The following is a 274,053-nucleotide window of genomic DNA, read 5'->3' on the forward strand; positions in this document are numbered from 1 at the left end:
GCAAAATAATTTATTTTTATGAGTCCTTATAGGTCCTCAATTCAAAGCTTCATGTTAATAGATCAGGAAGTAATGCTTGGAACACTTAAGTAACTCATCATAGACTTAGCCAGTCAATGGCTGAGGAAGTCTTAGAACCTAAAAGATCCATCTCAATCCAGTGATCCTTCCACCATACAAAACCTCTACATTGGGAAGGGAAGCAATATTAGATTAGATCACCTTATGTTAAAAATGAAAAGACTGAAACGAAATTGATCAAAGTTGCAAGATAGTGGCCACTGTCTTGGAATACAGTCAGTTCTCATGATTACCAGCAAGTTGCTACTTCTGTACAAAGTTTGTTTCCTCACATCTTAAGACTTTAAACACCATCTTTTTTTTTAATTTTTTTTAACGTTTATTTACCTTTGAGACAGAAAGAGACAGAGCATGAATGCGGGAGGATCAGAGAGAAAGAGAGAGAGAGACACACACACAGAATCCAAAACAGGCTCCAGACTCCGAGCTGTCAGCACAGAGCCCGACTTGGGGCTCAAACCCACGAGCAGCGAGATCATGACCTGAGCCTAAGTGGGACGCTCAACCGACCGAGCCACCCAGGCACCCCTAAACACCATCTTAACTACAGCACACCAAAGGGTCCATACAATATAATAATATTAATTGAATATTAATCTCTCATAGGCAAGACCTACCTATCATAGTGGTCAAAATTTTTTGAGTGCCTATTATGTCAGGGAGAGTGCTAAATGCAATGCATGTATTTCATTTAATTATCTCAACAACCCTTTAAATTGTATATTTTTCCAACCTGCTATGTAAATAAAGGCTTAAGGGGGATGAGAAACTTCGACAAGGTCATTGCTCCTCTTTTCCGGTAGGTTAATAAATAGTAAAGACAGAATTCACACTCAGAACTGACTGGTTTCAATGTCTTAGTTCATAATTTCCATCTAGCACAAATAAATCCCCCCGATCCAGTCATAGAAACTATCCTTTGTTTTCTTTATGTGACAGCCTGCTTTTTGCTTTCGATTCTCAATTTGCTTTGATCTAAATCAGGCCTTTGTTTCTGCAATTGTTGGTTTTCCTCACCCATTACATTAATCCTAATAGAAGTTTCTGTCCATCCTAAGAATTTTTCTGATAATCTATTATGCCAATTTCTTAGGATTTTCTCTCATGTATTACACTGAGAGATATCACAAATGTCATAGCTTAAAGCAAATAATCAAAAAATTGTGGCCTATGGGCCAAATCCAGACCACTATTTGTTTTTTATAAAGTTTTATTGCAACAGAGAAGCATGACCATTTATTTATGCCTTATCTATTACTGCTTTCATATTACAACAGCCAAATTTAGTAGTCATAACAGAGACCATGTGACACACAAAGTCTAAAACATTTACTTTCTGGCCATTTGCATAAGAAAAGTTAGCTAGTGAGTCTAGTCTGCAGTCTAGTAACTAGCCCCAACATGTTTGTTTTTATGAGGATTAAGTACAGAAACTGAGAGTAAACATTTTGGAAACTTGTATTATGATTTGACAGATTAATAGCATGTCTTTGAATTTAATCGTAACCAAAAAAATGGGGCTGTTTTTGTACTTTATAAAAAGTTTTATTTTACTGATAATGGTTATTGCACATTATGGAAGTACCAGATTAAAATGAAGAAAAAGATGGGGCGCCTGGGTGGCTCAGTTGGTTGAACCAACTTTGGCTCAGGTCATGATCTCACAGTTTGTGATTTCAAGCCCTGCGTAGGGCTCTGCTGACAGCTCAGAGCCTGGAGCCTACTTCAGATTCTATGTCTCCCCCTGTCTCTACCCTTTCCCTCCTCACGCTCTGTGTCTCTTTGTCTCTCAATAATAAATAAATGTTAAAAAAAATAAAAATAAAATAAAATGAAGAAAATGGAAAAAAAAAAAAAAAAACCCTCTCATTTATCACACAGTGTAGGAGTCACCAGAGTTTGTTCCTTGGCTAAACCTGGACTTTCCCATGAAGTAAATGTTCCTTTATGGGTTTTTTTCTTGAAGAATTTATCTATTCATTCCCAGTTTAGTTCAATTTTTCAAAGACAGACCCTGATAGAGCAAGAGGAATTTGGTTGATCAGATTAATATAATAGCCATGAGGAAATATGTTTATTATTATCATCTTTAGCTTTTATACAGCTGCAGAAGAAAATATCATTCTAAATGTTTTTATATGGTATTATTTGTGAATGTCTTCTCTGTCTAGCTGTAGCTAATCAAAAAATTTAAATCTAGTTGTCATTTAATAGGTAGCCTAAGTTACACAGGATGACATTTAGCTTTAATGATTTCAATTTTCTTCCATCACTCCTTCTACAAAATTGTTCCAACTGGAATATTGTTGTATTGAACATTATGTGAGGAGTGATATTATAGCATTCAAAATAAGAAGTGTTTGTTCTACTTTATCTTCTATGGGTTTTCAAAAGAATATGATGTATTAATACATAGTCAAATAAATTAAACTTGCAAATGCTTTCGTTTTAGTACAATTCTAAGAATATTCTAGCTTCTAACATGGCAGCTCTTCCTACTGGAATTTACAGTCCAGCCTGAGGTGTTTAGTAGAAGGATGTTTAATACTTGCTTCTGAGTGAGATGAGCATAACTGCACAATTTGCAGGAAACAGCCAAAGCTAGTGTTTATATCTTTTTTTTTAAATACTTATTTTAGTGTTTATGAAGTGCTTCATATATGATCCCATTTTCTACCGGATCTTAAATCCCATTTCACAGAAAGGGGGCAGAGGCAATGGTCAACTGGTACAGGATCCTACAAGTAGCAAAAATCTGGAACTTGAATCTATGTTTTTTTTTAAAAACAGTCTCCTGTTTCTCTGTTGTTCAAATTTACTTTGCCATCTCGTTGCCTATGCCCTTGCCGTAGAGCTTCTTTGTCTGGCTATGTTTACAGCCTATTGATTTAAGGAAGCTATATCAAATCCCCCAATTATCAGCATTGTAAAAATCCAAACCCTTTCAAATGTTCACTGTTCTTGAATATTCATTACTTGGAAACTACTACCAAAATGTGCTGAGTTGTATTAGGCTCTAAAGTATAAAGAGAAGACAAAATTCAGACGCATGAGAGAAGCCAAACTTCTGAAAGTATTGCAAGTAATTGGCATCCCTTAGACAGTGCCACCTTCCAGGTTTATCTGCATATAACCCCATAATCCCAGTATAATTGCACTCCCATAAAATGAAGCATCCTAAAACTATAGAAAAAAAAATTCTACCATTGGTGGATAGGTTAACTCTGTAGAAAATGCAGTTGCCCTAGAGAAAACTTTTGATATGGAAAATAGCTCAGATTTATCCCAATGCCTCTCACAATTAGCTCTTTTACTAAATGGGCCTATTAATCTCAATATTTCCAGGATAATTGTTTGTGGCTCAGTGATAAATATCAAGGCACCATCTGCACATAAAATCTCTTTATATTCCTTTCCTGTTGTTAGTGTATCTTGATGGTAATGCTATTCAGAAGGCCATGTATTTACTGGTAAAGAAGTAGTACATATTCCTTATTGAGCTTTAGGTGAATTTATACACACCAAACATATTTTCTATTTTTACCTTTTGTGGGGAACTGTTCTGCTTTGAAAATGAAAAAAGTAAGGATTTGTGTAACCAGAACACTTAAAGTAGCAACTCTACTTCACCAGGTACTAGAGTTTTATCCATACTGCACATAGCACAGTTAAAGGAATGGTGTGGCAGAATACTAAATATGTTCTTAACCAGGAACTTGTTTGTAAATGGTAAATTTTATCATATGTTTAAGTAATTGTGAGATGTGTGACACTGACAGAAAAAAGAAAATTCATGTAGGTAATGACCTATTTGCAAATGCCATTTATGAACAAATGGGAAATTTAACCGTTGTGAAATTTCATCAAAATAACCCCAGTGTAGGGGTGCCTGGGTAGCTCAGTTGGTTAAGTGTCCAACTCTTGATTTTTGGCTCAGGTCATGATCTCACAGTTGTGGAATCAAGCCCCGTGTTGGGTTCTGCCCTGACAGTGTGGAACCTGCTTGGGATTCTCCCTCTCCCTCTCTCACTGCCCTCTCTCCTTCATCTCTGCTTGTGCTCTCTCTCCCTCTTAAAAATAAATAAACATTAAAAAAATAACACCAGCATATTTATAACCATAAGGTGTTTAATTCCTATTATAAAAGAGAATAATTTGTCACCAATTTTTCTTAACTCTGAGCTCAAATTTGCTGTCAGCATAATTCATATCTTTTGTGAGGGAATGACTTTCAACATAGGGTGGAGGGTGGCGTATATCATAATAAATTTTGTAGACATTTGGTGAAGTGTCTTAATTTCCATTTCACAGAAAATGTGCAGATGCATTGTTTGACTTGTTAAAGGTTATTTTTTGAAATCTGTATTGACTTTTCTCTCCTGCTTAGAAATTATTCCACAGATGTATAAAATCGGTGATAACACTGTTTTCACTATTCATCATCTCCGTTTCTTCATTTCTTTGTGTGGGTATTTACTAAGTAGGAACAACTGGACATTATCTTCATAAACTATTTCTTGTCATGTACTACTAGGCTTCAGAATCATTCAGGCATTAATTCATTCATATGTTTTTAAAAATACCTGAGTGTATTCTGTACCATGTATCTTGATGAGCAAATTTATCTCTCTTTTAAAATTCCCTTAAAAATGTGTGCTGTAGATACAATAACTTCTGTTTCACAGATGAGAAAGAAGGACCAAAGAGCTAAGTTGGTAGCCTAAAGACAGGTGTCCAGTAAATGAGAAAGAAGGAATTGGGAAATTAATCTTCTAAGTTAAGATAAAGGTTCTCTCAATTATTTCTAGTTGCTTTTCAAACAAATATTATTAACTTATTCAAAAACTTCTCTATGACATCTCCAGAGAAGGGCAGAGAAGGTTTAGAAGTGAATGCTTATGGTCTTAGAATATAGAGAAGAATAGAAAAGAGAAATAACATTTATTGAATACTTTTATTTCCAGGTACTTTATTATTTTTTTTCTTTCTTAACCTGATCTATAAAGAACACTATAGATTACTTACACTGAACAATTAAGTCACAAAGAGTAAATAATCCATTCAAGATCACACAGTTTATAATGAGAGACCTGCAAATCCATAATTTCTGTTGTTAAACTAAGGTTGTTACCCAGTATTTGGCATTTCTCAAAATTTAGTAGGCAGCGGTAACAACTACAGACCAGTTAAAACACAGATTTCTGGAGCCGTTTCAATAGCATAATGGTGTAGCAGTTTGCTCCAAACTCTTGAAGAGGGAAGAGAAGAGAAGAGAAGAGAAGAGAAGAGAAGAGAAGAAAAAAAAAAAAGAAACAGAAAAAGAAAAACGAAAAGAAAAGAAAAAGCAGGAAATGTCAGAACCAACTTTGATAGAACCTAGAAAACAGTTAAAGGTTGGTAGCAACCAAGTGAATGTTGAATCAAGAAAAAGGCAGCTTGCAAACATCAGGAAAGTTTTCTCATGTTTTAATTTGCCCTTGATTCACTCCTTCCCTGAAGTCATGGCAGCTCTGAATCAGGGGCAGCATGTTCTCAGTGCGGGACTCTAGTTTCAGGTACCAGAGTGAAGAGCACAAATTTCATTTGGCAGATTATTGGGCTTGCCTGTTCTACACTGTCTGGGGCTATCTATTTTGCCTAGAACTCAAGTCAGAAAAGTGATAAGTATGGCTAGAAAATGCTGCAAGGTGAAGTAAAAAAAAACTGCAGATGCCTGGGGCAACAGATTATGTTTGAGACCCACAATTGACCATCAAAGCAAAGGAGGAAAAGTTGGGTGAGATTACTTGAGAAATTAGGACATTCAAAAGCACCTGTAAATACAGGGTATTTAGAAAGCCACTTGCAGCAAATGACAGAACCCCAAAATATGTAACACAAAAAAATTGCTGAATTATAAGGAAAAATAGATCTACAATAAGAGACTTCATATACCACTTTCAGTAATCAAATGTTCATATAAAAGTTCAATAAGGAAATACAGGATTTGACCAACACTATAAACAAACTTGATATAACAATGTACAGAGTGCTCCCTTTAACAAGAAGAGATCTCCTTCTTCTCAAGTGCACATGAAATGTTTTCTGAGATAAATCATATGTCATGCCACACACAAGTCTCAATTTAAAAAGAATGAAATTGTAAAGTCTCTTCTCCAACAAAAATGGAATGGAGCTAGAAATCAAGAGCAGAAGGAAAACTGGAAAATTCACAAATATGTGGAAATTAAACTACACTTTTCTTAAACAATCAGTAGGTCAAAGAAGATATCACTTGGGAAATTAGAGAATGGAGACAACTTAAAATGAGAACATAACATATCAAAACTAATGGGATGTGGTAAAAACAGTGCTGGAAGAGAAATGTGTAGCTGTTAATACCTAGGTTAAAAAATATCTCAAATAAATAACTAACTTTTCATCTTTAGGAAATAGAAAAGATGAACAAACTGAACAAAACACTAGCAGAACAAAAGAAATAATAGAGATTAGAGGAGACATTTTTTAAAAATAAGAAATAGAAAAACAACACCAGAAAGCAATAAAACCAAATTTGCCTTTTAAAAAGATCAGTACAGAGAAAGAGAAAGGAAGAAAGGAAAGATTGATTGGAAAGTGTTAAATAATAAGGAATATGAAAGAGGCTACCTCAGGAAAAAGTTTGATAAAATGCATATAGTTTATATAATGTAGGACCTGTATCCTTCCATTTTACATCCACAGTGAACATCTTAGAAAAGATCACTGTGAACATCAGCGGAGAAGATAGACTATATTAAATTGCAGAACCTTGGAAATGTAAGACCAAACAAATGATTCATTATTTATCTTTGGTCCATAAAATTATTTGGAGCAAGTAAAACAATATCTCAGCATAGTTGGATAGGGCATAATATTACCTCTACTTAGCTCCCAGTGCCTTCACTGCAAACTTCTGAAGACGTGTGTTATGGCCTTTAGTAGAGGATGTGAATTGCTTATGAGACTAGTAAAACTGAAGGGAAAATTATTTACATAGTTATAGAACTTTTCCTCAATTACATGTGTAATATAAAATATATGTCTTCTTAACCTGTCCAGGCTCTCTAATATAACGTTTTGCTGATCTATGACATTATTTATCTCTTTTAAATGTTTTGTTGAAATCTTTACGATACTTACTGTATCTGAAATTATTTATTCATATATTAACTGTATGTCTAATGCATGTCCTCTCATTAAATGCAAACTGCATTGAGTATATGGGTTTCTTCTACATCACCAGCTCCTGGAACAGCATTGATATACTACATAGCAAGAGCTCAAGAAATACTTTTAAATGAGTGCTAGAGGAAAACGTTATTATCCTCATCACCCTAAAATACTGAAACTTTTCTTACCACAAACCTATTCACTCACTCATGCTTACTGACTTTTATTTTTGTTCTGTTTTTATTCTGACTGTTCCAGGCTTTTTAGACACTTTTCATCTGATTTTTGTCACGAATCTTTCACCTATTCTAGATATGACAGATATTCGCAATGACTACCCTTTAGGGGTAACTGGGTGGCTCAGTTGGTTAAGTGTCCAACTTTGGCTTAGGTCATGATCTTACAGTTTGTGAGTTCAAGCCCCGCATAGGGCTCCCTGCTGTTAGCATGGAGCCCACATTGGAACCTCTGTCCTCCTCTCTCTCTCTGCCCCTCCCTAGCTCTCTCTGTCTCAAAACTAAATAAACATTTTTAAAAAATCTAAACATCTTTAAAAAAAGATAAACATGTATGTGACCATACCATTGCTACACTCAATAAATAAAATATTCAAGGCACCTTTAACTCCATTCTAATTTTCTGAACATGCCGATTTTTTTTTTTAATGTTTACTTCTCTATTTTTGAGAGAGAGAGAGGGAGAGCAAGCAGGGGAGGGGCAGGGAGAGAGGGAGAGAGAGAATCCCAAGCATGTTCTGTGCTGTCGCACAGAGCCAGACATGGGGCTCGAACTCATGAACCTTGAGATTATGACCTGAACCAAAGTCAAGAGTCACATACTTAACTGACTGAGCCACCCAGGGGCCCCTGAACATGCCGATTTCTTAACAACTCTAACTCACATGCACCAAAGTTCTCACTTTTTCTGAACTCCAGCCAGAATGACAGCTCTAGTCCAGGAAGTGCTCCTTGCACACCAGGAACTATGTTAAGCCTTTCAAAATTCATTATCTCACATAGTCTTCATGGCACTCTTATTATTTAGATGCCACTGTTACATTCATTGTTATTTGCATGGGACAGGAAATTTGTCATAGGGTGCAGAGTGTCAGAGCTGAGATTCTAATTGCTATTGCCCTGACAGTATATCCTGCTCTCCCTGCCACTTTTCCTCATGTGGCCCGTTTCCTGCTCCAAGAGGTGTTTGTATTTTTGCTCCCCAGTTATTTACACCAGATCTCTCAGCTTCCAGGCCCAATTCAAATGCCACGTCTAACTTGATGTTCTGAGTTGTAATTAAAGTCTTGTTTTTCTATGTTTTCATATGCTTTTATACTTATATATCAACCCTTTTTTTGTGTGTGTGCTATTGTCTGCTATTTGCAGGCATATGGAAGCCTACTTTTAATGTCAGGCATATTTTTATCCTCATTCATGTTTGGCCTACAAATACGTTCATTAAAAATTCCTGAAATACTTTTCTTAAGAATCTGAACAAGAGATGTAAACAGCAACTACAAAACTCCCCAAAATTTCCATGATATTTTTCTTGGTTTCATTTGTTAAAAAAAAAAAAAATCAAAGATGCATATAATGAAACGTCAGAACTTAAGGAGAATCGCAAGAAGGAATTGTTCAAGTCCACTTCTAATAGACTTAGCTGAATCCAGGGAGACAAAAAGGCAATTTTCAAGTTAAACCAAACCCAATTTTGTAATCACTTTTCCTGAGCTAATAAGCTGTAGGTTCATGGGGGAACTATTTCCTGGGAGGCACCAGAAAACACTGGAGCTCCTGTCCTCCTGTCACTTCCCCTTCCAGTTTATCTCCTCCTGCTTAAATAAGCTAGAAAAGGAAGGAAGGGAGGAAGGGAGGGATGGATATTTGGAATATGAAGATCAACATCAGAGAAATGAGGGAAGAATTAACTTCTATTCTATTCTATTCTATTCTATTCTATTCTTAAATTTTTTTTAATGTTTATTTATTTTGGAAAGAGAGATAGAGCGCCCATGCAAGAGAGAGCCGGGGAGGGGCAGAGAGAGAGGGAGGCACAGAATCTGAAGCAGGCTCCAAGCCCTGAGCTGTCAGCACAGAGTCTGACATGGGGCTCCAACCCATGAACCATGAGATCATGACCTGAGCTGAAGTCAGACACTTAACCGACTGAGCCACCCAGATGCCCCAAGAATTAACATATATTTTAAAAGTACTTCTTTCTTAATGTTATTTCTTTTTTGAGTATATTAAATTCCAGTAAAGCACACAGCATGTTATATATAAAGTTATGGTTGTTATCAGAATGCATAAAAACCTGGTCTTTATATGTGTGAACAAGTCTAAACAAGTGTTTTCCATAATGTATTGTGTGGAACACTAATCCCAAGTGATAATCATTGAAAAAAAGATATCTCCAAGGAAAATTCATAAATGTGCATATTATAACATACATGTGTCTTTGATGAAACATTACATATTTTAATAATTTCAACAATACACTTGTTTAATTCAGGTTGACCATGAATTTCTCAAATTAATTTGACCAAGTTATCCATCCCCATATACCTTTTTACATTTGAAAAGCCCCTACTGTAAAAGGCTCTCTTAGCACCACAGGTTATTGCTGCTTGACTCATGGAGGAGAGCCTATCACAGAGTATTTTAAGTGAGTTTTATTAATGTTTGGAAAAGGCTTCTGTGAGTGTTAAAGTATCAGAGGATACTGCAAATAAAATTGTTCTAAAATCCACACCTTGATTTTGTAATTCCTAGTTAGGATTGTACTACTGGACAATAAACTAAACACAGAATCCCTTGTTTAGTGTTTGGTTAAAATTATTTGGCCTTCTATTACCGTTAATGCCACCCTGGAGAACAAAAGACTATCTAATGATTTTTAACTGTCATTTACCCACAAAATATTGTATTATCATGATCCATATAATTGAATTAAACATTTGTGTTAACTAGCTAATTCTCCTTTGTATAATTAATGAGTACAAGGGTTGAACCATTGCCCAAGTGTTAGCACTATTTTCTTATAGAGGGAGAAAGAGCCATAAAAATAGGGAGTGTTCTTTTTGGTATATCTTAGGGTCACTTCCCTATGAGTTTTGACACTGGAATAGAAGAGTATAATCAGCTAAGTGCCAATATTACCTTGGAAAAGAAATCCATCCCCATTTTGAAAAAAATGTATCTATTAGTATAATGTCATCCTTTTCTTAGTGATAGTACAGTAATAGTAACTTTTTAGTTTGCTAAAACATTAACAATATTAGGTTTTGAGCTAAAACTAAAGGCCTTTTCGGCATTTAATTTTCCGATATAGTATTTGATATATTTAATGCCTCTACATTCCTGAGGTAAATCTACTTAATCATGTTATTATGTTGCAATTATTCTGTGGAAATCAAATTAGTAGTATTTTCATGAAGTATTTGTACATCTGTATCTATAAATAAGACTACTTGAGGGGCGCCTGCGTGGCTCAGTCAGTTGAGCATCCTACTTCAGCTCAGGTCATGATCTCACAGTCCATGAGTTCCAGACCCGCAACAGGCTCTGTGCTGACAGCTCAGAGCGTGGAGCCTGCTTCGGATTCTCTGTCTCTCTCTCTCTCTGCCCCTCCCCTGCTCATCCTCTGTCTCTCATCTCAAAATAAATAAAAACATTAAATAAGACTATTTGTGAGTTTACAATCCTGTTCCACATTAAGTATATGCTTGTACAATATACATACAAATGATTTTTCTTTCTTTTGAGAAATGAAAGAGTTCCTCAACTTGGATAATTTGCTGATAAAAATATATCCACCCAGATTCACTTTGGAGATAATACTGTAATATTTTGTTAACCTCTCATTTGAATATTGGTAAATTTCATTATTTTTGATTTCACCAATTGATTTTAGTTCCTTATGTTTTTTTAAAGCTACTTCACAGAGATTTTTCAAGATAACCAGAGTTGTACAATACTCAAATATAATTTAACTCTATTTCCTATGTCCTTGTTAGTATTCTTTATTTTTATCTCTTCTTGTTTTGATTTGACTTTCCAAATCTCATTTTAAAAAGGTCTACATCTAGTATTTATTAAGACTAGCTTTTTTCCTTATTTCCAGTTCATTCATATTGACGTCTTCTTTTATTATAACTCTTCATTATGGTCTATTTTTGGTCTTTAATTCATTTCTAAAAGTGAATCCATAGCTTCTTTTTTTTCTTATATAATAATACATTAATTTAATGTTATGTGTTTGCTAACAAATGTATCTAGAATATATACTGTAGATTTTCAATTCCTGATTCTCATCTTATTAGTTAATAAAGAATTGGCAACTTGAATGTGTATTTCTTCTCTAACCTAAGAATTATGTGAGCTATTATTTCTCAAATTAAAAAGTAACTTTGTCTTGCTTGTTAAAACATGCATATGTTATCAATATCAATAAATCCTTTAGAATTCATTCTTAACATTGGCACATTAGTCACTACTTCTTTTTCTTTTTTATGTTTGTATATACAAATATACATTATATGTAAATCATTAGCATAATATATGCATGATGACTATAAAATATAAAGTTACATGAATTTTAACTTTAATTCAAACCTAAAAGCTTTCCATTTTAGTGGTGATTTTAGCCCATTTACAATTTTAGGAAATGAAAATGTTTTTTATGAAATTTGAATCACATTTCATGTTTTATTTTTTGTTCATTATAATTCATTATTATCCCTTTGTGCTCACTCACTTTTTAAAATTTCCTTAGACATATGGTATTTATATATTAGGCATTTTTAATAAACTCTTTTACTTATAAATTTTTGACAAATTATTAAATAATGCTTCCTCATTCTATAAAAACATAAAGTATATATGGATTTGTTCATGGTATAAAATTTAAAATGTACATTTATGTTTCTCAACATCTTACATCATCACAGTTCTGTTTTCTGTAGTCTAAAATTTAAGAATAATATTTAAAAAACACAGTTAAACTGTGTAAATCAGTATTATCTTGTACAATGCTGTCTTTAAAAATTTAATGTTTATAACATTTATATGCAATATTTATAATGTTAATAATCATATGTATATGTACATATATCTGTATGTTATGTATATGCATGTATATGTTTTCTAATACTATTATTTATGAATTTTGCCTATTCTAATTTTAAATTGTGTATATGACTATTGTATAGTCTAAATTAGTAAATTGTGGTCAAATAAAAATTAATGTTTTGTATGTTTATATTTAAATTGTAATTAAATTATAACCATAACAAACTTATAATTTGAATAGTTTTTTTAGTTATTAAAATAGTTACCTTTATTTATAAAATCTGCATTTTTTTCCCATCAAAATATCATAGAGTATTTTGCTTGTCCATGTCTAGTTAATTATTTTAGTTGCTACAAAGTATATTTCATGTGTGAAATGGATATAGTATATTTAATTTAGTTAAGCCCTGTAAGTAGGTATAAAGGGTTTTAGTATACAATTTTAAAAATAATCTGAAATGGATATTCTTACATAGCCTTCCTGCATGTGTGTAACTAGTCTTGAGGATAGGGTATAATGAATAGATTTCCCTTTCATAAGGCTATACTAAATGGACCTTTGATTGGCTTTGCCATTTTATATACCCATCAGCAAGTATGATAATACCAATATCTTCACATTTTAGGTAACTCAATAACATGATTGCTTTTAAAAATATTTTTATTCTAATGAAATATAAGTTTAGAAAAAGGTATGTTTGTAAATTAATTACTAATTAGGAGGAATTTTTAAACTCTTTTTACCACTTATCAAACTCCCAGTTCAAGCCAACTCCAAAGTGAGTAAACACTATCCTAGTTCTAAAAGCATAAATTAGTATTACCTATTTTTTTTTACTTAATATAAACGGAATTATATAATATTAGCCCTTCTTCTTGCTTCTTTTGTTCAATATTATGTTTTTAAAGTAATTCCTACTGTCTGTGAAATTGTGGTTTATTCACTCTCACTGCTATATAATATGCCCACTATGTTTCTATACCTCAATGTATTTGTCTATTCTATTGTTGATTCACATTTGAGTAGTTTCCCAGGTCAAGGCTGTTGTGAATAGCATTGAAATGACCATTCAAGTGCCATATTTTTGGCACTTTGACCATATTTTTTGGTGAATATAGGTATATATTTCTGTTGATAATATATCTAGTAATTAAATTGCTGTGTCATAGGTATGGGTATATTTAATTCTAGTAGACACTGTCAAACACTTTTTCCAAAGTGGTTTTACAAATTTACCATCTATACACTAGATGGAATAAATGTACACTAGAGAAAGCAGAAGAGTGGATCAGCAACCTGGAGGAAGGAGTAATGGAAAGCAATCAAAATGAACAAAAGAAAGAAAAAACATAATAAGTGAAAATAGACTAAGGAAACTCAGTAACACCATGAAGCATATAATATCCCCATTATAGGGATCCCAGAAAGAGAAGAGAGAGAAAAGGTGGCAGAGAATTTACTTGAGGAAATGATAGCTAAAAACTTTCCAAATCCCGGCAACGAAACAGAAATCCATATCCAGGAGTCACAGAGAGCCCCCAACAAAATCAACCCAAGGAGCTCCACACCAAGACTTATGGAAATTAAAATAGCAAAAAGTAGTGATGAAGAGAGAATATTTAAAGCAGCAAGAGGAAAGAAAATAGTTACATTCAAGAGAAACCCAATAAGGTATCAGCTAATTTTTCAGCAGAAACTTTGCAGGCCAGAAGAGAGTGACATGATATATTCAAAATGCTGAAAGAAACAAACAAACAAAAACACAAACAAAAAAGAAAGAAAAACCTGTAATCAAGAATTTTCTATCCAGCAAAGCTATTATTGAGAACAGAAGGAGATATACAATTTCCTAGACAAATGTTAAAAGAATTCATCACCATTAAACCAGACCTACAAAAATGTTAAGGGGACTACATGAGTGGAAAGGAAAGACCATAAATAGGAGTAAGACAAGTAGGAAGCACAAAAGCGGCAAAATTAAGTATATCTATATAAATCAGGCAAGGGATTTCCAAAATAAAGGGATGCAAAGTATGACACCATATACCTAAAGGTTGGGGGTAGAGGGAGATGACTAATACTTAAATGTTTTTATAATGGGTTCAAACTTATGTGACCATCAACTTAGTATCAACTGCTATATGCAGAAAGCGTTATGTATAAACCTACAAAACAAAACCACTAATAGATATGCAAAGGTGTTATGTATAAACCACAAATCAAAAACCTGTAATATATATGCAAAAATTAACGAGAAAGGAATCCAAGTATATCACTAAAGAAAGCCAGCTAAACATGAGAGAAAAGAACAAGAGAAGAAAAGAACAAAGAACTACAGAAACAACTATAAAATAAGTAACAAAATGGCAATAAGCACATACCTATCAATAATTACTTTCAATATAAATGGAATGAACGCTCTAATCAAAGACATAGGGTAATGGAGTGGATAAAAAAGCAAGACTCATCTATATGCTGCTTACAAATGACTCAGTTTAGACCTAAAGACACATGCAGATTGAAGGTGAAGGGATGGGAAGGCATTTATCATGCAAATGAAAGTGAAAAGAACCCTGGGTAGCAATACTTATATTGGACAAAACAGACTTTAAAACAAAGATGGTAATAATAGACCAAGAAAGACAATATAGAATCATAAAGGGAACAATCCAACAAGAAGATATAACAATTATAAATACTTATGTACCAAACGTGAGAACACCCAAATACATATAGCAGCTAATGAGAAACATAAAGGAAGTAATTGATAATAATATAATAATACTGGGGGCCTTTAACACCTCACTTTAAAAAATTGCCATTCAATCAATTTCTCGACATCTTTACCAGCATTTCTTATCAGTTACCGTTTTGATAATAGTCATTTTAACAGATGTGAGGCAATATCTAATTTTGGTTTTGATTTGCTGTTTCCTGAAGATTAGTGACGTTGGGTCGTTTGTATGGCTTCTTTGGAAAAATATCTATTCAGGTCCTCTGCCCAATTTTCTTTTTTTTTTTTTTTAATTTTTTTTTTTTTTATTTGACGTTTATTTATTTTTGAGACATAGAGAGACAGAGCATGCACGGGGGAGGGTCAGAGAGAGAGGGAGACACAGAATCTGAAACAGGCTCCAGGCTCCGAGCTGTCAGCACAGAGCCCAATGCGGGGCTCGAACTCACGGACTATGAGATCATGACCTGAGCCGAAGTCGGTGGCCCAACCGACTGAGCCACACAGGCGCCCCTACTCTGCCCAATTTTCAATTAGATTGTTTTTGATACTGAGTTGTAGGAGTTATTTTATGTTTTGAATATTTCCCCCTTATTTGATATATGACTTGCAAATATTTTCTCCCATCTATAGGTTACCTTTTCATTTTGTTTTTGGCCTTTGCTGTGTCCTTCTTTCTGATAACCCTGGAATTATTTTTTTCTTCTTTTTTTCTAGTTCCTTGAGGTACAAAGTTTGGTTTTTATTTGAGGGTTTTTTTCTTTTTTTTAATGTTTATTTTTGAGAGAGAGAGAGTGTGTGTGTGAGCAGGGGACGGACAGAGAGAGACACACACACACACAGAAACCAAAGTGAGCCTCAAGCTCTGAGCTGTCAGCACAGAGCCCAACGCAGGGCTTGAACTCACAAACCATGAGATCATGACCTGTGCTGAAGTATCACACTTAACTGACTGAGCCACTTAGGTGCCTCAAGATTTTTTTTTATTTAATGCAGACATTTATCACTATCAACTTACCTCTTCCAACTGCTTTTACTGAATTCTGTAAGTTTGGTACATTATGGTTCCATTCTCTTGTGTTTCAAGATATTTTTATTTCTCTTTCAAATTTTTCTTTGATCCATTGGTTGTTCAGGACCGTATTGGTTAACTTCCATATATTTTTGAATTTTTCAGTCTCCCCCCTATTATTGATATCTAGTTTTATACCATTATGGTCAGAAAAGATACTTGGTATGAGTTCAGTTTTCTAAAATTTGCTAAGGCTTGATTATGACCTCATATATGATGTATTCAGAAGAATGTTCTGTGTGTATCTGAAAAGAATATGTATTCTGTTGCTGTTCAAAGGCATGTTCTGGATATGTCTATTAAAACCATTTGGTCTAAAGTATATTTTAAGTCCAATGCTATTGATAATTTTCTTTTTGTTTGATCTACCTATTGTTGAGAGTGGAATATGAAGTCCCTGCTGTTATTATATTGTCTATTTCTTCCTTCAGATCTATTAATATTTGCTATATATTTAGGTGCTCCAGTGCTATAGATGCCTATATATTTATAATTGTATTTTACATAAGATCCATCCAAGCTTTTCATTATTTTTTCAGTCATGGTATTTTAAAGGACAATGATTTTTGTAATGTAATAATGCCTTTTAAAAAATATGGAGCTTAAGAAACTTCTGACCTATAATTCAGCCTCTCTGACATCATTTGAGTGTGTCCTCTCCTGTCAATCCTAAATGTCATTGCCTTAGTTCAAGCTCTAATACTATCCTTCCTAAATTATTGACAATGACCATAATATCAAATTTCCAGGCTTTTTGTTTATTTGTTTATATCTCTTTCTACAATTCAAATCCAGCTATACAGTTCCTTTGTTTAAATATTTATTTCCTTTGTCATTGGCTTTAGGATAAAATAGAAAATCCTTACAGCAGAGAGATTTCAGAATCTAATTTATCTACATCTCCACTTTTTTGTGTGTGCCTCTTCCCATTCTGTGAGTCAGCATGACAGACTGTTTTTAATGTGTCAAAGATACCATGCATTTTCATGTTACATACGACCTTAAGTTGAAAAGGTTCTGGCATTTCCCACACACACACATACTTTTTTCTTCATTTAGATAATTTTTTCCCAAGACTAGTTTAGCCGTATCATTTACAATCCAAACCTGGCAAGTTTGAGATTAACAATAAAGCCCAAGACAAAAAGCATAATCTAGGACTTTCCCAAGAATACCAGGTATACAATGGCATTATTTCTACAAAGACTTGAATCTTCTTTACATTTATCCCTAATATAGTATATTTTCCTTTGTCTTGTTTCATGTAATTTGTTGTTAATATCTTCTAACAAACTTCAGTCTAAATCAGAGTAAAATCTTAAATTTATTTTTGTAAGTTTATCCATTTATTTTGTGTGTGTGTGTGTGTGTGAGAGAGAGAGAGAGAGAGAGGGAGAGAATGAGTGGGGGAGGGGCAGAGAAAAGGAGAAACAGAATCCCATTGCAGAGCCTGATGCAGAGTTCAAACTCAGGAACCATGAGATCATGACCTGAGCTGAGATCAAGTCAGACAGTTAACTGACCAGAGGCACCCAGGCACCCCCAGAATAAAAGCTTTCATGTGCACTGTTTAATCCAGGTATTAACTCGTAATGAGTGTTTGTCACATTTTTAATACTAGATGTCTCTAGAAAATTCCTGGCATATCCTACCTTTATATAAACTTCAGGCTTATTTTCTTATTCTTTGGACTGATGCTACTTCTGTTCTACTTACCTGTCTATATCTTAGTTACTTAATCTTAAGCTCAGAATTTACAAATGAATTTACAACACATAAAGCCTACCAAAGTTCTCTAGAACTATTTTTAAGAAACATAATATCTTCAGTTTGAAGTAAAAATATCTGGATTTGAAAATATTTTCCAGAAGCCTATAGTAGAACCATTTCTAATATATCTCAAAGGAATCAGGAACTGCCCTTGCTAGTCTGAAGTATAAACTCCTTGACTATCAACACTATATTTGAATATAATTGAACATGCTTTCAGGTTTCAAATTCTTTAGTGATCAAAATGAAAAATAAGCAAAGGTTGAAAGCAAATCCTCTCTAATGAAGGAGTTTTTAAGTTCAATGTGTAGTTCTATTCTTTTAAGAACTGTGCTTAAGAAAAATTAGGAAAGGTGCTTACCACGAAACAGAGAAAATTATATTCCTTGTCATTCCTGAATATACCTTCACTGTACAATTAAGAAGTGATTGATAGTGTCTGTCTTGTTCTAAATCAGTAAATTGCATTTGGGGTGTAAAAAGTACCTCATTGAACTAAATGTCATGTTTTCTTTTTAACCTCTTCTTTAACAAGATTTAGTAGAAATGTTCTAAGTTAAACTCTGTGTTAGATTCTCAGATTTCTGATCACATTTGTTCTTATTTTATATAGTTGCATTACTTTGAATTTGATGTCATTTGCTAACAGTACAAAAAAAAAAAAAACTCATACAGACTTGAAAAACATTTAAAAATCCATCAATCCCTTATAAATTGTAGGGATAAAGCAGACAGAGCACAATTATGAATGAATTCCAAACTTGCTAAATTCCAAAAGCCTTATCTCCAAGTGAAGCAGTTAACATGTGAGGAATGGATTTGATCTCAGTTACAATTTACCTGGAAAATAACCTAGCAGTTTTAAACATTACATCATTAGTTACCTGAATTTATGTGCAGTCAGCAGTTATATCTGATGATGGAGATGGTGAATTTCATACATATGAACTTAGAAGAGATAACACAGGCTGGAAGAACCCTTGTTGGTAGAATAAGATTTACCTAATTTGAAAAGGAACAATATCTCAAGCCAAATAATGTGGATTTATTCATCTACAGGGAAGATAATTTATGCTTAAGGTCTAGTAAATCTTTTCTCTAACCTTCTGAAACTAAATAATACAAATCCTTATTTCAAGTTTGTTATATTTATAATGGCAATAGCCATTCAAATAGAGACAAAGTATTACTTTTTAAGCCATTAAATCTCAAAACCTGTAAGAAGGAAGACAATTAGAACAACAAATTTCTGGTTTTCTTCTCATATTTCCTTTTGTTATAATCATATCTTTTTCAACTTGGGCAATTCCAGGGTATATGGGGTGGAGAGGTGGAAGAGAACTATCAGGCAGGAAACTTACCTATTCTGTGTCTTCTATTTTCCACCTCAAAATCTTTGAACTTCAGCTTCCTCATCTGTAATATGGATTGCATGGCTCTGACATTTGTACTAGTTTAGGCATTCTGTGATGACAGGGCATTCTTGCGGTTTGCTTGGTCTATATCCCATTGATTCCAAAGTTCCTGCCTGCACCACCAACGCATTATTTTTTTGCCTGTTGTATTCTTCTCATAGGTCAATATATTTCTGGAATACAGGCTTAAAGATTCTTAGATAATCTTTTCTTTGTTTTTAAATGATGTGAATATACGAAGTCCAGGGATGCATAGGAGAAGTCACTCTGAAAGAAATAGGTTTAGTGTATACAGTTTCCTGAAGCATACTGATAACTTAGTCTATATATCACTTTGAGCACAAGCAAATGAATTGCTTCCATTGAGTGGTTCATTACATCAGTGGATCAAATGGCAATAATCAAAACACAAGATTTCATTTATTGATCATCCAGATAAGATTTTATGTATTATCATTAATAAATACTTATAGCACACTAGTTGTATTATCAACCTAATTTATCTATAACCGTGGTATGTGGGAGTATATATTATAGCAGTGATTAATAGATATAGAGTCTTTTTTCCTAAAATGATTAGAATAATATTGTTTACTCAGGAATTATCTCATCAATTTCCATAGAATCTTTGCAGGTTAGGAAAGAAAATTTTAATAAAATTGTGTAGAAAATTAACCATGTATACTCACGCATGGGAAAATAAACCTGGAGAAATAAATGATTTCCAAAAGATCTTAAAGAAACTAAATAGTAATAACGTATATATTGAGTGTGTTCTGTTTGTTAGACCCGCATTTAAGCCATTCACACACAGTATTTTACTTAATAATGAAGACAGCCCTTGCGTTAGATACTCTTACCTACGTTATAAAGGTGAAAAAATTGAGCCACAGAACATTTACATAACTTGTGAAACAGGTTGCACTGCAGGCAGGACTTCATCTTAGTGTTTAGTTTACCAAATGTTCATCCATCCTAATGATAAAAAGTAATATTATTTATCACTTTACATAACATTCTAATGCAATATTATTTTTTTAACTTTCTTAACATCATTGTAATATTTTCTTTATTCTTCCATCTGCATTTCTTCTCCTAAACTCCACACATCTTCCACCAGCATCAAAGACCTGTATGTTTATATCTTAATATATTTCTGACTTGTAAGAATAGCAATTTTCTTATAAGACATAACACCCTAGATTTCCAAGTAGCAGAAGGATTCTAAAATCTAAGTATTATAATTAGAAGGGGCACACAAAGCAATGACCAGGAATAGAAATTAAATATTAGCTAAACAACAGTCATATAAACCTGGATAAAGATATAATGATGCTCCTTCCTGATAATCTTTCTCCAAATTTACCCCCTACCTTAAATATTATTCATATTGCTATATGTTAATATATATGTTTATAATTATAAATTAAGATACAAGGAGGCCAAGGAGAGAGTAATGTGCAGTTCTCTTTGACTATTTATCAACTGGCCATCCATACTCTTTGTAAAACAACAAATATTTATGTAGGACCAATGTCCACAATACAAGTCACAGTATGGCTATCACTGCACTACCACTAAGCAGGAGTTTGATTAAAGAATAAATTATTTATGCTAGGTGTCACTTTAATTCTTAAGTAGAGCAATAGATGTGTGTACATATTTTATTAATAGAACTTGAGTGTGTATATATATATATATATATATATATATATATATGTTACATATATACTCCTACATATATCAGATACTACATTTAGAAAATATATTTATAAAAATGAATAACTCATTAAAGTCTGAGGCCAGACTATCATTTTATAAGTCACTGTGGAGGAGCAAAAATTGTCAAGTATCTGTAGATATTTCAGATTAAAAACCTAACCATTTCTTTCTAAGACACTCGGAAGAGTCGGAATGATTTGAATACAGGGATTTCTTCTTCTTCCATAACTTACACTCATGAATTGAGGACAATCCAATCCATGATGATCTCTCTCTTCACATCAGCTATCTGTGACTAGAATGGAGAGAAGTACTTGAAATTCCGTGGACTTGTCTCAGAACAACCTTCTTTAATGGAAAGACACTACATGATTTTCTTCTGCCTATGACACTAAGCTCTAATACCTCACCCTGTTGTCACAATACATGAAACTCAAATCTTCAAATGATACAAAGATATTTATAGACCTGATATAAAGAGTTCAGCAGACTATGGAGTGTTTTATGTAAAAACTCTCAGAAAGAACATTTTATGTTAAATAGTGACTCAAGTAGATCTTCACTCATGGAGAAATGAAAAATAAAGCAGTTTAAGGGTAGTGGAAACAGAAAGAGTGCATCTACAGAAATGTCAGGGATAGTACCAGAAAAATAAAAAGTAAAAAGCCAAGACTATATACAGACAGGTAGAAACAAAGAGAAAGTAGACCATGAGTGGTCCATCATTGGAAAAGAGCTGCTCTCTTGCCAAAAACCCTTTACATGAAGCTGCTGAGGCAAACTTTTTGAATTAATTTTCAATACATTTTTATCACTCAAGGTAAACTTGAATGTGATTCTGATTCTAGTAACCTAAAAGTAGTGAACTAATACCATAATTCATAGGACAGATGACTTTCATAGTTAGAATAAACTATGGAAGCATGTTCTTTTGCCAATTCCATATTGAAAACAAATTCTCTCTACAACTTCTTATAATGGTGTTCATTCAGTTTCTTCACTCACCCTACAAAAAAAAAATGCATTTGTTCTCAATATGGAAATTGCAGCCAAGTTCAAAAACTAAAAATTATCCCATGTACTAAATCAATATGTGCCTCATGCACATTTCATTCATTGGTGTAAAGTCTTTTAGAGTAATAAAATCAACACTCATCTGTCTTCCACCTGACAATTTTTCTAAAATGTTATCAATGCCTGTATGATTCTTTTGTTTTTAATTTCATGGTAAAATACCTTTGAGAATCCTTAACTTTGAATCATGACCATTATTGCATGAACATACTATTGTTTTCTTGATATTGTAATGTAATTGAACACAACACCTCAAATGTCTGAAAATAGAGTAGCACGTTGGGATTACCACTTTTAGACACTGTTTTACATTAACCTGATTATGATCAAATAAAGATGATCTTTTGGACAACTTTGAGATATGCCTAGCTAACTTTAGACTTTAAAATGACCCTGGATAAATTTCATATTATTAGATTTGGTTTACTTTTCTCCCTGCTAAGTTCATTTTGGATGATAATATTCATTTGCTCCTTAATTGGGTATCAGACATAGTTTGTTTTGTTATTTTATTTTTATATTTCTACATAAGTCCTCATGTGCCTTATAGCTGTAATTAGATTATAAATTTCTTTGAATGCAGAGTCATCTCTTATAATTATTTATCTACTCCATGGCTCCTAATACATTGTTGTATATTTGGCATGCTTTTAACGTATCTTTATCAATTAATCAATAACACTGAATATGCGACTTGCTTTCATAAATTTCAGATATAGTTTGGTGAATATATTCAGGTGAAGCTTTATTTTATTATCGATTTATCATTTTACCAAAGAAAAGCCCAACCATGGTGGATTTGTTTACGTGTATAATAACATGCAATAAGTTGTCAGGTTGGTCGAAATGCATATCCAATTGGAAGATGGGCAGTTTTCATGTAATCTCTAATTGATTTTGAGCCTTATCATAAATCAATTTCCTGATTAGGCAAAATAACAGGTTTCTGACCGAAACTATATCTACAGTGCCACAGGATGCCTCTGTCTGTTCAATTTTACCTCTAGCCTCATTGCTCCTGACATTTGATCAGCATTAAGATGTCAAAAAATCCCAGAATTCATTGTTTCCACTTCTAAGGACTCAAGGACACCATTTCATCTTGTGTTCAATTAGTATTGTCTGATCACTAAGAATGTATCATTTGACATTTAAATTATTTCATATCCATGGTAATGGGGAGAATATAGACTTTGACATAGCATTTTTTTCTGATTTAAATAAACAAAACTAAATTACTATTTAAATAGTTTTTAATATTTACAAACATTAGTATTACATTCTATTGAAAACATTATTGTTAAATTATTCAGTAATGGCTTCCATATAATTTGCACTGACACATAAACTATAATCAACTGAATTAAGGCCTTGGTCAGTCTAAACCTATAATTCTCTGTCGCTGAGACAGTCCTGGGAACTCCTCACAAAAATAGGGCATTGAAGTATAGGACAGAAAGATTGTTGGTATAATGGTATAATGTAACTTTTTGTAAAAGGACCGGGTTTACAGAGGTACAAAACGTATACCATTCTATTTAACATAGGACCTGGTCAAAATCCTATCATTTCTTCAGCTATAATATTTTATTTTTTTTTTTAATTTTTTTTTTTACGTTTATTTTTGAGACAGAGAGAGACAGAGCATGAACGGGAGAGGGGCAGACAGAGAGGGAGATACAGAATCGGAAGCAGGCTCCAGGCTCTGAGCCATCAGCCCAGAGCCTGACGCGGGGCTCAAACTCACGGTCTGTGAGATCATGACCTGAGCTGAAGTCAGACGCTTAACCGACCGAGCCACCCAGGCGCCCCTCAGCTATAATATTTTAAAAGGAAAAATATAAGTAAATTTTGTAATATAATGAAACCTTTTAAAAATACAGTGTTTATGGTATAGCTATTAACCATAGCTGACAGAGTCAGTTTTTCAGAAATTAAAGAATAGACCTATTATATGATCCAGAAGTTTTATTCTTAAGTATATATCCAAAGGACATGAAATTAGTATCTCAAAGAGATATCTGTATTCTCATGTTTGTTCCAGCTTATTCACAATTACCAACATATAGAAATAACCTAAATGTCCTCCAACAGATGAGTGAATAAAGAAAATATGGTAAAGGGGTGTCTGAGTGGCCCAGTTGATTGAGCATCCGACTATAGCTCAGATCATGATCTCACAACTCGTGAGTTCGAGCCCTGTGTCAGGCTCTGTGCTGACAGCTCGGAGTCTCGAGCCTGCTCTGACTCTGTGTCTGCCTCTCTCTTTGCCCCTCCCTGGCTTGCTCTCTCTCTCTTTCAAAAATAATAAACACTAATTTTTTTTAAATGTGGTATGTATGTAATGGAATGTTATTCAGTCACAAGAAAAAAAGAAATTTTATCACTTGCAACTACATAGATGGATTTGGAAGGTATTATGCTAAGTGAAAAACAAACACTGTGGTATTATGTTATCATTTGTACATGAAATTTGAAAGAAAAAAAGTCTGATTTTGTAGAAATAGAAGCAATAGAATGGTGGTTGTCAGGAGCTGGGGGAAGGAGGAAGTGGGGAGAAGTAAGACAAAGGTTACAAACTCAGTTATCATATAAATGAATTCTAAGGATCTAATGTATAGTATAGTTGACTATAATTAAGAATGTTGTTTTGTATGCTTGAAATATGCTGAGAGAAGATCTTTAGCATTTAAAAATATCAGAGTTAACTATATGAGGTGATGGATATGTTAATTATCTTAATTTTGGCAATCACTTCACTATGTATATGTATATCAAATATCATGTTATACACTTTAAATATATATAATTCATTATATTTGTCAATTATTCTTCAATGCAGTTGGAAAAATAAAATAAGTTTTAAATAAAAAATATTTTTTAAATAAATAACATAAAACACGATGTTAAGGAAACCTTTTTACCTTGATTTGTAACACATTGTGGGTGCCATACAGTTTTTATCAAGTAAGTGTATTACCAGCTGCATTGATCACATTATACCTTTAGAATTTTTTTTTATTATTGTGGTAAAATACATAACATGTGATCTACCCCCTTACTTAATTTTTAACTTTATAATATAGTATTGTTAAGTATGAGCGCAGTGTTATACAACATATCCCTAGAACTTTAACGTTTTCCATGACTGAAATTTCCCTCACTGAACATAAATTCCTCATTTCCCTCTTTCCCCAGATCCTATCAGCCACCATTCTACTTTCCACTTCAGTGAGTTTAACTATTAAAGATGTCTCATGTAAGTGGAATCATGCAGTTTTTTTCTTTCTGTGACCGTTTCATTTCATTTAACATAATGTCCTCAAGATTGATTCATGCTGTAGCATGGAGCAGGATTTTCTTTCTTTCTTTTTTTTTTTAGGCAGAATAATATTACATTGTATGTATAAACCACATTTTCTTTATGCATTCATCTGTCAATGTGCATTTGGGTTATTACAGTGATTGTGGAAGTGGAAACATCTCTTCAATTCTTTTGAATAAATACCCAAAAGTGGGGTGGATGGACACTAAGAATTCCTTCTGATGTGTTAAGATTGGATGATAAAGAGGAATTCAAGAAAAAATATCTTCTCTTCACAATTTAAATATATATATATGTAATTTAAATATATATATGTAATTTAAATATATACATATATGTAATTTAAATATATATATATTAACATGTATGTTAATCTGGCAGAATCATCAATAATATAAAAGTAAGCAAAAACAAAACAAATTTGCAAAATAAAATATTGTGATATATGGGAAAAGCACCATTTGGGCAGAAAAATGTTTAGGTACAAAATAATTTCCTAAAAACTATATCAAGAAGCATTGATCAAATGTCTACTGGGGCATGAAGTGTGCATGGCACCTATTGCATGCAAGAACAATTGTTTGTTTCCATAAATAAGATTATTGTCCTTTAAGTCTTTTCCGTGGAACAGGAAAAAAGAACAGAAAATCAGCAGAAGAGCACTGAAATTTATTGAAATTTCCTGGGATCAGACAAAGTCTTCAGAAAAGAAGGCTGCCAGAAATAAGAGGATCTGACAGCTCTTCTTTATTTTACTAGGAAAAAAAACCACATTGATTTAAACTTAAAGTTATAATTTTGTTCTTTTTTTTTAATAAAGATTATTTATTCATGGAGTGCCTGGGTGACTCAGTCGGTTGAGCATCCAACTCTTGATTTTGGGTCAGGTCATGATCTCATGGTTTGTGAGATGGAGCCCTGAGTCAAGCTCCACTTTAACAGTGCAGGGCCTGCTTGGGATTCTCTCACTCCCTCTCTCTCTGCCCCTCCCCCTGCTTGTGCATTCTCTCTTGCTTTCTCTCTCTGTCTATCTCTCTCCCTCTCAATAAATAAATAAATAAGCATTTAAAAGTCTGCCTCTCCCCGACTCATAAACATGCATACTCACTCTCTGTCTCTCAAAAGACATAAAGTTTTAAATGTTTATTATTTATTTTGAGAGAGAGGGGGAGAGATTGCACAAGAAAGGGGAGGGGCAGAGAGAGAGGGAGTGAGAGAATCCCAAGCAGGCCCTGCACTGTTAGCCTGGAGCTTGATGCAGGGCTCGATCTCACAAATCATGAGATCATGACCTGAACTGAAATCAAGAGTTGGAAGCTTAACCAACTGAACTACTGAGGAGCCCCTGTAATTGTTTTCTTGAGACTAAAGCTGAAACACATTATCTGTTGTTTGAAGCTACAAGTCAAAACCAGAAACATAAATTATATATTTTCATATCCAAGAATTGCCTTAAATAGAGTAGTTGAGAACAACTCTGTTTCAGAAACTATGGAAGATAGTTTACAAGTAAATCCTTCAATATCCATGCAAGAATATTAGATTCTCTTAACAAACACCGTAAAGTAATTTAATGTGTTCAAGATAAAGAGCTAGGAAGTGTCAGAACTAATAGTGACCTTTCATATGACTGGTCATACATCCTTTATACTTATCAGGTTTTTTTGTTGTTGTTCTTTTTACAAAATAAGCTACTCTTAGGAAGTTTTTCTAATCAGGAACTTGCAACAATATATCCAGAAATACTGTATCCACAGGTATTTCACTGTACTAACAGAAACTTCAGAAGTATGGCCACCATCTTACTTCCGCCTTTTGGATTTCACAGAGTGCTTCTGTCTGGGTATATTAGTCTGGAAACTGGATGTTTTGCTTCTAGACTCTACCGCAGAAGAAAGGTATACAAATGTTTACTGGCAACAAATCCACAAAATCCACCATATTTTCTCAAAAGGCCCGTACAATAGTGTATGGTATATAGAACAAAACCAAAAGTAACTTTTATCATTACAATGTAATAATATGTAAAATGCCTAAAAAATAAGAGATATAATTATATAAACATGGAAATATTTTTACAATATATGATGAACTGGGAAAAAAGTTGGAAAATACTATTGATGAAACAAAACTTAATTTGGAAAAAAAATGATATATGTATGTGTTGTAGAAGCATCAAACATTCAAATGCTAGAATGTTAACACTGATAACTCTTGTGAATGAGGAGTGATACACATATCTTTAATTATTAGATCATATATTACAAAAATACAAAAGCCAACACAATATGTTTAATAAATATATACCTTTTGTAAAGCCATCTTCAACAATTCAACAATTTGGCACAGTATCCCCTGTGATGCTACAGAACAAGAATCAATTTGATTCTTTTTTTTACTTCTTTGTGAGAAAAAAATTAATTATTTTTAAATTAAGAAGGATTTAAAATGAAAACAGACTGAAAAACTAAAAATGGAATTAATTAGATCACTTGACATCCCAGAAGATTGCTTTTAAAGTTCTTCCCCGAGATAATTTAGGCTTCCGTAAGATTTAGAATCACAAATTTGGTTGTAGTGACTTCTGACAGTTATTAAATTTAGACGCATATTTATATAGATCAATTTTATTCAAAAAAGGAGACTATTATAATTCGATCAGTCTCTGTAACTCATTGCTTTGCATATACAACTTAAGCAACTTGGTATCTTGATGGTAGTTATTGCAACAGTTTAGAGAGAAGCTGTGTTGCTCAAGGAAAGATGTAATATAACCATTTTTCAACCATGCTAATTTTTACTTTTTTTTCCCTTATACTTAATTTCCTCAGCTACCTAAAGAACAGAGGCTGTGAAGCTACCTAAAGAACAGAAGCTATGAAGCAGTCATGAGTTCTTACATACATTGACTTAAAAAATAATGTAAATTCAATAAATGGAATCCATATTTGGCTACACTCAATGTAACATTCTCATTGTATGATTCACTTAAAATGCTGCAACACTTCACATTACAGACATTTTCATTCATTTCAAAGATATAATGACTGATTTATTAGGCAGTGCCATCCAGATATTTTAGAAAAGACTTTGTAACTATGTTTTTGTAAGATTTTCACTTTTATTTGTGTTTCTCAAAAGTTGGCTTTTACTTGCCTTATTTTACAGTCTGGCTAAGCTTAAGTATGCCATGAAAATGTGATATATAGAACTTACATTAATAATACTCGTGATGGTAAATAAATATATTTCCTTCCCAGCTCTTATTGTTATTTTTTACCCACAGTTTAAGTCCTCCTTAACATTTTGTCATTGTTGGTTTTACATTTTCTGAATATCAAATAATGGGAAATTAAAAGTGAAGAAAAAGGAAGGGGAAGCAATCCAAGTCGCTGGAGCCCTAAAAATTTCACGGAAGTAGCAAACTCTTGAATTTTTGTAGGTTTTAATATCTATACCTTGGCCCACGATTGTCCTGTCAATGTGTCTTGAATAATTCCAAATTCTTACTCAATAGATCCAATAAGTGTAATATATTCAATGGTAGAGATTGGCATTATTTTCTATTGAGGAGAAAGGCAAAGTTTTTGTTAGCTAGACAGGGCATAGGACTGAAAAGAGGATATGCTTTCAAGATAAGACTGTGAAGTTACATTGCAGGCCTTTTTATTTGAAAGAAAGTTTCTCCTGATAGTCTTTACTATCAATTATATGTGAAAACAAAACACATCTACTAGATCAATGGCTATATATGAGTTACTAGGGGATTTCTTGCTTTTTATCTAGTAAAAAGTTATAATTCAAACAACAGTTGCAATTGGAGTCGCAATCCAATTAAGTTTATGATTATCCATTGTCATTCTCCTAGATTCATTTATCTTTTGCCATGACCAAAATATGAATTGAAAGGGATGTGATAGGAACCACTACCCCTACATCTTCCAAGTGATTAATGGTGGCAGTAATCTGCAATTCTTTAAGTATGCAGGATTGGTTTTGGCCTACCATTTTCATAGGTAGAGACAGTACTACTGGTTTCCATTTCTCTTCTACAATAATAGTCCTCACTATTAAATGTTCCAATTTATATACTTAAACAAGTTCTATGATTTCATCTCTGTTGTCATTCCATGTTAAATGCTTTCAGGGCACCTGGGTGGCTCAGTTGGTTAAGTATCGGACTTCGGATCACGTCATGATCTCATGGTTTGTGAGTTCAAGGCCCCTTGAACCCTGCATCCAGTGAGCTTGGGCCCTGCTTTGGGTGAGCATGAGCCCCGATTCAGGTGAGCCCCACTTTTTTTTTCTCTCTCTCTCTACCTTTCTATCCCTTTCTCACTTGTGCTCTCTCTTTCTAAAAGAAAGAAAGAAAGAAAGAAAGAAAGAAAGAAAGAAAGAAAGAAAGAAGCAAAACAAAGCAAAGCAAAGAAAAAAGAAACAGAAAAATGCTTTCTTCTTAGGCAGACATCAAATTAGCATCAATCACATTATCACATCATCATGTCTTACAGACAATAGTTAAGGAGCCATAAGGCTGTTCAGCAGCAGAGGTTCAAGATTTGGGCCACAGTGATATCCCAGCAAATTTCATGATTCTCTGAAGTATCAAGGAGATTTTTTTTCTAGTAAAGACTTTCAGAACTTAAAAAATTGTATTTCAGTTATTGTAAAAAGGGACATAATACTTTTCTTATTGTTAATAAGCTTAGCCAAAGCTTTAATAAATAGACACTTTGAAAACGTTTACTCTTTTTCCAAATAGGCCTATGGAAAAAGGGCTTTTGCTAAAGTTACACTTTGGACACTGTTTATGAAGGAAATTTAAAAAAATAAATAAATAAATAAAGGGCTGAGGACCTCTCCCTCATCCTTTAATTGTGTTTTATTATATGTTAAATTTCTCAATGTCAATTTCATAAATGGGGGGAATTATACCATTAATTAAGATGAAATATCTCCAAGAGTGAATATAGTAAGAAAATGCAATATTTAAATCAGTCTTGAGAGTCATCAGTAAAATATCAACTACCTCTTTTTGAATTGGCAGAAACTGAAAATAAAGATGTCAATAATTTAAAAATTGAATGGACATATTTGATTCAACCTCATCAGATTTTAGGTATAATGAATCATCACCTTTTTCTCCGCCCCACCAACTCTCTAGACCAAGGTTTGGCAAACTGCAGCCCACAGCCCAGCCACCTGCATTTTTAAGGAAAGTTTTATTGGTACATATTCACACCCATTTATTTATTTTTTTGTCTGCTTTAGCACTGAAAAGGCAGAGTTAAGTGGTTGCAACAGAGGCCATATGGTTTGTGAAGCCTAAAACACTTATTATCTGTCCCTTTAAGAAATTGTTGGATGACTCATGCTCTACATTCAAGATATGCTGTGTTTTTATATTTAGACTTTTGATCAACTGCTAGAGATCATGACTACAGACTTCACTAATCTTTCAAACAAAACACAATTAAACTCTATTACCTTCATCAGAAACTATCTGGCCTGAGATATTTCAGCAATGCATCACAGCAAAGGATCCACAACTGGTCTCATTAATGAGATCATATGTGAGTTAAATGTGCTATAAATCTTTGACTTTGTGAAAAATTTAACAGATATCTACACTAATTAGTTGTTAAGTTTTACTTATTAGTCACCTCATCACAAAACTGATATGATAAATATTCTAGATTTTTCTTGAAAGTTTGAGAAGCGAGGCATGTGGGTGGCTCAGTTGGTTAAGTGTCTGACTCTTGATTTCAATTCAGGCCATGATCTCATGGTTTGTGAAATGGAGGCCCCTATCAGGCTCTATACTGACAGCATGGAGCCTGCTTGGGATTCTCTCTCTGTCCCATTCCCTCTGTCCCTCCTTTGCTCATGTGTGCATGCACACACTTTCTCTCTTTCAAAAATGGATAAATAAACATTTAAAAAAAGATAGTTTGAAAAGCTTAAACATTTCCTATGTAGTCATATGCATGATTAATATTTATTGAGAAAACTCTTTTTATCCTATATTGTACAAAGCAAACCAATTCACTGCCTTCTAAATTAAAGGTGATTTAGAAATCAGATTTGCTTGGTCTCTATTAATGAATATTTCTTATGATATCCACTTTGTCAGTTTCCTTTCAAGGATCTCAGAATGCTGTATATATTCATGTAAGTCTTTGTCACATCTCACACTTTCTCTGTGCTGATCAAGTTCCTTTGTTTTTAACATATCATCAAGAATGCAGAGATTTAAAGTTAAGATAAAGGTCAAATAATATGCAGTAGATTTTAGGACAGGACAAATTCAGTTCTCCAAGATGATAATATCTGTTTTGACAATACAGCTCTTATTCTTCCAAATGTGCATAATTAGGATAAAATTTAGCATTTTAGGGAATAATTGAGATTGCAAAGAATATTTCTAAAATTTTACCAGGAGCTCATCATTTACTGTATATTAAAATGTTTTACAATCTTTATTTCCTAGAATTCAGACACTGTTCATATACTGATTTAAGGCAGACAGAATTCATACTATAATAAAATTTGCTCAAATACAAATGGCAAATTTAAGTCACCAGCCACTAAACTCAATTGAGAGAATAGACTAAGCAAAGTAAAATAATTAAAAGACTATTGAGTAACAACATTAGAATAATCTTGCCTGATTCTGATTTCCTTAAGATATGAGCATCACTTATAGGTGGACATTTTCCTTCCCAGGACACAAACAGGGAATAGTACATGTATTGCATCTTTTAAAAATCTATTAAGATTCTATTTTTGCTTAGTAAAAATATTTCACTGGATTAGGTCAAGATACAGCTTTTGTAATATGTCTTTACACAGTGCGGGGTAGAAGGTTGATATTTAGGAAGCTGGTTTTCAAAGATTGGCAGCAACAATGATTACATAATCTAAAAAGGTATTTTAAACTCTTTTCAATTTAGTGGAATTTTCAGTCAGACCAGGTCCTGTGAACATAAGTCCCATATGTTTTCTACCTACTGTGCAAAATAAGTGGTTACTCTATACAGAGTTACAAAACCACTACTTTCAATTCCAGGAGGTCCTTTCTAATATTATGGGCTTAATGAAAAATAGAGGTTTACTGTACCCTTTCATTCATATTTCACATTTCAGAGCTAAAAGTGCACTGAGAAAACAGCACATTAAGTTCTATTATTTTCAGGGTAGATTTAGTCTCATAAAATACTTTGTCTAAGTATCAGAGAATAGTGATATGTTTATCCTCTAGTAAAATATCCTTATAACTCTCAAGTCTCCTCATTCCTATCTTACTTTGCTTCTCAATTATTTCCTTACCTTACTATTTATTCAAAAACAACTATTTGCAAATATTTTTGAAAATATAGTAGTTGTCCTTATGAAGTTTACATTAGTCAGGAAGAGAAAATAAACAATACACTATAAAACTAATAAATACATAAATTATGTAGTATGTAGGGAGTTGATAAATTCTATGGGAAAAATAATAGCTGTAAGGGTTGGAATAATGTGGTGTGGAATTTTGATAAAAATAGCAATACTAAGCTTCATTAACAAAATGACTTTTGATAAAGATTTGAAAGAGTTCAGTGAATTGGGAATGCAGGCACATGCCTGGGGAGGGGCCAAAGAAGGGATTAAGCTTACTTGAGCATCAACAGGAGACTAGTATGGTCCAGTGAGTAAACTAAAGAAAAAGTCCACAAAAGTTATGGAGGTCCCAATAATGTGGAGTTTGGTAAGCCATTGTAAGAAGTTTGGCTATTATGCTGCAGGAATGGAAAACCACTGCATGGACTTGAACAGAGGAGTAAAATTATCTGACTAATATATTCAAAGGTTCACTCTGGCTATGATATTGAGAATAGACTACAGACTGCAGAAAGCAAATTATAAAGCAGAAAGGTTGTTTAGAAGGTTATTACAACAGCATAGGTGAGAGGTGGTGACCAAGATTATAGAAATATTTAAAAGGCTTTTATTTTTTTTTATTAACTTGTTTTATGTTTTATTTTTTTAAATTTACATCCAAATTAGTTAGCATATAGTGCAACAATGATTTCAGGAGTATTTTCCTTAGTGCCCCTTACCCATTTAGCCCATCCCCCCACCTGCAATCGCTCCAACGATCCTCAGTTTGTTTTCCATATTTATGAGTCTCTTCTATTTTGTCCCCCCACCCCCCGGTTTTTATATTATTTTTGTTTCCCTTCCCTTATGTTCATCTGTTTTGTCTCTTAAAGTCCTCATATGCTAATTTCATTTAGCATAATACCCTCCAGTTCTATCCACGTAGTTGCAAATGGCAAGGTTTCATTCTTTTTGATTGCCGAGTAATACTCCATTGCATATATATACCACATCTTCTTTATCCATTCATCCATCGACAGACATTTGGGCTCTTTCCATACTTTGGCTGTTGTTGATAGTGCTACTATAAACATGGGGGTGCATGTGTCCCTTCGAAACAGCACACCTGTATCCCATGGATAAATGCCTAGTAATGCAATTGCTGGGTCGTAGGGTAGTTCTATTTTTAGTTTCTTGAGGAACCTCCATACTATTTTCCAGAGTGGCTGCACCAGCTTGCATTCCCACCAACAATGCAAAACAGATCCTCTTTCTCCGTATCCTCTCCAGCATCTAATGCTGCGTGAGTTGTTAATGTTAGCCATTCTGACAGGTGTAAGGTGGTATCTCATTGTGGTTTTGATTTGTATTTCCCTGATGATGAATGATGTGGAGCATTTTTTCATGTGTCGGTTGGCCATCTAGATGTCTTCTTTGGAGAAGTGTCTATTCATGTCTTTTGCCCATTTCTTCACTGGATTATTTGTTTTTTCGGTGTTCAGTTTGACAAGTTCTTTATAGATTTTGGATACTAACCCTTTACCTGATATGTCATTTGCAGATATCTTCTCCCATTCTGTCAGTTGCCTTTTAGTTTTGATGATTGTTTCATTTGCTGTTCAGAAGCTTTTTATTTTGATGAGGTCCCAGTAGTTCATTTTTGCTTTTTTTCCCCTTGCCTCTTGAGACGTGTTGAGTAAGAAGTTGCTGTGGCCAAGATCAAAGTCGTTTTTGCCTACTTTCTGCTCGAGGATTTTGATGGCTTCCTGTCTTACATTGAGGTCTTTAATCCATTTTGAGTTTATTTTTGTGTATGGTGTAAGAAAGTGGTCCAGGTTCATTCTTCTGCATGTGGCTGTCCAGTTTTCCCAGCACTGCTTGCTGAAGAGACTGTCTTATTCCATTGGATATTCTTTCCTGCTTTGTCAAAGTTTAGTTGGCCATACATTTGTGGGTCCATTTCTGGGTTCTCTATTCTGTTCCACTGATCTGAGTGTCTGTTCTTGTGCCAGTACCATACTGTCTTGAGATTACAGCTTTATAGTATAGCTTGAAGTCTGCTTTGGTTTTCTTTTTCAAGATCGTTTTCGCTATTTGGGGCCTTTTCTGGTTTCAAACAAATTTTAGGATTATTTGTTCTAGCTCTGTGAAGAATGCTGGTGTTATTTTGATAGGGATTGCATTGAATATGTAGATCACTTTGGGTAGTATCAACATTTTAACAATATTTGTTCTTCCTATACAGGAGCATGGAATCTTTTTCCTTTTTTGTGTGTGTCTTCTTCAATTTCTTTCATAAACTTTCTATGCTTTTCAGCGTATAGATTTTTCACCTCTTTGGTTAGATTTATTCCTAGGTATTTAATGGTTTTTGGTGCAACTGTAAATGGGATCGATTCCTTGATTTCTCTTTCTGCCACTTCATTGTTAGTGTATAGGAATGCAACCAATTTCTGTGCGTTGATTTTTTATATCCTGCAACTGCTGAATTCATAAATCAATTCTAGAAGTTTTCTGGTGGAATCTTTTGCGTTTTCAGATACAGTATCATGTCCTCTGCGAAGACTGAAAGTTTGACTTCCTTCTGGCCGATTTGGATGCCTTTTATTTCTTTGTGTTGTCTGATTGCAGAGGCTAAAACTTCCAATACTATGTTGAATAACAGTGGCTAGAGTGGACATCCCTGTCTTGTTCCTGACCTTAGGGGGAAAGCTCTCACTTTTTCCCCATTGAGGATGATATTAGTGGTGGGTCGTTCATATATGGCTTTTATGATCTTGAGGTGTGATACTTCTGTCCCTACTTTCATGTGGGTTTTTATCAAGAAAGGGTGCTGTATTTTGTCAAGTGCTTTCTCTGCATCTCTTGAGAGGATCATATGGTTCATGTCCTTTCTTTTATTGATGTGATGAATCACATTAATTGTTTTGTGGATATTGAACCAGCCCTGCATCCCAAGTATAAATCCCACTTGGTCGTGGTGAATAATTTTTTAATGTATTGTTGGATCCGGTTGGCTAATATCTTGTTGAGGATTTTTGCATCCATGTTCGTCAGGAAAATTGGTCTGTAGTTCTCCTTTTTAGTGGGGTCTCTGTCTGGTTTTGGAATCAAGGTAATGGTGGCTTAATAGAAAGAGTTTGGAAGTTTTCCTTCCATTTCTGTTTTTTGGAACAGCTTCAAGAGAATAGGTATTAACTCTTCCTTCCTTAAATGTTTGGTAGAATTCCCCTGGAAAGCCATCTGGCCCTGGACTCTTGTTTTTTGGCAGATTTTTGATTACTAATTCTATTCCCTTACTAGTTATAGGTCTGATAAAATTTTCTATTTCTTCCTGTTTCAGATTTGGTTGTGTATATGTTTCTAGGAATTTGTCCATTTCTTCCAGGTTGCCCATTTATTAGCATATAATTTTTCATTGTATTCTCTTATTATTGTTTTTATTTCTGTGAGGTTGGTGTGATCTCACCTCTTCCATTCTGGATTTTATTTATTTGGATCCTTTCCTTTTTCTTTTTGATCAAAGTGGCTAGTTGTTTATCAGTTTTGTTAATTCTTTCAAAGAACCAGCTTCTGGTTTCATTGATATGTTCTACTGTTTTGTTTTGTTTTTTGTTTTTTGTTTTTTGTTTCGATAGCATTAATTTCTGCTTTAATCTTTATTATTTCCTGTCTTCTGCTGGTTTTTGGGTTTTATTTCCTGTTCTTTTTCCTGCTCCTCAAGGCGTAAGGTTAGGTTGTGTATCTGAGATCTTTCTTCCTTCTTGAGGAAGGCCTGGATTGCTATATACTTTCCTCTTATGACTGCCTTTGCTGAATCCCAGAGGTTCTGGGTTGTGGTTCTATCATTTTCTATCTATCTACTTTTTAATTTCCTCTTTAACTTCTTGGTTAGCCCATTCATTCTTTAGTAGGATGTTCTTCAGTCTCCAAGTATTTGTTACCTTTCCAAATTTTTTCTTATGGTTGATATCGAGTTTCATAGCATTGTGGTCTGAAAATACGCACGGTATGATCTTGATCTTTTTGTACTTACTTAGGGCTGATTTGTGTCCCAGTATATGGTCTATTCTGGAGAACATTCTGTGTGCACTGGAGAAGAATGTATATTCTTTAGGATGAAATGTTCTGAATATATCTGTTAAGTCCATCTGGTCCAGTGTGTCATTCAAAGCCATTGTTTCCTTGTTGATTTTTTGATTAGATGATCTGTCCATTGCTGTGAATGGGGTGTTGAAATCTCCTACTATTATGGTATTACTATCAATGAGTTTCTTTATGTTTGTGATTAATTAATATATATTTGGGTTGTCCCACATTTGGCACATAAATGTTTACAATTGTTGGGTCTTTTTGGTGGATAGACCCCTTGATTATGATATAATGCCCTTCTGAATCTCTTGATACAATCTTTATTTTAAAGTCTAGATTGTCTGATATAAGTGTGGCTTCTCTGGCTTTCTTTTGTTGACCATTAGCATGATAGATGGTTCTCCATCCCCTTATTTTCAAAAGGTCTAAAGTGGGTATCTTGTAAACAGCATATAGATGGATCTTGTTTTCTTATCCATTCTGTTACCCTATGTCTTTTGATTGGAGCATTGAGTCCATTGACGTTGAGTGAGTACTGAAAGATATGAATTTATTGCCATTATGATGTTTGTAGAGTTGGAGTTTCTGGTGTTGTTCTCTGACCCTTTCTAATCTTTGTTGCTTTTGGTATTTATATATATATGTTTATTATATATATATTTATTATATATATATACATACAAAATTATATTTTACATACAAAATAATACATATATTATTATATATATACATACAAAAATATTATATTATTATATATATTATATATATACTTATTATATATGTATGTATATGTATATATGTATATATATTATGCATATATATATGTGTGTGTGTGTATATAAGTATACATACACACACACATATATATATGTATACACACATATATATGTATATGTATGCATATATATATGTGTGTGTATATATATATTTTTTTTTTCATTTTTTTCTCCCCTCGGAGAGTCCCCGTTAAAATTTCTTGCAGGGCTGGTTTGGTGGTCACAAACTCCTTTAATTTTTGTTTGTCTGGGCAACTTTTTATCTCTCCTATTTTGAATGATAGGCTTGCTGGATAAATAATTCTTGGTTGCATATTTTTCTGATGCAGCACACTGAATATATCCTGCCACTCCTTTCTGGCCTGCCAAGTTTCTGTGGATACGTCTGCTGCAAACCTGATCTGTCTTCCCTTGTAGGTTAGGGACTTTTTTTCCCTTGCTGCTTTCAGGATTCTCTCCTTGCCTGAGTAGTTTGTGAATTTGACTATGATATGCCTTGCTGATGGTCGGTTTTTGTTGACTCTAATGGGGGTCCTCAGTGCTTCCTGGATTTTGATGTCTGTGTCTTTCCCTAGGTTAGGAAAGTTTTCCACTATGATTTGCTCACATAACCCTTCTACCCCTATTTCTCTCTTTTCCTCTTCTGGGACCTCTATGATTCTGATGTTGTTCCTTTTTTCAATGAGTCACTGATTTCTCTAATTCTTAAATCATACTCTTTAGCCTTAATCTCCCTCTTTTTTTATGCTTCATTGTTCTCTATAAGTGTGTCCTCTATATCGCTGATTCTCTGTCTGCCTTATTTACCCTTGCTGCTGCTGCACCCATCCATGATTGCAGCTCAGTTATAGCATTTTAATTTCATTCTGGCTATTTTTTACTTCTTTTACCTCTGCAGAAAGGGATTCTAATCTATTTTTGACTCCAGCTAGTATTCTTGTTATCATGATTCTAAATTCTGTTTCAGACATTTTGCTTGTATCTGTGTTGGTTAAATCCCTGGATGTCGTTTCTTTGTGCTCTTTCTTTTGGGGTGAATTCCTTCATTTTATCATTTTGAAGGGAGAAAAAGAATTAATTAGAAAAATTAAAATTAAAAAAAATTAAAATTAAAAAAATATTAAAATTAAAAAATTAAACACACACACACTAAATCTAATAAATGATGCTAGATCCTAGGTGTGTTCTTGTCTTGGTGTTGAACGTGGTTTGAAAGATTAGAGAAAAAAAAGGGGAAAAAGTAACGAAATTGTTTGAGAATTTGAAAAATAGAATACACTGAAGTAAACTAAAATGAGATGATAGGAGTAAAATAGAATTTGAAAAAACTTACACGAAAGTAAAGAATATAGTAGGAAAAAAATTAAAGAAAAAGAGTCTTAATACAAATTAAAATAAAAAATGAATTTTTGTCTTTCTGTATTCAAGAAAAAGAAAAGAAATGAAAAAGAGAAAAAATAGATAAAAAATAAATCGTTTGAAAATTTGAAAAAGTGAATACCCTGTAGTCGACTGAAATAAAAGGATGGTAGTAAAATAGAATTCGAAAAAATTTACATAAAAGCAAAATATATAGTAAAAAATTTAAAGAAAAATATTTTTAATAGAAATTGAAAGTAAAAATGAAATTTTTCACTTTCTGCATTCAAGAAAAAGAAAAGATACAAAAAAGCGAAAAAAGAAAAAGAGAAAACAAGGAAATAGTTTGAAAATTTGAAAAGGGGTATACACTGAAGTAGACTAAAGTAGAATTATGGAAGTAAGATAGAATTTGAAAAAATGTATACAAACGTAAAAAATATAGAAAGAAATTAAAAATATTTTTAATAAAAATTGAAAATAAAAATGAATTTTTTCTTTAAGAAAAAGAATATTGTAAAAGAGAAAAAAAAGAAAGAAAATTGAATAAACCGAGTTGCTAACAGATTGAAATAGGACTGAAATTACTTTGTTTTCCCCTAGAAGTCAGACTATGTAGCGCTTTATAGTCCATAAACTAAGTAGGCGGTAAGACTTGTGTGCTTGAAGAGCGAGGTTGGCCCATTTGGGCAGGGCTCAGTGTGATGGCTCCGTTCTCCACCAGATGGCGCTGCTAGGCTACTGGGGTGGATTGTTGCAGCGCTTGTAGTTGCATATGCGCATGCACGGGAGTGGTGAAAATGGCGGCACCCAGCTACCCAGTCTCTAGTATGGGGACTGTGTTCTCCCTGATCAGCAGTTGTACACCCATCCTCTGTCTTCCACTTCCTCTTTCGTCCACTGCCTGCTTCTTCACTGTCCATGACCAAGCCTCAGGCAGTGCCTCTCTCCCGAGTTTTGTCTCAGATGTGGCTGTTTTCCCCAGCCCCTTACTTCTGAAGGACTGTGGCTCTGACCCATTCTGCCCATCTGTGGGAGGGTCTCACTGAGCAGTGGCCGAATGCCAGCTGCACCCAGCAATGCCTGCTGCTGCCGGTACCCTGAGACTGTGGCCAGGTGCCAGCCCACCCAAGAAAAAGTTTGCGAAATAGTGTAGCAGCAGCTTTTCAGGGATTATGGAAAATCACAACACACATCTGGCACCCGGCTTCACACTTAATGACCTTGTTTCAGCACCAGCGAATGTGGCCGTTTTCTGGGGTCTGCTGGGACCAGGTGGCTTCAACAGTCTCTACCAAATGTCCTTCCAGCAGTGGAACCGTTTTTCCCCGTGTGGCCCGAAAATCCTGGAGCCCACTCTCTTCCTGGGGATTCGCCCTTCCCACCAGAGCACCACCAGGTATCGAGCTGCGGAGTTACAGCCTTTGCGCTTCCCTTATTTACAGTCTTAATGGAATTTAAACCCTCTCCTTTTTCCTTTCTCCCTTTTTAGATTAGTCCCTGCAGCAGTTTCCAATTTTCCACTTTCTCTCCAACTGCTTTTGGGGAGGGGTGCTTTTCCTGTATTCTCCCCTGCCCCAGTCTCCGTCCTCTCTCCACCTGCAAACGTGGCTCCCTGCCCGTCGCCAGCTTCTCTCTCCCCAAGTTCACCTCTCCACACCACATGCCTGCTAAATTCTGTGGTTCAGGTTGTGCAGATTGCTGTGTTAATCCTCCAATCAGTTTTATAGGTGTGTAGGATGGTTTAGTATTGGTCTGGCTGTATTTCATGGACACGAGACACACAAAAACCTTCCATGCTCTTCCACCATCTTGGCTCCTCCCCCCTAAAAGACTTTTAAAAAATATTAAGAGCAAATTGGGGCAAGCACATTCATTCATTTAGATGATACTTCAGTCTTTATGGGCATAGCTTAATAGTTACGATAGTTAAGATTTGAATTCAAGAACCAGACATACTTAATTGCCACTTAATGATTCTAATTTTGGAAAAGTTAATTGACTTCTCTAGATCTCAGTTTCCACATTTTTAAAATTGAGATACTACTAGATATATATTTCAATTGTGATCTCTCCTTCAAATTCTATTTCTATATTTCTAAATGTCTTATTGACTTCTCAACTGGTTATACTACAAAACTTGAAGTTACATGTGAAATTTTTTGTAAAAAAAAACATGTATTATGAAAATAGAGGAAAAGATAAACAAAATATCCCAAGAGGGGAAAAACTGCAATAATCAATAATTGTTTACTCCACAGAAAGGCAAGAAAGTATGATGATGAAAAAAAATTCCTACTTCATTTGGCAATACAAGAGCTGCAGGTACAGATGGGTAATAGTGTGACTGTATTTACTGGGGAAATGAGAAGATAATGACAGGAATGCTTGAAATGCACTTTTTCCACTGTACGGTTGATGGTGAACCAATACTTGGTGATGGAGGTAGTAAAGTGATAAAAAAAAAAATGGAAGAAGAAGCAAGATACTCATGTGATTGAAAATGAGAAAGAGATATGTCAAAAGAATGAATAAATAAAGGTATTGTGTGTCAGAATCATTGGTGAATGTAAAAAAAGAAAAGGTCCTGCATTTAATGACTTTCTAAGTAATATTTTCTATAAAAAAGAAGTGTTGGAGAGAAGCTAACTGCATGAAAATATGTGTGAGGGAGGATGGGTTTATATGTGTTCTGAGAGGGGTGTTGGTTTAAGTTATAGAATATAAATAGAAAATGGTGATTCTACTTTGAATTTTCATATTGCCGTTTCAAAGCATTATCCCACCAGCTATATTTTGCTTCACAGTAGTCCCAGAAGACCAGCAAAGCAACAAGAGAAATACAACCAAGAGAAAAAAGTACATATTTAGTAATACAAAATTGATTAGTAGAAGAGCGGAACTAAATCTGTCCAGACCCTTAGTCAAAAGCATTTCTCACAAAATCCTACAGTTAATGGCCTTAAAAGGGGACAGTATGTTACTCTAAGACATTTATATCATTGCTTTAATAAGAATATAGGGATAAATATTTTTGGTGGCAAAAATGTGCCCCATTCTAAGTAATTTTCAACGTTATATTGGGACTATAATGATTATAACTGACAAAATAGTAACACAATAAAAACAACCTTTAAGAGGGGTCTGTCTATTCAGGTTCCCCAAGGACTTATAACACATAATATCAGAGACTTTGGAAGTTCAATGGGTGCCCAACAAAGAATAAATGAAGAAAACTGCAAACTGATAGGACAAACCAATCCCTAGCAGTATGCTCAATGGGGGTTGTGATAGTCACAGTGTTCTCCAGAGAGAGGAAGATAGAGGCTTATATAACAAACTACCTCAGTTCCACTTATAGAAACTGCGTGTGCATGATGGTTTATGTTAGAAAAATTTTAGGAAGTCTTTAAACAGTATCGCCATTTAGAAGCTTATTTGCATAATAATGTAGGTAACACTTCCACGTGGGCAGAAGGACCTGTGCATTAAGTGAATAAACCTTTTTTTAGATATGGATTTATAACATATTTTGGGTATTATTAGCTGCCAGGAAGGGTGTGGGTGAATGTGTATAGGTTGCCCAATCATTGCTTACCAGAATACTGAAAGTGGAAAGAAACATGGCAAGTTTATTATTCGTGCTGACATGAACAACTTAATAGTACCTGGAGGTGGAGCGTCCAAGACTACCTAACATGTCTTGCCAAAATTGAGGTGGTAGAGCATTCCCTTGGCATCCTGCTAAAGTCATTCATATTTCTTGCCTAATTTCAAGTAGAAGACAAAGGGAGAGAAATCCTAAGACAAGCCAATTTCTGTGCAAGGAGAGTGGGGCTTCCACAAGTTGGGTGAAGTTTTCTTTTAATCAGAATTGGTGAATGAGACTATCCTGCTAAAAATTAATAATAAACAACCTTTTAGATGAAGAAATAAGATTAAAGTTTTAGAAATACCAATCACATAAGCTTTTTTTTTTAAAATGTATTTATTTTGAGAGTGACAGAGACAGCATGAGCAGGGAAGGGGCAGAGAGAAAGGTAGAGAGAATTCCAGGCAGGGTCCGTGCTCTTAGCATGAAGCCTGACATGGGCCTTGAACCCAAAAAACTGTGAGATCATGACCTAAGCCAAAAACCAAGAGTCAGACTCTCAACCGACTGAGCCACTCATGTGCCCCTCAGTCAGACAAACTTTGTAAGAAGTCCTCTCCTGCCTTTTTTTTTAACTCAGAGATACCACGTTCAGGCTTCAGTTTTATGGTTCATCTAAGCCTTCATCTAAGCCTTCGGCTTAGAGGTATCATGGAAAACAAACTCTGATTAGCTCAGGGAAGAGAGGTCTTCACTGTACCACTGTACTACTGGGTCGATATCCATACATTAATGATATATTAAGGAGAACAAATGCCAAGGAGGGACTAGTAGAGAGATAACAAATTCAGGACACAGCAGTGGAGTTGACACTGTGTTCTCATGTAGCACGTTGTATAGAAACCTCTGCCAAATAAAGGACTTGGAATGGTTATAATATAACCATGTTTCTTGCGTGGTAAAGGATGATGGAACGTATGTCTACTAACATTTATTAAGAGTGACCCCTATGTGTAGGTCTTTGTTAAAGGGGTAAGAATGAAGTCTAGCACCAAAAGAAGTAAACCAACAAAGAAGGACAGCCTACGTATCAAAATCTAAGTTTAGGCACTTCTTTTCACCAAACTGGATCTTCCTCAGTACTCCCCATCTCCATAAATATTTCTAGTCCCTATACAAAACCCAGGCATCATTCTTGACATATTGGCAATGACATTGGAACAAGTTTCAGTTACAGTTCCTAAAGATGGGTGGTTGCACTCAAATTCCCACCAAGGTGCTTAAAAGAAGTATTTAATGGAAATTCTCAAATAAGGTTGATAAAAGGGTTATGCAATCCTATATGACTATAAATTTTGCTTTCAATTATATACACTGTATTCATAGAAATAGTGAAAAAGATGAAATTGTTCATTATGAGTCTCTGCTTTGATTGGAACACATCTGAGATATCTAGAACGTCTTAAAGAAGACACAAAGCCAGCTCTTCTGGAGCTGAAGTCAACCTGCCCCTACTTCTTCCACTAAGTTTTTGGCATTGCTTGAAATACATATCTTTTAAATGTTGAGGGAAGTTTTATTACTTTGATGAGTAGCTGTGTGAGACAGTTTAGATTCTTTTTTTTAAGCTTATTTATTTATTTTGAGACAAACAGAGATGGTGCAAGTAGGGGAGGGGCAAAGAGAGAGAGAGAGAGAGTGAGAGAGAATCCCAAGCAGGTTCTGCTTTGCCAGCACAGAGCCCTACATAGGGCTCAAACTCATGAAACTGCAAGATCATGACCTGAGTGGAAACCAACAGTCCATAGCTGAACCAACTAAGCCACCCAGGCACCCCAAGACAATCTCAATTCTTAACAGAAAAGATAGCTAGAAGTGGCAGCTGATATTCTAATATTGAACTTAAAGCATCTGTAAGTCATATTTTCCCATCCATGTAATCTACTAATTGACTGCTGCATCAGTGAGTAAAATAAAATTTTGATGCTAATGTTACTCCATTAGCTGCATCGTAAGTTTTGTCCGGTCAGAGGTATTGTCAGTTATGTTCATGGCTGTATCTTGCAATAGTTGTGCCCAACACATACCTTGAAAAGAATGAAAGAACTCCTATCTCTGAATCATTACCCAATGTTGTTTATCTTATCTACTAAATAATTGTTGGTCTGTGATAAATATATGTATTTATCTTGTCCTAAAAGCAAACACTAGGTTTTCAGCTGAGAGATAGAGTTAGTATAGATTGGTTCCCCACACCCCATTCTCCCCTTTTATGGTTGTGTAGTGACAGCCAGATGTCACCTTGAACATGTAAAAGGGATTTTTTTGCAATAAAGAAAGGAACCCTGAAATTAGGACTGTGGGAACTTATAGAAGATCTAGACAGCTCCCACTCCTTTCCCTCTGAGAGAAGAGAGCTGGGGGGCTGGGAGGGTATTGGAGAAATCTGCCTTTCTAATATCTTACCATCATTTGGAATGGAAATGGCTCATCTGAGTTTCATTGCCCTTTGAAACATAAGCATATAGCTCTAGGGAGAAAAATCTCTGAAATCTCTTGGATGTTTCACACTCTCTCAACCTTGCTATTTAGTCACCTTGAACTTATAAGGATTCTCTTTTAAGTGAAGTTCCAGTTCCCTATGCTCAGAAAACCTTGACCATGAAAAAAACATGAAGAAGCATTCATGTTGCTTCCCTGCAGTCTACAGATTTCTACCCTTCTCCCCTGTCTTCACTACCACACTATCTTATTTTCTCACTTGGACTGCTGCAATAGTCTTATCCCCATCTTCTCTGAACCCCTATTGACTCAGTGACCCCATACAGCCTCTTAGGTACAGTCTTGTGTAACCAGGAAATTGGAAGTATTTTGTTTTGAAGTTGGGACCCTATCACTTACAGACATCTTATATTGACTTTTGCTCTTTTCTTTCCTTACTTACCCCTTTTCTTTCCCCTTGCTTCTTTTGGACTTAAACCTCAAGAAAGCATTGTCAGATAAACCTGTTTCAGACTCTAGGGAATTCAGATTATGATGTACTGTTCATTGAAATATTTCATTACTTATTACTTTAAGAACAGAAAACACTGGGATCTTTCACATGGCTTTTTTTTTAGTTCTTGTTTATTGTTTATTTATCTTTGAGAGAGAGAGAGAGAGAGAGGCAGAGAGCAAGCAGGGGAGGGGAAGAGAGAGAGGGAGGGAGACACAGAATATGAAGCAGGGTTCAGGCTCTGAGCTGTCAGCGGAGAGCCCAACGTGGGCTTGAACTCACAGTATGCAAGATCATGACCTGAGCCAAAATCAGAGGCTTAACCCACTGAGCCACCAGGCACCCCTGGTGAGCCTTTTAAAAGCAGAGATTTTTGTGTTTGTTTGTTTCATTGTTCCTTTCTTTTACCTATTTATCCTCAAAGGAGGGAAACAGTCATTTTGCAGACTGTATAGAGAGGTGGCACCCAGGAGCTGACAGGAGTCTCCAGGACAGTTAGCAAGACAACAGAGATCTTAGTTATATAATCATAAGGAACTGAATTTAGTGGGGCACCTGGCTGGTCAGTCAGTAGAGCCTGTGACCCTTGATCTTGGGGTATCCATGCTGGGTATAGAGATCACAAAAAAATAAACAAATAAACTTAATAAAAAATAAGAAACTGAATTTGGCTAACAACTTGTAAGTTGAGTTTGTAATATGATCTCAGACTCATGATGAAAACTGTGGCCCCAGCTAACACTTTGATTACAACCTTGTGTGATCTGAAGGAAGAACCCAGTTAAGCTGATTCTAGATTGCTGACTCATAGAAACTGTGAGATAATAATGTTGTGTTGTTTTAAGTTCCTAAATTTATCATAATTATTACACAGCAACTGAAAGCTAGTATAAGGAGCACAGTCTGTTTTATTTATTTAGTTTTTACTCTTTTTTTCTCCACAAGCAACCAAGAGTATATCAATTTCAGGAGTTTGTGGCTGCTACCCTCAGGGAACTTACAGTTCAATCAAAACCAATTTTTTTTAATTAACCAGCATTACACAAAGCCTTGAAGATTAGCTTGAGAAAGTCTTCCTTAACCATCCACATGATTAAACAGAAATGAAAATTGAAAAATGTATTTTATAGGAGAAAATAAGCCCCTGCTATTATAGATAGACACAGAAATACAAAATTCTCCCATCATTCTATCTTTCAACATACAGTATACATCCAGATTTTTCCCCCCATCTATTCATGATGTCTGACAGAGTGGTTAAAGAAGAAGGAAAGTTATATTGGGTTGCCAGTAGTCCATATGCGCACCTAATTTGAGTGAAACAGCACTCTCCTTTGTAATGAACTTTAAAGTAGATGGTTCACCTATGTAAAAGAGCAAAAAACAACTTTTTTTTTGTCAGATTCCATTCACCAGGGCTCAAGACTTGGCTAGTGAAAAGAATGTGGGCTGGATTTCAGGACACATGAACTAATCTCAGTGGGAGTCCTGGAGAGAAAGGACACCAAGAGCACTTCACAGAGGTGATATTTGAATTTAGTCCTGAAAGCTAAGTAGAAATTTGGATGAGGAAGATGGGTAAATCTGTATCAGTCTAGATAAAGAAAAAATATCCAAATTTTAGGAGATTTGAAAGAGTTAATCACACTGCTGAACTTGAGTAAATGAAGTAGTTGACTATGGCTAATTTTTTTTCTGGGATAGTAGTAAGATATGAGGCAACAGACATGTAGCAGAGGCATAGCTTGTGCAAATCTGTCGTTTGGGATATATACGTATGGGTGACCATATAGATGTTCTGGAGAGTAACTTGGTAAGGACTGATTTGCATATAAATGGAATATCTCCTTAGGGGGAAGGGAGAAGAGAAGTAGAGGTAAGAGGGAATTCCAAGTACAGTAAAACCTTGGATTGCAAATAATTTGTTCTGCAAGTGTTCCGGTAGGTGAGCAAACATTTCTAATAAATTTTAACTTGATAAATGAGCAATGTCTTGCAATATGAGTACTATGTAACACTGAAAGTCACATGATCACAACTGAGCCAATGGTTCTTCTCTCTTGCTTGCTGTGGGATTGTGTGTGATTGTCTCCCATGCTTAGATGCTTGGTCGCAGAATTCAATGATTTTTCAGAATGTTGGAAGGTGCCCACAACTGGCATCTGACTGTTACATCCAACTGTTACATCATGAGTAACAACAAGAGATTATGAAGGAAATCTTGCCTGCAGGGGAAGAGAAAAAGGTGGAGGAATCCCTCACTTCAGTGAGATTAGGGACACATGTAAAATGTGGGAAACATTGCAAAATTTTGTGAAAAAGCACCACCCAAATAAGGCTGTAGCAGTGAGAGCGATGAATCTGTTTAATGACAATGCAATATCACATTTCCACTAAACCTCAAAAGGAGACAAAAGCAAGTGTCATTGGATAGGTTCTTGTTAAAGTTGCATGAAAAGAAAAAGATTCCATTGAGCCAATAGATAGCAGTGATTCTGTTAGTGATAATGAAAGTCATCCTACACAATAACCCTCTTCTCTCTTGTCTCCCTCACACCAGCCTCGAAGGTTTTGAAAAATAAGTGTGGGTTAATTTGTTTACTTTTCCTTATATTTTGAATTTTCTTTATTATTTTTTATTTTATTATAGTATTGTAATCATTTTTATATGAATATTTTTGGGTTGTAGAATAAATCATCTGTGTTTCCATTATTTCTTTTGGGGAAATTTGCTTTGATATACAAGTGCTTTGATTTATAAGCAAGTTTCTGGAATGAATTATGCTTGCCAACCAAGATTTTATGTGTTAGTTCCAACAATCAAAGTAGAGAGACTTTTTTAAATAGAATATATTAATAGCCACACTAATTGTTCATGCCTGAGATTATGATACAGTACATGAAAAAGCTAAACTCTCCATGTATGGAATTAGTAGACTCAGCACCAGTGGCACTGGTAGCAATAGAATATCATAATCTATTTTAGGTAGGCATTAGGTAATTAGCCTTTAGGTAATTATCACAACATGGAGGAAGAGAAATGGAATGTGTTAGATAGTACATGGAAAATGATGAATGTATTTCCATGAGGACAAGATGTGATTTTGGCGCTCTGAATAGTAGTTGCCAAGTACAGATAGATCTGTATGAGAAAACTAAGGTCTAGTTATAGAAATTCTAAAATTTGGCCTAGAAAACCCTTCAGAATTCTAAAATATTTCATATTATCTATAATTAATATATTTAAAATAATAATGTATATTAACTTTGTTTTACCAATATATTTAATGGAGGAGAACTATATAAAGGGAATCACATTAAGGAAATCAAGAAAGATTTTGTGCCTAGGTCATGATGTGAATATAACCTACAGTACTATAGCACTTCAGCAAATTTATAATGAGCTCTTCCATGCCACTTGTTATTTTGGTGAGTACATTGATTGAACAGAATAAAAAGTACAGGCATTATTCTGGTGGTAGATATGTTGTCATTAGAGGCAAAAATTATGGGTTTCTTCAAGATTGGCATTGATTATTGATTTATGGTCTTGAGGCTACCTGTATTGGAATCACTTAATGTGCTTAATAAATTATAGATTTCTGCTTCACAAATCAGTTCTAGTGAATTAGAAGTTTGGAGGATTACTTCAGGAAATCTTATTTTTTAACAAACACCTCACGTGGTTTTTTTAGTAAGTGTAAACCATAGCTCTAAACTGCACATTTTATGAAAGTTGAAGAATATCATGTCTATCAGATTTACTAGTATTTCCCTAAAGGCTAACACATGCTATGTATTCAAACATTTTTACTGAGAATATTGATGAAATCAATAGAGTAAGGAAAGCAATCTATTTCTTCTTGTCTAGACTATTTCCAAACATGCAAAATTAAGACTTGTAAGAATCACAGATGTACAAATGCACAAATTCATTCCTTAATATCAACCTTCTCCTTTCCAAATCCTAGTGCTATATCTTCTTACTTATAAAAGAACAATTTTGAAATGGCAATAAGATAATGTTAGAAAACAATTTATTTTAGATTTTATCTTTAAAGACTGTCTACACCCAACGTGGGGCTCAAACTCACAACCCTGAGATTGAGACTTGCATGTTCTACTAACTGAGCCAGCCAGGTGCTCCAGAAAACACTGTTTTTAATGACAGTAGTTTTTGGATAAATTTATAAGAAAATTATTTTTTTATATATGGCCATTTCAAAGAACAATCTGGAGATATTAATAAAAAGTGAAAAATGCATATCCTTTGAATTACGCATTCCACTTATGAGAATTAAACCTAAATGAATAAGTATGCAGATATATAAACATAATGGTGTCCATCGCATTATTGCCTATAATGTCAGTAATAACCTAGATTCCTATCCAGTGTATATTCAGGAAATTAATGAATTATGCATGTATACTTTTGAAAGTTTGCAGCTATTGCAAGAGTAATAGATAAATGTAGTCTGATGTGAATAGATAACAATATCCATTTTTAGTGAAAAATATTACTGAATGGTATGTTTATAATATTCCACCATGTATAAATGGATATTTTAAATGTATATGACCTTTATACTCATAGAAGACACCTGGAAGCTTGCAAATAAAGCTGTTAGTAACACTGAGATGGGAAAAACCCTCAGTCTCCCTCCTAGGTTTTTTTTCTTCACTCTCACATTACTACCACATTACAATACTTCTGAAACCTGATGTGTGGCGTTTTTCTTCTCCACCAAGCAATTCTCTGACACTGACTGGGGGTCCTATGATTTAACCCAATTCTGACACCATTTGCCTGGAGTTAGTGTCAGATCCCACAGGTTAAGGGATTAGTACCTCAAAATTACCTCCTACTTCAGATGCCAATCACAAATAATACATCCCAGGTTGCTCTTGCCCATAACTTTTATCCAACTTGGCAACAAATTGGAGGTTTGCATAATTCCCTCCTTAAACTCCATTATTTGCTAGAGCAGAATTCAGGGAAACATTGACTTATGTTTATCAGTTTATTTAAGGCCATGTTATGGATATAGATGAACATCCAGATGAATAAACACATAGCGGGAGGTGTGTGTGGGGTTGGAGTGCATCACCCTCTTGGTATGTGGATGCATTTACGAACCTGGAAGCTCTCCGAATATTATACATATGGGAGTTTATGGAGGCTTCCTCACTTAGCCATAGTCAATTATTAACTCTATGTCTGAGGCTTCTCCCCTCTGTAGGGAAGTGGCAGACGGTGCTGAAAATTCCAACTCTAATGGCTTGGTCTTTCTGGTGACCAGGCCCCATCCAGAAGCCATCCAGGAGCCTGTTCAGAGTAGCCTCATTTGAACAAAAGAACCTCCTATCACCCAAGAGAATCCAAGGAATTTAGGAGGCTTGTGTCAGGAACCAGGGTAAAAGACCAAATATTAAAACATAAGATGTACCTAGCACTCTTATTACCTTGGAGATTAAGAGGATTTCAAGGGCTCTGTGCTGGAAACTGGGTGCAAAGACCAATATATATATTTTGTCATCTCACAGTTATTTCTGTAAATGTGATTAGTAGTGGGCAAGTAAAGTACACACTCCTTACTCTTTATAATTATTTAATTTGCCTATTTCCAAGCACATATTGATTTTATAATATCAAATGAATACACATTTTTAGATGATATATACCTACATGCACAGGAATTCCAAAATTTTATCAATGATATCTTTTCAGACATGGACAGATAGTTATGATAAAAACAATTCAATATATAACCTAGAGAAAATAGTTAGATAAGAAACAGCATTTTCCCCATAACACAGGTGAATACATGTGGTAGTATAGAAATATATGGATAAATATATACAAAGTATTAATTTTGGGTAATGAGATGCTGATAATTTTCATTTTATTCATATTTTTATGTGTCTGAATATACGAAAACAAATTAAGAAAAAGCATTTTCATTTTATTTTAAATAATTGATTTATATTAGTTACATATTTAGAATACTCTTGCAAGTTGATCTAACCATTTTTTTAAAGTTCAACTGCTTATCTATTTTAAAACTCTAGCTATAAAAAGATATATATTAAATTTACATCAATTAACACTTAAGCTATTAATTGAAATTAATTGAAAATCCACTTAAATTTACTTCAGTTTTTTTTTAGAAATTGAATACAGTTCATATAATTTCTGTTCTAAATTTAATGTGTTAACAAAAATGCATAGCATTGTCTATTACTCCTCTGATATCAAGTTAATTATTTGTCTATTAGATTTATTCATGTCATAATTATTAAAAGTTAATGTATTTCAATATTCTAATAGGATTTTGTTCCAAGCTGGTGCTGAAACAAACAATTGATTCTATCTTCGAATTTTTTTTTTTTTTTTTTTTTTTTTTTTATTGTCAAATTGGTTTCCATACAACACCCAGTGCTCATCCCAAAAGGTGCCCTCCTCAATACCCATCACCCACCCTGCCCTCCCTCCCACCCTGCCCTCCCTCCCCCCCCCCCCCCATCAACCCTCAGTTTGTTCTCAGTTTTTAACAGTCTCTAATGCTTTGGCTCTCTCCCACTCTAACCTCTTTTTTTTTTTTTTTTTTCCCTTCCCCTCCCACATGGGTTTCTGTTATGTTTCTCAGGATCCACATAAGAGTGAAACCATATGGTATCTGTCTTTCTCTGTATGGCTTATTTCACTTAGCATCACACTCTCCAGTTCCATCCATGTTGCTATAAAAGGCCATATTTCATTTTTTCTCATTGCCACGTAGTATTCCATTGTGTATATAAACCACAATTTCTTTATCCATTCATCAGTTGATGGACATTTAGGCTCTTTCCATAATTTGGCTATTGTTGAGAGTGCCGCTATAAACATTGGGGTACAGGTGCCCCTATGCATCAGTACTCCTGTATCCCTTGGATAAATTCCTAGCAGTGCTATTGCTGGGTCATAGGGTAGGTCTATTTTTAATTTTCTGAGGAACCTCCACACTGCTTTCCAGAGCGGCTGCACCAATTTGCATTCCCACCAACAGTGCAAGAGGGTTCCCGTTTCTCCACATCCTCTCCAGCATCTATAGTCTCCTGATTTCTTCATTTTGGCCACTCTGACTGGCGTGAGGTGGTATCTGAGTGTGGTTTTGATTTGTATTTCCCTGATAAGGAGCGACGTTGAACATCTTTTCATGTGCCTGTTGGCCATCCGGATGTCTTCTTTAGAGAAGTGTCTATTCATGTTTTCTGCCCATTTCTTCACTGGGTTATTTGTTTTTCGGGTGTGGAGTTTGATGAGCTCTTTATAGATTTTGGATACTAGCCCTTTGTCCGATGTGTCATTTGCAAATATCTTTTCCCATTCCGTTGGTTGCCTTTTAGTTTTGTTGGTTGTTTCCTTTGCTGTGCAGAAGCTTTTTATCTTCATAAGGTCCCAGTAATTCACTTTTGCTTTTAATTCCCTTGCCTTTGGGGATGTGCCGAGTAAGAGATTGCTACGGCTGAGGTCAGAGAGGTCTTTTCCTGCTCTCTCCTCTAAGGTTTTGATGGTTTCCTGTCTCACATTCAGGTCCTTTATCCATTTTGAGTTTATTTTTGTGAATGGTGTGAGAAAGTGGTCTAGTTTCAACCTTCTGCATGTTGCTGTCCAGTTCTCCCAGCACCATTTGTTAAAGAGACTGTCTTTTTTCCATTGGATGTTCTTTCCTGCTTTGTCAAAGATGAGTTGGCCATACGTTTGTGGGTCTAGTTCTGGGGTTTCTATTCTATTCCATTGGTCTATGTGTCTGTTTTTATGCCAATACCATGCTGTCTTGATGATGACAGCTTTGTAGTAGAGGCTAAAGTCTGGGATTGTGATGCCTCCTGCTTTGGTCTTCTTCTTCAAAATTACTTTGGCTATTCGGGGCCTTTTGTGGTTCCATATGAATTTTAGGATTGCTTGTTCTAGTTTCGAGAAGAATGCTGGTGCAATTTTGATTGGGATTGCATTGAATGTGTAGATAGCTTTGGGTAGTATTGACATTTTGACAATATTTATTCTTCCAATCCATGAGCAGGGAATGTCTTTCCATTTCTTTATATCTTCTTCAATTACCTGCATAAGCTTTCTATAGTTTTCAGCATGCAGATCTTTTACATCTTTGGTTAGATTTATTCCTAGGTATTTGATGCTTCTTGGTGCAATTGTGAATGGGATCAGTTTCTTCATTTGTCTTTCTGTTGCTTCATTGTTAGTGTATAAGAATGCAACTGATTTCTGCACATTGATTTTGTATCCTGCAACTTTGCTGAATTCATGTATCAGTTCTAGCAGACTTTTGGTGGAGTCTATCGGATTTTCCATGTATAATATCATGTCATCTGCAAAAAGCGAAAGCTTGACTTCATCTTTGCCAATTTTGATGCCTTTGATTTCCTTTTGTTGTCTGATTGCTGATGCTAGAACTTCCAGCACTATATTAAACAGCAGCGGTGACAGTGGGCATCCCTGTCGTGTTCCTGATCTCAGGGAAAAAGCTCTCAGTTTTTCCCCGTTGAGGATGATGTTAGCTGTGGGCTTTTCATAAATGGCCTTTATGATCTTTAAGTATGTTCCTTCTATCCCGACTTTCTCAAGGGTTTTTATTAAGAAAGGGTGCTGGATTTTGTCAAAGGCCTTTTCTGCATCGATTGACAGGATCATATGGTTCTTCTCTTTTTTTTTGTTAATGTGATGTATCACGTTGATCGATTTGCGAATGTTGAACCAGCCCTGCATCCCAGGAATGAATCCCACTTGATCATGGTGAATAATTCTTTTTATATGCTGTTGAATTCGATTTGCTAGTATCTTATTAAGAATTTTTGCATCCATGTTCATCAGGGATATTGGCCTGTAGTTCTCTTTTTTTACTGGGTCTCTGTCTGGTTTAGGAATCAAAGTAATACTGGCTTCATAGAATGAGTCTGGAAGTTTTCCTTCCCTTTCTATTTCTTGGAATAGCTTGAGAAGGATAGGTATTATCTCTGCTTTAAATGTCTGGTAGAACTCCCCTGGGAAGCCATCTGGTCCTGGACTCTTATTTGTTGGGAGATTTTTGATAACCGATTCAATTTCTTCGCTGGTTATGGGTCTGTTCAAGCTTTCTATTTCCTCCTGATTGAGTTTTGGAAGAGTGTGGGTGTTTAGAAATTTGTCCATTTCTTCCAGGTTGTCCAATTTGCTGGCATATAATTTTTCATAGTATTCCCTGATAATTGTTTGTATCTCTGAGGGATTGGTTGTCATCATTCCATTTTCATTCATGATTTTATCTATTTGGGTCATCTCCCTTTTCTTTTTGAGAAGCCTGGCTAGAGGTTTGTCAATTTTGTTTATTTTTTCAAAAAACCAACTCTTGGTTTCGTTGATCTGCTCTACAGTTTTTTTAGATTCTATATTGTTTATTTCTGCTCTGATCTTTATGATTTCTCTTCTTCTGCTGGGTTTAGGCTGCCTTTGCTGTTCTGCTTCTATTTCCTTTAGGTGTGCTGTTAGATTTTGTATTTGGGATTTTTCTTGTTTCTTGAGATAGGCCTGGATTGCAATGTATTTTCCTCTCAGGACTGCCTTCGCTGCATCCCAGAGCGTTTGGATTGTTGTATTTTCATTTTCGTTTGTTTCCATATATGTTTTAATTTCTTCTCTAATTGCCTGGTTGACCCACTCATTCGTTAGTAGGGTGTTCTTTAACCTCCATGCTTTTGGAGGTTTTCCAGACTTTTTCCTGTGGTTGATTTCAAGCTTCATAGCATTGTGGTCTGAAAGTATGCATGGTATAATTTCAATTCTTGTAAACTTATGAAGGGCTGTTTTGTGACCCAGTATATGATCTATCTTGGAGAATGTTCCATGTGCACTCGAGAAGAAAGTATATTCTGTTGCTTTGGGATGCAGAGTTCTAAATATATCTGTCAAGTCCATCTGATCCAATGTATCATTCAGGGCCCTTGTTTCTTTATTGACTGTGTGTCTAGATGATCTATCCATTTCTGTAAGTGGGGTGTTAAAGTCCCCTGCAATGACCACATTCTTATCAATAAGGTTGCTTATGTTTATGAGTAATTGTTTTATATATCTGGGGGCTCGGGTATTTGGCGCATAGACATTTATAATAGTTAGCTCTTCCTGGTGGATAGACCCTGTGATTATTATATAATGCCCTTCTTCATCTCTTGTTACAGCCTTTAATTTAAAGTCTAGTTTGTCTGATATAAGTATGGCTACTCCAGCTTTCTTTTGGCTTCCAGGAGCATGATAAATAGTTCTCCATCCCCTCACTCTCAATCTAAAGGTGTCCTCAGATCTAAAATGAGTCTCTTGTAGACAGCAAATAGATGGGTCTTGTTTTTTTATCCATTCTGATACCCTATGTCTTTTGGTTGGCGCATTTAATCCATTTACATTCAGTGTTATTATAGAAAGATATGGGTTTAGAGTCATTGTGATGTCTGTATGTTTTATGCTTGTAGTGATGTCTCTGGTACTTTGTCTCACAGGATCCCCCTTAGGATCTCTTGTAGGGCTGGTTTCGTGGTGACAAATTCCTTCAGTTTTTGTTTGTTTGGGAAGACCTTTATCTCTCCTTCTATTCTAAATGACAGACTTGCTGGATAAAGGATTCTCGGCTGCATATTTTTTCTGTTTAGCACACTGTAGATATCGTGCCAAGCCTTTCTGGCCTGCCAAGTTTCAAAGGAGAGATCAGTCACGAGTCTTATAGGTCTCCCTTTATATGTGAGGGCACGTTTATCCCTTGCTGCTTTCAGAATTTTCTCTTTATCCTTGTATTTTGCCAGTTTCACTATGATATGTCGTGCAGAAGATCGATTCAAGTTACGTCTGAAGGGAGTTCTCTGTGCCTCTTGGATTTCAATGCCTTTTTCCTTCCCCAGTTCAGGGAAGTTCTCAGCTATAATTTCTTCAAGTACCCCTTCAGCACCCTTCCCTCTCTCTTCCTCCTCTGGGATACCAATTATGCGTATATTATTTTTTTTTAGTGTATCACTTAGTTCTCTAATTTTCCCCTCATACTCCTGGATTTTTTTATCTCTCTTTCTTTCAGCTTCCTCTTTCTCCATAACTTTATCTTCTAGTTCACCTATTCTCTCCTCTGCCTCTTCAAGCCGAGCCATCGTGGATTCCATTTTGTTTTGCAATTCGTTTAAAGCGTTTTTCAACTCCTCGTGACTGTTCCTTAGTCCCTCGATCTTTGTGGCAAGAGATTCTCTGCTGTCCTGTATACTGTTTTCAAGCCCAGCGATTAATTTTATGACTATTATTCTAAATTCACTTTCTGTTATATTATTTAAATCCTTTTTGATCAGTTCATTAGCTGTTGTTATTTCCTGGAGATTCTTCTGAGGGGAATTCTTCCGTTTGGTCATTTTGGAGAGTCCCTGGCGTGGTGAGGACCTGCAGGGCACTTCCCCTGTGCTGTGGTGTATAACTGGAGTTAGTGGGCGGGGCCGCAGTCCGACCCGATGTCTGCCCCCAGCCCACCGCTGGGGCCACAGTCAGACTGGTGTGTGCCTTCTCTTCCCCTCTCCTAGGGGCGGGATTCACTGTGGGGTGGCGTGTCCCGTCTGGGCTACTTGCACACTGCCAGGCTTGTGTTGCTGGGGATCTGGCGTATTAGCTGGGGTGGGTGGGCAAGGTGCACGGGGGCTGGAGGGGCAGGCTTAGCTCGCTTCTCCTTAGGTGATCCACTTCAGGAGGAGCCCTGTGGCCGCGGGAGGGAGTCAGATCCGCTGCCGGAGGTTTGGCTCCGCAGAAGCACAGAGTTGGGTGTTTGCGCGGAGCGAGCAAGTTCCCTGGCAGGAACTGGTTCCCTTTGGGATTTTGGCTGGGGGATGGGCGGGGGAGATGGCGCTGGCGCCTTTGTTCCCTGCCAAGCTGAGCTCTGCCGTCCGGGGGCTCAGCAGCTCTCCCTCCCTTTGTCCTCCAGCCTTTCCGCTTTCCGAGCAGAGCTGTTAACTTATGACCTCCCAGACGCTAAGTCGCGCTTGCTGTCGGAACACAGTCTGTCCGGCCCCTCCGCTTTTGCCAGCCAGACTCGGGGGCTCTGCTTGGCCGGCGAGCCGCCCCTCCGCCCCGGCTCCCTCCCGCCAGTCCGTGGAGCGCGCACCGCCTCGCCGCCCTTCCTACCCTCTTCCGTGGGCCTCTAGTCTGCGCTTGACTCCGGAGACTCCCTTCTGCTAATCCTCTGGCGGTTTTCTGGGTTCTTTAGGCAGGTGTAGGTGGAATCTAAGTGATCGGCAGGACGCGCTGTGAGCCCCGCGTCCTCCTACGCCGCCATCTTCCGGAACCCCCTCGAATTTTTTTTTTTATCATTCAGTGGGTCAAATAGTCAACTGGAGTGGAATCACTCTTAATTGCTATCATCTGTCAGTAGTTAATACACCCAAATTTTCTAACTATTGGAATATTATAAGAAAGGAAGAATCATGTAAGATAGGAAACAAAATTAAAAAGAATCATGTGTTATTACCCATGTGAAATAATTTTAATAGTGCCAACCCTTAGAATATTAAGTATACCATTAGAGTAGTTTTAGTTCATATTAATTCCAATAAATATTACTAGACTTGTATATATAGTTATTGTATTTTCTCTTTCAAAAATACCTGTCAACATGGATGGTAAATTTTTTTGTTCTTAAATGTTTTACAAAAACATAAAAAGAAAATGTCTGGACAATGTTTTGGAATCTTTCAAATTGTGAGGCTGGCTCCCTGCTTTGAAACCATATTTAAAATCATTTAACTACAGAGATATGCAACTTTCAAAAACAAAGAGAAAACTACTCAAAGATCTTACTCTATTTTTTTTTTTTGTCTTTCAATATATCATTTTAGCAACGTAAGACTTTTTAAAAGCCACTATATTCACCTCCACAAAGAGGCAGACACTAGGAACCAACAGCCAAGTTCTCAACACATGACTGAGTAAATGCTTCAAAGGATGGGCATTCTTGACTTTTTCTGACTACCCCATTGGAATATCCACTCATACTTGTCTTACATCATGCAAAGTATATGCAAGAATGACAACTTTCTAACTTCATTTGGTTACCAAGAAATAGGTGACTCTATTGGCTCATGGAATCATTAAATATGCGATGAAGACACTTTGGGGGTAAATATAATTATATACATAAAATTTGAAAATATATATTTTTCATCCCTGTACACAATAGACATAATTTCTCCCTGTGGAAGAGTTGTACACATTTTAGAATGGTTATTAGGAAAGGGAGAAAGGGTTTTATTTTCATGACTATGTTAAAAAAAAACTAGTTACATGGTAAGCATCAGGAGGATCTTTCAACACCATAGAGAGTTGATCAAGGATATTCCATAGCTGTTAGATATTTAGCAAATGTTCTTTCTTGATAAAATAAAAAATAAAAAAAATAATTCATATTATTTTTAGATATTTCACTTATATTTTGCCTATGCACATGGCCAAATAGGACCAAGACTGAGGCTATGAAGAAGTGTAGCATTGCTATCTGCCCTTATAATGTGATGGCTAAGGACATAGGCAATAGAGTCTGATTATATAAATCCCATTCTCATTTATTTTCTATATGACCTTGGATAATTTATTTAACCTCCCTATCCCTAAATATCCTTATCTAAAGAGCTTTTGGGTGACTGTGAAGATTTGATGGTTTAATATATATATTATACTTTATGTAATAACTGGTAGATAAAAAATGTACGGAATTCTTGCTATTCAATTAACCTGTTTAGAAGTCTCAAGAAATGCGTGAAATGTTTAGCAATGAGTAATGATAGAATCTGCTAAGCACCAGACAAGTGGCATGGATCGGTATAATTTATATGCGTTCCCAGGGGAATTAAATGGAGCTTCTTATACTGTGGGCTTACTATGAAATGCAGTATGGATAGAATTTCATAAAATGCATTTATTTTCTATTGCTATGTAACAAATTACCATAACCTGGTGACTTAAAATATACCTATTTATTAGTTCAAAATCCTACAGATTAGAAGTCCTTACTATAGCTTGGTTCTTTATTCAGGGTATCATAAGGCTGAAATCAGATGTTGGCTGGGCTGAGTTCTTGTTTGGAGGCCCTGAGAAAAGTTTCATTTCCCAGTTTATTCATATTTTGGGGCAAATTCAGGTCCTTGCAGTTGTAGGATTGAGGACCTAGGTGTTACGGGAAAAAGCGTGGTCCATGCCCTTGAGAAAATTGGAAGAATACTATAAACGAATATGAAATAATTAGGAACAGTATAGAGTAAGAATATGTGAGAAACTAAATATGGATAATAACATATAATACTATATGAATGTTGAGAAGGAGCTGAGTTGGTTAGGATTCACCAGTAAGAGTCCTCAGGGTCTTAGAACTTAAATTGGGATCTTAAAGATGAGTAAGAGATAGCTCAATGATCAAGAACAAGTCAACAATCTATGTAGAAAGCAGAAAAATAGTGTAACAAACCTAACATATTATGGAGAATAATATAGTCTGTTTTAATATTAGGTGTTTAAATAAGCATTTTTCATGGCTACAGGATTCAAAAATAGTGATAGGGAAGTGCCAACCTCAGTCTTAAATCACGTGGATTCACCACATTAATTTGGTATGCAGTACATATTAATTCTGCTTCTAATATACCATGAGCAGTCCTTTCAAGAGCTGAATTACAGAAAAAATTCTAAGAACTATAAAATGAATGCAATAGCTATAATACTTCATTCTTAAACTTTTATTTTTAGTATTTTTTTGAGCTTTCACCCAGACTGCTAGTTCATCTCCTGTGCAAAATCATATATTTGTAAAAGAATTTATTTTCAGGAAAACATTGTGGAAGTACAGGTGGCATTGTTCTCTTTGTAAAAATGTAGTGAAATAAAATTTATTCTGGGACTATTTGAAGGTCATTTATGAGTGTTTGGAAAAATTTCAACAACATATAAGAAACAATTATATATAAGAGTAAAAGTGTCTGGCTCTTGGTTTTGGCTTGGGTCATGGTCTTACAGTTCATGGGTTCAAGCCCCTCAATGGGCTCTGTGCTGGCAGCATGGAGATTGTTTGGGATTCTTTCCCTCTCCCTTTCTCTCTGCCTCTGCCTTGCTCTCTCTCTCTCTCTCTCTCTCTCTCTCTGTCAAATTAAATGAATAAACTTAAAAATATCTTTCTATCTATCTATACAAAAATCTGAACAATGATGGGAAACTTTATTTTACCAATTTTAAACCATGAACAGTCAAACAGATTAAAAAGAATTTGAGGGTATGGAATGACTATAAGTAAATTAAATGATAATATAGAATCATAAAATAGAGAATGTATCTCTTATTTTAATTGCATGAAATATTTATAAAAATGCATGGAAAGAAAACAATAAATTAAAAATAAGCATTTTATAAATCACATTTCTTGGTGCCAATGAAATAAAATAAGAAATTAGCAACAATTACTAAAGGGTGGTTTTTTGTCAAATTATTTTTTTTTTAATTTTTTTTTAACGTTTATTTATTTTTGAGACAGAGAGAGACAGAGCATGAACGGGGGAGGGTCAGAGAGAGGGAGACACAGAATCTGAAACAGGCTCCAGGCTCTGAGCTGTCAGCACAGAGCCGGACGCAGGGCTCGAACTCACGGACCGCGAGATCATGACCTGAGCCGAAGTCGGCCGCTTAACCGACTGAGCCACCCAGGCGCCCCTTTGTCAAATTATTTTTAAAAAGACTACGCAAAACCAATTCTTTAAGTGATCACTAGTATAGTGAGATATAAATGTACAGTACGTCTAAGGAAGAAAGAAATAGAATGATAGCTATAGATGGCATACAATGCAATAGAATATTTTATACAATTTTCAACAAGTAAGCTTGAAAGTTGTGATGAAATTCATGATTTTTCTTGATAAATAGAAACATAAATTCTGCAGAGAGTAGTGGAAATTAAATTTCCACCAAATGTACACCAATCTCAAATGATTTTGTGCACCAGGCTTAAAAAATAATAATTTCTACAGTATTTAAATTATTCCAAAGCATAACAAAAGATCACAAGATTTCCAGTTAATCCATATCAAAACCACATGAAGAACGAACTCTAATAATACATGTGCAAGTTTCTATATTTGCAACCATTCTCACTAGTTTCAAAATCTCACAATAAACGTTAGCCTCTTCTAAAAACTTGAATTTAATCAGCTACAAAATTCTATTCGTGTTCCTTGCAAAATATCTTTTGCTCACTCCTTCCTTTTTTGTTTCCACTTTCTAAATCCAGGCCTTAAGCAAGCACTCTGATTGATGACCACAATAATTTCAATAATTGATTTCTTTACTTCCAGTCTCTCATACCTCCAATCTCTCCTACACATGCTTTTCCGAACAGCCTTCTTGAGATAATTTCTTTACTCCTTTCTCACCCTTGTTCAAAAGTTTTCTTGTCTCTTCACCAATTAGCACTTATGGTGTTCCTCCATTTGCTACAACTTGTCATTACAACTTTCTCAGGTCCCATGCAAACAACTCTAAACGAATTGTTTTCTTTACCGTTCTCTGAACAGTTCTTGAATATTCTGAGCTCTATGGATTTGTTTAATTTTTTGATATTACTTGGAATGCTTTCTTTCTCCCATTCTGACTTTTCAGACACTTCTGTATTTAAGGTTTAACTTAAAATCCTATAATCTTTGAGAAAGTTGCCCTATCTCCTCAGTTGTATTCAATTTTTTTATCTCTCCCATTTACACACAGCCTTCTTTCTATATTATAGTACATTTTTATTCGTCTTATATCAAAGTTGTTCTAATATGCAGCTCCTTTCCTACACTGGGAAGTCCTGAGGAGAAGTGATCATGTCTTAATTATTTCCATAGATTCCACAGCAAAATGATTGCACAGAAAAATGATAGAGGATTGAAAATATCTATGCTTGCCATAAATCAGGCTATAATATTTATCCTTAAAGCTAATAGTTTTAACATTATTACAACAAATGCTAGTAAACGATGGATTATTAACAGGAAGGTGGGATATAAGATGCCTCAGGGTTTTTTCTTAACATCCATGTTTATCTTGTTAACTCTAAATATTTTGAAGGGTGTTTGAGGAATGTGGTATTGCATTTTTCAATTAGACAATTTTGCTGAAAGTTCAGCTATCATTTTTTCCATAATCAGTGATAGCAGATGATTTCATTTTATTATATGATGTTTTCTACATAATACTGGGCTACATTCCTATGTATTTATTTTACTGAGTTCACTATCAGTTTGTAGAGCCATTACGAACCATGTGACTCATTTATTCAGCATAAGGTTTACAGGGCAGCTACTAAATAGCAAAGAAAGCATGCTTTATTATTCAGAAACTTGAAAAGGCATATTTGGTGTTGGATGTGAAAATAAGATTAGCCTAGCTACTTATCTAAGTAGGATGATATTTAGATGCTGAAAAACTAGAAGTTGCAATAATTTAAACAAGTTATTTATTTCTCTTTATATGAATGAAGTCCAGAAGTAGTTTTTTTCAAGGCTGGCATGTCACTCCATGGTTTCAGGTTATCTTGTTGCTGTACCTTCTTAGCACTTATATATCAAACTCAGTCCAATCTGGAAAGAGAAACCACACAGGAATCAAAATAGGGAAAGTTTATTATAGTACATTATTAATTATAACAAGATTGGAATTAAAATATGGGGACTAGTAAGAAGTTAAGATGGCTCTAAAAATATTGAATATCAGATGTAAAATATGTTTAATATAATATCATATGTGATATGGTATGATCTATGTTATGATATGATCTGATATGTTATAGCCAATGCTCTGGGGCTGAGATAAGGCATTCAAAGAAGACTTCTGGTCATCTACCCACTCCCGATGAAGAATGTGATCCAGATTTTGTTGTAGAGATCAAGGACATAGCTCAGAATGGAAAAGAAGTTGGTAGGAGGCAACGCTGGCAGAATAGATTGGAAATATGTTTTCTGTAACTTGCCCGAAATCTGCACTATACGATGCTAGAGAATGTTGTTCATGGGGAGATGTCTCATTAAAGGATCTCAGCTACAAAACAGGGAGGTTCCCAGTGAATTGCATGGCCACTGGGTGGTGCTAGTGTGTACTAGATTTGGAGAAGCTGTAAAACTGCAAGGAGTCTGAGCCTCTAGTTGGTCTCATTGCAGGAGGTTGGTGCTAAGCAAGCCATGATCTGCAGGAGCCTGCCTGGCCCCTTCAAAAGAATTCTGGAACAAATCAAACACTTTATTTCTGTAGTATCTCTCTAGCACTGTACTAACTAAGCTTAAGAAAAACGGAAAAATATTTAAAAGGAACTAATCCATTTTTACATAGGATGCAAAAAGGGTGAATTTGGATCTTAAGAGGCCATTAAACTGGAAACCAACACACAATTTAATCCAAAGTTGCAACTCAAGGAGGTATCACAATTCTAGATTTCAAGATATACTACAAAGCTGTAGTAATCAAAACAATATGGTACTGGCACAAAAATAGAAATAGAGATCAATAGAACAGAAAAAAGAGCCCAAAAATAAACCCGTGATTATATGGTCAATTAATCTATGACAAAGGAAGCAAGAATATACAATGGTGAGAATACAGTCTTTTTGATAAATGGTCCTGGGAAAGCTGGATAACTATACACAAAAGAATTTAAGTGGACCATTTTCTGACACCATGCTCAAAAATAAACTACAAATGGATTAAAGACCTAAATGTGAGAACTGAAATCACAAAAATCCTGGAAGAGCACACAGGCAGTAATTTCTCTGACTTTGCCATAGCAACATTTTTCTAGCTGTGTTTTTAGGAAACAAGTAAAAGCAAAACAAATAAAAGCAAATATAAACAATTGGGACTGCATCAAAATAAAAAGCTTTTGACACTGAAGGAAACTACCAACAAAACAAAAAGTCCATTTACTGAATAGGAGAAAATAATTTGGAACTGATATATCTGATAAAGGATTAATGTACAAAATATGTAAAGAACTTGTACAACTCAATACCAGAAAGACAAAATCTTATAAAAAATATGTGCAGAGTACCTGAATAGACATTTTTTCCAAAGAAGACATACAGATGATAAACAGACACATGAAAAGATGCCCAACATCATTAATCATCAGGGAAATGCAAATCAAAACCTCACTGAGGTGTCACCTTACACTTGTCAGAATGCCTGAAAAAAAAAAGGATAATAAATAACAAGTGCTGGCAAGGATGTGGAGAAAAAGAAACCCACGTGCACTGTTGGTGAGAATGTAAATTGGTATAGCCAATGTGGAAAACAGTATGGAGTTTCCTCAAAAAATTAAAAATAGAAATATCATATGATCCAGTAATTCCACTACTGGATATTTAACAAAGAAAATGAAAACACTAATTCAAAAATATATATGCATGTTTATTGCAGCATTATTTGTAATAGCAAAGATATGGAAGCAACCCAAGTGTCTATTGTTAGACAGATAAGGAAGTTATATAAACACCACAATGAAATATTACGCAGCCATAGAAAGGATGAGATTGTGTGATTTGTCTAGGCCCAATATGGATAGACCTAGATGGTATTATGTTAGGTGGCTATGTGAAATAAGTCAGACTGAGAAAGACAGATACTTTACAGTTTCACTCATATGGATTATGTAAAAAAAAAATCAAATAAACAAAAAACGAAATTAGACCTATAAATACAGAAAACAAATGGTTGCCAGAGGGGGTGGGATGGGCAAAATGGGAGATATAGGCCTCAAGTTATGGAATTAATAAATCAGGAGAATAAAAGGCACACAATATAAGGAATTTAATCAAAGATATTTTAATAGCATTGTGTGGTGACAGATGGTAGCTATACTTCTGGTGAGCATAGCATAATATAAAAATGATTGAATCACTAGGTTGTACACCTGAAATTAATGTAACATTGTGTGGCAAGTATACTCAAATAAGCTATGAAGCCATGAAGAAGAATAAAAATGCACTTAAAACTAGAGAGCCCAGAGAGGTTCCGGAAGATGGCGGCGTAGGAGGACGCGGGGCTCACAGCGCGTCCTGCCGATCACTTAGATTCCACCTACACCTGCCTAAAGAACCCAGAAAACCGCCAGAGGATTAGCAGAAGGGAGTCTCCGGAGTCAAGCGCAGACTAGAGGCCCACGGAAGAGGGTAGGAAGGGCGGCGAGGCGGTGCGCGCTCCACGGACTGGCGGGAGGGAGCCGGGGCGGAGGGGCGGCTCGCCAGCCAAGCAGAGCCCTCGAGTCTGGCTGGCAAAAGCGGAGGGGCCGGACAGACTGTGTTCCGACAGCAAGCGCGACTTAGCGTCTGGGAGGTCATAAGTTAACAGCTCTGCTCGGAAAGCGGGAAGGCTGGAGGACAAAGGGAGGGAGAGCTGCTGAGCCCCCGGACGGCAGAGCTCAGCTTGGCGGGGAACAAAGGCGCCAGCGCCATCTCCCCCGCCCATCCCCCAGCCAAAATCCCAAAGGGAACCAGTTCCTGCCAGGGAACTTGCTCGCTCCGCGCAAACACCCAACTCTGTGCTTCTGCGGAGCCAAACCTCCGGCAGCGGATCTGACTCCCTCCCGCTGCCACAGGGCTCCTCCCGAAGTGGATCACCTAAGGAGAAGCGAGCTAAGCCTGCCCCTCCAGCCCCCGTGCACCTTGCCTACCCACCCCAGCTAATACGCCAGATCCCCAGCAACACAAGCCTGGCAGTGTGCAAGTAGCCCAGACGGGACACGCCACCCCACAGTGAATCCCGCCCCTAGGAGAGGGGAAGAGAAGGCACACACCAGTCTGACTGTGGCCCCAGCGGTGGGCTGGGGGCAGACATCGGGTCGGACTGCGGCCCCGCCCACTAACTCCAGTTATACACCACAGCACAGGGGAAGTGCCCTGCAGGTCCTCACCACGCCAGGGACTCTCCAAAATGACCAAACGGAAGAATTCCCCTCAGAAGAATCTCCAGGAAATAACAACAGCTAATGAACTGATCAAAAAGGATTTAAATAATATAACAGAAAGTGAATTTAGAATAATAGTCATAAAATTAATCGCTGGGCTTGAAAACAGTATACAGGACAGCAGAGAATCTCTTGCCACAAAGATCGAGGGACTAAGGAACAGTCACGAGGAGTTGAAAAACGCTTTAAACGAATTGCAAAACAAAATGGAATCCACGATGGCTCGGCTTGAAGAGGCAGAGGAGAGAATAGGTGAACTAGAAGATAAAGTTATGGAGAAAGAGGAAGCTGAAAGAAAGAGAGATAAAAAAATCCAGGAGTATGAGGGGAAAATTAGAGAACTAAGTGATACACTAAAAAAAAATAATATACGCATAATTGGTATCCCAGAGGAGGAAGAGAGAGGGAAGGGTGCTGAAGGGGTACTTGAAGAAATTATAGCTGAGAACTTCCCTGAACTGGGGAAGGAAAAAGGCATTGAAATCCAAGAGGCACAGAGAACTCCCTTCAGACGTAACTTGAATCGATCTTCTGCACGACATATCATAGTGAAACTGGCAAAATACAAGGATAAAGAGAAAATTCTGAAAGCAGCAAGGGATAAACGTGCCCTCACATATAAAGGGAGACCTATAAGACTCGTGACTGATCTCTCCTTTGAAACTTGGCAGGCCAGAAAGGCTTGGCACGATATCTACAGTGTGCTAAACAGAAAAAATATGCAGCCGAGAATCCTTTATCCAGCAAGTCTGTCATTTAGAATAGAAGGAGAGATAAAGGTCTTCCCAAACAAACAAAAACTGAAGGAATTTGTCACCACGAAACCAGCCCTACAAGAGATCCTAAGGGGGATCCTGTGAGACAAAGTACCAGAGACATCACTACAAGCATAAAACATACAGACATCACAATGACTCTAAACCCATATCTTTCTATAATAACACTGAATGTAAATGGATTAAATGCGCCAACCAAAAGACATAGGGTATCAGAATGGATAAAAAAACAAGACCCATCTATTTGCTGTCTACAAGAGACTCATTTTAGATCTGAGGACACCTTTAGATTGAGAGTGAGGGGATGGAGAACTATTTATCATGCTCCTGGAAGCCAAAAGAAAGCTGGAGTAGCCATACTTATATCAGACAAACTAGACTTTAAATTAAAGGCTGTAACAAGAGATGAAGAAGGGCATTATATAATAATCACAGGGTCTATCCACCAGGAAGAGCTAACTATTATAAATGTCTATGCGCCAAATACCCGAGCCCCCAGATATATAAAACAATTACTCATAAACATAAGCAACCTTATTGATAAGAATGTGGTCATTGCAGGGGACTTTAACACCCCACTTACAGAAATGGATAGATCATCTAGACACACAGTCAATAAAGAAACAAGGGCCCTGAATGATACATTGGATCAGATGGACTTGACAGATATATTTAGAACTCTGCATCCCAAAGCAACAGAATATACTTTCTTCTCGAGTGCACATGGAACATTCTCCAAGATAGATCATATACTGGGTCACAAAACAGCCCTTCATAAGTTTACAAGAATTGAAATTATACCATGCATACTTTCAGACCACAATGCTATGAAGCTTGAAATCAACCACAGGAAAAAGTCTGGAAAACCTCCAAAAGCATGGAGGTTAAAGAACACCCTACTAACGAATGAGTGGGTCAACCAGGCAATTAGAGAAGAAATTAAAACATATATGGAAACAAACGAAAATGAAAATACAACAATCCAAACGCTCTGGGATGCAGCGAAGGCAGTCCTGAGAGGAAAATACATTGCAATCCAGGCCTATCTCAAGAAACAAGAAAAATCCCAAATACAAAATCTAACAGCACACCTAAAGGAAATAGAAGCAGAACAGCAAAGGCAGCCTAAACCCAGCAGAAGAAGAGAAATCATAAAGATCAGAGCAGAAATAAACAATATAGAATCTAAAAAAACTGTAGAGCAGATCAACGAAACCAAGAGTTGGTTTTTTGAAAAAATAAACAAAATTGACAAACCTCTAGCCAGGCTTCTCAAAAAGAAAAGGGAGATGACCCAAATAGATAAAATCATGAATGAAAATGGAATGATGACAACCAATCCCTCAGAGATACAAACAATTATCAGGGAATACTATGAAAAATTATATGCCAGCAAATTGGACAACCTGGAAGAAATGGACAAATTTCTAAACACCCACACTCTTCCAAAACTCAATCAGGAGGAAATAGAAAGCTTGAACAGACCCATAACCAGCGAAGAAATTGAATCGGTTATCAAAAATCTCCCAACAAATAAGAGTCCAGGACCAGATGGCTTCCCAGGGGAGTTCTACCAGACATTTAAAGCAGAGATAATACCTATCCTTCTCAAGCTATTCCAAGAAATAGAAAGGGAAGGAAAACTTCCAGACTCATTCTATGAAGCCAGTATTACTTTGATTCCTAAACCAGACAGAGACCCAGTAAAAAAAGAGAACTACAGGCCAATATCCCTGATGAATATGGATGCAAAAATTCTTAATAAGATACTAGCAAATCGAATTCAACAGCATATAAAAAGAATTATTCACCATGATCAAGTGGGATTCATTCCTGGGATGCAGGGCTGGTTCAACATTCGCAAATCGATCAACGTGATACATCACATTAACAAAAAAAAAGAGAAGAACCATATGATCCTGTCAATCGATGCAGAAAAGGCCTTTGACAAAATCCAGCACCCTTTCTTAATAAAAACCCTTGAGAAAGTCGGGATAGAAGGAACATACTTAAAGATCATAAAGGCCATTTATGAAAAGCCCACAGCTAACATCATCCTCAACGGGGAAAAACTGAGAGCTTTTTCCCTGAGATCAGGAACACGACAGGGATGCCCACTGTCACCGCTGCTGTTCAATATAGTGCTGGAAGTTCTAGCATCAGCAATCAGACAACAAAAGGAAATCAAAGGCATCAAAATTGGCAAAGATGAAGTCAAGCTTTCGCTTTTTGCAGATGACATGATATTATACATGGAAAATCCGATAGACTCCACCAAAAGTCTGCTAGAACTGATACATGAATTCAGCAAAGTTGCAGGATACAAAATCAATGTGCAGAAATCAGTTGCATTCTTATACACTAACAATGAAGCAACAGAAAGACAAATGAAGAAACTGATCCCATTCACAATTGCACCAAGAAGCATCAAATACCTAGGAATAAATCTAACCAAAGATGTAAAAGATCTGCATGCTGAAAACTATAGAAAGCTTATGCAGGTAATTGAAGAAGATATAAAGAAATGGAAAGACATTCCCTGCTCATGGATTGGAAGAATAAATATTGTCAAAATGTCAATACTACCCAAAGCTATCTACACATTCAATGCAATCCCAATCAAAATTGCACCAGCATTCTTCTCGAAACTAGAACAAGCAATCCTAAAATTCATATGGAACCACAAAAGGCCCCGAATAGCCAAAGTAATTTTGAAGAAGAAGACCAAAGCAGGAGGCATCACAATCCCAGACTTTAGCCTCTACTACAAAGCTGTCATCATCAAGACAGCATGGTATTGGCATAAAAACAGACACATAGACCAATGGAATAGAATAGAAACCCCAGAACTAGACCCACAAACGTATGGCCAACTCATCTTTGACAAAGCAGGAAAGAACATCCAATGGAAAAAAGACAGTCTCTTTAACAAATGGTGCTGGGAGAACTGGACAGCAACATGCAGAAGGTTGAAACTAGACCACTTTCTCACACCATTCACAAAAATAAACTCAAAATGGATAAAGGACCTGAATGTGAGACAGGAAACCATCAAAACCTTAGAGGAGAAAGCAGGAAAAGACCTCTCTGACCTCAGCCGTAGCAATCTCTTACTCGGCACATCCCCAAAGGCAAGGGAATTAAAAGCAAAAGTGAATTACTGGGACCTTATGAAGATAAAAAGCTTCTGCACAGCAAAGGAAACAACCAACAAAACTAAAAGGCAACCAACGGAATGGGAAAAGATATTTGCAAATGACACATCGGACAAAGGGCTAGTATCCAAAATCTATAAAGAGCTCATCAAACTCCACACCCGAAAAACAAATAACCCAGTGAAGAAATGGGCAGAAAACATGAATAGACACTTCTCTAAAGAAGACACCCAAATGGCCAACAGGCACATGAAAAGATGTTCAACGTCGCTCCTTATCAGGGAAATACAAATCAAAACCACACTCAGATACCACCTCACGCCAGTCAGAGTGGCCAAAATGAAGAAATCAGGAGACTATAGATGCTGGAGAGGATGTGGAGAAACAGGAACCCTCTTGCACTGTTGGTGGGAATGCAAATTGGTGCAGCCGCTCTGGAAAGCAGTGTGGAGGTTCCTCAGAAAATTAAAAATAGACCTACCCTATGACCCAGCAATAGCACTGCTAGGAATTTATCCAAGGGATACAGGAGTACTGATGCATAGGGGCACCTGTACCCCAATGTTTATAGCGGCACTCTCAACAATAGCCAAATTATGGAAAGAGCCTAAATGTCCATCAACTGATGAATGGATAAAGAAATTGTGGTTTATATACACAATGGAATACTACGTGGCAATGAGAAAAAATGAAATATGGCCTTTTGTAGCAACATGGATGGAACTGGAGAGTGTGATGCTAAGTGAAATAAGCCATACAGAGAAAGACAGATACCATATGGTTTCACTCTTATGTGGATCCTGAGAAACATAACAGAAACCCATGGGGGAGGGGAAGGAAAAAAAAAAAAAAAAAGAGGTTAGAGTGGGAGAGAGCCAAAGCATTAGAGACTGTTAAAAACTGAGAACAAACTGAGGGTTGATGGGGGGGGGGGGGGGAGGGAGGGCAGGGTGGGAGGGAGGGCAGGGTGGGTGATGGGTATTGAGGAGGGCACCTTTTGGGATGAGCACTGGGTGTTGTATGGAAACCAATTTGACAGTAAATTTCATATATTAAAAAATAAAAAAAATAAAAAAAAAAAAAAAATAAATAAATAAATAAATAAATAAAAATAAAACTAGAGAGCCCAATGGGGAGGTGTTTTCTATTTATATCAGAGATAAATATATGTGATATATGTGCAGAAATATAGGAAAGGAGTAAGTAAGCCATTCTTTAAGGCACATGGAAGAATATTTGCAAATGCTGTGAGGTGGGGACTGCCTTGCCATATTCAAAGACCAGTAAGGAAATAAGTGTTGGTGCAGAAGTAAGTTAGTGGCAACGTAGTAGAAAAGGTTTGGAAGCCAGCAGAGACCAGATCATAAAGCCTTGTCAGTCATGGGAAGATGGAATCTTTCTGATACAAAAAATATATAGTAAAAAGAATTATTCTCATTTTTCCAGATCTGCTCATTATTTAAAATCCATCCTCTCTTAAGTGTCTTCCTTTTGTACTCATAAACTCTGGTAAATATTTCAGAAAATAGGGCTAGATTTACAAAGGAAGTAGCAATCAAATAGGAAAGAACTATCTTCTGTATCTCCAAGCCGCTGTCTGAAAGTATTTGACTCAACAAGTGGCAGTCTTAGATAATATTTGGTAGTATATCCAAATATACTAAAGTTGGATCTTTAGGCAAAAGGATATTTCACTTCTTATTTTTAATCTGAAGAAACAATATTAGCCCTCTTTCCCCACAGGCCTTGCATGAAGATTTTTTTATGTATCTTTAAAGTTTTGAGATACATATTGTTACATTTTAACCAGGTAAGGTAAAATTAAAGATAGTGAAGTGACATATATTTAATCTTAAACATACAGTTTATGAAATAAAGAAATTTGATTAAGAACCACAAGGATAGATAATCTATGACATAACATCAAACCTAGGAAGAAACAACCCATAATAAATGGAGATGCTGTAAGTCAGCCCTTCTGAACCTTGTGAAGTTGCCTCCAATATGAAAGAACTAAACCAAACAGAAAGAGGTTCATACTACTTCTGTTTCATTTTGTTATTGTAATTTTGTCATATACACCTAAAATATATTTTACCTGAAATAATACTATTTTTTTTCCTTCTGGAGGTATCAAATTAAAGTGTTGGCTTCTAATTCTCAGAATGCAATATTATCAAAATTTAGGTGTCTAAAACCCCACAGGAGTAAATTCATGAGCCTAAAAACATACAGAAGGAGAAACTAACCCTCAGAAAAAACCTGCCACACACCTACTTCTATTATCCCCACAACTGTATTTGAAAAGAGATAAGTGTTCTCACAAACCACCAAAATGTGGGACTAGACTGCACTGCTTTGAATTATACTTTGTGATGATAATGCCTTGTGGTCTTATTTATTATTGTGTTTATAGAGCTCCATGGTATAAGCCTTTTTTTTAGTGGCTTTCTGCTCTACCGGGCTGCTCCAAGCCACTTTTAGAGATATTACTAGAGGGGATAATGAAGGTAACTTTTGATACTTCAACTCTCTGCTTCAGGGGCATATTTTTCTCTATTTTAGACTACCAACCATCATTTTTTAGCACTAAGGCATGCTTATGTGGTGAAAATATTTTTTGCATTTTTTTAAATCTATCTGTAGGTACCATGGTCTTCCTCCTTATTTGGTAGCTGACTCCTTTGGGAATCTTCATAAAAATAATTACAAAGCCTAGGCACATGACAATGAATCTGTTTTCGGGATTTATCTCATTCAGTTCTCCATAATCTCTTTATATCCAAAATATATTTAAGATATCTTCTCCCCCTCTGTTTCTCATTGTCAAAAGTAGTTCCTGATACACAGTGGCAGTCCAGTAATATATTGTAATTGCACTATTTTTCATTATATTGTATTCCAATGGGAGTTTTTATTATTTCCAGATAATTAAGAAACATAAAGCATGGCATCTTTCTCCCCAGTACAACATAACAGTTTTCTCACAATTTCAATAGCTTCTCATAAACACTGACCATATCTTATTACCAGAAGGGAAAGAAATGGGTCAAAGGGATAGTAAAGAGAATACTACTTGTAGAGGCACAATGAATCACATGCAACTTTGGGGGGGATCCTGCTTGGGGGGCGGGAAGGAGCTGTGGCAACTAATGCTGGTCAGCCTTTGGCCATAAGTGCTAAGAATATCAGGCTTCACTGGATATGCAGTTAACTATATCCTCCACGCAACATTTTAACATTTTCTCTATTTGCTTCCACCATCACGATGTATATCTTTGCATTCTTAGATTTTCCAGTTTCTTTTCGGATGTGCATGGCTTCTCCTTTTTTATCTATCTCATAACATTTGGTTTCCCAAAGATATTTGTCCAAACTTATTTCTTCTTCTGTCTCACTCTTCCCTTGTGTCATATATGCTATGACTCTACTTGAGAATTGCTTTTAAACCTCCATTTCTACGAGCACTTTTCTTCTATCCTTTAGGTCCATTTTTACAACAGCTTCTAACTATAAATGGATATTATAGAGATTTTAAGGGCAATGTGGTAAAATCCAACTAGTCCTCTCTATAATAGTTTTCTCATATAGGTATCTCATGACTTCAGAAGAGTAAATCACATTCTCTAGTAAGGAGTGTCTTTCTGATTAAAACAGTGATGTTCTCTCCAGTTCTGGTTTCCTCCAATGTACTCTCTTTTCCTGACCATACCTTCAGAGTATCTAAGATATCGTTTAACATGATAAAATATTGCTTGTTGAATTTTGTGTTACATATCTAGGGAGTAGGCATAAAATCACTAAGTGCAGAAAGATTTCTACATTTTGCACTAAAGTTTCTATCCTTCCACCTTACCTCCCCCACAAAAAAAAACCAAAACAACAACAAAAACAGTTTAAAATGAACAGAAAATTAAGCACATTTTGTTTTTAAAATGGAGTCTTACCTGAAGATAATGAGTAGTTAAAGAGATCATTTAAATCACAAATTTGAGGCACTGACCAGTACTTAATATACAAAAGACTAACTTAACTAATCAAACAGCACTATAATTTACACTAAAAAAATTCCTCTTTCTCTTAAATCTCTCCATTTAAGAGTTAGCTATGAATGTATCTTTACCTAATAATAGTGTCTGGAACAATTCTTTTTTTTTATGTTTATTTATTTTTGAGAGAGAAAGCGCTAGTGAGGGAGGGGCAGGAGAAAGAGAGACAGAGAATCCGAAGCAGGCTCCACACTATCAGTGCAAAGCCTGACATGGGGCTCGAACTCAAGAACCATGAGATCATGACCTGAACCAAAGTCAGATACTCAACCAACTGAGCCACGCAGGCACCGCTGAAACAATTCTTAAGTGACTGAAAATTGATCATTCAGTACCAACACATTGCTTATTAGTTATTCAGTAGTTTCCTTTACTAATGCCTCAGCTGTCTCCAGGAATTGAAGAAAATTCCAGACTATCTAACATGAAATGTTCTGAGATACTGTCAATTTTTTCCACTGAAAATAAGTGGTTAGCATCAAATATATCCACATAATAATCACTCTGTGGGTATGAAAAGCAGAAAATTATTTTAATGTACTATTAAAACATTTATCTTACATAGTAAACAAATATGGAAGGAAAGTTAGATAAGCATAATTAAACAGATGCATGTGTCATCCATTGTATTTGCTAGATTAACTTGGGTACCAGTTTATCCCAGGATACTTTTATTAGCCAACAGCAACAATTCAAAAATCCAATAGTGTATTGTCTATAGAAACTTGCCATGAATCACAGCGTAGTTAGGTTGTTTGCATCTTGTGTACCAGGGTGTCGAGCAGAATCAAATCTGTGGTTTCAATGTAAGAAACACTCCTTTCCTAAGCATGTATTTAAATGAGGTGTATATATAGGAACTGGGACTTTCTTGGCCTACAGAAGGATGAAGTGTACTTTATAAGTGCTCTTGCCTAGCTTCTGTGTTTTTTGCTTGTGACATCATTCACCTGGGGAGCATCATCCTGCAGCTACTGGGGCCATTTTGCCACATAATTAGAAGTTCTTTGGAGTTTACATCACCTTGAGGCAGCTCTTTGATTATGATTGACTGCTGCAGGAGCATGGAAGCCCTCCTCCCTTGTTTTTAACCAGGACAAACACTGAGGCACAATTTGCCTGTGGAATCAACATTAAGTGAAATCACATCTTTGCCTGGCTTCATTCCCTTTCTTCTTTCGATTCTCATACACTCTTAGAATTTTCTGTTTGTAATACTTATTAATAAATCCATTGCAAACTAATATTTATCTCAGGACTTACTTCTGACATGTATCTATGTATGTATTTATTTTAGGGCAGAGGCAACTGGGGTGCAGTAAAAGGGAGAGGAGCATAGTATGGCATGGCAACTCTCCCTGGTTACTCTTTTTGGATGATTTGGAATGCCAAAAAAACTTCCACTTCTGGAAGAAAAACACTATCTTATGAGCCACTTTTTGAGATTCTGAATGGTGTCCATGATGATTTAAGACCAAGGTAATCAATTTTGGGAACAAAGTTAGGGAGAGGGGCATTCTCCAAATTCTGTGACAAGCTCAGTCATGTTTGGATACCTCAGGGACAGTTGGCTTTAAAGCAAGAGGAGAAAATAACTTCATTGGTATTTACAATGGAGGATTTTAGCAGTAAAGACTATGGTGATGTACCGTGAAGAGCTGTTCACAAAGAACATCTTTAGACTTGTAACTGAGCAGATGACACAACATCTATGAAAGATCCCTTGAAGAACAGTCAAAGCTAATGGAGAACCACAGAAACTAAAATTGTTATAACATTGTGAAGGCATCCTTTTGTATTCTACTAGGAATTTGGTCAATCTATGTCTACAGTCTCTTAGAAGGATCTAGTTAATTATAACCCTGTTACATATACCTTCAAAGAAACTTCTATTATATAATATTGTAATATTATATAATATTTCTCATTAAGAAAAAAAGAGATGCCAATTCTTTGTGGAATAAAAAGGATTTTCCTATCATCCTAATTATAGAACTATGTGAAACTAAATTATTTTCTAGATTCTTCTAGTAAATCTGGTAGGAATATTAAGCTTAAATTAGCCTTTCCATTGTAACTCTCTTAGGCCCTTTTTGTAATAATAAAGAATGAAGAATAAATTCTCTGATGACAGCCATGTACAAAGGGCTCTGGCTTTAGATCTAAGAATAGGAAGAAGTCATAAGGTCTCAAGGCATTTGCCTGGAGGTTAATTAATCAGTATTCGTATTCATCTTCACAACTATATTTTTTACTTGCTACCAATTGGCTGAGCAGATGGTAAAGGCTAGAAATCTGGCACATCTTAAAAAATAATCAGATCTCATCAAGTCCAATTAGTTTTGGAAACTGCATTAGAAATTCTTTGCTGAGTTAAGGAGAAACAGATTCCTAATAATGTTTGTTCTGGGAACAAGATTTGTGCTGAAAGCATTTCTTCTCTACTTAATCCCCCCCACACACACATACTCCACACACACTTGTTGGTGAAAACAGACAGAAGGAGGTTTCCCACACACACACACTCAAAAAAATGAACATTTTAACAAGTTAGCTTAGTCTCTGGCTAGGAGAAGACACCAGAAGCTGATTCCTTCCTCTTTGGTGTGTTCCAATGGCCTAAAACAATTTCTTCTCCATTTAAAGGGACATATACACATACATATAAAAGAGAAAAGGAGAGAGAGAGAGAGAAATCCCAAAGCAGTGAAGAAGAATAAGAAAGAAACATAAGGCATATTCTATAAAAGAGCCAAATAGTCAGTCTCCTGCCAGCAAACCTAAGATGATTAATTGCTAGTTCTACAGAAGGTGGAAAATTTTAAAACAAGAGAAAAGAAAAAATGACCTGAGAAAACATTTAAAACATTAAACAATTTAGCTTTCTTCAAAATTATTTGATAACCAATGAAGAAGAGTATGACAGATTTGAATTCTATAATACTCCTTTCATACCAGGTCACAGAAACCTCTCTTAAAGATGCCTATAGGGGCACGTGAGTAGCTCAGTCGTGGCATCATAACTTTTGGTTTTGGCTCAGGTCATGATTCCAAGGTTGTAGGATCAAGCCCCACATCAGGCTCCACACTAAGTCTGGAGTCTGCTTAAGATTCTCTCTCTCTCTCCCTCTACTCCTCTCCCCTGCTTGCTATTTCTCTCTATGATAACTTAAAATTAAAAAAAAAAGATGTCTATGAACTGATTGATGTATGAAGGTGCAAAAATACCAAAAAAACATTAAGATAATACCAAAAATGTAAATGTATAAAAAAGAATATGGATAGGCACCTGGGTGGTTCAGTTGGTTAAGCGTCCAACTTCGGCTCAGGTCATGATCTCGCATTCCATGGATTCAAGCCCTGTATTGGGCTGTGTTCTGACAGCTTGGAGCCTGGAGCCTGCTTCGGATTCTGTGTCTCCCTCTCTTTCTGCCCATGCTCTGTCTCTCTGTCTCAAAAATAAATAATCATTAAAAATAATTAAAAAATAATTTAAAAAAGAATATAGAGTCCTGTGATATAGCTGGGCCTCAAGTTAACTAACATTTGTTGCTATTGTTTATTTAGAAAGTAGTCATTTATATATTCACATAAACACACACACGCAATATATTAGTTTTCTTGGAGCTGTAAGGGAAAAAAAAACAGTGATTAAATACAGACTCATATTTCAACTTCTATAAGGTTTACTTTCTTTTAAGATAACAGATATCAAACACTAAACTCAACATATTGTATATTCTAGGGTGATGATGGTCTAGGAGAAAAATAAAGCAGTTATTATGAATACGTAATGTTTGGAAGGGTAGTTGTAGGTATATATAGGTTGGTCAAAGGAGCCCTTATAGAAAGAGGTAAGCTTTGAGGCAAGATTGAAAGGAGATATGGGTGAGAATCATCTGAGGAAGAAGAAAGAGAATTTGGGAGAACTCAGTTAGCTTGTGCCTGCCATTGCTTGAGTTTAACAGAGATACCACTATAATGTGAGCAAGGGGAGAGTAGGAGGAGATGAAGGCAAAGAGATAAAGGACACCAGATGATACAGTGTTATGTAGGTGATAGTGAAATGAGAGGACCTTGGAGAATGTTGGGCAAAGAAACAACATGCTGTGAGTTATATTTATGAAACTATTTCAGGCCTCTTCCTATGAGAATAGGTTGATAGGGGCAAAAGCTAAAGCATAAAGGCTGCTGGAAAAGTGTAGGCTGTAGATATAAGTTGTGGCATCATAAGAAACATGTAAATTGACAACACCTGACAATATCTGATTATTAGGTGGTCATCCAGGTGATATATTAAGTCATAATTAACAACAAGACACACATTCTGATAACTCTTAGAATCTTGAAAATAAGCAAAAATCTCTAACAGCCTGTGTTGGAAGTATGAAGAATGTGGATCTGTTGGATGAATTGCAATTATAAATGTTTTGTCACCTTGAAAACAAAATCTTGTAAATGTCCAATAAATTATCCTGTCTTAGGTATAACCATCACCTGGGAGCTTGTGAGGAATATGGAATCTGGTGCACTGTTCAAGACCTACTGATTCGTATGCATATTAAAGTTTGAACAGCACTGCTCTCTTTTATACAATTAAATTTATAGATGAAAAAATAAAGACTGCAGATGGCAAGAGAACACGGACTCCCTGAATCCTTACATTCATTTGTGTCTTTAGTTGTTTCAAAGATGCTTTCTTCTTCTCTCCCTAATAACATAATAACCACTCTGATGTAAGTTTCTCATTAGTGTAAAACAAATGGAGATAGGGATTTTGCTTTGTTCATCACTGTGCCCACAGCACCTAGAATGGTGCTTTGACTTGAGCAGGTGCTTACAAACTTTGAATGAATTAATTATACACTGATTGTTATGCATAATCCTCAAGCTTACTGAAAACTCAAACCAACCACACACAAGAATGGACAGGAAAATATAAGACTGAAGTGTAATTAATTGAAACAGATATTGGCAAACAATATCTATCCTGCTCGCTCCAGAAACAGACGCACAACTTTCTCATATCCTTTTTATATGACATCTGCTAACAATCAGCCAAAGGGACTTAGATGGAAAAACTAAAAAAATAAGATGTGAGAAGATAGATTCATCTCTTGATTACAGTAACTGAAATGCAACTAAATAAATGTTGTAGAGAGAACATGAGATAAGAAATTTAAGTTATTGGTCCAATTTGATTCATGGCCTTTATGAAGGTGCTAGATCTGTACTTGTCTCACACAAAGCTGATTCACACCCATCACAACCTGTAAAGCATTCCATGCTCTGCTCAAATATTCTCTTTATGTAAACTTCCTTGATCTCTCTAACAACAATTATTTTTTCTCGGTCTTCTATGTTTACATGTTACTTTCTCTATATTTGTAATTTAGCACTCCTTCTTGTACATTATTCTATTTACTTTGGGCTTCTTTTTGCCTACCATTCCTGCCAACAAACACTTAAAAAACTGACTAGTTGCCAAAATACAAGAAAATTCTACTCCTATAACTTCCAGGAGAAGGGAATTCTCTAAGTTGTTAAAGAAAAGAAGGAGAGGGTAAACTATGCTTATAGTTTCTATCCTTCCTCTTCAATTTTAGAAGTCCTTATGGAAACACTGTTTTAACAAATTTACTTTGGGAGCAGCCTCTCAAATCAAGGGTTATTACAGACCCTTGATGTTCACCCAGAGTCTGGTGCAGTTTCTAATTTCATCTCACCTTGATTTCCCAGGATGCTACTGTTTGACAGAGTTTGCATTTACCTCCTCCTCCTCTATCAGTTTCCTTAGTTTCCCAAGCATACTTAGCATTGGGATGAACTAAAAGTCATTTTCTTGTTATTAAATGCATTTGAAATAATGTTCACCAAGCATAAAAACTCGTCTAATCTTCTGTCAACAAAAGCCCAATAATGAAATCTGTAAGAGGAAATTCTTAAGCTTAAACTCCACAGGTCAAGTGAGTGGGCTTTAAAATTATTTTTAAAATCACTGAAGTGGGAGAGGAAAACTTACCTACTGTTAAGACATAGAAAGTGGGGCCCCTGGGTGGCTCACTTGGTTAAGCATCTGACTTCAGTTCAGGTCATGATCTCACAGTTTGTGAGTTCGAGCCCCGCATCAGGGTTGGTGCTGTCAGGTCAGGGAGCCTGCTTCAGATTCTGCGTTTCCCTCTCTCTCTGCCCCTCCCCTGCTTGCACTCTGTCTCTGTCTTTCTCAAAAATAAATAAACGTTAATTTAAAAAAAAAAGATAAAGAAGGTTATTTGTGAAATTGCATAAGATTTCTGACTAATAGAAACAAGCCATCATTAATGGCAATAGATAAGCATAGAGCACTTATCTTAATGCTTGGTGCTGAGGTATAGAACAGAAAGCTGAATAAGAGCAGGCATTCAATTAACTGTTTGTTCTCCACATAGTGGTGAGAAGTGGGGAAAAAAAACTGTTATCACAAAGGTGACTGTAAACATTTATTTTTGTATCTGTAACTTATCCCTCCATTTGTAAAGGTCACTGAATCCACTTCTATGACCATGATCTTTCTCCTTCACTGAGGAAAAGCCAAAAGGAATTGGCTACATTCTCACTTCATAAAGTTGCCCCTTCTTGATCAGTGTTATTAAGGGTATTTATGAATTAGACCTAACTGAGACCATTGAATCATACCATTTGGATACATTAAAAACAAGTTAATCTGGTTCTGAAATCACCCCTTGCTATTAGTGTGTATAATGAGATTTAGTTTAGGATTTGAATTTTTTCTTTTTTAACTAAAGAGACTACCATTGTTTTTCAAAGAGCCACCCTTTATGTTGCTACTCACAAGAACATACAGAGGTAGTATGGATGGATACCATTCTGGGTTATCCCCAAATTAGAGAAGAGCAGAGGGATAGTTGTTTATGTGACATGCCTAAGATCATGCTGGCAGACCTAGGAAGAAAGCTCAGGCATTCTGGCTTTGTATTTAATGCACTTTCCAAAAAAACAGCTCCAGTTACTTTTATCAATATGCCAGAGTTGAATATCGAATTATGCATTAAAGGTCTCAGGTAGATGGGTAAGTGCTTTTTTCTCATATTTCGAAATTAACCCATCTCTCTGAATTTTATGGAAAAAATATTAATATGAAAGACCAAAAATGTGTATAATGCATGTGTTTTATTTGCTCTGTGGTTAACTTTGTCCCGATATCCTCAGTGAAGATATTTTTTTTCCCACTACTTAGGCATTTTCACAAATAAATTAGTTGACTTATGGACTGCAAGAAAATAGTTTGATGTAGAATAACCAGAACTTTTGTCAGACCAAAAAAAAAAGGGGGGGGGGAATAGAATGCTTATTGTTTAATTATGATGATAAGTTTTAAGATAATCATTTTCTAAAATAAAGGGCAAGGGATCCGGAAATTATTCAACCTAGGGCTGCTTCTTATCAACGGTGTCTTTGGCTAAGTTATTAAACCTACTTTATATGTTAGTGTACTGCTCTACAAGATGAGGACAAAAGTAATACCTACCTCATAAGCTTGTAGTGGATTGAATGTGCTAATATATGTAAAGCACTTAGAACCATGTCAGGTACATAAATATGCACTCAATAACAGATACTTTTATTATGGTATTACTTAAAAAGCCTAAGGGAATTAAATATAACTATTTTATTTAACTAAGGCTGAGCTGTTCTTTCTCCATATACTTTTTTACTGGTTGTCATATATCTCTTCATCAATATGGCTTTTTTTTTTACTCTAGGAAATTATTAAAATAAAAAATGCCTACAAAAATTATATAGTCCTTTATTTTTATGAAATTTTCTGTGCATAAAAATTTTCCAGGCAGAAAACTACTATTTAATATTAAATGTAAAAGCTTTGAAAGTATAATAAACTCCAAGCTAGAGAGAGTAGGGTGAGTTGCAATAGTATTATTATTCAGTGTGGGGCCAAATGTTTTTAAAGAGCAGTTGCAGAGCTGTGAAAGTAGATGATGAATTAATCAGATGTTCAAAGGTTTATATAAAAATTGTTAATACATTGTGACCTATAATTCAAAGAAATAGAAAGGAAGTAACATGTTTACTAATGGTTCATAATATCCGATCCTTGATTTATCTTCAGTAGTCCTTTACATTCTCATTTTTTCCCCCTTTCCTTTATATGTAGACATCTTAGCCTCCCTTCCTTTGAGTCTTTCAGTTCTATTCTTCATTTGGCATTTCATTCTCTTATATTTTATCTTATCACCCTTCCTTCTGTATTATTTTTTATCCATTAATAGACTGAAACATAACCCAAAAAATGAACATTATTATTTTTAAAAAACTTTGTTTCTTGTTCGTAATTTTCTAATTTGGATACTATTGTGTACATGTACCAATACAAATGATTCCTTATATTTCTATACAATTTTCCTTTATTTCAAAAAGGCCTATGAGCCTATGTCATATGTATCTCCTCAAAAAGGTAAAATCTAAATTCCCATTTAGGATAAAACTAATCTTTATTTTACTAGTTTTCTCAGCTTTCCTAATTACCATTCTTACTCTCACTTATAGATTAAAGAACCGCTGTGATGTTCATTTGGCATTTGCTCTTCCCCGGAGAGCCTAGGAGGTAACACTTATAAAGTAAATGATAATTTCCTGTATCTCTACTGGTTTTTGATCCTATTCCTTGGGGGTCAGTAAAACACATGGTTAAATTGATTTTCTGAGGCCCCTAAACCTAAAGTCTTTGTTTTTCAAAGAATCCTTTGATGCTGTTGTGGCTTATGAATGCTAAATGGCATTCTTGATCTATGCCAGTATTCATGCCTGGTCAGATTATCATTAACTTTCACCTTTATTGCAAACTTTCACAGAAAGCCACATGGAGGTGATACATCAATTTGAAAATAGTTAATTAGCAGCCTGCTTCTCTTTGCAGTTCTCTCCAGCAAGGTCATACACAGTAACAGATATATTCCCATGGCACTAAGTCACCATAAAATTTAGTATGACAATTCTATTTCACTGCGGGCATTCGTTTTTCCCTTAATCTGCTCAAAATGAAAAATGTGTGTGAGACATCAGATATTCAGTACATTAAGTGAATAGTAAGGTACATGATTTAGATATTGTGGGGAATATACTAAGAAACACTTTTAGCCCTCCTGCAACTAAAAGACAATATGGAGAAACATTAATATTCTTATCAAAATAGTAAAACGGAGGCACCTGGGTGGCTCAGTTGGTTAAGCATCTGACTCTTGGTTTCGACTCAGGTCATGATCTCACGGTTTGAGTTCAAGCCCTACTTCTGGCTCTGCGCAGACAGTGCGGAGCCACATTGGGATTCTCTGTCTCTCCCTCTCTCTTTGTTCCTTCCCTGTTTGTACTCTCTCTCAAAATAAATAAATAAACTTTAAAAAAATGCTAAAACATTATATGTAAACATAACATGTGAACACATATACAATATTCTTCCAAAACCAGGTATGGCATGCTATTAAACCTATAAAATATGGTTTTATTTATTTCATTTATTATTAATTTTTAAAACATTTTTATTTATTTTTGAGAGATAGAGAAAGACAGAGCACGAGCAGGGCAAGGGCAGAGAGAGAGGGAGACACAGAATCCAAAGCAGGCTCCAGGCTCTAAGCTGTCAGCACAGAGCCTGACGTGGAGCTTGAACTCACAAACTTTGAGATCATGACCTGAGCAGAAGTTGGACTCTTAACCCACTGAGCCACCCAGGTGCCCGTAAATTATGGTATTTTAAACATAAATGTGTATACTTGGCCAAGAGCATGATCTACTTGGAAAACTCTAGGGAAAACTCTCTTACGCCTTTAGCAGGTTAGAGTGTATAAAATCCACATAATTCACATAGACAATAACCAGTAATGTTCAATGTAACCACATATACAACTGTTACTGAAAATAATGACAAAATTCATGATGAGGCATATAATGAATTCATTACATTGTTACATAGAATATATTTTACTCTGGTGTTCTTTAATTAAAAACACCATACATGTTTGTCAGATTTTGGTTAGTCTTTCATTTTGGCATTTCTGTGTTTTGTTTTGGTGCAAACGGTAGGAGCATGAAATAAATTCATAAACACACCTGTAGAGGAAATTACAAGAACATGACAGTATGATGGGCAAAAATCTGATGGGCACAAATCAACAATGATATGGGGATTATTGCTAAAATCACTTTTTGTGCTAAGACATTAACTATTTTAACAATAAGTTGCCAATGCCAGGTGGAGCAAGTTGGATACAAAAGGAAAATTAAATCTTGTCCTTATCTTCAATATTCTCGGTGTTTTGTTCAAGTAAACATATACAAGTGGTATTATTTGATGCTCAATAACTTCTAAATTATATAGTAGCTATTAGAGACAAAATTGGATTACAGAAAAGTAGAGACCTGGCTGTGCCTAGGTAGATGGAAAGATTAATATGATTAGTGAAACTCTCTAAACACTTGTAAGGTATAGTTAAGTTTGTCTTAGGCAGAGAAATGGAATGATTTTACATAAGGGAAAAATAATTATAAGAGCAATAAGGAAGTGAGAATAAATGTAGTATGTCCTGGATGTATTATAAGAAATTCCAGTTTCATCCAAGGGAAGCTTTGATATATAGAAGAAAAAGCATAGAATTTGGAATAAAACAAACACTGTTTGAAATTTTTGTTCTGCTGCTTACCAGCTGTGTAATATGGGCAAGTTTATTGACATCTTTTGGTCTTAATTTTCTCATTGGCAAATTAGAGGAAGTAGTAAGTAATTTAAAAGGTTTTTTTTTTTTTTTTTTTTTTTTTGAGAATTGCACGGAGGGCACAAATGAAAAAGGTCAGTACCATGCTTAAAATATAATAGGAATTGTGTGAACTTTCCCTAAAGATCCATACTGCAAAGTGTGGACAAAAAAAGGTCAAAAAGGGAGGTCAGATTGTGTTTACTGATTGGAAAAACATAATAAAAGTGTCAGTTGTCCTCAAATTAAAATTCAAGTTTAATGTAATTCCCGGTGAAATTTCCCAGTGAGATTGTTTTTTGCAGATATAGATTATTCTAAAATGTATATGGAAAGGCAAAGAACTAGCTCAAAAAACTAGTCAACCAATTTGGAAAAGAAGAATGAAGTAGGAGGAAACATTCTAATCTATTGCAAGATGTGATTATCTTCGTAATCAAGGCTGTGGTATTGATGAAGGGATAAACCCATAAATCAATGAAATAGTATAGAGATTATAGAAATTGAACCACAAAAATATGCCCAAGCAATTTCTTATTTTTGACAAAGGTGGAAAAGTGATTCGATGGAAGAAAGATAGCATTTTTAACAAATGGTACTAGAGCAATTGGCCATTCATAGACAAAAAGTGAACCTTAAGTGTTGTGCCTTATACAAAAGTGCCTCAAATGGATACTAGATTCAGTGTAAAATGTAAAAGTATGAAATTTTTAGAAAGATTATTGGAAAAATCTTCAGGATTACACTAGGAAAAAAGTTAGATTTTATACCCAAAGCACAATTTATGAAAGGAAACATGCATAAATTGGACTTTATCAAAATTTAAAATTTTTACTCTCCAAAAACCCTGTGAAGAGGATAAAAAGACATGCTATAAACTGGGAAAATGTAGCTGCAGACCATATATCCAAAGATTATATCCAAAGGACTTGTATCTAGTATAGAAAGACCTCTCAAACTCAGCAATAAAAAAATCAAACAATTCTGGAAGAAAATAGGCAAAAGATGTGCACAGATATTTCACAGAAATAGATATACAGGTAAATATAGGGGAAATACACATTAAAAGATATTAAACATCATTAGCCATTAAGAAAATTTAAAATCACAAGGAGATTACTGCACACAGTATCAGAAAGGCTAAAATAAAAAACAATGGTGACAACATCAACTTCTGGCAAAGATGGAAAGAAATAAATCACTCATAAATTGCTGATGGGAATATAAAAGAGTATAACCACTCTGAAAAAGTTTTTCAGTTTCCTAGAAAACTGAACATGGGACTAACATACAATTCAACAATTGCACTAATGGCCATTTATCTTAGAGAAATAAAAAGTTACATTATTCATAATATGCCCAAATGAACAAACAACAAAGTATTTTCTAGATGTGCTATTATTCACATGGCCATATACTTTTAAAATGTTCATAGAAGAGAAGCTTCAAAATAGCGATAGAAATAAGACAAATGATGAGATTACATACTAGCAATGTAAGGATAAGCTCATAGTTTGACAATAAAAAATAAGTGAATGAATGAGAAATGCTAAAAATAATTAAAAAAATAAAGTTTGTATTTATAGTGATGGATAATTTGGGAAACAATTTATTGATTTTTATTCTAAGGGTCAACAAATAACACATTGTGCCATGTATCTACTTACCAGAAAAAAGCTTTTCAATTCTTGATGAGGAATATATATTGGACAACAGGTGAAATCAGACGTTTACACAGCTAAGCTAAAACACTCAAGTCAAACTTCATATAAAATGGAATTGGCAGAATATACGACATCCTTTCCCTTTCTATGAAAGGTGCTGCTGACTATATTAGCTGAAAATGCTAAAGGAAATAGATAGGAGCTAAGCATTATAGGCATAAGGGTCCAGAACATAAATGCTAGAAACAATATTAGAACCGAGGTTTGTTTTGTTTTGTTTTGTTTTTTTTGATAGAATGTAAGTGAAAAATTATTACCAGGTTATTCTTCAATAGAAGGCAACAAAATCAAATGTATGAAAGGCTTTTCAGTCTTAGAATAAATGTCATTTTAAAGGTTGTGACATTCAATTTTCCTAAGAAAAGAGATAAGATTTTTTTTAATTTTAGTAAATGGAACATTTTTAAAAATAGGTAACAGTGGGTAAATAAAAATGTTTTGCTCTCTGCCTGCAGCTACTATTCCATACTCAAAAGAGTTTAAAATATCTGAGGAACAATGAGAAACATTCTTGGAGCATATGAAAAAAAATACATATAGACACACATACACTCACTATAAACACACAAATAAAATGCTCTGTCATATATTTACTTACCAGAAATACTTTCAATAGTTGAAGAGGACTAGATGTGTTAAGGTCTTTCATTAGTTTAGAGTTTAGACTAAGTTGTTGGTATGATTATCATAAAAGAAGGAGAAACAGATATTATTGTATTGAGTAAATAACATCATTACAGTAAGAAATAGAAGTATAAATGCAATGAAATTGGCAAAATATAGTACATTTCAGTAGAAAACTCTATTTATAAAATAGTTTGTGGAATCATTTCTTAAAAAGGAATTTCAGAGATAATTATATTAATATTATATTAGTAACATATTAATATTAATTTTAAGCATTTAATAACATTCCTAAATGTTATTAAATATCACAAACCCAAATAAGAGATCAAAGATTGATATAGTGCAATACTCTCTCAAATGTGTTATACTTGTTAAAACTAACAATAGATTACAATTTAGCTTTAGAATTCACTCAAATGCAAGATATATTAATTAAGGTGATAGAATATTATATACCCAGTATTGAATCCATTACTATAATTTTTCGAAAAATAATAAAGGAAAAATGAATTGATCAAATGCAAATGAGAATTCACATTATGAAGGGCTTTTTAAGGGCAATAAATCCATATTTACAATGTTATGATAACTACAGAGTGCTAATATTTAATAAAGTCCCATATTCCAAAATAAATCTTAAGAAATATTAAATAGGAAGAGTTTTGCATAGCTTAGGAGAAATTCTGTTCAATACTAAATATGTTGGGTATCTGCCAGAGTCAGCCTTCATGTTTCTTCTTAAATTATATTGTGGAAAGTAAGACCAGATGTATGAAATAAATTGTTTCATTTTTTGTTCATTCCTCAATTTTATGTGAAAAATTAGCAAATACTTGCTGAGCAGGCGTGTGCAACTTTTCACTAAATGCTACAAATTAAAAATGACTTAAATTTATTTCCAGCCCTCAATTACTTTATGTATAATAAAAGGCATGAAGATAAACACCACAAGTGAAATAAAAATTCTAAGAAAAAGCAAGCATCTCTCTGATGAGGCCAGAAGCCTCATTTTTTTATCTCTGTTTTTTTGACATATGGTATGAATTATCTATACAATATATGTTTGTTGAATGAACTAATACAAATGTCATCTGTAGATCGACCTTTAATTTCTCAGTTACTGAGGGGAAGTAGCTGTGCACAGTATTTGGAGTTTTTCTATAAAGAAGTGTTGTCAATTCTCTTCAACTTGTATATTTATTAATTTGCTTATATAATTATGAACTGGTGTATTTATTTAATGCATTGGGTTATAATTGATTAATAATCATTTATTTTGCTGTACAGATTTTCCAGCTTTAACCAGTGGGAATTCTTCCAGCTTGATTTCTGTGTTCTTTTAACATGCTCCCCTTTTTCAGTTTTTAAAGCACTCCTTTCTTTGCTTCGGGCTCATCTTGCGTTTTCCTTTTCCCAGCCATGGAATAAGTCATTTCTTCAATGAGCCCTTGATTCCTTTAATAAGTCAATAATAAGATCCCCACAAAGAAAATTCCCACAGGCAAAATTTTGATCAGATACTTCTCAAAAAAATACTCACCAGTTATCAAAGAAATGTAAATTGAAACCACAATTTAATACCACTACATATATATATAAGAATAGCTAATATAAAAAGACAGACTATGGTTTGTTTAGGATGGGGAACAAGTCCAAATCCAGATACATTGCTTGAAGTCAAACACAAAAGACTAGTTATTGCATGATTCTACTTTTATGAGTGAAAAATTGAATACTTTGGAAAACAGTATTGTAGTGTGTTATGAGATATAATATACACTTACCATACTGCTCATAAATTCCATACTTACCCATGAGAAATGAAAACAAATGACTACACAAAAACATTTTTCCCCAGCTTTACCGAGATACAGATGACATAAAATACTATGTTAGTTTAAGGTGCAAAATATGTTAATTGGAAACATTTTCTTTTGGGAAATGATTATCACCATGATATTAACAGCCACCTCCTTCTCATCACATAAGAGGATGCATATATGCATATATATATGTGTGTGTGTGTGTGTGTGTGTGTGTGTGCGTGTGTGTGTGTGTATTTATCTTGTTTCCCATTTGTAGTAATTACTTAACATAGGGCATGGCCATAGTAGGTACTCAGTCAACATTTGTTCAATAGAAAGCTTTAATTAAGTTAATAAAAAGTATATTTACTCCTAGACAATAATGTATATTATATATAATATATAAGTTATATGAAAAAATATACAAAAATTAAATATATAAATACATTTATATATAATTATATATTCATATATACTGTATATATATAATTACATAATATATATTACATAGTAACCAGTAAAAATGTTAGAAACATTCTTAAAAATATAATAGCAGTTGTGTATATTATGACATGACATGAATTTCTTTTTCTAAAAGAAAATTTAATTGTCTGTTCCAACTTTTATGGATGGACCCAATGCCTTTATATTTTATTGGAAGGATCCCTGTAAAATCTCCAATATTCTTTGTGAATTCATTTGGGGAAAATGTAAGTAAAAAGGAAGGGAAGGATGGTAAGAAGGGGAAAGGAAGAGGAAGGAGGAGGAAATGAAGAAAGAAAGCAGAAGGAAAGACATAAAGAAAGGATGCTAGTTAATTAGAGTGTGTCAAAAAGTGAACATTGCTAAAATTAGAAAAATAAAAACTGACCATCCTAAATAGAACTTCTGTAATGTTAAGTGAATTTGTTCAACATTTTCCCAAAATAACCAAAAGAAAATTAGTAACTAATACAAAATTTTAAAAAGAATGATTCCATTTTAGGAAAGGGCAAAGAGAAAAAACTGCTAATGCTGCCATAGTGTTGAGACTCCTTGGCAATGAACCAAATTATTTTCTTTTAGGATGTGTGACAGGAAAAGTTACTTATATGCATATAATTCTCCAAAATTCATACAAAATGCCTGAAAATAGCACCTACCTTAGAAAAATGCACTTTTTTTTTTTCCAGGCCAATGGATATGTGATTACAGCCACCATTATACAAGCTGTAATCACATTTCCTTTGCAGCTGATGTGAATTATCCTTAAAGGTTGTTGGCAACACATTCATTTGGAATAGGACTATATTCAGATTTTGAAACAGACTTTCTCTTGGGCATTCTGTTTAGTTCTCCATCATTTGTCTTCCATTCTCTCTTGCATATAGATCAGAAGAGACTCCCAAATCTTATTTTTTGCATGTATATAAGAATCCTTGTCTGCAAGTGTCTGGAGACTACCCTGAAACAATTTATTTTTAGAATAACATTTGTTTGCCTTAGAAGTAAAAAATATATATATATTTGTTTGAATTTTTTTCAGATAATAATTAGAAATAGTGTTACAGGTCTCAGCAAATATTAGCCAGAATAAATTCCATGAAAGATTATTCTTCTTAGATTTACAAGGGTATATACATTTAGTACTGTGTTGAAGCACTATTACATTTTCCTCACTAATAATTTGAGAATTCATTGAAAATGCTGTTAAATAGTAGTAACCAATGTTCACTTGATAATATTTCATTTTTCAGTATTACCAAAGAATGCTGGATTCCACTGAAATTAATTTTTTAAGCAATTAAGGTTTAGCTTTTTAATTATCAAAATTTCTTTGAGAATAAACATGTCTCTTATAAACAAATTAAATTTGTTTAATTTTTTAATGCTCTTAAATACTGACTTATATCTAATTTACTGAGAATGTGTTTCTATTCCAGTATTCCAACTAGTTTTAGCCAGTTTTGTTATTTATCTAGTAATGAAGATTTAAAGTCAAAACGACCCTAATGTTTATATAAATATGCTTTATAGACTGCCAGTATTAAAAGTAACTAATATACCCATTAACAATGTTGACACTTCTACCTATCTCTCATAGATTTTTATTCAGTAGACTGGGTTATGACCTTATAATTTATATATTAACAAATAAATCAACATGATTTTTAACTATTAAAATTAGAGAATCACCTAACTATATTTGGTAAGAGGTGATATTAATGGAAATGAATGAATACATTCTCACCATTTCAGAGAATAATTTTGATAAGCAATTTTATGTTGCAAAAGGGCAAATAAAAAGTGTTTTAATTTCCTTAAGAAAATCTCCTTTGCAGATTATAGCACATGAATCATTTAAATGAAAAATAGATGCTGCTAATTCCAAATAGGTCTTATCTAGTCATCAAAGCTGGCTTGGCAGGATCTCTACATATAAAATGCTTGATAGCAATTAATCAAATTGAGTGCCTAAGGGATATAAAATGGTATATATTTACAATTTATAATTTCTTACAAGACTTAAATTCTTCCAAATAAGTAAGTTCTTGTTAGCGAGGTGGTAAAATATGAAAAAATGCCCCCCATATTTTCTCTTTATCTAGAGATTCCAAGACAAAATGTAATATATAAAATTTGTATCATGTCAATTTTCATATAATGTCTGTATGTTCTTCAATTATACTTGCTCGGCAAATATCTAAATGTCTTATACTTTTTCTGTAGTAGAGACTCAATTTAAAAAGAAATTATATTTAATGCATATAAATAAGTTATTCCTGTGGTATTACTAAAAATAATTGAAAAAGCAATAGAGCAGTTATTTCTGATCAATTGTTAAATACTATTTTTTTCTTACTTGTTTCCCATAAATAGAAAAAATGGAGAAGGGAACCTCAAAAACCTCAAAATTAGAGCGGATGTATACCAAAATATTTGGTATAAGTATTTTGAAAGCTCTGCATAATTTATTATTGCATTCACACCCACAAAATACTCATTGCCTGCTGGAAAACTGAATTTGTGTAGGAACATTTTTAAAAATCAGGAAGGAAAGAATGATAGAACAAATTCTTAGGTGAACAATTACTTGCAGATTTCTTGTGATCATATATGTTTGTTTCTATATGTTTGTGGTAGAGTCAAAGTTCAGTAAGGAAAATAAAAAACACATTAGGCTTTTCAACAGAAGAGATTTAATATAAGGAATCTGTTATATTTGATTGTGAAATGTACCTTAGATTTCTATGGTTGAGGCTGTATATATAGCAGGTGAATGGCTGCTGCTGGTTCTTAGGTGGTGATCATGGGTGTAGCCCAAGGACTATTGAGACTTGTTATAGAAAGTTTAACAATGGCAAGAGTCTACGGTCAAGTACAACTGCTTAGTGAAGTATAGTTGCTGCTGGTAGGGCTAATTCCTCTTGCTGGCACTATGCTGCCAAGAAAATGAAGATGCTTCTTCCTTCATGCTTTTCAGTCCCCTTTTTAAAAATTCCCTGTGGCAGAAACTAACAGGAAGTCAGATGGCAAAAGTATTTAGGAAATGTAGTTTGCAGAGTTCCTATCACAACTTCATAGCTCACAGAGGAGAGTAGTGAATTTGAAGGTACAAGACAACAGGTAACAACTGACACACATTGTTCTTCACAAATGTTCAAAAGGACACCATGTATATTCATTTATAGTAACCTTTGCCTAAAAGCCCTGCTATGAAAAAAAAAGGCTATTTTATTTATGATAGTTTCAGATGCCTGAGAGTCATGTAGAGGATTGTGTATTTACTGTAAAGGGACAAGAATATATCATTATTATGCTACTTGTCACATTTTTTTAGCTGGTTACCTGATGGTCCCCCATTAAAACATGATATTTCTATGGGATATTAATATTTGTGGTGCATAGCATTATGGGATATGGTAAGTGCTCAGGAAATGTTGAATGAAATGAAGACATGGATTGACCCAGAATGTGTGTTACCTGAGATTTGGAGATAATAACATCATATCATTTTGTAATGCTAAAGAAATGGGACTTTCTTGTTTCTTCATGGATTCTGTGTTTGACTGAAATGAGAAGTCTCTCCTAATTAAATATTAAAAGAATTCAAAGGAATCACAGGCAATATTTAATCTAAATAAGAAGACTAGGAATAAAACAATGTGGATTTTTTCCTGCATATTAATGTTGATTATACAACACTGAAAACCAAATGATTTATTTTAAATTTAGTAGCAGGATTCCTTTAGCTGTATGTATCCACCTATATATGAAACCTGATAAATGTTTATTGTGAAGGAAAATTGGTGTTTGGTAACTTTTCTTCAAAGCAGTCAGCAGTTTCATTTTTTCCTCCTTTTATTGTCTTCTAAATGACTTTGCAAAGGAAATTTCATGCCTTCTCCCACATATTCCACATTTAAGTAACCTTCACTGCCACAGTTTCCTGTATTTTTTCCTACTGGAAACTGACTCTAAGTATGAAATCGATGAGTTTGAAATCAGGGACTTATCTTGATCATTAGGGCTCTATGCTCCAACTAGATGTCATAGACACAATTTGGAATTCTTTTTTGCACCATTTTAGACTAAAATTGACATGTATGGAGAAAATAATTATGAAATAAGTTGTTTAATTTTCTCTTGTCTCTCTTGCCCTAGTGCTTTGCCTTTCTGACCATGTGGTAAACCACCATCATTGTTACATGAGGATATAACTATATTGTTTGCAAATACCTTACATATGAGACTAATTCTGATTGTTGCTCTAATAGGACATTTGGAGTGACACTAGAACTCTTTCATTTACTATGTCTGCATAATTACTCTAGAACTTAGTAGCATACGATAAAGATTTATTAGGTTCATAGATCCCACCTTTCTATGGAGAAAACCTCGTATTTAAAGAGAACAAGTAGAATGGAGCATTTATTGGTGTGCTCATCTTTTAAAAATACAGTCTGCCACAGGGTCTAATATTATTTTCTACTTTTACGAGCCAGATACTTCACTAGGGCTTAAGATATGTACTACACTGCACAACTGTCTAAGAAAGTTATTAATGACAACTTTTTACAAATTAGGGAAGCTATGATTTAGAAATGTGGGGAAATTTTCTAGTTATCAACGTATTTATAATGTATTTATTAAGGCATGAATTTAGTTTATTAATATTCCTTGAAAAGCCTCTATGTACCATGTGCTACATAAGAAACAGAATAAAACAGAGTCCTAGTCTATAAGGAACTTAAAATCTGGTGGGAAAATTAAATCTGGTGGAAGATTTTTCTTATGAAATGTAGTGTATCTACCACTGAAGAAACAGACAAGGCATTTCAACTGGCTGAATTTAAACAGTTGAACAGAAGTTAGCCAGTTAGAGTAGGGAAAAGAGAAATGCAAAAAAGAAAGGGAAAAGTAAATAGTTCTAAAGAGAATGGCCTAAACCAAAAAGACAGAGTGGAAGGAAATATAAAACATATTAATTTTCAGTATTTCTAGAGAATATTCAATGCAAGAATGAACTGAAGGGAGCAAGAAAAGTAAGCAGCATTCAGTTCATCAACAGGCACATGAGTAAATGGACTCCATCTGTAGGTGTCAGGCAGAATTAGAAGATTTTGGTAGGAATGTGATGAGATCAAATGTGTAGTTGACACAGATCTCTGTCATATCTATGTGGATAATAAATGTGCTTAAAGGAGAAGGTAATGGAGGCAGAGGCATAACTGACACGGCAAGAGGAGCATGTGAGGTCAGAGTGTGTGCACTTGAGTTATGTGAGTGTGTGTGTGTGATTGCGTGTGTGTGTGTTTATCTGTGTAAGATGGGAATATAAATGATAGTTACATAAAACATATAGGGAATATTGGTGATTCAGGGAGAAAGCAGCAATTGTAGAAACACATTCCTAGCTATTCAGTAGTAAGGAAAATATTGCCGGAGCCTGGAAAAGGTGAGCTCATCAGGAGCATTGAGGGACACCTAATGTAATGTAAGTTCTTCAAATTCTGTTCTGGGGGTTGGAGAGGCCAAGCTTCCGTAGACTGAGTGAATAGGAAATAAGAAGGGAATTTTGTGACACCTGTGTATAGAAGTTTGGATAAAAAACAGTGTTTCAGTTCTGTGGGTCCTAAAGCACACGCCCCAAAATTGTGCTCCCAAGAGGCCAGAAATCTGCTTTATCTGTCCACCAACTCTCCTTCTTCAATGCATGAGCATTTTCCCAGGGTATGAATTCTCTGGGAGTTTCCAATCTGCCCTACAGAAGAGCAGATCACACTCCAATTACCTAATTGCCTTGAAGCAAGAGGTGTGCTGGAAATTATTTTTCTTTCTCTGATTATCAAGATGGCACACATTAATAGATAAGTCAGACAATTTAAAACAGTGGTATAATTTATCTTGTTCCTCTAGGAGTTACATTTAAAGTTAGATTTATGTTCAATTTTGCAGGCAAGGGTAATTTAATGGGATGCAGCCTACTTCCTATTGCCTTGTATTATGAGGCATATAATGCTTTAGAAAGGAAATGATTTGGATCTTATCTTATCCATATATTTGTAATGTTATATTTCATACAATCTGAGAATTAACACAACACTCTCCCTCAGAGTTTAAATAATCCACCCATTGGGATTCTGAGTTATACTGCTTGAAATTTATAATTAAAGTTTTGGAGAACTGGTATTTATGTTGTGTTGAATTGTCCTATCAAAATTTCTATTTTACCACATGTTTTCACTAGGCAAGGATATTGGATGTAATCAAACAAAATATCATCTGTTAAATGGCCCTTTTCCTTTTATTTCTTGATATATATTCTACTAAAAGACTTCCTAAAATTGAGCCATCAGGAATGATAATAATTTGAATGTAATGCATTATTATTTTAATTTTAAGAATATGTTCTGTATTTTAATTAAGCTGCACATTTCATTTATTCTTATTTCCTTATTTAGTACAATGATGTCTTGTAAAAATATTAAGAATCCTTTCTTGATTTTCCACAGAATACTTTCAATACTAAATGAATTATCTGCTTATTTGGATATTTGATACAATTTTCTATGAAATTTATGGGATCTGTAATTTCTTTAAGAACTAAGTTTTTGCCAGAATCGCTGTTTTGTTTTCTCAAGATTATTCATCTACTTGTTTTTTCTCTTTTCTTCAACGCTGTAAACTATAGGGATGCTGTATATCTAGAAAGAATACAAGTGTCATTTATATCACATATTTGGAGAAAAGCAAGGGGAAATTTCATAGAAAGACATGGTGGGGTCAGGGCATTTTTCCAAAAAGATTTAGAAGGAGATTTGTGAGAAAAAATAATAAAACCTATTTTTTTCTTCAGGTTTTAAGCAAGAATAATCAGGCATATGAGTGAACCAACATAGAAACCAGAAATAGAACAAAATATGTGTAGTTATGTCATTTCCACAAGAAATAGTTTGAAGTTTCCAATCATCCTGCCCCCTTAGCTGCCACAAGCCTTCCATGATAAGATATTTCCTGAATATTGACCCCTATATTTAAATGCCAGGTCTGAATTTCTTTTATATGGTTCTGGAACCATTGTATTGCTCTGTCAGGCAGACAGACCATTATAGATCTTTGATCATTCCATCTGACAGTGTTTGCTTGTTTTAATTGATTTCTGAAAGGGAGGTTGTGCCACTAGCCATTTATGCCAGATTTTAGACAGTTAGAGGGGAGTCTTTCTACATAACTTACAACCCTTGGCTGGGAACACAGGAATATCTCAGGTAAGCTCAGGAAGTATTGACTGTATAAATGAGAGTAAGGCCAATGGACAGAGAGCAGCTCTCAGAAGCATCCAGATGGATTTGAGTCAAGAGAGTAGGCAAGGGTTGCAATGCAGGATACTCTGAAACTGGAGTTTAAAAGGTAAATGTTACCTATAATTTACTATTTTTCTGCAAATTTAATTTAAAAATTCCTATGTGCTTTTAGATATCTTCTTTTTTTTGTAGAGTCAGAAGTCACCAAAACAAATCTCTACAGGTTGATTTTATATATTTACCTGTTAGGATATAGTCTAATAGATAGAACCGACCTCAACCGTAAATCTGTTGCCTATGAGGGTGGGGCAATATATATGATTACTATCATTGTTCTCAATTTTCCACAAAGCTGTAAGAAATTTATGTATTTAGAGTGAATGGAGACAGATTGGAGGTATGTTGTTAAGATGTCCAGAAATTATTCAGGAGAGATGGAAAGAAAGCAATGATGAGGAATAGTTTAAAAAATTGTTAGGCAGAACTAAAAGCTCCCCTGAATTTGGAGAAATGTAATTGGTAGCAGTTCCAGTCTACTTTTTTGTTTGAATGTTTGTTTGTTATTTTTGGTATTGGTTCAGTGAGCTAATGTTGATAGAGAAAAAAAATGACAGCAGTTTTGAAGAAGTGGGTTTGCAACATCAGAAAGAACTAAGAATAATTTTTGGTATCCTTGAAAAGAGGAGGTCTTATGGAAGCTTTCCCCACTGCTGTCATTGCCATCAGTATTATTGTTGTCTTGCTTTGTTTTGTTTCCTGATAAACAAGAATTATATTGTTCAGTATTTCACATCACATGGTGCTTTTAACTGGTTAAAAGACACAACTGAATTAGTCTCTTTTATCTATATGGTTATCTGGTTCTGTAAATTTTAGTTACCTAAGGTCACAGTGGTAGAAAGCCCCAGATCCAGGCATAGAACTCCATAGCTTTTGACTACCACACAAGGACATCTATCCACTTATCCAAGAGTCCTGAGAGTCCCTGAGAGGTCACCCAGAGACCTGTCCAAGCATTTCCAAAAAAACAAATGAAGTAGTTTCATAAATTAGGAATTCTAATATGTCTGTGAGTTATAATGAATAAGCTGATATAATAGTTTTTCATTATTATTTTTAATATATCTTGTTATTATACATTATGTACATGAAAATGCAAGCATATTTTGTTCACATAAAGAGATTCATAAATAGACATTTTCATCACTTAATAATATGTGACATTCTTTCTATATTAGCCTATATTGATTTGCTCCAGCTATTTTAAAGAGTGCATAGGAACATACCATATGGAAATACAATGACTAATTTATCACAATTGATTATATCCTCCTTCTGAAACACTCTCTTCTCCAGGCTTTCATGACTCTTCTGAATCCACCCTTCTGTCTGCACCTCTGCTAATTAATATGGAAACAATCCTGGGACAGGTCCTCCTTTTCTCTCTACTTTATCTATACCTTCTTTCTAAATGATAGCCAGTAACCCAGTGCCTCTAGATTTTGTTTATATTCTAATGACTCTCCACATTCTATCAAGGCTGTACATCAGTACTTAATAGGGATCTCAAAAATTTCACAGACAAAACAGTATTCCATACTTCAAACCCCCATCCCACACCTACAGTTCCTCTGCTTCCTCATGGTAATATATGATACCATCATGTGCCCTGTTCCTCAAATCAAAACTTAGGAGTCCAATTTTAATTCTTTTCATTACCTCACCTACCACATTCAGTACATCTTCAAGTTTAATTAGCTGTTACTGAAAACATATTCTACATCTTTCTATTTCTGTTGATTTTTCTCCATAACTAAAGTCACTGTCACCTCTCTCCTATAATATAGCTATAGACTGTTTTCTTTTTTCCTCCTCTCTACTTATAATCCAACCTAAATGTTGCATTGTTACACCTAAGGAGATACTTCAAAATATAAACCAGATTAGAGATCTTCCCAACCCCATTTTACATTTCCAATACCTTTCTACTGTATGTAGGATAACTTCCAAACTCCTTGCCACCCAAATAGCCCTATGTGAGTGTCCTTTAGTTACCTTCTTAGCCCATCTCATAAAACTTTCTCCCAAAACTGTGAACTAGCTTGTCCAGCTGCAATTCATTCCTTCCTCTAAAGATGAGAGATCTAAGAACTATATTTCCTGGACTTCCCTTCAGCCTTGTTTCTGAATGAGTATCAGGATTGCTAATCAGATGCTCTTGTGCAAGCATTTGGAAAATAGAAGTGAGACTGTGGGCATTTTCCTGCCCATTTGGCCTTTTCCTTCTGCCAAACAAATGTGAGGACCCAAGGGTTCTCATAACAACATGCAAGTATCCACTCTCCAATCCTGGTTTTTGAGAGGCAGGTGTAGTGGAAGCAATGGCCAGATATCTCTTTCCAGTGTCTAGTGACCATCTTTGTGGATGTGAAATATCAACAGCTGTGTAATTTATCCTGGCTCACAACATAAGAGCTTTGGCAGTATGTGTGGAACTCAGCAGATCTAGTAGTAGTCTCTAGATACAAGTTCCCTTAAAGGCTGGTTCTCTGGTATACTGGTAGCCATTCCTGGAAACCCAGCCTACTCTTCCAATGATTATAAAGGGCCTAATTCTCCTTAGAAAGTCTGTTCTATTTAAATGACCTAGACTGTTGCCTTTTACTAGTATGGAAAACTTACTGAAATATATCCCAAACTGGTCTTCATTAACTGTGTCTTTGAACTGGCTTTTATTTTTTAATTTTGTTTTAATTTTTTCATTTTTGAAAGACAGAGACAGAACATGAGTGGGGGAGAGGCAGAGAGAGAGGGAGACACAGAATTCGAAGTAGGCTCCAGGCTCTGAGCTGTTAGTACAGAGCCAGATGTGGAGCTCAAACCCATGAGTGATGAGATCACTACCTGAGCCAAAGTCGAACGTTCACTGACTGAGCCACCCAGACACCCCTGAACTGGCTCTTATCTTGAACATGCTACCTTCAAACTTTGAAGAGCAACCTTCAAAGTATTCTTAAGGTTTCAGCTGAATTATCATCTCAGAATGGTTTCCCCTGAATATCCTATTAAAACTATTCCCTTAATATGTGGCTTTCACACCACCCTTTTTTTTTTGTCTTTACAATTACCAACAAAAAGATGATTTTTTTTGTTTACATTTTATTGCTTGTCCCTGTCCATCTCTCTCTGTCTTTAGAATGTAAATTCCATGAGAACAGGGACTTCCCTAGTCTTCTTTACTATTGGATTCTCAGCCCTAGAAAAGAACCTATAATATTGAAAATAAACAATTGTTCATTAAGCAAGTGAACGAATGAATGAATTAATTAATTAAAACTATCATATCTTGATGAACAATATATTGCTGAATTTTTATGGTAATATAAAGAATTCATGAGTGAACACCTTGCAAAGACTATCTTTGTATAGTTATACAAGTATGTCTATAGGGTAGCTAGAAGTAGGGATTTGGGGATAAGAGAGCACATGCATTTTTAATGTTAATATTTATTGTCAAATTCCTTTCAAAGAGGTTACACCCACTTCCACTCCCATTTATGATACACAAGTGTCCATTTAACAACAGGAGCCGTAGCTTAAGTATTGCCAAAAATTTAAGCCATTGAAATATGAAATTGGTTTTCAATACAATATATTTTGTATTTTTCAATTATAAGTGAAGTTGTATTTATGGTAATTAACACTTTGTAGTTATCATTTTTCAAGTTTTATTTATATTTTATTTATTTATTTCTTCATTTATTCATTTATTTAAATTTATATTCAAGTTAGCATATAGTGCAACAATGATTTCAGGAGTAGATTCCTTAATACCCCTTTCCCATTTAGCCCTTCCCCCCTCCCACAGCCCCTCCAACAACCCTCTGCTTCTGCTCCATATTTAAGAGTCTCTTGTGTTTTGTCCCCTTCCCTGTTTCTATATTATTTTTGCTTCCCTTTCCTTGTGTTCTGTGTCTTAAAGTCCTCATATTAGTGAAATCATATGATATTTGTCTTTCTCTGACTAATTTTGCTTAGCATAGTACCCTCTAGTTCCATCCATGAAGTTGCAAATGGCAAGATTTCATTCTTTTTGATTGCTGAGTAATACTCCATTGTCTATATATAACCACATCTTCTTTATCAATTCATTCATCAATGGACATTTGGGCTCTTTCCATACATTGGCTATTGTTGATAGTGCTGCTATAAACATTGGGGTGAGGTTCCCCTTTGAAACAGCATATCTGTATCCCTTGGATAAATACCTAGAAGTGCAATTGCTGGGTCCTAAGGTAGTTCTATTTTTAATTTTTTGAGGAACCTCCACACAGTTTTCCAGAGTGGCTGCACCAGTTTGCATTCCCATGAGCAGTGCAAAAGAGATCCTCTTTCTCTGCATCCTCATCAACATCTGTTGATGCCTGAGTTGTTAATGTTAGCCATTCTGACAGGTGTAAGGTGATATCTCATTGTGGTTTTGATTTGTATTTCCCTGATGATGAGTGATGTGGAGCATTTTTTCATGTGTCAGTTGGCCATCTAGATGTCTTCTTTGGAGAAGTGTCTATTCATGTCTTTTGCCCATTTCTTCACTGGATTATTTGTTTTTTCGGTGTTCAGTTTGATAAATTCTTTATAGATTTTGGATACCAACCCTTTACCTGATATGTCATTTGCAAATATCTTCTGCCATTCTGTCAGTTGCCTTTTAGTTTTGCTGATTATTTCCTTTGCTGTGCAGAAGCTTTTTATTTTGATGAGATCCCAATAGATCATTTTTGTTTTTGTTTCCCTTGCCTCCAGAGACATGTTGAGTAAGAAGTTGCTGTGGCCAAGGTCAATGAGGTTGTTGCCTGCTTTCTCCTCTGGGATTTTGATGGCTTCCTGTCTTACATTGAGGTCTTTAATCCATTTTGAGTTTATTTTTGTGTATGGTGTAAGAAAGTGGTCCAGGTTCATTCTTCTGCATGTGGTTGTCCAGTTTTCCTAGCACCACTTGCTGAAGAGACTGTCTTTATTCCATTGGATATTCTTTCCTGCTTTGTCAAAGTTTAGTTGGCCATACATTTGTGGGTCCATTTCTGGGTTCTTTATTCTGTTCCATTTATCTGTCTATTTTTTGTGCCTGTGCCATACTGTCTTGATGATTACAACTTTGTAATACAGCTTGAAGTCTGGGATTGTGATGCCTCCTGCTCTGTTTTCTGTTTTTTTTTTTTCTTTTTCAAGATTTCTTTGGCTATTCAGGGTCTTTTCTGGTTCCATACAAATTTTAGGATTGTTTGTTCTAGCTCTGTGAAGAATGCTGGTGTTATTTTGATACGGATTGCATTGAATATGTATATTGATTTTGGTAGTGTTTACATTTTAACAATATTTGTTCTCCCTATCCAGGAGCATGGAATCTTTTTCCTTTTTGTGTGTGTCTTCTTCAATTTCTTTCATAAGCTTTCTATAGCTTTCAGTTTTTCACCTCTTTGGTTAGATTTATTCCTAGGTATTTTACGGTTTTTGGTGCAATTGCAAATGGAATCAATTCGTTGATTTCTCTGTTGCTTCATTGTTGGTGTATAGGAATGCAACGATTTATGTGCATTGATTTTAATCCTGCAACTTTGCTGAATTCATGAATCAGTTCTAGCAGGGTTTTATTTGGTGGAATCTTTTCGGTTTTCCATATAAAGTATCATGTCATCTGCAAACAGTGAAAGTTTGACCTCCTCTTGGCCAATTTGGATGCTTTTTATTTCTTTGTGTTGTCTGAAGGCTGAGGCTAAGACTTCCAATAGTATGTTGAGTAACAGTGGCTAAAGTGGACATCCCTGTCTTGTTCCTGACCTTAGGGGGAAAGCCTGAGTTTTTCCCATTTGAGGATGGTATTAGTGTTAGGTCTTTCATATATTGCTTTTATGATCTTGAGGTGTGATACTTCTGTCCCTACTTTCTTGAGGGTTTTTAATTTTTTTTTAACGTTTTATTTATTTTTGAGACAGAGAGAGACAGAGCATGAACGGGGGAGGGGCAGAGAGAGAGGGAGACACAGAATCGGAAGCAGGCACCAGGCTCTGAGCCATCAGCCCAGAGCCCGACGCGGGCCTCGAACTCACGGACTGTGAGATCGTGACCTGAGCCGAAGTCGGACGCCTAACCAACTGAGCCACCCAGGCGCCCCCTTGAGGGTTTTTATCAGGAAAGGATGTTGTATTTTGTCAAATGTTTTTTCTGCATCTCTTGAGAGGATCATATGGTTCGTGTCTTTTCTTTTATTGACGTGATGAATCACACTGATTGTTTGGTGGATATTGAATCAGCCCTGCATCCCAGGTATAAATCCCACTTGGTCGTGGTGAATAATTGTTTTAATGTATTGTTGGATCAGGTTGGCTAATATCTTGTTGAGGATTTTTGCATGCATGTTCATCAGGGAAACTGGTCTATAGTTCTCCTTTTTTAGTGGCGTCTCAGTCTTGTTTTGGAGTCAAGGTAATGCTGGCTTCATAGAAAGAGTTTGGAAGTTTTCCTTTCCATTTCTGTTTTTTTGGAACAGCTTCAAGAGAATAGGTGTTAACTCTTCCTTCCTTAAATGTTTGGTAGAATTCCCCTAGAAAGCCATCTGGCCCTGGACTCTTGTTTTTTGGCAGATTTTTTATTACTAATTCGATTTCCTTACTGGTTATGGGTCTGTCCAAATTTTCTATTTATTCCTGTTTCAGATTTGGTAGTGTATATGTTTCTAGGAATTCATCCATTTCTTCCAGGTTGCCCATTTTATTGGCATATAATTGCTCATTGTATTCTCTTATTTATTATTGTTTTTATTTCTGTGGTGTTGGTGTGATCTCTCCTTTTTCATTCTAGATTTTATTTATTTGGGTCCTTTCCTTTTTCTATTTGATCAAAGTGGCTAGTGGTTTATCAGTTTTGTTAATTCTTTCAAAGAACCAGCTTCTGGTTTCATTGATCTGTTCTACTGTTTTTTTTTGTTGTTGTTGTTGTTGTTTCAATAGCATTAATTTCTGCTCTAATCTTTATTATTTCCTGTCTTCTGCTGGTTTGGGGTTTTATTTGCTGTTCTTTTTCCAGATCTTTAAGGTTTAAGGTTAAGTTGTGTATCTGAGACATTTCTTCTTTAGGAAGGTCTGGATTGCTATATACTGTCCTCTTATGACTACCTTTCCAACATCCCTCCAGGTTTGGGGCTGCAGTGTTATCATTTTAATTGGCTTCCATTTACTTTTTGATTTCCTCTTTAACTTCTTGGTTAGCTCATTCATTCTTTAGTAGGATATTCTTTAGTCTCCAAGTATTTGTTACCTTTCCAAATTTTTTCTTGTGGTTGATTTTGAGTTTCATAGCGTTGTGGTCTGAAAATATGCACTGTATGATCTTGATCTTTTTGTACTTGTTGAGGGTGGATTTGTATCTCAGTATGTGGTCTATTCTGGAGAACATTCCATGTGCACTAGAAAAGAATGTATATTCTGCTGCTCTAGGATGAAATGTTCTGAATATATCTGTTAAGTCCATCCAGTCCAGTGTGTCATTCAAAGTCATTGTTTCCTTGTTGATTTTCTTATTAGATGATATGTCCATTGTTGTAAGTGGGGTGTTGAAGTCTGCTCCTAGTATGGTATTATTATCAATGAGTTTCTTTATGTTTGTGATTAACTGATTTATATATTTGGGTTCTTCCACATTTGGTGCATAAATGTTTACAATTGTTACGTCTTCTTGGTGGATAGACCCCTTGATTATGATATAATGCCCTTCTGTATCTCTTGATACAGTCTTGATTTTAAAGTCCAGATTGTCTGATATAAGTGTGGCTACTCTGGCTTTCTTTTGTCAACCATTAGGATGATAGATGGTTCTCCATCCCCTGAATTTCAATCTGATTGTATCTTTAGGTCTAAAGTGGGTCTCTTGTAAACAGCATATAGATGGATCTTGTTTTCTTATCAATTTGTTACCCTATGTCTTTTGATTGGAGCATTGAGTCCATTGACAATTGGAGTGAGTACTGAAAGATATGAATTTATTGTCATAAGTTGCTTATAGAGTTGGAGTTTCTGTTGGTATTCTCTGGTCCTTTCTAGTCTTTGTTGCTTTTAGTATGTATGTATGTATGTATGTGTTTATTTATTCATCTTTTCTCCCCTCAGAATATTTCCCTTAAAATTTCTTGCAGGGCTGGTTTAGTGGTCATGAACTCCTTTAATTTTTGTTTGTCTGGGCAACTTTTTATCTCTCCTTCTATTTTGAATGACAGCCTTGCTGGATAAAGAATTCTTTGCTGCATATTTTTCTGATTCAGCACATTTAATATATCCTGCCTCTCCTTTCTGGCCTGCCAAGTTTCTGTGGATAGGTCTGCTGTAAACCTTATCTGTCTTCCCTTGTAGGTTAAGGACTTTTTTTTTTCCTTGCTACTTTCATGATTCTGTCCTTGCCTGAGTATTTTGTGAATTTGACTATGATATGCATTGTTGATGGTCGGTTTTTGTTGAATCTAATGGGAATACTCTGTGCTTCCTGGATTTGATGTCTGTGTCTTTCCCAGTTTAGGAAAGTTTTCCACTATGATTTGCTCACCTAACCTTTATACCCCTTTTCTTTCTTTTCATGTTCTGGGACCCTTAGGATTCTGATGTCCCTTTTTAATGAGTCACTTTCTCTAATCCTTAAAGCGTGCTCTTTTGCCTTAGTCTCCCTCTTTTTTTCTGCTTCATTATTCTCCATAAGTTTATCCTCTATATCTCTGATTCTCTGCTCTGCCTCATCCATCCCTGCCACCGTGGCAGCCATTCGAGGCCGCATCTCAGTTATAGCATTTTTTGTTTCAACCTGACTAGCCTGTACTTGTCTCTCTGCAGAAAGGGATTCTAATCTATTTTTGACTCCAGCTAGTACTCTTATTATCGTGATTCAAAATTCTGTTTCAAACATCTTGCTTGTATCTTTGTTGGTAAGTCCCTGGCTATCATTTCTTCCTGCTCTTTCTTTTGGAGAGAATTCCTTTGTTTCGTCATTTTGAAGGGAGAAAAGGAATTAATAAGGTAAAAAAAAAACTAAATTAAAAAAACTAAAATAAAAATTAAAAACAACACACACACACACACACACAAATCAAATAAATGATGCTAGATCCTAGGTGTATTTTGGTCTGGGTGTTGAAAGGGCTTTGGTAGATTAGAGAAAAAAAGGGAGAAAAAAAGAAATTGTTTGGAAATTTATGAAAATGAATACACTGAAATAGAATAAAATGAAATGATGGAAGTAAAATAGAATTTGAAAAAAGTGCAGAAAAGTAAAACATATAGTAGAAAAGAATGAAAAATATTTTTAATAAAAATTGAAAATAAAAATAATTTTTTCTTTTGTATTCAAGAAAAAGAAAAGAAATGAAAAAGAGAAAGAAAAAAATTGAATAGATGGACCAGTGAACAGACTGAAATACTATTGAGATTACTTCATTTTCCCATAGAAGTCAATCTATGAAGCTTTTTATAGTCCATAAACTAAGCAGGTGGAGAGATTTTGTGTTTCTGAAGAGTAAGGTTGGCCCCAATTGGGCAGGACTAGTGATACAGCTCCATTCTCCACTGGGTGGCACTGCTTAGCTTACTGGGGTGGATTGTTGTGGTGCTCGTAGGTGTGTATGCACATGTGTGGGAGGGGTGAAAATGACATCACCCAGCTACCCAGTCTCTAGTATCGGAACTCTATTCTCCCTAGTCAGCATTTGTGCACCCTTCCTTTGTCCTCAGCTTCCATCCTCTCCTCGCTTTTACACTGTCCAAGACCAAGCCCCAGGCAGCACCTCCCTCCTGAGAGACACAGATGCGACTATGTTTCCCGACCCCTCACCTCTGGTGGAATGCGGCTTTGACCCACTCAGACCTTCTGGGGAAGGGTCTCACCAAGCAATGGCCGGGTGCCTGCCTCACCCAGGATTGCTCATGGGACAAAGCTGCTGCTGATATCCTGAGACCGTGCCTGGGTGCCAGCCTGCCCCAGAGAAAGTTCACGCGATTGTGTAGCAGCAGCATTTCAGGGATTATGGAAAATCACAACACACATCTGGCACCAGGCTTCACCCCCAATGACCTTGTTCCAGCACCAGCAAATGTGTTTGTTCTCCTGGGTCCACTGTGGGGGGGCGGGGGGGCACACAGCCTCTACCAGATGTCCTCCGAGTAGGGGAACTGCCTCTCTTGTGGCCCAAAGACCCCAGACTTCACTTTGCTCCTGGGGATTTTCCCTTCCCACCAGAGCACCACCAGTTATTGATCTGTGGAATTTCAGACTTTGTTCTCCCCCTGTTTATAGAGTCTTAATAGAATTTAAACCCTCTTCTTTCTCCCTTTTTAGTTCAGTTCCTGCGTCTTTTTCCACTTTTCCACTTTCTCTCCAGCTGCTTTTTTTGGGGGGGTGGGTGGTGCTTTTCCCATACTTTCCCTCCCATCTCCATCCTCCCTCCTCAAGCAAAAACAGCTCCCTGCCCTCTGGCTTCTCTCTCTCCCAGTTCACCTCTCTGCATTGTGTACCTGCTGAGTTTTCTGGTTCAGGTTGTGCAAATTGTTGTGTTAATTCTCAAATCAGTTTTCTAGGTATGCAAGATGGTTTAGTGTTGATCTGGCTATATTTCATGGACATGAGACACAAAAAAAATTCCCTGCTGTTCTGCCATCTTGGGTCCTCCTGTAGTTATCTTTATAAATACATATGTTTTGCCCATTTTTTGTAAGAATTATTTGTTCATTAAGTAGTTTGTCATGTGTAACAGCTCTTTAAGTTTATATATTTTTATTTTAGTTTTGATAATATTCTCTAGAAATGTTATTTATATGTTTATTTATTTATTATTAATGAAATTTGTTTTATTTCTTTTGTAGTTTTTCGGTCAGTTCTCATTCTTCATACCAGTGTTCTGCAAGATTTTATCTCTGTGTCAAATTTTAGTTTATTTTTGTTTTGTTTTTTATTGTGGAAATTTCAGACTTATGGCAGGCTTGCAAAAATATATAGCCATGTGCTCTCGGGGATAATATTTTTGATTGCTTATGATAAAGGGAGTTATTCTAGCCTAAGTTCTAGATTGACTTTAAATGATTTCCTATTTTCTCTAACTTAATTTTTCTTTTTATTTTCCTTTTAACTTTATAATGTGCATATGACTGTTGGTTTATGTCCTTTAGCCATGTTTGGCTATGAGAAATAAAGAATAAAAATAACAGTGATATAAACAAAATAAAAATCTATAAGTAGTCTCCACTCTGTGAAGTCTTGGGCAAACCAATTCTTTCCAGTTAATTTTTTTTTCATGTATCCTTAAGGTGATCTTTGGTCACTCTAATGGACCAAGTTGTAGACAGATCTATGTCCCTGAAACTAGAATAGAGAAAGGAATGACTAAGGAAGGGCAGGGTTTGCATATCACCACTCTCTCTTAAGAAATGCTCTGAAAGCTATTGCACGACATTTTTGCCTTAGATGGCATTAGGCAGAATTTAATGTGTTCACATATAATAATGCTAGCAGTTGTCCATCTTGGTGGCCATTTCACATGATATAAATAGGAAGTTTTATTATCAAAAGAGAGGATAATAGTATTCAGGAATATATAGCAGGATATTTCTGCTTTAGATGGCATTAGGCAAAATTTAGTTGTGTGTCCACATCTAGTAATGCTAGAAATGGTCTAGTCTTGGTGGCCATTTTACTTGCTATAAATGGAGAAAAGGAAAACAAAATTAACCTTATTCATTTCTGTTATTAATTTTTCTGTCTACCTAGCTCTTCTATGTTTTGTGATTCCCCCCACCAAGAACACAGCAGGTTTTGAGAATGATATATTTAAAAAAATTTATATAAGTATATTGATAAAATTTAAAGGTAGTCAGCACAAGTAAAAGAGTTGGAATTCAATAATATGAGAAGCTTTCATTTTGCATTTCAGTACATCTATCTGTTTTCCAAGATAATTCCTAAACAAAACTAGTATGACATCTCATAATTAAAACAAATTAATAAATTTTATACAAGAAAGTATGATAGATTATGAACCAATTCATTATTGTAAAAAATTGGAATTACATCTTTCACGTGATTTCCTTAAATTTTATTTTGTTGGTAGCATTTTGATATGGTTATAATTTGCTCTATACATTCATTTCAAAAATGAAGATGAAAGATTAAAAGCTAGTTATTTTTCTAAAATTTATACACGAATTTTTAAATGAGTTTGAACTAGAACTCATGTTTTTCTATGATTGGAAGTTACATAAACTTTCTCAGCCTCAGTTGTTCCAGTTACATAATGAACAAATTTTAGTTTCAATCCTCAAATGTTTGGTTTTTTAATGAGCTTATATTTTATGTTCCTTCCAGGAATAAAACTATTGTTTCTGTAGTGTATACATTCTTTTTTGGTATAATTTTCTCAAAACATTTTTGCTAATGTTATAAAGAGACTGAAAAATTTATTGTAACTCATATTTTCATTTTTCTCAACTTAATGATGAAAATATTTACAAATATTTTTACTTTGCTTTCTACAACTGTGCTAAATATTCACCTATAGCATCCTAATTAGAAGACATAATTTCAGGAACTAATACTATCACTCTAAAAATAATCACTGCCATTCTCATTTCTTGTTTGTTCAGCTTACAAATGATTCAAAGGTGTTTGATCACATAAAACTACATTCTGCAAAACTTGAGCTTCTCAGAAACTCACTTGGAGACAAGGAAAATGTCATCCCTAGGATAGGTGTTGTTTCAGTTTTATTACTTGATTAATAATCCTCTCAATGTTAAAATAAGGATCTAATTCAGGGCTGCCACATTAAAAGGAAGAAATCTGGGTCTCCTCAGTTAGTTAAGCATCTGACTCTTGGTCTCAGTTCAAGTTATTATCTTATGGTTTGTGAGTTTGAGCCCCACATTGGGCTCTGTGCTGACAGTGTGGAGCCTGCTTGGGATTCTGTCTCTCTCTGCTCCTCCCTGCCCTCTCTCTCTAAATAAATAAATGAATAAACTTTTTTTTTCTTTTTAAAAAGGAAGAAATCTGTTTGTATCATCTTAATTTTCCTGATCTGTGTTAAACATCTCTTGAGTGTGGAATGATTAGACTGCTGCTTGCTCACAGAACTGCCAAAGAAAAAAACAATTTCTTCTGAGGGATCAGTTAACATGTAGTCCTTTACCAGAGTCTGGGGCTTCTTTATTAACAAGGATGTCTGGAGAAAATTACAGGAAGATCCAGATGCCTGGATGTGACTTCCTTGTCATCCCTTAGTACCCTTTCCGAGGATTTTAGATTGATTCTCACTATCTTTTCACATATCAGCTAATTTAGCATGCATCAAGTATGAGCAGTTGTCAGTTATATGTTGGCAATGAATAAAATATCTGACAGACTTAGATTTGCATATCCCAGTGTCAAAGAACACACAATCCAAGATTAGAGATATTTATCTTTACAAAATGCTTTGTAAATCTGTAAATTATGATGTAAACTTTGATTCAAAGCTATAATGAAACTAATTAAAATTAACAATTGCTATATGTTAGAGTCATATAAATCAAATAATTTAAACATGATTCCTCATCTTACCTAATTAACTTTGACGTATAGTCTTTCAAAAATAAACGTGATCTGAGTCTTACCCACATCCAAACTGTCACTAGACTACCTGAATTTGTCATTTACTCATTGTAAGCTTCCCTTAATAAAAATAAGTGCTCTTATTTAAGTGAGGCAGCAAGGTGTGGCAGAAAGAACATTCAGTTTATAACCCAGTTGTTTTTAATTTTAGTCTTTACTTAACAGGTGCAATATAGCATTGAGTCAGTTACTTTAATATTCCTGGAGCCATTTTTTGCATCTGTCAGTGGTGACAGCATTATCTGCTTTAAAATTTTATTTTAAGGATTAAATAAGTGAATGTATATAAATATATTAACACAATTACAGTGCTTGCTGCATCAAAGGCAAATAACCTCCTAATATTTCATCCTCATTCTCTTAATCCCAATATATAAAATTAATTTCACATTATATTCTCTCTCAACTTAAACTGTGTATTTTTCCTAGAGATATTTTCACTCCCATAGCTACTATTTCATTTGTGGCATTTCTTCACAGTTTTGTCAAACTAACCAATGAAACTGTACTGAAAGCTGATGGAACCCCTTAAATCCTCACCCTCCTTTTTTCCCTCTTTAGAAGAGGAAATATAATACACAATCTATAAATCAATGTTAATTAAGAAATTAATTAAAATATCTTAGATATGTGGTAGTTAAAATTTGAGTATAAGGTAATAAGAACTGATTATAATTACATAAAATATAAAAAGAAAATTAAAATGCTGAGCTCAAAAATAGTGTAAATGTGAAATCATTTTAAGAAGTTTTATTTTTCACTTTCTTTTACTTCATCCCCTGTATACAGTTTATTCATAAGTCCTTCTGGTCAGAAAATATAAGACAGATCTAGATTCCTAAGAGAGTCATTTTATTTGTGAAGCCTTCGCAAGTATAAAGTCAAATTTTTAACAATGTTCTTATTTTTATTAACCTATAAATACCAGATTATAGTGAGAAGTACAACTCACTGAAAGTATAAAGTGTGGTATAAGCTCAACCAAGAATCAGGAAATACTTCTGTGAATGTATAAGGAAATGCAGGATAAGTGAACTGTATTTTATTCAAAGATAATATAGCACTGAAAGGTGACCAAGTGAAAAATGCGTGGAATATCTTTTTCCATCTCTCCACTCTGAGACTGTGTGGTTTAAAGTTGAGGTGAGTTTTATGTAGCCAGCATGTGCTTCAGTCTTTTTTTTTTATGCATCTAGTCAGTCTATGTCTTCAGATTGGAGAATTCCACCCATTTTTATTTAGAGAATTATTAATAGGTAAGGACTTATTTATGCCATCTTATTTATTGTTCTCTGACTGTTTCACATTCCATTTTTCCTTTCTTTCTTGCTGCCTTTCTTTATGAGTTGATGATTTTCTAATTACTTCATCTTTATTTTTGTGAATGTACTGTGAGTTTTGCTTTGCTGTTACAAGGAGGTTTACATAAAACATCTTGTAGATAGAATGGTCCATTTTAAACTGATAACAACTTTTATTGTATACCTACCCTTTATTCCTCTCTTTTTATATTTTTGATGTCATAATTTAGCTAGTTTTTATGTTGTGTATTCCTTAGCAAATTATTGTACCAAAAGTTATTTTTAGTACTTTGTCCTTTAACCTTTATAGGTTAAATGGTAATACTCTATTACACTATAGCATTAGAGTATTCCGAATTTGACTATATACTTACCCCTACTAGTGTATTGTACATTTTCATATGTTTTCTTGTTACTAATTAGCATCAGTTCACTTGAGTTTCAAGAACTCCTTTCAGAATTTCTTGTAAGGCAGGTCTAGTGGTAATGATCTCCATCAGTTGTTATTTGGGAAAGTCTTTATCTCTTCTTCATTTCTGAAAGACAGTTTTGTTGGATAAAGTATTCTTGGTTGGTAGTTTTTTTGTTTTTGTTTTCACTCAACACTTTGAATATATCATCTTACTCTTTCCTAGTCTGTCTGATAGCCTTATCGGGGTTTTCTTGTAAGTTACTAGCTTTGTTCTCTTGCTGTTTCTAAGATTCTGTCTTTGTCTTTGACTTTTGACATTTTTATTATACTATGTCTTGCAGAGAATCTCTTCAACTTAATTTTGTTTGGTTATCTATGAGCTTGATGATCTTCAATATTGAAATATGTCTTCAGATTTGGTAAGTTCTCATTCATTATGTATTTAAATAAGCTTTCACCCATTCTTTTCTTCTCCTCTGATGGTGTCATATCACCTTGATTCTTATGTTTTGAGATTTTAGGTTACTGTCTTTGCATTTGAAGTAGCAGTCACCTCCTCTTATCTTTACTAACTGCCTTTGGGAGAAAAATACCTTCCCTCTACCCTGCTAAAGATACTGAGGCTATCTCAGACTTTCTATAGGTCTTGTTGCAGAGTTATTACACTTATATGCCTTTTCTGGACCCTGAAAAACACCAGGCCAAGTTCTGACAGTCTCTCTTTTGCTTTCCCAAAGTTAGTGCTCAAGCACTGCTTTGTGGTCACTCTCTGGCCCACAGATTTAGGCCAGCTTTCTGAAAATGCCTATTAGCCATATGCCAAAGTTAGTTCTTACTGCTGCTTTCAGGAGAAATCACAGGGGGCCAGTCACAGAGTGAGGGTATATGAGGTTGAGACACAGGGAGTGCTCTGTATGCCCATGGGCATCTAAGGGATATGTGGGTGAAGTGTTCCCAGGGAGTCATGGGTTGGCTTTTTGATGGAGTCCACAAAGTGGTTAATAGAATCTGTGTCATTTTCATACCCTCCAAAAACCCTATCTACCCCTTTTCTGGTCTTTTCATGCTCCCCAGTCATATAGCTTATCATTCAGTTCCCTGGATAAGATGAGAGAGAAATGAGCCCCTTTGGTTGGGACTCATAAAGTTGCGGATGCCAGGTGCTCATTCATCTGCTTCCCCTTTTCCCAACAGGGGAAATCACAGGTCAAAAAAATCTCTCTTGGTCCCAAACTGCTGGCTTGGTAGAGGAGTGATCAGATAAAATAAAGCTGTTCTTCTTCCCCACTCCAGTGCATTCAGACACTTATTCTTTTGCTTAACCAGTGTGCTGGAAATTTGCCTTTGGAAACCAGGACCTCCACAAAGCCTCTCTCATCCATGGGTGACTATCTCAGACAGTGTTTTCTAGGGGCTTCCAGACCCTTCCAAGAGAGACTAGAGCTGGATCATAGGCCACTATAGGATTCCACAGCCAGGACCAGAGTCTGACTGCCTATTACTTTATGCACAAGTAAGAAGACCTTTCCCCAGCCCTTTGGCATATGATGCTAGATCCCACAGTTCCCTCAAAGGCACTTTTGTTCATGAGTGGATGCCAAATTTTTTTGTTTATAGGAAAGGACAAAAATGAGGGCAAAGGACATCTTATGCTGACATGTCCATTGTGCTGACGTCACTCTTAATATTTGTTTTGTATTTAAGTATGGTGGCTGGATTAAAATGCAGGACACCATTTTTTTATTTGATTTCATATAAATAACAAATACATTTTGGTATAATTATATTCCAAATATTGCTTGAAACATATTTGTAGTAAAAGCTATTATCTGAATTCACACTTAACTGGGTAGCTTCTATTTTTGCTTACCACATCTGTTAAACCTGCGTTTAGGTACTTAATCCCATCTCTGTGTGTGTATGTGTGTGTGTATGTGCGAGTGGTGTGTGTGTATGTGTGAGTGTTTATGTGCATGTGATATAAAGTAGAGTTTTACTTTCATTTTTTTCCTCTTTGAATACTATTCTTTTCATGCTTTATTTGCCATCAGTTCTCTTCCCCACTTACCTGGCATGCTAAATTTGAATATTTTGGTTCCTTATAATTCCTAATTTAAGAGTACAAAGGCAGGTTGTCTAGGCTAGTAAGGATGTATTATCATCCTCAGCTCTTGTCTTCATATTTGTGTCCAAACAACTATCCCAACTCTTTACACAAAGACTGCTTCTAGAGTGTCAGGAAAGAAGAAAAGAAAAAGGAGTAAGCCCACTTTAAGTTAAACAACATTCATTGGGAGTGAAACACATAATTTCTATTGACATCCTGTTCTCCAGAACTTAAATATATGTCATATCTGGATAGAGACAAGGGTACAGAACATTTAGCTATACAGCCATTCCTTATTCAACTCTGTCATATGGAAGAAGGGGAAAATGAGAAAGCTAGTTATCTCAGTCAAAATATTTATGTAGTATATTCTGTGGCACCAGGGAACAATTGTGAACCCATATTTCAGTTTGAAATCTCTATTGGGTAGAATTTAAGAAAAAAACCCTTATGTCACCATTTCATACCTTTTAACATTTAGACAAGAAGTCATTTTATAAACATTTTACGTATGAAGTTAATTGAGGTCAAAAGAAGTACCCCTATTCCACAAGCATGATTCTCCCTAGCATTTTACCTAATCCATTTTTTTAAAATAATGTTTCCAGATCAGACACACTCCAATGCCGACTGATAATTAGATTTCTAAATGCTTTCATTCCATCTCTTGCTGAGCTCTATCAGTCTATGTTAACAATGTAAATTATTTGCAAAGCTTGTATTCCTAATCTCATTAAATACAAAGCTTCTTTATTATGAGGCAACTGAAAACTTAGATGTCTATAAAAGCTCTCTCATAGGGTTTCAAACAAAATACAACCCAGATGTAACCTACTTAACTATATTCATTCTACTGCCAAAATCACTCCCTGTAATCAGGTTTTCCCTCTGTGGTTGAATGTATGAACTTACAGGGGCTCACAGAGCACACTAGAATTATTTTTTTCCCCAACATGTTAATCTGAGGCTTACTTACTCAAAATGAATGTATCTTAATCAGCCATCATTATGTGTTTTAGTATTTACTGAAAATATGACACCGTATTGGACACTGTGTAGGATACAGGAGTTGGCTTTACATAGTGCCAAACATCCGTATTATTAATGGGAAATAAGAAGGTTTCAGAAGGCAAACTATTATAGAAGAGATACTAATTACAATATAGGGAATGTGGAGGAAGAGATTATTTCTGACAAGACATGTCTGCAAAGGTGTGGTCATGGAGAAATGTGATTTGAATAGGACCTAGAATGATTAACTAATGCCCAGGATGTAATATGAAAAATGTTTACAAACTTCTAAATCAGAATTTTATAAAATCTCTTCCTTGCCTTAATAATTCGATAATCAGACAACCCCTAGGCTAGTTTATACAAATGGTATTGAAATCTTCACACTCCAACCATTATATTATGTGATTAACTTCATTTTGGGATTGGAAAATATGTTTTACACAGATTTTTTATTTATACAAGATCTGATTAAATCAGTGTCAAAATGTGTGAGAAAATCAAATAAATATCAAACAGTTCACTTATTTGGATATTCATTAACTTGTTTCATAATTATTGACAATATAATGATATTCAGAGGAAACATCTGTAGAGAAGAGAGATCCAGGTTCCAAAGAGGCTGAATTTGCAACCATAACAATAAATTTCATGACCAGGTTTTTTCTAGGAAATGCTCAGGAATAGACACGTAATTTTTCTTTCAAAAACAAGCAATTTGTTTCTAATAATTTGCTTTCAACTAACCAAATAATGTAAAGGCAAAGGCTAAAGGGTGGCTTGTATTCCAAAAGACAGTTAAAAAGAGGCTTTATAATGCAAAAATAAATCTCAGTCAAAAAATTAAAATATCAGATGGGGACAAAATAGAACAGTTAGTAAGAGTATAAATATGAACTTAAACCTCTACAAAACCGTAACTGTCTCTACATCTTCCCCTACAAAACTACCTTTAATAAAATATCACCTTCAATGAACTTCCTTGTGAGTGAATTTTGATGATAAGCCAAGGATGTATTGACTTTGGTAAGTGACTTTCAGTAGGAATGACGTGCCTTCTCAGTGAGGCCTTTGTTCTGTCCATTCCTTTTTTATAGTAGGCTTGGAGAAGTTAAGAACCTGTTATATGAGGCTAAGGTTTCAATCCAATACACTATTACCAGACTCAAGCCTGAAAGGTGACAGCCAATTAGGAGGAAGAGGAAAAAAGTCTTATTTTCTTTGGAAATTCCTTTGGAAGTTAAAAGGAGTTGAAATACTAAATCGAGATGGAAGAATCAGCTTTAGGAAAAGACATATTTTCTATCAGACAAAATGCAAAGAAGTGAGACTGCATGCTGATGCCAGTAAGATTTTCACATGGGGATAAGCAGAAAGTATTAGTAAATCCCACCTGATAGTCTATTTTCTCCTGAAATGGAGACAAAGAAGTCTCAAACAAGAAAGCAGAAAAGATGGAGGTGACAGGTAAAAACCTGCTTGCATCAGTCATTGTGAGAAGTAAGAGCAAGTTGTCCGAATCATGTAAGGTTTCTGCGTGGCATTATAAGAGTTCACTCAAGTTAGGGGTGCCTGGGTGGCTCAGTGGGTTGAGCGTCCGACTTCAGCTCAGGTCATGGTCTCGCAGTCTGTGAGTTCAAGCCCTGCGTTGGGCTCTGTGCTGACAGCTCAGAGCCTGGAGCCTGCTTCAGATTCTGTGTCTCCTCTTTCTGCCCCTTCCCTGCTCATGCTCTGTCTCTCTCTGTCTGTGAAAAATGAATAAACGTTAATTTTTTTAATTTAAAAAAGAAGAGTTCACTCAAGTTAAAGAACGTGATTTGTGTCATCATATTATAGGGTTGAGTGCTTTCCCCCAGCCAAAGTGTCAGTATGAGACAGGAAACTATGGCCACAAAGAGAATGTGTTTTAGAATCCTACTGTGCTGGGTTCAAGTTTCTGCTCTTACCTTCTAGCTATGTGATCTTGGGCAAGATCGTTGACATGTCTGAATTCTACTTTCCCTATATGTAATAGTGGAATAAGAGTGCCTATATCACAAGGTTATGTGAGGATTAAATGAAGGAATGCATATAAAGAATTTAAAGAAGTGTTTGGCACAGAGTAAATGTTCAATTAAAGAAACACATTATAATGAGGGTAATAATGGTCACTAATAATAGTTTGAATTTGTGAGTATTAAAGGGATGCAGTAAAAGGACAACACAAAATGAGAGTTAAAATATTAAATGAGAATGGATTATAATAATCTATTTGGAATTAAAGAAATTAAGCCATAGAGACAAAAGGAGCAACAGTTTTTCAAACAAGGCCATGGGAAGCATCGGAAATAAGCCTGATATTGGTGACCGAATGAAGTATAGCACTGGCAATGGACTAATGTTCCTGATAGGATTAAGAAGAAATGCATAGGGGCGCCTGGGTGGCTCAGTCGGTTAAGCGTCCGACTTCAGCTCAGGTCACGATCTCACGGTCCGTGAGTTCGAGCCCCACGTTGGGCTCTGGGCTGACAGCTCAGAGCCTGGAGCCTGCTTCCGATTCTGTGTCTCCCTCTCTCTCTGCCCCTCCCCCATTCATGATCTGTCTCTCTCTAGCGCAAAAATAAATCAACGTTAAAAAAAATTAAAAAAATTAAAAAAAAGAAATACATAGTTATTTTTCTTTGAATCTCTGTTAATATATTTTTATCATTTATTGTGAATTCATTTTGTACCTCTAAACTTAAATTATAAGCTAAAGTTACTCCTAACCTGGGTAATATATTCTTACGTAAGTGCTGTACATCAGCTACAAACATAATAACTACATGTTGAAAAACTAAAAAAGTATATCATAAAATCTTTTTATTAACTGTCAGTTCTTTTAATGTGAAATATCTCATTTTACAGTTCAAATGAAGGCATTTGATAACAACTGATTTTATTCAGTTAATTGTAAGTGAATCAATATATATAGTTTAAAAAACCATACTTTTTAAAGAGATTTTTATTTGTGAAGTGTAAAAACACAAGTAAAAAATTATATCCCACTATTTAAATTTTATGTAAAGAAATGAAAATTTTAATTTCCTTGTTCCCAAGACTTGTTTGCTATACTCTAGTTTTTCATCACAGAAGAAAACTAATTTTCTTGTCCTCTCCCTCTCACTCTCCTTTCTCTTCCAATGAATCTTTCACCAATGATTATATCTATTGTCTCCATTTTTATTAAATTAGTTTTTTTTTTCCTTTTGGAATTATCCCCTACATTGGGGGCAGGCAAACCACCACATGTAAGCCGAATCTAGTTTTTACAAATAAAATTTTACTGGAAAACGGTCACCTTCATTTGTATACATATCATCTATGACTGCTTTTATGACACAATGACAGGTTTCAGGAGTTGCAACTAAGCATAAAACTGTAATGCCTAGGGGTGCCTGGGTGGCTCAGTCAGTGAAGCCTCTGACATCTGCTCAGGTCTTTATCTCCTGGTCCTTGAGTTCCAGCCCCACGTAGGGCTCTGTGTTGACAGCTCAGAACCTGGATCCTACTTCAGATTCTATGTCTCCCTTTCTCTACGCTCTGTCTCTGTCTCAAAAATAAACATTAAGAAAACAAAACTGTAAAGCGTAAAACATTTACTATCTGGCCCTTTATCAAAAAAGCTGACACTGATTTACTTATCTGTTGCTTACATTTTTCACTTACTCTGGTGTTATGGTTGGCTTTCTAGGTCAGTATATATAGATGTGTCCTGTTCATTTAAATTATTTCAAATTATGGGTGCCTGGGTGGCTCAGTCGGTTGATCCTTCTGGGTTTCGGGTCAGGTGATGATCTAGTGGTTTGTGAGTTCAAGCCTCACATTGGGGTCCACACTGACAGTGCAGAGACTGTTTGGGATTCTCTCTCTCCTTCTCTCTGCCCCTCTCCTGCTCACTCTTGCTCTCTCTCAAAATAAGTAGATAAACATTAAAAAATTATTTCAGATAATAATATAAATTATTAATTTATTCTATATGTAAATTTATCATTTGTGGAAATTCAGACTTTTCCTAGTTTTTAAGATATACTACAGTCACATTTATTAAGTGCATAATAATAGTAGCTATTGTGTGATATATATTTCTTTGTATGTTATAGAAAAACTACAGCATGTTATAACATATTCAAAGATATTAAATTTCATGAATATTCCAATTCATTACAAAGTGGAAAGTACAGAGCATGAGAAAAATTGAAATGAATAAAATAATATTATGGAAATGACTGTTGAAAGTTAAATAATGATCCTCAAATTTGAAGAGTGCTACACCATAGGATATGCCAAAGTTGGTGATTGCTGATTATCTACTCAATAAGAGGTCCCTGCCTTTGTCCTTATGAATAGAACTCTCTTTTAGCCATGTCTGAGTTCAACTTATTTAATATACCAGGTTCCCATGTAGCCAGGAATGGTCTTGTATTATCGGTCTTTCCAAGTAAAGAAAATAGAAATGCAAACATGAAACTACAGGTTTAACATTTTGATAATCCTTATTTGATTAGCATTATGTTAAAGGCATATATCCTGAGGTACAGTGGATGAAAAGTAATATATCCTGTTATAATATTGCACTATAACATTAGCCTTGAGTTGTCTTACCCTGTATTAGGAAAACCCAGTTTTCCCTTTGTTTCTCCTTTCTTTCATACTACTACACACTCACAATGCTTCTGACACCAGATGTGTGGGGTTTTCCCACCAGATCAAGCAATTCTGACACCTGCTGAATGTCCTACAATTTAACTCAATTCTCACACTATCTACCTGGAGATAGCCTCAGATCCCACAGGTGAAGAGCTCAATCTTAAGATAATACCCTTCACTTTCAGGGCCAGTTGCAAGTGGAAAACTTCTAGGTTGCCCATAACTTTTGTCCAACTTGGCTACAAATCGAAGGTTCCAATGACCTCCTCTTTCTTGGATTTGATTATTTGCTAAAGCCACTCTGAGAACTCAGGGGAACACTTATGTTTATTAAAGGATATGATAAAGGATACAAGTAAATAGCCAAATGAAGAGATACATAGATTGAGGTCTGAGAGGATCCTGAGAGCAGGAAATGCTGTCCCAGGGAGATGGGGTGCCTACTCTCTGTAGGTAGATGTGTTCACCAACCTGGGAGGTCTCTAGACAACAATCATTAATTCCATTTTCAGTCCTTTTCCCTTTTCATGAGAACTGTGTGTGGAGTCAGGAGGTGTCAAAAAATTCCAGTCTTCTAATCATGGTTTGATCTTTCTCATGATTGGCCATCTGGGAGTCATCAAGGATCTCACCTGGAATCACCTCATTAGAATAAAAGTCACTCCTATCACCAAGGAAATCACAAGGGTTTCAGAAACCAGGGTTAAAGGCCAAATATTGGAACAAAAAATTGTCCTATTGTTCTTATCATTTAGAAAATTACAGGAGTTTCAGGAGCTCTATGCCAGGAGCTAGCGGGATAGAGACCAATATATATTTTCTGTTATCTCACATATCCCTACCTTTTGTGGCATGGGACAATGAATCTTCTATCTTTTAAAGCCACAGTAATAGATAGTTTTGTTAGCACCAGATGTAGTTCTAACAAGCAAACAGCAATCTATAATATGCTACAATTAGTTCCATTACGCTGGTATTAACTTTCTACGGGAGCACATTTTTACCCCTTAATGACTGTGAGAACCTTGAACACAGGAGATTTTTTTATAAAATAGGTATTTAATATATATCCACAGCTTTAAATACTACTTAGATTTCAACAGTTCCAAAATTACTATTTCTAAACCAAAATTATCTTCTCAAATCAAGCCTTATATAACCAACAGATTTTGTTATAGCTCCCCTTGGATGTCTGACACAAGTTTCAAATTTAACACATCCAAAACTGAATGCTTTATCTTACCTGCCAAATGTTTCTCCTCCTCAGACTTCAAAATCTCCACCCATTTTGTTACTCAGGAAGCATGTTGGGTCACTTCCTCTTCACACCCATCGTTATCAAAATGCAATATGCCACCAAGGTCTCTTTGTCTACCTCCCAAATTTTGCTTTCCCTTTCTCTCCACCTCTATTTTAACACCATAGAAATGTCATCATCTCCTACTGCTGCCTCTTCAATTCCCTCCTTAAATTAAACACCCACCTTCCCTTCTACTCCCCTCCAATTGATTTTTCTATACAAGAATGGTTTTTTAAAAATATAAGTTGAATATTACTTACTACCTCTCTTAAATAGTTTCAAAGGCTGTCTATCATACTATAAAAATGTAGTCTAGAAACTGTATGACCAGCTCCTTCCAACCTCTTCAATTTAATCTTATCATTTACCTGCTTGTTCATTATGTTCAGGAAATCGTGTGGTCTTTCAGTTCCTAAAACACTTGGAATTCTTTTCTACCCATGAGACTCTATATATGTTGCCTCTGTCACTGAATTTCTTCCTAGATAACTATTACTTTTACTTTAGGTCGCATTTTTAACATCATGTTCTTCTGTAGAGAGTCCCTCACTGATATTCAATCTATAATAGTTTCTCCTCATTTCTCACCACTTATGTAATTAGTCCCTATGACAGCTCACAGCACCATTACCTTTCCTTTATAGCACTTTATTTAAAAGACAGAGGCCATTTCCATTTGCTTCAACTCCTTAAGTATACAGTGTTTTTAGGATAGTGTATGGCACATAGTAGGTGTACAATAAAAGTATGGAGATAATAGCTGAATACATGACAGAGTGAGTTTACTGAAATGCATTGCCAGTGGTTGCATGAGTGATTTCATAACTGAGAGGACACAGTGAATACCACCAAGACATTTTTCATGTTTCTAGAGTAATTTGATACCACAGAATCTGGATCCTTAAACTCAGTAGAACTGCGGGGTTTAACACTGGATTCTTGCTGCTTTTCTTTTTCTTTCTTAAAAACACATACTCAATAATTAACACTTAAGGGGCATATTGACAGTTTGGAAATCACCCTGGCTACTGTGAACACTACATCCTATAATCATCTGCTATCAAGTTTACAGATAATTGTAACCACAGGAAATAGGGCTAAGGACATGATGGAATAATTGGAGACATAGCCCTTGTCCTGAAACTGCTTGCAAAATAACTTATGTTAACTTCCAACAGACTTATGCAAAATAAAATCAAAATCATGTAGCCAGTGTGAAAAGCACCCCATGTTCTTTGAATTTATGAATTTAGCAGGAATGATCCATCTATTAAGCAGAAGGTATAAAAAGAGACTAAAGGAACAGAGTCTGGTATTGGACATTATCCCTTCAAATATGTACATTTTGACAGAGACAGAATTTTATTATTCATTTATCTTAATTTCTGAATGAAACAAAGATCTTTTGCTTAGCTTTCACACACATAGAGAAAAATATTTGTTCAAGTTATAGTTTACCTTTAATTTATTGAATGTTATTGATGATTATGAACCTTAATGTGATATAGGTAAAAGATTGGTTAATTTGATTCATTTATCAATTTCAGCATTTGGTGCTGTGTTATAAACCTTTAACTACTTCACATTTTACCATTTTTTACCTTAACCAAAGAAAATAGGTTCATTATTTTTTTCCCTTTATAGACCATATTTTCTTCATTTATATGCTTTACTTATTTGGAATACTAGGTATTGTATTTCCCTTATGCTATTAGTAAAATGTATCCATACATGCCCTGATATACAGTCTGCCAAAAGCCTAAGTTTGAATTACTTCACTAAATGATCCAATAGAGATATTTTCCTTTCCATATAGAGGATATTGACTTTAATGACATTTTTGTGAAGAACATGCACAATAAAATGAATAGCTCAAAATAAATGTTATTAAACTGTATAAATATAAGAGGCTAAAGTATTTTGGTTAACATATTTCTAAAGTGATTATTAAACCCTAATATGCATGAATACACTTGGAATTAATGTCTTTATATTTTTATTAGCTGCTTTCATTTTGAATAGTTACTGCTAAACTTTTTATTCTATCCTTATATTTTTTAGGTTGTAAAACCAATACAGTCTTAATGTAAGGTACTTGAAATGCAAGAGCATACAATATGAACTCCACATCCTCCATTGTGCTACTCCTTTTAGTTAGGCACAATTTAACATATTCAAATTATTTTATTATAGAATATCATAAAGTTTAACCCTTTCTTTGTACATTACCCAGAATAATTTTAACTAAAAAGAACCCTGCAAAATAGTAAATGCTATAAAAAATGCATGTCAATATCTGAGTTTTACTGTGGAGTGTGTAACATCCACCGAGTATCTGCTAAAACTTATTGAAATCAATCATAGCAGACTTAGTCCATAAGTAACTTTTCTCCAAATTTCTTTCCAAACTCTTCAGCATTCCAACAAAGTTTTATGGTTTCTAGAATAATTTTCAGCTTAGTCAGCCCAAAAGGGGTGGTCCCCTGAGAATTATTCACCAAATGTATTGTAGACTGTATTACTTTATAAATTTTAGTTGCCAGGTTCCCCTATCCAGCACAAATTATTGTAAGACAGTTCTACTTTGTTTATTTAATGTTTGGGTGTTATCTAGGTCTTTATTTTGAATGCAGTCTCAAATGTTTTAGTGGATATTCTGGGGAAATTGATATATATTCTGAAGGACAATTTATCATAGTGAAGATGTTCATGAAAAATAAGCCTGTTTTTAAGTCAATAAATTGGATTGGTTTTTAAAAAAAACATTTTCTTTTTTTAAATTTTTCTATTGTTTTATTTTAGGGGGCACGTATATGCTTTCCTTAGAAAGCATATAGCTTTCTCATATTTTTGCTTTCAACCTATGTGTATCCTATCAGGAGTGTATATATCTCTATGGCTAACATCTTTTTTTAAAAACAAATCTGACAATATATAATTTTGGAATAGAATGTTTATTTCATTTATATTCACCTTAATTATTAATGTGATTGGCTCTATATCTGGCCTTTTTAAATTGTTTCCCTGCAGAATTTATGGCTGTTTGTCATCCTCTCTTCTTCCTTACTACCTTGTGTTAAATAATTGCTAGTATACCATTTTAATTTTATATTATCTATTTATATATCATATATAGGTATCTAGAAAGTACAGTAAAACCTTGGATTATAAGCAAATTGTTCTGTGACTGCTCTGCAAAATGAGCAAACATTTCTAATAAATTTTAACTTGATGAACAAGCTATTTCTTGCAATACAAGTAGTACGTGATGCTGAATATCACATGATCACAACTGAGCCAATGGTTCCTCTCTCTCTCTCTCTCTCTCTCTCTCTCTCTCTCTCTCTCTGGGATTGTGGATGATTGTCTCCCTTGCTCAGATGCTCGGTCTCAGGCCACAGTGTTTGGCAGAAAACAGTGATTTTTCAGAACATTGGAAGGTGCCCACAGCTGGCACTAGTGTATTTTTTGTCACTTCAAAGTACCTATGGACAAAAGCACCTTTGCTTTTCCTTGCAAGAATAAGCTTAGGAATGTTTTGATTTATTCTAGGTCAGGCGGCCTGCAGATAGACCCTTTGCTGCCTTATTGCCAGTTGCATTAAATATAGTATATGACAAGAGTTTTTTAGTACTGTACTGTAGTCAACATCCAGGTGAACATATACAATGGCCCATGAAGAAAGATTCGATTGAGACAATGGATAGCAGTGATTCTGTTAGTAATAGTGAAAGTTGTCCTACATGATAACCCTCCTCAATCTTGTCTCCCTCACACCAGCCAAGAAATTTTTCTAAGGTAAATGCAGGTTAATTTTTTTATTTTTTTATATATTTTTATTTTCTTTATTATTTTGTATCATAATACAGTATTGTAATCATTTTTATATGCATATTTTTGGGTTGTGGAATGAATCATCTGATTGTGGAATTTGATATACAAATGCTTTGGATTACAAGTTTCCAGAATGAATTATGGTTACAAACCAAGGTTTTACTATGTATATAAATATATAAATACATATATTTTAGAGTGTTTCCTCCAAAAATTTAAAGTACGTCTTTATTTACCTCATTTTTTAGGATTATTTTGCTCTGTATAGAATTCTTAGTTGACAGGTTTTTTTCCTTCTAGCATATTAAGTATGTCTCACCACTGCCTTTTGTCCTACATTGTTTCTGATGTGATATTGTTGATCTTCACAGGATAAGCTGTTTTCCCTTGTTGCTTTTATGACTCTCTTTGTCTCTTTGTCACTTTCTCTTTATTTTAGTAGTTTGACTATGATGTATTTTTGTATGGGTACTTTTGCTTAATTCTACGTAACTTTGTTGTACTTGTTGGCTATATAGATGCATGTTTTCATCATATTTCTGAAATTTAGGGCATTATTTCTTCAAATATGTTTTATTCCCCTTAATAATTTTTCCTTTTCTTCTAGGACTTTTATAAATATGAAGGACTTTTTAAATGTAGAAACTAATTTCTAAGGATTTTAGGTAATGCTAATTAAAGGAAGGGTTCAAATATAATTATTGGACTTTTAAAAGTATTAGGTATAGATTCTCATCTGTTTATATATTATAAAGTAGAGATTATATAATCTACAAATATATTTTATATGTGTTCAGAGATGTAGGAAAATAATATTAATATTTGTAAAAACAAAAATATGGAAGCAATTTAAGTGCCTATAAATAGAGTATAGGTTAAATAAATTATGGTTTACCTATATCTGGCATTTAAAAATTGACACAGTTCTGGATGTGTGTGCATCAATCTCAAAAATGTATTGTTATGTCAAAAAAGATGCAATATAGTAAGAACAAGATATTAATTTATAATGCATACATACATACGTGTAATTTAATCCATTGTGGAAAGATAAATAGAAAATTGTATTATTATCTTTCACGTATAAGACTAGATGAGGATGAGAGAATCAGAGTTGGGAGGAATATCCTCTTTTAATTATATAATTTAGTGTACTGTTTTGATTTTATTTTTTGTACAAACATGGATTGTGCTCATGGAAAATAAATATGACAGAAATAAAAGGAAACTTATTTAAATTAAAACATAGGTCACTTTTGCTGAAAGAAGAAAACTTTCCTGTATTATACCAACATTGTGTTCAGTGCCAAAGGCGGGTCTTAAATGTCATTCTGTGAATTTTACTATACTAACTAGATTTCAAATTATGATCACCTCTTTATGACTACTAAACTTTTGCCCCTATATAAATAAGTTTTATTTATGAACCTATAATCATTCATTGTACAACAAACCAAGTTTTAATTTTAACTCTTAACTCAGACCATTCTTAATGCCTGTGGCTTCCCATGGATTTGAGATTAGCATGCAAATTCTTTAAAATGGATTGCATGTCCCTATATGATCTGACACTTGCTTACTTCTCTAATCCTACAACATTACCCTCTTTATGAACTACAGTTCAGGTCCACAGGACTCCTTGACTGTTCTTGAAATATCAGGCCCTTTTTTTCATCACAAACACTGTATATTTGCCCAGAATGTCCTACTTCCAATATTGCAAATACTTGCTTATTTGTGTCCTTCACACTTTAATTAAAATTTTGCATCTTCAAACTACTCGGTCTAAAGTCACTCCATGTCTGACATCAACATTCTGCCTCATTCCCCTGTTTAGTTTTTTTAATGATTTTTGCCTAATTTTTCTATTTTAAAAGCAATATATTTATCATGTATTTCTTCCCTAGGTGATAAGATCCATGAAAGTAGGAACCTAAGCCTTTTGTTTGCTGTTATATCCCCAGATCTTGTAATATTGCTTGGGACATAATAAACAAATAATATATTTGAATTAATAAAAATATTTTACCATTATTTTTAATGTTTAAATTGAGGAGATAACCTGGTTGAGAATGTGAACATAACTAGCCTCAATAATCATTTATTTAATCCTACCTTTATTCAAAAAATATTTATTAAACAGTAGGTCTAAGTGCTATTCAGTTTTTAAGAGAATAAGAAACAACAAAAAGACTTAATTCCAGACCTCACAGGTTTTGTTTGTTAACAATTGCAATACAGTGTGATAAATATTCACATTAGAAAGCCCAGAAGAACATATTGGAGGGTCAACTGAAAAGCCTAAAAGTTTCCTCATTTTGGATGGTCACAGGGAGCCCCATTTTGAATATTAGCAAAAGGACCTTCATTTCTTTTTCCTTCAGCTCTATTATGTTTATCAATAAAGAGTATTTACTTTCATATATATATGAAAAGTATGTATGTGTGTATACATAGATGTATTTTAGAGAGAGAGAGAGAGAGTACAAGTCGGGGAGAGAGGCAGAGGAAGAGAGAGAATCTTAAACAGGCTCCATGTTCAGCGCAGAGCTTGACTCAGGGCTCGATCCCATGACCCTCAGATCATGACCTGAATCAAAATCAAGAGTCCTAAGCTCAATGAACTGGGGGCCATCCAGGTGCCCCTAATTTCTTATATTTCAGAAGAAGATATGTATATCCTTAGCATAAGTTGGTAGTTTAGCCAAGGGAATGGATGAGATCACTTAAGAGTGTTATACTTAAAAAAAAAAAAAAAAAGTGTTATAATTTAAAAATTATTTTAAAACGACAATTTTTTTAGTTTTATTGAATATGGACACAATTCCCGACGGGAAACAGAATCTGGGTAATTTCCAACCCCACCAGCTTCGTGAATATAAAGGAACATGTATAACTGGATCCGCTGTAATAGGAGTGTGTAACCTTTCTGAACCTGCAACTGAAGGAAAACAACACCTACTGAAAACAATTATTGTATCAAGTGAAAAAAAAAATACTAGTTAACTTGAAACTGACATTAGTAAGCTCTCAAAGAATTATGTTTTTAAATTAATTTTCAGCTTACACCCTCAAACCATTTTAAATGCAATTCCAGATCTTATACTAAATATTCAACAATGTCCCAGTGCCCATTAAATTAAAAACAAAGTTTATAGATAGATATTCAAAGATTTTTACAATATGGGCAGAGATATCTTTTATAATTTCTTAATTTTTTTAATGTTTCCAATCTCTATATGAATTTTTCTTGTGTCAGGGCTTTCCAAAGTATACCTTTCTATTTTTACCTGAAAAAAAATTCCACCTGATTCTTTGTAGTAGTATCTCTGAACTCTAAATAGGATATGTCACCATCTTTCAAATCTTTGTCCCTCACCTGTTATTTTAACTATTTCTTCCATTATTGTCTGTTAGATTTTTCACCCAAATAGACTAAACAAATTGAAAGTAGGAAATTATATTTCATTTACTTATCTATATAGCACTAGCAGAATACCTATTACAGAGACAACTCTCTTCTTTCCCCCCTCTCTTTCTCTCTGTATCTCTCTCTCTTTCTCTCTCTCTCTCTTTCACACACACACACACACACACACACACACACACACACAATGTTTAAAGTAACTTTTGTAGATCAGTTATTGTCTCTAAGTTATATTGCGCCATTAATTAACATTCATTATATAGAATCATAGAAAGAGAAAAATACCAGAGCTAGAAAAAACATCAAGGATGCATCTGCGCCAAGGTGTTCAGAAATACCAATTGTGGAATTTGAGTATATTTACTTATATGGTTCCACCACAGAGGTTCCAATTCAGTAGGTTTGTGGTGAAGGTCCAACTCCTGCATTTTATTTAATTTCTGAAGTTGATGCTGATGCACACTTCTCCTTGGGAAATTCTGACCACCTCCTTCCCATCCTTCTTATAAATGTAACTGACACCCTGAGAGGTAACTTGTCACAGGTCATAGAAGAATTTGATGACAGAGGTAGGAATAGAATTCAACTTTTCTGTGACACTGTTCTGTGATGTTTCTTTCCTCTTTACTGACACTGGCTTCCAAGTAACGGAAAAGAAAAGCATTTTGAATTTTTCTTTTTCCTTCTTATTTTGCTACCATATCTGCATTTTTCCACAAACACTATCTTTTAAAAAAAAAATAAACTGCAGCATTGACTTATGAGGCTGTCAACATCATCAGGGAAGCACAATGGCTCTGTGGCAGAAGTTTATTCTGAAGTTGATGTTCCTGATCAAACATTAGGAACAGTCAGGGTTTCTTTACTTTTTTTTTTTTTTTTCATTGAGTTATGGGATTGCACTGGCATTTTCCTCAATCCTAACTCAGATGAAAAGATGGAATCAAACAAGGTGACCTAATTGTTGCACAGATAGAACATATTATGTCTTCTAAATAGGTACTCTACCCATAGGAAAAAGAAAACATCATATTAAAAGCCATAGTATAGCTGGAATGAGTCCAATCTCATTAGATGTTGCCACCTTTGATAAATTTTCCTCATTTGCTAAAATTATTGAATATATAAATTATTCCATAAACCCATTTTAACAGAATCAGGGTAATATCTGCTTAATTAATAATGATTATAATACATTTTATACATAGACTTGTAATGTTTTTAAAAAATATTTGTGAACTGTATTTTTTTTATTTTGAAATGGCTAATCTTAATAAATAACTAATTCTGCTGTATTCTTTAAATCTCTGAAAGTGAATATTGTCAGTGTAGTTTTGGAACAATCAGACATCTGCAAACCTGATTCTGGCACCTCTGGAAGTACTTTGAAAGCAGGAGTAGGGCAGAGTTTATTACATAGACCCTCAACATTTTCAAGGAAATCAGACTTCTCTGATAAAGCTAACAACACCTCGAAGGAAACCAATCCAAAATAGAAAAGTTGTAAGAAAATATTTATAATCCTTCATGTTTAAAGTCAAAATTCACCATGGAGTCTAAAAATTTTATCCAAAAATAGAGGGAGGTATTAATTTCATTATTACTAAATTATTACTAAACATGGGGCAATCAATGATTTAAATCAAGCTGGGCTAATTGAGAGTGAATTATCATCATCCACTGTGAGAATACTGCTCATAAATTACCTCTGAAGTCCAAAGGATTCTTATGCATTTATTCTTGTAAATTATGGCTCCATGGTAAACTGGATGAGATTTTAATATTTTAGCATTCATTAAGTTGTGAAGGCTTAGAGCCAGCATAGTGATCAGCAAGCCTGGTTTGTCCTCTGATGAGAATAATTCTGTTACAGTTAATTGCCGTCATTATCATAAATGTATATAAATTCATATTAACCTATAGAATTAAAGTTAATATTTATATTTTGCCTATTTTATTTTTGAATTAGAGGATATATGTTTAGTTTCTAGTCTTATATACTTTATATAAGATCTTTAACATATATAACATGGGTAATCATTTTCTTTTACATATAACAAGCAAACTATACAATTAAAAGCTAACTTACATGAGCTTATCGAAGCTTATCTGAACTCTTCCTTAGGTGTCATTATATACTCATTCATGTTTTTATGCCTGTAGCCAGGAGGATTGTGCTGAGTGATTGAAAAATCTGAGGAGAAGGCAGCTTTTCTGAAAGTACACAGATTTCATTAGGACAGAAAGAACTCTAAATAAAAATCAGAGTTTTGCTGTCCAAAAATAAGAGAAGGTGGATAAGTGACATTCTAAAATACAAATACCTACCACAATAATGGAAGAGGAAAAAAAAAACAACAGAAAAAATAATGGAAATTAAAGTCAAGGTAGGTCAGAGACAATCCTACTGAAGCATCTGTGAAAAGGAACCAGACTAGTTTTGCAAATTAATGAACTGCATATAGCCCATTCCATGATGTGAATTGAGCTCTTCCTCATTTTTCTTTTGGTTAGATAAGAAATATGTATATTTGGGGGGGGGGGCATTCAACTGTTGTTATTACTGGTCACTTTAGTGGCCTTATAATGTCAATATGTAAGCATCTGTATATTAATATGCTAGCTTACTAATATATTAAGGGACCTAATGATTCTTGATGATATTGCTGTGAGTGGGTAGATAACTAAACTTATTCAATTCTGACACAAAATAAAATACCCTTAAAAGTACACTTTCAATTTTTAACAAATACCAAGATTACTGAGAATTTTTGCATAGATTCACTGATTTTAGATTATAACACTGAATACACATTCTGTATAAACTGAAAAAGACAGTAACCAATTTAGACACCAAAGGCTGTGATTTTCATTTTAACAAATACATCTAATACTTTTTAGTTACAATCAACTATAAACAACTTGATGTTGAAAAGCCTTTCTTTAAGTAGATAGTAGCTATTTAATTCACTCTCATGAGGTCCCTGGAAATAAGAAATGGAATAATAAATTTTGAGAAGATAAGTCAGACTAACATATTTGTAAACAATAAATATTTTGAGTATTTTTATTTTTAATCTTAAATGTATGCATTTTCCACTTTTACAGTAAAATCAACCCGATTATTTCAAACACTGAAGATAGCTGTCTGCTTCTGCCTGACAGTAAAAATATAACTATTCTTTGTGCTTCCATGGAGTATAGCACAAAGTATAACTGTTTAACTACATGACAGCTTTCTGTCAGAAAGTAAAAAAATCAAGCAGAGAATGGCAGAGAGTTTTTTTTAAAAAAACATCTAGTCTATTTTTCCTAGTATACATCTGCCTCTTATCTCTACTTTACTAGATTTTGTCTCAAAATAATTATGAAATGTAGGGTATAAGATAGAAATTTCTACAAAGAGAAAATTGCCTAAAATCTCAAGTCAAATAATATCTGGATTGTAAAATTGTTTATGTATGTTCTGATTCATTAACTAGCCCCCATCTCCTCATTAATATGACCTAGGATACTCAGATTTTTGTGGTTTTTTTTTCCTTAGTGAAGCAAAGACAGAATGAAGAATTGTCTGTAATTTATTCTTCAAGTCATTCATTCAACATACTTAACACCAGTTTATTAGTCACATACTATTTGAGAGGTATTACCAAACCAATGGGTAAGGAAGATTGGCAATGTTTTCTGTACTCAGATAAAGCCTAGTCTAGGAGAGATTATTTACAATCAATTATTTTTTATAATTATTTGTTTAAAAATATATACTATAGGGGCATCTGGGTGGCTCAGTTGGTTAAGCATCCGACTTCAGCTCAGGTCATGATCTCACCGTTCCTGGGTTGGAGCCCCACGTCTGGCTTCTGTGCTGACAGCTCAGAGCCTGGAGCCTGATTCAGATTCTGTGTCCCCCTCCTTCTCTGCCCCTCCCCCTGCTTGCACTCTGTCTCTCTCTCTCTCTCTCTCAAAAATAAGTAAACATTAAAAATATATATTATATAATATATATTCTCATTATATATAATATACAGTATTATACAGATAGATGTAAATATTAAACTCTCAGTAGCGGGTCCCAATAATGAATAGGCATTATCTATATGAAGAGAAATCCAGAGAGTATGTATCCCACACAAAGTGACAATCATTAGACTGAAAGGACCTTACCATTTTGAAAGGTCTGAATGATAACCAATATGTCAGAGGAGCAAAGAGAATGAAGGATATCCCATGCTGCAAAGGTAGCAAAGGCTGTGGAGGCAACGGAGTTTTGCCAATCATGTTAAGGATTTGGCATATTATTTCAATAGGAGAAAATAATAATTGAAATAATTGAAAAGTTTTAAAAAGAGTGGTGCCATGATATATTTTGTATTTTATATGTATTCATTTTTAATACAGTGCTATCAGTTTCTTGGAAAGAGCCACACAGGATTAGGGAGAAGAGAAAACTAAATAGGATCATATGAGAGATGACGGTGGCTTGGATTGTGGTCTAGACATTGGAACTCAAGAGCATGTTGGATGTTTTGGAATATAAATAGTATACAAAACGGATGCAATTTAGTAACCTTTTACTTAATTCTTACAAAAACAGTGCGACAATTATGGAGGTTTGGAATTTGTCCCAATTCCTTCAGCATGTCTCAGAGTAAAAACTAGAATCCAAGTATTTGAGTTCAAACCTAAGGGTGTGTGTGTGTGTGTGTGTGTGTGTTTGTACACACATGAAATATGGTAGGAGGACAAATGAGATGTGAAATTAAAAGTATATACTGGAGGAGTGCCAAGGTAGATCAGTTGGTTAAGTGTCCAACTTCAGCTTAGGTCATGATCTCACAGCTCATGAGTTCAAGCCCCACTTTGTGCTCATAGCCTGGAGCCTGCTTCGGATTCTGTGTCTCTGTCTCTTTCTGCCCCTCCCCTGCTTGCACTCTGTCTCTCTCTCAAAAATAAATATTAAAAAAATTTTTTAAGTATATATTAGATTAAGTACCATGAAAGTTATTGACCTTTGGGAATATTGTTTGGTTTTTCCCATTGATATGTATAGGTTAATAGGTATGCACCAGAGTCCAACATTTTGGGTTTGAATCCTAGTTTTGTCATCTAGCAGCTATTTGACCTAAGCATTGTAATATAACATCTGTGTGTCTTCATCTGTAGAATGGTATAATAATAACACCTCGACAACCCAGAAGTTGAAATTATTAAGTGAGTTGGTAATAGTAATTTGCTATCTGGCGTACACTATGTGTCCAGTATGTGTTGTTGTGATGATGAAAATTATGGCGATGATGATGAAGAATGACAAGCTATCTATTATAGGTTTCATAAGTCAAAGGGAGGTGAGTAAGTAAAGATAATAAGTATAGGTAATTCTTTTGAGAAGTAAATTTTTAAAGTGATGCATAAGACAGGGCTCTGTGCGGTAAAGAATTTGTCCTTTCCTAAACAGAGATCCATCTTTGCCCTCATTTCCTTAGAGGTAATGTTTATTTTCATGGGAATTTTGAGGTAGCCACATAGTAACAATGTGACTTAGGATGAGGGCTGAACACTCTTACAGTCTTAGGGTGGGGCTGACCATGTCAGAAAAACCAACCATGTGATTTAGGGTGATTTAGACTTTTGGGGACTTTAAGTCACGTGTTATCAGTTGATCTGAAGTTCAACCATGTGAGCAATCATTCAATCATGCATATGGAATGAAGCCTCAAAAGAATTCTAGACACTGGTGCTTGTATGAGCTTCCTATGATTGATAATACTTTATGCATATAGTCACACATTAATTCCAGAAGGTGGAAACTTTTAAACTGAGTGTGATTTTGGTCTTCTCCCTTCCCTATCTTGCACACTGAGTTTGCAGTTGGTTTCTGAGGTGAGGGTTTTTTCTGTGGACTCTTCCTTTTAACCTTGTAATTAGACCCTAAGTCCTTGAGGATTGTGTCCAAAGTCTTAAGTGACTGTGCCTACAGACTGCAGTGTAGCTAACTTAAGATAAGCTCTAACTAAAGGAAATTTTGTGATTTAGGAATGTGCTTTAATTCTGTTAATGAAAGTATTTCATGACAGTTGTTTAATATGTAAAACACTACAGGAAAAAAAAGAAGAAAATGAACCCCAAAATGACTACTGAGGGATAGCAGTTATAACATGTGGCATACCTGATTTCAGAAATCTATCAGTGTGTCTTTCTTTATCATTGTATTGAGAAAGCTAGAAAAATGAATGGGGAGAGATTGTTCTTATTTAGGTTATTCTGTATATGTAGTCTAAGGGTGTAATATATTAAGTAAATATTGTATTGAATTTAAAGGAAGAAAAATAAAGTGAACTAAAAGAATTGGTGAATTGCAAATAATTTAGTGATAAGCCACCTTTTTTTCCTCAAGAATTCTATGAAAATATCTTCCTATTCACTTGATTCACAACTTGCCGGTATTATAACCTCTGATCATAATTTATTTTTTCTACAACTTTGGTGATAATATTTTTATCTAGCCTTGCATGTTGTGTTGAGTAAAAAACCTGCCTTATTTTCTCTTCTCTTATGTAGAATTTTTTTTGATAAACAAGCAGTTACTTTTCAAAAAGAGAATTTATTCATAACAAACAGAACAATATTAGGTAATTTTCAGGCTCTAAAAAAAGTAGAGTAGTTGAACTCAATACTCTTAGTCCATCTCTAGCTACATCATTATTTTCAGAATTACAGATATCAGAGTTAAAGTAAAACAAACCTACTAAAAGGAAATTAAAATGTATTTGCAATACAAATTAGAAATGACAGCTGCAGAAAGGACAAGGGTTTTCTGTTTTTCCACTTATTCAGCTCTGTCAGCAATCAAATATAGAGTTGGGCAATTTCAAGGGGAAGGTGTGTGGCAGTCAGTGTTGTCAACTAACTAAAGATCTCTAAGCTGAGGGAGAACTTGCATGGGAAAGGAGCAACAGAAAAATCTAAAACATGAAATGCTTTCACTTTCCTTTCAAACAGGCTTATAATTTCAATTACTCCAAATAAACTCATAGTCATTATATCTCAGTAAAGAAACTTTGAAGGAATCACAGTTATGGACAATAAAACAAAACCTAAACAAAAACATGAAGGCACTTCTCAGCATTCCTTAATAAACAACACTTAAGAGTTAGATGTCTTACCTTTAATTTCCAGTCCTATCAATAAATAGCCCTGCTAATTTAGGTCACTTAAATCTTTTCTCTACTGCTCAGTTTCTTTACAACACAACGGATTCAACAGTTTTTTGAAATGCATTCTACTTACAGTTAAGTGTTTTGCTGACTTGGTCTGAGTGCTGGGATAGGGAAAAGTACTGAATAAGAAACTGAATGAGTAGGGATTCAATAAGCCTCTTCACTTTTATCTCTTTTGTAGCTTGGTTCCTGCTTATTATTTTATTTGGGGGGAAAATAAGGTCTGATAATAAAAATGAAAGGTGAAATTCTTCTTAGCTTTATAATTCAGTTATATAAGATTTTTCCTTGCAATATATGATAGTGTTGGCAGGGAAAAGATATAGAATAAATAGCTATTTATTTTCAAATCATCAGTCATCCATAATAAATTTTCTTTTACCCTCTCCATGCTTTTCACTTTTATTAGTCTCAAATTCATTATTCTTCTTTAATATATGATATTTTCAGGAGATACCGTAACTTACTCTGTCTTCTCTTAATGTATAGTGGTGTCAATGAGAAGGACTCCATGTTTAAGTACCATATCTGCATTATATCATATTAAATGCTTGAACAGAGTTGGTGAAAGCATTGATGTCTGTCACTGAGTCAAGAAGTAAGATGGGGAAAGGTCATGTATTCATGTCCACTGGGAGCAAAATACAATATTATGCAAATAATAAGAATCAACAATATGTTATTCCTGAACTCAAAAGCAAGCTGAAAATTATGAAGGTAAAAGACACACTGCTGAAATATATTGTACTGACTCCTTTCCTTCCCAATTATTACTTATTTCTATAATATTAGTAGTAAAAACTAATTATTTCTTTTATGTGCTAAAGGATTAAGATGATGGGAAATTAAACTTTATTAGTTCAAATTAAGAAGAAGATTAATGTTAATTAGATTACCAATATATAACCAGGAGATATACCAAAAATGTTTCAGTAGCTAAAAAGTTTTTAAAATTCATTTGTGAGGAAACTTAAGATTACAGAAAAGCTCTTCTCAGTTGTGAATGATTGCAAAGACGGTCCTAATTTTTTATTCTTCCTTTATTCATCATTTTTACCATGTAATATAATACTCTGACCCCTGAGATCAGAGTGGCCTGCTCCATCACGTGACAGTGAGTTCAACCATGCAGTTTGTTTTTTAGAATGGTATATTACCTTGTGCATTGAATTTTGCTGTCTTGAACCTTTGCCATCATCATAAGAGCATGCCCAGACTAATCTGCTGAAAGATAAAAGACACTTGGAACACAGCCAAATCACCAAAGAGCTCCCAGCCAAGACCAACATAAATCAGCCAACGTCTAGCTGTTGTGAGTGAACATACAACATAAGAGGCCACAATATGGGAATGAGCACAGCCAACACCAAAAACACTGGCTAGTTGATCATAGTCCAAATTTCAGATATTCAGATTAGTGGGATGCATAAATATTGAATACATTAAGCCACTGATTTGGGGGAATAGATAATTGGTACTGAAGTTCTAATGTTTAATTACAAATCTTTGTATGCATAGAGTGAAATTTATTTATTTTTCTAACATTTTGTATCTATATATCTTAAGATGTGATTATAATATTTGTTGTGGAACTCTGCAAAATTATATTTTAAAGCATGAAATCAGTATTCCCTTGAAATAAAAGACACTCAAGTTATATACTTGTGTATTTTTCGTATGGATATCAAAGGCAATTTAATTTTTAAGGCCATCTATTACATTATAATAAGAACAGAGTAGCAAGTCAGGCATCCAGGAATAAGACTCTTATTCAGTTGTCATACTAATTATTTGTGTGAGTTAAAAATATATTCATTCTTAGACATCAACAAGATGGTTGACTACGAAGCACCAGGTCTTTGTTCTCCCACAAAAATATCAAATAAACAAGTTCAGATAATGTTATAGCATCTCTGGAAACCAATCAAAGATCTATAGCAATCAGGTAAATGCTCAATCAGAAAACAACACATTCATTGTCTGATGAACTGTTAAAGAAGTTGTAGTATTTATATATACAATGGAATATTACTCAGCGATAAAAAAGAATGAAATCTTGCCATTTGCAATGATGTAGATAGAGCTAGAGAGTATTATGCTAAGCAAAGTAAGTCAAGTCAGACAAAGACAAATACCATATGATTTCACTCATATCTGGAATTTAAGAAACCAAAGATAGGGAGAAAAAAAAAGAGATCCAAACCATAAAACACACTCTTAACTATAGAGAACAAACTGAGGGTTGCTGGAGGGGAGGTAGGCAAGGAGATGGGCTAAATGGGTATTAAGGAGGGCACTTCTGATGAGTATTGAGTGTTATATGTACGTGCTGAATCACTAAATTCTATTCCCGAAACTAATATTACCCTATAAGTTAACTATTGGAATTTATATAAAAACTAGAAAACAAACAAATAAAAAAGAAAGTGAAGACCTATAGCACCAAATCTGTTCACATGTTTCTTGCCTTGCTCCAGGCTATGAACCTTCCACAATAAATCTGGCCCTTAAGGTTAAAACAAAAAAGAAAAAAGAAAAAGCCACATTCAAATGGTAGGAAATTTCACAGCATTTGTATCTACACTTTGCCCTACTCCCTCCACAGTGTGATATAGATTAGTCTGGTTGAAGTAGCTTGATTCCCAGTTTCCTCCCTCAGGAGGGAAGAAGCAGAATGGAACTTATTTAAAATGTCTGACCTGTCTGGGGAATTCCCCAGGGATTGTTTTTTGTTTGTTTGTGTGTTGTTTCATTTGACTAGAGCTCAGACAGTGAATGGAAGTGTATTTGGATATCAAGGTGGGAACTGCAGAAGACATTGGTGGGCACTGAGGTATGTGAAAACTGCAGGGGGGCTGCAGAACCATGGACACATCTGGGAATGAGATTATGGGAAGAGGAATACAATGAACACCTAAGGCCACGGAGAAAAGATAGGGTGAGATTCTAGGAAATTAAGATATTTAAAAGCAGCTGGAGACATTAAAACTTAATGAATAAACAAACATATAAAGCATACACTTAAGTGGAAACAATGCCCAAAAGACCTGAGAAGACCTTAAGCCTCTACTCCAGGCTGATCTTAATGCTCAGGAATTTGCTAATCCATGAAGGCCTTTCACAGCAGTCTTTAAAGACTGAAAGAGATGGTTATTTTTTCAAATGTCTAATTTTCAACAAAAGACTATAAGGATACAAAGAAAGTGGGAAACATGGTCCATTCAAAGCAACTAAATCTCCAAGAACACTATCTGAAGAAATATATATATATCACAGTTACTGGAAAAATACTTTAAAATAACTCTCTTAAATATACTCAAAGAGCTAAAAACAATATGAAAACCTAAAGAATTTCCTGAAAACAATACATGAACAAAATGAGAATGTCAACAAAAATATAATAAATATTAAAAAAAAAAAAAACAGCAGAAATTCCAGAGCTGAAAAATACAGTAATTGATAAACTTACTAGAGGGACTCAACAGCAGACATATGTCACTACAAAAAAGTCAACTAAACATAAAGGAAGGCATTAAGGGAGGAAATGCGTTATAAAAAGGCATTAATATATACAGAAAACAAATAATGAAATGTGAAGGTATATACTTACCTCTTAGTAGTTATTTTAAAGGTATATGGATTAAATTTTCCAATCAAATGTCATAGATCAGAAGAATGAATAATAAAAAAAGATTTAACTATGCAATATTTACAAGAGATTTATTTTGTACTTTTGAACATGGATAGATTGAAAATGAAAGCATGGGGGAAAAGTTTCATGCAAATAGTATCCAAAAGGGAGCAGGAGTACCTGTACTAGTCATCAAAAATAGACTGTAAGTCAAAAAAAAAAAAAAATGTTACAAGATTCAAAGAAGGACACTGTATAAAGATAAAAGAATCAATTCGCCAGAACACCTGGGTTGCTCAGTTGGTTAAGTGTCAACTCTTGATTTTGGCTCAGGTCATGATCTCATGGTTTGTGAGATTGAGCCCCATGTCAGGCTCTGCACTGACAGCATGGAGCCTGCTTGGGACTCCCCTTTTCTCTCTATCCCTCCTCCAGTCTCTCTCTGTCTTTCAAAATAAATAAATAAAAATGAAAAAAAAATTCCCAAGAGGATATAAAAAACTATAACCATATATGCACCAAACATCAAAGCTCCAGAATTATACAAAGCAAGTAATGACAAAATTGAGGGAGAATAGACAATTCTACAGTATCAGTAGGAGATTTAACTACTCCAATTTCAATAATGAATGGAACGACCAAAAGAAGATTAATAATGAAATAAAGTACATAAAAACACTATAGACCAATTGTACCTGAAGACATGTATAGAACACACTACCAAATAATAATAGAATATGAATTTTTCTTTTTTTTAATGTTTATTTATTTTTGAGAGAGGGAGACAGAGTGTGAGTGGGGAAAGAGCAGAGAGAGAGGGAGACATAGAATATGAAGCAGGATCCAGCAGGAGTACCTGAGGCTCTGAGGTGTCAGCACAAAGGAGCCTGACGTGGGCCTTGAACCCAAGGACCACAAGATCATGACCTGAGCTTAAGTCCAATGTTTAACTGACTAAGCCACCCAGGCACTCCTAGAATAAGAATTTCTCTTAAGTGCATAAGGAACATCTCCAGGATTGACTATATATTAGGCAACAAAATCAGTGTTAATAAATTTCAAAATATTTAAATTATACAAAATACTTTGTAGGATTATAATAGAATGACAGTAGAAATTGATGGCAAAAGGAAACCTGGAAAAGTCACAAATATTTGAAAATTAAACAGCACATTTCTGAATAACTAATAGATAAGTAAGGTATCAGAAGGGAAATTAGAAAACATTTTCCAGCAATTGGAAATGAAAACACAAGACACCAACTTAAAATACCGAAGAGGAAGGAACACTTAAAAATATTCTAGAAGGAAAATTACTCTGTTATAAAAGCCAAACCACTATGAGAAAAAACTACCAATATCCCTGATGAACATGGTTGAGTATTTTCAACAAGTTACTAGCAAATCAAATTCAACAGCATATTAAAAGTATTACACATCATGACTAAGTGGGATTTATACCTGAAATGCAAAGATGACTCAGCCAAACATTGCTGAAAGAAATTTTAAAAGTTACCAATAGACATCTGAAGTACATTGATTGAAAGACATAATATTGTTAAGATGTCAGACTATCCTAAGTGATCTACAGATTCACTCTATCAAAATCCCTGTGAAATCTTTCACAGAAAATAAAATTTTTAATTAGTGTGGTATCTTGAGTGACCCAAATAGCCAAAACAATCTTGGAAATTAATAAGAAAGTTGGAGGAAATGTGAGACCCCCTCCCATGATGGGGATTTAGGAGTGCACTTGTGATCACCACTAAGTTGTGTATGGAAGTGTTGTATCACCATATGTACACCTGAAACTAATATTACATTGTGTGCTAAGTAACTGAAATTAAAATAGAAACTTAAAAAAAGAAGGGTGCCTTGGTGGCTCAGTTAGCTGAGCTTCTACTCTTGATTTTGACATAGGTCATAATCCCAGGGTCATGGGATAGAGTCCCATCTCAGGCTCCATGCTTAGCATTCTTAAGATTCTGTCTGTCTGTCTGTCTCTCTCTTTCTCTCTGCCCTCTCCCTCTCTCTCTCTCTCAAAAAAAAAAAAAAGAGAGAGAGAGAGAGAGAGTGTTATATTGGTATAAAGACAGACATATAAACCAATGGATTAGAACTGAAAACTTAGAAATAAAACCTTGTGTATATAGTTAGGACTCTTAAGATTCTCTCTCTCTCTCTTCCTCTCTCTGTTTCTCTCTCTTTCTCTCTGCCCTTCTCCCCCCGCTCGTGTTCTCTCTCTCTCTCTCTCTCTCTGTCTCTCTCATAAATAAATAAATAAATAAACAAACAAGAAAGAGAGTGATATTGTTATAAAGACAGACATATAAACCAATGGATTAGATTTGAAAACTCAGAAATAAAACCTTGCATATATAGTTAAATGATTTCCAACAAAGGTATCAAAATCATGAAGAAAGGACAGCAGGTCTTTTTTTCTTTTTAATGTTTATTTTATTTTTGAGAGAGAGTGAACATGAGCAGAGAAGGGCAGAGAGAGACACACACACAGAATCCGAAGCAGGCTCCAAGTCCTGAGCTATCAGCCCAGAGCCTGATGCGGAGCTCAAACCCATGAACTGTGAGATCATGACCCGAACTGTAGTCAGACATTTAACCAACTGAGTCACCCAGGTGCCCCAGGATAGCAGGTCTTAGGAAAAAACTAGGTATTCACATGTAAAAAAAAATCAAGTTGGGCAAACACCTTACATCATCCAGAAAAAATTAATTCAAAATGGATCAAAGATCTAAATTTAGGAGCTAATACTATAAAACTCTTAAAAGAAAACTTAGTGGTAAAACTTCGTAACACTGGATTTGGCGATGATTTCTGGGATATCAGACAAAAAATACAGGCAACAAAAGAAAATGTGGGGAATAAGCATAGGCATTCCCTGAGCTTACACCAATGGGTTAACAAGGCATAAAGAATTAGAAAGCCACAGGATTAACACACTCAAGTTTGGGTAAAAAAAGATTAGGTAAACAGGGCAAAGGCCCCCAGTATAAGACAAAGGTATAGGAATAGAAAAGCCTCAGGATGAAAGCATTTTAGCAAAAGAAAGGTGCCTTGTTGACCCTGAGGTAGCATGCTCTTTCTTGTCCCTTAGGCCAGTTCAGATAAACAGAGGTGGTGCCTCATGCTGTTAACAACCTTCCACCCAGTACCAGAATTTTATTTTGTATTGACCCAAACACCTAACACCGCATATCTTCAAAACCTCCTTCCCCCACGTCAGTCAGTGAGTTAATGTTCACAGTTTCATTGTCTCTTTGCACATGCCCATCATGCTTGTAAGCCTTCTGATATTAATAAAAATGGAGCAAGGACCCTTACTTGGGGCTCTTGTCTCCTCCTGGACATTAGCCTCTCTCTATTTAACACTGCATCCACTCTCTTTCTGGACAAGAGAGAACTTCAGACCCAGAGTCTATGACAAGAAAATATAGATTAATTGAACATCATCCACATTAAAAAATTTGAACCTCAGTAGACACATTGAACAAAGGGAAAAGGCAACCCATATGATGGGAGAAAATATTTGCAAATCATATAACTGGTAAGGGATTAATAACCAGATTATGTAAAGAATTACTACAATTCAAAACAAAACTAAACCATAAATAAACAACCCTATTCCAAAAAAGAGCAAAGGACTTAAATAGACATTTCTTGGTGGTGGATAAACAAATAGCCAATAAGCACAGAAGAAGATGTTCAATATCCTTAATAATTATCACAATCAAAACCACAATGAAGGATCACTTCACACCCATTAAGATAGCTATTAACATAAAAATAAATAAATAAATAAAAACAACCCAGAAAATAAAAAGTGTTGACAAGGATATGGAGAAATTGGAACTCTTGTGATTTATTTATCTATTTATTTATGGTGCAAAAAAGGTGATTTTATTAAAGCATGGGGACAGGAACCATGAGCAAGAAGAGCTGCCCAGAGATTGTGAGGAATCACTGATTATACACTTGGGAGTTGGAGGAGATAAAGGCAATGGGGAGTTTTCAAAGGGATTTTCATATGCTAAAGAAGACTCATAGGATCTTGTGCACTGTTGATGGAAATCTAAAATGGTATAGCTACTGTGGAAAACATTATGGCAGTTCCTCAAAAAAATTAATATAAAATTACCATAGGATCTAGCAATTCAACCTCTGGGTAGATACTCATGGTTAAAAGCAGGGACTCAAACAAATATTGGTATGTCCATGCATTATTCATAATAGCCAATGATGGATGTAACCCAAGTGTTTATTGACAGATCAGTAAATGTGGTATATACATGCCATGGGATAAAACTCAGGCTTTAAAAAGTAATTAAAATGACACATGCTATGATATAGATGAACCAGAGATGACATTGAGCTAAGCAAAGCAAGTCAAACACAAAAGGACAAATATTGTATGATTCCACTTATATGATGTACCTAGAGTAGTCAAATTCATAGAGACAGAAAGTAGAATAGTGGTTGCCAGGAATAGAGGTCAGGGCAGTTATTGTTTAATGAGTACACAGTTTCAGTTGCTAAAATGGAGAAAGTTCTGGGGATGGATGGTGGTAATAACTGTATAACAAAGTGAATGTACTTAATGCCACTGATCCATACACATAAAAATTGTTAAAATGGTAAATATATATTTGTAGATATATTTTTTCTACTGGGCAATAGTTACTCCATTTAGGGTATCTGTGCAATAAAAACTGATTCCTAATTACAAATTTACTAAAAGGATCATATGATATGAATATGTAAACATGACGTAAAATAGATTAAATCATAGAAATAGAAGTCATTTTCACATTATTTCATAATAGTCTCAATACATTGTCTGTTCTTATTTTTAATCTATAAAAACTGTCCATGTGAACACAGAAAATAAACCTGATAAAATGATGTTTTTAGAAAATTTTGACATCTAATTTAAAGCTCAGAAAATTATATATATATTCGAAGGGCTAAACTGATACAGAATTTGGTTATATAAGAAACTGTTGAATTCTTACTCTGAATATTTTCAAAATTTTATTTCTTAAAAACTAGTATTATACACTCTTTTTTTTTCTACACCAGACCAATTAAATCAAAATAACAAACAATCAAAGGGATAAAAAGAGAGAGAGAGGCAAACCAAGAAACAGACTTTAACTATAGAGAATAAACTGATGGTTACCAGAGAGAAGTGGGTGGGGATAGGTTAAATAGGTAATGGGGATTAAGGATTACACTTGTATAAATTTCATATATTGAAAAAAAAAAAGAAAGAAAGAAAAAAAAGGATTACACTTGTGATGAACACCCAATGTTGTGTAGTAGTGTTGTTGAATCATATATTACATATGAATATAATATATACTATAAATATAATATATATCAATATAATTTATGTAATATATATGAAAGACATATTTCTCTGATTTTATATATATAAAATATATATGGAATAAAAAATGCAAATTATTTTCTTTTCCTCATTACTTTTAATCCATTTTACTGTAACTGTATTATTAGCTAGTCTCCAAACCCAGTTAGTATAAACATGCTGTCTCTCTCTCTCTCTCTCTCTCTCTCTCTCTCTCTCTCACCTACACAGATGAATATGCTAGTTTAAGAATTGTTTAAACTAGAGCTAAATCTTAGTGCTACATCTGTATTGTGTGCATATATGTATGTATATAAGCTTTCACAAATATTAAGTGTGGGTAGATTTAAAAACCTGGGAATGAAGGTAAAGGATAAAATCAATGTTGTCCTTTAGTGTTCAAATATGTCTACTTTTATAAAGGATAGTATTAAAAATAGTACAAAAAAATCTACTCTCAACCAAAAATGGAGAGTAATTAAGAGGAATAAAAATGAGCCCCAAATTCTTTATCTAACAGTGTGCCCTCCTAATGCTCTGATAGAAGTATCTAGTCACCAGTGGCAATAGAAATTTCAATAAATTGAAAGATAGTTTTTTGCCAGAACTAGTCCAGTTTATTGAAAAGACAAAAAGTAACATCCATTTATGTCAGTGAGATACAGTGCTTCTAAGATTTTTTTCCTTTTTATATTTGGTTCACACCTAGAGCAGTTTATGAGTTGTTTTGAACTTTATAGCTATGCACACCCAATATTTCCTGGTAAATATGTGTTTACCTTGAGGGTGAAAAGCACATAAAGTTAAAATACGTCTCCCTTCTTCATATTTTAGAAAATGAACAGACATGCAATTTTGAGACTATGATGATTCCTTTAATAATGTTGCAGGTAGGCATCTACATGGTGGTTTTGTCTCAAACTCTAACAATTCTTTTCTCAGAATATGAATTTTTCATGAAGTTTCATGGAGTGTCATACATTTTAACTAGTGACTAGTTTTGGAAGATGTATATCTAGAAATGTGTTTCTATTAAAAATAAATATTTTCTTCCCAAACAAAGGAGAGAAACACTAAAAAGAAATAAGCTATCAGATCATGAAAAGACACAGAAGAAACTTACATTACTATGAAATAAGCCAATCTGAAAATGCTACATTCTGAATGATTCTAACTATTTACCATTTTGGAAAAGGCAAAACTGTGGAGACAATAAAAAATCAGTGGTTGTTAGAAGTTGGGGAGTAGGGGAGGGACAAATAGGCAAAGGATGGAAAGATTTTAGTACAGTGAAAATACACTGCATGATAGTGTAATAATGGTTATGTCCTTATATATTTGTCCAAACTCAAAGAATGTACAGCACATAGGGGTGCCTCCTTGGCTCAGTCGGTTGAGGGTCCGACTTCAGCTCAGGTAATGAACTCATAGATCGTGGGTCCAAGCCACACATCGGGCTCTGTGCTGACAGCTCAGAGCTTGGAGCCTGCTTTGGATTCTCTGTCTCCCTCTCTCTCTCTGTTGCTCCCCCGCTTGCCCTCTGTCTCTCTCTCAAAAATAAGTAAAGATTAAAAAATATTTTAAAAAAAGAATGTACAACACCAATCGTGCACACTAATGCAAAATATGCACTTCAGATAATATGGTGTATCAGTGTGGGTTCATCATTGTAACAAATGTACACTACGGTGGGGTGAAGATAATGAGGGAAGTCATGCATGTGTGGGGAATGGTATGTGGGATATATCTGTCCTTTACTCTCATTTTTGCTGTGAACCTAAAACTGCTGTAAAAATAAAGCCTTATTTTAAAAACTAAAATTAGGGGCGCCTGGGTGGCTCAGTCGGTTGAGCAGCCAACTTCGGCTCAGGTCATGATCTCACAGTCCATGAGTTCGAGCCCCGCGTCGGGCTCTGTGCTGACAGCTCAGAGCCTGGAGCCTGTTTCGGATTCTGTGTCTCCCTCTCTCTCTGACCCTCCCCCGTTCATGCTTTGTCTCTCTCTGTCTCAAAAATAAATAAACGTTAAAAAAAAAAAATTAAAAAAAAAAAACAAAACAAAAAAAACCCTAAAATTAAAAAAAACAATTTTTCAAGGTTAAAAAAAAGCAACAAACCAAAACAGAAAACAGAAAACAAACAGAGTCAGCAAAGTTATACATGCAGAATTTCTGGAGATTCTCAGGTAGATATGATGTAAGAAATATACTTTGTTTCATATAACTACAAGAGATTATGTAATATGCTTTATAATCAGAGCAACCAGGAAGCATATAAGAGAAATTAGAATTTGGACTCAAATATGGGTTAATTAAGGTAGAGAAATAAGAGAGACAGAAGACCAGCTTTGTGTCTGTAATTCCCTTTCAGCTTCGTTGATTTCTTTCCTCTCAGGATTTGGAGAGACAGCGACTTGTTGAGAATATGCACTCAAATGGTCTAATTAGGAGGGGAAGAAACACAACTGGGGGAAGAGAACACCAGAGGGAAGACAAGGAGAGCCCCAAGAACAATTTCCTTATGTTTTTGTTGGAAGGAGACAAACTGTGTCCCAAGCAGTGTTTTTATGGAAACATTGTTCTCCAGGCTGTGGTTTTAAAAAAGGAAAAATTTTCCCTTATAACTCAATGTCTTTGGCAACACTATTTAAAGATACATCCTTTTTTACTAAGCCTTGAAATGTTGACTCATATCATAAAGATTTATGATGTCACTTGGTACTGTTTCCCTCTCAGAAGAGGTCGAAACAAGAGGTTTTATCTCTTCCTACAAATTTACTAATACATCAATAAATATAATTCAAAGTCATTTTTAACTTTGAAATAAAGAAGCTCTAAATAGTTCTTAAAAAATAAAATGGAGAGACCTCCAAAAGAAATCAGAAGCTTTTTAAAATAAGTGTTACGTTTCCTTTTGTTAAGGAAACATTTTTAGAACACTTAAGAATTAAAAATAATAGATACACAACATTTTGCTTCTTTCTTTCTTTCTTTCTCTCTCTCTCTCTCTCTCTCTCTCTCTCGCTCTGTCTCTCTCTCTGTATGTGTGTGTGTGTGTGTGTGTGTGTGTGTTCTTTGTTTAAAATTTAAACCACTAAGTATGTCGTTAGGGCTCATATTTATGGACAACCATTAAATTTCTTAAACATACAGATATGAAGAACAGTAATCACATTCTTATCTATCACAGTTTGATGAGTTTTTCCCCTTAAACACTGCCTTAGATGTCTGTTGAGGAAAAGAAGCTTCCAGAAATATATACTGAGCCAAACTCTCCCTGTAATCACTTTCTTTATTCAGTTATTTAGTTACTGCTCTAATATGCTGAATGGTTCTCTGGAGTGCCAAAAGATCAGAAGGAGCACTCAAAGTATTTAACCTAGCCTAAACTAGCAGTCAAACACTGGGAGAATCTGAGAGATGTCATTGAATAAGGTGTGGTAAAGAAAAGCTTATTAGAAGAGAAATATGATAAAGCCAAGAGTTAAATGGACAAATTACGTGGACTAAGGTTTAATAAATATTGTCAGAATATATAGCTCTGGAAGGAAGTCTATATTGCTGAATTGTTGACTGCCAGAAGAGGCAGGTTCCTGTACAGATGTTAAGGTGTGGGCTTTATCCTCAAAGCAGCATGATAACATTGAAAAAACTAACATGAGAGTGATAAAATTATATGTAAGTTTAAAATTTTCTTTGCACATGATTTGAGTAAAGATTAAGGAGACTAAAGTTTGAAAGGAAGAAGTAATTGATGTCCAAGAACATGGGGGGATGTGGGTGTGGTCCTACTACATTTAGCAGAAAATCAGTGTGGATTTGTTACTGATTGGATGGGAGGGGACAGTAAGACAACGGGGCTAGATCACATTTTACTTGACTTTATACATATTACGTATGTATTTGTACAAAGAAAGAAACTAGTTGGTTAAAAAATAAGTGGGAAACAGATATTTAAGCATTCATTTCTGTTAGTAGAAACTTTTCATCCTCCTTTTTTGCCCTTATGTAAACTTTCTAGCTGTCAAGTCCCTTATACTTGGAAACAGTGAATCTTGAAAGTGTCTATCCTCTGCCACCCTCTATCCCTAATCTCACTCCTCACTCATACTTACTCTCAGGGTCTAGGAAAACACATATAGAGAACCACACCTGTCTCAGAAGATGACTCTTGCCCTTGAAATCACTAGCATGCAACATCACTTTGTTCCTTAACGTCATTCATTCATTCAACAGTAATCTGTTGAGTGCTATGTCCCAGGCACAGGTCTAGGAACTGGAATAAAAAAGTTAATGAACAAGACAAAAATCCTGCCCTGATTGTGGTTATATGCTATAGGAGGGAGACAAACAAAATGTCATAAAGAAGCAAAATGCATAATGTGTTAGAATCATATTTAATTTTAAGGAAAATAATAATACAGTGAAAAAAATAGGACTTCTGGGTTTGTTGTTGTTGTTTACCTTTACATAGGATGGTTAAAGAATGTCTTACTAAGGTGACAAGTAAATAAGACATAAAAGAGATGAAAAAACAACCACGTTTCTCTCATCTCAGGGAAAGGTACTCCAGGCTGAGGACATAGCAGGGACAATGCCCATTCTCTTCAAGGTGTTCCCAGTTGCTTCCCAGTGCTCAGTTCCAAAGTCATTCCTCACATTTTTAGGGTTAAAGGAGCATTCTACTATTAGATGCCAACATTTGTATTATATCTATTGCTATTGGATAATTATCCCAAATATTAATCTCATAAAACAATATTTATTAATTATCTTTCATAGTTTCTGTGGGTTAATGATTAAGAAGAATCTCCACTAGACAGTTGTGTCCCCAGTTTTCTCATGAAGTTGTAGACAAGGTATCAGTCGGGGCTGCAGTCATCTGAATGCTTGACTGGCACTGAAGGATCTGATTGCAAGATGGCCAATATACATAGTAGGAGCTGGCTACTAGTGGGACATCTCAGGTTCTCTCCAAATGAAACTTTCCACAGGCCTTTTTAACTATCCTCTGATATGACAACCCATTTCCCCCACAATGAGCAATTTAAAAGAGAAACAAGCAGAAATTATTCATTTTTGACCTAGTCTCCGAGTTATATAGCATCCTTTATAACATTTTTACTCAATTTGTCTGAAGCAAGTAACTAAATGTAAGCCACATTTAAAGTGAGGAGTGTCAAAAATTCTTCACTATATTTTAATAACATTGTAACAAAAGAATAGCAAGTGCAAAGTTTCAGGAGGAGGCATATTACATCCAAGTCCTGTGACTGGCGAATTAAAAGTAATAATAATGAGACTGAGTAGGCTGACTAGATTATTTGTCAGAGAAAATGACAATTCTCTATTTGAAAATGATCTTCAACCCCATTTGGAAAACTTATCAATAATGAGAAATCAAATGAAAATTTTTGTGAATGCTCTGCTACTGTAAGAGCGTATAGCTATACATAATATGGAGATTTTGGACAAAACTGTATAAAGTCAAAGATGGGACATCCAAGAAAAGAGGTTTTCAATGAACAAGTGATCTGATTATTTTGTAAATAGCAAATCATTTCCCAATGAGTGGAAAAAAGGTGTTAGTAAAGTTATGATTGACCAGAAATGGACACATGCCACTATACAGTGATCGATAATACCTCATGCTTTCACTTACATATATCGCTCAAGGAACATAAATAATTTTTAATTCAATATCATATATTAAAATGTAGGCCATGACCTTCTCCAGTTAAAGAAAAGTATAATTTTTCCAATTACTTAGAAATCTCTTCTTGCAAATTCTAATTCTTAGCATTGGTTCTTAACTTATCAGGCCATGTGTACACTTCATATTCTTGGCTCACATTACTATTCTCTTTATTAGAAGTTTGTAATTTAAGGAACCTATATCTGCTTATGACGACTTGTTGAAATATACATATGATAATTTAATGTCATAACACCTTCCTTTGTGATCAGTTTCCATCAAAGAAGACTAATTTAATACCAAATTTTGACTCATGTTGAAATTATGCATATATATATATATATATATATATATATATATATATATATATTTGCTGTGACTTTGGTTACATATTATAATTACTTTCTATTGTTGTCTTATGTTTTAACATTAATAATAAGGAAGAAGACCCATAGAATTAAAATAAAAATTTGGGAAAACATTGTGGTGGCACATGATTTTACACATCTGTCAACACTCATAGAAATGTACTCTAAAAATGGTCAACTTGTAACACATTTAAATTTTACATCAACGAAAAATAATTAAAACAGATAAGAAACTCTATAATATGTTAGTATGTATTAAGACAAATGGCCAATTTCATGTTCAAAATATATTTCACCATATATATGAATGTGTGTTTGTGAGTTTTGTGTCTGTTGTTACATTTGAAAATAATAACTAGCCACCAACAAACTTAACAATATTTGGGAAGTTTTGATGGAGGCCCAATTTGTATCCATATGCTCCATTTCTACCAGCCCCCAGTGAACTAGTTGACTGTTTACTTGTTTAAGTTATGTCAGCTGTGCCATCTGAATTGTATTCCTCCTACAAAAAACAATCCATAAATGAACAATTGCTCTTTCAAGCTTCCACTGTGAGCTCCTTGAGGGAAAGGACCCTGTATTTAATCCCTGTTTTCCTAGAATCTGACACTATGCCTGTGAGATAAATTAATTAATGCACAAATGAAAGGATATAAAACTCTAAAGAATGTTAAAAATCTCATAATTTCCCTTTTTTGCATTACCTCAGTTTTCATTTATAAACTTTATTAAGGTAGGTTGACAATCTTAATTAGGATGTCCTTAATTAGGGTAGCATAGTGATTGTAAGGAAGTAGTTTTAGAATTATACATGATCAAGTTTGTGTTTTAAATGTGCCACAGATCCCTTGGAGACAAGCTGTTTAAAGTCTATAAACATTGGTTTCCTCACCTGTAAAGTGGAAATAATTAGTCATAAAAGTAAAATTATTCATTAATATGAAGCCCCTGAGCACACTGTCAGGCACTTAGGAAATCCTTGATTCAAGGCAGATATTATTTTTTTCTACTATTAAATCCACTAGAAAACATATGCCCATATAAATAAAGGTTATAAAAATAGCATGTAGCATATTTGATTTTCATTCCACATCTTTTTTTTTCCTGTGGTGGCTTACATTTTTATTCAAAGTTTTAACACAAAAGTTAATATTCACAGAAAGAAGAGTTATCAGCAATCTGGTGTTTGACATATAGACATTTTAACTCTGGTGAATATCTGCCATTTATTTCAATCACTACATGTTTAAAATTAAATACAGTTTGAATTAGATTTTCAAGCCTCAAGCCAACATTAGTTGCTAATCATTTCATCCATTTATTTCGATATAATCAATTCCTGAAAACTGTAATTGAAATCCAAAGAGCAGGTAGATCCCTTTCTATTAAAAAAGGTGGACTGTGTTTCTTCTTTATCTCAGATGCCTTGAGTGAAAAATGCATAGCAAGAAATCTGCTTTAGGATGAAGCAAATGAGGAATCAAGAGCAAGAGCATCTGGATAAAAGGTTCAGAGCTTTTGACACTTCACTTGAATATGTAAATTAGACCTTTAGCTTTATACTAAGCATTTAATATTCTCATACAGCACACATCATACTGGTAAAGAGGAAATTCTGAAATTGGAGCATCGGTTTTTCATCTTAGGTGCATATTGGAATCATTTAGGAAACTTTAAAAACTACTGATTCTCTTATCTCCAGTTTTTTATTTAATTCACATGAGGAGTGGCCTGGGCATTAGGAGTTTTATAAGTTCCCTGAGTGATTTTTATTTACATTAAAGTTTGAAAATCACTGGCCTAAAGGAAAAAGAGCGAGGTAAAGTTCTCCCCAATACCTAATTAGAAATAAGAAAAAAATGTAAAATATGTTATTTCCAAGTCAATAGTTATCTGTAGTTTACCTATTGTCTTCCCTGAATCTATTTAAAAGCATATATAACTTAACAATAAACAAAATAAACAAAATCATGACAAGTTGTTTAAATAGCTTATTTACTTTAGATTGTTTTCCAAATTAACTTATTTCCAAAATACGTTAATTTTTAATGTCACGAAGATTTAAGCAGATTAGAGAACATCATTTGTCTGCCATAACTAGTGGACAGAGAGAGGAATTTATATTTCAATCTTAACTTCATCTCTGCAATGAAACAGGATAGACAATCTAACTTTCAGTTTGCTGTAAAAACTGTAATATTCTTGACAACACGCTAAACAATATGGTATAGAATGGATCTATTTATATTTCCTTCCTGATACCAGGAAAAAAATGTCTACTTAATATGTGATATTCATGGTTAAAAATTCTGAATATATGGGAAACTATTGCAACTCTTGCTCTCCATACACCCAGTTCCTGTGTTCAAGTCTATTAAAAAGCAATGAGGTGATGTATAGTATGCCCTCAAAGCTTTCAGAGTGAATAATACCCAGCTTTTCAGGTGCTCAACATACTGCCTGGTGATAATGATAATGATGAATTCCCAAGCAGACTCCCTCAGATATTAGGAAAATGGTTTCCTTTAACTCATATTAGATACTCAAGTTTTACATCAGTTGGCTGTCTTTGAAAAATACTTCCTAACAGCCAAAAATATTACTTCACTTAAACAACTGTACGTATTTTGTAACCAACATACTATGTCCAGGAATTACAAATATAAAGTGAAATAAATAAATGTGCTCCTTGAAGGTCTGGGCTTTACGTTAGGTAGGGAAATACTAACATGAATTAAACTAAAGCTATATCTCAATGTTATATGCAACTGATTTTTATAACCACAGTAAATTATTTAAAAAATTTGTATCCACATTACCACCAGAAATATTCCAGACTGAGACCCAAAAAAGAGACCTAAAAAAGAGAGTCTTTGGGGAGTTCAGAGTAAAGATGTGATGAATAAAATAAGTTCTTTGTAGTACAATGCCAAAACAAGTAAAGAACAGCAAAATAATTGCAGTGCGATCAGTGTATCTAACAACTAGTAGCTCACATTGTTATTTTCCTCAGTAATGTTTAAGCCATATGAAGTTTCTATATGGCTGCCAATTTTATTATCTATTTATGGCCTTTCTTTTCCATTCCCACTGAAGTGACCTTGGTTAAGATTCTTAACACTTTAACACTCAAAATAGTACCCTACAGATCTAATTATTCTTCCTGCCTTTCTATTCACATTTTTATATACTACTGCCAGATTTTAAATCATATTACATTATTCATTTCGTGCATTTAACTTAAAAAAAACTTTTATTGAATATTTACTAAATTTCAGGCACTATGTCAAACACACAGGATACGATGGTGGGGGGAAAAAAACAGTTTTGCTACCTTTAAAGTCTGAACAGTTACAACATGAAAACCTGATTTAAGAAAACACACATAAGAGGCACCCAGGTGGGTCAGATGGTTAAGTGTCTGACTTTGGCTCAGGTCATGCTCTCACAGTTTGTGAGTTGCAGCCCAACGTTGGGCTCTGTGCTGACAGCACGGAGCCTACTTGGGATGCTCTGTCTCCCTCTCTCTGCCCCTCCCCCTTTCAAAACAAATAAATATTTAAAAATAAATAAACACATAGTTTGTTTTTAAATTTTTTTAACATTTATTTTTTGAGAGACAGAGTGTGAGCAGGGGAGGGGCAGAGAGAGACAGGGAGTCATAGAATCTGAAGCAGGCTACAGGTTCCCAGCTGTCAGCACAGAGCCGGACACAGGGCTCAAACCCATGAACCGTGAGATCATGACCTGAGCTGAAGTCAGATGCTTAACTGACTGAGCCACCCAAGCACCCTTAAACACACATAATTTAAAAAAATTATTTGTAAACTCTGCCGCTTACTGTTTATGAAATCTATTCATTTTAATATTTCCCATTTAGTTTCCCATTAGGAAATATGAACAATAGTACTTTTCTAATATAACTAATTAGAGGATTAAAAAGATAATCAATGGAAATTTCTTGGCACATAGAATGTTTAAAAAAATAGCAGTTGATTTTTTTTTTAAATCTTCAGGTATTAACAGAGGGTGGTTTTATGTTTTACATTCAAAAGCCATTTAATGAAATCCCAACAGAACTGATACATGAATTTATTGTGGACAATAAAGTCCTATCTGTGTAGGACTTAAATAATTGTTTTGTCTTCAGTACTTTTCCTTAAGCATTTAAGAAAATGAATCACTTTTTAAAACCCAGACTATTTCAATCATAAGCAAAGCAAAACTCAAAGTATAAAAGAGTGAAGACTTTTTTATTTTTTTAAAGATCATGTATGTTTTTCAAGGCCTGAGGCAAGGTTTGAGAAAGGATATGATTTCATTATTGATCCAAACATCTCTTTAAAAAGAGATACAAGGTAAAACCTGAGGGGTAAGTTCCAACAATGAGAGAGCCTCAGGAAGCAATTGCCAGATATTTCAGTGCGGCAGAATCTGAATTGACTCATTCTATGCTAGCTCATTTCCGTGAACTCCAAAATAGCTAATAAAGCTTGTGGATTGAAATTAGTCCCCAAATATGCCAGACCTAGTCCTTGAATACATATAACACATTAGAAAGAGTGAAATCCAAAGTAAGATACGGGAGATAGACTTTCTCTTTGTTGACAGCTTGCTATAGAGTGAGAAATTTTACTGAAGAGGAATTAGGTCTCTATTGTGAAAGATAACAGAAAACTAGAAAATCATTATTGAATGAAGAAGACTTTACGGAGGATAAGTTAGATATCAAGAATACTTGAGGCCTTATATGTATTGTGTTTTGTGTTCATAAATTAAACTGTTAAAGGGATAATGGTATAGGTGAATAGTGAATAGATATAAGATTATCCATTCAGACTATTCATGGACAAATTAGAAGTAAATATTGTTAGTTTCAGTTTCTAAAGTTTCAAAATAGAGGGGGAGAAGGTAGCAAGTTTTGGGACCGTTGGATGGCCACAGTGATATTCAGACTAACAGAAAAGGTATGATTATGACCATATTTCAGATGGTAGATTTGACTACATTTTATAAAACTGAGACTATTTAGTGTTAGTAGGATGCGGAGTGACTAAAATACTTATATTTTGATGTTGAGAATGTGAATAGGTATAATCACTTTTAAAAACTGTCAGATTCTTTTGAATAAATAAAAGTAAGTACCCATACTATATGATCCACCTATATATGTACGCAATAGAAATGGGTGCCAACGTACCCCAGAGGACATGCACAAAATGTTCACAGTAGCATTATTTATGTATACTCTTATAATATGTTATTTTTGGTCAATGACAGTTTAATGTCATGTTAGTCTAATGTCAATGTTAGTCTAATGCAGATCATCATGGTTACCTTTACATCATTCCTTCTCACTAATATGTCAAATTCTTTCTAAATATGTGTATCTACTATAATTTATATGTAAGTATATATGTCATATATGCTATTATGCATATGTAACAAATACCATATTATATATTGTATATATTGCAAAATGCGTTGCACTATACTATATATATTTTTGTATAAATTATTTTGTATACTCTATAATTTGAATTTAGCAGAACCCTCATGAATGGGATCAGTGCCCTTATAAAAGAGGCCCCAGATAAACTCCTTGCCCCTTATTCCATGTAAGGTTACAGTCAAAAAATGGCCATCAACAAGAATTTGGTCTCATCAGACATGCTCCATGATCTTGGACTTTCCAGACTCCATCTCTGTGAAAAATAAATGTTTGTTGTTTATAAGCCATCAAGTTTAAGGCATTTTTGTTATCTAGGCATGCCTGGGTGGCTCAATCAGTTAAGGCTCCAACTCTTGGTTTTGGCTCAGGTCATGATCTCACAACTTGTATGTTCGAGCCCTACAACAAGCTCTGTGCTAACAGCATAGAGCCTGCTTGGGATTCTCTCTCTCCCTCTCTCTCTGCCCCTCCCCAGCTTTCTTTCCCTCTCTCTGTCTCTCTCAAAAATAAATACATAAACATTTAAAACAATTTTTTAAAAATTTATTTTTGTTACAGCACCCCTAACAGATTGACATTTCCTAAATGCTTTCCTTGCTTTCTTATGAATAAACTTATGTTCTTAAAAAACTGTTGACTGTATTTTGCTCATTTTCCTAGAGTTAATTTTTACCTTGAAGATATATTAGAATATCCACTATCAATTGAGAGTAGTGGAAGATATTCTTTGGTTTATGATGCACAGATATTCCTGAAAATTTGGTTGCTGACCTTATATCCTCATTCATTATAACTTCACTTCTCAGGAACATTGCAGATTTAACTTCTCCCACCTTTATTTTGAATTAATTTTGTCTTCTATTTTGTCTCTGCAATTTCCCAGAAATTTCAGATTGACAAGGCATGTCTTAGGGTCTTCTGTTTCCTCCATGATGTGTACCTAGTATAATGTCTTGGCTAGAGTACATCTTCAAGACATATTAACTAATTGATTTGAAAATTTACATCCAGGGGCGCCTGAGTGGCTCAGTCGGTTGAGCGTCCGACTTCGGCTCAGGTCATGATCTCACAGTTTGTGAGTTTGAGCCCCGTGTCGGGCTCTGTGCTGACAGCTCAGAGCCTGGAGCCTGCTTCGGATTCTGTGTCTCCCTCTCTCTCTGCCCCTCCCCCGCTCATGCTCTGTCTCTCTCTCTCTCTCTCTCTCTGTCAAAAATAAATAAACATTAAAAAAAAAAAAAGTTTAAAAAAAAAAAAAAAGAAAATTTACATCCAAGGGTTCAGCTGAACCAAGACAATTTACATTATAAAAAGTCATTAGGTGAATTAGATTTGTTTTTTTTGTTTTTGTTTTTGTTTTTTAGAGAAAGATAGAGAGCATGAGAGAGGGAGAGGAGGAGAAAGAGAAAGAGAGAGAGCATGAGTGAGGGAGAGGGGGAGAGAGAGAAAGAGAGAGAGAGAATCTCAAGCAGGCTTCGTGATCAGCATGGAGCCCAATGAAGGGCTTGATCCCACAACCCAGGGATCATGACCTAAGCCAAAACCAAGAGTTGGATGCTCAACTGACTGAGCTACCCAGGCACCCCTAGATAAGTTACTTTTTTTTTAAGTTTTTTGTTTTGTTTTTAGAGAGAGAGAGAAAGAGAGAGAGACAGACAGAGAGATCACAAGTTGGGGAGGGAAAGAGAGAGAGTGAAAGAAAGAATCCCAAGAAGGCTCCAGGCTATCAGCACAGAGCCTGACCCGGGGCCCAATCCCATAACCCTGGGATCATGATTTGAGCTGAAATCAAGAGTCGGACATTTAACTAACTGAGACACCCTGGCATCTAGGTATTTTTAATAAAACTAGCATGTGGACATTCACACTGTCAATAGCCTACACTCTACATGTGACATGAAGACTGTTTTCTTTTTAAATTAATCCTCTTTTTTTGTTGTTGTTGTGTTTTGTTATATTGCTCTCCATATTCTGCACTTCTTTGCTTGTGAATTACAGGATTGTTTTAGTTTAATCAGTCTGTTTATAGAAAAAATTATCAAGACTGGTGTGTTCTAAACAAAAGAAATTTATTTCTCATAGATCTGGAGACTATGAAGTCCAAGAACAAGGTACTGGCAGATTTGGTGTCTGGTGAAAGCCTGCTTCCTGGTTCACATGCTACCATCTTCTTGCTGTGTCCTCACATGGCAAATAGGGGTAAGAGAGCTCTCTGGGGTCTGTTATATAAGGGCACTGATTCCCCCCCCCCCAAAAAAATAAGGGCACTAACCCCATTCATATGGGCTCCATTTTCATGACCAAATCACTCCTGAAAGTTTCCACCTACAAATACCATCACATTGGGGATTGATTAGGTTTTAGCTTATGAATTATTATGGAACAGAAACATTCAGCCTATAGCAAGGGCATTATCACTAGCTCTCTCTTAATTTAAGTATTAATAATGTTGCTATGTGACTGGAAAGTACTACATGGTGTTAAAGAATTTTTTTTTTTAATGTGGGCTCTGGGTAGAGGGGGTTGCATTTTGAGTTAAGTGCAGAAACATTGAAAATACCAAACAAATAACTACTGTTATTTTTCACAAATGTGCTAGGCTGACAGGTTGTTTAATATAAACAGAATAATGTGTGTCCTGACATTTTCAAATTGTCTAGGAACTTTTAGAACTGAATACTTCATCATGCCTTTAGTTCTTCAGTGTTCTTTTCAGAAAATTCTTTCTGCCTGAAATAAAGTGTATGGCATTAAATCTTCTCCTAAGAAGACCACAAACAAGCCTACCTTTTAAACAAGCATTTCCAATGTTCAAATCAGATAGAAATTTCAGGCAGACCTGCAAATATACATTTATACCTTACCAATTTAACTTTTATATGTATCAGATAATTGCTTTGATAAGGTGGGAAAGGAGGTTAACTAAATTTTAGAGGGGATAGAAAAAGTTTTATTTCCAACAACCATCTTGCTCTTTTATAATGCTTGGTTTCAGAGCAGCTTATGCATCAAATTTACAGAAAAGCCTTACCTTAGGAAACCAAATGAATGAGCTTCCAAGAAAGAAAGAAAGAAAGGAAAAGAAAGAGAGAAAGAGTAAGAAAAGTTTCAAAAAGAATGAATAGTGTCTGATTTATTGTTTTATGAAAGGATTGAACACAAGCAATATTATCATTGTATATAGGTGTTAAAATTGAATTAAGTACACACACACACATACATACACAAAGGCATTTTTAAATAATCCCTTATTTAATTCTATCTGTAGTCTCTCGTGTCTTCATTCATTGCATCTGAAACAATCTGGAGTTTAATTTCTCAGCAACTCAGTTATATTATATTAGCTGGACTACTGTTTAAGGATGATGAAAATATAAAAATATTCATGGCATCATCAAAGCAGTGGTTTCTATGTTAGATTTTTTATGATATGTATAATTACTAGGTACTTGCTGTAAATATATTTGGGACATTTAAATTTTTAGTCATCCTGGGCCATTGGTGCTAAAGGAAATATTAAAGTTGAACAAGGCAAAATCACAAAATTGAGCTTTCATTGCCCCAATTCTGTTTCTAAAAATGTGTTCAGTCTTCATGGATTTTGAAAAGGTTCTAGCATGACCTTGAGGTTAAACATCACACAGTGGTCTACTTTTAAAATGTACACAACTCAACTGAACAAGTTTTCCATACCTTTCTTCTCTGCAGAAATGACTTAGTATTTCACTCTACTGGTTTGGTTGTTAGCAAATGTTACATCTGCAAAGGTTTGCTCCCACATTATCCTATGAATTCACTGTGACAGCCTTTTCTTTGTGATCTCCACAGTACATAAAATATTTAATATATTGTTTTTAGTAAATATTTGTTGATTGACTTTGTGTTTCTGTACAGTAGAGAAATATCTTTAAAAATTTCTTTAATGTTTATTTATTTTTGAGAGAGACAGAGACAGAATGCAAGTGGGTTAGGGGCAGAGAGAGAGGGAGACACAGAATCCGAAGCAGGCTCCAGGCTCTGAGCTGTCAGCACAGAGCCCAACATGGGGCTAGAACTCATGAGTTGTGAGATCATGACCTGAGCCGAAGTTGGGTGCTTAACCGACTGAGCCACCCAGGTGCCCCTTTTTAAAAAAAAATTTTTTTAACGTTTATTTATTTTTGAGAGAGACAGAGACAGAATGTGAGTGGGTTAGGGTCAGGAGAAGTATCTTGTATAGTGGAATGTCTAGGACATGTAGGAATAAATATCTTTGGAATAAAAACTAGTTTCAACAATTTTCATCCACAGTGTAATAGTCATTCTGAGAAATAAACACAAGAAGATTCTATGAACACATTAGCCCCAAAAAGAGAATGGCAAAGGGAGGGATTGAGCTGCACACAAGGAATTCTAAAACCTTAAGATCAATATTAATTGCAGTTGTTTTGTGCTTATTTCCCTCTTGAGTTGGCTCTGCTGAAGAAATAATGAAAGTTAGTGTGACTGATACCAAAAGTCTTCCTAAAAGAGAATGATTTAATTTTTGAGTTGATAACAGTGCCATAACTATTCATGGGAGTTGACATTATAAAATTTTTAAACAATAACAACAACAAAACCCAACAACAGCAACAAAAGTTTGTTGATGGATTATATAAATGAAAATAAAATAATGTAGTTAACAAATTCATATTTGCTTAACTTATTTCAGGGAACTGTGAAGATATTGGTATTACCTCAGATATTGTTCTCGATGAGCAAGGATTGGCAAGTTTTCTGTAAAGGACCAGATAGTGAATGTTTTCAGTTTTCTAGCCATGTGTGGTTACTGTCATATATTCTTCTTTGTCTTTTTTTTACCCTTTTACAATGTTTTCTTTAAAAAAAAAAATCTTAACTTGAAGGCCATAAAAATACAAGACTTGAGGTGGATTTAATCCCCAGGGTGTGGTTTGCTACCCACTGCTTACTGATATAGTAAACTAAAGGGCATAACTATTAAAGATTTTACGCATTTTATTCTTTATGTATGATAGCCTCTATTGTTTATGCCTTTATGTAGTCCCTTCCCTCTAAGTATGGACTGGGTTTGGTGACTCACTTCTAAATTATAAATAAAGCAACAACAATTGTACGTGACAAGGATATTAGGCAATACAAAGCAGTATGGCTTTGTTTTCTGTCTCTTAGACTACATGCCCTGGGAGAGGCCAGCTGCCAAGCCTTGAGCAATCATATGAAGAGGGCCCAGCCATAGCCAATTGAGTAAACTTAAAATCAGAACCTCCAAGCCAGTCAATCCTCAAATGATTGCAGCCTTGACTATCATCCTGGCTGCAGTTTTATGAAAGACTCTGAACCAGATACCAGCCAGGTAAGCCACTTTCAGAGTCTTAATTCACAGAAACCACGGGACATTAAATGTTTATGGCTATGTTTTGACATGAGTGGCTATGCAACAATAGAGAACTAGAAAGTTATAATTATAATATGTTATTTTGTAAGAATTTAACCTGGTTATCATAAAACTACAGATAACTTTAGTCTTAGCTAGTATGTTAGTCAAGGTTATACAGAGCAACAGAACCAGAAGGGAATATATATATGAAGAAGAGACTTATTTTAAGGAATTGGCTCACACAATTATGGAGACTTGGTGAGTCCAAAATCTAATGAAGGAGGTCAGCAGGTTAAAGACTCAGGAAGGAGTTGCAGTTTGAATCCAAAGGCAGTCTGTGGGCAGAATTTCTCTCAGCCGGAGGAGAGGGGTGGTCAGCCTTTTTTTCTATTCAAGGCTTCAACTGATTGGATTTCTTTAAATACAAGCTCATCCACATTATGGTGGGCAATCTGCTTTATTCAAAGTCTACACATTTAAATGTACATTTCATCCAAAAACATCCTACAGAAACATGTAGAATAATGTTAGACCAAATATCTGGGCACTGTGACCCAACCAATTTGACACATAAAATTAACCATCACAGTTAGGGCTAAGATGATTATTTTAAATTTGAATTCATCCAGTATCAATGAAAGACGTGCTGAGTGTAATTCAGTTTCCTTGGATTCACACTCAGCTACCTAAAAAAGGAATCTAGGTATATAAGCAGATAAATGGTACAATCACACAACAAAGCAATGATTATGAAGATTAAAGAATAAGGTTGGAAACATGTTTTTCTTAACATTTCAGGTCACAAAGCTATACACTCCATGGAAATAAGTATGTATAAATATAAAAGCATCAACCAACTTGTTATAAAAAAATTTAAATTCATCCAAATTTTTCAAAATAATTTCAGATTATGTAATATTTAAGAAAAATACTTAGATGACTGGACTTTTCATCTGCATGCTGTGTAATATACAATAGGTTATCAATTTACAAGGGAGTGAGTCACCCTAATGTAAAGAGAGATTGTGACAAGCAGAATAATAGTTTGTCAAAGATATCTATATCATTATCTAGAACCTGCAAATGTGCCACCTTACATGGCAAAAGACACTTTCCAGTTGTGACTAAATTAAGGCTTTTGAGATCAGGAGGCTAGTCTGAATTGTCCAGGTGGGACCAATGTAATCATTAAGGTACTTATAAGAGGAGGCAGGTGGGTCAAATTCAGAACAAAGTGACAATAGAAGCTGAGGTGAAAGAGAGAGAGAGAGACAGAGAGAAATTTGAAAATGCTATAGTGCTTCTGACTTTGAAAATGGAGGAGGGAGGTCACAAACCAAAGAAAAAGGAGTGTATCCTGCCTCTAGAAACTGAAAAAGGCAAGAAAACAGATTCTTCCCTTGAGTGTGCTAAATGGACACAGCATGTTGATACCTTGGCTTTAGGACTTCTGACCTCGAGAACTGTAAGATAAATGTGTATTGTTTTATGCTGCTAAATTTGTGCAGTTTATTAGAGCAGCAATAGACAACTTATAAAGAAATAAATTCCTGCTCATTTAGGGGATTGAGACTATAGTCATATTTAGAGAAATGACATTCTATGAACTTCGAAGTGCATTTAGTAAACATGGTAGACTGAATACAAGTTTCAGGAGGAAGGGCAGATGCTACATATTTTGTTTACCATTGTAACCCCTGGGCATAGTACATAAATAACACATACCAGGTTTCAAAGAGATCGTTTTGTGAAAGATGTTCTAATAATAGATCTTCATGATATTCAGTTCATACACCAAATTTCTATTAGTGACTCCTAAATTTATAAAGATTGATTCCCTCAGGCCAATAATATTATTTTCTCAGTTATCTTAACACCAGTTTTTTTTACTAAATACTTGAAATAAATTAGTATAACATTCGTGTTTGACTTATTGTTTCTCAAATAGGACACTGATATCATATTTATAGTATCATTAAATGATATTAATTTACTATATCTTGGCTGATCCTATTCTTCATGGTGCTATTTAACAGAATGATGTGAAAGTTGTAAGTCAATTTTAAGCAACCAAATGAAAGAAGACCCACAAATTTTCCCCTCAAGTGTAGTGAATCAGCACACATCTGTATGCATTGGAAATAGAATAGAAGTCCTAACCTTAAAATAACTTTCCAAAGCACCTTGAGGAATCAAAGGACACGGGCTAAATGAAGTCACCAAATTATTGCTAAATAAGCACTTATATATCAGCCATTTTTTATAAATTGTATTTTGAATTTAAATATATAACTCAGCCTCCAACGAGGAAAAATAGCACATGTATAGAAATCTTCCATCTACCTAATTAAAGTAGCAAATGTTTATCTTGTATTAACTTATGACGGTGCCACAGTTTAACAGATTAAGATTTATAGAGTGTCACTGCTAATGGCACACAATGGTTGCAGCTGCACTATTTTGGTGGTCCAGGAAGTGTGCTTGGCTAGGCAAGCACTGCATCTGCATGCTTGATGTTAACACTCGGGCCTTTTATAACTCTAATAAAGTTGACAATTTATGCATAGACATGCCAGAATCTAGAGCCAAGCAAGGCAGAATCACTGAGGTTGAGGGCATAAATTCAAGCTGCCTGCCAGAAACATGTGCAGCTGTATTAGGAACAGGAAGTAGATTCCATTGACACATCTGCTACAGATGCCTGGTTTGCAAACATCTCTACCTCTTTCCTCCTGTTGACACATGCAGCACTTGGTACACCATTGCTTACCCAGAACAAAGTGTGAGATTCGGGGTCACAATTGTGTCATTCTCTCAATTTACTCAAGAAGAGAAGTGACCCCCTTGAAATTAAATTATCTTGTCCCTCATCTTTAAAACACAGAACAGGGGTGCCTAGATGGCTCGTTGGGTTAAGCTTGTGACTTCAGCTCAGGTCATGACCTTATGGTTCCTGAGTTTGAGCCCCGCATGGGGGTACTCTGCTATCCGTGCAGAACCCACTTTGGATACTCTCTCGGTGCCCCTCTCCCTCTCTCAGGCATGCTCTCTCTCAAAAATAAATGAATATATTTTTTAAAAAACACAGGAAAACATAAATGTGTAGTATATAATCTTTATTTTCTTCAATACTGCTTCTTCAGAAAGCTGAACTTTACCTCCGGGTAGTTCATCCAAGCCTGGATTAATAGCCACTCCTACCTTTAAGTGTCTAGATAAGTATTGCTACTTGTGAAACTTGTCTCGTGTGTAGCCTTGTGAGAAGTGAGTCTGCACTACTGCACTGTTATGTAGTCTAAGAGAAGGCCCCAGTGTTTCAGCATGAGAAATGCTGCAGTCCTTAATTGAAACTATCACACTAAATCCAAGTAAGTCAGTCCAATCTCAGTAGTTACAAAATGTGCTGGCGAGAGTGGAAATTTCCTTATCAGAAAAATGGCCTCTACTTGTGACTTTATCTTTCAATTAGTCTAAAATTAGGAAGGAGTAAAGACTGATATCAGTTAGCTTTCTCAAACTGTAACAGTTGTTGAGAGCTTAGAGCAAGAATAGGCATATATTAGAAAGAGATGGAATTCTGTTCAAAATAAAATTTGAGCATTATAGATTTGATCACAATTTAATTTCCAATCATAAGCTCTGATATGAGGTAACTAGGCCAAGGAGCAATATAGGGAGTAAAGCAGGAAAAAAATTCGTATACAGTTAAGATCAGAATGGATCGTTTCTTTTTTTTTTATTATTTTTAAATTTGAATTTATTTTTGAGAGAGAGAGAGAGAGAGCAAGAGAAGGGGAGGAGCAGAGAGAGAGGGAGACGCAGTTTTTCTAAAGCAGGCTCCAGGTTCTGGGCTGTCAGCACAGAGCCCAACATGGGGCTCGAACTCATAAACCATGAGTTCATGACTTGAGCCGAAGTCAGACACTTAACCTACCGAGCCACCCAGGCACCCCACAGAGTGGATCATTTCTAAAGGCATGTATATTCAGACCTTTACAAGGAAACCAGTCTATTTTTTTTTTTTTTTTAATGACCTAGGAGCTCAGGGCTTGAGGGCAGGAAGCAAGCACAACTCAGGTTTCTTCTGGGTCATGCTATATGATTTGTGCCAAGGGCAGCATGGCACAGAATCAGTAAACGGGGTACATGCAGCTCTCATTAGGTCTAACATGGAAGAAGGTGCTTCAAAATAAGCAACTTTATATAGAAAAATAAGTATGACAAATCTGAGGTATCCTGAGATCTCTGTTTCTTAGGATTTCAGATATCGCTAGATGCAATGACTCCTATTGTTGAAGCTACTATATCCATTCATATTCATTTATAATAAAATTATCCTTATTCTTGAAATGTTTTTTTTTCTATACATGATGAAATAGACTCCTTGAGAACATTGTATTCTTCTTCTATAACCAATCACAAATTATGTTAATTAATGAAATTAACATCACCGTGACTTCTGAAAATTTGACAGGCATTGAATCAAATACACTACCCTAAATAGCCCAATATTTTATAAAATATCCAATGGAACATATGTCATCCAATGAACTAACTGTTGCATTCTACTGAAGGACTGCCAGTCTAGCTAGAATGCAATGTAGATAAGGTCCCTATGTTGGTATTATTAATGTATTCATGATCTTTGTTTCTAGTCACTTCTATTCTTATTGCTTTCTTTTCTAACTTGAATAGACTTAGCTATTTATCCAAAGAATATGGGTACCTGGGTGGTTCAGTCAGTTAAGCATCTGACTCTGGCTCAGGTCATGCTCTCTCAGGTCAGCTGTGCTGACAGCTCAGAGCCTGGAGCCTGCTTCAGATTCTGTGTCTCACTCTCTCTCTGCCCCTGCCTCACTCACGTTCTATCTCTCTCTCACAAAAATAAATTAAAAATTTAAAAATTTTTTTAAAATAAAAATTAAAAAAAAAGAATAAAATACAACATTTTGGGTAATTCAAGGGTTTATATTAAAGATGAAAAATGTTGCTAAAGGATGATAAATATTAAAACTAACTCATAATGGCTTACTCATACCACACTGTGGATAGCTTCAGCATCCTAGTAATAATTTGCAGGTTCCCATTATAGAGTAAAATGTATATTCTAGGTTTATCCCTCTGAATGTGCATTGCATATTTATAACTTTTTTCTGTTCCAAAGAAAACAATCAAGGTGGGAAAATATTATTTTGAATTGCTTAGACTTTCACAAAAATTTTAAAACATAATTTTTATGTAACTTATTAGAATGTAAATTTTATGTGCTTGTAATACAGATCCAATAATTAGGTAGGTATAAAAATCACATAACACTTTTATTGAAACATTTTTTTTTTATCAACAAATATTAACCAAAACTGTCTTTCAAGTTTAAGGCAATCAAGAAAACTTCCACTTCTGTCTATTTTAATTTATAACAGGCACTGTGTGTTAACACAGTTGCTTTTATTCCATATTGCCCCATAAGCTTATCTTTTATTAAAACAATTAGAAATTATTTATTATAAAGCCAAACATAGATATATAAGAATAAAGAAAGGAGATATAAAAAAAGAAATTAATATATACAAAATGTTTTATTAAATTATAAGTGCAGTAAATGTTAAAAAATTTTAAGACTACTCAAAATTACATTATTAGTTTACTAAGAAAAATATACTTTAAGATATATGTAAATTAGAACATTTATCATCATTTAAAATATCTTTTAACTTAAAACTCACTAAATAAAAATGGAAAAACCTATAAAATTTCTAAAAGAAAACATAAGAGAATAACAAGGTGACCACAGTTTGGGCAATGAGGGTTTTTTCCCTTTATTTTATTTAAGGCAAAATTCAAATGGCATAAAATTAATCATTTTACAATGTACATTTCAACAGTGCTTAGTATATTCACAATGTTGTGCAACCTTCATCTATAACTAGTTCCCAAATATTTTCATCACCCCAAAGGAAACCCTGTACACATTAAGCTGTCCCTCTCCATTCACCTGTAACCACTAATTTGCTTTCTGTTTCTACTGATTTACCTATCGGGGTATTTTATATAAATGGAATTATACAATATATGACCTTCTGTGTTTTGCTTTTATGCTCAGCATGTTTTCTAGAATTATCCATGTTGTAGCATGTATTAATACTTCTTTTTTTTAGGACTGAATAATCTTCCATTCTATATATATATATATATATATATATATATATACACACATACATATATATATTTATATATATACACACACATTATATATATATATATTCCATTATATATATATACACATTATATATATATATATATATATATATATATATAATGTGTATATATGTATATATATGTATATACATATATATATGTGTGTGTGTATATATATATATATATATATACACACATATATACACAACATTTTATCCATTCATCTCTTAATAGGTATTATAAATAGTGCTATCATGAACTTGTACGTACAAGTATTTGTTTGAATACCTATTTTCAATTATTTTGAGTTTATACTTAGAAGTGAAATTGGTAGGTCATATGAAATTCTAACTTTTTGAGAAATGGACAAACTGTTTCCACAGTGGCTGCACCATTTACAACTGCCATTTTCCATTTTTTTCCTAATATTGTTATAGGCACCTAGCGCATGTAAAATGTCATCTCATTGTGAGGCAGTAAGCTTCTTAATAAAAGACAAAAAACATGATCCATGAAGGGAAAAATTGTTAAGCTGAGTTTCACTAATACAATAACTTCTTCTCTGAAAAAGGCAGTTAAGAAAATGGCAATATAAGTCATAGACTGGGAAAAAGATATTTGCCAAACACCTATCAGATATAGGGCTAGTATCCAACACATACAAAGAACTGTTAAAACTAAACAATAAGAATATAGACAATTTAATTAAAAAATTGGGCAAAATCTAAACAGAAACGTCACCAAAGAAGATATACAGATGGCCAATAATCATATGACAAATGAAGCTCCACATCATTCATAATCAGGGAACTTCAAATTAAACACCAATAGGATACCACCACAGACCTATTGGAATGGTTAAAATCTTAAAAAATAAATAAAATAAATAAAAATAAGAAACTGGCAATATCTGATGCTGGTGAGGATGTGGAACAAGAGAAACTAATTCATTGCTGTTGGAATACAAAATGTATGGCCACTTTGGAATAGAATTTGATAGTCTCTTGGAAAGCTAAGCAAATCAATTTGTATGATCCAGCAATCCCACTTCTAGATATTTGAACTGACTAAAATGTCAACTCAAAACCCTGCAACTTACATTTATAGCTTCTTTATTTATGAGAGTCAAAAACTGGGAGGAACCAAGCTATCCTTCAACAAGGATGGATAAACTGTAGTATAGCCATACAATGTATAATTTTTCAGCAGCAAGGAGAAATCAGCATTCAAAGCACAAAATGGCATGGATGAACCTAAAACACATATTTCTAAGTAGAGGAAGTTGATATGAAGAAGGATACATACTGTATATTTCCAAATATCAGAAGGAAAAAGCAAAGCTGTAGAGTAAGAAAGATCTGTGGTGCTGAGAGATCAAAGGAACGGCATGAGTGTTGACTATGTCAAGCACAATGGATTTCTTAGTGTGATGAAGCTATTCTGTATGATACAGTCATGGTGGATACAAGAAATTATCCATTTATCAAAATTCCCAGAAGTTACAGTACAAAGTAAACTGTAACAAATGCAATTAAAAACATATTTAGGAAATTGAATAATTCCCAGGAGAAATTCAGAATGTGGCATAACAATGTAACTCTGTTACAAATACAGGAAACAATTCCACTGAAGGGAGCAGGGAGAGAGGAAATGGGTGGGGTCTGTAAGGCTAGAGGTATAAGAAATTGCACACAAGCCCTGGTCTATAATTGTTTCAGCATGGGGGTATAGGTTAACAATTCTATGTTATTTATATGTATACTGGAATTAAACAATCAGATAAATGAATGTCATATAAGTGGGAGGCAGGTTACTCATTGTAGGAATGAGAATTTACAAATAAAAGAGGGGAGGAGGCAAGAATATGCATATGGTAGTGGATTAGAGTTGGAGATACCAGTATGAACTCATGATTAGCTGAATCTAGATGCAGATGGTTACATATAAAAGTATTTATGGGTATGTATATATGCATGAACCATATACTTGTCTGCTTTTTCAGTAGAGATGGACTAAAAGCAGTGAAACCCGGTAGCAACAAGCACACTTAGCTTCCACAGTTTGATTTTTAATACTGTTATGTAATTAAAGAAGAACTTCTCAGACAAATGACTGATCTTAAGATTGGGATACAAATATATAAGATAAATGTGGAAGATACTGTAGTGTTAGGAAGTAAGGGAGTATTAAAATTAATAATATATATTATTATTTATTATTATAATATTAAAATACATTGATGGGTGAAAGTCAAATGAGTACAGAAACTATCTGAAAGTGCTCTGAATGGACAAAGCTGGAAAAAAATAAAACAGCATAATAAATAAAGTAATATTGGGTTAGTTGGCATAAATCAAATACTCTTAAGTCTATATAGATGTAAATGAAGAATTGAGTATATAAATGTCTGAGAAGAGACAAATATCCCATGCAGAAGAATTACAAATTGTTTTTATAGATGCTCTACCCTAAAGGAAGGAGAAAATGAATTTCCACTTCTTAAATTTGGGCTGTGCATAGCAAATTCCTTCTAAAGAGAACAGTATAGAAAGGGGGATAAAAAAGAGTAACTTTACAACGGAGACAACATTACTGACAAACATTATTTCATCACGGTGGTCAAGGTCAACATTAAGGATGAAAGTCATGTGTGAGAATGTGTACACTTGGTATACTGTGATGAAAATGGCACTCTTTGTGGCCTTCCTCTCAAAAATCAATAGCTTTTGTCTAACCATAGGAAAAACATCAGACGACTTCCAAGAGAGGGGCATTCTACAAATTACCTAACCAATATTCTTGAAAACAGTCAAGGTCATCAAAAAGAAGAAAAGTCTGAGAAATTGTCACAGCCAAGAGGAGTCTAAAAAGGCATGACAGCTAAATGTAATATGTCCTGAATGAGATTCTGAACAGAAAAAATAAAACAAAAATAAAAACAAAGAAAACCTGAATAACGTGCGGACCTACTTATAATAATGTATCAATATTCCTTTATTAACTATAAAAATGTATCATTTTTATATAAATGATCAGAATTCTATACTGGTTTATAAAATGGAATATATCAATACCTCTCACTGAGATAATATCAGGTTTGGTTTTAATTCATATAGATAATTTTTTATAAAGGATTGAAGAAACTACTTTTAGATTCTCACTATTCCATTTTTTCCCAAGGCAAAAGTACACAAAAGAAAAGTGACCATAAAAATATCTACTGTAAATCGACCCTGTTTTTTATTTGGGGAAAATGCATTTTAATGATTTCAATTTTCGGAGTGAAAAAAAAAATTAAACTCTTCTGCCCATAGCATGTAAATCTGAATCTGTGTGAAATAGTTTAAATTGAATTTACTTCAATATCTGAAAATAGAAATAACTTGCATTTTGGAGGCATAGTGTTGTTTGTGCTCTGTTTATTCCCTTATATAAATTCTGCTTTTATAAAGCTTATTCACATAGAAATTGAATAAATAAAAGCATATTTTTCAAAATAAATAATGTTCATTTCAAGAAATAACTGATGATTTCCATTTACAATTGGTCCTTCTCTATTCTTCCCATCTGTCTTCATATTTTCAAAGTTTGGTTTTTATTAATGTGTCCTGTACCAACACATCAATAAATTAGGAGGAGAATCATTCTTTTGTATATAATTATTTAGTGGCATGAAAAGGTTGCAACAGACAAGATGATATTATAAAATAATGTGGCTACAACTTGTGCTCAACACAGAATTTAATAAATTAAATTGCAAGTACACTAAAATGAAGATAATTAACCTCTTATTCAGGAAACAAATACAGAAAAATCAATTTTTGTTAGAGAGACTAGCTATAGAATGATATTTTTTTCTTTTCAATTCCAGTCTATCTAAACTATGTACTATGTAACACACCACACACACACACACACACACACACACACACACACACACACACACACTTTTAGTCATAAATAATGTCAAGCTGGAAAAGGGGTTATTATTCTATTAAGGAATTGAAGTTAGTTAAATTTATCTGTCTATCTCCTCTAAGACATACAAGTAAAAGACTTACTTAAATCTCATTGATTTCTTCTGCTCTCTTTCTCTTTCATTGTACCTTCTACAAGGTAGAAAAATTCTACCTTCACTGCATAGCTTTGATATCCTCCCAGAGAGATGGGATTATAAGAAAGAAGTTCTCAGAGAAAACAAAATATATCAAATATCTACTTGTTTTTATTTTAGCCTACTGATCATTTGCACAACTAGTATATACTGGCATGACATCGAAATTTCAGACACTGTAGACCTTTTTTTTCTAAGGACCTTAATGATATTAGCAGTTAATTCCTGCCATGCAAAAGGTACAGCTAAGAATGTTCTTTCTTGAGCTTTGGCAAAGTTTTTTTTTTTTTTATGCTAAAGCTATTATTATATTTTCATATAGAAATTATCAAATATCACAAGCAAAATAGCAATAGTCACTGGAGAAAAGCTGTTAATGAAGGAAGGCAGCATTTATAACCCCCACTTTAAAAAAGAAAATAAATTAAATTTAATGACATATATTTAAATGGTCTGGTTCTTTTTAAATTTCACCAATGTTTTGCAAAGTGAAAATACCACCAAAAACATGTATGTATTCCTAAATTTCTTGACACATACCACATAAGTGATAATCCATACCTTTGAGTGAAGAGGTAAGGGGGAAAAAGTGAGTTTTCCCTCTATTTTCCATTCCAAAAGTTTTCTTTGATGTGAAAGACTTCACTTTTACATTATTGATACCCTGAAGATGTCATGCCATTACTCATGTAATGTGTGATCACATTAATGGATCATTGATTTGTTTTATGCTGAGATCCAGGCAGCAGCATTGATCAAAGACAATTCACATACAGAAAGTAGAGCAAGAAGGGAAAACATGAACTTTAAAGGAGACTTTTATGGGACACTAAAGTCATTTGTATGTATGTGGTACATAGCATGAGGATACAGGCTGCCTGGAGGTTACAGAAGCAAGCATGTCAAAAAGTGGAAGAGCTGAAAGAGGTAGGGTAAACCCCAGAAACTCAATTTGTTACTTTTGCAAGTACAATTGAATCAGAGCCATCTTCAGGTTTACCATGTATCCACATCAATAAAAAACACAAATATAATAAAAATCAAGCCAATACACTATATTTATGTACATACTTTATAAATGCCTGAATAATAATTTACTAATATGTCAGGTGTGCTCTAAAACATTTGCAAAAATTAAACTTTAAAAAGATGAATAAATTTAAAAGTGGATATCCTAATGTTTCCTATCCACTCCCTAATGTATCTTTTGGCTCATGCCCTGGTGAATAATTTGGAAGTCACTGGATTAGAAGATGGCTAAGGACTCTACTACAAAGCTGTAATCATCAAGACAGCATGGTATTGACATAAAAACAGACACATAGACCAATGGAATAGAATAGAAACCCCAGAACTAGACCCACAAACGTATGGCCAACTCATCTTTGACAAAGCAGGAAAGAACATCCAATGGAAAAAAGACAGTCTCTTTAACAAATGGTGCTGGGAGAACTGGACAGCAACATGCAGAAGGTTGAAACTAGACCACTTTCTCACACCATTCACAAAAATAAACTCAAAATGGATAAAGGACATGAATGTGAGACAGGAAACCATCAAAACCTTAGAGGAGAAAGCAGGAAAAGACCTCTCTGACCTCAGCCGTAGCAATCTCTTACTCGACACATCCCCAAAGACAAGGGAATTAAAAGCAAAAGTGAATTACTGGGACCTTATGAAGATAAAAAGCTTCTGCACAGCAAAGGAAATAACCAACAAAACTAAAAGGCAACGAACGGAATGGGAAAAGATATTTGCAAATGACACATCGGACAAAGGGCTAGTATCCAAAATCTATAAAGAGCTCACCAAACTCCACACCCGAAAAACAAATAACCCAGTGAAGAAATGGGCAGAAAACATGAATAGACACTTCTCTAAAGAAGACATCCGGATGGCCAACAGGCACATGAAAAGATGTTCAACGTCGCTCCTTATCAGGGAAATACAAATGAAAACCACACTCAGATATCACCTCACGCCAGTCAGAGTGGCCAAAATGAACAAATCAGGAGACTATAGATGCTGGAGAGGATGTGGAGAAACGGGAACCCTCTTGCACTGTTGGTGGGAATGCAAATTGGTGCAGCCGCTCTGGAAAGCAGTGTGGAGGTTCCTCAGAAAATTAAAAATAGACCTACCCTATGATCCAGCAATAGCACTGCTAGGAATTTACCCAAGGGATACAGGAGTACTGATGCATAGGGGCACTTGTACCCCAATGTTTATAGCAGCACTCTCAACAGTAGCCAAATTATGGAAAGAGCCTAAATGTCCATCAACTGATGAATGGATAAAGAAATTGTGGTTTATATACACAATGGAATACTACGTGGCAATGAGAAAAAAATGAAATATGGCCTTTTGTAGCAACGTGGATGGAACTGGAGAGTGTTATGCTAAGTGAAATAAGCCATACAGAGAAAGACAGATACCATATGTTTTCACTCTTATGTGGATCCTGAGAAACGTAACAGAAACCCATGGGGGAGGGGAAGGAAAAAAAAAAAAGAGGTTAGAGTGGGAGAGAGCGAAAGCATAAGAGACTCTTAAAAACTGAGAACAAACTGAGGGTTGATGGGGGGTGGGAGGGAGGGTAGGGTGGGTGATGGGTATTGAGGAGGGCACCTTTTGGGATGAGCACTGGGTGTTGTATGGAAACCAGTTTGACAGTAAATTTCATATAATAAATAAATAAATAAATAAATAAACAAATAAATAAATATTAAAAAAAAGAAAAAAAGAAACTTACTCTATCCCTGACCCCTTCTCAACCTGAGAAGGTTACTGAGTTACCCATTGAGACCCCAGTGCAGTTCTTTCTGCCCATGGGTCCTGTCCCCGTGCTTTAATAAAATCACCTTTTTGCACCAAAGACAAAAAAAAAAAAAAAAAAAAAAAGAAGATGGCTAAGGAGCCAGACAGTCAAGAGTTTAAAATCCTATCTTTGACTATTTCTAGTAATCTGTTATTGCACAGTATCATATAATGTCTTTAAATTTCACTTTAGAAATTACTTTATAAAGTAGGGAAAATAATCATACCTATGCTATTGAGTAACTGAAGGATTGACAGGTCCCACACAAACCGCTCAGCACATGCTTTGCTTAGGGTAATACTCAGTGAAGGCTACCTATTATTGCTGTAGGTCAGCAAGAGTCCTGTATGCCTCTGCAATGACTCTGGGACACTGTTAACAGCTGTGAATGTGAATAAAAGTATATAGTTACAGAAACAGAATTGACCTTCTCCATTTCCACCACCACCACCATACAGCTACTGAGATTTTAACAGAAGAAAGCAAAAAAGCAAGCGCTGTCAGATTTCCTGTTCTATTTTTCTAACTCACAATTACTAGAGAAAAGTCCCGTGTAATTTATTTGCCTTGTTTTACTGCTTGACATTATGTTAAGTTCATTTATTGTTGCTACTGATCCCTTTGGGACCCTTAGGATATACTCCAAATGAAATATTTTTTCATTCCTATTAAAGTATTTTAATGAATTCAAATCCTAAAAGTGCTTGATGATGACCAGCAGCACTATCCTACACAACGAAAAAGAGCAGTTCTTAAGGACATTAGTCTGGGACAAAGAACCAGCAGAAATGATACCCTAGCTCACATATTTAAAAGGAGGTGATTGTAACATGGGGGAAAATGCCAAATCCTAAATTAATGCTCATTACACAGAAAATTATTTTATCTCCTGCTTTTATATATGAACTCAAATAAGCCTATCTTTTAAAAGTAAGTGTTCTCTTATTTTGTCTTAAGGGAAGATGCTACCCTTTTAGCATCTCTCTCCACAGTCTGTTTTTAATTAACACCAAATATTATGTTTGCTAAATTCATATTATGAACACAAACTTGTATTCCGTTTACTCTTATGTAAAGCTCCTCAAAAAGTAAAGGTTTTACGGAGGGTTTATATTAGTCTCTTAGTGCTACCCAAAATCAAATACAGATCTTAATAACTATCAGGACTTTGTCCAAATGTGGAAGACTTAGAGGTCACCACTCATAGTGGAAAATGCAAACAGTCAGGGGAGAGCCACTTCTAGTTTCCCCAGAGAGGGGCTTTTTCCCTTTGAAGACACTTTTAATTTGTCAGCATTCATTTATTCACTTCGTCAGTTGGCACATTTGTGGAGAAACCAGGGCATCCTGAACTCGACTCCACGCTGTTCTCCTTTTCAATCTAATTTCCTGCAGCAGTCATTCCCATCTGGTCTTGCCTAATTCTGAGGTTCCTGTTAGGTGGTTTATTGATCTCTTAACCTAAACCCATACTCAATAATAGCACCAATATGAAAGATGGGATTCTGATGTCTCCCTTATTTTGTAAATGTTTGAGAAATTAAGGAAGTGTGATCTATTAGCAGGTTCACTGGAGACCATAAAATCTGGCCAGGTATACTGACAATGATAATACATTGGAGGGAAGATGTTGCAACAGAGGGAATCGCAGAACACCAGGTTGCAGACTCCAGCCAGTAGAGGTCCACATGATCACCTGCATCAGGATGGTCAAATTAGACCTGAGGAATCCAATCACATCACATACCGTGGAGCTCTTGCACAGATTTTTTTGTGCCTTTAAGAACTGATTAGTTAAGCTTAAGATCGAGCACAAGAGAGGAGACCAAGGAACAAAACAAAAGCAAGATACAGAAAAATAATGGACAGCAGTAACTTGGTGACAAGAAACTTACAGCACTTATTACTGGCATAAAGGAATTTGTGTATTATGTTGGAGTGGATCAGCAGAAAGGTTGACAGCACCATTAGCACAGTGAGCCATTTCAATGATGAGCATCAGTACACCCACCAACACTAGTATTTACTGAATAGTTGGTATATGTCAAACTGTAGGTTAAGAATTTTAAACCATTAAGACATTTGATTTCCATGACCACCGCAAGTTATAGATACCTAATTCTTAGCCATTACTTATCAAAGGTTTCTTAAATTACCTTCAAGTCAGAGCAGAGCTAATTGAGAATCCAGAATGGTGTTCAATCCTGAAAGGTAAGTGGCCACAATTTTAGAGGTTAAAGAATTACAGTGGCAACTCGTTATAGTTAGAGGCCTTTGTGCACTATGTAGAGGCCTTTGCAAATCATAGAACTATACATCCTAAAGTGAGGAGAGACCCATGTAATCTTCTGACTTACTCTCTGATCTCTAGACATTATCTCCATTTTGCAGAGGAAGAATCTGAGGCGCAGAGAGATTAAGTGACTCACTGAAGACCATATGGTCACAGTGATAGAAAACTGTAAAATCACTTTTTTATTAAGTCTTGGAAACCTATTGATAATCTTTTGAATAACAACGGTTTGAAGAGCCAAATTAATCTTTCCTAGAATGCCCACTATCCAGGGTCTCTCCATTTCCCCCATCAGAGTTCAGACACTTGGAGCTTGCTGCTTAAAATAACTACCTCCTACCTTCTAATCTACACCCACCCTCTTCAGCATGGTGATTGCTGGGTTCCATTTGCAGTCTGGGCTACCCTGTGAGTGCTAACTCCTGCAGCTTTCTTCTGGAAGCCTCTCTGCAAGCTGATATCTCCATGCAAGCAATTTTACTGCTCATAAAGACAAGCAGCAAGGAGAGCACAAAAGAAACCAATTTATCCATTTTTCTGTATCTGGAATACATGTGGAGTCAAAATTGGTGGTTTGCCTCAGCTCTCCCTGCTAGGATAATTTGGGGTGATATTGCAACTAAACGTTTTATTTAAACCATGCCCGTCACACTGTGCATTTTAAAGACCACATTACAGAGTGCATTACCTTTCTAACATATTTGAGCATATGAGTAAATTTCAAAGCAGAATAGCTCCCATGAATAGGAAATTATCTCACCCTTAATTTCATATTGCTATTCAAAGACAGAGCCTTGTTTGTCTTACCTTATTTCTACTTTAATATAATTTTCACTATGGTGAAGTTGTTCAAATGCTTTGATTTGTTTAAAAAATTGTTTGTTTTGTCTTATCTGTCTTGTACTTATGTATAAACATACTAATACACTTCTCTCAATCCCTAAAATATATAACCATAGACTTTCTAATTCTTTTTCTTTTAAAATTAAATATGTTATCAGTTCCGGGAGTCTCCCTCTTTATAAAGGTCTAGATTTTCTCCTGTGTGTGAGTATGTGTGTATGTTTTCCATTTCCTCAGCAAAATTACAAGCCCAATTCTAAATCTTACTCCTTAGTTGGATTATTATAACTAATTTATTAGCTTTTTGTACAATATAACTCTGCCTTCTCCTGTTCCAATTACCCAAAGCAAAAATGCCAGATTTATCAAGCACTGAATACATATATATATAGTAGTGGTTAATATTTTTATGCTTGTAATTCACTATTTTTAAGAGTCTATTTTCTGTAATTCATTGTATCAAATCCAAATCCATTAACCCCATAATTAATAATGGAGGTTTCTTAAAGTATCATAGTCCATGTGGTGTTGATTGGCTAAATGCCCAGAGGTGTTTTTTTTTATGGGGGTGTCTGGATGTATTTTCTTTTTATGTTTTTTCATTCCTTCTTTCCTTCCTTCCTCCCTCCTTCCTTCCCTTTCTTTCTCTTTTCTTCCCTTCCCTTCCTTTTCTTTCTTCCTTCCCTTCCTTCCTTCTTTCCTTCCTTCTTTCCTTCCTTCCTTCCTTCCTTCCTTCCTTCCTTCCTTCCTTCCTTCCTTCCTTCCTTCTTTCCTAGTCCCAATTAATTCTAGCCCTTAGCCTTTGGTTGTGCCATTTTCCTCCTGATTTAGAAAATTTCCCCACCATGGCAGACATTACCACTCTCTAATATCCAGTTCCTCTCTTTTCCTGACACACATATAATTGTACTTTTCTGCATCTTAAATGAGACCATGTGACCAGTCCTGGACATAGATGTGGACCAAATTTTGGATAGAAGCATTTAGCAGCAAGTGCTACATTCTACAGCTTTATTGTCCCCATTCCACAATGATCATGGGAACATGTAAGATGAAACTTTCATCAATCTGAAATAGTGGGTTTGTGGCAAGTACATATTAGGTAGATAGCATAAGTTAGGAATAAAGCTTTGTTGTTTTAAGCCACTGAAATATGATCATTATTCTTAATTGCAGCATATCTACCTTCTTCTGAATTATATAGGTATTAGTCATTTAAAATGTGTCACAAAACTCAAAACTAGGAAGTGGGGGTTTTTTGTTACTTATTAATCCCTTCTGTTTTCTTTATGTTTATCTTGTTCTTCATAATTTTGCATCCATTCATTTTGTTAATCCTTCAATAAATGTTTATTGTGAGCCTATTATACCTGCTATTATCCTTTCACAAAAGGTGTATTAGCAGAAAATTGTTTGATCAATATTTAAAACATGCTCTTTGCTGTGGAAATAACTAAATTTTGAATAAATTTAAGAATTTATATATGTTTTTTCCACATTTATATCTATCATATGTGCATATTTTATATGGAATCACATGTGTACCCTGCTTCATTTCTCCTGTCTTTTCCAGTTCCAGGAAGATCAATAATAAAAAAAGAAGTTTGATATCTTTCCTTACAAATACTGGAGACATAGAGATTTCACAAACTTTTCCAGGAATTGAAGAAACAATTCATTGTAATTTACTCAAAATTTTTTGTTATACAGATTTTTAAAAATACAAATATCAATGAGATGATGTTTTAATAATAAAGTAAATAACAAGTCAATACAATGGAAGTGGCAAATAATGGAGACTCATCAGTTGTTTCCCAACTAAGCTTAACCATGCTAATATTATGCTACCTTTAGAGCAAATTAACATTAGTGTGAAAAACAAGAAATATTTGGCTAAGCCTGAAAACCCGTATTTAAATAATACATACTTGTTTGAGATCACTAAGGTCAATAGGAAGGAGAACACCAGCATAATAAATATTTTCTAATTATACCCAGTCCCTAGTTGTACCCTATTATAATCAGATATAATAATATGAAACAGAATTAAGATATTTCATTACAAAAGATTTCATGAAAACCTTGACATTTGAATGGATTTTTAAGTATAGATATATTCCTAAGTATGTTATCAATGATAGATTGATGCATCTGTCCTGGATGCTAAAATATATTCAACTTAATAATATTGGTTAAAACTATTTAATGCCAATGAGAAGGTAATAATACACACTTGATGTGCTTTGGTCTTGGTCTAATTTTTCGGTCGTTTTCTACAATACTAAATGTATTTATTTAGGGCTTCCACTGTTTTCTATAAGGGATATACCAATCTACCAAGATATGATGATATACAGAAACAAACGTAAGCATACATGATCTGGCGTTAGAGGATAAGTTCTGCTTAAAATTATAAAAGCTGAATAAAATGTTTTAAAAGATTTCTTTTTGACAAGTTAAATGTAAATTTGTACTTAATTGGTGCTTTGAATAAAAAACTAGTATGCAGTGACACTAGCACTATGAATCTGTCAGCATTTTTCTCATTAACCCTATTTTTTTTAATGACACCTTATACTTTTACTTTAAAAATAATATTTAAATCACTTTGGATAAATTTAAACTGACCTGAAAACATCCTTGGTGATTTCATTGTACTAAACAAGGCAGAAAGATAATATTCTCTCTTGGGAAGAACATAGGCCAAAGAGTTTAAAGATAACTTTCAATAACTTCAAGTATCAGAGCATCATCCAATTATGTCAGTAACACATATACACATAGGTCTTGGAAGGTTCACACACAAACACACATGGCCTATCACTCCAACTAAACTTATACACACATATGAGCATGTACAACGAAGATCACACAAAGGACAGACGGCCACAGAAAAATCTCCTAGATCTGACTTTTAGGACTCAAGTCCTGACTACCAAAATCCAGATATAGATATTGACAAATTGCTCACACTTCTTTCTAAACATTATTTTTAAGGAATCTCTACACCCAACATGCGGTTCAAACTTGGGGTTCAAACCTCAAGATCAAGAGTCCTATGCTCCACCAACTGAGCCAGCCAGGCGCTCTGCTCACACTTCCTTCTAAACTACAATTTATTAATCTACAAAATAAAGGATTGAACTAGATTTTGCTGGTTCCTTTCAAACCAGATACTTTCTGATGAGCCAGATATTTTCAACTTTTACTTTTTTAAATTTCTGGACACTACTGGGAATAAGCAAAAAGAAAAATGTCAATTCTTAAAATTAATGGTTGTCTTCCACTTGCAAATAGAATGGAGTAGTTTGTTGTATATGATTGCTCCTGTCAAGAAAAACTAGATAAAATAGCAAAACGTACATAAAGTAGAAAAAATATATATGTTTAAATAAATCAGAGCAGTTTTAAACAAAAAGCACTTGAGGGTTAAAATTTTGGAGAAAGAGAACTGTAGGTGATAAATTTACAATCTGAAACTATATTTTTTTTGTGTAGGCTTTCAATGAGAATCTTGACTTTGGGCAGAGGACCACTACTAGGGGACACAGAAACTGCCAGAACTTTTATTGGTCTTATAGACTAGAGCAGGGAATGGATTTTTTTTTTCTGGCCAAGAACCATAGAGTAAATATTTTCAACTGTGGTATTATGCAGTCTCTGTGGTAAATGCTCAGTTCATCCCTTGCAGCAAATATAGCCTTAGATAGTAAACAAATGAATGGGTGTGTCTGTGTTCCAATAAAACTTTTTGGACATTGACATTTTAATTTTATATAATTCTACATTTCATAAGGTGTTCTTTTGATAGCCCCTAGGCTATAGAAAAAAGGCTAGATTAGGACCATAGGCTTGTTTGCTGACTCCTGGGCTATAGAGACAACTTTGGACACTTGAATGGCTTCATTCTTCAAAATGGTTTCAAATACTGTCAATTTGTCCTTCATGACACTAGCCAAATCTTGGTGGTGTGGGAGACACAGTTTTAGCTGTAACAGTCTGAAAAGCAGAGAAGAGTTTTCCAAAGTATCCTGGTAGTGATGGGATAGAGTCTTGGTGTCTCAGACAAGTACTCCTGGTGAATGCACTAAATTCTAAATTAAAAACTTTGGAAACCATGTCCTAAGGACTGGAATGTGAGTTTTCCAACGACTGAACCCCTGTCTCCACTAGACTCCAAGATAGGTTTAAATTGATTTGCTTAATATTCTGTCTACCTTGAAAAGGAAAGAGTGGGCCTCCTCTGGTGGAAGACTGCATAATACAGAGCCTCTACATTATTATACAGCATAGCTAGAAAATAAATGGAAAAAAAAAAAACACTAGAAATACCAACTGATGAAATCCAGAAAATTCTGAGAATTATCACATGATACCTACAGATCGACTCACAGATGGCTTGTTAATGGACTTGACTGATAAGAACTTTGAAATAATTATCATTAAAATATTCAAGTAAAGAGATGGAAGAATTGCATGAGGAAAAAATTAAATGAATCTTCTTGGCTAGATTTTGGTATCAAGGTTATGTAAATCTCATAAAATACCATACACATGCACACCCACAATCTGGACTATGATAATAAGTTTGGCTTGATTTCTTTCTTCAGTATTTGAAATAATTTTGTGGTCAAGCAATCGTCTTTCTGAAGAGTAGTTTAATAATAGAATGTGTGTTAGGTGCCTGGGTGACTCAGTCGGTTAAGGGTCCAACTTTGGCTCAGGGCATGATCTCATGTTTTGTGAGTTCAAGTCCCACATGGGGCTCTGCACTGACAGTGGGGAGACTCCTTGGGAGTCTCTCTATTCCTCTCTCTCTCTGCCCCTCCCCTTCTCTCTCTCTCTCTGTCTCTCAAAATAAAAAGATAAACTTTAAAAAAATAGAGTGTGTATGTGGGTCTTTAAATAGATGCAGGGCTATTAATATTTATTTTTCTTATTGTGCCAATCTCAGAATTCACTTTAAATGACTTTTTTCTTCTCAAAACTTGTCAAATGTATTGATGTAAAGTATTAAAATATATCTTTATTTCTATTTTCATGTGTATAGACTCTGAGGTAATATTACTTTATGTCTAATGTTAGTGACTTGCAAATTTTTATTTTTTCCTTGATTAGTCTTACTAGCATTTTATTAAGATCATTCATATTGTTGAAGAACCACCTCTTGTGCTAATATACTCCTCCATGCATTTTTTCTCTTTAAGTTCTCTTATCTTTGTTATTTTTTTGTATTTACTTTCCTTGGTTTACTATATATTTCTGAGCATCTTGATAGAAGTTTAGATCATTGATTTTCAGTCTTTGTTCTTTTCTAGTATATGTATTTAAGTCTATAGATTCTCCACTAGGCATTGTTTTTGTTATTTCCCATAAATGTTTATAAGCTATGTCGTCATTATCTGTTTAAAATATTTTCTAATTTCTGTTGTGATTTTTCCTTTTACCCACGGGTTGTTTGAGGGTATGTTGCTTAATTTTTAACAGCTGGAGACCTTCTAATTATCTTTTTGTAATGTATGTTTCTTTTGTCAGAAAACATACTAAATATGACTTCATCTATTGAGTTTTGTTTAGATGTACTTAATGATCCAAGATATATGGAAAATATATGTCTAATGTCCTTATGAAAAAAAAAAGTTTTTGTCTTTTCTGGATAGGTGTTTCACATAACTTTATACACATTTTTATTTGTGCTTTTCATATTTTCTATATCCTTACTGCATTTTTTTTTTGCTCATACAAGGTTTAAAAGATATGGAGTTTAATATCTCCCACATTGACTATAGGTATGACTATTATTTTCATTTCACTTATTTATTTCACATATTATTTATCTATATTAAACTACCAGAGGCTGGGGTGCCTGGGTGACTCAGTTGGTTAAGTGTCTGACTCTTGATCTTGGCTCAGGTCTTGATCTCATGGTTGTGAGTTACAGCCCCACATTGAGCTCCATTCTGGGCATGGAGCCTACTCAAAAAAATAAATAAATAAAAATAAATAAGCCACCAGAGTCATACATGTTTATAATCATTATATGTACCTAGTGGATTGACCCTTTTATAATTATGAAATGTCAATCTTTATCTCTTATGATTCTGACATAAATAGCTACATTGTTTGATATTAGTATGGCTAACGAATTTTCTTTTGATTATTGTTTTCATTTACTTTTTTAAAAATTCTTTCATTTTCAAACAGGTAACATACTCATATGAAAGATGTGTCTGAGTAGCAGCACATATTTTTTACCCAGTTCATAATCATAATTTTAATGAATATTTAGTATTTTTAGAGTATATGTAATAGCATATATATTTGAATTTATATCTACTTTTTTCTGTTTTACAGTTTTTCTCTTCCAATCTTTCTGTCTTTCAGAGTAATTAAATGTTATTCCTTTTTTCCTTTTTCCTTACTAGTTTTACATGAACCACTATTCATTGAGTAGTTAAATCCTTTAATATTTCAGAGATTAAAAATATATCTTGACTTCTCATAACCATACATGATTTATTAATTTAAAATGTCTCTGAAAATGGTAAAACTTAGAACATTATACTCCAGTTACTTCTTACCACAACTCGCATTGTTAACATTTTTATTTTACATATTTTTATGCATACACATTTTAATTATTGTGTTTCTACTATCTTTATTTACATTTACTCATTTTCATTCTTTTTGGTTTTCATCCTTTCCTAAATTTCTGCAATCATTTTCCTTTTGTTTGAAGAAATTTCTACTGTATATCTACTAGTGAAGGTCTGACACTGATGTATTCTCAGAATTTGTTTCTTTGTTTTTGGTCTGAATAAGTTTTCATTTCACCTTATTTCGAAAGGATATTTTTTCTTAGCATAAACTTCTAAGTTGGCTTAGTTATGTTATTTTTACAGTGTTCTTATTCCATCGTTTTCTGACCTGTATAATTTTTGCTTATCAATCTTTTGATTATCTTTGGAGAGCAATATGTCTGTGTCTTTTTCTCAGGAGGATATCGAGTATGGCTTTGATTTTTGTTTTGTTTTGCTTTCAGTAGTTTTGCTATCTTATGCTTATCTGCGGTGTTTTTTATTTGCTTCTGGTTGAGGTTCTTTTTGAATCTGTGAGCTGATATTTTTATTTAGTCTATATTATTTCCTCAAATATAGTCAATGCAACACATATTTTTTCTTTCTCAAGCTACAGTTATATCTGCGTTAGGCTGTTTTACTCTGGTCCACATATTCCTAGTAGAGTTTTGTATATGGCCCATTTATTTTTTTCTTATTTTGCTTCAGTCGATTCAATTGATATGATATCTGTCAATTCAGTCATTGATATGTCTGTTTACTCATCCTGTCTTTTGCTGTGTATCAGCTACTCTTAAACCCTTCTAACAGATTTCCGTAATTTCATAAATTATATTTTTCTGTTCTATAGTCCTTGTTGGACTATTTTATATAGATTCAAATTCTCTGGTAGAAATGCCTATCTTGTAATCTATTTTCTACACCTTCCCATTCTATATTTGTGACATATTAATTCTTAGTCAGCTAACTCCACTATCTGTATAAATATGTTTTCATAGATTTATCTAGGTTTTTGGTCATGTGGTATTATCTTATACTTTAGTAATTTTTACGGCATAATAGATATTGTATATAAACACTGCAAAGCTTTAGATGATGGTGTTTGTTAAATTCAAGCTATTTAGAAAATATTTTATTTCTTTAAAAATGTAACTTTTGACAAAATAACCACCCATGAGAAATGGGGACATTATTATAAATTTTAAAATCTGTATTATATCACCATGAATAAATAAATTAAAAATCTCAGTTGTTGATAACCACCAAGGCTTTTCCAGGACTTTTACAAGTATTTGTATTGGAAACCTATAGGAAAAGGAAAGAATTAGTGACCAGAATCTGGAAATTAATCCTATTATTGGCCAGTGGTTCACAATGCATTCTTATATGGTTTGATCTGGGCTAGAATATATAAAGGTGGATGTGGTAACTAGTTTATTTGATAGCTTATTTCATTTGTCTTTTAATATATCTTAGTATGATATGAGGATCTGTGTTTTAGTACTGAATATTCATTTTATTTGAAGCAGTAATCAAAATTGAAATTTTGATTTATAAGACACAGAGTCTAAACATCAGATAAATAGAATTACATGCATTAATGCAATCTGATGATTTAGAAATTCCCAATTACAAGGGGGAAAAAATCACTCAGAACTGAATGACAAACCTGGAAATAAACAACCAAACTGTTTGGGGAAGAAATTTTAGTAACCTACAGTATCTTGTAGCCTTGTGTCCAGTACTAGACAATGGGCAGTGAAAAGAATCAATATGTTCTGCCTCTGGGCTGAGGGAATGGAAACTCCATGCACAATTTTCTACCATATAAAATACATAGGCCATGCATGTGTAATTGTTCAGCAGTAGGGTAATGGCACCCCAGAAGTTTGGATATTTGACTGTGTAAGTATGGAGAACATTTATCCTAGAAAATCATTTAGATGCGCAGCAGGGTTGGTGAGAATGAAAAAGTTTTACTGACACTAGTTCACTGAAATAGCAGATTGGTTTGTTACCACTGGATAAATTAACCTATCCTACATAACTTGGAAACTTAAAACAATGCCATTGGGACTAAAGAACCTATGTGATGGTGGGGGGTAATAGTATGTAGGCCCTCTCTGGGGAATCAGATACCAGAATGACATTACAAAGCTAATTTCACATTTCACCTACCCTTGTTGACTGTTCTTTCTCTCCTTCATTTTAAATAAATATGGATATAGCCAGAAGTCTTGCAACTATTTAGTTTTCTTTTTTTCTTTTTCCTTTTCTTTTTTTTTTTGAGATAGGTTAACCTAATATTATCATTTATTGAAGACAGCTTATAGAAGATTCTCTGATAAATACCTTACCAGTGACTGAAATATCATACTGAAGGGATAATTTTTGAATCTAGGTAAAAGTTTTAGTAATCTGTCTTTCGGTAGAACTGCACTTGTGATACTTAAGGATATATATAATATTAATTTCTACTACATAAATTAGTACAATAGTTATCCTTCCTAACTACAGGTTAGAATCACATGAGGGGTTTCAAGAATACTATTGTCCAATCTCTAAGTTTCTAATGTAATTTTTTTCTGAGTTAGAGTTAAGCCACAGTTAATAGTTCCCTAGGTGATCCTAATATTGGTCAAAACAGCTACCAATGATAATAAAAGCAGAACACAACATGACTACATGAACTCATCTTACCAGAACCTTTCACTATCCTTGGCTTTTTCCAGAAGACTTTCTATAATATGCAGGGTTCATCAAAACATTAAATTACCATTCTGTATGTAAATATGATTAGAAAATATGTAGGATAGGGGCGCCTGGGTGGTTCAGTCAGTTAAGCGTCCAACCCTTGGTTTCCACTCAGATTATGATCTCAGGGATCATGATTTCAAGCCCCGCCATCAGTCTCCATGTTGATAGTGCAGAGCCTGCTTAGGATTCTCTTTTCCCCTCTCTCTCTGCCCCTCCCCTGCTTGCTCTCTCAGTCTCTTTCTCAAAAATAAATAAACAAAAAATTTTAAATAAGAAAAAATATATAAACTATTCTAAAACATGATAATAAAATCCAATACTGTCAAAGAATCAAAGGACATTGAGACTAATGCTAAAAGCAGTTTAAGACACTGTCCTGAAATAAGCAGCTATATTCCTTTATTACTTTAACCTCAGTTTGATGAAACAAATATTTATTGAGAGCTGCATACAACCCATCCTATGCTCAGTGTTGAAACTGTAAAAATAAGATTTAAGATTAAGTTTTAACTCTCAAGGTAAGCAGAGCCTGTTGCAAAAACAAAGGAAAACTAAATATATCAATATAATGTACTTTGGACTTCTGCTTAGAGATACAGAGGTGATAAATGAATTCAGCAAGGTCACAAGATACAAAATCAATATACAGATATTTGTCGCATTTCTATACACTAATAATGAAGTTGCAGAAAGAGAAATTACGAGAACAATACCATTCACAATTGCACCAAAAAGAATAAATTCCTAGGAATCAACTTAACCAAGGAGGTGAAATATCCATACTTTTAGAACTACAGGACATGGATTAAAGAAATTGAAGAGGACACAAACAAATAGATATTCCATGCTTATGCATTGGAAAAACAAATATTGTCAAAATGTCCATACTACCCAAGGCCATCTACAGGTTCAGTGCAATCCCTATGAAAATACCAACAGCATTTCTTGCAGTACTAGAACAAATAATCCTAAAATTTATGTGCAACCACAAAAGACCCCAAATAGCCAAAGCAGTCTTGAAAAAGAAGAATAAAATTGGAGATATCACATCTCAGATTTCAAGATAAACTACAAATCTGCAGTAATCAAAACAATATGGTTGTGGTGCAAAAATAGACACAGAGATCAATGGAACAGAATAGAGACCCCAGAAATAAACCCACAATATATGGTTAATTAATCTTTCACAAAGGAGGAAAGAATATGTAATAGGAAAATGTCAGTCTCTTCAACAAATAGTGTTGGGAAAACTAGACAGCTACGTGCACAAGGATGAAATTGGATCATTTTGTTACATTATATGTAAATTGAACTGGATATGGATTAAAGACCTAAATGTAACACCTAAAAACCATAAAAATCCCAGAAGAGTCCACAAGCAGTAATATCTTTGACATCAACTTTAGCAACATTTTCCTAGATATGTCTCCTGAGATAAGGCAAACAAAAGCAAAAATAAACTATTGGGACTACGTCAAAATAAAAAGCTTCTGCAAAGCAAAGGAAAGAGTCAACAAGACTAAAAGCCTACTAAATAGGAGAATATATTTGCAAATGACATATCCCATAAAAGGCTGGTATCCAAAATATGTAAGGTATTTTTCGGTCTTTGATCTATTTTGAGTTAATTTTTGCAAATGGTGTAAAATAGAGGTCCAGTTTCAGTGTTTTCCATGCATTTTTCCAGTTTTCTCATCATTTAATGAGGATACTGTCCTTTATCCCATGGGTATTCTTGACTGCCTTGTCAAATACTAGTTGACCATACATGCTGGGCTCTCTATTGTGTCCATTAATTGATGTGTGTATTTTCAACAGTAACACACTGTTTCTATTACTAAGATTTCATAATATAATTTGAAATCCAGAAGTGTGATATGCTCTGGCTTTGTTCTTTTCCTCAGTGTTGCTTTGGTTATCTGGGTCTTACTTGGTTACACAGAAACTTTACAATTGTTTCTTCTATTTCTGATAAGAATGCCTTTGGTATTTTGATGGGGATTGCATTTAATTGGTAGGTGACTTTGGGTAGTGTGGGCATTTTAACTTTCAAGAGTTGTCTATATTTACTTTTCCTCTTAGCATTCTACTTTTCATCGCTTGCATCACCTATCAGTATATTATCAATTTTATTTTTTGTAGATATTGCAGAAGTACAGAAAAAATTGAAAAAATATAATTGTTAATGTAAAACATGTTTATGAAATGTTAATATAAAACGAGGATACTAACCTATTAGGAGTAAGAAGAAACATTCCATTTTTGAAAAAAAAAAACTATAGGTAAGCAAGAAAAACGTGTTCATTAAAATATAGGCTTTATTCAAAGAGGGTTCTCCTAGTAATATTCACCACTTACCTGTTTTAGATATTTTTTTCAAAGTCAAGATTTTCAAAATGGTGCTGGTCTCATTTTTAATATGAACAGAGCACTTGGAATGCAAACCCGAATGTTCAGCTTGTCTTCCTTTCCTATTCCAATGCTTCCTTTTTTATGACACTCAAATTAATGAACAATAGAGTAGACCAAACTGAGAAGCTCTAAAGATTTGAAATTTATGAGTTTGCATAATGACTATAATTGCTGGATGAATATATTCACTTCTTTGTTCATTTTTTTTCCCTAAATGAAAGTGAAAAATTAGCAGGTAAAGAATCTTTCTGAGAAGTAGCCAGAGAAAGGATTTCTTTTTTCTCTTTTAGACCTGCCTGTCAGGTGACTTCCTTCATACAGTCTCCAGCTGAACTGCCTGTTTTCCAGTAGGTCAAAATTCTCTCTAAAGGCCACATTTGACAATGTGACTGCTAATGCCAAGCCAAGACATAAAAATTGGCAGCGCTTTCTCAACTTCTTGTAGACTGATGACCTTTTTGAAACCTAATACAAAATAGGATGTATTGATAAAAGCATTTGGAGATTGCTCAGTATAGCATATGTTTTGAGGCATTAACTTGCTGTATACAATAAGCAAAGAAACATTTTATAGATTTTGCATATATGCTGTGTTTGATGTGAAGGGGAAGTTTATAATAAAATCTGAAAAACTAAAATAATAACAGTATGGCATTATTATTCATTTACTTTTTAAATGACAGGTTAAAATCATTTTAATTTGACTTTAGCTTACCTAAAAAGTTTCCATTAGAAGAACTAGAATAGAGGGTGATTTGGGGAACTCCTGGGTAGCTCAGTTGGTTAAGCACCTGACTTTTTGGTTTCAGGTCATGATTTCACAGGTCGTGAGTTCAAACCCCATGTTGGGCTCTGTGCTGACAGCATGGAGCCTACTTGGGAGTCTCTGTCTCCCTCTCTCTCTGCCCCTCCCTGGCTCCTTAAAAAAAATAAACAAACAAACAAACTTAAAAAAAAAGAACAGAGAATGATTTTTTTGTCTGTAGATATATGAAGTTGACAAAGGACTTTTTAAAAAAACTAAATGCCATTTTGTTTATAAAATTTTATTTCCCTTTAGTAAGGTCAGCAAGAACATGGACACCCCTTAGAATCAGTGAAGTATGCTAAGGCAGACTTTAGGAAATATTTCATTCAAATTTTGTCTAAAGCAAATCTAACATTTTGGATAAATTCAACAAAACATAAAGGAGTGAAACACTTCTCCAGCATCAATTGCATTACTACATGTGTTGTATGTGTGTGTGTACATGTGTGCACACATAATTTGTCCTTTTTATTGTTTCATGTGCCTAGATGGACAGAAGCATTATAAAGTGCTATATGAATCACGGTGACTGAATAAAAGCTGTATAAACCTTTTTTGAGGAAATGCTCTTAGTTTGCCTCTTTACAACGTGTCCTTCTCTGGCTAACTTCAAAGTGTTTCTCTTCATCTTTGCTTTTCAGTAACTGAACTATGATTTTCCTAGGCATGCTCTCCTTGTATGCATCCTACTTGAGGTTCACTAAAGTTTGTGCATTTCTAAGTTGCAAATATTTTTCATCAATTTTGAGAATATTTTTATCCGTCAGTTCCTCAGATATTTTTTCTGCCCGACTGTATATTCCTCTTCTGAGATGCCAGTAACATGTAATTTGACTGCCTGGTAATGTCCTACTTGTCACTGTGGCTCTGTTCATGTTCTATTTCTCTGTTATTCATATATTTTTTATTGACCTGTTTTCCAGGCCACTGACACTTTACTCTGATGTCTCCAATCTGATGTTAAGCTCATCAAGTAAATTTTTCATTTCCTGTATTTTATAATTTAGTTTTTAAATTTCAATTTGGTTCTTTCAAAAATAGTTTTCATTTCTCTGCTGAGATTCCCCATATGTTCACTCAATATGACTATCTTTTTTCTTAAGTCCATGAACATATTTATAACACATGTTTTACATTCCTGTCTGTTGATTCCAACATCTGGGTAATTTTGGCATCTGTTTCTATTGGCTCCTTCATTTTTCTTTTATTATAGATTGCATTCTCTTGCTTTTATAAATATTTTAGAGTTTATCCTCCACCCTGTTGATGATACATTATAGTCAGTTATAAACCATAACTTAATGTTAATATATGTTGATTTTTTCTGATAAGCAGTTTTTAACTTTGAGGGAATCATTTTGATCATGCAGACTTGATTTTATTCTTTATTGTGATAGGCCTATTTTAGTGTTGATTTTAGCCTTAGAATGTAGATTTATATTACACTAGAGGTTGGCAAACTAAAGCCATGTGACAAAATCCAGTGGCTTGTTTTTGTCCACAGCTAAGGAATTCTTATACTGATAAATATTTATTAAAAAACAAGATGAAGTATGTAATGAAAATATTTACTATCTGTCCCTTTCCAGTCACTGTTTGCCAAACCTTGTTCTAGGGCATAGTCCCTATTGTTCTTTCTACAACATCCTGGTCTTCTGTTCCTTGTCTTATCTGAATGCCTAAGAAGCACAGGAATATCCCTCTAGGCACTAAGCTGGAACCCCAAAGTTTCACAAAATGTATGACCTCTGGTATCTCTGTTCTGCTCTCAGCTCCATAGTGACTACGCTTCTGGGACTTATGGAGTCTTATCCAGTATATCTGAAGACAAGCTCTCTGCCAAAAATTTGTTGTTGAATCCCATGTACAGATTCCGAGTTCATTCCTCCACCTCTCACCCTCCTATATAGATTTCTCTTGACCTTTGCACTTTGGAGCCACTTCAGCTATGACGTCTGTCTTCTCAGCTTATCAACAGAGCCCCTCTCTGGGCTCCACTACCTTGCATTGAGGAAGGTGCCCCTCATCAGATATTCTAGCTAAACATAAGACACAATTTGACATTACCTATTTTCCAACAACTGGAAGCACTTTATAGAGCTTGTCCAACTTATAGTTGTATATAGTAGGAAGGCAAGTCTGGTACTGGTTGTTGTATTACTATGGCCAATAAAAGACTTTCTCCCCAGGTTTTATGTAACCTCTCTCTTAACCCACTCTCCCTGGCTCACTGCTTTTCAGAAAGCTACACTTTTCCTTTCTTTTTTTTTTTTTTAACATGAAACATCAAACTCATTTTCATGTAAACCAGAGATTTTTTTTTTTTTTTACTTTCTCTTTTCTCTACCTGAAATACATCTCCTCTCATCTTCCTGGTACTAGCATTTCTTACATCCCAACTCAAATATCTATGTCAGAGACCTTCCCCAACCACTGTGCCAGAATTGCTTGATTACCTCCCCCATCTCTACCTGGTCCTGGTCTGTTATATCAACTTTGTATTATCTTCATGGTACCTGTCAGTAGCTTATATTATTGTTCTACTTATTAGTCTACTTGTTTATCATCTACTTCTCCCACCATGGGAATGTAGGCTTTTTAAATCAAGATCTTTGTCAACTTTGTTACTAATAAATTCTTGGTGTCTAAAATGGTACCTGAAATATAATAATAGAAAGAAGAACAATAATAGGAGTCAACATTTATATGATGCTTTTTATCTACGAAGCAATACACTACTAGCTCTTTGACCTGTAGCAACTTACTCAGTTGTCACAAAGATATGAGTAAGGACAACTATTTCCTCTATTATATAAATACAAAGAAATTGAGACAGAATGACTAGGAAAATTGGTCAGAGTCTTAAGCTGGAAATGACAAGTTAAAATTCAATTCCAGAAACATGATAGACACTCAGAAAACATTTGCTTAATAAATGAATCTCCAGATTTTGTTAAGTAATTTTATGTATGTAATTATCTCTTTTGCATAAAATTAAATATAGACATGTATATTTTCTTTCTCTTTTTACATTATTTTGCAAGGAATTACAAAAAATGGTAACACTGGTAAACTTTGGGAAGAAGAATGGGGACAGGGGAAGATAAGAGGTGATGAGGGGAATAAACTTCTATATTATGTACTGTACATATTTTCTGACTTTGTACAAGTACTTTGCATACAAAGATTATGGATTATTTTTCACACCCTAATTTCTCTGTATTAATAAGAACTTCATGAGCTAATGTCTTATATTTCTGTTGCCTCCAACCAAAAGATGTACTAATTTCCCATCTAACTAAAAGGGAATATAATAGGCAATTAAAATGGCCAGTGACTAGAAGTGCCAAGACAGAAGAATAAAACAATAAGTAATTGGGGAAAATAATGGCTGCTTAAAAAACAGACCTTTTTTTATCTCATTATATTTAGTCTGTCTGTATATAACATTTTGAAAATGGCACGTGGCGTATACATGATACTGGGTTTCTAAATAAGCTCTATTGCCAAAGTATCATAGAAGTACTCATTAGAGAACAGCACAGGAAATTTTTTCTTCATATAATTAATTTTTTTTTTAATCAGAGGAGTTTTTCTTCTGGATTGGGTCAAGTGACTACATGCCCCCACCCAATCAACAAGAGAAGCCAAAACAAAACAAAATAAAACAAAAACCCAAAAATGATTTCTTTGAACCTTTAAAGAGATACTGAAGAACTGGAGTGTTAAGACTTCAGAGAAAGGATACAACAGGAGAAATAAAATGACTTCTGAAGCCATGGTTTCCCCAGGGTATTTAAAGGAAGAAGGTTACACCTGCTGAGGTGTATAGCCACACCATACTTAAGGCTCAGAGAAACGTGGCTTAGGACAGGAAGTTGGGGGGCCTTCCTTAAATGCATACTGTTCCCCTCAGGATATTTGCTAAAATCTGAAGCAGGATAAAAAGGGGGGAAAAGACAGACAGAGAAAAATATCTAAATTAAAACATTTTGGAAAATAAACTTCACCCTTCTAGAGAATTTTAAATGATAATTCTTGCACAAACTCTATATGCTCTAATTTCATTTTATGAATTCAAAGTTTAGTAAGAGTTAAAACTTAATTAGTAGGCAACTAGAGATAGGATATTAGTCAAATAAATAGGGAGCATGATATCATTTTGCCTCATCTGCTCATAAGCACAAAAGAAAAAATCTGTATTGTCATGTCAATATAGGACTAGTCAGGAATATTCTGATAATATACTAGTAAGCCCATCCAGTGTTTTGATACCATTGCCTTAATATAAAGTTATTGGTTAATTCTCATAAAATTATTTCTTATAATTACCACTTTCCAAGTGACAAATTCATGCGTTTCAACTAATAAATCAATTTTTCAAAAATTTTGTTTTTAACAGTTCATAGATTTTAGATGATAATGTATGAGATGAAATAGTTTTAAATGTTAGAAGATTTGGGAAGATTTGTCTGAAGTTTTAGTAACTGGTTTCATTTTGCCTTTATAGTTGCATTATAAATACTTTAATTTTATTAAAAACTAAGGCTGTGATCATTTTTGGATACTTTGGGTTATTATTTTCTACCTTTTTAAACATTAATTTACTTACTGTTTTCTCCTAATTTTTCTAATGGTATGTTTTCCACAATTTTGCATTTCCAGTGGGAGAGATTTAAACATCAGGAATAGGGAAAGGTATATGTTGATTTTTGTATCTATTCTCAACAAATTACCACAAACTTAGTGCCTTAAAGATAAATTTATTACCTTAATTTTTGTAAGTTGTATGTCCAACATGGATCTCACTTGGCTAAAATAAAGGCTATATTCATTTCTAAAGGCTCTCAGAGGGGTTCATTTCTTTGCCCTTTCCAACTTTGTCTGTATTCCTTGCCCCATAGCTCATCTTCAAAACCAGCAATGTGGTATCTCTCTGGTCATTTTCTATGGCACATTGTTTTCTTACTCTTTTTACTTTCTCTTCAACTTACAAGGATTTCTATAATTACACTGAGCCCAGTGTAATTATCTTTTTAAGTTCAGTGTCTAAAATGGTACCTGAAATATAATAATAGAAAGAAGAACAATAATAGGAGCCAACATCTATATAATGCTTTTTATCTACGAAGCAAGACACTACTAGCTCTTTGACCTGTAGCAACTTACTCAGTTGTCACAAAGAATATGAGTAAGGACAACTTTTTTAAGTTCAGCTTTTTAAGTTCAGCTAATTAACAAACTGAATATTTCATCTTCAAACTTAATTCCCCATTGCCATATATCCTGTCATAAGTTCTGAGGGTTAGGATGTGGACACGTTTCTGGGGGTGGCATTGCCTACTATAATTATTAATACTTAGATATAAAAAATTAAAGTACACATGCTATTTGGGACATCCATATAAGAGTAGTAAAAAATATCAAAAACCAGAAGAATATAAAAACTGACCTTCATAATTATGTGAAAAACTAAAAACTAGCTAAAAAAATCTGACCCCTAATGAAACTTTAGCTTAAATATTTTATTTTCTCTCTTTGAATTGTCTTGCTTCCTCACTGAAGTTCTGTTGAATCTGGAGAAAGGGTAACTTCAAAGTCTGGAAAGGTAGTTTGGGCAAAATTTCTCTGGGGCTTTGATCATTGAATTGATTCTTAAGGGTTTAGTGAGTTTCTCTGTGATCAGGGAAAGGGAGAAAATTCCCAACCATGGGTGCAGGGCCAACTATCTAGAAATTATATATTATATTTTGGGAATCACAAGTAGTTCATTATGACTAGATGTCAAGCTACATATTAATGACTGACAGGACATTTGGCTGAAAGTGTAGGCAGCAGTAAATCACCTTGACAACTGAGCTAAGTTGAATGTATTATGTTTAGTGTATGGGATACCTAAGTGGATGTTAGTAGAGAGTGACTCTAGAATGGAGGTGTGGATGTATGACAATGGTTGGTTATAGAACTAAGGTTGTATGGTTGAAAATGACACATCCAGAAACTGTACAACAGATTGAAAGAATATGGAAAGAATCTGAGTAAATTAGGAGTATAGTCAAAATGACTTCCTCATAGGTCTGATATAAAGGCTAAAATTAGCAAGGATGGTTCCCCCAGTTTTTGGCCATGATGTTTCATTTCATCCAGATAGGAAGTAAGGGTAGGGGTAGATTTGGAGGGAATATTATAGGTAATTTTTGACATACTCACTGTGCAATGTATAAGAAGAGATGTCCAGCGCAAGACCTGGGAGTCATGGAGGAAATTGAGGAAAGATACATGGGTTTAAGTTTCATGACTATGTAGGTGGTATTGGAATCTATGGGGGTTGATTACAGAAAGAAATCACCAGAGAATCCAGGAAGAGTGTTGTCCACAGCAGTAGTCGGATAAAGAGTCCATAGTAGGTACTAAGGTGCTCTGAGTGCTCCAAAAGGAAAACAGGGCTCCTTTTCAACTCAGGACCCACATAGAGGACATCCACTGGAAGTGGCATCAAAATTAAACAGGACAGAGACTACAAAGATCAGGAAAGAGAAGAACCAGGTACAAGTGCAGGGATGCTTAGCTTAAGATGAATGTATCACTTGTTATCATAGAGGAGCTTCAAGGGGTCTGAATACCCTAAACTTATATAAAGAATTCTCTAAGTATGTGCATTATTGAAGGAGAAAACCCATAACTTTCATGAGATTGTTAAAAGATCTAAGGTCCTGAAATAACTAAGAAGCTATATTATGGGTTTATAAGCAGCATCAGATGATACCTTATTTTAAAGATAGTAAGAAAATAGAGACTATTTTTCTAGGATGTTTAGCAAAGAAGGAAAAAAGAAAATCAAAATGACAACTAGGGGAGATTCAGTGTCTAAGACAGGAGATCTAGTAGAATTTTGATTTTTTCAGACTGAGGAGAATGAGTGAATGAAAGGGAGACTCAGGATTCTGGAGCTAGAGACAGATTCAGGAAGAGAGTAAGAGAACATCAAACCATGAGATGATTAAAGGACTAACAAGGAGATGCGAGAGGCATTAGCTCTGGATGAGAAGACTTCCTCTTCTTTTAAGGAACACAAAAAAGCAAGCAAGGCTGGGGGAAATGCACATTTTTTACAGTGAATATGTGCATCTATTTGTACGTTTGTAGGTGAGGTCTTTTTGTCAGAATGCCACAAAGGTGATTTAGTCTACGTATAAAGTTTGTAAAGTTGCAGGTGAGGGCATTTGAGAAGTAAGAAGTCCAAAATATGAAATTTCCATTAACTTAATAGAAATTGAAGTCACACAAGGGATGGAACCACCAAATGAAATTATAACTATGTTTTGAAGGTAGACAAAATAAAGTTAAGTATCATTTTCATCAAGCATCATCCTACATATAAAAACATAAAATATTTGTTTTCTATGTGTTTCTCCAAATGTATCATTTTAGTTTTTCATTCATATCAATAAAAACACATATAAGTTTTCTCTTTTAAACTTGATGTTCACTAGAAAACAAACTGCAGATACAGGAGTAGGGAGTTAAAGTGCTTTCACATAAAAAGTTCATGTTTCTGTTTTAATGAGAAATTTATGCAGCACCTTCTGCATTAGTATCATCTGCTCAGCAGTCAAGCTGCCAGTTAAATATAATAGAGACTTCCCCAGAAATTTCCTTCTACATAGAAGCACATTTTCCAAACTGCTTCTTGACATTGTGTATAAAATTTCCATCTTCTAGTTGTCTTATGTACAATTTAAAATAGCTGCATGGGATATATATGTGAAAGCAGCTTTTGTTCATCTGATCATTAATTCAGGTGTCAACCTGTTAGCTCACTTGGGGTCTTGGAAATATATGTTTGTCATTTGAGTTGTTGAAATAGTTACCATATAATAAGAATCCCATAAGCAAGCCATGCTTGGAAGCTACCAGGCTGGCATGCAGCTCTATCTAAAGATATTATAATGGAGATATTATAGGTAAGATTCAATATAATGTGCATCTGCAGCTACACATTAGTTATAGAGTCTGTAAGTACAAGACTTAAATTTAACCTATCTCTATCATGTCTAAACCAATAATATCTAAGCCAGGGTTTGGCAAATTATTGCCTGTGAATGTAATTAGCCTTGTCTATTTTTCTAAATAAAGTTTTATTGGAACACAGTCACTCATTTGTTTACCTATGAGTAAACATAAACATGTTTATGGCTGTTTAGTACTAGAGTTGACTACTTTGAGACAGAGAATTTGTGATTCCTAAAGCCCCCATATATATTATAAATCCTTGTACAGAAAAACTTTGACAACATCCAATCTAAGTAATGAAACAAACATTCACATAAGCACACTGACAATTGTATGAGTGATGCACATTAGTATATATTAAGATAAGAGTGAACATTTGTAGAATATAAAAATGTTAAAACAAGTGCTAGCATTATTAAATCTGACAACAAACCTATCAAGTCTATATTAGTGTTATAACCATTTCAGAGATAAGCAAGGGTCCTATTTCTGAAAAGCAATATCATTATTATTAGTATCAGATTAATATTAATAAATTAACTATTAGTATTATCTTGTTCATAGTATCTTTTTTAAATTTTTTTTAAAGTTTTTATTTATTTTTGAAGGAGACAGGAAGACACAGCATGAGTAGGGGAGGAGCAGAGAGAGAGGGAGACGCAGAATTTGAGGTAGGCTCCAGGCTCTAAGCTGTCAGCACAGAGCCCGATGCGGGGCTCAAACTCACAAACTTTGAGATCATGACCTGAGCCGAAGTTGGATGCTTAACCGACTGAGCCACCCAGGCACCCCTTATTAATAGTATCTTATTAATTATTAGCTTGTCTCACATTATCTTATTACTATTGAGAAATAGTTAAGCCACACTATTAGATATTGAATCCAGAGTCCTGAAATTATTATTTACATGATTCTGGGCAAGTATCTTAATGTCCTTTTGCTTCAGAGTCTTTATCTGTAAACTCAGGTTGTTCATGTGTTACAAACCTCATTAAGTTGTTTGGCATTAAATAAATTAATAATGAGAAACTCTTGGAAAGATAAACATAAAAATGCTTAGCAAATAATAACTATTGCTATGTTATTTTTATTTTTGTTAGTCATTTTGGATCTTCTAATGATCCAATATCTATAGATTCTTTCCATTACTCTCCATCAGCTTCTAAGTTCTACATTTCAAGTTGTCTGATACTCTGAGGTTTTTTTGACACCAGATGTATTTTCTGAATCTGTGGAAATACGGCTAAGTTATGTAAATGTTTTGCACAAGTAACAAATGTTCATTAAAGATCTATAGTTTTTAAATCCCTGTGGGATTTTCATCCTGATTCTTTCCTACTGTCATCTAATTAAATTCAAATGTTTATATCCCCTAAAATTTTAAAGTATATTATTTTAAATAAGTATTTAAGGAATAATTTTATTTTTCAGTGATTTGGCAGTGTTTAACCAACTAGCTCTTTTATTATTTACAAATAGCATGAGTACAAGTCAAACCTATGTCTAAAGTTCCATTTTGAATGAAAAATGGGTATTTGTGTGTTTCATGGGTTTTGTGTATGGAAATTCCTAAATCCTTCTAAATCAGGATGATGCCCATGCTTTCTCAGCATGAAAATATTGGATAGTATGGAAGTTAATCTTAAGAGAGTCAAAGCTTCACCTGTTTGCCATTCAGATAAGAACTTCTCTTAGTAAAACACCTTGTCAGACTCTAAATTCAGTGGTTTCTTTTAGCTCTAAACTTATATTATAAATTAAATTATATAGTTACATACTCTTGAAGATTCTGGAAACTTAATATCAATCCAAAGCAAGATTAGTCTTCACAATTACTTCATTAATGACCCTCAGTGTCTTAGGTATTTTCCATTGTCAAGACAAGAGATGTTTTCTAAAATATTTAAAAGAAAAGATTACTTTAGTTTAAGAAAATATTCATTATATATAACTAGAGACAAATTCTATCAGGATACAAAAGGAGAATAACCATTTATTTGGAAATTCTCTGGGAAGTACCCTGAAAAATAGATAATCCATTACTACTCCTAAGTAATTAAAATGATCTGTGATATAATTAAATGTATAATGAAAAGTTAATTGGATATTAGAATATATTAAGCATAAAAACAATCCATCTAACTTGTTATGTAAAATGGATATTTCCTACATTGCCCATGTATATGAGCTGTATAATAAATTGCAAATAAATACTCTATTATGAATTTTTACTCACAATATCATTTATCTGATATTATTCAAAATATCATTAGGAACATACAAAGTAACTTCTTTCTTGTCAGAAAAATTATTGGTCATCCAACTAATCATTGTCAAACAGATTCTATGTGCTCTTTTGCTGTGAAAAGTTGGTGGAAAACATTGTGCCTAGTTTTAGAAAGCCAAATTTCCAGTTGGAGAAATCAGGGCATGTATCTAGGAAGACAACTAAGAAAAAAATCCAAACACAAAAAAACTCTCAAATCAAGAACATGGTAAACTCTTTTTTAAAAATATCGTTCTACAGGACATGATCTATTCATTCAGATTTATTGAATCGTTGCTAGTTTTAGGCATTCTGCCGGGCACTTGGACAAATCCATCATAATCAAGGTGGGACCTTCTGACCCTTAGGTCTGTTATCCCCATGTGTAGTGTAAGCTGCTGATAACCAGTCAACATGACAGTCAAATCTTGCAAGTAATAATAGACTGAAGATAAGGCAATTATGTTGGTGTCTTAGACTTCTATTCTTCCTTATTCTAATTATTAAGACTTAACTTTTGTGAACATGAATTTTCATGAACTCTTTTCAGCTCTACTGAAGAGGTGAGTAATGATGGCATAGAATGAATCTTTATGTCTTTCTTATTTCTTTATAAGTAATAAAGAAGAAAGACTATGTTTGGTTTTATTGACTAAGAAGTTATTTTCACTTCACCTCTAAAAAAGTTTTTCTTTTCTTTAGAATGTGCTATGCAAACAGTGTATCTATCTGAAAACTTAAAACTGCAATTATTGATGATTTAGTTTTAAATATATTACTTTATAAGGACAAAAAAATTAAAGTAACTGCTAAAAAATTCTCTTTTTCATTTATAAACTCTTACCAATTCCTTTGCAATGCTAACTTAATTAGTTAAAGAACTCCCAAGAGTTCTTTCTTTTTTTTCATTCTAAAAGCCAGTCAAAAAAAAAAAAAAGGAAAGGGGTGCCTGAGTGGTTCAGTTTGTTGAGTACCCAACTCTTTCTCTTTCGGCTCAGATCAAGATCCCAGGGTCACGGGTCACTGTCACATCCATGCAGAAAGTGGAGCCTGCTTGAGATTCTCTCTCTCTCTGCCCCTCTTTCCTACTCAGGCACTCTCTCTCTCTCTCTCTGAAGTAAAAAGAAAGAAAGAAAGAAAGAAAGAAAGAAAGAAAGAAAGAAAGAAAGAAAGAAAGAAAGAAAGAAAGAATAAAAGGTAGTCAAAAAAGGAAATACTACTGAAAGTTGCATATTTACATAGTAAGTTATCTCAGAACTTTAAACTTTGAAATAGCATTATATTTTTTGATGAGTAAGGTTCTGATAACTGTTCACTACTGTTTTGCAGTTAATTGAGAATTATAGCACTCACTGCAAAGTCACTTTTTTTTTTCTTTTTCTCATATAGCATGAGGGAAAACAAGACAACGAGAAAGAAATAATGACTTTTTTGAAACAATGACTTTAAAGTCAGGGTTGAGAAGATACAGGATTTGTGGACTATGTATGGATTAGATACTGTTTTTAATGAATGGTGTGTAAGTTTTATAGAATCTGGGAAAGAGATATTGATATCCGGGCAAATGTGATAAACAAGGTAAATATTTATAGGACATTCCAAAATTTAAGGTTAATAATATAAAAGCCTTCATATTTTGTATTTTAAGACTATAAAAATTGAATTGAAGACAAAAACAATCCATTATAAGACTAATGAAGACATTTCCAATGTTTGTTTTGATCACTTTTCTAGTCATTTTCCCTACAGCCCATGGGTTAAAATAAACAGTATTTTACTAAAACAGAGAATTTCTTAAAATTCCTTGACTTTAAACAGGTGCTAAGCAAGAAACAAAATCTGACATTGCACAGAACATACCAGATAATTTCCTGTAGATTGAGCCAGGATACCACCTATTACAAATCCATCTTGTTCTGCTTTCTAAGAAATTGCCACACTATCTTGGCCTTATCTTTAGCTATTCACGTTTTTTTTTTTTTTTGCATTTTGGGGGGCTTTGTAAGTAGGAAACTAGCTAAGCAAACTAACCTATGTATGGAAGTATGATTCAATAGTAGAAAATCTATTAATAGTAAGATTAATCATAACAATGCCAAGAAATAAATTCTATATTACCATTTTTATTATGCATCAAAAATGGGATAAAATTATTCATTTTTATTTTTAAAATCTTTAAAATGAGAAATCATGATATAACTATGGGTGAAATATTGGAAAAATCCCATCTCTGTCCAATAGGAATTGATATCCTAAAAACAGTACCAGGACTTGCTTTAATGATTTCTAACCATCAACATGGATGAAAAAGAATCATTTTTTTTAATTGCATGGGAAATATAAGAAATCATAGAACTAACTTCTAATATTAATGCCAAGTTTCTTTGTTGGTAGTCTGTGCATCTCCTGGCATCTAACAGGTGTAAAACAAACATTAATCAACTAGGAATGCAAGTGTTGCAATAAGCATTTTCTACATTTAACCAACAAATGAGAATCTCTATACAAAGTTGTTTTTGTACCCATAAAATTAATGATTAAAGAAAACAGCTAAAATTTGCATTTGAACATCAGTACCATTAATTTACTATTATAAAGGTATTTAAAATAATTATGTTAACTTTAGATTATTTATGAGAAGTGGATACACCAGAAATTAGTGTTTTTAAAATTTATTATTTATTTAATATTCTTGTTAGTATTTTTGCTAATAGCTTTTGCATTTAACTTAGCAGGGATAAATCTATATTCAATACATAAAGCATCTATTTTAGTAAGTTATACATGATTTTACTAATAAAATATATTAATTGATATATACATATTTTATAAGTGTAGTGATAGAAATGTTTGTCTCTTTTTCTCTCAAAGAGGGGATAGTGTCCACTTTCTTAAAATGAAAACAATTTATATATCTTTTTATATCCACTTCTACATTGTGGAAGTTTGAATATATCATATGTGGTAGGCACAATAACTTTAATTTCAATTATTTTATAGACATATTGAATAGTAGTCTTTGATATTCCAGAAATTGACTACGCAAGGTGTTTCCTGGATTGTGACCTAGATACATTGATCAGTCAGGCTGATAACAGTAGTATTTCACATTGACTAGACCTTTAAATAAACAAGCACTCTCAAGTCCTGTTACTTACAAATTTTGCATTAGCTTAAGTAGTCACTGGATGTCAGCATTGTTTCACTAAAATCTGTTTTCCAGTATTATTTTTGACTAGCAAGTTTATAATTCTTGAGTACTATTGAGATAAGCTTCCTAGATTGATTTGACATTAGGGACAAAGAGGGGGAAAAGTATGTGACAAAAGACAAAAAGCCTGTTAAAGAATACATGATAGGTTGTCTTTAAATAGTCACATTTCCATTTGGTATAGATCACTCCATCTGAGGCAAAATAAAGACCTAGACTAATTCTTTCTGCCACCAAAACACCCACAGGTTGACCAGAACTGGCCTCCTCACAAGAAAAGTGAGAGCAAAAATCTTATTTTCATTTTATTTCTTTCATTAGTTTCTTTCTTTCATTAGTTTTCTTTCTCTCATTGGTTTCTTTCTGTCTTCCTTCCTCCCTTGCTCCCTCTCTTTATTTCTCCCTTTCTTCTTTCTTTCTTTCTTTCTTTCTTTCTTTCTTTCTTTCTTTCTTTCTTTCTTTCTCTTTCTGTCTGTCTGTCTGTCTGTCTTTCAGTGGGGAGATAGTTTACTTTTAGAATATGCAATAGTATTTCTATAAAATTTTAATTGCAGCTTGCCATAATTTTTATTTTTCAATATAAACATACTTTTAAAACTGTTATACCGAATCCATAGCTTTGCACATATAAACCACATGGTCATCACAATGAAGTGATTCAGCAGTGACACTTGTAGTTATTTTTTCATTAGATATGATATAACTAATGAGTACACAGGAAGCACAATGGCATCCATCCATACTTCACCCATGCATAAAAAATCCTCATCCATGAATAAGAAGTTTGTCTTCATTTTGTCTTCATTCCTCAAGAAATCTCCCAAAAGGAAATAAACACTCTGATGCACCACATGTCCTCTCATATAGAACTCCCTTTATTTGCTGCAGTTGTCAGACAATGCTGCGAGACAAGTGCCTGAGAGCACTTAGAACATGTTCCATTGGAGCTCCGACCTGAAAAGAAAAAGCTGCAGAGGCAGCTCACGTTATAGTCACTGACAAAGCATATGAACCAGGATCATCAACCCCCACATCATTCAATAATTGTGAGGTTTGAAGATTCCCTGATCAAAGTTAACCAAAAAACAAAGAACCAGTAATAATTTTACTGCAAGATAAAGATATTAAGGAGTAAGAACACAATTCCACTCATAGAAGAGGAGCAGAGGGCACCTGGACATTCCCATTGGTTAAGGGTTTATCAATTTCTTAATGAAAAGAAAATGAAATCCAATTTCAGAAAACATTGTATTCCCTATAAAATTAATTATACACATATTTGCATAGAATAAAACATATATGTAAAAAATTCAGTTTCTTACAAGTTTGTTTATTATCATCTTAGATACCTGCCTTTTGGATTCAAGATCTTGATGCCAAAGTGAACATAACCAGAGAAGTAAAGGATCTCTTAAAGTAACACTCCCAAATCTTTTCATCTTAGAACATTTATGCTCTTGGGGCACCTGGGTGGCTCAGTCAGTTGAGCATTCAACTTTGGGTCAGGTCATAGTCTCATGATTTGTGGGTTTGAGTCCCACATCAGGCTCTCTGCTGTCAGCACACAGCCTGCTTCAGATTCTCTGTCCCCCTCTCTCTCTGACCTTCCTTCATTTGTGCTATCTCTCTCTCTCACTCTCTCTCTCAAAAATAAACATTTAAAAAAAGAACATTTATTCTCCTAAAAAATAACAAGGACTCTAAAGAGCTTGCATTTGCCTGAATTTTATATATTTGTATTTGCCAATGTAGAAATTTAAAGAGCAATAATTTATTAACTCATTTAACAATAAATACAAATTCATTACATGTTAATATAAACAACATATTTTTATAAAAAACAAACAAACTGCATTTTCTTGGGTGCCTGGGTGGCTCAGTTGGTTATGTGTCCAACTCTTGACTTCAGCTCAGGTCATGATCTCCTAGTTCCTGAGTTCAAGCCCCCCATTTGAGATTCTGTTGTGATGGTGAGGAGCCTGCTTGGGATTCTCTCTCCCTCTCTATCTGCCCCTCCCTTACTTGTTCTCTCTCTCTCTCTCAAAATAAATACACATAAACTTTTAAAAAATGTATCTTCTCCAATCAAAAAATCATTGAGAAATGTGTCATTTTTACATTTTTGTAAATCTATTCATTATCCTACATAATAGGGAACAGCAGGATTCTCACATCCGTTTCTGCATTCAGTTAATTATGACATGTTATTTTGGTTGATATATATGAAGATCTTGCCTCATACAGACATGTAACTGGAAAAGGGAAGAGTATTTTTTTTTTTTTAATTTTTTTTTTTCAACATTTTTTATTTATTTTTGGGACAGAGAGAGACAGAGCATGAACGGGGGAGGCGCAGAGAGAGAGGGAGACACAGAATCGGAAACAGGCTCCAGGCTCCGAGCCATCAGCCCAGAGCCTGACGCGGGGCTCGAACTCACAGACCGCGAGATCGTGACCTGGCTGAAGTCGGACGCTTAACCGACTGCGCCACCCAGGCGCCCCAAGGGAAGAGTATTTTAATAACCACTTCATATAACTACAAATGTTCTTTGATACTAAACCAACCCTTTTCAACTGGTAGTTCTTTAAAAGACAGTTGCAGTGTGGAATTCAGAACCATATAAATAAACTTTTCCTACTCTGTTATACTAAAACTCATTGGCCTGTGTTGCACATTGCATGGATGTTTTACCCATGCATAATTTTATAACACTGTACTTTGGTCATTTAGAAAATATTTGTACAATGACTTATCCAGATTTCCCAAATGTTAACACATTACATATATATTGAAAAACTATACTTGTTGATATAAGCATAGATATAAACAGAAAAGTATTTATTCACTGGGAACTATCAAGTAATGGTGGCAGGTATAAGTTTTCCATAAATTTTTTACTTAAAATCTCACCTTTTACCATTGGCCACAAATACGGTGCTCACTGCATTCATTTCTAAAATACGTGTCAAATACCCAAGACCAAGTACCATAACTTGAATTTACATGATTCTTTTAATTAAAAATGAAGTTTTACAAAAGTAGCTACTTCATCTTGCAACTCATTTGCACAATTGTTCCCCCTGAATCAACCATCTCACATTAGTATGCATGAGAAGTGCTTAATGTTGGCATTCTTGTTAGCTAGCTAAGGGTCCGCCTCCCAAACTGTATGATTCAAATCCCGCAGAGTAGGGTGATGTCAGCAAAACTGGCAGAGCAAGTAAATCCAAAGCCTTGTCCCTCAACAGAAACATCAAACACTAGAGACTCTATGGCCTACAAATCCTAAGAAAATCACTACTTGGTCTTTCAAAGAAAAAAATTACAGAACTCTTAATTAAAACAATCAGACTGATAAAGTACCTCAACAGTGTAATACAACTTAGCTCAAAATGTCCAAGTAAAGTAGATTTAAAATTACTTTAATGTATTTCCTATTTTTCTACATTTCTTCATTTTACTAAAATTTAGCAGAAAAAAATTATTTTTAAAAAAGGTTTTAATCACCCAGCATGTGGTATTTCAGGAAGACCTGGTGATATTTAGAGTATATTATATTTTCACAGATTCTACAAACTTAGTATTCTGAGAATAAAAGCAGATGTATGTAAAATATTTATAATTCTATATTTTTCTCCATTGAATATAAATGTCAACCTGCTGAAGAAACCTTGTGCTAAAGCCTGGGGATGAGCACAAATAACTTTGACACACCATGCTGAATTTATTTCAGAGTAGCCAGTTAGATTTTATTAATTGGCAAAATAACTGTTTCCTTAAATACAAGTTATTTAAATGCATTCAACTATTTTTATTCTTATTAAATTTTTGGTGGCATTTTTATTCAAAGCTATACTTTTGAAAGTATAAAAGTACTACATCACTGAAATTGAAGAAATTAATAGATCCTTTTGCTTTTAATACGAGACTATATTTCTAGTTACATGCACAGTGCCTACATAGTACTGTGTGGCCTAGAAAATGAATATAATTTTCAAGTCAATTCACTTCATGCCTGAAAATAATTAAGAATGAATAGAATCTACCATATTAAGTAACTCAGATATTAAGTAATGGTGGGGAGTGATCCATCAAGGCAGCTGTCATGTAGCCTATCCTAGTGACTGCATGTGAAATGGTTATGAAGATAGTAACAGAGTCCAGATATCCCTAGTCTTGCAGACAGGCATTGAGCCTTTGAGCTGTCTACTGAGGATACAAAGAGTGAAACAGATTGTCCCTGATCATTTTAAAAATTAGGCTTATTGTGCTTTGTAAAACCAAAACACACACACACACACACACACACACACACACACACACACACACAAACACACACACACTCACACACATTGGACTATGATGTATAAAGCAGTAAAATACAAAGGTGAGGTAGTTTTGTGGAATATTTCCTTGACAGGTAAAATATGCTTCTGCTCTATGTTAGCCCATTCTGTGTATGCTCTTAAATTAAATCAAATTCTGAGATACATTCAAAAGCACTAACTTTGGTAAGTTCTGAGCTTGTTTCCTCCTACTGAGTTACGTTATCTATTTTTCTGACAGTTTCCCTAGTCTGGATGTCTTTTACACTGGATTTTAAAACTAGTCACAGCCAGGTATGAGAACAACCATTTAAATACATCTGTATGTTCTATAAAATGCAACCACGACTTGGTTTATCAAGACACTTTCATCTGTATAGGAAAGAACATCATATAATGGAATTAACAGATATTTACTGTTAATAAATAAACATACTTGTTTATTATCTTTCTCTCCCTATTTATAAACCTAAATAAGGAGTAGGTCAAAATATCAAACTTAAGTGGGGAACAAATTATTCTAAAGGATGATTAAATTTCTTCACCTATATGGTATCATTAACTAATTCATTTTACATACAGGAAATATTAATATCATAAATGTTTGCAAGCTTTTTATTTTTATTTATAAATCATATGTTCCAGGAAACTACTAATGGAATTTTAAATTTCATCTTCACAATTGTCAAAAAATGTAGAATGGAATGATCAGATCTATGGTAGCTCATTATTTCATTCAATTAAATTTTATTTCTTTAAGCACCTTTATTAGGAATGTGTAATGGTCATTTTGGAGCAAATATTGAAAAATATTAGGATAAGGAACATTGTGTAATATATCAACTTGAACTTCAAATGTTGTGTGTAATGAAGCAATTTTAATCTAGGATTTTACAGTGAAATCTTTCTGCAATTATTTAAATCATACAATGTCCAACCTGTGGATGTGTAAGCTACAGTGTGAAATACATATGAAGTACTTAAATATTGGATTTGTCAATGCCATACTTGGCAATAAATTTTTCATTGCTGAGGTATCATCAACACAATGTTATCAAAGTATAAGTCATATTTATAATAAACCCAAAGCTCTATGTAAAATTTCTTCAACACAAATATATATTATTTTAAAATATCTTCAGAAGAAAATTTCCATACATTCCTTTCCTAAATTCTAGAGTATAACTGCTCATACTAAAAAAAAATAACTGAATTATATTCCACTTTATCTTTATGATGTGTGATATAATTTCCTTTTATCTTTGTCTCAGGGAAATAGAAGTATTGGTCATAGTAGGGCAATAATCAGTAGGAAATCATGACACATGTTTTCCTATAAAATTTGATTTATAATCCCAACACTTTCATTAATCTTTATTTTCAGATCTAGCTCAAATTTCATCTTCTCTGTAAGGTCCATTCTGAATATTTTGTCTTTACCTTATAATTATTAGATTATTTTGCTGTCCCACCTGTTTATATCATGACTGTTTTTTTTTAACGCTTATTTATTTTTGAGAGTCAGAGAGAGACAGAAGACGAGCAGAGGAGGGGCAGCGAGAGAGGGAGACACAGAACCCAAAGCAGGCTCCAGGCTCTGAGCTGTCAGCACAGAGCCCAACGCGAGGCTTGGACCCACAAACCATGAGATCATGACCTGAGCCGGAGTCAACTGTTTAACTGACTGAACAACTCAGGTGCCCCTTGTGACTTTCTTACCATACCAACCAGTGCTAGGTATTTTATATTATGGTAGCACTTATATCCTTGCAAAGGAAATAAATCAACACTAGTTCCTACATTTATAAGTCAACCCCTTAGAACTAATAAACAAATCCAGCAAAATAATAAGATACAAAGGCAACACACAAAAATAATTTTCATTATTATTACATTAACAATGAAAAATCCAAAAAGGAAATTAAGAAAACAAATTTGTTTACACAAGCACCAAAAAGAATAAAATACTTAGGAATTAACTATACCTAAGTAGTGAAAGACTTATACAATGAAAACTATAAAACATTGCTAAAAGAAATTAAAGAAGGCATAAATAAATGGGAACACATCCCACGTTCATGAATTGGAATACTTAATACTATTAAGATGTAAATACTACTCAAAGTGTTCTTCAGATTCAATGCCATCCGTAACAAATCTCAGCGATTATTTTTTTTTGCAGAAATTAAAAAAAAAAAATCCATCTTAAAATTCATATGGACTCTCAAGCAATCCCAAATAGTCAATCTTGAAAAGGAACAACAAAGCTGGAAGTCTATTACTTCCTAATTGCAGAGCTTACTACAAAGCTACAGCGATCAAAACAGTGTGGTACTAACATGAAGAAAGAGAAATAAATCAATGGAAAAGAATAGAGATCCCAGAAGTAAATCTTCATAGGTACAGTCATATGATTTTTAACAATTGTCTCAAGACCATTCAATGAGAAACGACAATGTTTTCAACAAATGGCACTGAGAAAACTCAATATCCACATGCCAAAGAAAGAAGTTAGACCTTTATACAATATCATATACAAAAGTTAACTCAAATGGATCAAAGACCTAAATGTAAGACTTAAAACTAAAAATCTTTTAAGGGCGCCTGGGTGGCTAGGTCAGTTAAGCCTCTGACTTTGGCTCAGCTCATCATCTCGTGGTTCATGAATTCAAGTCCCACATCAGGCTCTGTGCTGACAGCTCAGAGCCTGGAGCCCACTTCAGAATCTGTGATTTCCTCTCTCTCTGCACCTCCCCCACTCGCAATCTGTCGCTGTCTCTCAAAACATAAATAAATGTTAAAAAAATTTTAAATGACTATAAAACTTTTAGAGGAAAACAAAGGGCAAAAAGTTTGCAACATATGTTTTGGCAATGATTTCTTAGATATGACACCAAAGGCATAGGCAACAACGAAAAAATAGACAACTTAGAATTCATATATATTGTTTAAATTATACATCAAAAGACACTATGAACAGAGGAAAAGGAAAACCCACAGAATGGGAGAATATTTTTGCAGATCATGTATCTGACCAGGGATTAAGAATATATACAGAATATATATATATATATATATATAATTCAGAATATATATAGAATTCCTAAAACTCAACAACAACAAAAAACAAACAACTTATTAAAAATGGACAAAGGAATCAAATAGACATCTCTCCACAGAAAATATGTAAATGACCAATAAGCACATGAAAAGATGCTCAACATCACTAATAATTAGAGAATCACAAATCAGAACTACAATGAGATATCAACCCATACCCCCTAGGATATTCACTACTTAAAAAAAGAAAGAAAATAAAAATTTGGCAAGGATTGCACAAGGGAAAGAAACTCTTGTGCAATTCCTGTGGTGCTAATGTTAAAATGGTGCAGCCCCTGTGACAAAGAGTATGATGGTTTCCCAAAGAATTAAAAATAGAATTACCATAGGATCCAGAAATTCTACTTTTAGCTATATATCCAAGAGAATTGAAAACAGGGTCTTGAAGAGATATCTGTACTCCTATGTTCATAGGAGCATTACTCAAAAATAGCTAAAAAATGGAAACAACCCAAGTGTTGATCAGAGGATAAAGAGACAAGCAAACTGTGAAATATACATAAGGCCAGGGAGCAAGAATGTTCTGTCTTTTTCTAGATCCTCCTAGTTGGACTAAGAATTAAATTGGACATGAAACAGATTAACATGAGAAAATAAAATTTAATTTCCTACAGGGAATCCACATACACGTGGAAATTCCAAAGACAGTCAGGCAAAATGAAGTCTTTAGGTCATCCTGAACTAAGGAGGAGACAAGGGTCTAGAACTTCAAAGAAAAGGAATGTAATTCACAGGGCAATAAGAAGAGCAGATGTTTGGTAATTAGATGTTTGTTCTGCCATACAGATGGGTCACTCAGATAAAATTTAACTCTAGTAGTTGAATTTATTCTGGGAAAGACCCCTAATTTGGCCAAATAGCTAAGTAAGGGGCAAAAAATTTCTCTTGAGTCCACAGAGTCTCATTACCTCAAGTTCAAAATATAATCTTTATGCTGAAGTGACCCACCTTGGGACAGCCTGTCTTTAGAACCTATAATACAATGTAATATCACTCAGCCTTAAAAGGACGGAAACTCTGACATATGCTGCAACATCAGTGGACTTTAAGGACATTTTGCTAAGGGAAATAGTTTGGTCACAGAAAGGTCAATACTGTGTGATTCCACCTAGGGTAGTCAAATCATAAAAACAGAAAGTAGAATGGTGATTGCCAAAGGCTAAGGGTATAGGAGAATGAAGAGTTATTGTTTAATATGTATAGACTCCAGGATTTACAAGATGAAAAGAATTTAGGAGATGTGTGGAAATAGTTGCACAAAAACTTAACTGTATTTAATAGCACTTAATTATACACTTAAAATTGTTAAAATAGTAAATACATATATATATATATTTTAATGTTTTATTTATTTTCAAGAGAGAGAGAGAAGAGAAAACAAAAGGGGAAGGGGCAGAGAGAGAAGGAGACACAGAATCCAAAGGAGGCTCCAGGCTCTGAGCTGTCAGCACAGAGCCTGAAGTGGGGCTCGAACCCATGAACCATGAGTTCGTGACCTGAGCCGAAGTCAGATGCTTAACTGACTGAGCCACCCAGACGCCCAGGTAAATACATATATTATGTATATTTTGTCACAATAAATTGGGAGGGAAAGTTAATATTATTAATTATGTATCTAAAACAATGATTATCAAACTTTAATCTGTATCCAAATCACAAGGGCTTGTAGAAAAAACAAAACAAAACAGATTGCTGGATCCAATCCAGAGAGTGTCTGATTCAGAAGGCCAGGGTGGGGGTCCAAGAATTCATGTTTCTAACAATTTCCCAGCTGGAACTAATGCTACTGGTCAAGGGACCACACACTGAGAATCATTGATCCAAAGGAAAAAGTTCTAAAAGTAATTCTAGTTTGAAAATATAGTTTCATATGTCAGGAAGTAGACATTTTTATGTTTCTGCATGCGTAGGACTTTCTGAGAACAGAAATTTGGGACCTGGGTCAAGGAGGAGATTTTGAAGTTAAAGGGTAAGTAAATAATGAGGCCATTGGGAGAGATCTACCAGTCTGAGGAATGTATTTGCATTTCAAAAGGGACCAGAACTGGAGCCAGGAAGGCATTCCAGGGTTATAAATTCAGAAAGGCTTGGCTTATCTTCTGCCTGCATTTATATTCCAAAGGATAAGTAACCTGGATCTTTTCCCTTTTGTTCTAAGGAGAATTTGTTTGCCTTAGAGAAATAGGTTCACCTCACTCAAGAGGAAAGGAAGGCTACTGTACCAGTTTTCCTATGTAACCATTAAGTTTCCTCACTTATAGTATAGACCCTAATACATATAGAAGGTCACCCAGAAGGGGGAAATTGGAGACTGGGGGTGGGAGAGGTGGGGAGGCGGGACTGGGAGTGCTTATTGCTGTAACAATAAATCTCTGCCTGCCTCAGAAACCCCATGTGTACATGTAGGAATAAATACAGTTATAAAACTTTATGAAATACATTATTATATATGTTATTTATGAAATGAACCTTTTTGTACTTTATGTTATCAAGAATAATGGTCTGTTTTAAGGTAAATTTATTCTCATATTAAAACATATAAAACAAGTTTGGGGAACTAGAAGAAACTTTACACATTACCTATTCCTACCATTAAATTTTGCATAGTAAGAAATCCTAAACAGGAAATTATTTGATTTTAAAAAATGACAGTAATGTAGATGTATTTTTTTTCCCTTCATCTGAATTGGTTTATGTTCCTAACCATATTATAAAGGACATTTATATGAATTCTAGTTAGTATGGACTGTAGTCCAGTTATCTTAGTTCAAAGTAATTGAATCCAAAATTAATCCTATCTAATTTCTTATTCTACTAAACTCAGCAAAAGTGATTCTTGATATCTGGTAGAGCTAGATTCTTTTAGCAGCTGTAATATAGAATGTCTTCCAATGAAATCCTTTAAGACCTTAGCAGTTATCTGGTCTCTCATAATTCCATCTTTTGAAGAACCCGGAGTTAAATAGAATATAAAGTATTATCACAGCATTGGCTTATCACATTCCAAATATTATGGGAAAAATTATTGGTACCTGCAAGGAGGATAATAAAATGCGAAGACTTTCTTTGTTTCAGCCTGTGAAATTAATTCTATTTGTAGAAATATCTCACCAAAGAAACTATTATATATACTATTGAAAAAACAGAGGGTAGAAAAGCACTAAAAAAAATCTTTCCTCTTCTCTAAGACTGTAATATTTCTGACATTCTTAACATAATAAAAAGTATAGTAATTGCAATGGTGAAAATCTCAGTGACAAGATAATATTTAAAGCACATTTCTGACAGATGAAGAACTTTTAGTTTTCATTTCCCTTTGATTCCTATGTTTGGGGCACAGATCATATGGGTTCCATCTTAACATGCAATTTCTACTGTTTCTTGTCCAAATAGCTTCTGTCACTGCCATTTTGAGTTAAATTCATTTGACATTGGATGGCTCGGAACTATGAATCCTTGGTTTTATGAATCCTTAGTCTTGCAATTGCTTACCTTTACTTTCCCCCTTTCATTCCAGCTGGAGAATTACACTCAACAAATTCTTGGTCTACAAATGCTATTGATTCTTATAAGTCCTAGAGGCCATGTTAACAGTAATGCCTCTCTGGTATTTATTTACATCATGGTTTTTATTTTTCTCTGCTTTTGTTATTTCATTGGTGACAAGAACATTGTTTTCTTCCACATATTCCTATACTTTTAGTTTATAGAGATAGAGATATGTAGATATATAGATATATTTTTTTAATGTTTATTCATTTTTGATAGAGACAGCATGAGTTTGGGAGGGGCAGAGAGAGGAAGGACAGAGGATCCAAAGCGGGTTCTGAACTAACAGCAGTGAGCTGATGAGGGGTTGGAACTCACGAACTGTGAGATCATGACTGAGCTGAAGTCAGATGCTTAATCAGGTCCCCCGAGGATATAGATATTTTTCTTATATTCTCCTACTCATGTCAGGGAAAAGTGTTTTTTTTTTTAATTGCTTAGATAGGTTCTTTTCTTTTTTTCTATCTTAAATATGGTTTATGCTTCTTTCTGAATATGAATGTCTTTTATTTTTCTCTCTTTCTCTCTCTCTTTCTCTCTCACTTTATGGCCCAGAAATTTATTTGTCTAAAAAATTTCTCTGTATATTATCTTATGGAGTTTCCCATGATTAGAAAGTGTAAAATCAATATTATGATCCATTACAAGAATTCATTGATCAAATGTATCTTGTCCTTTTTATCTTTCTGAATAGGACTACCTCACCCAGAAGATAGTCTCTTGTTTGAAGAACATCTAACCCTTTCCATAATATTAGACCTTTCCCTACCATGTAACCTCCTGGGAAGACAGTACCTGAATTTGCATATATAATAACTGACATCTTGAAACTCATCCATTTATACTCTTTCTCTGAGTATTTTGTACTGATTTTCCTGTTCTGCCTATCTCAGATCTTATCAAAATCTTATGTGTAACTACCTACTATAGCTATCATAATCTCTAAAGTTATTTTCCCAAATACTGTTTACAATTGTAGATTTACAAGGCCAACTCTAGACAACCAAGCCAAAAGCTAGTTCTTTGAGAAGATCAATAAGATTAATAAATCTATAGCCAGGCCAACTAAGAAAAAAAGAGAAAAGCTATAAATTATTAATATTGTAAATGAAAGGCAGTACCTGACTATCACTACTGTTCCCAAGACGTTAAAAGTATAATAAGGGATTATTATGAACAAGTCTTTGTCCACAAATATGACAATCTAGATGAAACTGACCCATTACTTGAAATGCACAAGCTATCAAAAATTACACAATAAGATAATTTTAATAGGTCTATATCCATTAAAGAAATTGAATCTATAATTAATAACTTTCCAAACAGAAATCACTGAGTGCAGATGAGTTAACTGATGAATTCTACCAAATATTTAGGGGAAAATTATGACAATTCTCTACAATCTCCCCCAGAAAATAGAAGCAGAAAGGATACTCATTTTAACTCCTTCTAATTCATTCTATGAGGTCAGAATTACCCTAATACCAAAATCAAGCAGACATTACAAAGTAGGAAAACAACAGACCAGTACCACTCATGAAAATGTGTGCAAAGATACCAACAAAATATTAGCAAATCTAACAATGTAGAAAAAGACTTATAAACCATGACCAAGTGGGATTTATTCTAAGTATACAAGGCTAATCATTATATGAAATGTGATTAATATAATCCATCACATCAAGAGGCTAAAGAAGAAATATCTTATGATCATATCAATGTTGCCCTTGCTATGCCAGTTGAAAGTCAGCCACGAAAGTGAAAAACAAAAATCCTGGCACAATATAATTCAGTAAACATTATTAAAGTAAAATAATCTGTGTGGTCCTAAATGGCTAATACATAAGGACTTAATTAGCATGATTTATGCATACCACAATTCCTTCTTCCCTCTGTTTTTGTTCCTCAAATCCAATTTTAAAGGCTCCATGTGAAATTTCTCTTTTCAACTTATTTTCTAAATCAACTGAAATATATAAAATGGGACTCAGACCAATGAGGATAAGAAATCAAATTTATTATTGATGGAAAATATTGGAGGATATGACTTAGGCATGCATCCAGATGTATTTGCTGTTATTTCCTTGAATTGAGGATACTCACCACTATTTTAACCTTGTCCACAAAGCTCACTTACTATACCAGAATGCAACTTTCCTGTACATTGGCCAGTCTCAAGGAAAGAAAGAACCAAGTTCTACTTAAACAGATTCTTCCTTCCACACCACCAATTAAACAGTCATAAGGCATGCTCTGGGTATGTTTGTGTGTTTCTTTCCCCTCTCTTGCTTATTTTTGTTTTATTTTGAGAAACAATAGTATGCGTATTCAGAAAAATACATAAAATTATATAAGCTGTCACTCGAGGTCTGAGCAAGAAATAAAATTTGCCTCATGCAGTTTAAGTCAAAATCTCTTAGTACTTTATTAAGTGACTATTTACAGAGGGATGAAGAATTAAAGTGACAGACAAATGACATTAAGAAATCGGGGAACCAAAATGTGTTTAAAGCCATTGCCAACCCTTGGGCTGAAGAAGGGGGAAGAAATAGTGAAGACAAGAGCTCACCAGGAGCTGCAGCCTTGAGACAGGGCTTCCTGCTGGGAACTGTATTCAGGAGAATGAAGCCCTGGCCAGAGACGCACTTTTCTCCCTTCAAGCCCATGTGTCTCTTCTCTGCCAAGGGCTTTCTCCAATACGATGCATGGGAGCTTGCTGAGGCAGGCAGGCACAACTCTGAATGAAGTCCAGACAGGGGAAAGGGAGAACAGAGTTAAGCAATCAGAAAAACCCTAAACAAAATTGGGAAGTCAGCTATCTTGTCTTTTGAGGAGATGATTTTGAAACATATTCCATTTGGTTTCTCAGGATTGATCTCTAGTTGCCCATGGTGGTACCATGCCAGAATTGCCAGCTTGAGCAAATAAAAATACAAATTTTCCAGTTAAATTTAAATTTTAGATAAACAGCAAATATTTTTTAGCGTGAATATATCCCATGCAAATTTTGGTACATACTTATATGTTTAAAAATATTGACTCTTTATCTGAAATTTAAATGTAACTGGACATCCATCATTTTATCTGGCAACCCTCTACTACACTCAGTAACACACCCTTTGGTGGAGCTTTCCTTTCTTCTCTGTCTGACTTTTCTCACAGTCTAATTGGTGATCTTGGACTCACCTCCCAAGTAAATGGACACTCAAGTTATCATTTCAAGGCCTGGGTTTGGAGAAATTTTGCCAAATATGAAACTAATTGATAAAGCAAATAAAGCAAAATTAAATTGGAGGGAAAAAAGACCTGGAGCAAAGAAAGTATTAGTTAAAACTGGATAAATTTGGTGGCTGTTTGCCATATGAAATGGGAAAGCAAGTTATTAATGGTCAATCCCTTAATGTGCCAGTGCTGCCTTATTATGGACCACAGGATAAAGTGCTCTCTGACTGTGAAGATTACTCTGTTTTGACTAAAACTTGCTTGCAGCATCTAACTTAATTTTGATAATTAGCAAGGGTGAGAGCAAGTGACTTGGGAATAGAAATCCCCAACAAAAGAAATCTGTATAGGGAAAATAGCCCTGGAAGAGAGATAACAATGCCAGTTGATGCCAGGGCAGAGATTTGGGGCCATGTGCTGATTTCTTCGTATGAAAGCTCATGGTGGGAAGCTTTCTTTGATCTCCAAATATTGGAGTTCAGTTTCAATTTACACTATTTTTTAGATGCTCTAAACAGATACTCCACAGTAGTCTTTGAGAGAATAAAAGGATGCAGGAATAAAAAGGTGAAAAAGAAGTAACAGCAATAGAAATGTTAATCACATCTCTGTTTTGAGAGATTTGATATTTATTCTAATACCAGAAGTACAATCAGTGGTGTAGGTATTATGCGTGACCAGGAAATCCAGCCACTACTGCTCAAGTAGCTAGGAGACATCAAAATCTGTACTTAACCAAGCTCTGTTTTAAGTTTATTTATTTATTTTGAGAAAGGGAGAAGGGCAGAGAAAGAGAGAGAGTCCCAAGCAGGCTCCACCCTGTCAGTGCAGAGCTAATGTGGGGGCTCAAACCCAGGAACCGTGAGATCATGCCCTTGCACACACCAACAGTCAATGCTTAACTGACTGAGCCACCCAGGTGCCCCTGCTCTTAACCAAATTTTAAGTGAACATGCTAATTAAGGACGTCTAGAGTTACTAAAGCACAAAACTGTGATAAAATTCAAATAGCTCAGACTCCCTGGAGGACAAGAGATATTGGATTCTTTCATTAAAGAAATGATACATGTAGATATATTGATACCTTCAGATTCTCAATATAATAGGCCTGTCTGACCAATAAAGTAAACAGCTGGTAGGCCTTGGTGACTTAATATTGGGGGCAGAAAGCAATTTCTCAGGAAGAATGCATTCTTTTTTTCCATTTTTATTTATTTTTTCCAGTTTTATAGAGATATAATTGACATGCATCACTGTACAAGTTTAAGGAGTATGGCATGATGGTCTGACTTACATATAGTGGGAAATTATTACCACATTAAGTTCAGCTAACATTCATCATCTCACATAAATACAATAAAAATAAAAAGGGAAAATATTTCCTTGTGGTGAGAACTTTAGGAGTTATTCTCTTAACTTCTGCCATGTGTATCATATAGTAGTGTTAACTACAGTCATCATGAACAGCCCATTCTGGGGTTTTTTTCCAGTTTATTTGCTTATTTTTGAGAGAGAGAGAGAGAGAGAGAGAAAGAGTGAGGAACAGAGAGAGAGTGAGGGGCAGAGAGAGGGAGACAGAGAATTCCAAGCAGACTCTGCACTGTCAGTGCAGAGCCCAACACAGGGCTTGAACCCACAAACCATGAGATCATGACCTGAGTGAAATCAAGAGTTGGCCGCTTAACCAACTAGCCACCCAGGCACCCGATGAACAGCCCGTTCTTAATTGACAGACTGTGGTGTGCAACTTGATGTTTCTGCATTGGCTGGTAAATCAGGTCACATATAAAGGAATATTTAAATTTTTGTATTTTTATCAGATTAAAGGTGTGACTATAAAGAACTATGTTGTTTGACGTTTCTGGTAAAATCCAGGAGAATAAAAACAGTGACATTTGGAATGTGAGGCCCAATAATTGACTGACAAATCTACTTGCTACTTACATTATGAAAGACAATTACCTCAGCTTCACCTTTTCCAGTTCTTTGAGCTTGAGCATGTTACTCTCCTCTTTGTGTCTTAGTTTCCTCATGTATAAAATGAAGATAATGTGCTCGCCAAGGTTATTATGAACAACAAATAATAAGTACATGTAAAGAGTTTTGAAGGGTGACTGGTACCTAAGAGATACTCAGTAAATATCAGCTATTGGTTTGCTTTTCGGCATTAGTTGACAGTGCACCTAACCAAACATAGACATTAAACAGTGGAAAGAAAAGACTCCAATAATATTCTGAGTGATGTCAGAAACAACACCAAAAAGATTCTGCGAAGGAAGAAGGATTCCAAATGATTTCATTGATTAAATATGCAGATAATATACTCAGGGACATGAATAATAAATAAGGGTGAATCCAAAGCTATTTATACAACCAATAGACAAGACACAGGGGAAGCCTTAATCTGACTAAATCTCCAGAAAATTTATCTCCAGAAGTGAGGAATATGATTATAAGAATTTTATTTGGGATGGGGTGGTTAGGGAGTTAGTTATATTGGAGTATAATTTACATATAATAAAGTTCACCTTTTTAGTGTATAATTCCATTGGATATATATACACACACACACACACACACACACACACAGATGTGTAACTACTATCACATACAAGATATAGACTATTTCCATCATGTAAAAAATCAATCATTTATATCTTGTTCTATTATCTTTAGTCCCTAGCAATCACTGGTCAGCTTTTCATTACTATAGATTTGCTTTTTTCAGAACTCCATATAATATCAATTATAGAGAATATAGTGTTCATTTCTGGAATTTTTCATATAGCACAAAGTTTCTAAGATTCATCCATGCATTACCTGGAAATGAGTCTGGTTTACTTATTACAGTGTTCCTTGAACTGAGAAGAGCTATATCTCAAAGACTGTGGACAATCATCCAACTAAGGTAAATATTCTCCTAGAAGAAAGAACTAAGTCAAATCAATATGTTGCATTTGGTTATGGCTTTTATTTAACACATAAAAAAAATAAGAACCCTCAGTTTTCACACACACACATACACACACACACACATACACACCACAACACACACTTGAGGACAATATCCTTCATTACTGGGTACTTCAGAAGAGAATTGGTTAAAGTTTGTCTGAAATGGATGCCATATAGTACTCATAAACAAAATACAGTTACTTAAGTGGATACAACCTGAGTGTGGAAATATTGAAAAAAAAAAAATAAAGAACTAATTGGAACTAAGATAGTATAGGATACATGTAGAAGCAATGTGGTTTCTGGGTGTCATAATACTTTTTGAAAATCCCAATTTGTTGTTACAGTTTTTGTTTTATGAGTCATTAATTTTAGAGAGAATAAAGAAATGAGAATAATTATCTTGAATGTGTACCCACATATTTACCACTTCTGGCATTATTCATTAGTTTGTTCATTTTCCCTGAAATACACTTGTTTAACATTTATTAGTGTAAAGGTCTCAAGATGGCACATTCTCTTCACTTCTGATAGTATATTTTTAAAACTCTTTATTTTGCCTTTATTTCTGAAAGTATTTTCAGTGATTACAGAATCCTAAATTGAACTACTCTTTTTCCTAATACTACTTCAAAGATGTTGTTGCACTGCCCTCTGCATAGTTTCTAAGGAGAAGTGAGTAAGAAAGTCATGAATTAAATTGGAAAGAAAAATAATTGATAAAACTAGAGCCTGTGGATAAATATGTAACAGTATATGAATGTTTTTATAAATCATTCCCTGGCTATATCTGGAGCAGTATACATCACGGAGAAGGAACACATAGCTGAGAGAGTCTCCCACACATAGTCAGTTAAACCTGCGTACACAAATGCCCCAAACTTGTGTTTCTTACGTACGTTGGGTTTGGTGTGTGGAGATTTAGGCATGTAGAAATTTTGATGTGATTCCCCCTCCTCCAAACAGTTTCATCTATAATTTCTCACATACAGGGAAGTCTTTGAGGCCAGAAAGTTGTAATCTCTCTCTCAGAGAATGTTGTTAATTTCTTTGCCTCATACCCTAAGTGTTCTGACTTTTTTCTATATCCTGTACATTAGTTAATACTGTTTACTTAACTGCTTGTGGCATTATAGAGTCTGAGTCTATTCATATAGAGTCAGTCTATCTCTAGTACTGATTACCTATACGATATTAGGTACATCAAATATTACTTTTTCTTAGTTTCAGCATTGTGGAAATTGCACTACTGCCTCAAGATAAATTTTAATATGCACTACTGTTTTCAGGATAAATTTTAATAACTATTATGACTATTTTGTATCTGTTCCATGCCTATTAAAGTATTAAAATGTTTTCCCTTTTTCATTGAAACATATTATCACAGGTATAAATAGCAACAAAACCAAAATGCACAGCTGAGTGAATAATCACAAAGCAAATACCCACACAGCTACCAACTCAGTTCAAATATAAAACATTACTAGCAATTGGAACATTTCCTCATAATCCTTTTCAAAACTGTCCTGGTCTTCCTCCCACCAAAATCAAACACTGATCCTACTTTTTAATAGTATGCTATGTAAGATTTGTCCATGTTGGTCTTTTCTTTCACAAAATTTTCCTAGCTGAACTTGGGTTGTTAGCATTTAGAAATTTAAAATTATTGGTCATCTTTAAAGAAGTGTGCTCTTTTATTTGATGCAATTTAGTCACAAAATCATCATCATCAAGTCATATACTAACATGCTTTAACATATGTAGGGCACCATCATTGAAAAATGCCCCATCATTCTATGTCATTAAGAAAAAAAGAAAAAAAAAAAAGAAATATTGACTATAAATCACTTTAAATTTTTGTTACTCATATTTAAGGATCTCTTGTAGATGTATTTATACATTGATACTTTATCATATATTACTTTTGTGCATATACTAAAGAGAAAATTTTAAGTGTAACAAAGTTACTGAGATGTTTCTAATTTCTTTTTTTTTTTTTTCAACGTTTTTTATTTATTTTTGGGACAGAGAGAGACAGAGCATGAACAGGGGAGGGGCAGAGAGAGAGGGAGACACAGAATCGGAAACAGGCTCCAGGCTCCGAGCCATCAGCCCAGAGCCTGATGCGGGGCTCGAACTCACGGACCGCGAGATCGTGACCTGGCTGAAGTCGGACGCTTAACCGACTGCGCCACCCAGGCGCCCCTCTAATTTCTTAATAGGCAGGATTTGGTGCCTTTTTTTTTTTTTTCACTTAGAGTTAACATTGTCCATATCCAAAGGCTTTTTATGCAGCGTCAAAGCCTCTGTTGTCCACATATTTTCTATGTAGCATTTCTTCAAGGAGTGCATACTGCCTGCCACTATGTTGCAAATTTAGATTCTGAAACTTTCTTCATCTGGTAAGAAAGTGCCAAGAAAAGTATTCAGAGAACAATCACATATATTCATATATATATGTATATCGTATATATAATTGTATATAATCGTATAAAATATATTCGTATTTTTCCATGAATGGTCTTTACTTTTAAACTTAAAAAAAAAAGTTTCAGTCTTCCAGCTAGTTCATGTACACCTGTCATGCAACAGTGACTGTAATATCTGCCTCCTGATCAGTATCATTTATAACACGCCTTCAGTTGTAAGGAGCATCCTGATTTCATAGTTTAAAAAGTGAAAAAAAATGCCTCTAAGAACCAATGAAATAAGATTTAACTATTTTTATGTATATGGAACTAGATGGATAGTCATGTTATGATTTCAGTTTATCAGATGTCCCTAACTTTAGCATGTGCTCTCAGATTAATTATGGCGGTTCCAATTCTATGAAATTTGTTAGCTCAAGGTTTTTGCATTCTATAAATGTTCTTAAATTAAGTATAAAACCTGAATTAAAAATTATTTTTTATTTTGTTTGTTTAGATAGAAGATTAATTATGCACTAAAAGGTGATATAAAAAATAAGTCCCCCCCCCCAAAAAAAACACTTGATTTCTAGTTCTGTAGCCTTTCACACTTAAAAAATTTTGTATCCTCACCAAGATGCATCTGTAAAATGAGGACAGTAATAATACCTACCTTGTTGATATGATTAAATGGAACAATCCATGTAAAGCACTTATCTATAGTGAATATCTATAAAGAATTCATTGTATGCTTGTTATTATTAGACATATGATTTGAGCAAATTTCTGAGCTTTAAAAACACTTTGTGCAAAAGAAGGATGATATTAAAGATCATTTCTAGGTTACTTTCACTGTTTCAAAACTTCTTAAAAATGATTTTAATCTTCAAGTAGTTTTTGGTTTTGTGATAGTGATTAATGCTATGGTGCCCCAAGATTAGATATCAGAACCTAGAGGTGAGAAAAGAATGTTGTAATGCTTCAAATAATTTTTTTCTTACGTTTTAGCATGTGTGCTGCCAAAGTGAGCACAATTTTTTTTTCTTACAGAAATAGCTTGGGAGATTCACTTTTTGAGGGTTGGAGGGTAGCATGTTGAATATTTTATAAAGCTTGATAATTGAGAATATGATTATATACTTAGAGATTGCCTGGAAACTAGGTGGATCCTTCTGAAATTTGCTAATAGAGAATCACATTAATGTAACTATCACTTATATGGGAGGGAGTATATAAGTTCCTTTTTTAAATTCTTCATACTTGTGATTTTACTTAGATTCGTCAAGTTTGGAGAAAACCATTGAAACCATCTTAAAAATAATAAAAGGGCCAACATTAGACACTCACAAAGAAATATATTGTGCTGAATTTGCATAAATGACAGCCAGTTGATTGGATTTATTTAGCCCTATGTTGCTGAGCATTTTCCTATGAGTAAGGGTTCATCAAATTGTATACTTTCCTCATATTAAATTTGTAGTAGAAATGACAAAACAATATTGAGATTTGAGGATTCCTAAAAACTTTGGCTATGTATGCCTAAATCTCAGAGATGCACTCGTTTTAGTTTTTTAAAGAAGTACTACAAAGAAAATTGGTTGGTAGGACTTTACAGAATAAAATTATACCATATCGAGGTATGTAACTAAAGGAGTCACTTACCTGTTCCCTACCAATTAATTAATTGAGAAGGCAGGATTTTTCTAAGTACTAAGATCCTCTTCATGATCTTTTTATGATAATCTCTAATGCAAATACAATGTCACGCTATCCATCAAATACAATCCAGTTTCAGCATAGAGTAAGAATTTAAGTGAGGATTTATGGTGTCAGAGAAGATTGCAAAGCAAATGTAATTTTTCTGATAAGAACTCATCCTAGGCTTTTCACATGAACTTTCTTCAAAAGTTGAAATGAACCAAAATAGATTCTTGTGTTAGCAATACAGTAATATCTTTTATTTAGCATCATATGTGAATAACCTGTTTTAAGACACTAAATTTCCATATAACTGAAATTTATTGTTTAAGACCTAACCTTTAAATTTTACATATTTTGGATGAGAATATTTTTGTATTGTATTATATACTTGCCTGCTTTTAAAGGTATAAAATGGAATATCATTCAAACTTTTCTGAAAGACTTCAGTAACTATAATGACTTTCTCTTTTTCTTCTCGGCTGTGTTATTAGCATTTTCTTTTATTCTTGTTTGTTTGTTTGTTTGTTTCCCTCTCTTCCTCCTCTTTTTTTGTCTTGGCCCAGATGCCTATGCCTAGCTTTGTTGGTATACTCCCTTTAATTAGTTGTGACTTAGGAAAACAGGTTGTCACACTTATTGTAGTTGTATATTAAATTAGCACAGATAATAATATGCAAATACTGAGGTCAGTATTACATGGATAACAAAGATGAACAAGATATGCTACCTGAGTTAGTCATCTTTGGATGAAACTTATTTTCTACATCTTAATTTCAATATTATTCTATTCTCCTAGGTGATATTAAATTTAATAGTCTTAACACTAAGGAATTTTTAATTTAGTAAGATAAGGAGAATAACTCACCGATTGTAACTAAAGTGATAAATACTATCACAGTTATGTGTCCATGGATGAGGCTTGAATATGGAACTTTATTTTTTTTATAATATTTATTTATTTATTTATTTATTTATTTATTTATTTATTTATTTTTGAGAGAGAGAGAGAGAGAGAGAGAGAGAGAGAGAGAATGCAAGTAGGGGAAGGGCAGAGAGGGAGACAGAGAATCTCAAGCAGGCTCTGCACTGTCAGCACAGAGCCTGATGTGGGTGTCAGACTCACGAACTATGAGATCATGACCCCAGGGGAAATCAAGAGTTGGGTGCTTAACTGACTGAGCCACACAGGAGCCCCAATATAAGAACTTTCAAATATGAATCAAATATACACTTGTTGTGGCTGGTATTTAGCAGTTTGCTTTTTGTTTAATTTTCTTGTTGCCTGTTGGCTATTCCAGAGTATTCAGGTTGCCAGAAAAATGATTTTTTGGATAAATGGCATGTTAGTGCTTAGACTATTCAAACCAATATTTTGTTCTGTTGTCAGAATTTGTTTTATTTTGTGTGGTTCACCATTGTTGTTCTGAAATTATATCCTTTTCCATCCTTGAACATAACCTTAATTATTTTTATTAAAATATATTTACAAAAATGCATGGAGGAGACAAACTGTCAAAATTAACTCATGAAACATTGAATTTTTTTAAAGCAAAAAAAATTTTCATAAGTAGAGTATAGCATCACAATTTGGAGTTCTATAGAACTGCATCAGTTGTTTAAAGACTTAGTCCCAGTAATGTTGCATCATCATCATCTACTCTGAAGTACAATTAATAAAAATCTTGATTTGTAATTAATTAATAAGATACTGGCACAGTAGATGCAATTTCACTGACTTGAAAATTTCCTCTTGTTAAGTCATGCAATATGACAAGGAAATTGCAGATTTGAATACCATTTATTATAAATATATATATCATAAAATTGTTATACTATACATAATCACTAATGATTTTAATCAAAAAACTTCAAGTAATCTTTTCCATACCCATATTTTATAGTATTTTTTGCCCCTTCCAGCTATCCCAGTAGATCCTTTATTTATTTATTTATTTTTTAACATTTATTCATCGTTGAGACACAGACAGAGCATGAACGGGGGAGGGTCAGAGACAGAGGGAGACACAGAATCGGAAACAGGCTCCAGGCTCTGAGCGGTCAGCACAGAGCCGACGCGGGGCTCGAACTCACGGGCCGCGAGATCATGACCTGAGCCGAAGTTGGCCACTTAACCGACTGAGCCACCCAGGCGCCCCGATCCTTTCATTTTTTATACTACCTTGAAGTATACTGAACCCAAAAATTTCAAACAATTTATCTTACAGAATGGGCTTCTCATCAGAAAACTTGTGTGCAGCACTGGACCTGTGCCTAACAAATCATGATAACTCAAGTAATGATACCTCTAGATATCCATAGACAAATGTGTAAATTAAAAACAATGGAAAGGTAGACTAAGTTTAATTTTTGTTAGGTCATATACTTGGCTTTTAAAATCACAGTTTTGCACATTACTTTAGCAAAATTTATTTTGATTTTTCATGTTTTATCCATGATATCGCTGAATGAAATCCCTTGAAACCCTTAATATAAACTAAAATATTAAGTGTCCTGGTATAGAGCGGGCATTCTAACAGAGTCTATATTATCCCCAAAGGGTGCAAAAATTGATTCTGAGGGAGGGAGAGAGGCGAAAATTTCTTAAATGTTACAATAGTCTGTGGCCTCCCAAAAGGCCACGTCACATAAACAGACACGCAGATACATAGTATTAAACTTCCATGGCGCATTGAGTAGAAAAAATGTCTAACCTGGTGCCTTGAATGCGTAGGAATGATGATGAGAAAAATATTGAGAAATATTGGTATAGAAGAAAGAGCTCTGGAATCTGTCAGCTGCTCAACCTTGTTAAAATCCTATAAAATGGGGAACAGACTGTATTTTTACATTTATTTATTAATTCAACCTGCATTTATTGAATGTCTACAGTGTACTATGTACTAGAAACAAAGTTTGAAATTAATAGCAAAGATCCCTACTCTTTTGGAGCTTACAATTTGGTAGGGAAGACAGAAAATGCACATAAAAGCAGATACTTATGAGCGTTATAATAAAATATGTTAGCGTAATGATTCTCAATTGTTTATTGAATTAAAGTATCATTCTGTTCCAGACACTAAGCTAAATAATAATTTAACAAAATAATTATGTTTCTGCCTTCATGGAGCTTATAGTCTAATGGAGAATGCAGACATTAAATCCTTTAAAAACTTTACCTTAGCAAGACTCCTCTGTCCTCCACTATTCATTCTCCCCTTCTTTCTTGCCACTAAATTAATTGGACATGTGACCAGTAAATTAATTAGTTATGTTTTGATCAGTAGGGATGCATTGTATAGCTTCCACTCTCATGGTCTTTGTTTTCTGCTTCTTTCTGTCCCTTTGCCTGGTAGCTGGTGAAAAATTAAAACTGTTTCAAATGCAAAGATAAAAAAACAAGTGATGAAGATTACAGAGCCTCCACCCTGGACACAGTACCATTCACCTTCATACTGTTTGAAGAGTAAGAAATCAAATTCTACCTCATTCAAGCACTGACTCTCAATGTTAGGTTTTTTTATATTGTTTGTTTCTTTACCATCAGTTTACCTTGTATGTAATTAATACAAACACATAGCTGCACATTGTATTAAAGATATTGAAGAACATAACATGGTACTTGAGGGCAGATAGCAGGAGGAAACTTCTTGGGATTAAGCAACGGGTGAGAGCTACCCTGAGAAAGTATATTTAAGCTGGTATTTGAAGAATAGGAGTCAGCCATGTTAAGAGATGAGGAATGGGTGTGGGGGTGAATGTGTAGAGTTCATGCAGCAGAAAGGACTGGAAGTATTTTAGGACTCCCTGGATATTCACTATAGCTACAGCATGGAAATAAAGTGCCAGGTAAGTGAGGGACAATGCTAGAGAGAGACCATGAACACCTGATAAGATGTTTGCATTTACTCAAAGTGACAGTAGCAAGTAGAAGAACAAGCATGAATTTTGTTGCCATTTCATAATGTAAAGTGATATTAATGTAAAGAGATCTCTGACTTTTGAACCGTGTAAACAATACTAGGAAATACATTGAAATGACTCCTCAAAAAAAAAATGTTGATCTTGCTTGTCTTTTGATCCTTCATAAATGCTACATCTATGTCCACTTGCTATGTGATCCCCCCGCGTACTTACCTGAAATTACCAATATTTTTAACATTGCCACTCTTTATTTACATCATTGAGTTACAGTTTGTCTTTATGTGTTTTTCCAAATTGAATCACTCCTCACCCAGTTTCCGTTAAACCTTCACTATAGACAACAACCGATGTGTACTGAGAACGTGTAAGAATGAAGTGCGTGTAGAGCCGTCTCTTAATGTAGGGCAGGTGACACCCCATAACTATCAAAATAGGTAGAAAGCTAATTTATTTTGTTGTTACATTAGTTTTTCTTTTTCTTTTTTCCAAATCTAAACCACATAGTAGAAAGCATTCTAATAAAATGAGTCTGACATTTTGACATAGTGTTCCAATATTAATACACTCCATTGGAAGGTCTTCCTCTAATGGTATCTAGGTCCTAAAGAACTCCATGGATGAGAATATTTAATTCTATAAACCGTTCAGTTTTACATTAGCTCTTTTTACTTTGATTCTGAAGATCTTCTTTCACAGCAAATTAATTGTCTAGAGGTTCCAAGCTCTCAAAAAGTATCATATTAAAACAGAATATTTTCTGTAGTTCACCAATCTAATTAACATGATCAGTCAGCTGAGCAAACCGTTCACACTAGCAAGTCAATTGTTAGGGTCATTTGAGATATTTTTAGATTAATGTCTTTAATAACACAGAAACAGTGATGTTGATCTTTAGGGAAAGGTAATAAAGAATTGCAACCAAAAGAAGAATAGTCCTGTCAGTTTCCCCTCTGCAGTCTGTGTATGATAAATTTAATCTTGAGTGTGAGCAAATAAATTAATGCAACTTTGGCTTTTCAATACCCAGACTTAGTATGGTTTTTCCCGAAATCTTCTCTGAGAATTATATTACCAGCATTATGAGATTATTTTGTAAATATTTTCCTAATGTTTATGTCTGTTATATGTGAGATATTTAAATGGATGCTGAACGGTACTAAATATTGAGGCAGAAGTTTAATTTTTCATTGATCTGAACTACCACTTTATCATTTCCTATTAGTTCTGTGATTAATGTTACTATCATGTAACATGGTTACTATTTCTACACTTAAGTGGATTAGGTGAGTGAGAGTTATTAGGGTAACATCCAATGGGTTGGAATGAAAGTTTTGAGATATGCTAAACAGCATAAGCCTGAATGTGAATAAGTTGCAAAAACTGGGGATATAGAGACTTTCAATTGGCTATTGTTAGAATTTGACTTTTTTCTCCCTCAGTCCTTTATTCAAACCTGTTATGTATTTTGGAACAGTCCCTATTTTTTGTAGGCTGAGTGAAAGTCAATTCCTATGCTGACCACTGTATACATTTTTTTTTTTTTTTTTTTTTTTTTTTTTTGCAAAACCAGATTCTTGGCTCTCTAGAACAACCTTGAATTTAGTCACTTGTCTAAACTTGGGCGTCCTTGGTTTCTGTGGAGCCCCAGTATTCATCTAATTGTTTATATTTGTGCTTAGTATGGACAGTGTTTTGTTTCTTGTAACCAAATCATAAGTCTTCAATACATATTGAAAGTCTATAGGTTTTAATAGAAGCACAATCATTAGGAGTCTTAAGTAGGAACCAAATAAGTCAACAAGATGGTCCAGTGATTTTGCCTTTCGTCTTTGTATTTTTACAATGTGTATGATATGTTAATATAGTGAGATGTGCATACAGTTAATAGATTCAAATAGAGGATTGCTTACTTATTTTTTGCAAAAATGCATGAAATAAAATATAGTAAATTCAGGGTATGGAAAAGAAGAAATTATGTCATGGGGGAAAAATGGTAGTATAATTTAAGATCATTCTGTCATCTGAAATCCTCTAACAACTATTGACTGTCCCTTGTTCAGGATTTTATAGGAATTTCCTAACATTTTCCTTTACATTTTATGTTTGTGTTCTTGTGTCCCAAATGATGTTCCATACCTTTTGAGAACAGGATAGGTATTCTGACTTTCTCTGTGTAAGATCAAAACACTTAGATGTTTTCACCACCATTTATTAACTGAATATAAGTCAGAATAGTCTGTATGCTTCAGGACAAATGACCTGAAAGTTGTGGCTCACAACAGCAGAGGTTTATTTCTAGCTCGCACTGTATGCCCATTGTGGGTGAGCTGTGAACTTGTTTTATGTAGATTTTGAAAAAGAGGAAAGGTGCATATGGGAAACCTTCTGCAGGCCCTCAAATATTTTGTTCATAAGCGGCATTTGTTACACTTACCCTCACTTTTCATTAGATTAATCAAGACATATGGACAAATGTGACATCAGTGTGGGTAGGAAGATCAATCTACTCATAGCAAGGAACATAGAAGGCATGAAAATAAGAATTTTGACAAAAAGGTAATAACAACACACCACAAGTGATAGGAACTAAAACCGATGACTTAATTCCTCCATTTTTCAGAGTGGCCATGACATGTAAATGCAAGCAGGGATGAATGTCAAAACATCTAACAGTACGTGGCATATTTGGATATCCATGATATTCCTTCTTAAATTTATTATTCCAAATAATTCACCTTCCTGGACACTGAAAGGCATCTTGAGTAAAGATAATAATGGTGAAGTTATACCCCATTTCATGCACACATACCCATATTCAAACCCATCTACACACACCCACACGTATATACATATGTATCTAATATATGTGCATATGCATATACATATGTGTACTTGTGTTTGTGCATGTGTGTGTGTGTGCAATACATATAATATCATCTCTTGGGTTGAGTGAGTCCTACCTGATATCAAAAATACTTAAAATTTTTTCTGGACCTATGAAATCGCTTTCCAACAGTTACAACTTACAGTTATATGTGTTTCTAACAAATGCAGAGATTTAAACAAAAGCTCATTTTTTGCTACTTCATTAGGGAAAGCAATCCCAAGGAAGCAGAAGTGAGAGGAAAGGGGAATGAAAGGAGGAGAAAAAGCAAATATGTTGGTTTATTACTAGCTGAATACTGCTTAGAATCATGCTCAAATTATGACTTGATATCACAGAACTGCCTTCTTTGAGAATCTAATATTGTTCCTCCTCAGGAAGTCCATCCCAAAAGATGAAAGAATACTTTGTCCCTCAGATCCCCTTCTTGTTGGTCAAAGTTTTTTTTCCTGTATGTGTGAGTGTCATTCACATTTTCTGGAATCTGTGCTTCAGAATCAACAGCAAAACCTCAGTAAGGGAAGCGAGAGTCACAGAATGAGATCTCAATATGAGGTGCTGTTGAAGTTTGCTGTGTAAGGGTGGTTGCTGTGGCAGCAGTGGGCCTGAGTCCACTTAGAGCTGGTTGCTATGGTGACAACTATACAAAACAGTGGCCAAAGGCCTCAACAACAGATAAGGTTAAAGAGATCTGAGTTGGCATAAATACGACAGCATTACAATTTATTCTCCCTGAGGAATCCTTTGAGAGTAAAGTGGGTGCTATTAACAATTACACCTGGAAAACAGGCATAAGCCAGGGCTGTGTAAGGCAGATTAGCAGGTGTGGTCACCCACTGAATCACAGGCTTATAATAAAAGTTGTCCTTTATGAATATTAAAAAGTGTGTTAAAAATAAACAAAAACAAAAAAAAACAAAAAAAAAACACTAACCACATGAAAAGCAAGAATTTTGTATGGACAAAATATTGCAAAATAGGAAGTTTCCCAGAAGATGTGCCTTCTAATAATATGACACTGGACAAGTAGACTCACCATTGTCTAAGGATATTGTTGTGATTACCCAAAATAATATGAAACATCAAATAAACTCCATATTTAGAATTCAAAAATAATAAGCAAGAGACACATACAGTTCATTCTAGTTGGGATTTTGACTTTTAATTCTCTATGTTTTAAAATATGAAGGGCTCCATTGGCTATATGATTACTGAATCATAACTCCTAACTTTGCTAAGCACTTTCCCTAATCCCATGATTGTTTTTCCTCACATAATTTAATTTATCTCTGTAAATTGCTTTTTTCTTTGAAGTCTGACATTGCTAAAATATTTAATTACTTACTTGAAAACAATGAAATTTGTTGCTTAGAATAAGAGTATAGAACAATTTGTACGGTTTTCATTGGTAAATATAAATTGTTGACTTACCATTCAAATGTCTAGCATACAGTAGTATATAAGAAAATTCATTTCAGAAGTAATCAAAAAACCTAATTTGTAGTACCAGCATTGTCACTACAATGTACAAGTCACTTAAGATGTCTGGACACAATGTTTTGTTAATTTAAGAAAAGATTAGGACTAGATCCAGTCAGTAATATGCAGAGTCATGAGTTTTAGATAAGTGCTTTAGTCGTCCATGCAAGAGAACTTAAAATGGACAACAATCTAATCTATAAATCTTTACCTATTTCAGGGCTTTTATAAAAAATTCTCTGTCATCTGTTTTACTGATTAGGTGCCTGAAAACACCTAAATTTAGAAAGTATCTCACTACCTAGAAAACCAGTGGACCAGGGATGCCTAGGTGGCTCAGTCAGTTAAGCATCTGACTCTTGATTTCAACCCAGGTCATGTCTTGTGAGATCAAGCTCAGCATCGGGCTCACCCTCACATCATGGAACCTACTTGAGATTCTCTCCCTCTCTCTCTCTGCCCCTCACTCCACTCACACACTCGCTCTCTCTCTCTACCAAAGTAAAAAAATAAACATTAAAAACAAACAACAAAAAAAAAGTGGACCCAAATCTGTGAAAATACATGATGCTGTGAAACTTGACTTTGTAACTCAAACTAAAAGTTGAAGCACCCTCCATAATAATCTTTTGGGTATAGCCAATATACATGGACAAAATGAAGAAGAGATTCAATTATGAGTGACAGAAACTTGCCCTGAAAATTAATATAAGTAAAATGGAGGATATTGACCAGTCAACTGACCAGGAAAAGAGAGAAAGAAGAAAAATAACAAGCTTAGCATATTTGAAAAAATAATAAAAAAACGGAGCACCACATCTTGACAACTGCTCAAGTCAACTATCAAGTCTACAGAGGAATTCAGATAGAGATAGCCTTCAAATTAATGTGTAAGTACAAATTCAGGCATAGGAAATGTCTTCTTTCAAGTGGAAAAAAATGTATTCATCAAATAATATAGAGCTTAAGCTTTCTCAAAAACGAGGCTAACTAGCATTTAAAAATTTATAGGGGCACCTGGGTGGCTCAGTTGGTTAAGTGTCTGACCTTGGCTCAGGTTATAATCTTGCAGTCTGTGAGTTTGAGCTCCGCATTGGGCTCTGTGTCTCCCTCTCTCTCTGCCCCTACCCTGCTCACACTCAGTCTCTCTCTCTCTCTCTCTCTCTCTCTCTCTCTCAAAAACTAAACATTAAAAAATACATAAATATTTATATATGTATACAGATAAATACACATGATATGATACACACTTATATGCATATATATATGCATATATGTGTGTATATACACACACACACACACACACACACACACACATATACCATGTATATCTGCTATCAAAAAAAAAAGTAGTGTGGAATAAGAGGGGCTTCTAAAAAGTGACATGTTTGGGGGTACTTGGACAGCTTAGTTAAGTGCAAGATTTTGGCTCAGATCATGACCTTGTGGTTTTTGGGTTCAAGCCCCGCATCAGGCTGTCTGCTGTCAGCATGTAGCCTGCTTCAGATCTTCTGTCTCTTTCTCTCTCTGCCCCTCCCTGCACTCTCTCTCTCTAATATAGAAAGAAAGAAAGAAAGAAAGAAAGAAAGAAAGAAAGAAAGAAAGAAAGAAAGAAGGAAAGAAGGAAAGAAAGAAAGAACCATGTTTGTTTTTCATAAATAAATACTAGTAATTCGAATAAATAAGCATGGCCAGTTTCCTCCATGTTCATGGCAGCCCCCTAAATCCAGTTCTATGTATTTTCCAAAAAATACAAACAATTCAAGAGGACAGCAAATAAAAACAATCATAGCCAATAATTATACCATAGCAAAGAGACAGAAAATGCTATGAACATTAATGTCTGCATAAAGAAGTAGATACGTATTCCAAAATGATCAGAACCATCTCAGGGTTGCAAATCAGGACCAGAATCAAATGGAGAATACATGATAATGATGAGAAAACACTATTTCTTAAAATTGAGAAAATGATACCCAAAAAGATGTAGTTCAACCCTGAGTGAAAAATAATAACAGAGACCTGGTGGATGAGAGTTGTGTTTCCTGGGGAATCTAAAGAGAAGTTTTAAAGCCACTGAGCAAAAAGTGATGGTCTTAGGAAGTCACTGCCTTTAGTGTCAGTTAAAAGGAGAACGTGGTCACCTGGACACTTGATACTGAAGAAGAAGAAGCAAGTGGTGGGTATTAAAGTTTCTACAGAAAGAGAAAAAGAATTGAAAGTCAAAATACTTACCACCTTCCCCCAAAATTGTTATGTTAAAGTAACTTCACATTCTTACAACAAAAACCCTCCAAACCTCAAAACTCCAATATCCTACCCAAAGCTATCACATCTTTCTATTATCTGTGGTCTAATCAAATATAAAATATTAAAAATTAACAGAATATAGCAGGCCACATCTATACAAAACTACTATAATTTAAAAATATAAATAATAAAAAAATGCCAAGTCACTGAAAATTCACCTGTCAAAACTCAATTATAATCCAGAGTAAGTAAAGCTATAACACAAAACCCAAGCCAGAGACTGGAAAACTCTTTTTTATAAATGCAAAAGAGGAAACATTTTAGATCTTAGTCTCTGCTGCATATTCCTTGTTTTGTTTTACCACCTTTCAAAAATGTAATAGACATTCTGAGCTCATGGACTATCCAAAAACAGATTGTAAACCAAATTAGGCCCAAGGCCATAGTTTTACAATCCCTGCCCTAAAGTGATTTAATGTTCTTAAAAACTTTTGTAGATATTACAAAAAATTCCTTGAATTAGACTTTAAAGATTCAGAATATAAATACTAAAGAGATGACGTAAGAAATAAGAATTGACTAAACTCAGAAAATAAACTAAAGTAAAATATAAATTCACCTCAAAAATAATGCATAAATATAAATATATAGATATTGATATATATTTTTGCAGGATACCATATGAGAATAAATTGGATGAAAAACACAGTAAAGAGCTCTTTAAAAAGGACAAATAATGCTAAAAATTGGAAAACAAAATAAGGAGGAAAAAAAGGAACAAAAGAAAGCTATGGATATAAAATATATCAAAGGTTTAACATATATATTTTAAGAACATATGAAAAATAAAAACAAAACAATGAAAGATAGTGAATATTATAAATTATAATCAAAGAACAGTTAAAACTCAACAAAGGAAAACAATCCAATAAAGAATTCTGAATACTTTGAACAGACAATTCAAGAAGATAAAAGGATAGCAAAGTAAGCATATGACAGATGCTAAACATCATTAGGCATTAGGTAAAGCAAATTAAAACTTACAATAGTATACTGCTATGCACTGATTGGGATTGCTAAAAGTAAGAACAATTGACTATACCAAGTGCTGACAGTGTTATAGAACAATTTGATGTCTCATACATCAATGATAGGAATGTAATATGACACAACACTTTAGAAAACAATTTGATAATTTCTCATCAAGTTAAATATTCATTTACTATATGACCAAGTAATGTCAATACTAGGTGTTTAAATTTTTTTTTTTTTCAACGTTTTTTTATTTATTTTTGGGACAGAGAGAGACAGACAGAGCATGAACGGGGGAGGGGCAGAGAGAGGGAGACACAGAATCGGAAACAGGCTCCAGGCTCTGAGCCATCAGCCCAGAGCCCGACGCAGGGCTGGAACTCACGGACCGCGAGATCGTGACCTGGCTGAAGTCGGACGCTTAACCGACTGCGCCACCCAGGCGCCCCAGTACTAGGTGTTTATACAAGGGTAATGAGAAAGTATGTTTATCTAGTACCTGTATAAGAGTGTTTATGGTGAATTGACTTAGAACCATTTGGGAAAACCCAAATGTCCTTAAATTCCTCCATGGACATAAATAAAGAAAACTTGGTACATCCATGTAATGGAATATTACTCATCAATAAAAATACCAACTCACAACATAATAACATGGATGGATCTTAAATGCATTATACTAGTCCCGAGTTGGCAAACTATAATCCATCAGGTAAATCTGGCCTGCTAAGAGCCAAATATAGCCACACCATTCATTTACCTATTGTCTAAATCTGTTTCAAGCTATAATTACCAAGTTTGGTAGCTGTGACACTGTATTGCTCACAAAGCTGAATATAGTTACTCTTTGGTCCTTTACAGAAAATGTTTGCTGACCTCTGTGCTAAATTAAAGAAGCTAGATTCAATAGGTGACATACCATATGATTCAATTTACATAACATTCTCTTTAAAAAAATTTTTTTTAACGTTTATTTATTTTTGAGACAGAGAGAGACAGAGCATGAACGGGGGAGGGTCAGAGAGAGAGGGAGACACAGAATCTGAAACAGGCTCCAGGCTCTGAGCTGTCAGCACAGAGCCCAATGTGGGGCTCGAACCCACGAACTGGGAGATCGTGACCTGAGCTGAAGTTGGATGCTTAGCCGACTGAGCCACCCAGGTGCCCCTATATAACATTCTTAAAAAGGCAAATATGGAATCAGAAAACATATCAGTTATTTCCAAGAACTGTAGGTCATGGGATGATTGAATTAGAAAAGGACATGACACAGTTTTTCAGAGGTAATAAAATTGTTCAATTCCTTGATTATGGTGGCAGTTAACCTGACAGTATGCACTTACAAATTAGTAGAATTCTATACTAAATTGGGTGAATGTTATACTATGTAAATTTTATCTCTAGAAAATGAAGGGACACCTGAATAGTTCAGTGGGTTAAGCATCAGACACTTCATTTTGGCTCAGGTCATGCATGATCTCATAGTTCGTGAGATCGAGCCCTGTGTCAAGCTCTGCACTGACAGCTCAGAGCCTACTTGAGATTCTCTCTCTTCCTCTCTGTTTGTTCCTCCACTGCTCACTCACTCTATCTCTCTCTCAAAAATAAATAAATTTGTAAAAATGAAAAAATAAAGAGTTGGAAAGAATAATATCAAATGAATATAATCTTGATATCACAGAAGGAAGAATTAAGGCAAACTAGATTAAGCATTAAAAAGAAAAAAATGAACACTCCATAATGCTAAAGACTAAAATTCACAATGATAATACAAAAATATTGAATATTTGTGCACCTTCAAAGATAATGAGTACATATATATATAAAATAATGAGTGTATATATATATATATATATATATATATATATATATATATATATATATAAAACAGAAAGTAAAAGGAGAACTAGACCAAGAAACACTGATAAGAAAATTTCATATACCACTTTCAGTCCAAAATTGATCGGTTGGATAAAGAATAACTAAAAATATTTAAGAACCAAACTGCATGATCAATAAGTAGATCTTCTAAGAATATATTTTGACTTAGAGAATATACAGTCTTTTCAAGCACACATGGAATATTCCTAAGAATTTTCCATGTCTTCCTTTTAAAAAACTCTCAATAGCTTTTACAAACAGCATTCACTTTTTGTAATAAAATAAAACTCAAGATTATTATCATATTAGAGGAATAGAAAACATTTCATTTAATAAACTTAGCTTCAAGTGAAAATAAAAACTAAAGTTGTAGAATTTATATAATATAGGGATTAAGAAATACAATAGACTGGAAATGCAGTTACTGAAACATGAGGAAGTGGAGCTCCGAGCCCCTGGAGTGGGTGTTGAAGTAACAACCTGCTATAAGGCCAGTGCCCGACTAGGCTGGGAATGCAAACCTGGTGTACATGCTTATTTCTGATTTTATTAAAGAACAATACAAAAGGATACTGTTAATAGTGCTGTAACTGCAGAATTAAGGGCTTTTTTTTTTTTCTTCCTGATGAAGGCTGTATTTAAGATATCTTCACCTGTCTCCTATTGCAGTTCATCTTGCACTGGAATTTGCTGAGGAATCAATACAACTTCTGCCTCATGACGCCATTATTTTCATATTTGCTAATCACAGTAAACTAATAGTGACCTTATGTTGTAGAAAAGGAGCTTTATGTATTATTTCAAAACCTACAGCCTTGAAGGATACAATTGAAATGCCATATTTTAAAGATCTTAGTAATCATAACTTACATGTGAATTTTTAGTATTAACAGTAACTGTATCTGAAATGTAGGATTTAGAGGTTTCACTTTCTATGCCATATATCTTTGTTTGTTTTTACAAATTACGGGCATGATTATATGCTCAGAAAGATATTTTACGTATATTTTAAGGAAGGCAGTTCAGGGATCTAGAAAATGTCTTTTTCCACTCCATGCCATTAATATATTGTGTTTACTTCCATGAGTTACATTTTTTTAACTGAGATTATTAAAAGTAAATGCACCCATTAGGTTGATGATGATTTCTAATGGGAAAATCTGGGATCTCATGCCAATACCAGTTTAATCAATTTATTCACCATTCACCAATTCACTAAATCCATTCATCATTTACCATTTCACTCAATTTTTAACATGACATAAATCTAATTTGATTTATTTTATTTTTGAATTTACTTTTTCTTTTTAAATTTATGTTTTTTTTTCTTTTTTTAATATAACTTATTGTCAAATTGGCTAACACACAGTGTGTACAGTGCACTCTTGGTTTTGGGGGTAGATTCCCCTGATTCATCCCTTACATACAATACCCAGTGTTCATCCCAACAAGTGCCCTCCTCAATGCCCATAACCCTTAAATTCATTTTTTTTAGTTTGTTTTTAACTTATTTTGAGAGGGAGATAGAGAGCAAGCAGGGGAGGAGCAGAGAGAAGTGAGACAGGATCCCAAGGAGACTTTGTGTTGTCAAGGCAGAGCCCGATACATAACTGGAACTCATAAACCATTAGATCACAACCTGAGCCAAAATCAAGTCTGACTGTTAACTGACTGAGCCACCAAGGCACCCCTAAATTTATTTTAAGAACAAAATTAAAAGTAAGATCTTATTAAAAGGTCCATGCTCTTCTTACTTTTTTTTTCCAGTTAATGCATTTTGATCCTCTCTTAATGTCAATACAAGTATTTCTACTTATGGAAGCACTATATTTTCCCATTATTTACCAACAGATTTTAAGTTATTATCATTGCTTCATAATTCCACACCATCCTGTGAAAAACATGTTTGATACATTTGAGTAATCTTATAGAATAAACTTTTGTAAGTAAGTTGAAGGGTCAAATGATAAGCACATATAGAAGTCCAGCGAATGGTATCAAATTCCACACTAAAAATTTTTGGCATATCGACTTGTTGATATGTTCACCAACAGTTAAAAATAAAAATGTCCATTTTATAAGGTTTTTTCTTTTCTGTAGCTTAATTTATTATAAAAATACAGTATATAATACAAGTAACATACAAAATGTGGGTTACTCAATTCTTTATATTTTTGGTAAGGTTTCCAGTCAACAATAGGCTATTAGTACTTAAGGTTTTAGGGAGTCAAAAGTTACAAATTTTTTACTACATGGGCGGTGAGGGGGGAGGTTACTCCTGAGGGTCAGCTGCACTTTTATTTTCCATTGTTGTTTTCCTATGTAGTTTTTTTGTTGTTGTTGTTTTTGTTTTTAAATCAATTGCCTGGAGTTAACAGCACATGATTTATAGCTTGCTATATATAAATGTTATAGATTGCCTATAATACTCAAACACAGGTGTTCATTGTCAGAAATGAGTATAATTATGTATATATTTGGTTAAAGTACATTTAGGAAAAGTAGGCTTCCATTCGTATTTAAGAGTTAAATAGGTTGTATCTTAATTTTAAAATCAATCCCAAGATGTTAACTCCAACAGATTTTTCAGCTTTTCAAAATTACTTGTCTAAATATGTATCAGCCTATTTCTGGGTTCTCTATTCTACTATGTTTAATGATTTGTTTGAGCCAGTACTATACTGTTTTGATTATTATAGCTTTATAATAATCTTGAAATCACTTGGTGAAATAAGTCTGGTTAAAAAAACACTAAAGTCAAATTCAAAGAAATAGAAAGTAGAATAATGGTTACCAGAGCCTGGCAGGAATATGGAGAAAAGGGAACCCTCTTACACTGTTGGTGGGAATGGAACTTGAGGCAGCCACTCTGGAAAATAATACAGAGGTTCCTCAAAAAGTTAAAACTAGAGCTACCCCACAATCCAACAATTGTGCTACTATGTTTTTACCCAAAGGGTACAAAAAGGATTCTTTTGAATCCTTGATTCAAAAGGATACATGCACCCAGATGTTTATAGCAGTATTATCAACAGTAGCCAAATTATGGAAAGAGCTCAAATGTTCATCAACTGATGAATGGACAAAGATGATGTGACACACACACACACACACACACACACACACACACACACACGATGGAATATTAGCCACAAAAAAGGAATGAAATCTTGGAGCACCTGGGTGGCACAGTCAGTTAAGCCTCCAACTCTTGATTCCAGCTCAGGTCATGATCTCATGATTCATGGATTCAAGCCCCACATCTGGTTCTGTGCTGGTAGTGTGGAGCCTGCTTGGAATTCTCTCTCTCTCTCTCTCTCTCTTTCTCTCTCTCTCCCCTCCCCTGCTCATGCTCTCTCTCTCTCTCTCAAATAAAGAAGGAAAGCTTTAAAAAACCAAATAAAACCTTTCCATTTTCAATGATGTGAATGGAACTAGAGTGTATGATGCTAAGCAAAATAAGTCAGTCAGAGAAAGACAAATACCATATGATTTCATTCATATGTGGAATTTAAGAAATGAAACAGATAAACAGGGGGGTAAAAAAGAGAAGGAGAGAGACAAATCATAAAACTGACTCTTAACTGTAGAGAACAAACTGAGGGTCGCTGGAGGGGAGGTGGGTGGAGGGATGGGTCTAAATGGGTGATGGGTGTGAAAGAGTGCACTTGTTGTGATGAGCACTGAGTGTTATATGTAAGTGGTGAATCGCTAAATTCTACTCCTGAAACTGATATTACACTATATCCTAACTAACAGGAATATAAATAAAAACTTGAAACAAACAAAGTGAAGAAAAAAACCAAAAAAGAGAACAAATAACTCAGCTCTGGCTTACACTGCCAAAATTTGATTCCCAATTCTGCCATTTATTAACTTTGTGCTCAAGTTAAGACTTGAGAACTTTGTGCTCTTTATGTTAAAACTCCTTATTTGAAATGGATTGGTTATTATGAAGCTAAGATTTAAATACACTGAGGCATGGAGAGTTAATAATATTAATATTAATTTATTATTAATTAAAGAAAAATAGGGAGTTTTTTTTCTTTTAAAGTGTTGGAAACCCCAAGAGCTAAGAAATACATCACACGAGTCTTTCCTCTTATTTTTTTCTTTCTTTTACTTTTCTTTTTTTTTAAATTTAAGGTGTAAAACATGTTGATTTGATACCATTATATATTGCAAAATGATTATCACCATAACATTAGCTAAAGCCTCTATCACATTACATAATTACTCTTTCTTTTCCTATCCACCCATTAGATACTCAGAAGTCACTCGTCGTGTAAGTGGAAGTTTGTACTCTTTGACCAGTATTTCCTGATTTACCTCACTCCCAGCCTTTTGTAAGGTTTTTATATTAATAGAGAAAAGAATGAGATTTCCCACATAGCCAATCCTTACTATGTAAATGCAAGCTTTTATTATTCTATCGTTGGAACTATATAGAAACAAATCTTTTCAATTGACATATTAAGTGTTCAATGTAATTATTTCAAGAAAAAAATGCTGTTCGTAGTGTTCTTGCTAATAGCATATCAGTGACTCCATTATAAGTAGTTAACAAAACTGTAGAAAGTTGAAATATACATTTTATCTGAATCTCCACCTCTATATCATTGTTTCAGAATATCTCCATTTAAAATAAACTGAAGGTTGCCAGAGGGGAACAGGGTGAAGGAATGGGCAAAATGAATGAAAGGGAGTAAAAGATACAGGCTTTCAGTTATAGAATGAATAAGACATAAGAATAAAAAGTATCACATAGGAATAAAATCAAATGATATCGTAATAGAATTGTATGGTGACATGACAGATGGTAACTACACTTGTGATGAACATAGCATAACATGTAGACTTATTGAATCACTATGTTGTACACCGAAAACTAATGTAACACTGTGTGTCAACTATACTCAAATAAAAACTTTACATAAATAAATAAATAAATAAATCTGCAATAAAGTAAAATAAAATAATAAAGCTGTGAGTGGTAAAATTATATGAATAGAAAAGACAGAATTAAGGCGACATCTGTAGTCAGATTACATTTTTGTCTTCACTCATCAAAATATTTTATAATTTAAATTAAAATTGGCAGGCATTTAAGTGCTTACTTTTTACATAAATATATATGAATTAGTATATGCAAACCAGTTAGCTAGTTTGATCTTTGGGCACATATTCTGCATTTTAAACAAAGTAAAATCTGGCACCACATATTTAGAATATGTTTTAGCTAGTTTGCTTTTGGATAGCAAGCTGCCCCAAATCATTTATTATACAGTCCATTTATCTATTCCAATTTGTACAGGTTATTCTTTCTTCAATGTGTTTTAATATCTCTCCTGTGATTCATTTAGCTTTATATACATGTAGATTTCTTCCTGCATTCTCTTTTTAATTCCATGATTTGTATCCTGTGTCATATTTCATTCTTCAAGATCTATAGCATTAAGAGCGCCTGGCGTGGGGTGGGGGCGCCTGGGTGGCTCAGTCGGTTGAGTGTCTGACTTGGGCTCAAGTCATGATCTCAGGGTCTCAGGGTCTGTGAGTTGGAGCCCTGCGTCTGGGTCTGTGCTGACAACTCAGAACCTGGAGGCTGCTTCCAATTCTGTCTCCCTCACTCTCTGCCCCTCCCCCACTCATGCTCTGTCTCTCTCTCTCTCTCTGTCAAAAATAAATAAACATTAAAAAAAATTTTTTTTAAGAGCGCCTGGGTAGTTCAGTGGGTAGAGTGTTCAACTCTTGATTTTGGCAATGAGCCCAGTGTCGTGTGATCAAGCTCAAGGCACAGCACAGAGCCTGCTTGGGATTCTCTTTGACCCTCTCCCCCACTGTTCTCTCTCTCTCTCTTAAATTAAAAAATAAATAAACTAACTAAAGCATTATAATTAAGTATATATAGGAAAGTCACCTCCTTTAAATTTTACATTCTTATCTTGGCTCTTTTTTTTTTTTAATGTTTATTTATTTCTGAGAGAAAGAGACAGAGTGTGTGAGTAGGGGAGGGGCAGAGAGAGAGGGAGACACAGAATTGGAAGCAGGCTCCAGTCTGTAAGCTGTCAGCACAGAGCCTGATGCGGGGCTCCGACTCAGGAGCAGTGAGATCATGACCCGAGCCGAAGTTGGATGCCTAACTGACTGAACTATTCAGGCACCCCTATCTTGGCTCTTACTTTTCCATATAAATTTTTGGTTAGTGTGTGAAATTCCACAAAATAAGTATTCCCATATTCTAATGTGATTAGACAATGTGTAGTTTGTCATTTTTGTCTGAGTATGTTGTCTCCATAGAAGTCTTACATATATTTTTAAGGTTTATACCTATATAATTTTAAATGTTTCTATTATGAACGGAATCTTCATTATAGATTTGCAATTTTTGTTTTTTCTACTTGTTTATTTTCAGATACATAGGAAATCTCTTATTTCTTAATGGAAATCTTGTGTCCGGCAGTCTAATAGACTTATTAAGTCTATTTTTCTTTATATTCTCCTGAGATTTTATGTAGACAATCATTATTTCTACTAAACTTCATACTTTATCTCTAACAAAGATTCTGGTCTTACTGCTTTGGTCAGAATTTTAGTGCATTGAAAAATATAAGTGGAAGAGTAGACATGTATTTTCTGATTATTAATAAAAATATCTGATATTTCACTAATATTATCTATATCACAGCTTAGGAAAAAAATTTATAATTTTTTAAAAAAAAATTTTTAAATTTTATTTTATTTTTTTTTTATTTTATTTTTTTTTTTCAACGTTTTTTATTTATTTTTGGGACAGAGAGAGGCAGAGCATGAACGGGGGAGGGGCAGAGAGAGAGGGAGACACAGAATCGGAAACAGGCTCCAGGCTCCGAGCCATCAGCCCAGAGCCTGACACGGGGCTCGAACTCACAGACCGCGAGATCGTGACCTGGCTGAAGTCGGACGCTTAACCGACTGCGCCACCCAGGCGCCCCAATTTTATTTGTTTTGAGAGAGGGAGAGAGAGCATGAATGTGGGAAGAGCAGAGAGAGGGGGAGAGAGAATCCCAAGCGGGCTCCACACTCAGAGCAGAGGCCAATGCAGGGCTTGATCTCATGACCCATGGAATCATGACCGTGAGCCGAAACCAGGAGTTGGATGCATAACCGACTGAGCCACCCAGGCACCCCAAGAAATACTCTTAATTTTGTTCTGAGTTTTAACATGATGGACACTGAACTGCATCCAGTGTTTTTTCTACACCTATTAAGATGATTATGTTTTTTCTTTTTTCTTAAGGCATTGAACTGTGTTTACAGATATATTTACTTTAACTGTATTTGCATGCCTATAATACTTTTTAAAATTTACATATACTTTATACATTACTTGACTTTGCTATTTATAAATTTATTTTATAAATTTTCCAAATATTTTCATAGAATGATCTCTAGTTTTCCTTTGTCTTTCTATTGTTTTTATTATGCTTATAAAAAGCCCCTTAAAGTGCTATATAGGAAGATATCTTTTTCAATTGTTTAGAATAATTTGCATAAATGAGAGATTACTGTTCCTTGAATTTTGATCAAACTTGACTGAAGATTCTCAGAACTTGGTCAGTTTATTTTATTTTATTTTTAGTATGAAATTTATTGGCAAATTGGTTTCCGTACAACACCCAATGCTCATCCCAACAGGTGCCCTCCTCAATGCCCATCACCCACCCTCCGCTCCCTCCCAACCCCAACAACCCTCAGTTTATTCTCAGTTTTTAAAAGTCTCTTATGGTTTGCCTCCTTTCCTCTCGGTAACTATTTTTTTCCCCTGCCCCCCCTCCCCTTCCCCCATGGTCTTCTGTTAAGTGTCTTAGGATCCACATAAGAGTGAAAACATGATATCTGTCTTTCTCTGTATGGCTTATTTCACTTAGCATAACACTCTCCAGTTCCATCCACGTTGCTACAAAAAGCCATATTTCATTCTTTCTCATTTCTCATTCATTTCTCATTGTATATATAAGCCACAATTTCTTTATCCGTTCATCAGTTGATGGACATTTAGGCTCTTTCCATAATTTGGCTATTGTTGAAAGTACTGCTATAAACATTGGGGTACATGTGCCCCCATGCATCAGCACTCCTGTATCCCTTGGATAAATTACTAGGAGTGCTACTGCTGGGTCATAGGGTAGGTCTATTTTTAATTTTTTGAGGAACCTCTGCACTGTTTTCCAGAGCGGCTGCACCAGTTTGCATTCCCACCAACAGTGCAAGAGGGTTCCCATTTCTCCATATCCTCTCCAGCATCTATAGTCTCCTGTTTTGTTCATTTTAGCCACTCTGACTGGCATAAGGTGATATCTCAGTGTGGTTTTGATTTGTATTTCCTTGATGAGGAGTGAGGTTGAGCATCTTTTCATGTGCCTGTTGGCCATCTGGATGTCTTCTTTAGAGAAGTGTCTATTCACGTCTTCTGCCCATTTCTTCACTGGATTATTTGTTTTTTGGGTGTGTAGTTTGGTGAGCTCTTTATAGATTTTGGATACTAGCCCTTTGTCCGATATGTCATTTGCAAATATGTATTTCCCATTTCCCATTCTGTCGGTTGCCTTTTAGTTTTGTTGATTGTTTTCTTTGCAGTGCAGAAGCTTTTTATCTTGATGAAGTCCCAATAGTTCATTTTTGCTTTTAATTCCCTTGCCTTTGGAGATATGTCAAGTAACAAATTGCTGCGACTAAGGTCAGAGAGATTTTTTTCCTGCTTTCTCCTCTAGGGTTTTGATGGTTTCCTGTCTCACATTCAGGTCTTTCATCCATTTGAGTTTATTTTTGTGCAAGTTGTAAGAAAGTGGTCTAGTTTCATTCTTCTGCATGTTGCTGTCCAGTTCTCCCAGCATGATTTGTTAAATAGTCTGTTTTTTTTTTTTTTTTCCCCATTGGATATTCTTTCCTGCTTTGTCAAAGATAAATTGGCCAAACTTTTGTGGGTCCTATTCTGGAGTCTCTATTCTATTCCATTGGTCTATGTGTCTGTTTTTTGTGCCAATACCATGCTGTCTTGATGATTACAGCTTTGTCGTAGAGGCTAAAGTCTGGGATTGTGATGCCCCCTGCTTTGATCTTCTTCTTCAATATTACTTTGGCTATTTGGGGTCTTTTGTGGTTCCATACGAAGTTTAGGATTGCTTGTTCTAGCTTCGAGAAGAATGCTGGTGCAATTTTGATTGGCATTGCATTGAATGTGTAGATTGCTTTGGGTAGTATTGACATTTTGACAATATTTATTCTTCCAATCCATGAGCCCAGGATTTTTCTCCATTTCTTTGTATCTTCTTAGTGTTTCCTCAAATTTTGATCAAACTTCACTGAAGATTCTCAGAACTTGGCAAGTTTATTTTGTATAATTTTTTTTTCCTAATTTGATTTCCTTGGTGAATGTACATTTACTTCAATTTAATTTCATCTTGAGAAATTTTTGGCAAATTTTATTTTTCTTTTAAACTATTTCATCTAGTTTTCAAATATATTTATATACATTTATTGAGAATATTCGCCTATGATATTCTGATCTCCATTGCACATGAATGCATGTTCTCTCTCTCTGGGGGGGGTGGTGTTGGTTTATTTAAATGCCATGTTTTCCTTAATCAATTATGGATCATTTACTTTTATGCGTCTTCAGGTTTTGGTTGATCCTTACTAGGTTTCATTGTTTCTCAAGTCATTAATTCTTACTTTTAAACTTTTATATTTGTATATATTTAGAATATGCCATGGCATTTGCTTTCTGATTTTTTTACTTGAATATATATTGCATTAATATTCATTTATTTTTAAATAATTTTTAATGTTTATTTATTTATTTTGAGAGAGAAAGTGAGTGTGTGGAGGCGGGGCAGAGCGAGAGGGAGAGAGAGAATCTTGAGCAGGCTCCATGGTGTCAGCACAGGGCCCAACTCAGGGCCCAATCCTACAAACTGTGAGATCATGACTTGAGCTGAAATCAAGAGTTGGAGGCTTAACCGACTGAGCCACCCAGGCACCCCTCATTAATGTTAACTTAGTATCATTTCTGTTGTATGCTTCTAAGCTTAGAAATCATCTAAGCATTTCTTAGTAAAATCTAAAAGGTCTATATGAAATGTTTTTGCTATCTTTCACTTCTAAATATTTTATAAATTCCATTACAATTTCATCTTTGACACATCAATTATTTAGTAGTCTTTTCTCAGTTTTTCCATGTTGTGATGGATGCCTATCTAAGAGGTATTCTTTTATGAAGTGAATTATAATCACCTTTTTCTTGCTGTGCACATGGGATTTCTGCATTCCATATAAGAGAAACACCCCAGGTTCACCACATACCACACACAGCTGTAAGATACATTCTACTTTTTCCATTATAATTCAGATAAAATAACTCTACCTTGAACTACAAACTCCAATTAAGAAATAGAGGAAGAATACTTATGATGTTCTAAGCATTCTTCAACAATATGACAGAATGATCATCACTTAAAGGGAACACTTATTTTTGCAGCCATTTTCCAGTGGATCTTTCTCAGGTATTTCATTTTATTTTTAACCAGAGATTTTGCATTAAGACAGTAAATTCAAGGAGTGTGCGTATATAGGACCTCAGTAACCAGATTTATTTACTTAACTGTTTTTTCATGTGTAAAAGAGGAATAATAATAACACCTACTTTATTGATTTATTGCATGTATTGAGTAAATATTTTAAAGCATTTACCACAGTTTCTGGCACCTGGTAAGCAATAAATATTATTTAAATAAAAAGCATATTGTTAAGTATAAAATATTTAGCATTTTTTCTACATAAAACTTGTACTAAAACCAAGTATGTTGTTTCATAAAAAATAAGTATAAGTATAATAAATATCATAACAAAATTATTTTTTAATTCAAGATAGATGTTCATAGAAAAATAGACATTTTGCTTTTACTTCAGTGAAACCAGAGCTTTAAGTAATTTCTGAACCCTAGGAAATGTATAACTTCCATGAAAACTGAGACAAACATAAGAAAATAGCTGCATAAAATAAAATATATTCTTCGAACTGTTGCTTATAGTCAATCATAAGCCTTGTGATTGAAGGTTTCCAAGTCCTACCTATGTATCATAAGCCACAGAAATGAAACTGGGAATTCACAAGAGGAGGAGAATATTCTTTCCATGGATCAGACCAATCTCAAACTGTGTCACAGGAGTTCTGGGACTCTGTCTTCTTCCCTCTCTTTCTGTGCACTCTTAACCATCCCATTGGACAAGGAAAGATCTGTCTGATAAAAGAACATTTGAATCCAAAATGGATGAAGAGGAAACCAAAATCAGAACTGGGGAGAAACAAATCAGGATTTGACAGTCTTCAAAGGTACAAGAATAGTGACAGATAACCGAAATAAGGAAAGCCAAATGGTTTTCAAGTACATATGTTTCTAAACTCCCAAACACATATGGAAATATTCTTATGAAACTTTAAAAAATCCTAGCTATAAATAAAATCCTAAAACGCAACTCAGAAAATTGATTAGAAGAATACCATCAAGATATACAAAGGGTATAGATGCAACTTAAAGCTTCTAGAAAATGAGTTAATGTAAAATCATCATTTCACTTTGAAAACTACCCTCTTTCTTATATTACTCTGAAGTACAGATATCATCATATAAATTTTGACACATAGTATAAGGTAGGTAAGATGATAGTAGCTATTCCTGAGTCCTGTTGATTTAACTGAAGAGTAATTAAGCTGGGAATTTAGATATTAGGGTATTTTTTAGTGCACACTCATTTATTCTCACTCTCTCCCTCCATATCTTTAAATAACTCTAAATACTGCACTTTATTTTTTTAAAAAAATTAATGTTTATTTTTGAGAGAGAGCATGAGTGAGGGAAGGGCAGAGAGGGAGATAAGAGAATCTGAAGCAGGCTCCTGGCTCTGAGCTGTCAGCACAGAGCCCAGTGCAGGGCTCGAACTCACGAATGGTGGGATCATGTCCTGAGCCGAAGTTGGATGCTTAACGGACTGAGCCACCCAGGTGCCCCAAAACACTACACTTTAAATCTAATTCTGATGTTTATAACATGTGTTGCGTGGAACTGTCTGGGCACAGTTTCCTTACCTGTAAAATAAGTTCATTTTAAATAATCACTGTAATTCCTCAGTGACCCAAATTTCTAATTCCATGAAAACAATTGGTTATATCTTAAAAATAATGTACCCAATGTTGGTCCTATTGTACATTTCAGTTAAGTTTTCCAGAATTCTATTGAAATATAATTTTTTTTTCTTGAAAAATATTGTCTGGTTCTTCTTCTTTGTGTATTTTGTTTAAAGTGTGAAAGTAAAGTTTCAATACATTCTAAACAAATGATGATTTCAAGATTTATGTCATGTTATTTGAAAAGTAAGTTTAGCTAGGTGTATATGATTAGAATTTTAGCCTTAAGACAAATATATGAGGCTTAAATTTGCACATGTGAGTACCATTTAGCCCTGAAACTGAAAGCCAAAATAACAGTAACTGAAATAAGATTAAAGTTTATTGTCTAGGTGAAGTGATGTTCACAAGTAGGTGGTACCATACTGAGATGGATGTTCCATGGTTTATCAGGAACCATGTTCTTTCAGATTTCCCTTCTATCCTTTTCCATCTCTCTCTCTCTCTCTCTCTCTCTCTCTCTCTCTCTCACACACACACACACACACACACACACACACAGAATAGATACTAGAAAGCCAGCAGTTGTATCCAGGTCCAAGCTGTAGAAAAGTTATAGAAACTGAAGGCAAAGTGGATATATTGCCAAAGGAGCCTGTCTTTTTTTAGTACTTGTCTGGAAGCAGTCCATATGGTCTGCTTTTATATCTTATTGGTCTGAATTCTGTGACTTGGACACATTAACTAAAATGCAGGCTGAGAATATATATATTTTAGTTGTATTTTTATTAACAAGGAAGAAAAGGAGAGTAGATATCCATAAGAAAACATATATTGCACCATCTCTTTCATTTTCTTCAAATTCCCTGAAATAATAATATGCCTGTGATGGCTTATTTTATGACTTAATTTGACTCGTTATTCAATCAAATGCTGTGTAGGTGTTGTCATGAAGGTATTTTGCAGAAACCAAGGCTATAATGTTTGACTTTAAGTAAGGGAGTTTATCCTAGGTACTGAGAGTGGCTATGAGTCAGGAAATTGAAAAGCCTTAAGAACAGAGCTGAAGCTTGCTTTCCTGAAGAAAAAACTCTGCCTGCGGAATGCAGCTTCAGCTTCTTTTATAGAATTCCAATGTACCCTTTCCGAGTTACAACCACTCGTATGTTGGGGGTGGAGGATGGGTTGTCTATAAATGAGAACATGAGGGACTTTTGGGATGATGGAAATTTTCTTTATCCCAACTGTGGTAGTGGACACAAAACTCTGAATTTTCCAAAACCCATGGAACTATATACCAAAAGATTTAATTTCATAGTATATAAATTTTAAAAGGAAATAACAAGGATGAGGGGGGAATAAAAAATGGAACACAAACTGTAACAAAGAGATCTATCTGTAATGATTAATACAACCACTTTGAAGGGGTGGAGAAGAGAAACACTAAGTAAATTTGGAAAACAATATTTTGCCTCCATATTGTAAGACAAAAGATGATAGAACTGTATACAACTACTGTGCTCTAGTTAGTATATTTTTTACTCACAGCTGTATGGATTAGCAATCCTGATACTACTTAAGAAAATACTACAGTTGAATAAATAAATAAATAAATAAACAAATAACTAAATAAATAATGAGAGCAATGGCTCCCATGTCAGAGAAGGAAATTACAGGTAAAGAAAGTGGAAAAACTAGAATGAATCTTGTATTTGATTGAAATTGGGGTATTATTAGTATGAACAAACATTTTAAAAATATATATATACAGTATGGTACGGAAAGTAATATAGATGTGGGTTCATGTAGATTAGTATACACACATATAATTCTTAGCTCTGTCTGCTCAGCAGGTAGATGCAGGGACATCCCTCCTCACACCACTGTAGCTGTACTGCCCGTCCTTCAGAAACTTGAAAGAGCCTTTCTTTCTCCCACCCAAGGATCTTTGAACATATTATTCTTTCTACATGGAATGTTCTTTCCCTCTGTCCTAACCTGTACTAAGTTCATTCTCAAACTTAATTCAATTACATAGAGAAAACTTTCTTAACCACCTTGATAAAGCCAAGTGTTTGTGTAATATGCTTCCTAAGTACCAATTTTAAACATTTTTACATTTATAATTTCTTGTCTGATAGCCTGAATAATATTCACTTTTCTTGATAATCTATGAGGACTTTGAGTATTGGGACCATGTCAGTTTTTTGTATGCCACTGGTACAGTGCCTGGCACAATATAAGTCATCAGTTCATATGAGCTGAATGATTTCATTGAGCAAGCACCCATTTCTCTTTCCATATCACCCTCCCCATATGCATTTTCCATTCACACTGTATAAGAGAAAGTAGAATGAGGTGAATTTGTCAGCTGCCAACCTGATTTTCCACTACCAAGAACAGTCTTAAAGCAATCCATCTCATTGGCATGGAACTCCTTAGCCCACCAAATCCTGCCTTTGGCTAATAGGCACTTCCTAGTACATTCTGTTGTAGACAGGAAGGTAGATTTCATGTCATTGGCAATTCTACTTTATGCAGATCTTCTTTCTGTAATCACTTCCCTCAAATATAGGTGGAGGCATAGCAGACAGAGATTCATGGGCCATATTTTAGATTTGAAATATAAGTTTTGGCCTTAACACCATAATTAACCAACCATAAGAGCTTAGCAAGTCATGCCACATCGCTGGGGTTTCATAGGCTCATTTGTTAGAATAGGTAGTTGGTTTACCCTTTCTCACAGATCTTCTTCACTACAATATTCAATGCCAGATGCTAATGAGCTGTAAGGAATTGTTAGTAACTTATTGTCCCCCAAAACATTGTAATTAGAGTGCTATATCATTGGCTATAAAACACTTGGGGCTTTATAAAGAAGAAGTATTACAGTAATGCAAAGTAGTTCTGTGATTGTAAAAATTTTATTATCATTATAAAAATGAAAGTGCTGGTTTATAGAGAATTGGTATAAATCCTAATGTTAAAACAAAAATGAATTTTGAAATAAAATTATTTCAGTGATATAAAAATTTATTACTTGTTTACTTATTATTCTACCAAAAGTATCTCTCATGTTGACCATGATTGCAACATTATCTCTTCACTACAAAGACAGAGCCTACTATATGCCAAGTACTATGCCAAGTAATTCAAAAACAAATGAGATTTTTTTCCCTACAGAAAAAACTCAGAGCTAACCCATAAGCTAATAAACATAAAATACATTATATATGCTGATTCAGGTAAGCATAGAATCTTATGAAGGCATGCAAGAACAGAAAATAGAACAACCTCAAGATACATTTGTTAAGTACAAAAAAACCTTTTTGCAAGAAGTGATACCAAGTTGAATTCTGAATAACCAGCCAGATTCTTATCCATAGTTGTTTTTTTTTTTTTTTTCCTGGTACCAGATCGACTTGTTTACTCCCATTCATTTTGGAAAAAAAATTGCATATATATCGGAGAATTCCCATTCAGTTGATAATAATTACTCTGAAAAGAACTCTCAAGTGCAGTTTATGTTCTCATTGAAGTCACAAATAATGGGGAGGGTGGAATAGAATGTACAATAAAGAAAAGTAGAACATGTCAGTAATGAAAGAGATAGATACATTTAAACAGTCATGTACTAAGAGATTTCTATGATTCCTGGAGATGCCTTAAGTCATGTTGGGTGAAACAAGGAAGGATTTCCAATGGAAGTAAACTAGAGGATGATAGAGAGAAAGGAGAATGTGTGTGTAAATGCCCCTCCCATAGTGAGATGATGTCTTGTTACATGGGCTAAGTTTCTATGAATTAATGACACATATTGATTATACATAACAGAATGTAATGTCTCAATAATTCATTAGTTTGTAGGGGGAAAAACAGACTATAAATTGGGTACAAAAGAAGGCTTTATTCTTTATGGCATCTAAAAGGCCTGGTATTATCGTCTTCATGGATTGAAGGGAAGAAATTCACTAGTTGAATCATACTTCTATGGCTTCTTATTTTCTTGTCCTTTGACTCTAGCTATTGGAGAAGCATACCATTTAGAAGTAATTACTCAGATTTAACTTTTGAAATAATATGGAAATAATTTGCTTATATTTTTTATTATTTCATTAATAATTTTAATTCCTCTATGTAAAAACTGGTATGAAAAATATGAAAGTAACTCAGAAAGTAGAAAAGAAATGGTGATAATAATAAAAGGGTAAAATAAAATAAAATAAAATAAAATAAAATAAAATAAAAAAATTAAAAAATATATAATAAAAGGGTGTCCATGTATTCTAGCACTTACCCCACCCCTACTTCCTATGCTGAGGAAAGGATTGCTAACTAATCATTACTTACTGAATGCTGATAGAGTCTCTAAATACTCTTCAGCATAGCAGTTCACCATCAGTTTATAATAAATGGTACAAAAGATCAAATTAATTTGCCATTCTTAGCCAAGTTGGAGCATGGCATATACTACAGAGGCAAGTTCCCCTCTGCATTATAATTTTCCCCAATGACTGCAATTTAAGTACTATAGAACAAATACTTCAAGGTGTCTAGTCATAGTTCTGATTTAAGCTTAGGCCTAGGGTTTACAGAACACCCAAGAAATATACATCTAATTAGAGAGAGGCAATAACCCTAATAGAGTAATTAGAACTAAGTGGTACAAGGTGTGGTATAGATTGCTAATTTTACGTTTAGAAGGAATTATCATTGGTCTAAAATGATTCAGAAGGGCATAAGAGAAACAGAGGTAAGTTTGGGAAGGCTTTCAAATCTGAGAAATTTGTCAGAGGAGCCTGGGTGCCTCAATCAGTTAAGTGTCTGACTTTGACTCAGGTCTTGATCTCATGGTTCATGAGTTGGATCCCCACATTAGGCTCTGTGCTGACAGCTCAGAACCTGGAGCCTGCTTCAAATTCTGTGTCTCCCCCTCTCTCTGCCCCTCCCCCACTCGCACTCTGTCTCTCTCTCTCTCAAATAAAACATTTACATTAATAACAAATCTGAGAAATTTATGAACATTAAAACAAAACCATATTCCAAAAATGAAGGGCAACTCCAAGAAATGCTTTCACTAAAGAAGTGGCAAAAACTGGTTTTCAGAAGCTTTCCAGGATTGCTACTCAAGGTTTATATTCCAGTCACATTTGCAGAACCATAATGGAAGGAGTCTCAAAGATTGAGTTAGAGATGTAAATCAGATATAAGATTCATATCTTTTAGGAACATCCTCTCATCAAGGCTGTACGGAATGTTTTCCAAAAATGTCAAATTTCTATTTTTTTTTAAAGATACCAGCATAATGCATTGTCTAAAAAATATGGTTAGGAGAATTTCAAGATCAAATTTATCAAACAGATTGCTTACTATTATGGGGATTCATACAATAGCCTCTTAATATGTAATATGATGAAGTTTAGTTTCTATTTTTGTTTACAGAACAGGAAAAAAAAACCCAGCCCAAATAGCAAACAATACATGGAACTTACTAGCCAGAAACCCTAAAAAGCAGGTAAGGATTCAAAGTAAAAGGGGAAAAAAATACAATGTACTTGGCATCTTGTCTGACACTTTAAATGTATAATCTTGTTTAAGTTCTACATATATTTTATAGTAAGTGAAATTAAAATTTCACAATGTTTTTAGTTATATAAAATCCACTCTTATTTTTTTGACTCTGGATGAGGTATTTACAATTTTAAATGTAGCATCTCACCAAGTTTTTTTTTTTTCAAAACACATTTTATTTTATTTTATTTTATTTTATTTATTTTTTTAAATAATGTTTTGTCAAGTTAGCTAACATACAGTGTAGTCTTGGCATCAGGAGTGGAATCCTGTGATTCATCACTTACTTACAGCACCCAGTGCTCATCCCAACAGGTACCCTCCTCAATGCCCATCACTCATTTTCCCTGCCAGTCAGGGAACCCGACCCCCATCAACACTCGGTTTGTTCTCTATATTTATGAGTCTAAATATGGAGATTTAGAACAACACTCAGTTTGTTCTCTATATTTATGGTTTGCCTCCCTGTTTGTAACTTATTTTTCCTTCCCTTCCCCTATGGTCTTCTGTTAAGTTTCTCAAATTCCACATTTGAGTGAAAACATATGATATCTGTCTTTTTCTGACTGACTTATTTCACTCAGCACAATACCCTCTGGTTCCATCAACATTGTTGCAAATGGCAAGATTTCATTCTTTTTCATCACCAAGTAGTATTCCATTGTGCACATATACCACATCTTCTTTATCCTTTCATAGGTTGATGGACATTTGGGTTCTTTCCATAAGTTGGCTATTGTTGATAGCACTGCTATAAAAATTGGGGTACATGTGCCCCTATAAATCAGCACTCCTGTATCTTTTGGGTAGATTCCTAGCAGTGCTATTTCTGGGTCATAGGATAATTCTATTTTTAATTTTTTGAGGAAGCTCCACACTGTTTTCCACAGTGGCTGCACCAGTTTTCATTCCCACCAACAATGCAAGAGGGTTGCACTTTCTCCACATCCTCACCAACATCTGTTGTTTCCTGAGTTGTTAATTTTAGCAACTCTGACCCGTGTGAGGTGATATCTCAGTGTGGTTTTGATTTGTATTTCCCCGATGAGGAGTGATGTTGAGCATCTTTTCATGTGTCTGTTAGCCATTTGGATGTCTTTGGAAAGTGTCTATTCATGTCTTTTGCCCATTTCTTCATTGTTTTATTTGTTTTTTGGGTGTTGAGTTTGGTAATTTCTTTATAGATTTTTGATACTAACCCTTTATCTGGTATGGCATTTGCAAATATCTTCTCCCATTCTGTTCATTGCCTTTCAGTTTTGTTGATTGTCTCCTTTGCTCTGCTGAAGCTTTTATCTTGATGACATCCCAATAGTTCATTTTTGCTCTTATTTCCCTTGGCTTTGGAGATGTGTTCAGTAAGAAGTTGCTGTGGCTGAGCTCAAAGAGGTTGTTGCCGGTTCTTCTCCTCTAGGGTTTTGTTGGTTTCCTGTCTCACATTTAGGTCTCTCATCCATTTTGAACTTATTTTTGTGTATGGTGTAAGAAAATGGTCCAGTTTCATTCTTCAGCATGCTGCTGTCCAGTTCTCCCAGCACCATTTGCTAAAAAGACTGTCTTTTCCACTGGATACTCTTTCTTGCTTTGTCAAAGATTAGTTGACCATACATTTGTGGGTCCATTTCTGGGTTCTCTATTCCATCGGTCTATGTGTCTCTTTTGTGCCAATACCATCTTGATGATTACAACTTTGTAGTAGAGGCTAAAGTCCAGGATTCTGATGCCTCCCGCTTTAGTTTTCTTTTTGAACATTACTTTGGCTATTTTCTGGTTCCATACAAATTTTAAGATTGTTTATTCTAGCTCTGTGAATAATTCTGGTGTTATTTTGATTGGGATTGCATTGAATGTGTAGATTGCTTTGGATTTCTTCAAATCCATGAGCATGGAATGTTTTTCTATTTCTTTGTGTCTTCTTCAATTTCTTTCATGAGCTCTCTATAGTTTTTGGCATACAGATCTTTTACCTCTTTGGGTAGGTAGGTATATTCCTAGGTATTTTATGGTTCTTGGTGCAATTGTAAATGGGATTGATTCATTGATGTCTCTTTCTGCTCTTTCATTATTGGTGCATGGAAATGCAACTGATTTCTGCACATTGATTTTATATCCTGTGACTTGGCTGAATTCATGTATCAGTTCTAGCAGGTTTTTGGTGGAGTCTTTTGGGTTTTCTCTGTAGAGTATCATGTCATCTGTGAAAATTGAAAGTTTGACTTCTTTGCCAATTTTGATGCCTTTGATTTCATTTTGTTGTCTGATTGCTGAGGTTAGTACTTGCTAGCACTGCTAAACAGCAGTGGTGAGAGTGGACCTTCCTGTCATGTTCCTGATCTCAGGGAAAAGCTCTCAGTTTTTCTCCATTGAGGATGATATTAGCTGTGAGTCTTTCATATATGGCTTTTATAATGTTAAGGTATATTCATTCTGTCCCATCTTTCTTGAGAGTTTTTATTAAGAAAAGATCCTGTATTTTGTCAAATGCTTTTTCTACATTTATTGACAGGATCATATGGTTCTTATCCTTTCATCTATTAAAGTGATGTATCACATTGATTGATTTGTGAATATTGAACCAGCCCTGCAGCCCAGGAATGAATCCCACTTGATCATGGTAAATAATTCTTTTTATATGCTGTTGAATTCGATTTGCTAGTATCTTGTTGAGAATTTTTTCATCCATGTTCATCAAGGATATCGGCCTGTAACTCTCCTTTTTAGTGGGGTCTTTGGTTTAGGAATCAAGATGATGCTGGCTTCATAGAATGAGTCTGGAAGCTTTCCTTGTGTGTCTATTTTTTGGAATGGCTTGAGAATAATAGGTATTAACTCTGCTTCAGATGTCTGGTAGAATTTCCCTGGAATGCCATCTGGCCAACGACTCTTATTTGTTGGGAGATTTTTGATAACTGATTCAATTTCTCACTAGTTATGGGTCTGTTCAAATTTTCTATTTCTTTCCTTTTGAGTTTTGGTAATGTGTGGGGGTCTAGGAATTTGTCCATTTCTTCCAGGTTGTCCTGTTTGTTGGCATATAATTTTTCATAATATTCTCTAATAATTGTTTGTATTTCTGTGGTGTTGGTTGTAATCTCTCCTCTTTCATTCATGATTTTATCTATTTGGGTCCTCTCTCTTTTGTTTTTGATAAGTATGGCTAGAGGTTAATCAATTTTGTTTATTCTTTCAAAAAAACAGCTCTTAGATTCATTGATCTGTTCTACTTGTTTTTTTTGGATGCTATATTATTTATTTCTGCTCTAATCTTTATTATTTCTCTTCTTCTGCTGGCTTTGGGCTTTCTTTGCTGCTGTGTTTCTAGTTCCTTTAGATGTGAGGTTAGGTTCTATATCTGATACCTTTCTTGCTCCTTGAGATAGGCCTGGATTGCAATGTATTTTTTTCTTAGGACTGCCTTTCCTGCATTCCAAAGGGTTTGGACTGTCATGTTTTCATTGCTTCCATATATATTTAAATTTCTTCTTTAATGTCCTGGTTGACCCATTAATTCTTTAGTAGGATGTTCTTTAACCTCCATGTATTTGGCAGCTTTCCAAATTTTTTCTTGTGGTTGATTTCAAGTATCACAGTGTTGTGACCTGAAAATATGCATGGTATGATCTCCATACTTTTATATTTGTTGACGGCTATTTTGTGACCCAGTATGTGATCTATCTTATAGAATGTTCTGTGTGCACTCGAGAAGAATGTGTATTCTTCTGCTTTTGGATGAAAAGTTCTGAATATATCTATCAAGTACATCTGGTCCAATGTGTCATTCAGAGCCATTGTTTCGTTATTGATTCTCTGCCTAGATGATCTGTCCATTGTTGTAAGTGGAATAATAAAGGTTTGAACAAGATGTGACTCATGAGCAAAGCACAACCTCAGCCACTAGCAAAGGAAAATTACTATCTTGGTTGCCAATGCCAGGATATAGATAATACTTGGCAGAGAGAAGATCTAAAGAGAAGCCAGAAAAGAGGTCATAAACCAGTGGCCCATTTAGGAAAAGGGTAGTTTGCTAATGATGGATCAGTTGAAGGTTAGATAATATCCCTGAAAAGTAGTAGTTTTTGTCATCATCCACCCCTAATGCTGCATGCTACCTTTGCCATATACCTGTTGTATTCATTAGGTAAGTTAATTAATCTTTCTGAAACTTAGTGTCCTTATTCATAAAATTCATAAAATGAAAATAATTATCAACAACCTCAGAGAGCGAGGATGATAATTAAAGGAGATAATTATTAAATAGCTACTAGTATAGTGTTTGACATATAAGTGGCTTTCTCATTTGGTGTTCCTCCCTCTTTATGTGGTTTAACAGAAGTTAAAGTAGTATAAAAGAAATATTATTATTTTTTAAGGTTGAATGCCTTAGATCTTGTCCCTGAACAATCACTGATTTGATGTGTATCCAGTTTCATGCTTCATAAGGTAGCGATACTAGCACTCCCCTTCTATATCTCACTAGGCTGTTATGGGGATTAGGATTTCAAAAAATCTAATGGAGAAATATTTTGAAAGTGTAAAGACCTACACTGACATACATAAATATAACAAAGTAATATTTAATTTTATAATGTCCACTTTATGATTTTGCCAGATTCATTTATTCAAAAGCAAAACAAGTTGATCCTCATGCACTCTTTCTGTTCCTTAATTCTCGGGAGCACTTCCACATTTATATAGTTGGAACAGTTCATTCAGTTTTGTTGACAGGGCAAACCCTTCAAATAAAAAATGCAAAGAAAAGAAATAATTTGTTTCAAAAGCATTACAACTTCTTATAATTTGTTAACAATAAAGACAAAGGCCATATCCTCCAAATAGATCACCAGGTTATGATCCCTCATATATCATCCAGAAGAGCCAGTAGTAATTTGACACATTAACTGCCCTATCTCCCCTCTTGCACCCATGGTAGAGAAAGTAGTTGATCATGGTACTCTGCTGCAGTGTGAATGCAGTCTCATAAGACTTTTACAATGCACTATTGGCAGCAACTATCCAACAACTGCAATTTACACAGCAATTTTAGCTTTATTCTTTAGACTATGGCTGAAACCATCAGAGAGCTTGATAGAATCTTAAGCAAGGTGTGTTAAGAGTGGGAATATCAAAAAAGAATCAACACTTTTCCCCACCTCTTTCCCTAATCAATATTCCTGAGCCAACTACATATGCTATATCATCACCCTTGGGAAGAATGTTCAGGGAGAAATATCTGATTACCAATGTGAAAGAAATTTTGCCCAAGTGATGTTGCTCCTAGAGAGTAGACAAATAAATTATATTTGGTGTCATTACAAATGAAACTGACAATGAAATATTGTAAAGGTCCCACATCATTAGTCTTCCTACCTTTCAAACAAGATATCTCAGAAATGTCCTTGTCATTGTAGTTCAGCTTGAAAATACTTTTACAGGATGCTATCTATTTTTGCACTTTACCCCTCCAAGCTCCTTACTGGTGACCAGGGAGTACAGAAAGCTCCGTATACCTTGATATAGTCTTTTACACAGCCAACATTTTGGTGAAAGGGGGAAATATTGGGTACACATAACCTGTGTCTCTATTAAATGTAAACACCTCCAAGAAAAATTATATCAAATACAATCATCTATATACAACTGTGAATGAGACATAACTAGGCTTTGTTAGGGTAAATGAGGGAAGCAGGAGATCTGGATCCAGACAGAGGACAGCAGTGGAAATTCAGGGATTAGAACATGAAAAAGTACTAGGGCATGATATTAGTGATGAATGAGTGAAAGAAATATAATACCCAATTTGATATTTTGTCCATGACTGGGATTGCCCTAATTTATAACACCTCTAAAGGACATTTTATCAAACAGATGTGATAGTTAGTATAAAAATTAATAATGATGTCGCAAATTTTTAATCAGGGCCAGAGAAATTACCCAAGGGTTATTTGCATCTGCCACAGACTGGGTTTTATATGACATTTAGGAAAAAGGGATGCTGTGAGCACTCTAATTTTATTCTTCCTTCTGTAATTAACCAATGTTAATGTTAAATATATGTTGCTGGTATGAATCTCTACCATTAAAGTAGTCAATAAGCAATACTAATATCCTAGATTTTATTTTGCTGCAAAATTAATGAAATTTGCCAATATCAAATTTACAAACACCTCCCTGACAATCAAAGTGCCTGTGAAGTTGGTTAGAAAGTCCATTTTTGTGTATGTGAGTAACATGTATATTTTGCCATGTATGCAGTTAAAGGATCACTTCCTTCTGAGGCATCTTTCATGTCTAGGAGTTGCTGAGCAAGGGAAAGCCTGATTTTCTATTTATAAATTCAAGAACATAACCAGGCAGAGGAATATTCAATGGGAAAACAACTCATAATTCTAAGACATGATTAGACATGGGAAGCACCATATAGCTTATCAGAAGAATATTTCTTATGAAGTCTCAAACAGCAAGACAATATACAATCTCAGGTTTGGAAAGAAAAAAAGGTACAGCAAAATTATTAATAGGGAAGAATTAATTGAGGGTTTTAATTTTTTCTAATACTTTAGTCAGAGAGAAAAACAAGGCTAGAGCTGATAATATAACTTAAACGTGCTTTAGTACCCATCTCCTTGTTAGCTCATCTTCATCATTGACTTTCCCATGCAAATTGCATAGCTGATGTGTATCACATCTAGTTCTAGCACACTAATTAACAAAAGTATGGTTTTGAACTTCACCCCATAAGCCCATATCTTCACACATTAATTTGGAAAGCAAATATTTGGAAAGTAGTGAATACATTTTTATTTTATGTGCAGTAACATACTGCCCTGTCTTCTTTCAGCATTGATAACTGAGGAGAAAGAAAAAGTATGGTATACCCTAAAATGATAGTTTTAGCTTGATACCATATTTTCCTTGATGATAAGAATCTATTTTGCTACTGGGGCACCTGAATGGATCATTCAGTTAGGTGTCCAACTCTTGATTTTGGCTCAGGTAGTGATCCCAGGGTCTTGGGATTGAGGCCCACGTTGGGCTCTGCACTGAGCATGGAGCCTGCTTAAGATTCTCTCTCTCTCTCGCTCTGTCTCTCTCTCTCTGTCTCTCTCTCTCCCTCTCTCTGTCTGTCTCTCTCTCTCCCTCTCTCTTTCTCTCTCTCTCTTTTGTCCCTCTCCCCTGTTCGTACTCTTGAAAGGAAGGAAGGAAGGAAGGAAGGAAGGAAGGAAAGAAGGAAGGATAAAAAAGAAAATAATATATTTTGCTACAAAATTTGTACAGCCACAGAAATGTCTGTCGTACCTCTTAACATCTGCTTTCTTGTAGGAAAACTTAAAAATGCAAAGCTGGTTTAACATTAGAACATATATTAATGGGGGCGCCTGGGTGGCTCAGTTGTTAAATGTCCTTAACTCGGCTCAGGTCATGACTTCATGGTTCGTGGGTTCCAGCCCTGCATCACACTCTGTGCTGACATCTCAGAGGCTGGATGGAGCCTGCTTCAGATTTTGTGTCTCCCTGTCTCTCTGCCCTTCTCTCTCTCTCTCTCTCTCTCTCTCTCTCTCTCTCTCTCTCTCAAAATACATAAAATATTTAAAAAATATTATTTAAAAAAAAGAAGATATATTAATGTAATTCAGTATATTGGCAGATTAATGTAAAGATGTGTGTGATTATCAAAATAAATGCAGAAAAAAAGGTGTGTAAACCTCAACATCCAATTTAACAACACACTATTTTTTGGTCATTTACTATGTGCCATTCTTCTAAGTACTAGAGATAACCAATGAACAAAATAGACAGATGAAAATTCCTGCCTTCAGGAGCTTACTTTTTGATAAGAATGATAATTTAAAAATAAAGTTCTTAGGAACGTTTGAAGAAGAAAGAATTCTCTAAACTATCTAAAAGCTATTAATGAAAAAAACTACTAAAATTACAATAATTAAGTGTAAATACTGGGAGCATTTTCTTCAAATTCAGGAAAAAGATGATGACACCCACTAACACCATTCTATTCTGTACCATACAGAATACTCCAGCCAGTCCAATAAGGCAAGGAAAAGAAACAAAACTATTACAAAAATAGTAAAAGAACAAAAGCTGTCATTATTTGCAGATGATATGTTATGTGTAAAAATCCAGAAGAAACTATAGATAAGGAGCTAAAACTAACAGTTTGTTGGGTACAAAAACAATATATGGGGGTGCCTGGGTGGCTCAGTGGGTTAAGCATCTGACTTTGGCTCAGGTTGTGATCTCACAGCTCATGAGTTCAAACCCTGCAACAGGCTCTGTGCTGACAACTCAGAGCCTGGAGCCTGGTTCAGATTCTGTGTGTGTCTCTCTCTCTGCCCCTCCGCCACTAGCGCTCTCTCTCTCTCTCTCTCTCTCTCTCAAAAATAAATAAAAATATTTTTAAAAATTTTAAATAAAAAGGTAATATATGAAATTCAACTATTCTTCTCTTAAAAAAATTATGGATTTATTTATTTTGAGAGAAACAGAGACAACACAAGCTGAGGAGAAGCAGAGAGAGAGAAAGAGAGAGAGAATCCCAAGCAGGCTCCATGCTGTCAGTGCAGAGCCTGACACGGGGCTCAAATCCACAAAACCGTGAGTCCATGACCTGAGCCAAAATCAAAAGTTGTATACTCAACCAAGACACTCCTCAATTACATTCCTATACATCAACAACAAACCTTTAGAAAATGAAATTTCAAACATACAAGTTAAAATTGCAGCAAATATGCAAAGTAACTAGAAATAAATTGAATTAAATATATTTAAGATCTTATAGAGACTATTGTACTTTTTATTAAAATATATGAGAAGACCTACATTGATGAAGATATATATTATGTTCAAGTTATCAAAGGCTTAATATTCTAAATGTTTTAATTCATCCTAAATTAAACTATAGATTCAATGTCATTCTGGTAGGAATCTCAAGATGCTTTTTGATGAGTATGTGAGAGGATTTCACAAAATGATTCTAAATTTGTGTGGGAAATAAGGAGCCAGAGCCACCAAACATCCATGAAGAATCAGAATTAGATAGAATATTTGCCTTACTTAATGCTAACTATTATTATAAGCTATGGTTGTTAATTTTATTACCGGAATAGGAATGGGCAAATAGATAAATGTAGTGAAAGGGGTCCAACTAATATATATGAACAGTTGTGTTTGATAGATTTACTATTGATCCATGAGGTAAAACTAGATAAGGGCAGTTGATTATTACCTATATATGTGTCATCATCTACACTTATCATATACATATATACTACATTTATCTACATATGTCTACACATATATAGCATTGGTTATGAAGCATAAAGTAGAACATTTATACAATGAGCAATTTGACTACTTTAAAATAAACAACTTAGTAAAAATGAAATAAGGGGGGCGCCTGGGTGGCTTGGTCGGTTAAGCGTCTGACTTCAGCTGAGGTCATGATCTCACGGTCCGTGAGTTCGAGCCCCGCATTGGGCTCTGTGCTGACAGCTCAGAGCCTGGAGCCTGCTTCCGATTCTGTGTCTCCCTCTCTCTCTGACCCTCCCCCGCTCATGCTCTGTCTCTCTCTGTCTCAAAAATAAATAAACGTTAAAAAAAAAAATGAAATAAGGAACTTAAGATCATGACAGATAAAAATGAAATGAAGAAAAATAAAATAAGGATGAAAAGGCAAGCCATGAATTGGGAACTATCGTTGCAACATATATTACTGACCATTAATTAGTAGCCCCAAATGTGAAGAATTCTGATGAATCTGTAAGAAAAAACGGTGGAAAATGGCTAAAAGAAATAAATAGGAATACCACATGTTCTCAAGAATGCTAAGTACCTGAAACTCCTGCTCATGAAGAAAGGCAAATAAATGGAAATGAAAATCACTACTAACTCAGCTCCATTGGAATTATTGCCACAAATGTTTTAGAGTCAAAAGATTTCATGGTCCTTTCTTCAAATAAATATTATATATAATTTGCATATATGTGAATGTTTATGTGTGTAGCAAAGTTGGTATTGAACTTCAATATTGCTTTTAAATATTACTTTTTAAATTTCTCTGATAATTTTCCATCTTTAAATATATTGCATTTTGCATGATAGTTTTTAACACTTGTACATTGCTACCTCTTAAAGATTTGCCATAATTTTTTTATTCAACTAATTTTCTATTGTTGGAAACACCCTATTGTTTCTTTCACCTTATATCTATAGCTTCCAATTTACCCACTGAAGTCCATGCTAACTAGCCTACTCTATGTGCAGCTGTAGAGGCTCATGCCAGTTCTGGGGCTGTATTAACACATAACATTAAATATAGCTTAGTAGTGACTCATATTATAATAATAAAGGTCAGAGAAGGTTGAATACCAGAGAGGTTAAAAATAACTGACACAACAACAGTCCTCACTTCAAACACAACTTATTTGGAAAGAAATTCTTGATGGAATATATATATATATATATATATATATATATATATATATATATATATAGTTTTATTCCTGAGAAGATGATGATAGATGCTTATGACAAGTATGATGTTTACACACATCATTCATAGTTTTATCTCTCACTTCCTTCAGCACATGGAATATCCATGTGCCCAAAAAAGCAAGAGCAAGACAAATCATCAGGAGGATATGGAATGTAGTTTCAACTTTTGTGAGTAAACAATACTCTCTGGACTTTATCCTGACATATGAGAGAGAGAAGAGTGACAGTCTTGTTTTACAGAAAAATTGACAAGCTTCTTGGAGAAGTGCTAAATGCTATTGACTATGGAAAGGCAAGTTTACACCAGTTTGATCAAGAAATGGTGTGAATTTAGACAACTTTTGGCCAGTTTAATACATTTACATAAGGAGAATTGAGTGTCTTGTTGTTCAAAATGACTTTGGGAGACAGAAATTCCCCCAAATTGAGTCTCTTGTTGTTCAAAGTGACTTTGGGGGCGCTTGAAATTCTTGTCTTTTTAATGATGCTGGTTACTTCTCTCATTTAATCCTCTAAAGTTTAAGTATATAGTAATATCCTTAGTAGAGGTCCAAAATGTTTTTTTTTTTTTTTTTTCCAAAATACTTGGAGCAAGTCATGTTACAGGGATTCAGAATCCTTCAGATTTTAGAAAGGAAATATAGTGCATATATTGTGTATTACATAATATTCCCAGTAACATCTATGACAGCACTTCATAATCAGATGGCATAATATTGCTGCAGTGAAACATAGAGAGAGCTACCTAACCAGGAAAAATAAGGACTACAAAGAACCTCACATCCTTCATCTCATGTTTGCCATCAAATGAATTTGCTGAATTTTGTAGAATTTTTTAGTTTATGGAGCATTTTGGATTGGGATTATAAATAAAGCAGTGTAGATCAGTGTGCTATGACATAGCACATAGCACAACACAGCATAGAGGAGTGTAAGGTAATTTGTATCTACTGAACAGTAAATATTAGATACAATCATTGTTCAAGTCTCAAATACTCCTGGTCTGTTGAAAATATTTAGGTGCCATTTGGAACTTATCATTATTTTGTATATGGTACAGGACATGTTGCAAAATATCAGATATATTTGTCTGCCTGCTATTAAATTGAAAGTGCCTATGCTCTTCATTTAAAAATAATATATCTTTTAATGTACAAAGAACATTTTTATTTACAGCTTTGTAAAAATAAAGAAAACATGGAAAAAAGTTATGATATATATTTTCACTTGTTTTCCATACTCAATTTCTGGTAAGTCAGAAAATACTCATGAGTACAAAATAACACACTAGGAAACTAATACACAGAAGAGTATGTTCCGGGGTGCCTGGGTGGCTTAGTCAGTTAAGCATCTGACTTCGGCTCAGGTCATGATCTGGCGGTCTGTGAGTTCGAGTTCCACATCAGGCTATGTGCTGACAGCTCAGCGCCTGGAGCCTGCATCAGATTCTGTGTCTCCCTCTCTCTACCCCTCCCCCACTCACACTTTCTCTCTCTCTCTCTCAAAAATAAATAAACATTTAAAAAAAAAGAAGAAGAAGAGTATGTTCTGTGTAATTGAGATCAACATCCTTAGGTGGAGGTCTAGAACAGTTAGCATACTGCAACCTACTCCAGGTGCTACACTCTCTTAGGTTAGACACTAAAACTGTTGTACAAAAGACCCTGATAATTTGTAGAGCTGAATTTTCTTAGGATGCCATTTGATACCATAAAATATAGGGGCGTCAGTTTCAGCTTCAAATGCTTTAAATTTTATCACTGAAAATTTCTTGGAAGGATACAACTACAATAATAATAAAATAATAATAATAATTGCTTAAAATTATTGATCATCTCCTATGGATTAAATACTATTCTTCATTCTTCACTTACATTTGATTTAATGTTTTCAACATCTATATGTAGAAAATTATTAGTATCTTAATATTACAAACAAAGAGCCTTGCCTAGAAAATTGAGACCTTTACCCAAGGTCATACAGATAAAAAGGGATAAACTCAATTTGGAAATAGGTTCTGCATGATCACGGAACGTATGGTCTCAAACATTAGATTATTTTGTCTCTTTACTACGGAGCTGGCTAACCTTGGATTCCCTTTAGTCAACACAGACTATCACCAAAGCACATACATAATTGATCTAATTGCCCATTTTACTTCAATTACTAGCTTATCATGGCATTTTACATGTGTTCATAACAGGAACTACGGGAAAATTCAAGATTTTCCTATAACCTCTTTGTGTTCAATTTAAACCAACAAAGGGAATGAACTTAAAAAGAGGTAACTATTAGGGATGTTCAGAATAAATACTAAAATAGGTTAATAAACTTTCATTGCTAAAGTAATAAAACAGTAGGAGGGTGAGGGTGCTGGCTATTCACCGAGTAAATTGGACTTTCCAAAGTACTAAGGTAATAAAAAAAAAACAGATGATGAAATAAGCAGTCTTGGCAGATGTAAAGCAAATATCTCTTTCAAGATAGAAGTCATTTAAAACATGAAGAAAGAATAGAAACTATGGGACTCCAAAATGTGTGCTCTTCCTCTGTTAACTAATCCATGCAAAACTTTAGCAGGTAAGTAAACATGAATCTCCCCAATTTGTAGTTCAGAAAACTATGAGATTCTGTGAAATTAAGTCAATAGTTCAAACCTCCAGGTTAAGTCTGTTGAAAGGCCAGAATCTCTAGGCAAATACCATAAGCTCAAGCAATGACTAAACCCATCCTTTGTGTGAACAGATAATATGGATTTGGTTTTCTCAGAGACTGAAATAAGTAACACAGTTTTGCACACACATAAAACCTAATTCCACAGTATCTTGTTGATGTTAGCAATAGACCTGATTACATTTTTAAAAATAATTTGTGTCACTGACTTCTCACTGTTTTTTTTAATGATATTTAATTGGAAAAGAGTAAAATGACTTCAATAGCAAACTGCTAATTAGTGGTAGAACTGAGACCACAGGTCCTCCTACTTCCTGCCCAGAACTCTTCCCATTTGTCTATGTGTGGAGTGTGTTCTCTAGTTTTTGCCAATTCAGTCACCATATCTTCATCTTGTAAATTCTCTTCACAGACACGAGTGAATCTATTATTAGAGAAAATGAAGAGTAATGTAACATTTTGCTCCTGCACAGATATTCTGACTTAACTATAAAGTATTTATCCAAAATGTAAGTGCAGCTCTTACTGGCTTAATATGTTTTGTTATTATTAATTTTTTTTTTTAAATTTAAATAAATTCTGCACCACATGTGGGCCTCGAATTCACAACCTTGAGATTAAGAGTCTCATGCTCTACTGACTGAGCCAGCCGGGTGCCCCTGTTTTGTTACCTGAAAAGAAAATTTCTAGTTATTTCTGCTTGCCATTAGAGAACCAAATTCAAATACAATGCATATATATTTTTTATGTTTCTGAAGGTAGACAAAAGAAAGCCCTATCAGTACAGATCTTTGCTAATGATTTGAAAGTCCCATAATGATATTAACACTCTAGGATGAGAAGAAAATAATTTAGATTCATAAGTAGTATAAAATGCACTGGGGCACCTGACTGGCTCAGTCGTTACAGCCTGCGACTCTCCATCTCAGGGTTTGTAAATTCGAGTTCTGCATTGAGATTACTTAAAAATAAAATCTTTTTTTTTTAAAGTATGAAATACATTAATCAATAAATAATGAATAGTAACATAGAAAAGAAACAGCAAGAGTTTAAGATCATTTCATTGATTAATACGATTTATATTTACTGAGATTCCCCCATCCAGACATGGCACTAGATATACAAATGAGGACACCAGTTTCCATCCCTGCTTCAGAGACACTCTGAATCCTGTAGAAATCTTTATTGAATGCCTACCATGCACTAATATCCGTGGAAGGTACTTTGTATTTCATATACAAAAAAAGGTAAAAATTGAAACAGCCATACTTTGATCACCTAGCTTGTCATTAAAGGAATAAAAATAAGTGACAGTTTTCAGAAGGCCATTGAGTGTTACCATGCCAACTGCCCCCTTGTGATAGCAACAGAGAAAGTGCAGGAAGAGTCTGATAGAACCAAGATTATGTAGCAGAGATAGATACAAGGTTTGAAGAACAGGTAGGAATCCGTGGCTGTGCCGGCAACAGTCACCTAAAGTAAGCAGGAATAAATTGTTATCTCATGTCCACGAAAGTCAGGCAGTGTCCTGGATATAGGAAAACAAGGGAGGAAAAAGGCAAGACTTTTACCATGAAATATAAAAGGTTTTTAGGAATTATTTTGTCATCTTCACTTTTTAAATATATCCCTTTGGTATGTGCAGACCTTGGGACAAATAAGGTGACCAGAAGAAGCAAAGATTGAACTTGATTATATTCTCAGGGAGAAATGAAAGCAATGCCCAATTACTTCATGTTAGGTATGTTGAATAAATTCTGAAGTCAGTAATGAACTGTTTTACTACATTTCTAAGTGTTATCGCAAATGACAAGTCCTGAAGTTAATAGTTTGAACTCTGAAATAAATTAGATCCAATTCAAGCCATGACTGAGCCACTTAGGAGCAACTGAATATAGGAAGTTATATACTTCTGTGAGGCTGAGTTTCTAATTTGGAATATTGGGATAACAATAGTGCCTACCTCATTGGATTGTTATGAATATTATTGGAGGAAGCTCAGATAAAATGCATAATAGCATTAAGCTGGTAGTAAAGATTTAATAAACGTAAGTTACTACTGAAATTCACATTAATCAATACTTGATAATGGTTACGAGTTTGGGTTGGATTTTCTTTGACAACAAGACTCTAGATCCACAGAATAAATCAACAAACAATGGTTCATTAACTAGTAGAATTAGTGACTTATTTTAAACCGTGACTTAGAATTATTCCCCTAGGGAACTGTCTACAATTTAACTCATGAGCCTATTTATACTTATCAGTTTATTTAAACAGTTACATTGAATAATGAAAATAGCAGTGGCCTTGAAAGCCCATGTACCTGAATTGGATTCCTAATCTCTTACTACCTTTGTGACTTTGATTTAATTTCTTATATCTTTAGTTTCATCATTTGTAAAATGACAATTACAATAATCCTTATTTAGTAGAATTGTTGTAAGGATTATGCTGGATTGAATGAATTAATTTTTTAAACATTTAGAAGAATGGAGCATAGTAAGTGTTAGGTAAGTGGTTGTCAAGCAAATTATGCTGAACACTATGTTTATGTTGTTTTTACTCATTAGAAGAGCAAAAGCAGGGAGGATAGAAAGAAATAGAGAGAAGACACAGAGAAAGAGAGAGAGAGAGAGAGAGAGGTAGAGGGAGAGAGAGAGATAACTAAGAACCAAGAGAATCACAATTCGGCAAATAAGATGTTAAGTTTTCATCAATGCAATCAATATCTTAAGATTCCTGTTCCTGCTGTTTAGGATGGTAAAGATAGCAGTTAAGGGGTTACACTGTTAAAATTATCTAGTTTAGAGATAATGCTATTGTCTTCTACTTTGCTAGGTAGACAAAATGTGCTATGACAATTCACTTTGTTAGACTCAGCCAGGTAATGTGAGCATAATACTCAAGACCATCTGATATAGGACACAAAATCCATTGGGTCTTCTGCAAGATCACATAGAATTCAAACACTAGAAGAATGACAAAAATTGGAGTTGCAAAGATAACTACTTCCAATACAATTGTGTTACCTGGATAAGAATACACTTTTTGGACTGTGCCTACCTTCAAACTCAGAGAAGTGTGTGACTTTCTTGATGTAATTTGGAAGTTCAGGTAATACACATTGAAAAATGTTAGCATTTTCTTCCTCCTCACTTACCTTCATGACCTAATTTAAATTCAAAAATTATTGAGGCATGCAAGAGGAGCCATTTTTTAGCATATGGGACTAGAGAATGAAATAGTAGTATCCCTGTTGTATGAGAAAATGAAATAAATCTGAGTTGCTTTGCATTTATAGAGCAGCAATGAGCTAAAAATCTCACAGCCAGATTCACACAGAGACATTTGTGCAAAAAATTTTAAACCACACTTTTTGGTAAGAAGTCACTTTGGGGAATACTTTTATCTTTTCCAACTTCTTTACAACAAAGTCACTTTCTCTATCCCCTTTCCCCCTTGCTTTCATTTTTTTTTTTTATTCATATGACAAATTCTAACATGACCTATTGACTTTTCAATCTTCCCCTGATAGCAAGAGTTTGGATAAGTTTATCATCTTAGACTTAAACCCCATGATTCTTTATACATTAAAAAAAGGAATATATCAGTGGTTATTTCAGAGGAAGAATATAATTATCTGGAATTTGACAGAGATATTCTATTTACAAGACTTTCTCAACAATGAACAAAATGTATTGAAAGACAAATAACTTGCATCCAAATGATGGCATGAAACACTTTTCTGACCCAAATCTACCCTAGGTTTATTGCAGAAAACAATAACTTATTACCAGTTCTGTTCTTTTAGTCTACATCTCCAGCAAATTGAAAAGATGAGCAAAACAAGAAACGGCAGTAACCTGTGTTTACTGGATATAGGGTCATGAGGGTATGTGTA

The 274,053-nt window shown here is 34.5% G+C and overlaps 1 long non-coding RNA gene across 1 annotated transcript; it reads left to right on the forward strand.

Moving 5' to 3' along the window:
- Window positions 1-83,187: 83,187 nt before the first annotated feature.
- On the forward strand, window positions 83,188-243,580 carry LOC109263710 (uncharacterized). The gene is made up of 3 exons (XR_002078357.2): window positions 83,188-83,247; window positions 161,987-162,170; window positions 243,497-243,580. It is a non-coding gene; the product is annotated as an uncharacterized LOC109263710 (long non-coding RNA).
- Window positions 243,581-274,053: the final 30,473 nt, after the last annotated feature.

The sequence above is a fragment of the Panthera pardus genome, unplaced genomic scaffold (genome assembly GCF_024362965.1).
Source record: "Panthera pardus isolate Hobbes unplaced genomic scaffold, ASM2436296v1 HiC_scaffold_25, whole genome shotgun sequence".
In the NCBI taxonomy this organism is placed as follows: domain Eukaryota; kingdom Metazoa; phylum Chordata; class Mammalia; order Carnivora; family Felidae; genus Panthera; species Panthera pardus.